This window comes from Podarcis raffonei, chromosome 5 (genome assembly GCF_027172205.1).
Source record: "Podarcis raffonei isolate rPodRaf1 chromosome 5, rPodRaf1.pri, whole genome shotgun sequence".
NCBI lineage: Eukaryota > Metazoa > Chordata > Lepidosauria > Squamata > Lacertidae > Podarcis > Podarcis raffonei.
In genome coordinates this window covers 99,862,078-100,119,678 of record NC_070606.1, presented here as the reverse complement: position 1 = coordinate 100,119,678, position 257,601 = coordinate 99,862,078, and the positions used below count along the sequence as shown (strand labels likewise).

Here is a 257,601-nt window from a genome sequence, read left to right as displayed (position 1 = left end):
TTACCCGAAGGAGTCTCAAAGCAGCTAAAATTCTCCTTTCCCTTCCTCCCCCACAACAAATACTCTGTGAGGTGAGTGGGGCTGAGAGACTTCAAAGAAGTGTGACTAGCCCAAGGTCACCCATCAGTTGCATGTGGAGAAGCAGGGAAGCGAACCCGGTTCACCAGAATACGAGTCTACCACTTCTAATCACTACACCACACTGGCAGTGTGGTGCAGGCGGCCCCCCGGCTGCTGTCTTCTTAGAGGGGGGTGGCCAACCAGGAGATCCATGATGTGAGATCCTGTCATGACCGAGGAGTTCTGCCTCACTGGCATTTTTATGTCTGCCCATCTCTGCAGGCCCTCCGACATTCTGCACTCCTGAGTAAAAGTGGAGGAAGGAACAAGGGAGGAGAGGGGAAGGGGGGGGGGAGCAGGAAGCCTTGGAAGCAGGGAGAAACCAGCTGAACACCTGACAACTCGGGACTTATGTGGTGCCAGCATCAAAGAGCTGAGACCCAACAGCTGCCCTTAGTTACAGGACTAAGCAAAGCTTTCATTCTCCTGCCAGATAAAGGAGCTGGAAGAGATTCAGGGAGTAATCTGCTAAAGCATGATGGAGCTTCAAAGTGTGTGATCTTAGGAAGAGTAAAAATGGCACATTATTGGGCTCCAACTCCCACCTATACTGGATCAGTTTAGGTCAGTGGTTCCCAAATCGTTTTGGACCACAACCAGCCCTTGGTTCCGTAAACTCGTCTCCTGTTCCCCATGTCCTATAAAGAGTCAGAAGAGTGGTCTGCATGACCCACCAAGTGATAATGCAATAAACTTCATATCAGTTAATCGCACATGTATTCAAAAGCCAGTTAAAACTATTTAAGTCAAGAAATGTGATTAGCTTGAACCAGCGATGCTAGTTGTGCGGCGAGTCCCCCCCCCCAGTGGAAATACAGACACATGACACAGATATTTAAGGTTAATGGGCTAAATAAGGCCACAACTTTATTGGTTACAGGTGATGAGCGGTATTGGCTTAGGCATTGGTCCTAACCGACTATATCCAACTTCAGTCAGTCAGCTTGAAGCCTGGGAAGGGTTAACCACCAGTAGGGGGAGTCCTGCTGATGCACATCAACTAGGAACTCCCCCGGGGTCACCGCTCGGGGGCGTGCCTTAGGCCCTCATCTCCATAGGCTTTGGACAGGGCCACGCCCCCCAGAATCCTTTATCGGACTATGCGGGGCAGGTGATGGTGCTTCCTCCCCTCTTCCATCTACAGAGCAATACCAATGCCTAACCGCCAATACCCAGAAAGTTGTGAAGATTTGCTATGAGGTAGGCAAAAACCAAGTGGCTGGTGCCAATTTGCTAAGTGGAAAAATTTCTACCAGGCCCTCAATGGCGACCAACCAAGGTCCATAGCAAGGTCAAGGAATGAAAACCTTTTAGGGCGGGAAAAGCAGGAACAGCTGGCAGGTGGCAAAGAGGGAGATCCCCGGCCGCGTCCTGCTTTAAATAGGGCAGGCCATTCCCCCTGAGCCAGCCGATTGGCTGGCCAGGGGGTGACGTAGCCGGGTATCCCTCCAATTGCGCGGGGGCTGACTTGCAGCCCCCGTGCGCATGGTGGGGCCGTGAAGCCTGCAACTCCACCTCCTCCAATGGGCGGAAGTGGTTCTTTCCAAAGTCTAGTACCCATTTTAATGTTGTCATCCATCCGTCTCAGAAGACAACGGAGCAGCACACTTTTGGGGGCTAAGTCAAACCGTTGGAGAAGTTACAATGCCTGCTGTGACTATAGAGACCGATACAGGAGAGACATGTTTTGTTGCAGCTGGGGCAGAGGCAGGCGTCTGGTTGGGCTGCTGCAGATGCACCAGGGTGGTTCTTCTCTCTGTGTTCCTCCCAGCGGTCATTCCTCCTCTGGCCATTGCTGTGGATGCACAACCTGACTGGCACTGCAAGGGAATTCCCATGGATGTTGCCAGCATTCCCATAAGGTAAAGGTAAAGGGACCCCTGACCATTAGGTCCAGTCGTGACCGACTCTGGGGTTGCGGTGCTCATCTCGCTTTATTGGCCAAGGGAGCCGGCGTACAGCTTCCGGGTCATGTGGCCAGCATGACTAAGCCGCTTCTGGCGAACCAGAGCAGCGCACGGAAACGCCATTTACCTTCCCACTGGAGTGGTACCTATTGATCTACTTGCACTTTGACGTGCTTTCGAACTGCTAGGTTGGCAGGAGCAGGGACTGAGCAACGGGAGCTCACCCTGTCGTGGGGATTTGAACTGCCGACCTTCTGATCGACAAGTCCTAGGCTCTGTGGTTTAACCCACAGCGCCACCTATGTCCCTAGCATTCCCATACCATCCAACTTTTTCAGATAGAAAACTGGGACATGCATCTTCTGGGATGTGCTCCTGGGTGAGTCATGTGACCTGTGCCATGAACTCACCCTGGGGAAAAAACACGCTTTGGGGGGGGCAAGAGCACAGTCCAAGAGATCGCGGCACCCTTTCTTCTGGGACAATTGGCAGGTATGCCTTCATGTCAGGTTTGCAGACATCTTTGTTACACAGATTTGGTCTGCCCACAGGCCTGGTGCCGGAAACCTGCTTCCCGTAAGACACATCCTTGGGGATCCTGCCCTCTTCCATTCTGTGGACGTGACCAAACCAGTGTCGACATCGCTGAAACAGGAGTGGGAGAGCACAACTTCGCTTGAGACTCTGCTCTGCCACGTGACGCCCCAAATCTTCCTGGTAGCCATTTACCCCTCCAGCATCTCTCTCCATCTCTGTCTCCTCTTGCAACACCCATATTTAGCATAAAGATGTTCCGCTGCTTTGACAGAGACGTACGATATCCCTGGAGGGTTTTGCCAAGAAGCACAAGATTTGGTAACCTGTAAGGTCCCCAGGGGCAAAGCAGAGAAGCCTAACAATGGGTGACGCATTGCAGAAATCCCATCTTTTTCAGATTAGCACACCATAGAAGGAACAGAGGGAAAAATCTGCTGATGAGATGGATGTGGGTGGTTGAGAAGCAGATTGCTCTCTCGCTCACTCACTTCATAGTTTAGGGGTGAGGAGCAGGGCAGGGAAAGAGGCAGATGGATCAGTGCCTGAGGATTTACCTAAAGTGTCCCATCTGAGGTGTTCTTGGCCATCTTACTAGCAACCAACCATCAGGATACAGCTTCCAAAATTGCCCTCTGAATGCCCACTCCAAGTCTGCTGAAGCCAATCACCCTCAGACTCTCCCTTTCTCTGCAAGAATGTCTGAGATTTTCTCCCACCCCACCCATTCAGTTTCTCAGTGGACACCATTAATTTTTAGCCTGGGTCCCTCAAGCCACACCCATTTCTCAGGAAGTGAGGAACATCTTGAGAACTTCATGCATGGCCAGGAGAAAGTTGATAGAGAAAGCTTTCCCCCTTTCTCATAGCTCTACAATCCGTGGGCTTCCTAAGAAACTCAACACTGGAAGGTTCAGGGCAGAGATAAGAAAGTCCTTCGTGGAACGCATAGTCTTTCTTTTTTATTTATTTTTTGAGATTTTTCAAGTTAGCAGAAATTACCTAATAACGAACAAGACACATAAGACACAACACCATAAGCTTAACCCCAGTCAACCGTGTGATGCAGCAGCAAAAACCAGTATTGCTGTTCTAGGCTGCATCAACAGAAATCTAGTCTCCAGATCAAGGGAAGAAATAGTAGCATTCCATTCTGGCTTGGTCAGACCACACCTGAAGTGCTGGGTCCAATTCTGGGCACCACAATTTAAGGTAGTTCTTGGCACCATTGCTGGCCGCCATTTTGACTTCTTTGCAGGCGTAGTTTGTGGTGTCAGTAACACAGGAACACAGAGTTTCTTCAGATGGTGGATAGAATAACCAGATGCACAATTATAGGATGGAAGACACCTGGCTTGACAGAAGTATGTGTTGAAAGAGGCCAAGGGTCTTGGTAGGACACAACCTGGGCATGAGCCAATAGTGTGATGCAGGAGATTCAGAGTCAAAGCAGCTGAATGGTGTGACACATCAGCAAAAACAAACAAACAAACAAACAAACAAACAAACAAACATGACAACTCATGGTCTTCTAGGCTGCAACAATGGAAGTCTAGCATCCCAATCAAGGGAAGTGACAGTCCCGCTCTATTCTGCCTTGGTCAGACCACACCTGAAGTCCTGTGTCCAGTTCTGGGTGCCCCATTTAAGAAGGATGTTGACAAACTGGAACGTGTGCAAAGGAGGGCAACCAAGATGATTAAGGGTCTGGAAACTAAGCCTTATAATGAATGGTTGAGGGAGTTAGGTATGTTTAGGCTGGAAAAGAGGAGACTGAGAGCCATCTTCAAATATCTGAAGGGCTGTCCCATGGAAGATGGAGTAAGCTTGAGGACAAATGAGAGCAAAGGCAAAGAAAAGCTGTGGGGCTGTTGTTGTCATTCCCTGGTCCTACTTGTAGGGCTCCTTATGTAACAGGAATCTGATTGGCTGCTGCAAGAACAGGACGATGGTCCAGAAGAGCCCTTCTTTGGCCTTATCCAAAGGCTCTTCTTGCATGGTGAAAATGGGTGGAGGAATTGAGCAACTGAGAACTCAGCCCCAGGAACCAAAGGATGCCAAGAGGACTTTCACACTCTGCAAACAGGTTCAGTAAGTTTTCAGCAAGTTCTTTGGCTCTGCCAAAAATATATGTGCTAATTTGGAGGCAAACAACTAAATTTCTTTTCTAAGCACCTATCCCCTGGTGGTCCTTCTCTCCTCCCACGGCTGATGGGAAACCTTCGCCTGTCTTTGAAGTGCTCTTTTTACCTCCTCAGAGGAGGAGATCAGCTGCTGTTTAGGCCTGGCACAGCTGTGGGAAAGGTGGTGGATTCCCGATGCGAGTGAGATGCAGCCAACCGCCTGCTTACCCAAATCCTGTGTGTGTGCCCACCTAGGTGTGATGGAATAAGGCTTAGGGACTCACAGAATTGTAGAGTTTTTTGGGGGGGGTTCCAAAGAGACATCCAGTCACCCCCCTGCAATGTGGGGGCACCTGCAGCTCTGCTTTTGCTCAGCAGTAGGTCACCTCCATTGGTGAGGCTGCGAAGGAGGGTTGTCAGGTCTCCAGGGCTGACCTGAAGGCTCCAGTTTTACCTGGAGGACTGCAGGCGGCAGGTTTGTGTGTGGGGAGGTTGAATCTCCAAATGGGCAAGAGTGCAAGATTTTATACCCTCCAGGTGTCCCAACTTCCCCAATTGTCAACACTTTTTCGGGGACACCCTCGGAATTATGAAACCCATCCCAGCTTCACATTGGATGGTCTCAATCTACTTTCATATTTATGCATGTTATTTCAACAATCAATATTTTACTTAACACCATTGCTTCCAAGCAGTGCAAAATGGGGTTGCAAAAGAGATAAACTCAGTTCTAATTCCATGCCCTATTGAATATCCTGGTGTTTTCTGTACTGGAGCATCTCAGAGGATCAGAATCTACACTTCCTCCTCGGGAAACAGCCACCATGGGAAACTACCCAAGCTGGAATCCGCCAGAAAAAAGTTGTTGCTGTTTTCATCCCAAGGAATTAGAAGTTCATTGAGGGGGAAACTAGGGTTTATGTGGATTTTCACTGGTATTCCATCGTTAAGGGGCTTTAGGCTTCTGAGTGCCAATGGCTAGAAGCCACAGGAAGCGAGAGTGTTGCTCTTGTGCAGGGATCAGCAAAAGTACTGCACCTCGGGCCGGTGTCTCCAGTGCCAATCGTGTAGCGGGCCGGAGGGTGGGGGAGCGCGTGCCCATACGTGTGCACACACACTATTTCCGGCGCACTTCCAGGTCGGAGGAGCACCGGAGATAACTTGTGCGCATGTGCACGGGCCTCCTCCGACCTGGATGTGCACCGGAAATAACTCTTGCACATGCGCAAATAACGTTTATGCATGCGCACAAGCTATTTCCGGTGCTCCTTTGACCTGGAAGTGTGCAGCTCCACTGTGCAGCACCTGTTAGAGTGGGTGGTGGCAGAAGGCAGCAAGGATCACCACGGGCCAGATAAACGAGTCCCTCGGGCCTGATCCAGCCCGCGGGTCTTAGTTTGGGGACCCCTGCTCTTGTGCTTGGATCTTGCTTGTGGGCTTTCCCCTGGGGACGTCTGGTCAGTCCCTGTGAAAAGAGGATGCTGAACAAGATGGGACTTTGGCCTGATCCTGTAGGCTGTTCTTATGTTCTGGAAAGCAGAGAGCATTTGCAGGCAGAGGGAGTATGTTTTCGTAGCTATCATTGTTGGCTTCCTGTGTTTGTGTTTGTGTGTGTGTGTATGTGTACGTGTGCTTGTGCTTGTGTGTTTAAAAGGTTTTTGTGAGTGGGGTTCCCAAATGCTCCACCTACGAGTCTTCCATGATGATTGGCACCCCTTCTAGATGCATGAGCTGTCACAGGAGACCTGGATGAAGCAACCGGCAGGTCCCGTCCCTTCTTCACGCCCAGGTTTTCTTCCTTTCTTTTCTTTTTCTTTTCCCCTAAGAACATAAACAAAGGCCAGGACACCAAGAACAGAATGGGAAAGATCAGCCTCCACCCAGTTCAAGCTATGAATCAAGCCAAACAAACCCAGGAGTTGGCATGCACTAGGCAGACGTTTGCCAGGTCTCCACTCCCATCCCTCTTGCCCCATGCCAAAGGCAGAAGAGGGAAGGAACAAGATGGCTGGGACTGGTTTGGTGGGAAGGAGAGCAAGAAGCTGCCTTGCACCGAGTTGGATCGTCGTTGGTCCATCTTGCTTGGCATTGCCAACCTTCACTGGCAGCAGAACTCTAGGGCTTCATGGAAGGGTTTTTTCCAAGCACTGCCTGGAGATGCTGTCAGGAATTGAAGATGGAACTGTCTGCCTACAAAGTGGGTGTTCTACCACTGACCTATGGGCCTTCCCTCCTGTGCTGGTTTGAATTCTCCTTCCAGGTTGAAATATACTGGGAGTCGAGAGTGGATTTCATGCTCTTTATTCAGCTCATAGAGGTGAGGAGGAATGGAAGTTCCCCCTGAATGTCTGCTTTATATACATTATTTACACAATGGGCCCCACGTGATTGGCTAATTCCGGGATTCTCCTGTAGGTGAATCAGGTTGCAGATTCACTTGCACCTGGAGTTGGATTGGGTGGCTCCTGTGGACCAGTCAGACTGCTGCATTCTGGATCCTATTGTTCTAGGACCAATCAAACTGCTGCCTTTTGGATCCTATTCAACTCAGTACATAACACAGGTGAAGCCACTGCCCCAAATAAAATAAGTCACCCAAACTCCTTAGCTGAAGCAGTGTCAAAAATATGGAGACCCACATATCTGGATTCAGAAAACCTAGCAAACTACCAGCCAGTTGCTAATCTGGGCAAGGTTCTCTAGCGAGGCAAGGTTCTGGAGCGAGTTTCGCAGACCAGATCCAGGCGCTTTTGGAAGAAACTGATTACCTGGATCCATTTCAATCAGGGTTTAGGCCTGGTTTTGGCACAGAAACTGCTTTGGTCACCCTGAATGATGACCTCTGTCAAGAGAGGGGGAGGAAAATGTGTCCCTGTTAATTCTTCTCAACCTCTCAGCGGCTTTCAATATCATTGGCCATGGTTTCCTTCTGGATCGACTCTCCGAACTAGGGCTGGGAGACACCGCTTTGCGGTGGTTCCAGTCCTACTTGGATGGTCGTTCCCAGAGGGTGTGGATTGGGGAATGCTTTTCAGCCCTGTGGAACCATCAATGTGGGGTTCCACAAGGCTCAGTCCTATCCCCCATGCTGTTTAACACCCACATGAAACCGCTGGATGGGGTTATCAGGAGGTTCAGAGTATGCTGTCAGCAGTATGCCTGGGTATAGACCTCCAGGTATAGGGTGGTATAACAACAACAACAACAACAACAACAACAACAACAACAACAACAACATCTTGAAATAAAATTTCAACATCCTGGATGATTGGTTGGCATCTGTCTTTCTCAGGAGACATTGGAGGAATGTGCCACTGGGGGTGAAGTCAAACTGCACCTGCTGTGACTGTTGAGACCAATACAGGAGAGACATGTTTTGTTGCAGCTGGGGCAGAGGCAGGCGTCCGGTTGTGCTGCTGCAGATGCACCACAGTCAACTGGTTGTCCCAGTGGGAAGTCTGCAAGCAGGACCTGGGTGCAAGAACACTCTCCCCTCCCGTGGTTTCCAGCAAAGGGTATTATTCAGAAGCACATTGATCCCGGTCATTGGTGCTGTCTGGGGCTCCTCTCCCTCAGGAAGTGAGGGAACCAAGACTCACAGCTCATGAGGTCCTTTGGTTGGTGAACTATTTCCCCAGGACTGCAAAGGGGTGGTTAGGAAAGCCAAGTCCTTCTTTTTACCCTGGTGTCTGGTTGCAGCTTCTCCCACCTAAGATCTTACACCCAGCAAAATTAATTCAGCGTATCTGGGACAAGACTAGGTGGCATAATCTATATAATGGCACATTTATCCATGGGTATAACTAAGCAAGCTGAGAACTTTCCCAAACCACCTCCAGCTTTGGAGAGCAAGCCAACACCCAAACATGGCAGATCTTCTCAGAGTAGGGAAGATGCTCTGTGACACCTGAAAGCTTGCAAAATCACTACGAGGAGAGAAATGCTTAGGTCCACCTGGAAATTTAGGGAGCGTTGAGTTCAAGCTCCTTTGTCTGGGAAGGGTTTTTATTATTTTCAAGTCACCCACAACCTTTGACTTCATGTCCCTGGGACCTCGTGCGTCACGATGACTCCCTGTTCTTGGAGAAAGGTTCTTGCGGGAAAGGTTATTTGAGTCCGCAAGATGCAAATTGCTTTACTGGCAGATGCCAAAGAATCAAAGGGGATGTCAATGTGTTTAGTTTTGTTTTTAATTAGCCAGCTTTCCCCTCTGGGAAAACTGTTTCGGCTTAATCAGCATCCTCCAGCAGCTGAGCGTGGTGGGGTCAAATCGGTTTGTGGTGCAAGGCCTTATGAAGCAATATTACTCCCTTTGGGGGAAGGGTGTCTATTCTGCCCCCCTCCCCAATGTTCTGTAGTTCAGCACAATCTTTTGGTTATGAGTCACAGTTGCCGAAGGTAATGGTAGTTCTTGGCACCATTGCTGGCTGCCATTTTGACTTCTGTGCAGGCGTAGTTTGTGGTGTCAGGAACACAGGAACACAGAGTTTCTTCAGATGGTGGATAGAATAACCAGATGCACAGATATAGGGTGAGAGACACCTGGCTTGACAGAAGTATGTGTTGAAAGGGGCCAAGAGTCTTAGTACAACCTTAGCATGAGCCAATAGTGTGATGCAGGAGATTCAGAGTCAAAGCAGCTGAATGGTGTGACACATCAGCAAAAGAACAACAACACGACAACTCATGGTCTTCTAGGCTGCATCAATGGAAGTCCAGGGTCCAGATCAAGGGAAGTAACAGTTCCGCTCTATTCTGCCTTGGTCAGACCACACCTGAAGTCCTGTGTCCAGTTCTGGGTGCCCCATTTAAGAAGGGTGTTGACAAGCTGGAACTTGCGCAATCAAGGAGGGTGACCAAGATGATCAAGGGTCTCGAAACTAAGCCTTACGAGGAGCACTTGAAGGAGCTGGGCATGTTTAGCCTGGAAAAGAGGAGATACGATAGCCATCTTCAAATATCTCAAGGGCTGTCACATGGAAGAGGGAACCAGCTTGTTTTCTCCTGCTCCAGAGGGTAGGACTTGAACCAATGGCTTCAAGTTATGAGAAAAGAGAGTCTGACTAAACATCAGGAAGAAGTTTCTGACAGTAAGAACTGATCAACAGTGGAATGGATGCCTTCAGAAGGTGGTGAACGCTCCTTCATTGGAGCTTTCCCAACAGAGGCTGGATGGTCATCTGTCTGACACACTTTGGCCGAGATTCCTGCATTGTAGGGGGTTGGAGTAGATTACCCTTGGGGGATCCTTTTCAACTCTACAGTTTTGATTCTAGAAAAGACCTCTCATTGATTGGGTTGGGAAGACATGGCCAGAAGGACCACAAATTTGCTTTGGGGCTATTTGGATACTTCTCGGATGCCAAAGATGATGGCCCAGAACCAGTGCAATGGGATGTTTTGCAGCAAGAGCCCCTTTGAAATGAATAGGAGCCGGGCACTGACAAATCACCCAGGGATCATGACCACTGGTCTACCCAAGCATCCACCTCCTAAGGCTAAGCTGCACAATATGAGAGAGGTGTTTCTACCTTCCCCTGCCCTTTGCCTTTGGAAAGCTTGCAAGTTGCTGCAGGAGAGGGACTCTGATCAACATTGTGGAAGTGGGGGTTTCTAGGACCAAGCAGAAACCACCAAGGTCCCTTGTTATTTCTGCTGTTGGGTGTTGGATATTATGAATGCAATCGTGTTGTATTTATGTGACTGACTTGTTTCTTTTTTGTGCATTGTTATGTTTGCTATCGCCTTGTTGTCTTCTTGCATCAGTTTGATTTTGTTTCCTGTTTACTTTGTTGCTAGTCATTTGGAGCGTTTTGTGTGCGTTGAAAAGCGGCATGCAGATAAAATTGTGAATGAATGCTAAGGTCACTTGAGACCAAACCCAATGCGCCATCCTACTCAGCAAACATTGGCAACCTGGTGCCCCCTGCACGTCCATCCCAAGGCACTTGTGCCCAGGTAAGTGCAGGAGAGCTGGCAAATATCTCCAGCGTATTTATAAAAATAGATCCATTAGATGCACTCCCAGGCATGCTCACACACGTGTGTGTGTGCTTTAACATTCTTCGCCCTTTGAGGGCCTATTTTAATTAACTTATTTTTCTCCCTCCCTGAGGGAAAGTCTACCCCAATTTCTGAAGAGCATTGGAAAGGCACTGTTTTTGCTCATGCATTTATTCATTTCCAAATAAAATATGTATTTTGATGGCGTCCTCTTTTTGCTTCTCGCTACCCTGCTCCTGCCAACCTAGCAGTTCGAAAGCACGTCAAAGTGCAAGTAGACAAATAGGTACCGCTCCGGTGGGAAGGTAAATGGTGTTTCTGTGCGCTGCTCTGGTTCGCCACATGCTGGCCACATGACCCGGAAGCTGTATGCCGGCTCCTTTGGCCAGTAAAGCGAGGTGAGCGCCTCAACCCCAGAATCATCCGTGACTGGACCTAATGGTCAGGGGTCCCTTTACCTTTTTACTGAGGGATAGATAATATTGTTGCAGAGCTGTTGATTTGACCATAAAAAGGTAAAGGGCAAAGTGACCCCTGACCATTCTGTCCGGTCGTGACCGACTCTGGGGTTGCGGCGCTCATCTCGCTTTATTGGCCGAGGGAGCCGGCGTATAGCTTCCGGGTCATGTGCCCAGCATGACTAAGCCACTTCTGGCGAACCAGAGCAGTGCACAGAAACGCCATTTACCTTCCCGCTGGAGCGGTACCTATTTATCTACGTGCACTTTGATGTGATTTCGAACTGCTAGGTTGGCAGGAGCAGGGACCGAGCAACAGGAGCTCACCCCGTCACAGGATTCAAACTGCCAACCTTCTGATCGGCAAGTCCTAGGCTCTGTGGTTTAACTCACAGTGCCACCCCTGATTTGACCATACTCCTGTCTATAAGTTTATCCAAAAAGTAAACCAAAGATCAGGAATAAGGGACTTCTGACCTGCCAGATGTCGCTGGACTCCAGCTTTGTGGAAGAGACATTTGTCAATGGTCACTAGCCAGGAAGGAGGAGGCCACGCTCTGCTTCCATAGTCAGAGGCAGTGACCCACAGACACCACAACCCAGACAGTTTGATTGCATAGACATAAGAAGCATAGATTCATAGAATCACAAATTTGGAAGGGTCCACAAGGGTCATCTACTTCAGAGCTCCAACCTCTCCCCCATGCTTTTTAGTATCTATATGAAGCTGCTGGGAGAGATCACCAGAGGGTTTGGGCTGGGTGTTCATCAGTATGTGGATGATACCCAGCTCTACCTCTCTTTTAAATCAGAACCAGTGAAGGTGGTGAAGGTCCTGTGTGAGTGTCTGGAGGTGGTTGGAGGATGGATAGAGGCTAATGGATTAAGGTTGAATCCTGACAAGACAGAAGTACTGTTTTGGTGGGACAAAGGGCAGGCAGGTGTGGGGAACGGGGAGCGCAGGTGCAGGTGTGCAGCAAGGGGGGTCATTTTGAACTCCCAATTGTTGGTGTTTATACTACATTTTTTAAAGATTTGCCTTGAGACAGTCATTAAACCTCTTTTGTTGACCACCAGCATTACGCTTTCCATTTTTAAGTTTGGAATAGAGTACTTGCTTTGGAAGGCGATCATCAGGCATCCACACAACATGACCAGTCCAACAAAGTTGATGTTGAAGAATCAAATATTTACCATACATAAAAATATGCTAAGGGTTGGTGAGTTACAAAATTTGGGCAGTTGGATCCTTTCAGCTCTTCTGGAAGATGTGCTGAAAGGTGAAGCTGGTGATGGAGGTAAGTTTGCCAGCCACACCCAGGGAGTTTTCCTCCCAGCATAGCCTTTCCTGGAGCGTTGGCTACAAGAACATCACACCTGGGGCATGGACGACTCCCTAAAGCTTTGCTGCATTTCCACCACTTACCCCCGTTTCTCAAGAGCATCTCTTGCTTCATGGAAGTGTTGGTTGGTTCCCAAGAAGTTCAGGCCTGAGGAACTTAAGCAGGAACTTGGTGTGGTGTTTGGCTCTGGGACAAGAAAGTTCTGATGTACCTGTTCTTCCTCTCAGGGAAGCCAGCATGGGCACCGCTTGTGGGAGAAAGGAGTGCCAGCTTGGCAGGTTGGTCACGGAAGGGCAAAGCATGATGGGAAATGAAAGATGGTCCAACAGAAGATGTTGCCTGCTGATAAGGAGAGGCGAGCGGGAAAGGTATTTCAACAAAGCAAATCTTCAGAAGATTAGGAACTGTTCTGCAGGAGCACCCATGGTGTTCCTCAAGCTTTTGAGAGTTGGACACACACACACACACACACTAGATTAACAGCAATATAAGTAATCCTCCTGAATCAGATTAGCAGTCATGGGACAAGGCATTGGGTAAGCCTTTATTTAATGGAGGGGAGGTTGTAGCCTCTGCCTGCCCCTTCTCAATAAGGGCATCCTGTTAAAGGGATCCAGGGGTGTGGATCCTGTCCGAAGCCCGAACATGGGCTAGGGCCATGCCATGACCCAACGGGCACGCCTCAGGTTGCCCCTACTTGATGTAAGTCACAGGGCTCCCCCTTTTGGTGGTTTCCCCCTTAGTTCGACTCCTTGCAGATGGACAGGAGTCAAGATATAATCTGGCTTCACCCAATGCCTAAGCCAAACCACTCACATCTGTAACCAGTAAAGTTGTGGCCTGTTTTAGCCCATTAAGCTAAATACTTGTGTCTGTGTATTTATTGATCAACAGGGAACTGCAGGGCAAGGGACCTTGGCACGCTAGAGGAGAGGTCCTCTGGTAGATCAGGAACTGGCTAAGTTGCAGGATGCAGAGTCGGAATAAATGGATTGTTCCTGGGACACCAATGAGAAACTGTAGTCCTACAAGGATCAGTACTGGGACCTGTGCTTTTAAACTTGTGCATAAATGATCTAGAGTGAAGAAAAAGCAGTGAGGGGGTCAAGTTTATTGGGTGATACTAAATCGTTCAGGGTCATCAAAGCAAAAACGGGATTGTGAAGAGCTCCAAAAGCATCTGAATCTGAGTTTCCTAACTGTAAAATGGCAAAAGCAATTCAATGTAAATAAGTTGAAAGAGTTGCATGCCAGGGCAAAATGAAAATTAAAAAAATAATAATTCGCAAATGTGCTAATGGGGTCTGAACTGGCGGCGATTGCCCAGGAATGAGAGACTGGACTTGATGAAAACATTGAGTGGCAGCTGTGAAAAAGGTGGATTTCGTGGTAGGGATCAGCAGGAAAGGAATTGGAAAAAAAGAGCAGATATCATAATGCCATTATGCAAATCTATGGTGCAACTGAACTTGGAATTCTGTGTGCAGTTCTGATTGCCTCATCCCAAAAAGGATATTGCAGAGTTGGGAAAGATTCAGAAAAGGGCAACTAAAATGAATCAGGTGGTGGAGCAACTCCCCTACGAGGAATGGTTACAACAGTTGGGTTTTTTTGTTTTTTTTTTAGTTTAGAGAAAAGCAGAGCAAGGGGAGACATGATAGCTAAAGTCATGCATTGAAGTCCACTTCAGTGGATAGCGGACAGAGAAAAGTTTGTCTTTCTCTTTTATAACACTAGAATTTGGGGCTATCCATTGAAGCAGAATGTTGGTAGATCCTGTTAGGATATTGATGTTCTGTTCCACCTTAAGAATAGGCATGTGAAGTTGTTATAAGCCACATGTCTGTATATTTCTAGCACAGCCTGCTGGGAACTTCCGTTGTGTATAGCTTTTGCTTAAGCTTTTTGCTTGGACACAAAGGGGAGCAGACATGTTTTTCCTTTGTCCTGATGCTGAATAAAATGCTTGTAAATACGCTTTACATATGCCTCTCTCTGCCCTTCCATTGCAATGAGTTCTTATCTCTGCTGGCTTGTGTGCCCAGCTTCTAACGGCTTCTGAAGCTCAGGTCACAGTTTTGATGCTGATCAAAGGACCGGAGTTCGTCCGGCTGCCGGCCGGTGGGCTGGAGCCGGCTGGGGGCTGCCAATTGCCCCCGTTCCCTTGGACACATCCCAACAGATCCAGGACAATCAAGTGAAGGTACTTCTGGTGGCATAGAGTTGAATTTGCTTCTGCAAGAGGCAGGGATGGTCACAAACATATTCAACTGGCAAGAGGGGTTCGACAAATGCATGGAGACAAAACGTCTCAAAGACTCCCCGTCTGCCTTCATACTTCTCCCATTAGGAATACCAGCAGCTCTCCATCATATAGAATCCAAATGGCCAAGAATTAAGGCAAGAGCAGACTGCATACCCACCAACATTTCTCTGATGAATATTGGGACGTCCCCTTTCATAATGATACTTTTACTATTTCTACCCCGCATATCTTCCTGGGTTGCCCACACCACTCCGGGCAGCTTCCAACGTATATAAAACATAAGAAAACATAAAACATTTTTTTAAAAAACCCACTTCCCTATAAAGGATTGCCTTCAGATGGCTCGGGGGTCGGATAACTCCATACCCTCTAATATTTTTTCTGATGAAAATAGGGACATCTTCAGGGAAAGTGGGATGATCACGGGGCATCCCTGATCTATCCTGATCAATTGATCACCCAAAAGGCTTCCCCAAAGAAGCTCAACAACTCTGATCAATCCAGAAAAAGAAGGTCAACAACTTTGGTCAATCCAATGGATAGATCACTGTCAGTTTTTTTACAGTGGGAGTAGATCGCAGTATCTTGGGAGCTGGACATGCCTTTCTTAGACTATTATTCTCCAGAACTGAGCTCTGCATTGACCTTGAATAAGTGTCAGCTAAGGGATTGGCTCTTCTGGATAGAATCCAGAAGGGACCTGAAGCTAATTAGAAACACCCAATTCCCCCTTGGTATCCACTCTTGAGATCAGAGCATTCTAGAGCCAGTTACCTGGCCAAAATCTCACCAGTGTCCTTAAGAAATGCCTTTACTGAGCTGCATTTCCAAGTGATGTCCATCACAGTTTTGGATGATCGCTACAACAAGGTTGCTGTATGCAGACAGACTTTGCATTTGTGGTCAACCGCAGGTGGAAGACATCACTGAGCTGTTGGCCTGACCCTTATAGAGAGACCCAAGAGATCACTTTCTGAAACCTTTGTTCACACGAGCAAGGAGGCGCAATCTGGTAGAAAATGTTATGGTTGTTTTGTTTTTGTTTTTCTTGAGTGACAATAATAGCTCTGTAGCACACAGAGGGGCCCTCTATGCACTGTCTGCAAAAGAAATCAGGAAAAGGGAGTTAGATATAATCGCTATAAGTAGCCGTGGTGATTCAGAGGTTTAATCTGAAATCAAGCAAGATTCAAGCTCATTGGTGTCTCTGGTAACATCCTTCTCTTATGTCCTGGATCTTGACTTATATTATGGGTGGATGTTCTGTATTATCTTATGAATACTACTGTTACAAGTTTGTCATGGCCTCTGGCTACAAGAAGAACAATATGAATTGTGTGGGATGTAACATAAGCAGTCAAATACAACATTTCCTGTTTGCCTAGAGTGGACATGCAGGAACTTCCTGTTCCACCTGGTCTGGAGCATCCTTCCTTTGCATGTGACCAGGTAGGTGGTCCCACAAAAGGTCCAGTCATGCAGCCACTTTCCTCACTTGATGCCTTTTCTTCCCTTGAACTGAACTGAGCATGTGCCCAGCAGCACATGGCCCCATCCTTACAAGGATGTAAGCCACACTGTATCTGTAACTACAAGCTAAAGCCAAGCTAAAGCCTGCCTTCAGGGATCCAACTGTGAACTGAATGTGAGTAAACTTCTTGTTAAACTTTAAAAAGAAGATTCAGGTAGGGAGCCCTGTTGATCTGATGCAGTTGAAATAAATAAATAAATAATTTAAAAATTGTCCAGTAGCATCCTAGAGACCAACTACCCAGAACAAACTTAGTTGGCTGGTCAATTTTTTAAATTTTTTTCAAAAGAAACTTCTTAGGTCTTTATGCTTTTAGGAGGGAATCAAAGGGGTCTTACCGGGAATAATAGAACTTAAGAGTTTCTAATGAATCTGCAATTAGCTTCCTGCTGTGTAAAAGGGGGAATGTACTCTGCTGTATGAATAAACTCACTAGCGTGAGTTAGGAAGGATAATATTTAATCAATATATCCTCTCCTGCTACCCACAACATTCCCACAAATTGAACTGCTCCCATAGTGTGGACTGTCTCAGTAGATCCCAAAGCATCCTTACTCCTGGATGTTAGTGCTTCCCATCCATTGGCAGAAAACAAGTGGCAGTGAAACTATGTTGCACGAAACCCTTGCGCTATGTTCATGAGTTATGGATGTAGCTGGCATGGCAGCTTCTTTTGTCCAGGTGCCCTTCAAACTCTCACAGGGCTCTACTCCTGCCCACAAATTGGGAAGCACCAAGTTCTCTCTCGGCATGTGCTTCATGGTGTCTGCAAATCTGGCCTGCCAGACTGGGGAAATATTTAGGGGGAGGGTGCAAGAGGAAGAGATGGGCAGCCTGTTCCTCTTTGCAAGAAAAAATCATTGCACTGATGGGGCATTTGTCCTCACGATGCCTTGCAAATTCCCGGGTGGGAGTGCAAGAAGCGCCCCCAGAGTCCTCGGCTGTGCAGAGGAGCCAGTCTGTTTTCTAGGGCAGCCATGTCCTTCCTCTGAACTGACTTGGGCAATGCACATGGCTTTGGTGTTGTGACCCACAATGAAAGACTCCCGCGGCCGTTTCGAATGCCAGAAACCATCAACGTTGCTTTTGTAATCTGTTTTTATTTACAATGATATTGACAACAGAGTGCTTTTCATCCAATTAATACTTATTGCAAGTCACGGAGAACTTGTGGATGTGTGCCACTCAAACTGAGCAAAGGAACTTATTTTGAAATCTAGGACTCTTGAAGTCAACCCTCGGTGTCTCCCCCCCCCACTCCCCCCGAGAAAGGGTTTTTTTGCAATCACTCCCCCCCTCTCTGTAATCGTGATTCGTTAAGGTCAATATCACAAACACGTTGAAAGTCATTACACAGATATAAGCCTTTCCCATAAAATGGTGTGGTTTGTTTGTTTCTTTAAAAAATAAAAAAATAAAAAATGCAAACAAAATGTGGTTCTGAAAAGCCCCAAACCCCAAAGAGAAATACAATTTTTTTATCAAAAAAACCACCCCTCAATAAATGATTGACCAAGTACATGACAAAATTATACATAAAACAAAACTGTACTTACAATGTTTACATGAAAAATGTACTTTGACTGCATTTTAGGCATGAGATGACAATATCTGCAAGAAGTCAGAGCTTACTTGGCAGTAGTGGGTTTGTCAGTAGAAATTTGTAGCCCGAAGATGTGTTGAGGAGAGGGAAAGTAGCTCAGGGAAAGACTCTTGTGTGGTAGAATGAGATGACAGAATAGTAAACAGGCATGAAAACATCAGGAAGATCTGCCCCATTGGGCATTCATGGTCTATAGTGTGCCTTGTCTAGTGCAGTCAGTTTACAGCAGGTGGCCCAGGAGCTAGTTTTCCTGAAAGGCAGGTGGGGAGAAAGGAAGGAAAGAAGGGAAAATACAGATCTGCTGGAATCCAGCCACAGAAGCCACCCTGAGTGCATTTATGCGGCAAGGCAATTCATGAAACCCAGGTTAAGAAAAATCCAAGATCTTGCTCAAATAACCCACTTGTTGAAATGGTAAGTGAAATCTGACACAGAGGCAACTCTCCCCGTATTTATGTGCTTGTTTCAAGGGGAGATTTCACAAGCCCAGATATAATGGGGGGCGGGCAGGCATATTTGGTGATCTCAAAGGGAACCTGCTAAGGAATTGGCAGTCTGGGTTCCTGGTCAAGAGTTTCTTTGCATTTGCTGCTGAAGGAAGAATCAGCGGGGGTGAAGGAACGAAGTGGACTACCCCCGCCGAAAAACCATTGCTAACCCCCAAAAGCAAAATTTAAACTGAAAGGTTGCCCAGGAGGAAACCTGCTATGCAAAGCATGCGATGGCCAGACTGGTCGTGAGGTCCAATGCACATCATACCCCGTACCTCAGTGTTGTTAAGCCGTCATAATTCAGACTTGGAAATCATCAAACTCCAACCACTAGGCAATGCTGTCACAGATGAGAGGCCTCCCCAAAGGCATCGAATCCTTAAAACCCTCAAAACAAGCACCCGAGAAAGGGATCCACGCAGAGAGGGATCCATACAAAAGTTTGCACGGGAGATTTGATCTGGTCACACACGGGGGCGCACTGTAGCTGGTCCAGTTCGGCGGAAAGGGTCAAGTGCCACAACTGGGGGAATCTGCGTTTCTCCAGACACCCACCACGTCTTACAACATGCAGTCCTTGCTGAGCAGAAGCCGCAAAGGCCACCCCACCCCTCCCCAACAAACGAAAGCTATGGCTTGCGAGAAAATACAAAACAGCTGCGCTTCCGGCAAAGTGTGGAGGCTGCAAGCTCGGAAGCACAGGTGCAGCTAGCGCTGAAGAGCACATGACATTCCCCCCTCCCCATCCTCTCCAAGCCCCTCGCACCACCTCAGAGTAGCAGGGAGAGGCAGGAGCAGCCCAGAGGTCCATCGGTGTGGGGCGGAGGGCGGAGGGAGAGCCACAGGCCGGCTCTTCACTCCCCTTCCTCCTTGATGCGCTGCTGCTTGTTGCGGCGGGCATCCAGGTCAAAGTTGAAGTCGCTCCACTCGTCGCGGGGAGGGAAGGAGATGGTCTGGCGGAGGGTGAAGCGCACGGCGTCGATGACACGCTCCCCGCGGGTCTCGCTGGGGCCCACGCTGACCGCAGAGGCGGCCCCAGGGGTACGCAGGAGGTGGGGGGCAGAGGAGAAATCGTGGATCTGCCGGTGGTCCATGATGCCTTTCCAAATGGCATGGCGGAACTGCTCCGGGATTTTGAGGCTCACCAGATCCTGGAAGGTGAGGAGAAGAGAGAGAGAATCAGCCACTCTTGCCAAAAGAAGTTACACAAGTTTCTACAGTTTTCAACGGGGGGTGAGTGGGGGTTTTGGTGACTATCTCAAGGGTTCTTCAGGTCTTGCTTGGCGGCGCTTAGCTTCAGAAGCGAAGATTCAGTAAGGAAATGGAGAGACCCTCAGCCCGATAGAATGGCGGCGTCCCCAACAGGCCAAGCCCCAAGCAAGCAACAACAAAATCCCAGCAAAGCAAGAAGGATTCAGGCGGGAGGGAGGAGGTACAGAAGGAACCCCAGGAGACTTCAGGACAACCATGTCTGTTTCAGACCTGTGGCTTGCAAACAGTCCAAGGCTCTTCCAGCTGGGCCTGCCCGCCTCCCCTTCATGCAAAACCCCCCGTTTTTACTGCCACACCACTGTTCCAGACCCATTAATGTGGTCTGGAACAGCGAGAGGTCTAAAAGAAGATGGGGAGGGTGGTTGAAAGGGAGAAAGTTCAGCAGGAAAAGAGTCGGCAGGGGAAAGGGTTGGGCCCTCCGTTCTCTGACACCCCTTGGCCAACTGCAGCTCCCCTCTCTCCCGAGGGCACTATTGCAATGGCGAAGGGGCTGCCAAAGTTGGGTGTAACATGTAGCTCGCCCCTAAATCCAAAGCGTAGCTTTGCCCTCTCCCCTCCAGCGCAGAGTGCCAAGTTCAAGAGAAAGGCCCCTTTCCCCCACCATGCAGCGAAAGGGCGAGGCAGTTACTTACATCCATGGAGTAGTGTTCAATCTGATAGATGGTGGTCAGCCCTTGCGCCGTGAAATAATCCACGCAGGAGGAACAGCCCAGCCTTGCTAAGAAACTGCAGGAGGAGGAGGAGGAGGAGGAGGAGGAGGAAAGAGGAAAGGAGGAAAGAGGAAGAGAGAGAGAAAGAGAGAGGTTGAGATAAGAAGGTCACCCACACCAGGCGCTCTGCTACGCAAAAGCCTTGATTTGTGGGAGCAGGAAGGAACCCCGGTCACCACCCACCCCAAACTCGTCACCGGGAGGAAGAAGGTGATACCCCCTGAGTGGGACACAGAAGTCAGCTATCCCAAGCCTCATGGGAGGAAGAGGCAACAGCTCCCTCTCCATGCAGCACGTAGTTAATCTGTGGAACTTGCTGCCGCAGGAGGCAGTGAAGGCTACCAACCTGGAGGGCTTTAAAAGATGATTGGACAAATTCGTAGAGAGGAGGAGAAGGCTATCGATGGCCATGCTCTGCCTCCACAGTTGGAAGCAGCCATGTGAGAAGAGGACTCTGGGCAAGATGGGTCATTGGCCTGATCCAGCGGACTCTTCCTATGTTATGCTTCTGATGCTGGAAACCACAGGAGCAGAGAGGGGTCCTGTGCTCAAATCCTGCATGCTGGTTTTCCACAGCAAGTGTGGTTGGCAACTGTGAGACCTGGATGCTGAACTAGATGGACCCCTGGCCTGATCTTCTGACGTTCTTAGGCTATGCCATGGGGAGAGGGGCACCACATACTGTGGCACCTTGGCCAAAAGGGCACCTTGGAAGGGACCTGGAAGCGAAGAGGCAGCTAGCGCAGGTGCTGCTTGAGTGCTTAGTGTGGTCCTCCTGATGTTCACCAGGAGCTAAGCAGCAACATCCTGCAGTAGATGCAGCTTCTGATCCGTCTTCAAAGGCAGCCGTGCATTTAGAGGGCCACAGCAGCCAGCCCTGGAGATAAAAATAGTAGGGTTCAATGCTGCAATGTATCTTGGACCCTCCTTCGGGGGAGGTTGTAAAGCCATGGTTGGGTGGCCATCTGCCAGGGATTCCTATGTTGCCCTTGGGGTCCATTCCAACTCTACAACTCTATGACTCTGTGACCTCAGAAGGTGGTGGGCTCCCCTTCCTTGGATGTTTTTAAGCAGAAGTAGGACGGTTATCTGTCAGGGATTCTTCAGCTGTGGTTCCTGAGTTGCAGGAAGGTGGAGGAGATGCCCTTGGGCTCCCTTCTATGATTCTATGATCTCCCTTCATGGGAGGTTTTTAGGCAGAGGTTGGTCATCTTCCAAGGATTCTCCAGCCGTAATTTCTGCATTGACAGGTGGTTGGACCAGATGACCTTTGGGATCCCTTCTAACTCTACAACTCTATAATTCTTTTCTCCTGAAACCAGGGCAACAAATGCAGTTGATGTGAGTTACCCTTGGCTACTATTCCAGGGTTCTCCAGGGGCATGTCAAAGCAGGCCAGATGGAGAGATTGCCACCCTATCCGATTCCATCACATGCAACAGTGGGATTCTTCACAGGAATCCCCTCTGCCTCATTTCCTTCTTGTGTGCATGGTAGGAAAAGGTCTGGGGGCAACGGCAAGGGGAGGCAAAGGCAGCGCGGCAAGCCAGCTGAAGTAGCTCGGCAGGTCTAACATGACCTGCAAACTGCTTCTTGAACAGAGCAGCCCCAGACGAAGGACCCCACAGAACAGAGAAGCATGCTGCTGTCACCCGTGATCTGAGGGGTGGAGGGGTGGAAAGCCTGCACAGCTACAGCTCACTCACCTGACAATGCTGCAGTCTGTTGGGTAGGGAGGTGGCGGGGTGCAGTGGGATGTCGATGGCATGGAGAGGGTGGGGGGCAACGTCTGGGTCGGGCTGAGCCCGTTCATGTCGCCGGCCATTGCCATGTGGGCCCCCATCATTGGAACTGGAACAAGGAAAGAGAGACCAGAGTTACAAAAACGGAGGCACCAATAGCTGGAACCTGCCCTCCACACCCCTGAGCTAGCCCATCTCCTTTCTTATACAGCCCGATCTCTCTCATTTAAATGACTAAGGCGGTTTCAACCATATGTGGTTGAGGTCTGGCTGGTTGAAAGTGTGCAAGTTAAATCTGAGGAAGGCAGAGAACTTCAAAGCTCCTGGTGTGAGCACTGGCATGAAAATAGCTTTTAAGCTCTCCATCTCGCTTGGTGTGCCAGCTTGGTGTGCCAGCTCTGGGATGCTCTCGTGAGATTTTGTGGGGCCATCTGAGACCCCACACGAGCCTCCAGAGCCTATGTGCTGAGTGGGCCTTGCCCCCAAGTAAGGCAGAGGGGTTAAAAGCTTTTTAGGCACCAGCTCCGCTTTCGGAGAACTGGATTGCAAAATTCAAGCAAGCGCAGGTTTCGCAGGAGGACTGTTTCGGTTTTTCTATCACTTTGGATGCCACAAATTAGGTAGGTTCACCTTCAAATGAGAAGCGACTTGAATTCCCCCCTCCCCAGCTAGTCACTCCATCTCAGAATCTTCCCTGCATTTTGTAAAACAACCCTTCCCAAATTTCAGGTAGGGAGGCCTGGTCTGTCAACTCACAAGCTCCTCTTCCGGTGGTTCCAAAATTGATTAATTAAATTAAACAGTTCTAACTGGGTTTGGGGTTTTTTGTTTTTTTGGAAGATATTCCAGATAAGGATTTCTGCAGGGTAGGGTAGCAGGCACTGGAGATGGCTTGTTTGAACCAAGGGGGCAGTGGCTCAAAAGAGTTTGGGAGGTTCTGCTCTGGCCACTATTCTGCCACCCCACTCATTCTAAGCTCCAGCTCCAGGAGGGTCACCGGGGGGGTGGAGAAGCTTCTTACTGTTGGCTCCCATGCTGTCGGGCATCGAGGTGGGGGTCAGAGCGTTTCGCTGCTGTGGGTTGATGAGCTGGCTGACAGAGGGCAGCTTGTTCATGCTGTTCATCTTGCCGAGCGGAGGAGAGGTGGACCCATAGGAAGACTGGGACTGGATGGAGTTCCTGAGAGAGGGTTGGAAAACAAGGGCGGAGAAGTCAGGCCCACGCGGGGAGGGAAAGGGCCAACCTTACAACCTTAGCGCTTTTAATTAAATTTACTAGTTGCCATTTTTTTGGCCACAGCGACTCGAAGCGACAATATTCCAAGCAGAAAACAAGCACGTGCATCCATTAAAACATAAGAAGAACATTGGAACGGAAGAAGAGGAGGAGTGCAGGATCAGACCAGTGGTCCTTCTAGTCCAGCCTCCTGTTCTTACAGTAATTCCCAAACGGATTCCCATCATTTGAAACCCACAAGCAGGACTGCAGCACAAGAGCCCGCTTCCCTCCTGGCATACCCAGCAGCTTGTGTTCAGAAGCATTTACTGTCAATTCACATTTCTTAGTGCAGAAAGTATTGATCTGATGCGTAGAGATCTTTCCTGTTCTAATTAATTCAAGAGGGTTCTGGAAGCTTCTCTGCATAAAAGAAAGAAGCAGAAGGTTCATGATGTTTGGGTTATTCCTTCAGAGAAGCTGAGTACAGCTGGCTTAACCTGGTCCTGTTATCTCTTCTGTCAAGGTCAGGCTGACTATAATAGTGAGGCCAGAAGGAGCCTGGGTCTCTCTATCTCTCTCTTCTGATGTGGTGTTCTGCACATAGTGTTAAAGTTTCGTCTTATTATAAGTTATTGTAAGTTTAAGTTAAGCCTGCTGCATCTGGATTTCTTATGGACAGGGCCAATCCTGAATGTTTTGGATTTGTGACCATTACGCTCATTTGCCTTCAGTAGCAGTAAAGCTCTGCTGGATGAAACACAATGGCCTCTGGCCTATTTTTGGGGAAATCCTGCAACGTGTTTTTTACTCTGCTAACTATATGTTGGAAAAATAATAATAATAATAATAATAAAATTTTATTTATATCCCACCCTCCCCAGCCGAAGCCGGGCTCAGAGCGGCTAACAACAGTAAAATAATACAGCATTCTAAAATCAATTCATTATAAAATCAGTTCAAATCAAATTGATGGCAACCATTGGGTTGGAGTTCTGTGAAGGATTACCAAAGAAGGGGGTCAGGCTGTGCCTTGGCCAAAGACCTGGTAGAACAGCTCTGTCTTGCAGGCCCTGCGAAAAGATATCAAGTCCCGCAGGGCTCTAGTCTCTTGGGACAGAGCGTTCCACCAGATCGGAGCCACAGCTGAAAAATCCCTGGCTCTGGTTGAGGCCAGCCTAACCTCCCTGTGGCCTGGGACCTCCAAGATGTTTTTGTTTGAAGACCGTAAGGTCCTCCATGGGACATACAAGGAGAGGTAGTCCCGTAGGTACGAGGGTCCTAGGTTGTATAGGGCTTCAAAGGTTAAAACCAGCACCTTGAACCTGATCCTGTACTCTGCCAGGAGCCAGAGCAGCTGATATAGCACCGGGTGAATGTGATCCTGCAGCAAGGACCCCATAAGGAGTCTCGCCGTGGCATTCTGCACCCGCTGGAGTTTCTGGGTCAATCTCAAGGGCAGCCCCACATAGAGCGAGTTACAATAATCCAGTCTGGAGGTGACTGTCGCATGGATCACAGTGGCAAGGTCAGGGCAAGAGAGGTAAGGAGCCAAATGCTTAGCTTGGCGGAGATGAAAAAATGCCGCCTTTGTTATAGCTGCAATCTGCGCCTCCATTGAATGGGAGGTGTCAAAGATTACACCCAAACTTTTAACAGACGGTGCTGGCACTAATTGTACCCCCGCAAGAGATGGGAGTTGCCCCCCCCCCAATACCATATCGTCCCAACCCAGCCAGAGGACCTCTGCTCTGGATCAACATTGAGTAGAATTTCAGTGACATTTACTGCCCCTGATTGTGGGGGCAGAGCATGGCCATTGCGGCTAGTAGCCATTGATAGCTCTCTCCTCCTCCATGAATTTTACTGATCCTCTTTTGTAGCCACCCAAGTTGGTGACCATCACTGCCTCCTGTGGGACTGACTCTGTGCTGCTTGAAGAAGGACTTTGTTTTATCTGTCCAGACTCTTCCAACATCCAGATATATTTGATGTCCCCTGAATTGCACAGCAGAGGACAGGCCTGCTGCTCAGCTCATTTTCCTACTTGGTGGGAGGGCAACTATGTTCCCTTGTGACCCGTAGGCATTGTTGCTCTAGCCTCAGAGAGTGAATCACAGGTGATTTGTTTGCTTTGGGCTCAGAAGTGCATTGGCCCTTGTTGTGGGGATCCCTCCTTGCCCATTTCATAGAATCATAGAATCATAGAGTTGGAAGAGACCACAAGGGCCATCGAGTCCAACCCCCTGCCAAGCAGGAAACACCACCAGAGCACTCCTGACATATGGTTGTCAAGCCTCTGCTTAAAGACCTCCAAAGAAGGAGACTCCACCACACTCCTTGGCAGCAAATTCCACTGTCGAACAGCTCTTACTGTCAGGAAGTTCTTCCTAATGTTTAGGTGGAATCTTCTTTCCTGCAGTTTGGATCCATTGCTCCGTGTCCGCTTCTCTGGAGCAGCAGAAAACAACCTTTCTCCCTCCTCTATATGACATCCTTTTATATATTTGAACATGGCTATCATATCACCCCTTAACCTCCTCTTCTCCAGGCTAAACATGCCCAGCTCCCTTAGCCGTTCCTCATAAGGCATCGTTTCCAGGCCTTTGACCATTTTGGTTGCCCTCCTCTGGACACGTTCCAGTTTGTCAGTGCCCTTCTTGAACTGTGGTGCCCAGAACTGGACACAGTACTCCAGGTGAGGTCTGAGCAGAGCAGAATACAGTGGCACTATTACTTCCCTTGATCTAGATGCTATACTCCTATTGATGCAGCCCAGAATTGCATTTCCTCCAATGCACCCTGCATTCTCCTGTCACCCATCCCCCATGTGTGCATGTGCACATACAGACACATCAGCTGCACAGACCATCTGGCTGTAGATGCACAGAGACCCACAGAAAGGCTGAAGGAAAGACAGAGTCCTAGCTATGAAACGACCACAGAGGACTGTTCGAATGAGAAAGAGCTCTGCTAAAGGTAAAGGGACCCCTGACAATTAAGTTCAGTTGCGAACGACTCTGGGGTTGTGGCACTCATCTCGTTTTACAGGCTGAGGGAGCCGGCATTTGTCCGCCCAGACAGTTTTTCTGGGTCATGTGGCCAGCATGACTAAGCCGCTTCTGGTGAAACCAGAGCAGCGCACGGAAACGCTGTTTACCTTCCCGCCAGAGTGGTACCTATTTATCTACTTGCACTGGCATGCTTTCAAACTGATAGGTTGGCAGGAGCAGGGACAGAGCAATGGAAGCTCACCCCATCGTGGGGCCTCGAACCGCCAGCCTTTCAATCGGCAAGCCCAAGCAGCACAGTGGTTTAACCCACAGCGCCAACTGCGTCCCTAAGAGCTCTGCTACCTGAGACCATTGGAGATGTCAGGAAGTGACTATGGTAACTTCTGAAAGCAAAACATGTCTTTGAAGAAGCACAGAGCCACAAATCCTTCTCAGTTGTTCAACATGGCAACTGTGGTTGGGGTCTTTAGGACAGGTGAAAGAAAAGACAGAAAGAAGAGTCAAACTGTGGAACTCACTCCTGCACGAGTGATGGCCACCAACCTAGATGACTTTGAAAGAGGATTAGGCAAATTCGTGGAGGCAATGGATTTCTACTAGCCATCCTGGCTCTGCTCTGCTTCCCCAGTCAGGGACAGCGACGCTTCTGAACTCCAGTTGCTGGAAACTGCAGGAAGGGAGAGGACTTGTGTTCGAATCCTGCTTGCGGGTTTCCCTTTGGGGCATCTGCTTGGCCATGGTGAGAACATGATGCTGGACTAGACGGGCCACTGGCCTCATCCAGCAGGCTTTTCTCATGCTCTTAATGCTGTATTCACAGAGACTATGGAGGCGCTTTCCTCTGTGTATTTGCTTAAGAAGAATGGCAGAATCCAACATCCCAGTCTCAAAACATTCACAGAGGAGAGGAGCAGTCAGATTGCTCACAAATTACATTCTTGCTCCATCCCCAGCCTGGAATCTACAGAAGGGCTTCCCAGAATCCTCTCCTCTAAGATCATTCAGAAGGCTGGACGGCAGAACGGTCATCTGGCGTATTTTGCCCCATGCTCCTTTCTGCCATGGGGGTCCTCCATCTCTCCTAAGGGTGTGCGGAAGAAACTTGAAACCTGTGAGCTATATAATAATTATTATTTATTATTTATACCGCGCCCATCTGGCTGGTTTCCCCAGCAACTCTGGGTGGCTTCCAACAAAATATTAAAATAGTGTGTCAAACATTAAAAACTTCCCTAAACAGGGCTGCCTTCAGATGTCTTCAAAAAGTCTGGTAGGTGTTGTTCTCTTTGACATCTGGTGGGAGGGTGTTCCACAGGGCAGGTGCCACTACCAAGAAGGCCCTCTGCCTGGTTCCCTGTAACTTGGCTTCTCGCAATGAGGGAACCACCAGAAGGCCCTCGGTGCTGGATCTCAGTGTCCGGGCAGAACGACAGGGGTAGAGACGCTCCATCAGGTATACTGGACCGAGGCCATTTAGGGCTTTCAAGGTCAGCACCAACACTTTGAATTGTGCTCGGAAATGTACTGGGGGCCAGTGTAGCTGACATGACTCCCCCTTTCCCAAGTTCCCAGATGTTTCCCTCAGGGTATGGGAAGGAGGCAGAGACAGTAGGCCCTCCCCAGCTCTCACTGGAGAACATTTTCCCTAACAGGAACCAGGACTAGAGAAGGAACCCAGATTCATTAGAAGGAAACAGATTCTGCCTCTCTCCAAACCAGTGGAGTGAGAGAGGCCTTTGATATCCTCCCTGGAAGACTCCTTGGAAATGACGGATGCAGTAACCATTTCCCACCAGAGATTAAGGGTTTGGCAGTCCCTTTCCAAGAGAAGTTCCACTGGGGTCTAGGGTGCACCCATCACCTCCTCCCACTATTTGTCCAGGTAAGTTTCTGGGTCCTTAAGTCAAGGTGCACACTGAACGCATGCAAAACCCTTGCTTGAGCCTGTTTGCAAAGGCTTGACCCCCTTCTGGGGTGAAGAGCGAGGGTCTGTGTGTGTTTGTGACTAGTGAGAAGGGCTGGGCAGATCTGTCCATTCCTGATTTTCTCTCTTTTTGGCAATCTTAAATTCAGCTTCACATCACTTTGTGTACTATTGTTATTTTAAACGCTGTCATGAAAATTCGCCAGCCTTTTAACGCTCTGCAAAATTCAGAGAAATGCACGTTTCAAAGGATAACTGTGCTTTGGTTTGCATATAGTTTCAGAAAATGTAAGCTAGGTAAGATCACCTGTAAATGGAAATTGAATTGCACCTCCCCAATCCCTATTAGCATTTCTTCCCGACTAAGTCCTTCTCCATCTTCACGCTACCCATAATGAGAGGGAAAATGAACCGATATGGAATTGTTTGCACAAACCTGGTCTAAAACTTGGCAAGACACAAAAGGTGCTTTTGGGAGCTGGTAAAGTCAGGCGAATGCGTGTTTGAAGGAGAGGAGAGTGAGTGATGAGAGCAGGAAGGACAGCACATTCATTTGTTGTGAGAGGAGAAGGAAAAGAAAAAAAGAGAGACAAAGGGACAGGAGGCCACTCCAGTTAAAATCAAGATGCAAAAGTTTATTGAAAACCAGCACCACAAATTAAGAAGAGTAAGATGGTAAGAGTGAAAGGAATATTGCTCAGGGTGAAACCTTTTTCATGGCTGACCAGAGGATGTGTGTGGTTTCCCAGTGAATGGGGTTCATCTCATAGAACTGTAGTTGGGAGGGACGCCCTGGGGTCATCCAGTCCAACCCCCCACAATGCAGGAATCGTGGCTAAAGCATCCAGGACAGATGACCACCCAAACTCTGCTTTCAAACCTCCAAGGAAGGAGAGTCCACCACCTCCCGAGGAGCCTGTTCCGCCGTCAAACAGCTCTTACCGAGAGAAAGTTCTTCCTAGAGTTCCCTTCCCAAAACATAATTTGGAACGCAGAGCCCAAGCCACATCAAATGATGCTTAATGAATCCCAAGGAAGATTACGCCTTGGAATCGCTTTGAACCCTGAGCCAATTCATTGCACTTTCCCATTCCTAGGGCTTAATGAGGTCAATTAACCAACTGCAGATGTCTTGCCTCTTGGAACTGCTGGCTGGGAGATGCAGGAGGGTCTGTGGGGTGGGCTGGGGGTGCCTGGGAGGTGGCTCCAGGATGAGGTGGGCATGCCAGGGGCACGAGGAGTGGTGGGCAGGAAGAGCCCTCAGAAGGAGGCTCTCCTCCTCTCCACAGAACAGGCCGACTTAGCACAGCAACAGAGCCATTTCTTGTAAACAGAGGCAGAAGCCAAGTGACCTACTTCTACTTTCTGGGTTCCATGCCAGGCTGTGCCCACGTGGCACTTTCCCACACTCTGTTGTCACAAGATTTAGGTGCAAACCAGAAGGGCAGGAAGCACGAACCAGAAAAAGGAGGAGGCCCCAAGATCTTCTGCAGCTTGCTCATCCAACCCCACCCAACCCTTCTCACTAGGACGTGCCACCTGGCCCCCTTCCGCTTTAGTTTTAAGAGTTTCCTGCTCTTCCTCACAAAGCAGACATGGCGCTCCTTTGGGTTTGCTAGTCAGGTCCTTAGCTGCTTAGCTTCAGCTGTGCTACCTGCCTGCACTCCCAATGCACCAACAGTGTCAGTATGGTGACCACCACAATCCCTGCAAGGTTTGTCGAGGTGGACCGCACTGAATCAGCATAACTGACAACACACACACACACACACCTGGAAGAAACCACAACACACTGAGGTTTGGACTGATCGATTATGGAGAAAACATGAGGTGTCACTTGTGTTTCCACAACAATCGAATGTATGCATTAAGCACATAGGCAATTGCGCCCACCAGTATGGCTCATGTACTTCACTGGCTATTTAAGCACATGGTCTGAATCGCAGGTGAACCTGTAGCTGGCCTTTGCCAACCTGGTGCCCACCAGATGTTTTGGACTATGCTGGCTGGGGCTGATGGAACATCTGGAACTCAAGTTCATGTTATGTATTTGTGTAACTGCAAAACTCAGAAATGACTCCCTTGATTATTATTATTATTATTATTATTATTATTATTATTATTATTGATTGCAGTAAGCCAAAATTGCAAGTCAACATCCAATTTGCACCAGGAGATATTCATAGGGTAAATTTTTGTTCTTTCCTCCAAGATCTAGTGGAGAAAATAACCACAATTTCTATTACGGGGGTCTGGTCCCTGAAGAGAATGGGTAGTATCTTAAGACTATTGGTTTCAGCAGGTCTACTCTGCGAATTAGTTGGATATCAACCAGTGAATACTGATAGCCAGTCTCAATACTCAGTAACGTTTGCATCTCTGCCTGGATGCTGACAAAATTCTCGCCGTCCAGATTTCGGGATCCTAAAATACCTGAACTTGTTTGTTTCATGAGTGGCACCATCTGCTAAGGGTTCGCTCCTCTGTTTTGCTTTGTTTTAACTCCAGACAGTTCAAATGGGCATTGATTAAATCACAGAGCAAAAAGAAAAAAGAAAAAGGGGAAAAACAGAATCTCAATGAGGCTGCATAGTCTTTTTTAAAAATATGGAAGAACCGCAGATCCCAAAGTGATGTCTCAATACCCAAATGCCCCTTCCCTCCACAAAAAAAAGGTTAACCAATGAAATGCATCTGCCCCTCTTGATTTCTGGGCTGGCAAACCACCACCAGCATCATAAGCCTGCTGAATTTGCTGGACTGTGAATATTTGCTACAAACTTGAGGCAATTCCTTGCAGTGAAGACAAAATGGGAACAAAACAGGAACTTTGGAGCTGAGCACCTGATTTACAGCAGCAAAAGCCAAGCAATTTCCCCACTCACTTAAGAGGTTCCTGTGTGATCTCTTTTGCAAACAAAGGTAGAAATGTTGTGAGTGGCAGCGTACAAATGCAATACCAACTCCATAGGAAATAAACAGTTTCATCTGATCCACAATGTGCTCGTGTCGTCCGTCTGCCCAGCAGGGACAGGGCATCTCAAATCTATACACGTGACTAGTCTCTGACCAGCATTAAAAGCACTTTACAGATTTACAATCAAAAGTTCTCAAGGCCGTAAGTTGCGCTTCTGTCTTAGCAAGTAAACACACATCTTTAAGATATGCTTGTAGACTGAGACCTGCTCAAAAGAAATCATTTGAAGGCTGAGGGGTGAAAACAGAAGCACCACATTTTACAATACAGGAAGAAGACAAGGTGGTTCCAGACCTGGAAATGGCTAAGTCCACAGCTAGGGTAGCTGCTGTTCCTGCAAAAGCTTGATCCCTTTGCAGCGGTTTGCTGCCTGCCAAGTTTCAATCAAGCCATTTTGCTCAGTTAAAGCCTCCCCCCTTTTCCTCCCGTTCCCCGCCTTGCAACAAGGGAGCTGGACAAAACCTCTGCACACACACAAAAACAGCCTCCCCGCTTTGGTCTATGAGTAGACGGAAGAAGGGTTTGTGGGGCTGGAATGTCTGAGAATGGCGTCGCTTCTTTTGGGGGGCTCCCTCCTCGTTTCCGAAAGCTCGCTCCTGAAGCACGCTGAGAGGAGGCTGCGGGGAAGGAACCAGAGAGAGGAGAGGAGATAAAGGAACCATCACCAAGTGTGAGCAGCCGCAAAGAGAAATACCTTCATGATCAGAACCCGGAGGAATAGGAGGAGGGAAGAAAAGACTGTGGCAGAACATGGGGTCAGAGAGAAAAAGCAGATCTTAGGAGCACAGCAATCTGTCTTATTCCAGATCAGATCACTGGTCCATCCAGGTCAGTACTGGTTACTCTGACCAGTGCCAGATTTACGTATAAGCTAAACAAGCTATAGCTTAGGGCCCCGCTCTCTTGGCCCCGCCAAAAAAAAAATTAAAGAAAAAAAAGCCACTGGATGTACATTTCCAAAATATAAGATAAAAAACTAATAAAATAAAACCTACATGCAGCAACCGTCTTTTGTGTTGTGTAGGCTCCTATTACGTAAGTCATGGCCCCCGCCTGCTAGTCTGCTCCCTCAAATATCCCTGGTTTGCTCCTTTCTATATATAGTGTGCCTACATTCTGCATGGACTGGTTGCAGGGCAACATGGGCAAATTTCTTGAGATACCTATGAGGTCCATCAATTACCATATAGCATATATGCAACACAAGAAACAGCGACAATTTGTTGCTGACAAAGGACAGCTGGACATATAAAGGGCCCTATTACCTTCAGTAAGTTAGGGCCTCATCAAACCTAAATCTGGCCCTGACTCTGACTGGGAGTGGCTCTCTGGGATTTCAGATTGGGGGGGGGACAATTCCCAGGCCCACCTGGAGGGGCCATTAGAGATTGACCTGGGACATTCTGCATGCAGTGCAGAAGCTCTATCGCTCCAGTCTGAAACCAGAGGGGGATGTTTCTGAAAGGACTCCTGCAGAGAAAAGGCCAGGCTGCTGTGAGAGCCAGAAACCCCTTTTGTTCTGTGGCTATCAGGGGATATAGCTGATTAATTTATGCATAAATTCCTGTCCACATGCAACCCGCATGTGAAGCATGGATCAAGTATCGGATAAATCAAAACAGAACATTCTGAGACTTGAGGTGGGGAAATTCTAGAATAGAGGCGTTATCCCAGCTTTGGGAGATGCTGGCAGAAATCTGGTTTGTAAGTCCACCTCAATACAGAAAATCTATTTGTTTCAATTATGTCCAAAGTCACTACTGAGCAGGTCTGGCACAGCTTGGGAGTGTTTATTTGGCGATATTCCTCGTGCCCTGCAATATTTAACAAGGGATGCACAGTTCCTTGTTGATGGTGTGATTTTCCAAGGGGTGGGGTGGCTTTAAGACTTAAAGACTCTCGTAAAGACAGTGTCTTGGTAGACACTGGTCCAGCCCAGTTTTGCTGCTTGTCTGGGACTTGCAAAATGGCGGGTGGGGTCATAGTGGGGTCAAAGCACTTGGCAGGCTGCAATGCCAAACTAAATGGTTTGGGGTGGCAGCAGGTTCTGAATGGCGAAGGCCCAGTGGGACATTCTGGCCTATTCTGGCAGTTCAGAAGGCTTTGAAAGCAGCTCAGTGGCACAAGCAGAGTGCAGACCTGGGACTCTTGCAGACATCTGGGTTTGCAATGTAAGCCTGCAAGGCCCGTGCAGCTGCTTCAAGGCTCTTTTTTTCTATTGCACCAGCTGAAACCATCCCAAATGGACTGAACGTGAGCAAAGCAGGGAGGGGGGAGAATTGGCTGCATATTAAAGGAAGCCCAGTGTTGCTGGTGGGCTGTTTTAAAAGGAGGTATAAGTCTCCCCTCGCTGAGCACCTGCAGGGCAATGGCAGAATTCCAGAGAGAATCCTTTGCAACTTCAGCTGGCTTCAAACGGCAGCGTCTGAAAAAGCTTTCAAGGTTTGATGGGAAGCCACCAATCTTTAACTAAAGGCATCGGGTTGGAAGTAGCACCCGAGTCCGTCCTCCTTGCCCTCCCCTGAACATTCGTGTTGCAGGAGCTGCAGTCCTGTGCATTCAGATGAGGAAAATAGTCCGGTTCAGTCACTGAGATCATGAAGGTATTTGACGCAAAGAGAAGTCAGAAAACCATGCACAGAAGGAAAAGCAGGCAAAAGAAAAAGCAGGCAAAATCCACTCTACCGGGCAAGACACAGGTGCAACACTCACTTCCCAAAATTTTGAAACCTGACAAGCAGCGTTCGAAACTCCCATTGTTCTTGGCGCATTTTGAGACAGGGAATTTAATTAGCGCGAGCAGTTTCTGAGCTTTGGGCACAGTACGGTGCCTAAGATTTGAGATTAAAACTGCAGAGTGGAAGGAAAGGAGGACCTTTTTCTGCCTCCTCACTTCCAGCTGCTCTCTGAAGACTGGTGAAGAGGCCCTCTTAAGAATATTAGGGGGTGGGCAGGGGAAGGATTCGACCATGTGAAAAATGAACATAATATGTTAGCTGCAGTCTATTCCTTTTCAGCTTTGTATTCTAGTTATTAAAAAAGCATGCCTAGACATTTTGTTGTTGCACCCATAACCTAGGCTTAATGTACCATTAAGCTCCTAGCTTTCATATCTTGGTTTCTAAACCTGCTGACAAGCAGTGGCATTTGCACAGAGCGGGCAGCCACACTGACCTCCTGAGGCAACGTCCCCTGGGCAGGACTAAGGGCTCGGCCACATTCCCATTTGTCCCATGCCTAGGAAGCACGGGCCCAAGCGGTTTGCCCCAGAAAACCCGCTCTTTAGTGCTAAATTGGAACAGACATCCACAGAAAACCCAGTTGCTGTTTGTTCCAATTCAGCACTGGAGATTAGGTTTCCCTGGAGGAAAGCAGTGGTGCAGCTGGAAGTGTGGATAAGCCATAACATTTCCTGTGCAATGTGAGTTGCAAAAATGAATACATATAATTGGAACTCCCTTAATGGGGATTGCAGGAAGGGAGAGCTGCTCTTGTGCTGATGTCCTGCTTGCAGGGTTCCCACAGGCAACAGGATGCTGGACTAGATGGGCCATTGGCCTGATCCAGTAGCCTCTTCTTATGTTCTGATAAGAGACCTTGGAAGAACCTTGAAGGCTTTTGCATTCAGAAAACACTAGTTGTTTGTTTGTTTGTTGTTGTTGTTGTTTTAAAAAAGGGGAATTAGGAGAAGTACTTGGAAAGAACTTCAGGAAAGTATAAATACTGAGTGCAGAGGCGTGTGTTTGTGTTCACACACAGCTCTCCGTTGCATTCATCCCAGCTTTCTACAAGAGTCTTGGTCTCTGCGTTAGAGTTTCAAAGAGAGAGGATTCACAGCTTCACATTTCTGAAATCCCTGCAGAAGCCTGGCGGTGCCACCAGTGGAGCCCTAAATACAGTATATAGCAGGGACTTGCAAGCAAAGAAGCAACACACATTATCATCTGTAGAAGTCAACCCAGTGAGACCACGGAGTCCAGAGCCTAGAATTACCTAACTGCACGACTGGTTGAGTTTTGCTATGTGCCTATTGCAATTGGATGCCTGCAAGGAGATTTTGGGGGAAAGGGGGAGGTTTGTTAACTAAGTGGATGGGTTGCTGGTGGTTGGTTGGTTTGTTTGTTTGCTTTTAAAGCAAACAGCCTTAAAAATGCTAGCTTTGCCTACCTGAGGAGCCAAAAACAGTAATTATCACAAAGCAATTTTGTCAGCAGCAGCAAGTGGAAAAGGTTCGTTTATTTCAACGCAGCTCTGCTTATGAGGAGACTTCTCCCTCCCCTGTTGGAAAACCCCTGTGCTTCAAGGGGAGTCTTCCAAACTACCTGAAAACAGACATACGGAGGCCCTGAACAAACTTGCAGAACTCTTGTTCAGAAGGTACCAAGAGAGGGCTGGCTTCTGGAAATTCTCTCCTGGGACTGAGAAAGATAAACTCCCCAAGTGGTTCGCAGTTTCCCAAATAAAAATATCCCCTTAACGAACTCCAGCAGAAACAAGTGTCAGTGCCTGGAGGTGGTTGGAGGATAGATGGCAGCTAACAGATTGAGGTTGAATCCTGACAAGACAGAAATACTATTCTTGAGGAACAGGGGGTGAGCGGGTGTGGGGGACTCCCTGGTCCTGAATGGGGCAACTGTGCCCCGGAAGGACCAGGTGCGCAGCCTGGGAGTCATTTTGGACTCACAGCTGTACATGGAGGCGCAGGTCAATTCTGCGTCCAGGGCAGCTGTCTCCCAGCTCTATCTGGTACGCAGGATGAGACCCTACCTGCCCACAGACTGTGTCGCAATGCGCTCTATTTGGGGCTACCTTAGAAGGTGACCCGGAAACTGCAACTAATCCAGAATGCGGCAGCTAGACTGGTGACTGGGAGCGGCTGCCGAGACCACATAACACCGGTCCTGAAAGACCTACATTGGCTCCCAGTACGTTTCCGAGCACCATTCAAAGTGTTGGTGTTGACCTTGAAAGCCCTAAACGTCCTCAGCCCAGTATACGTGAAGGAGCGTCTCCACCCCCATTGTCCAACCTGGACAATGAGGTCCAGCTCCAAAGGCCTTCTGGCAGTTCCCTCATTGCGAGAAGTGAGGTTACAGGGAACCAGGCAGAGGGCCTTCTCGGTGGTGGCACCCGCCCTGTGGAACGTCCTCCCATCAGATGTCAAGGAAATAAACAACTATCTGACTTTTAGAAGACATCTGAAGGCAGCCCTGTTTAGGGAAGCTTTTAATGTCTGATGTTTTATAGCTTTATTAATAATAATAATAATAAATAATAATATTCTGTTTGGAGCCACCCAGAGTGTCTGGGGAAAGCCAGTCAGATGAGTGGGGTATAAATATATTATTATTATTATTATTATTATTATTATTATTATTATTATTATTATTATACCACCTCTCTCTGCTAGCCACAGTCAGACATAGCAATGCTTCTGAATACCAGCTCCTGGGAATCACACAAAGAGAGAGGACTCTTGCGCTCGGGCATCTGGTTGGCCCCAGAATCCCGCCCACCCACCCAAAACACACTTCTGCACAAAACAACAAGCAAATCTGAGCAGCCATGCTCATCGACCGACCGTGTTAACAAAGCCAAAGAGAAGCTGTCCTGGGTCAGGGATGCGCTAGCGGCAGGCAGCATAGCAAGAGCGATGTTCTTCATGCGCGTGGAGACCCCCCTGGCCCCTCTCCCCCTCTCCATTGCTCTCAAGCCCCCCGGCCCAGGTGCTTTTGGGGCAATCTGCAAGTCGGCTTCCGAATACTCACTGTTTCTGCAACAGGTGCTGGTGTTGCTGTTGTTGCTGCTGCTGCTGTCGGTACGTCTCAATGGTGTGCTGGGGGAGGTACTGCATCAGCTCCAGAGACTCCTTGATCTTCAGTAACATCTCATAAGTCTCCCGGCCTCGCACCTGAGCACAGACGAGAGGGAGGAAGAAACTTAAGAGATGCTCTGGGCTGCTGGACCAGACCAGACCAGCCCATCTCGTCCAACACTTTACATATGCCCCTGTCCACCCTTCCATCATGAAGAGTTTGTTATCTCTGCTGGCTTGCGTGCTCAGCTTCTGAAAAGCTTCTGAAGCTCTGAGTCGCAGTTTTGATGCAGAACTGAGGACTGGAGTTCGACTGGCTGCTGGCCGGTGGGTTGGAGCATTTTGTCACCCTTCTCAGTGGTGACACCCGGGGTGTCCCGCCCCCACCACACACCCCTTTCTCCACCCCTGCCCGCCAGGAAATGGTTTGGCACAAATGAGGCAAAAGGTTTCTGCAAGGACAGGGGGGCAGGCATGCCAAACTTACTGGAAGATATAGCAGCTCATCATCGGGGGTGCGCCGTTTTTTGACCGAAGTCATCTGAATGCCGTGTGTACTCTGCCGGAAGGCTGCCAAAGGGAGGGGGGAGAAGAAGAAGAAGAGTTTGGATTTGATATCCCACTTTATCACTACCCGAAGGAGTCTCAAAGCGGCTAACGTTCTCCTTTCCCTTCCTCCCTGACAACGAACACTCTGTGAGGTGAGTGGGGCTGGGTGACTTCAGAGAAGTGTGACTGGCCCAAGGTCACCCAGCAGCTGCATGTGGAGGAGCGGAGACGCGAACCCGGTTCCCCAGATTACGAGTCTATCGCTCTTAACCACTACACCACACTGGCTGAGAGAATGGAGGAGAGAATGGCAGTTGTCAAACTAAGTCCAACAACCTATCAGGTGGCTCACAGCCACAAGGAACACGCTTCGTCTCCGTTATGTTCTGCAGTGTGCATGCTGCGCAGTGAGCCCGCCCCATGCTCCTATTTTTTGTGGGAAGGGTGGAGTGCGAAAAGTCACATCACAAAATAATAATAAAAAGACTGCCTCAAACTGTCTCAAGACCATTGGTCTATTTTGCCCAGTGCAGTGGTACCTCGGAAGTCGAACGGAACCCGTTCCAGAAGTCCAAAACATTTGGAAACCAAGGCGCAGCTTCTGATTGGCTGAAGGGAGCTCCTGTAGCCAATCGGAAGCCTCGTCGGACGTTTGGGTTCCAAAGAATGTTCGCAAACTGGAAGAGTCACTTCCGGGTTTGGGGCGTTTGGGAGCCAAAACGTTTGACTCGCAAGGCGTTTGGGATCCAAGGTACGACTGTACTGGCTTCTCAGAATGGCTACTTAAGAGTTTCTCAAAGGGCCACTGATTCTCAAAGGGTGTGGTAGAAAACAATGGCAAATGTGGCAGAGACACTCAAGAGCAATCTAAGACACATTTAAACATTTCAGTGTAGTACAGTAGAGCATCAAAGTATTATTATTATTATTATTATTATTATTATTATTATTATTATTATTGCAAAATATGGACAGATATGTTTTCAAAATGAGAGCAAGAGCACTGAGCCGTCCTGAGATCTTGTGATCCAGGAGGTGGGGTATATAAACTTAATAAATGAATAAATATATATTTTTAAAAAGAACATCGAGTGATGCTGAAGACAATATATTCGTGAACAAGGATTTTCAATTCTGAGGTTTCTTTGTGCTGTTGAGGAGAGGAGACTTGGTTTGTCTCAAATGAGACCTCATCTAAATAAGATTATCCAACAAAAGCAAGCTCACGTCTCTCCTTGTCACTTAAGATACACACGTAAGAGTTTAGAATTATAATTTGGGAATGATTCCTGCTCTTTTGTAGCTGCATTGTTTTGCACTTTCTGGATGCCCCATGATTTTTGCAGTTGTGTTCTATGTTATGAATCAAGCGCCACTGGAATTTGTTTCCTTTTGTTTCCCAGTGTATTTCTTATCAATAGAAAACTTGGTGTGGCACGAGCAAATTGTTATTCTGAAAATGTGGCCCAGAGAAAAAACTTTGGGAACCACTGGAGATTTCCCTGGAGGTTAAACCTGGAGCCTTTAGCATGTGAACCACCTGCTCCATGGCCAAGCTAAGCATAAGCCCCACTTTGAATGTGGGGTTCAGTGCTGACAGAGCAGATGTCAGGGAAGACCCAGTGCTTCCTTTAAAAGGTAAAGGACCCCGACCATTAGGTCCAGTCGTGGCCGACTCTGGGGTTGCGGCGCTCATCTCGCTTTACTGGCCGAGGGAGCCGGTGTACAGCTTCCGGGTCATGTGGCCAGCATGACTAAGCTGCTTTTGGCGAACCAGAGCAGCGCACGGAAACGCTGTTTACCTTTACCTATTTATCTACTTGCACTTTGATGTGCTTTTGAACTGCTAGGTTGGCAGGAGCAGGGACTGAGCAATGGGAGCTCACCCCATCACGGGGATTCAAACCGCTGACCTTCTGATCAGCAAGTCCTTGGCTCTGTGGTTTAACCCACAGCGCCACCCACGCCCCGCGTGCTTCCTTTACTTCCTTTACTTTTACGCAAACCAGGGGCATCTGGTGGGCCACTGAAAGAACAAGCTGATGGGCTGGATCAGGGGCAGCAAACTTTTTCAGCTGGGGGCCGGTCCACTGTCCCTCAGACCTTGTGGGGGGCCGGACTATATTTTGAAAAAATAATGAACGAATTCCTATGCCCCACAAATAACCCAGAGATGCATTTTAAATAAAATGGCACATTCTATTCACGTAAAAACACGCTGATTCCCGGACCGTCCGTGGGCCGGATTGAGAAGGTGATTGGGCCAGATTTGGCCCCCAGGCCTTAGTTTGCCTACCCATGGGTGGGGTGGTCCACTGGCCTGGCCCAGCAGGCTCTTCTTATGTTCAACCCGTGCCGAAGGGTTCCGTGTGAACCACAAAGCTTGCACATTCCTAAAACACCGCCTCCACAAAGCCCCCTTCCCTCTGCTGGTTCTCTGAGCCCCGCAGCTGTGCCCCCCCCCCAGCCACAGCCTCGAGCGCCCCCTTCTGGCCTACTTACGCCTCTTCGTACCATCACCGTTCTTTGTGCTGTCGGAGACCTGCTGCTTCCGAATGCTGTCCTCGTCGGCTTTGCGGTCCCTGCCCGGGCAAGCGCAGATCCGAGCCTCGAAGCACCGGCGCCCCAGGACTTGCCCGCTGGAGGATGGAGAAAACGGGGGGTCTGTTAGCTCACAGCCACGGGGAGGGCTGGCACTAAAATAAACACAGCGGGCAAGGATTTTATGCACGGAAACAGCAACCCGCGATGAACCCACATATCTGGGAGCCAAGCTTCGGGTTCGCAAACCACTGGACCCAACCAATGCCCTCCGCGACCCTTAAACCTTGCCTACAGATGGAGTCTGCCCCAAACACCAGCACATGCATGCATCTGTGTGCATGGCTCCTCTTTAAGATGCCAGCCTGTGTGCTTGGACCAATCCAAGGGCCTAGTCCACATCCTGGAGTCTTACTAACCGAAACTGATTTATATATATTATCATAGAATCGTGGAATTGTAGAGTTGGAAGGAATCACGAGGGCCATCAAGCCCAACCCCTCTGGAATGCAGGAATCTTTTGCCCAACACAGGACTCGAACCCACAACCCTAAAATTAAGAGTCTCATGCTCTACCAACGGAGCAATCCCAGCCTTGGACCATCCCCCATAAGTTAGTAGCTTTGTATTCATGCAATCTTTTTATATGTAACTGTATTTTTGTAATATCTAGTTTAATATCTTTTTTGCAGACCACTTAGTGAAATGGCTAATATAGTAAGGGGTATAGAAATTAAATAATCAACCCTGCGCTGGTGGAACCTGCCATATTTGGCAACAATTATGGGGTAGGACCTCCGGGCACGATTCTCTACTATCCTATGATTGTATGACTACACGCCCCTGTTTGTGAATTGGGAATTGCTGTCTTTGTGCGCAATGAAAACAAAAGCCCCTTCTGCTTCTGATCAAGGTGTGCGGTTTTTTTGCTGTTTACCAGCTCCATCTGGTACGTAGGCTGAGACCCTATCTGCCTGCGGACTGTCTCGCCAGAGTGGTGCATGCTCTGGTTATCTCCCGCTTGGACTACTGCAATGCGCTCTACGTGGGGCTATCTTTGAAGGTGACTCGGAAACTACAACTGATCCAGAATGCGGCAGCTAGACTGGTGACTGGGGGCGGCCGCCGAGACCATATAACACCGGTCTTGAAAGACCTACATTGGCTCCCAGTATGTTTCCGAGCACAATTCAAAGTGTTGGTGCTGACCTTTAAAGCCCTAAACGGCCTCGGTCCAGTATACCTGAAGGAGCGTCTCCACCCCCATCGTTCTGCCCGGACGCTGAGGTCCAGCGTCGAGGGCCTTCTGGCGGTTCCCTCATTGCGAGAAGCAAAGCTACAGGGAACCAGGCAGAGGGCCTTCTCGGTGGTGGCGCCCGCCCTGTGGAACACCCTCCCATCAGATGTCAAAGTGATAAACAACTACCTGACATTCAGAAGACATCTGAAGGCAGCCCTGTTCAGGGAAGTTTTTAACGTATGATATTTTACTGTATTTTTGGTTTCTGTGGAAGCCGCCCAGAGTGGCTGGGGAGGCCCAGCCAGATGGGCGGGGTATAAATAATAAATTATTATTATTATTATTATTATTATTATTATTATTATTATTATTATTATTTTGATCTCCCATCAAGTTGCAGTGGCTTCCAAGCCAGGGTCAGGCCATCGCTTGCCACTCCGAGCTCCTGCTAATGCAACTTACTCTCTGGTTTCAAGTGTCACGATGATAAGAATCGGACGCCTGTTCATGCCCCCGACACAACTGCTGTTGCACATGAAATTGTACAAGACGGTGGTGAATTCTGTGCCGACCTGGACAGAAGAAAAAAGGGGGAGTTATACTGAGTCAGCTCTGAGTCACGCAGGAAGTGATCAGTTTGCTGAAGGCTGATGCAAGACACACACACACACCCTCCATAAAGGCTTCCTTCCCTTCCCCTCTCCAAAGTCTCCGAGAGAAACTCATCTGCTTCAGATGTAACGTTAATTCTGACACAGGAACTTTTTTTGTACCAAGTTGGGCTGCAGGTCTCCTTAATCCCAGTCTTGTCTTTTTCGACTGGCAGCAGATTTCCAGGTCTTTTAAGTGAGGCAGCGGCTACACTTTGGAACTCCCTGCCTATTGAGATCAGGCAGGTGCCTCCTCTTGTACCCTTTCAGCACTCAGATGCTTCAAAAGTTGCCACAAGTTTTAATCTGTTTTTAGTTTATTGATCACAGAATTGTACTGGTAAGGTAAAAGGTAGAGGACCCCTGGACGGTTAAGTCCAACCAAAGGCGACTATGGGGTTGCGGCGCTCATCTCGCTTTCAGGCCAAGGGAGCCGGCGTTTGTCCACAGACAGCTTTCCGGGTCATGTGGCCAGCAGGAATAAACCACTTCCGGCACAATGGAGCACCGTGATGGAAGCCAGAGCTCATGGAAATGCCATTTACCTTTCTGCTGCAGTGGTACCTATTTATCTACTCACACTGGTGTGCTTTTGAACTGCTAGGTTGGCAGGAGCTGGAACCAAGCAATGGGAGCTCACCCCATCGCAGGGATTCGAACCGCCGACCATCCGATCGACAAGCCCAAGAGGCGCAGTGGTTTAGACCACAGTGCCACCCGCATCCCTAGAATTGTATAGGGACCCCCAAGGCTCATCAGTCTTGCCCCATGCAATACAGGAATCTCAACTAAAGCATTTTAACTTTCCAGTGGTCTTTTTTCTCATAGATTATTGCATGGCATTGTTTTCTCTTTTCTGTAGACCGCTTTGAGGTTGGTTTACTTTGTTTCTTACAGTCAAGCAGTGAATAGATTTTATGAAACAGATAAATGCCACAGCACTTGCTAGGTTGGTTGCTTCCACTTGCTGAAAGGAAGGAGCAAGGGGCAGCAGTGAAACATTAACAATGGTTTAGGCTTATTCTGTTGCATCTGAAGGGACCAAACGACAGTTCTGTTTAGAAGACCTCAGCCTCCCAACTTGTGGGATGTGATACATAAGTAGCATTCAAGTACAACATTCCTTGTTTTCCTAGAGTGGACATGCAGGTGGATATTTGCTCCAGCCAGTCGGAACTTCCTGTTTCCTCCTGGACTGGGACATACCTCCTATTGCATGTGACTAGAGGTGGGCGTGGCCTTACCTGTGCAGGTAACAAAAGAACAAGGCACACGGCCCTCCTCCCCTTCTTTTCCATTTTCCTGTTGTCATGTGAACTACAGTGACTGCCAGTCTGCAGTAACTGGGATTAACCCCCCATATGGGGTAGATCCGTATGTACATATTTGTAACTAAGTCTGCCTTCTGGGATCCAGCTGTGAACAGAATGTGACTAAACTACTTTTATATGCTCTAAACAAGATTGTGGCATGTTTATTCTTTTAAGAGGGATATAAGGGAACTTACCAGGAACCAAATAGTGAGAGGCTTAAACAAGCCTGCAACCAGCTACCTGCTGTGTGTTTTAAGGGGGAATGTAAAATTCTGCTAAGTTATAGAACTTGCTAGCGCAAGTTAGGAAGGATATCAATAAACAATATATCCTCTCCTGCCTCCCTGAAGATTCCCACACAACTCACCTGCGGTGGCTCATATGGGACCAGGACACTCTGCCTGCCAGTGATAGGGTCTTCCACATACTGAGCATGGCTGTTTCCTTCCACTCTGATCAGGTGGCTGGGAGGAGCTATTTGACCTGCAAAAGCGTACGGGAAAGGAACAAGGTCAGCAAAAGAACCAGCGTTTTGGAGAGAGATAACCCGAGGAAAGCAAGTGAACTTCCACAGTCCAGGGTTCATTTCTTGCTGTAAAATCCCTGCACCTATTGGCGTACCTCAACTCCACCTTGAAGAGCTTCTCTAGTGACAGTGACTTAAATGGACCTGTGTTGTGCTCGCTGCTGTCAACTGGCCACTCTATAGCTATGCTTCATCTTGTTACATAAGTGGGGTGCCTGCCCCTCTCTCTGCCAAGTGATGACGAGAGTCCACCAGGTCTGTGGTTCCTCTGGAAAATGGAGGCACGGTGGAGACTGTCGTAGCTTTAGGAAATATGGTTTATTAGCCTATTTACTATTTACAGTCTTCATGGAGGGAGTCCAGCATGGCCATTTCAAGAGGGGCTTGTCCCCTACAGCAGTGCAGCCCAGGAGTCCAAAGGCATCTCTCCTAGCCAGCCTTCAGCCAGCCTGCCCAAGATGGATCCCAGTCTTTCCTCTCCCCTTCTTCTTCTCCCCAGAACACCCTGCTAAAAACTCTTTTCCTGTCACTTCGAACCCACACCCCATCACCATGGCAACCTCTGTCTGCCTAGACTCTCAGATGTGCCATCAATCCATTTTGTCTTATTCATGCCTCTATTCCAGGTGAGGCCCTGGCTTGGAAAGGAATCTTAGCCTGTACTTTTCCACTGACCCCAATCCTCTCTTCAATACTCCAAATAATTAAAATTTGTTCTTTGTTCTTTCTTTCTTTTGTTTCATTTTCTCTCTAGGTATATAAAATTTGTATATAATTTTTGTATACACGTTGGAAATTATATTATAGTAAGTCCTGTAATGTAATATGACAACGTTTACCGATGTAATATAAGAATGTTAACAAATAAATAAAATGCAAATTAAAAAACAATTAAATAAAACCTTACCATTTATTAATTTCTAGGGTTTGGGAGGGGGTCGCCCCCAAATCTATACAATATGATAAGGATATTGACAAGCTGGGAGGTGTGCAGAGGAGGGCGACCGAGACATGGAAACCAAGACTTATGAGGCTCGGTGCATGGAAATTGGGATGCTTAGCTTGGAGGAGAGGAGACTGAGAGGAGATACGGGAATCGTCTTTCAAGATCTGGAGGTGCCCAACTCACCTTCGTTGAATTCTCGGCTGAGCTCGTGGTTGGGGCAGCGCTTCACCACCTCGGTGACGTGCTCCGCTTTCTTGTAAACGGGCATTGCACGGATGACGGCGCCCTGGGGAGGGGGGGTCATCACCTTGATCTGAATGGGACACGTCTTGGCGATCTGGCAGTACAACTTCTTCAGTTCGGTGGAGTACTGATGGGAGGACAAAGGGGAAGGGAGGCAAAGTCAGGAGAGCAGACGAGGAAGACCCGTTTTGCATGGGTAAGAACACTATCTTTTGGCAGCAACGAAACTCTGGAACTCCCTGCCTATTGACAAGAGGCAGGCGCCTTCCCTGCAGTCCTTCAGCAGCTGCTAAAAGTGTTGTGCTATGTGTAGCTGACTTTGTAATGTTTTATTTTTAAATCTTTAAGATATTATTTTAGATTCCTGTTAATTAAGTTGCTTTGAACGGATGCTTTATACGGACTTTCTTCAGCAGTGTTTTATTTAATGTCTTAACAGCTCTGAGAGCTTTTTCCTTAAAAAATATAGTGGTATAGTAATGAAAAACAACAACAAAACATAGGCAAGCATGCCCAGATGCTTAGAAAGTTAACGTGAGTTAATTCTTATTGTTCTTTTAACTTTTCAAAAGTTTTAAATTATTGTTGTTATTTTCTCTGATTGATACTGTTATTTTTAAATCTTTTTTTGGCAAACCACTTTGAGGCTTGAGTTTGTTTGTTTGCTTGACAGTCAAGAAATGTATACATTCTATGAAATTAAATAAAAGCGAAGTCACAAGCCACAGTCCCTTATCCTTCCCTCTGGGCAGCACCAATCCTGCTGAGGTCTCTTCGCAATACATGGGCACCAAGGCAGTCAACACACACACTTAATATAAAATATGGAGAAGAGAAGACTGAGAGGGGATGTGAGAGCCTCAAGGTCTGTCCCATGGAAGAGGGAACAAGTTTGTTTTCTCCTGCTCCGGAGGGCAGGACCAGAACCAAGGGATTTAAGTCACAAGACAGGAGATTCCAACTAAACGTCAGGAAGAACTTCCTGACAGTAAGAGCTGTTTGGCAGTGGAACACTCTACCTTGGGAGGTGGTAGACTCTAATTCCTTGGAGGTTCTTAAGTAGAGGTTGGAGGGCCATCTGCCATGGACTCTTCAGCTGTGATTCCTGCATTGCAGGGGGTTGGACTGGATGACACTTGGGTCCCTTCCAGCGCCACGATTCTGTGACTCCACCCCAGTGTGCAAAAGATGTCAAGTCTTTTAGTCCCAAGTAGGACTAATTTGAAGGGATGCAGGTGGCACTGTGGGTTAAACCACAGAGCCTAGGACTTGCCGATCAGAAGGTTGGCAGTTCGAATCCCCGCGATGGGGTGAGCTCCCATTGCTCGGTCCCTGCTCCTGCCAACCTAGCAGTTCGAAAGCACATCAAAGTGCAAGTAGATAAATAGGTACTGCTCCGGCAGGTACCAGGAAGGTAAACGGTGCTTCCGTGCTTTGCTCTGGTTCGCCAAAAGCAGCTTACTCATGCTGGCCACATGACCTGGAAGCTGTACGCTGGCTCTCTTGGCCAATAAAGCGAGATGAGCGCCACAACCCCAGAGTCGGCCACGACTGGACCTAATGTTCAGGGGTCCCTTTACCTTTACCTTTAGGACTAATTCAGCCAGCTAGCCCTGGTGATTATCTAATATTTATTAGATGGATTTCCCCTAAATTGATTTCTGAACTTTGAATTTCATTGTTATTCATGTTTTCATACTGTATTTCATGCTGCTTTTACAATTAAGTGTTTTAAATTCGTTGTTAGCCACCTTGAGCCCGGTTTTTGAACCGGGAAGGGCGGGGTATAAATACAAATTTATTATTATTTATTGTAAGTGCCTGGAAGGCTGCAAGAGCTTCCACACGGCATGGAAACCCCCTGGCTGCGGCAACCACAGAAAACTGCTGGCATTTCCTCCCTTCCCAGCTCTTGGTGCCCAGCAAGCTGTTTGTTTTCAGAGCGTCCCGTGAAAGGCTGCGTGCTCCCAGGCACGGTCCCAAGTGCGCAAACAAAAGGGCCCGACAGGAACGCACACGTTAAACTGCAGCAAAACTCGCCCTTTGCATCCTGTCCGGATAATAGGCTCCTGGCAAGGGTGGTTGGTTAGGCAGGTGGGTGGCAGTGTGGCAATGGAGGGGATTAGCGATGGATATTCAAGGAGGCGGGTGGGAGGGATTTTATTCTGTTACAGGTTGCTCAGGTGAGAAAACATGAATCTTGGGGGAAATTCGAAGAACTGGCCAATTATTTTCAAGCATGAACTCCGGCTCTCCTCTCTGCTCCACCCCACCCCTTCTCACATCGCTGCCCAAAGGATTTAGGTCATCGCAGCGAAAGGCACTGCTGCAAATACTTCGTGGTTTAAAGCCCTTTTTCGAACGCGACAATGTTGGATTGTGCAATCGCTTTCTTTCTCGTGCCCGCAGGCTAAGGATTACGCACACAAAGGATTTACACAGCCTGCGGAAACGGGAGCGTGCCAAGCGAGGCAATATATTGTTTGAGAAAGGAGAAGAAGAAAAAGGAGAGGAAAGAAAACCAGATTATTGCAACACTCAAAGCAAATTGTTGGAGGCGGCGGGGGGAGGGTTGTCTTTAAAATAAAATAAAAAGTATTCCCAGAAATCTCTCATTGGAAAGCTCTCTTAATTAAAATGAACACTGTTAATAAGGCACAAGACTGAAGTTTTAAGGAACTGGGCAGAGCGAAAGCAGACGGGGTTTTTTTCCCCCTCTGCTAAGCACATCATGCCAACCTGATCTCGAGACAAGAGATTCAAGATTAGGATCTTTGGCGAGTTTAAGAAAAGAGAAATTGGAAGGGGAGGAGCGGAGAGGGACTGTCCTGGGACCACAGTAATAGGCCAAGGGATTTAAAGCCTTTCCTCCTGGCCATTTTCAAAAATTGCCCCACTTTCAGGTGTCTGTGTGATCCCTTTCTGCTTCCCCCTACATGGACCTCAGAAGCTGGAGAGTGAGGAATTTAACATCAAGAAAAAAGTGGTGTTGAGATACAGGACTAACCCGCTTCCCACACTGCTCCCCTCGCAATCCTATCTGTTTCCCTATCGACTTTTTAAAAATATATATATCATGGGAGGTAGTAAGCACAGATTCCCCCACATCGCTGCTAGTTGCACCCATGAGAACGAAGCCAAAAAGGATGAGATGAAGGGGCTCCATGGCCCTGTCCATTGTTGTGGCCAGGTGTGTGCTTTGAACTGGGCCAGAGCGTTTCTCCATTTATCCTTGTTCTGCTTACTCTGACTGGCAGCGGCTCTCCAGGGTCTGAGCTCCGAGGTATCTCCCAGCCAGACCCAGCTATCTCGAGATCCTTTTAAACGGAGATGTCGCAGGAGCACAGGAAGCCAACCAGAGACAGGCAAACCGATCAGGATAACGAAGAAGTTGATCCTTGTTCTGTGCAACAGGCCAAGATCTTATTTTATTTTATTGCAATTCATTCTCCAAAGGCACTGGGCTGGCTTGCAGAATCTTACCATAACCGGCAGGTGAAGACTTTCTTGTTCCAACAAGAATTGACCGCCTTTAGTTAAAGGGCTGGCGCTCTGCTGTTTTTATTTTAATCATCGGTATGTTTTAAACGGATTTTGCATATGTATATAGTTTTAACTCTATCAAGGTTTAATTGGTTTTTTAATGGTTGATTTCTGTATGTTTTTAGCAACAGAGAGCAGGAAGGAGCTGTACTCCAGGGCAGCTAGTCGTCTCCCTGGAGACTGTTTCTCTCCCTTGAAATTACAGCTTGGCTCGCTTACTTGAGCAACCTGCCATTTTATTTCATAAGCGACATTTTACGGGGCTTCTGTCCACCATCTGTGGCCTCCCACGGTGGTATGGATCGTCTTCAGGAAGGGCCAAGAAAAGCTTGGCATGCGAAGGATTTTGGGGTTTCTAACAACTTCAGGCTTCAGTGCCTTACAGGGACGAAGTCTCACCAAAATGGGCAGGGACGAGGCTGCAAAGAGATGTTGCCACAAGGAACAAACGGCACCAAGAAGACCCAGCATGGGCTAAACATCCTGGGATGCTTCAAAATGAAATAGAAATCTCAGCCCTTTTGCTGTCCTTTGTGCCCAAATGCGCTGCACAGAGGGGATTTCTGAGGATATCAACACACTGGCCCGTTTTTACCTAAGAATACGACTTGCAAGGAACACGGGGGGGGGGCATTCCAATGCCTGCCTCCCTGCCCTCGCCACCTGCCCATGGCAGCAGGCTGTGTTACATACTGCTGGCACCCCGGCGGGTAATCCAGTCTCTCTCTGCGCACGCCCCACGCGCACGCCCCACCATCGCCCAACACCTGCCTGGTTTGGCAGCACGACGCCCCCCCCCCCTCCGTTCCTTCCACCCACCCTTCTCCTGAAGGAGTGTTGACAAAGGTTTTCAAAGACCCACACGTACAGCCATTATTTGGGAGTGTCTATTTCACTCTTAACAAAGGAGAAGTCTGCCAGCGGAACACTTTCCAGCTCTCAAAGCGCGGGTTGTGAAAAAGGGGCACCGGGAAGAAAAGGGGTCGTGGTTTTTGCAGTGGGAATCACCCGAGCTCACCTCGCGGGGGGAGTTTCCGTCGGCCGTGCACAAATGTGGAGCACGGAAAAACCACACACACACACACAAACACGCCGCCTCCTTGAATCTTACAGATTCCTGTGCCCATGAAGAAACTTAAGGACCGTCTACTCTCCTTCATTGGAGAGGTTTAAGCAGAGCTTGGATGGCCCTCTGTCATGGATGCATTAGTTGAGATTGCTGAATTGCAGGGGTTGAACTAGATGACCCTTGGGGTCCCTTCCAACTCTACCATTCTAGGATTTTAGGATTCATTTCGGATATTTCACAGCAGCGTCTTCAGTTCTCATTGGCAGGAATCATGGATGGGTTTGCAGAGCTTCTAGTCCGACCCCACTTTCGCACTGCGGGCAATCCAGAGGTCTAGAGTGGGGGTTGGGGGCCTGAAATTCCCCAGGGGGGCAATAAGAGGCAAGAGGGGTGCAAGTGACTATCAGACTTTGAAAAGTGGGATGCCTAGATTAAGTTCCTCAGTGGTGCACTCAAAAATAGAATCATACATAATAAAGCAGGCTTAACTTAGAATTATTTAAACCAATTCATGAGCCAAGAACTTATACATTGACCACTAATAATGAATCATATTTTGTGGATTTTACTCCACATTTATTATGCTATTTTTGTGATATACAAACGACATGAGAAAACATGGTACACTTATTTGTAGAACATTATTCTTGTTTATAAAACCCAATAAAAAGTTATAAAAAAAAAGAATAGTGGGAAAATGGGTGAACGAGGTGAGACAGCCCTTATCACAGAAAGGACCCCACGGTCTGGTGAACCCCGAGTAACTGAGCTGCAGTTAAAAGCCCCCTTGCTGTGAAAAGGCCATCGGACCATTTCCAAGTCGAAGACTCTTCCAGGTCAGACCAAACCTGGAAGGTTTCCCATGCAAAGACACAACAGATGCTTTTGGATTATGGAAGTGTGCTTAGGAAGCCCTCCCACAGCATAATGTAAGATCAGGCCAGGGGCCCATCTAGTCCAGCTTCCTCTTCTCATGGGGGCCAACCAGGGGCCCCAAAGGGAAGCCAACAAGCAGGCTTGAGAGCCCTGTCTCCTCCTGCAGCTTCCAGCAACTGGACTTCAGAAGCATCATTGCAGAGGCAGAGCAATAGCCACTCTGGCTAGTGGCCACCCAATGCCCTTTTATAGCCACCTAGGTTGGTGGCACATCATTGCCTCCTTTGGGATTGAGTTCCACTGATCTGTGCAGGGACTCCTCTGTGGTGGCTCCCTGTTTACAGAGACCCTTCACTAGTGAACTGCGCTTAATCCTCAAGTTATCTTAGTTATTTTATTTATCTGTTCCATCGCTCAACTATGTGCTGCTTAAGGAAGGACTTCCTTTCACCTGCCTGAAATCTCCTAGAATTCTGCCCCATTCATCACTTCCAGTGTTAGGAGAAAGATGTGAGGGGAGGGGACTTTCCAATATCCAGTTTCGCCCTGCCATAAATAATTTTATAAACCTCTATCATGCCACTTTGCCTTTTTTTTCTAAAGCAAAATTCCCAAATGTTTCAACCTTTCCTCGCAGGAGATTCACTCCATCCTTTGGATCATGCTGGCTGCCCTTTTCTGAACATTTTCAAACTCTGTAATGTCCTTTTTGGGGCGAGGCGACCAATAGCTAGACCAGATGCCTAGAACCCATTGATAGCCTCACCCTCCACGAGCCTAATCCCCTTTTATAGTTAAAGCTCTGGTTTTCCCAGTAGTGATGTATGGAAGTGAGAGGTGGACCATCGAGAAGGCTGATCGCCGAAGAATTGATGCTTTTGAATTCTGGTGCTGGAGGAGACTCTTGAGAGTCCCATGGACTGCAAGAAGCTCCAACCTCTCCATTCTGAAGGAAATCAGCCCTGAGTGCTCACTGGAAGGACAGATCCTGAAGCTGAGGCTCCAAGACTTTGGCCACCTCATGAGAAGAGAAGACTCCCTGGAAAATACCCTGATGTTGGGAGAGATGGAGGGCACAAGGAGAAGGGGATGACAGAGGACGAGATGGTGGGACAGTGTTCTTGAAGCTACCAGCATGAGTTTGACCAAACTGCGGGAGGCAGTGGAAGACTGGAGTGCCTGGCGTGCTCTGGTCCAGGGGGTCACAAAGAGTTGGACACGACTAAACGACTTGTTTTCTGCTGCTCCAGAGAAGCGGACATGGAGCAATGGATCCAAACTACAAGAAAGAAGATTCCACCTAAACATTAGGAAGAACTTCCTGACAGTAAGAGCTGTTCGACAGTGGAATTTGCTGCCAAGGAGTGTGGTGGAGTCTCCTTCTTTGGAGGTCTTTAAGCAGAGGCTTGACAACCATATGTCAGGAGTGCTCTGATGGTGTTTCCTGCTTGGCAGGGGGTTGGACTCGATGGCCCTTGTGGTCTCTTCCAACTCTATGATTCTATGATTCTATGACTACAAAGGATGCTGGCCCTAGCTGCGTCCTGCAGAGGCGAGTCCCGCAGTTCCACAATGCGCTGCGTAATCCGCAGCCCGCTTCCTCTGGCCCCCTTCTCCCTTTCCAGAGGGCTCCTCATTCCAAGGAACCCCGGAAGATCACAAGCTCCGAGCACCCTTTCTTGCTGTCCGCGACGCAGCACCACAGCCAAGGGCCGCCTGTTGCCACCTGTCAGTTGCGGGGATTAATTGCCGGAGCGAGAGCTGGGAGCGGCGCATTCCTCCCCCTGCCGCGCCCACAGGAGATGTTGACACCAGGCATGTCGCCACCCCCTCCCCGTGTACCTGAGCCGGTGTGAACCGCAGAAAGGGGAGGCGCAGAGGGGAGAGAAAGATCTCCGCGGTGGAAGTTTGGGAAGGGAGAGCGTTGACGCTGCAAAAACCACAAGGGGCAGAGGCAAGGAATTGTCACACTGGTTCCCTTTGTTCCCTCTGGGTAAGGGGGGTGGGGGCTACGCACATTGCCGGGCCGGACTCAGGAGGCAGCTGGCTGTGCCCTTCCGGGAGGGGGGGGGCACTCCCCGAACACGAAAAGCTGGGCTGCTTTGGTAAACTGGCCAGGGAGGGGTGGCGAGGGAGGCAGCCAGGCAGGATGAAGAAAGGTAGCCTCCAGGCATGGATTTGGGAGAAGAGAGCAGGCTGGATTCTTCTGCACCACCTCCTCCAACTTCCACCCTCACCTGAGCATAGTTGGCAGCACATTCATAGGTTCTTCTTCTTCTTTTTGGCGATCCCTCGTAGCCGAGTAAGATTGTCTTCCATAAACACTGTTTTAAAATTGAGTCCATAAGTGACTGTGGAGGCCAATTCTGGATCCACAAGTGGGGACGCAGGTTTCTGGGCGGGAGTTGGTCACGGTGAGAGTTTGCCAAACGTGCCTTTCTCTTAGTACATTTCTCCCTTGCGTCCTGAGTTCGAGTGTCTTCAAAGCCCATGACACCTTTGGTAAAGGCTGTTCTCCAACTGGAGCGCTTGCAGGCCAGTGTTTCCCAGTTGTCAGTGTTTATACTACATTAATTTTAAGATTTGCCTTGAGACAGTCTTTAAACCTCTTTTGTTGACCACCAGCATTACGCTTTCTATTTTTAAGTTCGGAATAGAATAGTTGCTTTGGAAGATGATAATCAACATGACCAGTCCAATGAAGTTGATACTGAACAATCATTGCATTGACACGGGTGATCTTTGTTTCTCCCATTCTTAGGTTACAGCTAGGGTTGCCATGTTTCAAAAAAGTGAACAACCGGATGCAAAAGGTGTTGAGCTTTTTTTGGGGGGGGGAGGGCAAAGCTGTTGAACTTCCCAGATGCGTCTGGGAAATTCCGGCTTTATGGCAGCCCTATTACAGTTGCTGGAATAATTTTCATTTATATATATATACACACAAAAAGGATTATGCTAACCACCTATGATTTCAGCAGCCATCACTTGGAAAAGCAAAGGGCTGGGAGGAGCAGGGTGGAAGCATAAGAATGTAAGGAGAGCCTGCTGGATCGGGCCCATGGCCCATCTAGTCCAGCATCCTGTTCTCTCATTGGCCAACCAGATGTCCCAACGGGAAACCTGCAAGTAGGATTCGAACACAAGACACCTCTACCCTCCCATAGTTTCCAGCACCTGGGATTCAGAAGCTTTGCTTGCTCCAACTCAGGAGGCAGAGTAGAGCCATTCAGCCCCCTTTCTTTCTTTCTTTCTTTCTTTCTTTCTTTCTCCCCCTCTCTCTAACAAAACACAAATTGGTGAGAGTTGGGATAAATTGGCCCTAACACGTCAGAAATTACACTCAGTAATACAGATTGGGAGCGGGAAAGGGAGGAATTTTATGTAAACCTATCTCATTTGCACATCCTGGAAAGGAAATGTGGTCTGAAGTGGAGCTATCCTTCGAAATCCACACCTCTCCGAATTCTGAGATGCCCTTCCCCAGCCAAACAACATGACCAAAAATGTGTCTATTAGAGGAGGGTGCACATAAAAATGCATTTATTGGTGGCATCATTCAAAAATGGATTATGGTAGTGAAAACCCCTTGCAAAAGTGTGCAAATCAGGAGGGGTGGGCACTCAAAGGCTGGCGGATTTTCGCAGGTTGGTGTGGAAATGTGGTGTGGTGAAAATCAAAAACCCAACACACACAGACACACAAACATGGAGAAGACACATGGGAATCTGAACCCATTCTCCCCAGTTTTTAAGCAAGCTCTGAGAATATTATTATTATTATTATTATTATTATTATTATTATTTCACAGGGCTTTTATGGGTGATTTTTCTGTTTGTTTTGTGTTTTTATACTGATGTGCTTTTAACCTGCAATCTTACTTTTTTTCTTTTTTAATTGCTCTGGAAACAAAAACAGAAACTTTTTAAAACGAAAAACAAACAAGGTGGGTCTCAGTGTATTTAAAACACTGTATAACGATCAACCTCTTTAAGGAGAGAATTGACACTCTATGGGTGGTATCTGTCTGCTGATGAATCTGGTGGTAGATTGGAGGAGGGTGTGTGTGCAATTTTTGGCAAAAACAAACCAGCCAACCCTGCAGGCCCCATCCAATCCACCCCAACTCTTTGAAGATTTCATGGAGGCACAGAAGGCATTGGGGAAATAGATGAAAAATGCCCCCCTCCACCATTTTCCTGGCAAATTCCTTCCATTAGCACATACTAAGAGCCCTGTTGTCTTGCCAGAGTGGTGTATGCTCTGGTTATCTCCTGCTTGGACTACTGCAATGCGCTCTACGTGGGGCTACCTTTGAAGGTGACCCGGAAACTACAATTAATCCAGAATGCTGCAGCTAGACTGGTGACTGGGAGTGACCGCCGAGACCACATAATACCGGTCTTGAAAGACCTACATTGGCTCCCCGTACGTTTCTGAGCACAATTCAAAGTGTTGGTGTTGACCTTTAAAGCCCTAAACAGCCTTGGTCCAGTAGACCTGAAGGAGTGTCTCCACCCCCATCATTCAGCCTGGACACTGAGGTCCAGCTCTGAGGGCCTTCTGGTGGTTCCCTCCCTGCGAGAAGTGAGGTTACAGGGGACCAGGCAGAGGGCCTTCTCGGTGGTGGCGCCCGCCCTGTGGAACGCCCTCCCAGCAGATGTCAAGGCAATAAACAACTATCTGACTTCTAGAAGATCTGAAGGCAGCCCTGTATAGGGAAATTTTTAATGTCTGATGTTTTAATGTATTTTTAATATTTTGTTGGAAGCCGCCTAGCATGCCCGGGGAAACCCAGCCAGATGGGAGGGGTAGAAATATTATTATTATTATTATTATTATTATTATTATTATTATTATTATTGGTTCAGGCCACTGTTCAATCTAGTCCAGCATCCTGTTCTCACAGTGGCCGACCAGATGCCTGTGGGAAACCAGCAAGCAGAATTCGAACCCAAGAGCAACTCTTGCTTCTTGTGGTTTCCAGCAACTGAGATTCAGAAGCACTGTGACTGTGAAGGCAGAGCAGAGCCACCCTAACTAGTAGTCATCAATGCCATCTCTTCCATGCATTTGTCTAATCCTCTTTTAAAGCCATCCAAGTTGGTCGCCATCATTGCTTCCTGTGGCAGGGAGTTCCCTTGGTTTATGCATCAGCAAGGACTTCTCTGTGGTGGCTCCCTGTTTGTGGAGACCTTTCGCTGGTGAACTGCACCCAACCCATAGGTAAAGGTAAAGGGACCCCTGACCATTAGGTCCAGTCGTGGCCGACTCTGGGGTTGTAGCGCTCATCTCGCTTTACTGGCCGAGGGAGCCGGCGTACAGCTTCCGGGTCATGTGGCCAGCATGACTAAGCCGCTTCTAGTGAACCAGAGCAGCGCACGGAAACGCCGTTTACCTTCCCGCTGGAGTGGTACCTATTTATCTACTTGCACTTTGATGTGCTTTTGAACTGCTAGGTTGGCAGGAGCAGGGACCGAGCAATGGGAGCTCACCCCGTCGCGGGGATTCGAACCGCCGACCTTCTGATCGGCAAGTCCTAGGCTCTGTGGTTTAACCCACAGCGCCACCCGTGTCCCTGCACCCAACCCATAAGTTGTCATAATTATTTTATTCATCTGCTTCATGGAACTGGCCTCCTGCTTCATTGCAGAAGAAAACCTCAAAGCGGTTTGCAAGAAAGATAAATAAAAAAAATTCACTGGATTTTTTCTTTTCTTTTTCAGCTGTGATTTAAAACATACGAGAATTCAGACACAATGTGAAGACGTCTGTGTTCACTCCGGCATTTAGCACTCGAAACAGCAGCCCTGAAAGGTGTTTTATCTGTTTTGAGGTTTTTAATTAAGATGTTTTATGGATGCTGATGATGTATGGCTGCCCTGGGCTCCCGTGGGAGGAAGGGTGGGATAAAACCTGAATGAATAATCTGCAGCAGCAGACAGATGCAACCCACTGGACGCACACACATTTATATAAACCAAACCGTGATCATCAGAGCAAAAACTGCAGAGCAGGAATGGGTGAGTTTTGCCTTTCTGTACAAGAGCAAAGCTGTTCCCTGCACACAGCAATAACAAGGGAGATTCCTCCTTCACGTCGCACAGGCTCCTTTAAGGCAGCAGAACAAAGTATTATTGTTATCATTCTCAAATCCTCCTTTTTGCAAAATTAAATTAAAAATCTTCATGTGTAATAAACTAGCACATCACATTTAAGCAGAGGTCAGGTGGCCATCTGTCTGGGGTTCTTTAGTTGTGTTCCCCACATTCCAACTCTACAATTCTACGATACTATAATGGACATGGTTTCATACAACCCTCTTTTATATCACATTTTCTAGCCACCAACCCAGTTGCAAAATGGTTGTTATTTGCAGGAAAACTGCAGGAGATAGAAATGACTATCCCTTCATAATATGCTTGCCTCCTGATGTTGTCTGGTGGGTAGCTGGCGAGGGCAGGCAACATGTTGTTTTTGCTGTCCTTGGGCTGAGGAACTCCCTGCCACAGGAGCAGCAGTGCACACTGCCAAGTGTCTAAAAACACTTTGGGGCTCCGTTCTAACAGCAGGGGAAGGAGTACACCCATCCTCCCTGCTGCACCCCTCCAGACAAGTCTCACCTGAGAAAACAATCCACCCCCCCCCGCCAAGAAAGCTCCCTGGCGCACAGAAAGGCCAGGGGAAAGATGAAGTGCGAAGGACCTTTCTCCCTGACATGCTTGCTTTCTGAGTGCAGGGTTTTTATTTCATTTGGTTTTGATGAAACTTCAGTATTGAGAGCCTGAAACATTGCAGGGCAGGGCAGGGGAGAAGGAAGGCATTGTGACAGCCGGGGTGGGCATCGCTACATAGGGCACATGTGTGGCGTTGCTACGTACAACGCATGCGCCGTATGTAGCGACACCGCACATGCACTGTACATAGCGGTTTGCCGGCGGCGCTGCTCCAGTGCCATACGGACGGTGCTGGGATCTTCTGCTCGCAGCTGTAGCTCTGGAGCGCCAGTGGTGGCAAACCCCTATACAGCGCATGTGTGGCGTCGCTACCGCACATGCATGCACCGCTGCACATGCGCTGTACTTAGCGGTTTGCCGCCAGTGCCGCAATCCTCTGCTTGCGGCTGCTTGCGGCTGCAGCAGCGAACGGAGGATCCTCCACATGTGGCTGTGCCACCGCAAGCCCCCGCAGGGTGACTTCTTGTCACACCCCCAGACATGGAACCCGGGGCAAACTGCCCCCCTGCACCCCCCATTGTGACTCCACTGGGGCAGAGGAACGCGTAGACCACTTCTGTGTCTTGAGAACTAGGCCTTAAGGCAGCTTCCCCACATCTGGTTCTTTCCAGATGTTTTGGAATGCCAGGCTCCAAAGCGACTCTCCAAAGGTGATAGGATAGCTGTTTTCAAATATCAGAAGGGCCTTCGGTTGGAAGATAGAGGAAGCTCACTTCCTGCTGCTCCAGAGGGCAAGACCCAAACCAACAGATCCAAATAACAAGATTCTGAAGAACTTTAATAAGGATACTGCTTCTACTGCTACTGCTGCTACTAATTTTATTACTTCTATACCACCCATCTGACTGGGTCGCCCCAGCCACACTGGGAAGCTTCCAACAAAATATTGAAAACACAATAAAACCTCAGACATTAAGAACTTTCCTGTACAGCGCTGCCTTCCAAAATAATAATAATAATAATAATAATAATAATAATAATAATAATAATAATACTTTCTGACAGTGGGACGGACTCCCTCGGAAGCTGGCGGACTCTTCTTCCTTGGAGGTTTTTAAGCAGAGGCTGGATGCTTCCGTTGAGATTCCTGCATTGCAGGGGGCTGGACTAGATGGCCTTTGGGGTTCCCTTCCAGCTCTAGAATTCTGTGATGCTACTATTCTCATCAGCCTTGGTGAGCAAGACAGTTTGGGCAAGGCTGCTTTGATGCACATCTCAAAGAAGCGCAATGTGCGCAAAGGACACCAGGAGCAATAAGGTAACTCCAAAAGGAACTGGGAAAGGTGAGCTGTCCAGGAGTCCTTCAGCTCTTGCCTGCAGACCCCTCGGCCTGCAATGGATGTCTGCAAATTGCACCACTCAGCCAGTAAATTTCCTGTCGACTTCAAACGGGTTAACCCTTCCTTCCCCCTCTCCTTCTCTCTCTCTCCCCCATCTTTGCATCTCCGCTTTCCACCCCCAACTAAGACGCAGGGCAGGTCCTGTCAGGTTTGGGTTTGGAGCGAGCAGCAGCAGCAAGCCGTCCTCCCCCCCCATTTCCTCAGAAGCCCTGCAGGCTACAGTGGAAAGGCAAGTCCCAACCCAGCACACACCAGCTTTCAAGCACTCGGCGCCTCTGGTCTTGTCTCCGCGCATAGTTTGCAAGTAGCATCACGCCTCTCTTCCTCCGGCCCATTTCATGCGCTGTGCATGCACGCCAGACGCCTTGAAATTCTGCTTTGATTTCACAAAAATAAACCCAAGCTGGGGCGGAGGGGAAGACAGAGGCCTGTGAGCCGCAGAAGCAACAGTGCTGCTCCCCCCTTTGTTCTTGGTTCAGGGTCCAAAGCCTTCTTAATTCACATCTGAGATCATGGACCAAAGCCAGGGATACCAGTGGCCAAGGTTCTCAGCATGCTATAACCAGACCCACAGACAGGCCACAGCAAGCCACCTTCTCGATAAGGCAGGCGCTCTCTAGTTCAGTCATGCCCTGTTTCCCAAATTTGCTCTAAAAAAATTAACCCCCTCCCCTCACAGCTGCTCCAGATGTTCCTTTTCCACTTAGCCAGATGTTGGTGTGATGGCCTGGGACTCGGTCTCGGACACAGAACCAGAGGAGACTCAGTCTGTAACGAATCCTTTGCCTCAGGCATCATCTGAACCAAGTCTGGGGCCTGATCCTGAAGAGCCCCAGTCTGCACAGGTTCCCCTGCAACAAGCACCATCTGGGCCGAGTCAGGGGCCTGATCCTGCCCTGGCTCCAGATGCGGGGATGACCTTGTTGCCTCCAGCTGGGCCATCACTTACAGCTGCTCCACTACAGGTTGGGTCAGGGGAGGCTGAGGCGGCCCCTGGGTCTAGCAACCCACAGACATCTCCTGAGCTGCAGAGACTAAGGTCGAGAGAAGGAGAGACCTGAGTACTCGCAGGAGGAGTGCTCACCCTTGGGCAAAACAGGGAGGTGAGTCGCTGGGGGATCAGGACCGGCTGTTACCCTGACAAAGATGAAAGGCTCTTTGGACCCGCCCCAGGTTGCGGGAGCGACATTGCTGTACCTGTCCTTGCCTGGTTTCCTGCCTTGGCCCTGTCGGACTGACTCCCAGTGGAACCTTCAGATTCTGGACTGGTCCTGGACTGTGTTTCACGGGTTACCCCCGGGCCCAGAACACTTGGTAAAACAAGAGCTCCGGGGGCAGGCAGGGACAGATGCAAGAGGTCTGACTTCAGGGAAGCTGGTCCTTTGTCCTGATGGAGAACATCTGCACTTTGGGTCTACGAACCAGTGGCATGCTGTGAAGTTTTTCTTAGGAGAACAGTTAGGGCCAGAGGCGCACGCTTGCGAGGGCATTGGGGATGCTGTGACGACTCGCACATGAGAATCGTGCCTCCCCCCCTAAGCCAGGCAGAAGCTTCCCAGGGTTTGGGAAGGAGGCGCTGGGGGGACATTTAGGGGACCAGGCTAGTCTTCTTAGTCCACTGACCAAACGTCGCGGCCACGAACCCAATTGAGTTCAGCGCCAAGGCGGTTGGATCTAGTTTCAGATCCAAGTTTTGAGGTGGGCTCTGAGTGAGTTCGGACAAAAAGCCGCCTAGTGGTAGGAACCCAATTCCACACCTCAGTTACTTTACCTCTGCACTTTCCAGGCATGGTCCGCACTCCAGCTCTGTGCTGGAGCATTTGTGGTTGCTGTTTGTCCTTGCGCATTCCCCACAGAAATTCACTCTTTATTGCTGAATCGGAGCAAACAGCAATCCATGGAAGACCCCAATTGCCATTTGATGCATTTCAGCTGTGAAGAGTGGGCTTTTCTTTCAGGGTGGGGTTAAGCTCTGGGGCAAATGAAAGGGTGCCCCTGTGTCTAGAAAATGCAGTGTGGATAAACACTCAGGCACAGCTTCGCAATGCATGTAGCACAATAGATAGGAAGTCTTCAGACTGTGGATGAATTGTAGAATTATAGAGTTGGAAAAGACCCTGAGGATCATCTAGTCCAATACATAGCTGCCCCACACGGGGATCAAAAGTCCAACCTTGGCATTATCTAACCAACTGAGCTAGCCAATTGAATAAAAGTTCTCAGAGTGCATAGGAAACTCTCCCACAGTTTGTGGGAAGCTCAGAAAAGAAAATTCTCAAGGTCAGATATTTATTTCCTTGCTTTTTAATTGAACTTTCTTCTGTTTCTATCCTGCCTTTCTTTCCTCGTGGAACCCAAAACGGCATGAGCGTGAGTCCCAGGCAGCTACCTCTTTGACCAGGTGCAGACCTGCTTAGGTTCAGCCAGGTGATGGTCTTATGTGCCTTCAAACCATCTAAGAACATAAGAAGAGTCTTCTGGACCAGACCAAAGGAGGCCCATCTAGTCCTCAGTCCTGTTCTCACAGGGGCCAACACAACAGGATCCAAGCACAAGAGCCCTCTCACCTCCTGTGGATTCCAGCAACTGGGTTTCAGAAGCGTTGCTGTCTCCAACTTTGGAACGCACAGCAGAGCCATCCTGGCTAGGAGCCACTGAGAGCCCTCTCCTCCATGGATTTGTCTAATGCAGTTGTCTAAAGCTCAGCACTGTCCATCTACAGAGACTGGCAGTGGCTCTCCAAGGTTTCAGAAAGGACATATTTCCCCAACTCTACCTGGAGAGACCAGGGATTGGACTTGCGACCAACTGTATGGAAGCAGGTGTTCTACCATGGAGCTACAGTTCTTCCCAGAAGTCTACAGCTCCAAGCTTGACTCATACATCCTCTGCAGCAACGCGGTCGCTGTTCCAACTCTGTTTTGCATGGTTGGGAGCTGGGGCGTCACGTGGTCATGGGAACTTCTGAATCAGCTTCTCCATGAGGTTGGTCAGATCACATCAAAGAGTAGCCTGGCAGCTTCCAGGAGAACTGGCACTTGGCCTGAACCTTGCAATCTTTCTGAAGCTTTAGGGAAGCGGATTCAGGATGTTCCTGCACGTTCCAGGTTGAGAATTATGCTTCCCAGGACAGGCCAAGAAGAAACCAATGTTAAGTCTGCCATGGGCATATCCCATGGGTAGACAAACTAAGGCCCAGGGGCCGGATCCAGCCCAATCACCTTATAAATCCGGCCCGCAGACGATCCAGGAATCAACATGTTTTTACATGAGTAGAATGTGCCCTTTTATTAAAAATGCATCTCTGGGTTATTTGTGGGGCACAGGAATTCGTTCATTTCCCCCAAAAAATATAGTCCGGCCCCCCACAAGGTCTGAGGGACGGTGGACCTGCCCCCTGCTGAAAAAGTTTGCTGACCTCGGCATCCCACCCCCTCAAAACGCCATCCATGCTCCAACATCTCAAGACTTCACAATGCAATGTCTGCATGGAAAGAGTTGGGAAAGTCTTGGGTCCTCAGACTGTTTTTGCTCTGATTTGCTGGTTCACACACCCATGACTGTGAAATAATTAAGTTTTCAGATGAGGACAAAGACAAAGGCCTGTAAATCTTTACAAACAAAGCAACATGGCCACACCTCTCTATGGGATTAGGAAACAAAACAAAAACAATCTCTCTCTCTCTCTCTCTCTAGTGAAGGAAAAAGATCAGGCAAAACAAGCACCTCTCTTGGCAGTGCCAATGCTAGCAGCACATCTGGTGCAAAGGGCTTGGTAGATTGCTTACCCAGTTTGCAACATCTTAAAGACTCTGGCTGTTGATGCGAAGGAGGAAGGGGCTCCAGAGGACCGAGAAAAGTAGACTTTGGTGAATGGCTTGTTTTGCTATTTAGGCCATCAGTGTCACCACAGGTCAGCTGGATATAGAGGTCAATGTCACCACAGGTCAGCATGGAGGTGTAGAGTTGGAAAATAAGGCAAGGGTCATTTAGTCCACCTCTCCCCACCCTGCAATGCAGGCAATTTTTTCCAGGTGAGTAACTGGGTGTACAGTGGTACCTTGGTTCTCAAACGCCTTGGTACTCAAACAACTTGGAACCCAAATACTGCAACCCCGGAAGTAAGTGTTCCGGTTTGCGAACTCTTTTCAGAAGCCAAACATGCTCCGTTTTGAGTGTTACGCTTCCATTTAGAGTGTTACACTTCCGATTTGAGTGCCACACTTCCGATTCGAGTGTTACGCTGAGGTCTGTCTGTTTTTGCTATTTATTTTGTGTTTTTGTTTTTGCTGCTCTTTTTTTGTTTTGTTTTTGCGACTGGGTGGAACCCAGTTCAGCTACTGATTGATTGTTTGACTGCAGTACATTGTTTATTCCTTTCATTTTATGGATCAATGGCCTCATTAGATGGTAAAATTCATGTTCAATCACTGTTTTAGGGGTTGTTTTTAAAAGTCTGGAACGGATTAACCTGTTTTGCATTACTTTCTATGGGAAAGCAGTGTGCTTTCATTTTGGAATGCTTTGGTTTTGGAACGGACTTCTGGAACGGATTAAGTTTGAGAACCAAGGTACCACTATATATGAAATTCCTCAGTGATGCCTTCCCCCTTAGCTTTGAGCGCTGCCCCAATCTCATTTCTTTCCTGAAAAATTGACCCAACTGTAGACTCGGTTGTCTCCAGGTCCTCAACCCCCTTCTCTTCTCGGTCTTCGGTCCTCCCTTACCTCCTAGACTTCCATCCCCTCCAACATTTCCCCGATGAAAATAGGGACATCCTATCCATATTTGTTATTAAGTTTAACATATACATTTCAACGCACAGTAATTGTTTCTTTCGTTTTCTCGACTTCCCACGCCATTTCCCACAGTGTTTTTATTCTTCTCCCTTTGCCGTACGCTGTCTTCTATCTTTCATATCACAACAACATTGCTATACTCTCTAATTTATTCTCTGGCTCGTAGTTCAAATCCTGCTCATCATGTTAGAACGCTTTTTTAAGTGATACAAAAAAAGGCTTCCCTTCCAATCTTATCTTGAAGCCATCCAAGTTGGTGGCCATCTCTGCCTCCTGTGGAGCCTGCTTTGCAGGTAGCCAGGCAAGTCACAGACTACAGGCACCTGAAGGAACTTTTCATGGCAGTGGGTTGGACTAGAGCAGGGGTCAGCAAACTTAAGGCACCTCTGGCCAGTGTCTCCAGTGCCGATTGCCCAGCGGGCTTGAGAGTGGGGAAGCGTGTGCCCATACGCGTGCGCAAATGCTATTTCCGGTGCACTTCCAGGTCGGAGGAGCACTGGAAATAGCTTGTCCGCATGTGCACGGGCCTCCTCCGACCTGGATGTGCACTGGAAATAATGTTTGCGTATGCGCACGAAGCAGCATCCATGGTGTAGTGGTTCAGAGCGGTGGACTCGTAATCTGGTGAACCGGCTTCGATTCCCCGCTCCTCCACATGCAGCTGCTTGGGCTAGTCACACTTCTGTGAAGTCTCTCAGCCCCACTCACCTCACAGAGTGTTTGTTGTGGGGGAGGAAGGGAAAGGAGATTGTGAGCCGCTTTGAGACTCCTTCAGGTAGTGATAAAGTGGGATATCAAATCCAAACTCTAATGTATTTTTGGTTTTTGTGGAAGCTGCCCAGAGTGGCTGGGGAAACCCAGCCAGATGGGCGGGGTACAAATAATAAATTATTATTATTATTACTATTTCTGGTGCTCCTCCAACCCGGAAGTTGGAGCGCTGCGGTCCGGATAAACAAGTCCCTCAGGCCTTATCTGGCCCACGGGCCTTAGTTTGGGGACCCCTAGACTAGAGGATCCCTTTGGGTCCCTTCTGACTCTCCAATTCTATGACTAACGTCAGCTTTGCATCTTCTAACTGTTTGTTCTCCAGACTCTCTGCCGTTTTTCCCTGTGCAAACTGGAGAGGCCCTCTGTGAACCAGGGACATTCTTCCCAAGGTTTGGTGGTTAGGAATACAAGACACAATCTGAAAATCAATGATGTTCCAAGTTTTCCCCCCTCCCCCAAACCCAAACCCTTCCACTGAACAACAACTGTGAGGGCAGACCAGCCACTCCCTCAGGAATACACAATCTGATCTGATCTTCCAATTAGGCACCTCCCAAATTATGTGCCATCATTAGGGATGGTTATCGCAGCCCTCTGGCTCTCCAATCTCCGTTGATGTTGGTTCTTCCTCCCTCCCTCCCTCTCTCTCCCAACCCACCGGAGAGTTAACATCTTTTTGACTGGAAGCTACGGGGAATCTGACAAGGCGCACCTGCAGAAAGCAAGATGCAAAAACACTGCCATGTCGTAGGCGGCTCCTCTGCCCACGTTGCCTTGCGCACAATGCAAGGGACGTCTTGCGCCCGGGGCGCTTGTGGGAAGACTTGGTGCCAACACAAACACTCTTGCAGAGCTTGAACCCAAGACCCTAAAGCCACCTCGTACAGGGCCGGATTTAGGTTTGATGAGGCCCTCAGCTCCTGAAGGTAATGGGGCCCATTCTATGTCCAGCTGTCAACAACAAATTGTTGCTGTTTTTTGTGCTGAATATATGCTCTATGGTTATTTATGGGCCTCAAAGGTATCTAAAGCCATTTGCACATAACAAAATATCTATTTTATCAAAGTAATTGTTGAAATGAAATACAATTAAGAAGTATATTAATAAAGTAAAGTAAAGTGACCCCTAACCTTTAGATCCAGTTGTGACCAACTCTGGGGTTGCGGCGCTCATCTCGCTTTATTGGCCAAGGGAGCCGGCGTACAGCTTCCGGGTCATGTGGCCAGTATGCCTAAGCTGCTTCTGGTGAACCAGAGCAGCACACAGAAACACCGTTTACCTTCCTGCCAGAGTGGTACCTATTTATCTGCTTGCACTTTGACGTGCTTTCAAACTGCTAGGTTGGCAGGAGCAGGGACCGAGCAACGGGAGCTCACCCCGTCGTGGGGATTCGAACCGCCAACCTTCTGATCGGCAAGTCCTAGGCTCTGTGGTTTAACCCACAGTGCCACCCGCGTCCCAAAGTATATTAATAGTGAAATACAGTTAAGAAGAAGTATATTAATAGTGATAGTGATATTTTAGGGAGCAGGCTAGCAGGCGGGGCCCATGACTTACATCATAGGAGCCAACGCAACACAAAACACTGTTGCTGCATGTAGGTTTTATTGTATTTGTTTTTTATCTCATATTTTGGAAATGTACATCCAGTGTTTGTTTGTTTTTCCCCTTTAATTTTTTTTGGGGTGTGGGGCCCTAAGCTAGAGCTTGTTTAGCTTAGACGTAAATCTGGCACTGACCTCGTATAAATGGCAGGGAGTCAGGAAGGAGGAGAGCATGATGTTCAAGGGAGAAAAACTAGACATTCATTAGGTCTGCTATATGTCCAGGTTTCCCCCCAAACATTACTGGGCTTTCAAAGGTGGAATTGATCTTAGGCAAGTCAATTGAAAAACTCTGGGGTTTTCCTGAAAAAAGCTCAACAACTTTTTGGGGGTGTCCCTTGTTTTAATATGGCAACCCTACATTCATGGCAGGCCTGTGGCTGCCGCTGAAAATGGTGCCCCAATTTCTAGTCCTTTATCCCCCCAAAACCCCCAACTTCCTGCAGTTTTTGGCAGGAGGTTCCTACACTGTCCCAGTCTCTGCTCCACGCTTATGTATTTGCTTATTGCATTTCTACACCCCCAATATGGGGTTCTCTTCTCCTCATTTTATCCTCCCCCCAGCCCTGTGAGGTAGGTTCGGCTGAGAGAGGGGAAATGCAGAAAATGATTGAGAAAATGAGAAAAATAAGAGAAAACATTTTTTAATTGTTGCAAGCTGGCCTGGGAACCACTGTTGAAGGGATAATAATAATAATAATAATAATAATGTTTATTTAACAAAATTTATACGCAATTTGATTGTAGCATAACATGCAAGCGGTTTAGAGGGGAAATTAAAATTAACAGAAAGAAAGAAAGAAAGAAAGAAAGAAAGAAAGAAAGAAAGAAAGAAAGAAAACAAGACATCAACATCTACATGTCTAGATAGAGTTGCTTAAACAAAAATGTTTTAAACAGGTGCCAAAAAGAGAATGCCAAAGGCCGTTTGCCTGATTTCAATAAAATAGCCGATTAAGCCCGTGCTGCAAAAGCAGGTGGGTTGCCTGATCTCTGCACCTTGAGCTTCTTGGAGGGAGGGTGAAAAATGTAGAAAAAACCAAGTCTAGAACATTCCTAATTTCTGCTTATGTTCAGCACTGAGCATCTCTTTGCCCAAGTCCACAAATTTGCAGAGAACGGAAGTGGGGTCGGGGGGGTTAATTCTAAGGCTGTTGTGGTTTTGAAAATATTCTTCTTAACTTTATTTTTTGGTTTCCAAAAATACATGTAGCAAGCAACCCCCAGACACCTCCGCTCCCTGCGAGAAACATTCCATGCATATACAATGTAGATGACACAGTCAACAATAGGCTGCTCTCCATCCTAACAGGTTATCCCAGAGTGAGCCCTGGGTAGCTGGTTTTGAGGGTGCAACGCTGTCTTTCGCAGAGTAAGAATGAGCCCTGCAGTTTCAAAATTGCCTTTGGTCATTTGGCATTGCAGGGGTCTCTTGGGGTCCCTTCCACCTCTGAAGTTCTGTGATTCTATTATCGCATTCCTGAGCATCCAAGATGTTTCATGAAGTTTCTCCACAAGGGCAATATTCCATTGTCTCTCCCATTGTCTATCTCGGTGGTGGCGCCCACCCTGTGGAACGCCCTCCCACCAGATGTCAAAGGGAACAACAACTACCAGACGTTTAGAAGACATCTGAAGGCAGCCCTGTTTAGGGAAGCTTTTAATGTCTAGTAGACTGTTGTATTTTAATATTGTGTTGGAAGCCGCCCAGAGTGGCTGGCGAAACCCAGCCAGATGGGCAGGGTCTAAATAAATTATTATTATTATTATTATTATTATTATTATTATTATTATTATTATGCCTTGAGTTAGCAGCTGTTTTCCAACACTGTGCTATTATATATTTGTAGTTGCAGATATGAAAAAGGCTAATGGGTTCTTAGACAATCCAGTCTGGATAGTTAGCCTTGGTGAAGACTTGACGTTTTTATCCCCCAAAAAGTTTTTGATTGAGTTCCACTGAAATGAGGCTGCATTTTAATGTTTTAATGTTGTATTTTAATTTTGTTTTTTTAAGCTGTATTCTAGTCAATTGTTTTTATATTTGGTGTTAGCCGCCCTGAGCCTGGTCTTGGCTGGGGAGGGCGGGGTTAGGGTTATTCTTATTCTTATTCTTACGGTCATCTAAAAGCAGATTTAATAAAGCGAGGTTCTTTTCTAAGACTCTTGTCTGTAAGGGAAGCCGGATCTCTTATGGAACGGGGAGGTTTGGTGAGCAAATTCCAAGAGGGTGTAGACATCAGGGATGGGCACTTGGAGGAGAAGAAGAAAGCATAAAGGGGATTTTTAAATTATTTTTTTAAGAGAGAAAAAATAAACCCTATAATTTTAGCAAACTCAGCAGAGGCTTTCTTGCTCAAGACATCCATCACCACTTAAAAATGAAAAAATAATAATAAAGAAAAAGGATTCTCCCAACAAGGAAGAGAAAGAAAACCCTGTAGATTTTTAGAACCCCAGCTGATGAAAGATTTCTTGTGAGATAGGAAGCGAGATTGCTCAAGGCAGCAGCATCAAAACACAGTCCTAGATGAGGCAGGGCCATATCTCCCACCCCCTTCCCCAAAAGAGGGGGTGGAGAAGAATTGTGTAACCATTTTATTTTATTTTTAAGGCAAAGAAAACTCCTCATCGTTTAAGCAGAGGCTTGTGAAGCAGCAACTTGCTTTGAGACGGCATTTCCCACCATGGTGCCCTCAAGCTGTTTTGGACTACAATTCCCATCAGCTCATCGTAGAGTAGATGAGAGTGGCTGTCCAAAATAACCTCGAAGCTGCCAGGCTGGGGAAAACTGGTGGAGAAGCTGAGAATGTCAACCTGCCCCGCAAAGGCGGCTCCGCTAAACTTGCCCCAAGGTCCCCTGGGCTTGACTTAAATCTCCTGAGTCAACGAGAGCAAAGTCTGCAGGTATTGTGCAGGCTGCTCATGCAAATGTCTCTGTTCTCCACAGTCCACAGCATCGTAAGAACCTAAGAATGGGAAACCCGCAAGCAGGATTCGAACACAAGAGCAACACTCTCCCCTCCTGTGGTTTCCAGGAAGCATTGCTGCCTCCCAGTTTTGGAGGCAGAGCTGAGCTAGTCGCCACTCATATCAGTAAAATGGTCCTGAGTTCTGAAAGGCAGGAGAACACAAGAGCAGCTCTGTAGGGTAAGACCCAAGTGAAGCACAACAATGGGGCCAGTCAAAAGTCTCTGGGAAGGATACTGCATCTGGTCTTCAGAGATAGACTGCCCCTGAACATGGAAGTTCTACGGAGCCATCAACTGTTAAAGCAAAGGAAACACCTCCTCTTCCTTCCCTTCCTCTTCCATTTTCTGATTTCCTTTCAAAGGCACCACAGCCAATGGCCACCACCAGGTAAACTGTGCCACAATTGGACATCCCAATTGGAACGTAATGGAAAGTTGACCCCGGACCTTGGTCTAAACCTATCTGGACATTGTCGGTTGTGTTCTGGGAGAATCGCTCCAGCCGCTAACACACACACAGATCAAACCGGAAGGCAAAAGAGCCAAAATTTCCCAACGTTTCACGCGTTACACAACTTGCCAGATAAATAAAAGAGGGAGCTCATAATGAGAAAGCAGGCAAAACGGTTGTTATCAGGACATGACGGCTGAACTATTTAGAAAGGGAGCCTTTGGGCTTGGAGGGGCAGCCAACACGGGGTCCCAAATACCTGGGGGGCGCCTCTTCCCATCAGCCCCACTCGGCGAGGTCAACGCTCAGGGATGCTGAATGTTGCAACCCAAAGCATATATTGGGCACTATTTTGGACACCCTCGCTGCATTATTCTTAATTTTGAGGGGTGGGGAAGGAGGGACATGAGAGCCACCCGAGGGCCAGCAGGCATGGCGCGCTGGTTCAAGGGATGTGGGAACAGTGTGATGCTGAAAACCACACAGGAGACAATCAAGAGGTTCAGAACTGCACCGGGATAATTTCTGACCACTCCCCAGCTACAGCGCCAGCGGCTATCTTGGGCAGGGCTCCTCCACATACAAAAGAACAGCGAGTGCCAAGCCTGAGCCACAGGATCCAAGCAACAACAACCCTTTCCATAAGATGAAGCCGCTCTGGGTATCCAGGCTTTCATGTTCTCACCATTGCTGAGAAAATATAGGTAGTGCTATGGGGCATCAGGCCCACCCGAAAAAGGGGGTCCCTTCCTCTTGCCCACTCATCCATTGACACAACCCCACTGTTCTCCCTTTTCACCTCCACTTATTTTTATGGCAAAACCACCTGTGTGGGTCTGTGCGCATACACAAAACAACCAGCCACGCAAAACATTGGGGATCCTTTCACTTCCGCGCCCCATATTCCAAGCTCTTTTGCAAAAAGCACGGGATCCCTTCCCCGGAATTTTGGAAGGGAAAAAGTCTCTGCTCTCCAGCCAACTCTCTTTCTCGTCTGTGCTTTCCGCCCTCCTTCCACTGCCGCTGCCGCACCGCACAACAAGTTTGAGCAAGCCGCAGGACACAAACACGTCCCATACAGAACGGATTGGTTGCAGATGTTCCCCAGCAAGCTCTGTCTTGTCTTCTGCAAGAACATTCATCTCCAAAACACACCGTTTCACCTACATCGCCCGCAGCCCAAACTCACAGGATTAGGAAAAAATAAAAATAAATCACTTCTTCTTCTTCTTTAACTCTTGATGAACCCACAAAGTGCGTGAGCAGGAGGGGGAAGAAAATGCACCTGCTTACTCAAGGCGCGGCGGCAAGAGCAACGCTAACTCGGGGGGCGGGCGAGAGGGCAGAGAGTGTGCCAGGGAGCACAGTTCATGGCCTTGGGCAAGCCAGCCTCTCCTTCAGCCTAGCCAGCCTCGCAGGGCTGTTGGGGAGAAGACGAAGTAGCATGAGTCATGAGTTGGGTAGGGAGAAACTACTTGCACCAATCTGAACTTCTTAAAGGAATCCTCTTTTAAAACTACCTACATTAATGGTTACAGCTACTTCCCATGGATAATGATCAAGTGTTTGGGTTTGTTTTCCAAAGTTGTTCATCTCTTTCCCACTGGTGAATGAACAGAACGCCCTTAACAAGCAAACACAACAACCCACCGCTAGATGGGGAAGCCATCTGTAATAGTTTTGCCTCTTCTTTTCCTCTTATAAAAATGTGCTATAAGTCTCGTTAATGATCAAAGCCTACAGAAGCATTACAGCCAGAAGAACGTAAAAAGAACCAGCCTGATCAGTCCAGTGGCCCATCTACTCCAGCATCCTGATGCCCAGATGGGAAATCCGCCATCAGAATTTGAGCGCAAGAGCAACTCTCCCCTCTTGTGGTTTCCAGCAACTGGTAAAGACACACATGTCATGGAATCCTAGAATGGTAGAGTTGGAAGAAGACTGCAAGAAGAACAAACGTATCCATTCTTAAGGAAATCAGCCCTAAGTGCACACTGGAAGAACAGATCCTGAAGCTGAGGCTCCAAGACTTTGGCCACCTCATGAGAAAAGAAGTCTCCCTGGAAAAGACCCTGATGTTGGGAAAGATGGAGGGCGCAAGGAGAAGGGGACGATGGAGGACGAGATGGTGGGACAGTGTTCTCGAAGCTACGAACATGAGTTTGACCAAACTGCAGGAGGCGGTGGAAGACAGGAGGGCCTGGCGTGCTCTGGTCCAGGGGGTCACGAAGAGTCGGACACGACTAAACGACTAAACAACAACAAGAAGAAGAGTTGGAAGGGATCCTGAGGGTCATCCAGTCCAACCCTCTGCAAGGCAGGAATCTCAGCTAAAGCACCCATGACAGATGTCAATCCAACCTCTGCTTAAACGGAAGGAGAGTCCACAACCTCCTGAGGGAGACAGTTCCACTGCTGCACAGCTCTTACTATCAGAAAGTTCTTCCTGGTGTTTAGTTGGAATCTCCTATCTTGCAATTTGAATCTGCTGGTTCAGGTCCTTGCCTCCAGAGCAGGAGAAAACAAGTGTGCTCCATCTTCCAGCTCCACAATTTCCAAACTGTTATCAACTCAAACTGGCCCCATCAATTAGTCAGCATCTACAGATTTTCCTGCTCCCCTTCCTTTTGAACTTTGCTCTTAGAGATTTCTCTGGTGCTCCTGGTGGTGCCTGCCACCCCACTCTCAAATCATGACCATTTTCCATCAAAAGGAAATATAATCTGGGTCACGTCCCCAGCAACTGCCAGGTGGACCAGCTTCTCAAAGAGAAATTCTGCTGTAATGCAAACATACCTAATCCACACTTCTCAAAACAACACACCAACCAAAGCACAGGTCTTCCATGAAATTTGCACTCCCCTGAATTTTGCAACTGAATTCTTCATCCCAAAAGATTAGTAAAGGTAAAGGACCCCTGACAGTTAAGTCCAGTCGCAAACGACTCTGGGGTTGCGGTGCTCATCTCACTTTACTGGCCAAGGGAGCTGACGTTTGTCCGCAGACAGTTTTTCCAGGTCATGTGGCCAGCATGACTAAGCCGCTTCTGGCGAACCAGAGCAGTGCATGGAAATGCTGTTTACCTTCCCACCAGTGTGGTACCTATTTATCTACTTGCACTTTGACGTGCTTTTGAACTGCTAGGTTGGCAGGAGCAGGGACAGAGCAATGGGAGCTCACCCCGTCGCGGGGATTCGAACCGCCGACCTTCAGATCAGCAAGCCCAAGAGGCTCAGTGGTTTAGACCACAGCGCCACTCGTGTCCCAAAGATAAGTACTAAGACACATATATTACCAGAAATGTATATGCTAGCAGAAGTGCCATTTGTTTGCAGATAATGTTGCAAAGTGATGTGAGCAATCTGGAAAACTGAGGGGTAAAAGAGAAATACATTGGTACCACAGGTTAAGAACTTAATTCGTTTTGGAGGTCCGTTCTTAACCTGAAACTGTTCTTAACCTGAGGTACCACTTTAGCTAATGGGGCCTCCCGCTGCCACCGCCATGTGATTTCTGTACTCATCCTGAAGCAAAGTTCTTAACCCGAGGTACTATTTCTGAGTTAGCGGAGTCTGTAACCTGAAGCGTCTGTAACCTGAAGCGTCTGTAACCCGAGGTACCACTGTAGAGAGAACCTGAAATTGACTGATTTGATAATCCCTGTCAATAGCACATGTCAGTGAGTGGAAGAAGATCCGCTCTGTGGTGTAGAATATGCAGGCGTACATTCTGCATGGTTTAAGGGGAGAGCTTTCCCAATCACCTTTTTTTTACTCATTCCAGGTAGGACACAGTAGACAGACATTAGCTCATAAAAGGGACAGGTGAGTCAGTAGCCAGGTGGAAGAGAGTCCTCTTTCACATCACTTCCAGGGAAAACAATACCAAGAAATCATAGCCATGTTCCCAAGCCTACGAGAAATGACACTGCTATGCTGTTGTCACCCATCTGTGAAGATTACTTCAGCACTTTACAATGAACCATGGGGGCAAATCATCTTGGTTTTTGTTTTGCTTTTGCCATGAAGGTTTTTTAAAAAGCAAATGGAGGTGATAAACAGAACATAGATCCTATATTACACAACACTGAAATGTTTAAATGTTTATTTGATTGTCCTTGAATCTTCCTGCAACACTTGCCTTCCTCTTCTGCCACACCAGTGTGGAGCACCACACCCTTTGAGAACCAGTGTGATAGAAACTTATAAAATTTTGCATAGCATGGAGAAATTGGAACGAGAAAAGATTTTCTCCCTCCGAACACTAGAACTCAGTGAAGCTGAATCCTGGAAGGTTCAGGGCAGAGAAAAGTAAGGACTTGTTCACACGATGCAGAGTTGAACTATGGAACTCCTTGCCACAGGGGCCAGCGATGAACACCAACCTAGATAGCTTTAAAAGACGACTGGACAATTTCACGTAGGGGGATAGGGCGCCCTGCCAATCTTGGCACCTGAGAGTGTCTGTAGGGAAGGAGAAGGCCTTTCAGCTATTCGGGGCTTGAGCTGTTTTGGGCTTCAAACACCAATACCGTATTTGCACAAATATAAGCTGCACTTCCCCCCCCCCAAATTCTGATCGTGAAAAGTTAAAGTGTGGCTTATATTCATGAACTTATGTTGCCGTCAAAGTGGCGTGGCTCCCCCCACCCAGAAGCAACCCAGGAGCATGGGGCAACAGTGCCCAGTCCGCCCGCCACTCCTCCACAACAGTGCCCAACCTCCCCCAAGCCGCCAAATTTTAAAAGTGTGGCTTATTTGCGGGTGTGGCTTCTATTTGGGCCAATATGGTATGTTGATGCCTTTTGGACCAGCTGAAGTTATCAAATCCCCTGTGGAGTGTGTTGCAATAACCTGGAAGGTACAACTCTTCAAATACTCCTGAATCCCCCTTTCCCCATCCTCCCTCCTTCTCCTCCTCTTAAGAGGAAACAAGATGCAAAGCAGGTTGCTCCATCGCGTTGCAACCAGCTCTTTGCATCACCTCTGGAGGAAAGCTCCCACAGGATGGTCAACGGAGGAGAAGAGTCACAGCGCCAGAGCCCAGGGCAAGAAACCTTACGCCGCAGCAGCTAGGCTCAACAGAAGCACCGATGTTTCCCCTGGGTTGGTGACGGCAGACAAAGAGGCAATCGCTGCCCCATCTCCCGGTCTTGTTTTGAGTACATTTCACCCTGCAATTAACAGCACCCAAACTGTGACTCACCGGAGAAGCAGCGTGTGAACATGGAACGGTTACAAAACGCCGCTACGGGACTCCTGAGGTCAGCCTCCTCCAACCTGGAGCCCTCAATATGTCCTAGACTGCAGCCTGTGCATGCGCGCGCACACACACACCTGGCCCCAGGCAGCGCAGCCTAACACAGCCGTTTTATTGCGCTGCAAGCCACCTAAGTTGCTAGGCCTCAAACATGCGGTGAGATTTAGGCTGCAGCTAACCTTCATGACTGCTCCCCTGGAATACAGACAGGGCCGTCTTGCCCATAGGCGCTAGGGGTGCGGGGCACCCGGGCTCCAGGCTCCCAGGGGCGCCAGGCCGAGAGTCCGGGGCCCAAGAGTTGAGTCCGGGGAACAGCCTGTTAGTCGTTTGGCTCTTCTGCTGCGGGTGGCTCTGCGCCGTGAGTTCGGGGGCGACCGAGCCAGCGAGACGCTGAGGTGGCCAGCCGGCTCCTTCCTCCTGCGCACCTGGGACTGGGCAACCTGGGGCGGGGGGGGGGGACCAGGCGGATCTTTGCACCCTGGCGCCACATATGCTTAAGACAGCCCTGAATACCGATCAATGCATCATCTGTTCTGTTGTGTTCTCTTGGGACTGCTGCTTTCAGGGCAACTCTGAGGTGTCAGGAAACTATTTCTGCAGGCTGCGATCAGCACTGAGAAGGCTGCAGCCACTGCCAGCCCACCTCCAGAAAGACTTCATCTAATCGGGTTTAAAAACAACAACTGCTTTAATCGCTATGCTTTTGAAACTGGCTTGTTTTAATGTATAAACCTGGCAGAGTGAAATTCCCCCATGTTAAATGTCTGCACATTTATATCCTTTATATACTGTTTACATGTCAAAATGACTTCTAAGAGGTTCTCCAGGTATCAAGTGAATCACAAAGTCCATGCAGATCACTATTATTGATTTATTTCATGAACTTTATACACTGATTGTAGAAAGTACCTCCAAGTGGTTTTACGCAATAAAAAACTGCCATAAAACAATCAATTCAAAGCAACAAAATATCCAGAATTAAAATATCCATTAAAACAAACCACGTTGGTGCTTATTGCAAACATGGGGTGATGGTTTCGTTTGTTTGTATTCCCTTTTTGTTTGTGCTCTTTCGCCTTTTTCTCCCCTTTCTCTGATAAAGTTGCAGGAAGGAATCAACTAAATGTACTGTAGAAAATCAAAATGTGTGTGTGTGTGTGTGTGTGTGTGTGTGTGTGTGTGTAGGGGGATGGACCCATTGAACTGGACTCAACACACCCACAACCCCGTCATCAGTCCGGAGAATGAAAAAACAGCTACACAATTTGGGTGGAAGATTTGGAAACTTCCCAGGAACTGCTCTCCACTGTGTCAAGGTGTCTTGGAATTTTACACTTCTGGACACACATAAAACCCTACTGAGGACCTTAGGAAATGCAATTCCTTTGCCCAGGCCACATCCGGCCATCTGAACAAAGCTGGAGAGCTCCAGGGCACCATTTTCTAGGAGCAAATGAGGGGTGGGGGTGTCCGGAATGATGGCCCTCCACCATCAGAGGAAGGAGCCACAAAGCCAGCAGAATCTCCCTGCCTCTTGGGCAACTCATTACGCCGTAAATTTTATGGCTGGTATATTTGGGTGGCCAGTTGCAGACACCTCAAGCTCAAAGGAAGTCTTTCCTTCCTTCCACAGCAGGAGGACCCAGCTCTGAAACAGCACCCGCCATCTCAAAAACGGGAGGAAGAAGAGAACGCAGCTTACGGGTGACTATGAGGCTGCCAGAAGTGTTGCGAGGATTAGTTGACAAATGTTTGTACAGGACTTCACAAAGTACAAACACACACACACACACACACACCCCTTTACTGCATCAGATCCTTTCTGCCAAGATAAGCCAAGCTTTCACTTAAGAGGAAATGGCAGAAGAGAAAAAGAAGGAGATGGAGTGTTTTCTTTTGCCTGTCTCAAATCTTCCAACGTTCAACTTTATTGGATGCCCAAAAATTCATGTGCCTGTTTGGAGGCAATCGGACAAGCTTGGGGTTTTTTTGGCATTAACTCGTGACCCCGATTTGCGGTGTCAAGTATGTAGGGTTTTTTGAGGGGGGGCAGCGCAAAATGCGGGGTTTGCAGTGCAAAACTAACACTAAACTTTGGCATTAGTTTGGCAGGGGTGGGTGAAGGGAATCCAGAATTTCAGGGTCACACATTAATGTTACAAGAGAGGGAGATAAACATTTTTTCTCCTGAATTGGAAAGGAAAATAATGAACTATGCAATTTGGTGGGGCACCCTGTTTTCACGGGGGACAACCGGGTGCCCCAAAAGAAAACCCAGTATCAGGTGTCCACAAGTTGTCTTGTTAGGAGAGAGGGGGGATAACTTTTCCCTATCCACGTTGACAATGCCATGCCTAATTTTACAAACTTCTTTCCTCTCACTTCTTCCTCTTCTTTCCTTTAAATGAAAAAGTCCCAAACTCTGCACCCTTTCTCTCCACCCCCTTGATAATTTGGGTGGCCCTCTGCTGAACCTTTTTCCAACTCCCTTTTGAGGTGAGGCAACCAGAACGGCACACAATATATTCCAAAGGTGGCCGCACCACAGATTTCTATAACGGCATTATGATACTGAAAAAACAAAAAAACAAAAATTCTTTCCAGTAGCACCTTAAAGACCAACTAAGTTAGTTCCAACACGGCTACCTATCTGTAACTGGAATTATGATACTGGCAGCTGTACATTTGATTCCTTTCCTAGCAGGGAAATTCCCCATTCCACGGCCGCACTACACGGGGTCAAATTGCCAGAGGAATAAACTAGGGGCCTGGGGGGCGGCTTATAGAGTATTCATGCTGCTTTTCGTTTTGATGGAAGGTTATGTGGCATCACCGGACATTGCTGCCATCCCACCCTCTCCACAGCAAAATATGTTTTTGGATGGGGTGGGGTTCAGATTCGTGAAGCAGCACCACTAAGGGCTGGTCCAAACTCCTGCTTCTTCGGTGCCTAGAAAACCCAGGTCCAAGAAGTTTCCCACTTGTCTCTTGCTTTCTAGACACAGATCCAAGTGGCTTTGCCTATGTCTTGCTGCTTTCCTCTGGAAAATCCACTCTCTATTGCTAAATCAGAGCAAACAACAACCCGCTGAAAACTCAATTGCCGTTTGTTCCAATTCAGCGCTAAAGATTGGGTTTCTCCAGGGGAAAGTGGCTGGTCAAACAGAGGTGCGGATAAGCCCTACATTTGCTTTAATCACACAACCTAAATTTGGCTGGTATATCATTGAAGCATTCCTGCAAAATAGTGAGAGTCTTGGAGCAACCTAAGCGGTGGGCCAAACTGCCAGAGGTTAAGAAACCTTCCACAATGGGCTATTTATCACCTACTCCACTTTTGATGGATTATCAAGCAAATGGTAATTTTGCATCTTGAAGGGGCAAGAGAGGTGCCTCTAACCGCAAATACGTCAGTCTATTATTATTATTATTATTATTATTATTATTATTATTATTATTATTATTTTATTTATCTGGCTGGGTTTCCCCAGCCACTCCTGAGCACCAGAAAAGATAAGAAACGGCTACAATCCCAGGAGGTCTTGCCAAAGGATTTGGGTTGCCATAATTGCGGTTGAGTTTGAGCGATTGCGGGTCTTTTTGTGTGTGTGTTAAAGGAGGAAAATATGAGTGTGTGTGTGTGCGCGCACTTGCACTATTGAACCCAATGCTTCACGAACTGCCACCCGTTCCCGAATTCGGATCCTTCCAGGAGGTTATGGCGCACTGAATGAGTCAGTTTTGACAGCCGGGTGCCAAGTTTTGCTTGATCTTCCCTTTTGACGAAAAGAGTCGCTTTGACCTTTTCCCATCAACACCCCCTTCCTCGCTCTTCCTTGTCAAAACTGGTTCGTCCTACGGATCGGCAGCCCCGCCTGCCACCTCTGGCTCCTGACTCTCTGGTTGGGTCTCTGCAGGCCGCCCTCCAACAGGTACAGACTCCACCTCAAGCCCTGGGCAGGTGCCAGAGGAGGCCCACCCCACGTTCAGCAGGGGCAAGGAGGATGTTCTCCGCTGTTCCTGTGGGGATGTGGGCTGGTTTGCACCCGGTAGGTACCTGTTTTCTTCCAAACTCCACAACAAGGCAGCTAGGCAACAGGTGAAGGTCTTCCAAGCCATGAAGCTGGCACAGGAGCCCTGCTTGGAGCCCCCCACACCTGCCTTTCCCCCCTTTCAGGATCCCCTCCTTCCCAGACACTGTCCAGTGGCTTCCCCAATATGTGTGGCTGTGTCTACAGAGCAGCAGGTGGAGATCGCGTTGTCCTAGGGCCCAGCCAGCCTCAGGAAAGGGCAGAATCAGCTCCATCGCCTGCTCCCTCAGATTCCCCGGGCTGTGAGGGTGAACACCTCCCAGCGTTCACAGGAGGGGCGGGTGCTGTTCCTTGGAAATCCAGAATGTAAGGACTCAGAGAGGATGAAAGAAAGTCCTTCTCCAGGCAGCACATAAACTGTGGAACTCCCTAAGGCAGGAGGCAGAGGTGGTCACCAACTCTGATGGATTTAAAAGAGGGCAGGATCCTGCTTGTGCACATCTGGTTGGCCCCTGTGAGAACAGGATGCTGGACTAGGTGGACCATTGGCCTGATCCTGCAGGCTCTTCTTCTTATGCTCTTATTAGCCCAAACATGCTGATTGGCTCAGATGTTCCCGATTTGCCCTCTTCCCCAGGGGCTCCACCTGGATTCGCACCAGGGACTCCCTTGCCTGTAGAGCTTGAGCTGTTCCACCAGACCAGGGATCTTCCACAGGACCTCATGGATGTGGGTAGAGAAGACAAATTCACTCTCTTTCTCTCTCTCTTTATATTCTTGCTCAGAAGTATGACAATTTAACATAACCTAAAGAACCGAAACAAAATATAACTGGACCCCTCCTGAACTGGTTCTCACCGGACTGGCCTGACCTAAATTTAAGAGTTTCCTCAAAGAGGGAGAGAGGAAGAACTTCTTTTCATATGTTTTTTAAAAACCAACCAGACCACAAGTCAAATTTCTGGTCTTTCCAGGTAGTCATCATGTTTCAGAGCAACAGGGGATAAATCTTGTAAGACCTCAAAGCTGCCTGCAAACCTCATGCATGTCTACATTTACCAAAAGTCTTGGGTGCAATTCTGGTGCAAAGAGGCTTTGAGTAGGGCGAGGCATTTTTACTGCACTGAACCCCCAGTTCCCACAGCTTAGAAGGTCCTCGCCTGTTGCCCAGATTCACTTCCATGACCTTCTGCCATGTCCTTCACCTACCTTGGTGTATTTTTTTGCATCCTCTTTAATCCACAATGTCCAAACTAGAACTCAGAGCCCTCTCCACTTTGCTGTGCCTTCGACTACCAGCTGACCACACCACTTTTGCTTCTTAACCAACAACACCCAAAAGCCAACAGCAACACATTTGGGGTCCATGCGATGCATTAAAAATGTCATTTTCCTGTGGAAGAAGCTTCTCTAGATTGGCTTGATGGTGGCTTGCATGTGTTGCTTTTTATTCCGTTGCGTTGGGAGTGTTTGCTTCTGTCTTCTGTGCTGTTAATTACTTTATTGATCTATGTTGGTGGTTCCGAAACCTTCAGGGACAACTGCCCCCTCAGTTCCACAGGCTCATCCCCAGTGCCCCTTTCCCCATGAAAATGATTCTTCAGACTGGTGGTTTGCATAGCCCAGTCAGGAAGACCATAACCCAATAAAGATCCAAACAGTAACAACAAATAATACAATTACTCAAAATCCAAATGATGGTTCGAGTGTCGAACTATGACTTGGAAGAGCAGAGCTCCAATTCCCAATCAGCTATGGGTGACATTTGGGCCAGTTGCCATGTCTTCATCTAGCCTACCTCACAGGGCTGTTGTGTGGATGAAATGGGGAGGAGGAGAGCCATGTACACCTTGAGATCCTTCGAAGGAAAGCTGGGGTATATATGTAATACACACAAAAAGTACCATATTTTTTGCTCTATAAGACTCACTTTTTCCCTCCTAAAAAGTAAGGGGAAATGTGTGTGCATCTTATGGAGTGAATGCAGGCTGCGCAGCTATCCCAGAAACCAGAACAGCAAGAGGGATTGCTACTTTCACTGCGCAGCGATCCCTCTTGCTGTTCTGGCTTCTGAGATTCAGAATATTTTTTTTTCTTGTTTTCCTCCTCCAAAAACTAGGTGCGTCTTGTGGTCTGGTGCGTCTTATAGAGCAAAAAATACGGTAGTTCAATTAATGCAAGAAAATTGATGAACTTGATCCAGGGATGTCTGCTCTTTGGTAGTCATTTACACCTCTAATGCCCTTGTTTCTTAGTCCCCTCTCCCTATAGGTAAACCCATTTTGGGAACAATTGGTCTACCTGGTCTAAAGACCCATTGGAAGAAGCATAGGATGGAAGAACAGAAAAGCAGACCTCCTGGATCAGGTGAGGGGTCATCGGATTGTGGAGTTGCAAAAGGCTTCATAAGCTATTTAGTCTGACCGCACCCCTCTCCCTGCTTGAGCCCCCCTCCCCCAAAATATATAGCTGACCTATAGCACCTCTTTGAAGACACACATCCTTCGGCAGTTAGCAAATATGAGCCGCTGTTGCATAATGGTTAAGAGTGTTGGACTAGGGCCTGGGAGAAGAGGGTTCAAATCCCCACACTGGGTGACCTTGGGCTCCTCCACCTTGAGATTCTTGGAAGATAAAGGTGTCTATAAATGTAATAAATAAGAATGAAAAATAATAGCAAAGGCACTTGAACAGTGGGAATCATTCCAACACCGTGAAACAGGAGAGCCCACCGGTCCTCTAGGTTACTAAGTCCCGCTGCTCTTACCAGTAATCTCCTAATTTCCAGACAAAAATCTACCCTCTTGTAGTTTCATAGAATCATAGAACAGCAGAGCTGGAAGGGACCTTGAGGGTCACGTAGTCCAGGCCCCCGCCATGCCCATTTGATGTAAGGCTGACACTGGGGCAGGAAGAGGGGTTGTCTTTGTCCTCTTCAGTGCCCTTTAGGTATCCGAAGGGCATCTGAAGGCAACACCACCCATCTGGCATGCACAGGCAGGGTGGATAAAAATCAATTATATTTTTTTTTTAAAAAATAAAAATCAGATTTTTTAATTTAAATCGGATTTTTTAAATTTAAATCAGTTTTTTTTAATTAGAATCAGATTTTTAAAATAAAATGCTTTTGGAGGGAAAATCTTTCTAAAGATAGTTTTCTATTTAAGTTACCTTATAGTTTTAAGTTTTTATGTGTGCTAAAATCTAAGTTTATATGTATGTGTGTGTGTGTGTGTGTGTGTTTACCCACATCAGTTAACAAACATGGATACATATGCTATCATGTTATTGCTTTCGTTAAATAAATTGTTTAAATTGCTATTAAGGAAATGATTATTTTTCTCCTTCCAATAAAGTACAGCAGAAGAGTTGTCCAAATTGATAACTTCTTAAACCTCACAATAATTTCATAATTATCTGTCTATGTATTTCTAATAGCATAACCAAATCATTAATTTTTGATATAACTGTAGAAACTACTCTGAAAGTTTATTATCCCCAAAATGAAACTTTCATCTGGTTGTAAATATTAAGATTATACCAGCAAGATTGAGTCTTTCTGTAAAAAAAAGGAAAGAAAAGAAAAGAAAAAATTAAACCAAGTCTTACTGACTAGTGACTTAAATTAAGTCTTACTGACTGGTGATTTAAATCATGATTTAAATCGATTTGAGTCTTGGTAGCCACTGGTAAGAGTCCACCTTCTGCTTTCACCCACACCCATATTTAATCGACTTTTGCTCAGCCTTTGCAGGCTGGATCTTCTCCTGCAAATAACATTCAAAGTGTCAGAAAAACCTTAATTCCTATTGTCTGACATTTTAATCACAGGCTGTTGTTGTTTTATAAAAGCAGTCCAACCAGATGCAAACACGCACCTCGCCTGGCAACGGGAACACAAAGGAAAACAGCGGCAGAGCGAAGAACGTGGGTTTAGTCATCTTCAGGTACGCTTCTTATCAGTCTGCCGGGATCAAGCTCAGAATATCACATTTTCACATGCTCACTCCAAGGATGGGTGGGGGAAATGGATAGGGCACCCCACAAAAGGGAAGGGAGAGATGGGGTTAATCCCAAAGGATCACTTCCTGCCTCTGAAGAAAGAAATCTTTGGATCTAAGGGACCAACCCATCTGAATTCGAATCCCGCAATGGGTTCTGGAAGCGAGAGGCAAATGTCAAACTTCAGTTCAGCGACTTTCCCTTTTGCAATGGGTGGAGGTGATGGGAGAAGGAAAAAAATCTCTCCTCTTTTGGGAAAAACAACAGCAGCCACCATAGGCGCAGGGCTTTCGAAATGCCTTGTTTTCTTCCACATGGGGGAGGCGGGGAAAGCACCAGGAAGAAGCAGAAAGGAGGAGGAGGAGGAGGAAGGCACTCCTGATATATGGGAATCCAGCAAGTTCTCAGATCCCACAATAAAATGCCGACACACCATTTAAAGCTGATTACAGCTTTGCTTCCAATTGCAAGAGACCTCACGCAAAAGCGTCGCAGTAAACACACCTTTATCTGCTCATGACTCAAAGAGCACAGCTGAATCTCTCTCACCTGGATTTTCAGACCATTTTCATCTCATGTGAGAAGAGTGGTCTTGAATCGTCAGGTGCCCTCGCCTCTGTCCTTTCCCATTTTGCTGCAATTTTCCCAACATTTCTTTTCCCTTCTTTGTGCGGAGGCATGCAGCTTTGATTCACAGGCCAAACAAACCCGACTTGGGCATTTTACACGAATGAACCTCAGACTCAAGCACATCCTTCTCCCCACTCAAATGATCCATTTTGATCCGTTACACCCACTTGGGAAGAAAGTGCAGTTTGCCGTTATGTCTGAAACAGCAAAGCACCTTCACGTGAGCTTGCAAAAAACTAGACAAGTCTACCGAGATATTTAGAGAGCTGCCACTTGTTTTAACCTGTTTTTAGTTTTTAGTTATTTTAATTTTTTGAAAGTCTCAAATCATTGTTGTTAACTCTTGGTACTGATAATGTTATTGTTTTATACATATAGTAAACCACTTTGAGGATTATTATTTTTCAATTCAGCAGTGTATTAATGTTGTGAATTAAAAAAAATAATAAAGTCCTCCAGATCCAGGAAGGCCAGCTTGGATCAGGACCTGGTTTGAAGGGATATTTTTTGCTGGTTCAGATGTAATGCCAAACTGTGCTTTCCATGAAACAGAGAGAGAGAGAGAGAGAGAGAGGGAGGGAGGGAGGAGTGAAAGAGAGAGCAGGAGGTTTGTTCACACATGTTCTACGTCATGTTGTGATGTCCATTTGGCCCTCTCTCTTGCGATGACGGACCATAAATTGGTGAGAATCAGACCTAGAAGAGTTGGGATAAATTGGCTGCAACATGTCAGAAGTCACACTCAATAGTAGAGACGTCAAGAGCATTCTGACAACCACTGAAACAGGCGCCAAAATTGCTGGTGTTCAAATGGAAATCAGTCCAGTTGTATACAATCAGTATCTGCTATTGCTTTCAGTCTGCAAATTGTGCATAACTGATTACCTTCCCCTCCCGCTTGCATTGTGTTTCCTTTGCGTTGTCATGAACGGGGTGGAATAACGTAACGGCAATGCAAATTACAAAATCAATGATGTAAGTTATGTGATTTTATCATTTTGCCACAGAGAACAGGAAGACGAATAGCACAGCTTTGGGTGGAATCGAACTGCAGCAGAACAGAAAGAGCACTGTGGGGGCCCAATACAGGATGGAATGAAAAAGATGGCAGCTTGAGAGCCAATGTGGTGTGAGAGCCAGTGTGGTGCAGTGGTTAAGAGCGGTAGTCTCGTAATCTGGGGAACCGGGTTCGCGTCTCCGCTCCTCCACATGCAGCTGCTGGGTGACCTTGGGCCAGTCACACTTCTCTGAAGTCTCTCAGCCCCACTCACCTCACAGAGTGTTTGTTGTGGGGGAGGAAGGGAAAGGAGAATGTGAGCCGCTTTGAGACTCCTTCGGGTAGTGATAAAGCGGGATATCAAATCCAAACTCTCTTCTATGATCTTATAAGCTATTAGGGTGGTGTACAACTTAATGTACACAATATCATAGAATCATAGAATTGCAGAGTTGGAAGAGTCATCTAGTCCAATTCCTTGCAGCTCAGGAATCACAGCTAAAGCATCTCTAACAGGTGGCCACCCAACCTCTGCTTAAAAACCTCCATGGAAGGAGATTCCACCACCTTCCAAGGGAGTCTGTTCCACGGTCAAAGAGTTCTCACTGGCAGAAAGTTTTTCCTAATGGATGCACATTGCTGCTTAACGCTGAAACTTAAAATAGTGGAATTGCTACTAGTATTGTTTATTGTTGTAGTTATACAGTGGTACCTTGGTTCTCAAATGCCTTGGTTCCCAAACACTGAAAACCCAGAAGGAAGTGTTCCGGTTTTCGAACGTTTTTCAGAAGCCGAACATCTGATGTGGCTGTCGGCTGTTGTTTCCGAGGCGCCTGCACCAAGCAGAAGCTGCGCCTTGGTTTTCAAACATTTTGGAAGTCAAACAGACTTTCGGAACAGATTAAGTTTGGCACTTTTGTTTTTGCTATTTATTTTGTGTTTTTGTGGCTTTTTCGGTTAATTTGTTTTTGTGACTGTGTGGAACCCAGTTCAGCTACTGATTGATTGATTGATTGATTGTGTGACTGAGGAAATGGATAAAAGCCCCCCATCCAAACAACAACTATCATCAGTGCAGGTAAGAAAAAAATAATAATTGTTGTTGTTGTTGTTGTTGTTGTTGTTGTTGTTGTTGTATTATTATTTTATAGGACAGTACATTGATTATTGCTGTCATTTTATGGATCAATGGCCTCGTTAGATAGTAAAATTCACGTTAAATTGCTATTTTAGGGGTTGTTTTTAAAAGTCTGGAATGGATTAATCCATTTTGCATTACCGGTACTTTCTATGGGAAAGTGCACCTTGGTTTTGGAACACTTTGGTTTTGTAATGGACTTCCAGAACGGATTAAGTTTGAGAACCAAAGTACCACTGTATTGCATTTTATATCACTGCTGTTGTGATATGTAAACTGCTGAGATATTTTGTTCAAACATGAAGCAGTATAAAAAGTTAACCAAACAAAGTCACTTGGTAGCAATTCTGCAGCCACACCCTTTTAAATTTTGGGACTATGCACCAGAACAGCAAAATCTAAATGCGGTTGAAGTTTGCAACCTCTCTTGGTCCCTCTCTCTCTTGGAAAGAGCCAGCAATTCTTGGCCCTCCCACTATAGCCTTGGGAACTAAACACATCTTGACTGAGTGGCTTCCTCAGATGTCTCTCCTATGGCTGTACGGTGCTTTCCGAGAACAAGATGATCTACCAGTCAAGGGCCTCTCCAGTTCTCAGCAAGGCCGAACAGTCCTCAAGGGAATAGTTACCAGGGGGTAAAAGGCGGAGATCCTGCAAGGTGAACGCCTTATTCCCCATGCCAACGCCCTTTGGTAACAGCCAGTGAAAGCTGAAAGAACACTTTCAAATTGTGTTACTCTTTGCAAGGGTGGGGCATGATGCAAATCACAATTTTAATAGGTCACTGTAACCGAAGAAATCCTTCCAGTTGGGTTGGTTCCTAAACTGTCATCAGGGAGACAGGAAGGTGACAGGTATTCATCAGAGAGCCCTGGAGTCACATCAAGAGGCGAAGGCAAAAGAAAGAGCAGTCTCCTGATGAGATCTTAATTCCTTCTGATTGGGGTGCTGGAGGAGACTCTTGAGAGTCCCATGGACTGCAAGAAGATCAAATGTATCCATTCTGAAGGAAATCAGCCCTGAGTGCTCACTAGAAGGACAGATCCTGAAGCTGAGGCTCCAAGACTCTGGCCACCTCATGAGAAGAGAAGACTCCCTGGAAAAGACCCTGACGTTGGGAAAGATGGAGGGCACAAGGAGAAGGGGATGACAGAGGAGAAGATGGTAGGACAGTGTTCTCAAAGCTACCAGCATGAGTTTGAGCAAACTGCGGGAGGCAGTGGAAGACAGGAGTGCCTGGCGTGCTCTGGTCCAGGGGGTCACGAAGAGTCGGACACGACTAAACAACTAAACAACAACAACAAGGCAACCTCAAGAAGATCCGGGGTGTGTGTGGCTAAGATGGCCCCCAGCAACACAGGAGCCCCTGATAAAGCCGAAGATACCAAGAGGAGGTAGACACTCCATCTCTGGTTCTCAGCAGGTCAAAGGATGCAGACCCAACGAGAACTTGGCCAACTTTGGCTCACACTCGGGAATCGTTTGTTTTATTTATTTATTTCATTGAAAGACTTTCATGAATAGCAAAGGTACATATAAACGCTTCTGTTTTCAATTCACAGAGTCCTTTCGACACATCAGCTACATTCGGTGTGAGACATTGTTGTCGCAGGCATTGTGAGGATGTGGGGGGAGAGAGGAGAGGGGAGACAATGATCTTTCTTTCTTTTGCATATGTAGGTGCAGAGTTGGTACCCACAAGATACAAGAGACTACTCCCAGACCCTACAAACCTCATCACAAGCAAAGACCAATGGGAGCATGACACAGGTTGCAAAATGAACCCTATCCAATGATCTCAGTTGTGTCTAAACCACCCTTGGTAATGTTTACAAGCAACCTGGTGACATGAATCGGGACTTAGGAAAATATGACGCTTTAACCCTTGAACTGTGCCCAACGGAACTGCATTTTGCACGGGGCATTTAAATTAACTCCGGCTACCAGTGGACTTTGGAAAACTACTATGCCTCTTGAGCAACTGTGAATTACTGCAATCTAGTGACTCACCAGCCTCATTCTACCGCTCACATTCCCAACTTCCTCCAATGGAGGAGTTGTTCCATCCAGTCGATGGGAAAACATGACCAGGAATGACCCATGCCCTACCTTTGGGAACTCAGTTCCTTCCTAACAGTGAAAACATTGGGCTGCAACTTCCCAATTGCCACCATATTTCACGCACCAGCCTTCCAGTGCCGCCCCCCCCCAAGCCAGACCCGACTCTTACCGTCCACGTGGCCGACTTGGCAGTGCTGGATTGTTGAAATGAGACGTCAAAGCTGTGAGGTCCTGGGTAGTCTGTGTTGGAGGGGATGGCGGGCGAAGGCGAGAGGGCGTCAAAGGTTGAGCTGGGCTGGGCGTAAGGGGAGGGCGCCGTCACGCTGTTCTGAGCATGGTCCGTGTTGTACGGGCTTGTGGATGAGGAGCCATTTTGTATCTGCTGGTCCATGCTGTTGAGGAGCCCCAGGTTTGTATACTGTGGCTGAAAAGGAGAGAGAGAGAATACATAGATATGTTACAGTAAGGGAAAGAACCCAGCCTCTGTTCCTCTGGAAATAATTCCAGCTCAGCTATCAGTGTTTGGCAATCTATATCTATCATCTATCTATCTATCTATCTATCTATCTATCTATCTATCTATCATCTATCTATCTATCTCTATCATCTATCTATCTGTCTGTCTGTCTATCTATCCACACACACACACACACACATTTAGCATCTTTAAGCACCTTTAAGTTTGGCACAATCATGAGAATAACAGAATCATATAATTGTAGAGTTGGAAGATGTCCCCAAGGGTAATCCACTAGGAATCACAGCTAAAGGATCCCTGGCTGATGTCCATCCAACATTTGATTAAAGACCTCCAAGGAAGGAGAGTCCATCACCTTCCAAGATCATAGAATCACTGAATTGTAGAGTTGGAAGGGACCCCAAGGCCCCTGTAGTCCAACCCCTGTGATGCAGGAATCACAGCTAAAGGATTCCTAACAGATGCCCATCCAACCTTTGATTAAAGACCTCCATGGAAGGAGAAATCGCCACCTTCTGAGGCTGTCTGTTCCAAGAAGGTTATTTCCTGGATTTCCTCTGCTCCATGGAAATAGCCAGGGAGTTATGGTGCCACCTTCAGCCATACATTTCGTTCAAGCTCAAAGAACCTTCTGGTTGCTCTTCTTCTCCTGCTCCCTCCTCGCCAGTGACATCTTAATCCTTCACCTCACACTATTTTACAACAGGGAGGGATAAGTCATACTTTTAATTTTCCTTGGCTGAAATATTTAATTGTATTTCACTCATAAAGCACATCAATCAGATTATATTTTTTTGAAGACTACCAGATGTAAGAAGAATCTCAGCCCTGACCCAGTTTGGACAATCACATCTCAGACTGATAAACCAAGACACGTGAGTCTTTTGAATACAGAACTTTCACAACCAAACCAGGAAGACTGTAATTGACTGCAGCTTCTCATTGCGTCTGAACTGGAGAAACTCTGGTTAGCAGCATGAGAATGAGGCAAGATCCTAAGTCCACTTCAAACCACGGTTTAGGATCCTGGCTCGTTCAAATGCTAGGGACCAAGGTTTCCTGGTTTGGAGAAACAGGAAGCTATGAGACTTCAAGATCTGCTCGCCAAGTTACACAATGAAGATGAAAAGATCTTGGCCATAGGTGTCCATTTAGCATTGCTTTTAAGCTGCTCTTGGGTTATTTCTGTAGCTGTTTTGATTCTAGTTCACCCATCGCCCGGGGACATCTGTGGAAGGCGATTAATAAATAGCAACAAGCGAGCAGAGCTTTAGTGGGTGAGCAGGTGCAAGCAGCTCGCTCACATTTTGGTTTATCAAGCTGAGATGTGATTGCCTGAACTTGACCACCGAAACATATTTACGTTGGTAAAGAGAAAGGACGGCAGAGGAACCAATTCACTCAGAGAAGAAACCAGCAAGTTTGGCAATGTCGCTCAGCACGCACCCCTGGCACCGATGCCAAGAGAAGCAGCCAGCCCTTTTGCCTGCCAGCTAGAGGCACCTTAATCCCTAAACAAAGCCACCCCCGCCTTGAGGGGCACCCTTGCTCAAGCAACGCAGCCCTTTCCCCAGCAGGCTCAGCCCTGAGAAAAGCAGGCTGTCCTCTTGGCCACCTAGATTTGCTCCATTGCCACAGCAGCCTTCCAAGCCTGTCTTGCTTGCTCCTGCAAGGGATGGGCCACCCAGTCAATTTCAGGTTCTCATTTTCCCAGCCTCGATTTAGCCACATTTCCACATCGGTTTGTGATTCATTTTTGTCTTAAAGTCCTCCTGAAAGCTGGCTAGCGTCCTGGTGTTCATTTCTCCTAGTATTTGTGTTTTCGCAAGCCATTTCCCCACATGCAATGCATTTTCGTCGCTTGTTTCAACTAACATATGCATTCCGAAGCACACCTTCCCCTTCAAGAACCCCGGATTTGTATTTGTATTTTTTAAAAATCGTGCCAAGTCCCACCAACATCCCACTTACTGCAAAATCCCAAATGAACTCTCGTGGGAGTTCCTTCAGGCAAAATCCGAGGAAGCACCAAAATTTGCAAACCTGGCAAACTCTTTCAAGGGGGTTCTGTCAGGAATGTGGCAGATGAGTATGTTTTAGCCGTGATTATTTTTTTTTTTTAAGTGTTTAATAGGTATCTTGCCTCTTAAAATGGCTGTTGCACAAGCATTCGCCCTTCTCGTTTCCAGCAGGCATCGGGCAGCAGATCAGATTAGAAATCTTAATCGTAATAAAGAGGAAAGCAAATTGTAAATACGGCAGCCTTGTCATTCCAAGCAAGCCAGGAGCCATCTGTCTGAATGGCGAAAAGGGGAAGAGCCATTCCTCTGCCTTGATCCGGCCACATTCCACAGGCCAGCACCCCCTCCCAGCTTGCTATTTAAATAGCGATTAATCCTCGCCTTGACACGAGCAGCTGGGAGGCTGCTTTGCTCTCCCTGTTCCTCCTGTGATCCTCTAACCCTTTGGCCCACTCCACCCCTGCCCCAGACAGGTGCATCAAAATGTCCAGGTGAGAGGAGGAAAGTTAAGACACACAGGGCCAACGCTGGGTCTGGGCAGCCGAGCCCCAGGCCAGAGAGGCTCAGAGGAGCGGTTTGCAGCCAGAGGTCAGCGTCTGAGTCGCTCACGAGCCCTGGGGCGGCCATCAGATAACTCTCTCGGAGGCGTACGCCTCCTGACAAGGGAACAATTAGAAGGGGGCAGCTGAGCCAGGGGGACAAAGGCGAAATTTGACTCAGAATTTGGCTTCCGATGAAAACACCCCTTGCCTGTGCTCTCGCTCTCCTTCCTTCCAAAGGCCGCAGAGTCACTTCTGAGAACAAAAAAAGGCTTCAGGTTCTTGCTTGACTGGCCACCACACCATCAAAAGATTTGGAGGAGAAAACGGGGAAAGTTGTTTGCTTGTTTGCAAATTTCAGGTGGTCTGTGTTGGTGATGCGACAGAGGCTTGCGCCGCTCCCCGCCTCCCCCGAATCCTACCCTAGGCGCTCCACTGGGGCACCCAAGATGGGGCAAATTCATGTGTGTGTGTGTGTGTGTGTGTGTGTAACTAGGACAAATGGCACCTGCTCAGTTCCCCCTCCGAATAAGGCCACCCGAACATAGTGCTCCACCATGAACCACAGCCACCGTGTTTCAGCCAGACTATTGCAAAACTCCACCTCTCTGCTTCTGCACAAAACGAAAGGGGACCGTTTGTTCCTCTTCACACTTAACTGAGGTGTCTTTATAAAACTGTACTTGATGAAAAGTACAGATAAAAGAAAGGACTTCTTAATGCAGTGTATAATTAAACTATGGAACTCACTCTACCAGGAGAAAGTGATGGCCTTTGAAAGAGGGTTGGGCAAGTTCATGCCAAAGGGGTGACATTCTGGATATCACCAGCATACTATTCACGAACACCAACCATGTGTGCAGAGGACCTGCTAACAGGGAGTTGGGAGGAAGGAATTATGGGATGGTGGCAATCATGCCACCTAAATCAAGATTAGCATCAGGGGAGGACGGGGTAAAGAAGAGATCATGCAAAACAGTGCACCAGGGCTTGGGAACCAAGAGCAGGTTTGGGAAGCTGGTATCTTGGCCATTCCAAGACTGCCAACTGACTCTCCTCTCTGATTACAGTCAAATAACACCAAATATTCCGTGAAACTAAGATGTTCAATTAGGAGTTCCAAGAATTCTAAGCAGATCTATGGCAGGGGCATAGCATGGGGGGCTGCTGGGACGATGGCCCCCAGAACATTTTTCTGGGGGCGCTGTGCATGCCGCCATGCCACCCCCAGCTGCTTTGCGAGCCTTGCAAAGCAGCTTGGGCTGGCATCAGTCTGGTGATGTTGATGGCACATGCTGGGCTGGTGTGGCAAGTTCCATTCAACCTCTGCGTCCTGCCGCCCCAGCGCCCGCCCGCCCGGGCACCAGCAAACCACGCTATGCCACTGATCTACGGCCTCATTCAGACTTCTGCTTGTCCTGCTACTTTCCCCTGGGAAAACCCACTGAATCTTTACCACTGAATTGGAGCAATTGTCAGTGGGGTTTTCTGTGGATTGAGGTTTACTCCGATTCAGTGCTAAAGAGCAGCTTTTCCAGGGGAAAGTCGTGGGGCAAGCAGAAAACCACTCAGACCCGTGCTCTCTAGGCACAAGACAAGCGGAAGTATGAACAAGCCCATAAATATGTGGAGGTTTTGTTCTTGTTTTTATTGTGTCTTTTTTGCTTTTATATTGTATTTCACATTGTGAACCGCCCTGAGATCTAAGGATAACGGGCAGAATACAAATTCAATAAATAATAATAATGACAGTTGCTGATCCAGAGATTTGGAGTTTCTTTTAGCTATGTTTCATAAAGCTGCAGCAAGCTAGATTCCTTCACCCACCCCTGCCTGACTGCAGATATCTTTAGGAAGGTACACCGCCCATCGCAGAAGGGTTAAAGGCAAAAAAATTGCAGGGGTGTTTGTGTGTGGTTTTAGCATAGCTCTCTCCATTCATCTGTTGCCTGTAGATTTATCGCATGATGACAATTGCACACAGTTTGATAAATGGAGAGAGATATTTTTTGCTTGCACTCCAGAGCTAAGTACAGTAATATCCACCCTATTAGGAAGCAATCTGGTAACCTTAGAAGATTTCTCTCACTGAAGCAGCAAGAAGAGATATCCATCTGTCTCTTGTACAAACACAGGCAGCGGCGGCAGAAGGAATGAACTTTGCCTTTCCAAGGTATTCAGTAATGTTGAGGGACCTGCGAGCTGCATTTGGATAAAATGCTGGATGTAGCAAAATGCCCAGGGAAGGGCCAATCAGAATATTTACGTGATACATAACACATTTTTTGCTCTATAAGACTCACTTTTTCCCTCCTAAAAAGTAAGGGGAAAGGTGTGTGCATCTTATGGAGCGAATGCAGGCTGCGCAGCTATCCCAGAAGCCAGAACAGCAAGAGGGATTGTTGCTTTCACTGCGCAGCGATCCCGCTTGCTATTCTGGTTTCTGAGATTCAGAATATTTTTTTTCTTGTTTTGCTCCTCCAAAAACTAAGTGCGTCTTGTGGTCTCATGCGTCTTATAGAGCGAAAAATATGGTACTTCTCTGGGACTGTTTCACTTCAGACTGGGGGTAGGGGTTGCACGTCTGAATGTGGGCCTTCGGTTTAAAAGCATGGCATCCCCGCATGCAGAAAGCTAGCACAGCAGAGGGAGAAATGTTTTATCTTAGTGCTTTCAACTAGCCTTCTACATTTAAAAAGCCGTAGGTGAACATTAGCAAAAATACAACCGCCTCCACCTGCAGTCTGGGATAGTAAAACTTCGACCAAGGTACTTCAGGTTGTATCAACAACTGAAGCTTTGTAACTGCCCATCCAGGTCAGTATTGAAGGAGCATCTCCACCTCCATTGTTCTGCCTGGACACTGAGGTCCAGCTCCGAGGGCCTTCTGGCAGTTCCCTCATTGCGAGAAGCAAAGCCACAGGGAACCAGGCAGAGGGCCTTCTTGGTAGTGGCGCCCGCCCTGCGGAATGCCCTCCCACCAGACGGCAAAGAGAAAAACAACTACCAAACTTTTAGAAGACATCTAAAGGCAGCCCTGTTTAGGGAAGCTTTTAATGTTTAATAGGTTATTGTATTTTTGTGTTTTGTTGGAAGCTGCCCAGAGTGGCTGGGGGGACCCAGCCAGATGGGCGGGGTATAAATTATTATTATTATTATTATTATTGACTGATCTGACTGGCAGCAGCTCTCTGGAGTTTCAGCCTCAGGGGTTTCTCCCAGTCGAACCTGGCACTGCCAGAGACTGAAACTGGGCTTTCTTCTCTGGCACACATACCTCCAGAAACTGAAAGCTCAGCACAGCCCTTTGCCAAGTAAATCCTGGATTTGCACAGATACCTGTCTCAATCCCATTGATGCAGGTGAGTCCCCGTTCCATTTTGTGATTGTTCAATGGGTTGGGCTGCTCTCCTTCACTTCCCGTCCCATCAGACTTTGAAGAATCTCTGAAATTTATTGTGGACACATCTGTAATTTGCCAGCTTCTGTGCCTTGTTTTGCCATGCAGTTTGCGGTGCACACAAGCAGGTGAGCACATGGGATTGCAATACCAGACAGCAATAATCCCTCGAAGCACCCTGGGGGATGTGTACACAGATTAAATCACAGATCAGGAATGGATTCCAGTGCATTTGTATTGCTGCATCACGGTTCCTCTGCTATAAGTAAGATCTCACCTTAGACAAAGGCTACATTGAATCCCAGATTTAACTGTTATATACACTGCTTTTTTTCTTTAAAAAATGTTTAGGGGTACTCTCATTTTGACTCAAGAAAAATCACTATTTTATAGTTCAAAACAGGAAAAATAAATAAAGTAAATGGACAAAAGTACCAAGATTCACAAAATCTTTAGGGGTATGCGTACCCCTGCATCCCCCCAGAAAAATAGCACTGGTTATATATCTCTATTCCAACGAGAAATGCAAAAGAGCACTCAGGTTCCCTTCAGTAACAGTTAATTACTTTGTACCTGTACACATGCAAAACTGTATCACAGCTTTGGCTAGTCCAATTTATTTCCTCGATACTTCATTTAATCCGCTGTTGTAAATTGCATCCCACATAGCTGTGATGTTTAATTAAAAACGGTGCTGCAATCCATGTGCATTGGCAGCTTGGCAAAGGGGAGGAGGCATATCGGTCTGATAAATAATAAATAAATAAAATGTGCAAGCGAAACAAAACCAGCAGCAAACCGTATACGTCCAGAGGTCCAAACAAACAGTCAAGTGGAAAAACAACGGCTTCGTAAAATTGCTGGTACAAGATTAGGTGGGGGGGAATGGGAGGCAGAACTGCCAGAGCACCACAGAAACTCGAGGTTTTAAACCTGTGTAAAATGGATAAGGCAGCCCTTGCCAATTTGGTGCCCTCCAGATATTTTTAAACAGCCGCAGCCAGCACAGCCCCATGGTGTTTTGGGTGATTGGAGCTGTGATCCAACAGTTTCAGAGGGCACCAGCATGGCAAAGGGTGGAATAAGCTGGCTAACAGAATGGATACCCATGTTTCAATGGCTGAAATTCACTGGTAAAGGTCTGGAAGACTTTACTACTTTAGGGAAAGTGGCGTGGCAAAGGGCAGGGAGAGGAAAGGCACACAAAGATCACAGAGACAAGTGCATATTCCAGATCCACAGCTGAGCACTAACAAATCCTCACACTGCAATTCAAAACTGGGCAGAGTCGATTATTGGTTTTTTTTTTTAAAAAAACGGGACTAGCGTATAAGTTTGTTAGGGAAAGGCAGAATGTGTGCAGCATGGCAAACAGAAGTTTAACCAAGAAGCATGGGTAGGTAAGTTTTCGAACATTTAAGAAGTGGAGCAGAGGAGAGAGAGAAACTCCTGATCGTAACTACATAAGCCAGGAGAAGCAGCTGCTATTTAAGACTGTGCACAATGTACATTATATGAGCTGCCTGCGCCTTCCTTGCCAGGATCAAGCTTAGACAAACTAGTTCTGCCTGTATGCAGCAGAATATGGCTGTGCACAGCACTGATTGGCTGGCACCTGAGTTGTCACGAACTCCTTCCCACTTCTCCCTCCCTCTAGAGTGCTTTTGCAAGTTCCCTAAGTTGGCAATCAAGCAAAACGCGGAGATATAAAGTAGTCATCCCGCCTGAAATGTGGAAGGGAGAGCGAGGCTGATGGCTGAATTACCCTTTGAATTGCTGAGAAGTCTGTTCAATGCATTGGGAACTGGGGGGGGGGGGTGTGGAGAGATGCAGCAAACCGCCTTTTCCATGCACCAAATCAATGCCCAGCCTTGCCTGAATGAGAAGAAGGAAGTCAACTTGAGATGGCTCCCATCATCACAGACCAACAGAGTCCAACAGGATGCGAAGGGCCACACACACACCCCAGCCATGGCTTAGGGGGACAATTCAGAGAACCATCTCAATGCCTGGCTGCCATAGGGGGGATGCCAAGCTGATTTCCTCCTGGTTCAGCCAACACTAATTTGTAAAGGTAAAGGGACCTCTGACCATTAGGTCCAGTCGTGACCGACTCTGGGGTTGCGGCGCTCATCTCGCTTTATTGGCCGAGGGAGCCGTTGTGTCCGCAGACAACTTCCGGGTCATGTGGCCAGCATGACTAAGCCACTTCTGGCGAACCAGAGCAGCACACGGAAATGCTGTTTACCTTCCCGCTGGAGCGGTACCTATTTATCTACTTGCACTGGTGTGCTTTCGAACTGCTAGGTTGGCAGGAGCAGGGACCGAGCAACGAGAGCTCACCCCGTCGCAGGGATTCGAACCACCGACCTTCTGATCGGCAAGTCCTAGGCTCTGTGGTTTAACCCACAGCGCCACCCGTGTCCCTAACACTGATTTAGTGTGTGTAAAATGTCATTTCCCAGATGCTATCCGCTTGCTGCTTTGTCAAATGTCTGCTATCTAAAGCACAAAAATCATGCAGACAGTTAACAGTCATTTGCAAAAGAAAAACCCTATGGCACAAATGATGTCTCACACACATCCTTCTGATGCAACTAACATTTCTGACCTTTCAAACATGCAGTTGGTACTCAGTACACCAATACACATCAGTGGTTGTCCTAGGAGAAGGCTTCAGGCTTCAAGTTGAGGGTTTGGGTATTTGGTCAAAAGAGTTTTGGTCCGTTGACCCATCAAATATTGGTTAATACTGGTCAATGCTGATGTGGAATTTTGAAATCACCCTTTTCATTCGAACAGTGGGTGGGAGGAGCTGAATCACCAGCAGGTACGATACTTTTGCTAATTACAAAAACAAATCAGTTACGTTAAATGGTGAAAGTTATTTTTTTTTAACAGTAAATAACTCTCAAACTGATTCTAACTTTAGGTTTGGTTTCTGTTGCATGGTTCACAGAAGAGTTCTCCTCTCTGACTTCTACCCTGGAATAACAAGGTCAGTTTACCTTTCTGTGTGTGCTTTAAAAAAAATAAACAAATAAAACAAATAAAAAGCAAAACGTGGCCACAACTATTAAAAAACACAGAGGCAGTTTTTAAAAGGAGGAGAAAGCAGGCCAGTTCTTCAGATGTTATGAAATACCGGGCTCAACTAAGCGGTGTGCCAACTTCATCACATGCAAGCTTACTTGGAAGTAAGCCCCATTGAACTGAGTGGGACTGACTACAAAGTAAACTTGCCTAGGAATGTGATGTTACTCAGATAGAGGCTCAGGTTGCAGATGGAGACAGAATTTAGCTGCAATTTTCTGCACCCCATTGAGCTCAACGCACGTTTCTTCTGGGATGTTAAGACTTCGTAGACACCTTACAGTATTTCCTCCCCTCCTTAAAACCTCAAGGCTTCTGCTATTTTAACCACCTCCTTCCCAATATCTCCCACAATATTCTGACATTCCAGTGCTTTATTACTTTCTGTTTTTAAGGCTGGCTGCCCATTCCTGAAATTGGGGAGGTGGGAAGTTAGAAGTGCCAATCAATGCCAATCTCTCTGCTTTCACCCTTTGGCAACAGGAATATATGGAATATTTCTGGTCAAGTCGTTTGTGTCCAATCTGAGTTTGGGGGAGAAGGTGAAGGATAAAATATTTATTTTTTTAAAAAATAATCGGGCACAGAAGGCAACAACAGGTCTTTAAAAATACGAAGGCTTCTCTGAAAAACTCCAGACAGGTTTTCCAAAATGATCTAAGCCTCTGCCTGACACTGTCTGAGACATGAATTACCTACTCTTAACCCAACCCAGGTTCTGCAACATAAGATCAATTGAACTTTCCCCCCCTTCCTCGCAGGAGACCCTGTCAGCAGCATCAGAGCACCATCCAAATAAACAGCGCCCCAGGGCAAAATACTTGCCATTTTTTTGGTCTCTCTTCTACCACCTGCCTCTGGTTCACAATAATAAAAAGGTACAATTTGTTTCAGGCCAGGATGATCAGAGGACAGAACACACACACACACACACACACACACACACACACACACACTCACTCCCCAGTGGGGAATCATCAAGGACAAACGACTTTAGCTGAAAATCTGTGGGGTTTTCCCTCTTGCACTTTACTCCTTTTTCAGTTGTAACAGGAAACATTTATTTATTTTTAAAGCAAAACAGCCAGCCCGTGACAGCAGGTCAGTGCAAAACAAGACGAGCTCTTGCCCCACACGACAAAATGATTTTATTTTATTTTTTAATATGAGGACTCTGCATCGGTGTACGGCAAGGAAATATTTAGGGAAGATATCAAACTTGACTTTTGAAACCCAGGAGCTCAACACTCCCTGAGTTTTTGGAAGTACAGGCATAGTATGGATTCCCCCCACCCCTTTGCCCTGCAATGAATCCACTCTTTTATGATATATTTAACAAACTTATTTGGCTCTCTTTCCCTGCAAATAAAGAGACATACACCAGTCCTGACTGACTGTGCTGTGTGTGTGAACTCATTTTCCCTGTTACACAAGTCCTTTTCACCCCAATCTGCAAGTCAGCTCTCCCCACATGGCGGTGATCTCTGCGATCTTAAAAATAACTGTTTATAAAACTGTTTCTAGGATGTGTGTATGTTATCCCTACCAAAGTTTGTTGCAAGCATTCATTCCCATTGCACAGAGCAGGACGCAAAACGCAAATAATTTCATTTTAATGCGGACCCGTTCACAAGCTACTGGTATGTCAGGATTCGAAAATTCCAAGATAGATCCCTTTATGTTTGGAGCTTACAAACGACCAAGCACACACAAAGGCACAAATTAGAAAATAAAGTATAACCCCTTTTTAAAAAAATAATCTGTCCAGTTTATCAATATGATTGTTTATCAACCGTAAGTAAATATATATTTTACAGAGCCTCGCTTCATTGTGAAGTACGGCATGTTTATCCTTTTCCAGATCAGAAAATGCGTCCAAAACCTTACAAGGAATTCACGACAGAGATGTGCAGTCCTAGCTTCAGAAACACACAGTCCTCAAATTACCTGCCATTTCTACATTTCCAGGTATAAATAAACATGGGGGGGGGTCAGGATCCTGCCTCCAACATATAGACTCCATGGAGATTACAGCAATGCCAGCAGATGGGATTCTGCTTCCCCAGCCTCCCATTTTTAATTTTATTTGAATTTCTGCCCAGATGAGTAACTGGGCAGAGTTTAAGAAATCCTTCTTATCATCATCAATTATCAGTGCAAAAGGATAATGAGGTATAAATGATGGGAGGGCTGGAGAAGAGCTCTCTGAACCTAAAGCAATGCCTGGCACACAAATATGTATGTTTGGATGCAGAAAAGCAACTGTCTGCCCAAATCAGCCCTGGCAAAGCTGCCACAATTTCAGCGAAGCTTCAGCGCTGGGAAACAAACAAGCTTGGGTGGCAATCTCCGAGACAAGAGCAAAATTGCCTTCGGATGACCGAAGGCAACTCTTTTTTTATAAAGAGCTGTATCAGGAGATCAGAGCTGGGGGAAAGTTGGAAAGGGTTCGCGGGAAGGGCGCACAAGGAAAGCGCCGGTGCCAGGGGTTTATTCGCCATTCTCCTTTCATTCCATCTTTTGTCAACTGTAACGATTATCAGCAGCCATCTCCCATTTTATTGCAATGGGCAAAAGCACATCATCACTCAGGGCTGACAGGAGGACGGCCTGGGTCACCCACAGAGGACAGGTGAGCAGATGATTTGACCCCAGGTGAAGCCTGGCCAGAGGGCGACAGGATGGGAAGACTCGAGCCCAGGACAAGCGTAGGGGCACACATCTCAGGAACAACACATCTCTCCAGATATTTATAGCTGCCAGGAGACAGTGTGTTTGTGCATCTCACCAAGCCCAGAGGAAGAGCAGATGCATTAGCAGGCCTCAGTTCCAACCCTTGCCATCTGCAACTAAAGGAAGCCAAGAAGCTGCCCTATCCTATCTCACACCATTGGTGCATTTAGCTCAATATGGTCTACACTGGCTGGCAGCAATGGCTCACCATGATTTCAGGCAGGAGCCTCTCCCAGTCCTACCCAGAGATTCCAGTGGGGTTTGAGCCTGGGAGCTTCAGATTCTCTGCCTGTACCCCCCCAAAGGAAACCAAATATTTCTGCCAGAGTGCGCAGAAAGCAGGGTAGCAGTTGATGCTCAGAGCAGGCGGACCAGAACCTCCACTGCCCTGGATCAAGTACCGTATTTTTCGCTCCATAAGACACACTTTTTTCTTCCCAAAAAAGTAAGGGGAAATGTCTGTGCGTCTTATGGAGCGAATGAGTGGTCCCTGGAGCCAAATTGCCCAGGAGCAAAAAGCAGATCATGCTCTTTTTTTTGAAAGAGGGAAGGGGGTGTTGAAAGGGGTGCTGATTGTTTGCCGATCAGGGAGAGAGATAAGGGACGCTAGAGATAAAGGAGGCTGCCTGGGAGGGGGGAGGTAAAAGCCCATGGATCCTCAGGATTCTGACATTGGGTCACCCCAAATTCACCATCAGATCACATGTCTGTGGCCACAGCATGAATCACAAAAATCATACATCCACTGTTTTGTTCAGAATATTTTTTTTCTTGTTTTCCTCCTCTAAAAACTAGGTGCGTCTTATGGTCAGGTGCACTTATGGAGCAAAAAATACGGTATTTAGGGCTACACCAACTCATTGCCATTGTCTCCTTCAAAATGGCACAGGGCAAGTGGCCAAATGGGTCACTTCTTAGCTCAGGACATCTACCTCGCCAGCCCCAGATGCATCACTGCGGGAGAGTCCTTTAAAACAAATCATCGTGGCTGGTTGTTTTGTCTGCCCAAGATGGTTTCCTGGGTTCTAAAATTCTCTCGCCTCCATCGGCAGCTTTAACGTCAATGTGTTGTCATTTAACTGCCAGGGAGCCCTCCAGAAGCAGATAAAGTTTCATGCAGATATGCTACAGATCTGCTGACAGGGCGAGATGTCAACTTGAAAAGGACAGGCACACATTCCTCACGGAAAAGTCCATCTCTTTCAAAGAAGAAGTTGCCAAGGGAGGCAAAACCTCTTTAATTCCCATCAACTCCTCTTGCTCACTCACACAACCATTTCAAAAACGCCCGGACCCTCGGGTCAGAATCGTCACCCTCTTGCCTTTTCCATCGCAAAGATTCTCAGAACTTTTTCCATTCTTTTTTAGGTATGCATGAAAAACTCTGAAGGGTCTGCAATGCACCAGAACGCACGGCACAATTTAAACTGCTAGTACCTTGCATTTCCTAAATGCATAACTCCAAAACATGAGTCTCTTTCATCATTCCTGGCCATAGCAGACATCTCCTGACCTCTTAAGCACTCCTACATTATTATTATTTATTAAATTTGTATACTGGCCTCCATCTGTAGTTTGCAACATAAAAATACAAACTGAGAACACAAAATAAATGATGAAACAAGAACAAAAAACAAACCAATAAACCATCCCACCCAAACACAGACTTTTTAGCTCCTGTGAAGGCTCGGGAGCTACCTGTGGGTTTTTCACATACACACACACATGTGCCCATGCCCCACATTCTTCCTACACAAATTCCTTGCTCCCATCTCTTTTCAACACCAACTATGGTGTGGCACTGCACACTGCCTGTTAGTGAATGAGTCTGAAACCAGGGTTCGAAGCTGGTTGGCAAGCCCTGGTTAAAAATTAACCACATTTCGCATTATCCCAGTGCAGACTATTATGTATTCAGTGGTCTGTGTTTGCCTGAGCTTGAGTCTGGACCATAGCTGTCAACTTTTCTCTTTTCTTGCGAGGAATCCTATTCGAAATAAGGGAATTTCCCTTTAAAAAAGGGAAATGTTGACAGCTATGGTCTGGACTAAGGATTCTGAGCTCCTGTGTTCTGATTTGATACATGATGTCCAATCACAGAACATTTCAGGATTTGGGCCTCTGCCATTGGCTCTTCATCTCTGAGTCGTGATTCGCAGCTTGGAAGTTTAGACAGCCAATCACGTTGGAAGTGGGAGTGGCCCAGGCTTTCAGGAGTGTATATAAGCAGTTGCTTTGCCCCTGTTTCCCAGTTATGTAGTTCAGTGAAGGTTTTGCTGTTATCGCTGTGTCTTGCCTCATGGGAACTGACCTACACTTCACAGACACAACAGTATACCGTGGCTAAGTTGAGGAAGGAGAGGTAGGGAACCCACACCAGATAGTTAAGGGATCAGGAAATGACAGGTGCACACTAGACCAAGAGACCAGCTCCCTCCTGGATGCTTCACTTGAGATTCCTGCATTGCACAGGCGGCTGGACTAGATGACCCTCAAAGTCTCTTCCAGCTCTACAATTCTATGATCCTGTGACCCGAGAGCATTCAAGCAGATGGGGGAGAGAAGCATGAATGGAGGATATATCTTTATTGGAAGTCAGGGATGCAGCAGGCAAAGCTAGGACGGCAAAGCACAACTCTGAGAGCTGCACCTCAGTGACACTGCAAGGGGATCTGCTGCAAATCCTTGTGGATTGTCTGCTACTGGAGAATGTTCTGGGGTCAGCCCTGAGAGACAGAGTGAAAAGGTGTGCAAAAAAAAGAGAGAGAGAGAATTTTTTTATTTAGCCTTATCAGTCAGAACAGAAGAGCCCGTTGGAACAGGCTAATGGCCCAGTTGGTCCAGTCTCCTGTTCCCACAGGGGCCAACCAGATGCCCCACTGGGAAACCCACAAGCAATACTGAAGCTCTCTCCCCTTGTACGATTTCTTGCAGCTGGGATTCAGAGGGCATTACTGCACCCAGTTGCAAAGGTAGAACAAAGCCATCACAGCCAGTAGACATCAATAGCCTTCTCTTCCTCCATGAATCTGTCCAATCCTCTTTTAAAGCCATCCAAGATGGTGGCCATCACTGCTTCCGGTGGGAGGGAGTTCCACGGTTTAACTAGGCACTGCATAAATAAATCTGTCCCGAATCTTCCAATATTCAGCTTCTTTGGATCTCCACGAGTTCTCGTGTTTTGAGAGAGGGAGAAAAACTTTCCTCTACCTACTTCCTCCTTTATAAGCTTCTATCTTTTCGCCTCTTACTCTCCTTTTCTCTAAATTAAAAAGTCCCAAACGCTGTGACCTTTCTTCCTAAGTTGCTCCACGCCCACAATCACTTTGGTGGTCCTTTTGTGAACCTTTTCCAACTCTGCAGTCTTCTTTTTGAAGTGAGGCCACCAGAACTGTACACAGCATTCAAAATGTGGTCGCACCATAGAGTTGTAGAACGGGGTTCTGATGTCTGCAGCAGCTTGATTCCTTTCCTAGTGATCCCTAGCACAGAATTCGGCCTTTCCCACAGTGCCTCACCCAGGATCTCTAAGGGCTTTAGGGGCCTCCCTGGAAGTTCTCCAGATGTTCTGCAGCTCAACACCCACCAACAGTGGCTGGTGAGAGTTAGCCTCCAAAACATCTGGAGGGGGCAGGTTGGGGGAAACTGCTCTGATGATTCATTCCAAAAACTATTGCTACACCTTTGCCTTGCAACCTGCCATATGCCTTCATCCTGCACTATCCTGATTTGCAATTTGAAATGAGAGCCAAGGCGAATGGGGCAGCTATACTGGCCTTGCCGAACCTGCATTCGTGACTCAGTAGATAAAAAAACCACCACCCTCCACCCGGAAGTGCCCCAAACCTATTGTTTTGTGAGGTTCCCATGAAGCGCTCATCCCTTTTCTGAAGCCAGCCCCATAATCCCTGCCGTCGATCACTTGCTTAGTGCTCAAAGGCGCATTAATATCGATGTACACAAGCCCAGGGCGTCACAACAAGGTGTGAACATTTCTCAGAAATCCCTTTGTGGCAAGGAAGACACAACTGGGGGAGACCTAAAGCAAAAGCAGGAAGGGGTTTTTTGGGGGGGGGGGTGGAAGTGTGTAAAAAGAGGGAGAGGAACATGTATTTTTTTCATCAGTGAGGCAAAACCCACCCATGTAACTAATTGAAGCAGAAGCTGCAGGCTGACTTCAAAAGAGGGTGGGGTTGGAGATCCTTGGGAATTTTGAAAACAGGTAATTTTAAAGACACAACATAAGTAACAGTCTAGTTTGGTGAAGATTCCTCTAAAGCAGAGGTAAGCAATCTAAGGCCCAATCACCTTCTCAATCCAGCCCATGGATGATCCGGGAATCAGAGTGTTTTTACATGAGCAGAATGTGTGCTTTTATTTAAAATGCATCTCTGGGTTATTCGTGGGGCATAGGAATTCGTTCATTCCCCCCAAAAATATATAGTCTGGCCCACCACATGGTCTGAGGGATTGTGGACTGGCCCACGGCTGAAAAAGGTTGCTGACCCCTGCTCTAAAGTGATGTTTCAAAGGTGAATTTGGTGAGAGATTTGCTGAAGAAATTACATTTCGAGCGAAGCGGAAGGATAGCTTTGATGAGACAGAGAAATGTCGGCGTTGAGGGAGGTTTCCATATATCCCAAGGTTTTGAATTTAGATATGGGGATAAATTCAATTCCACTTGCGCTTAAAGGCAACTCATCTGCAGTTTCCAAAGCGATAAGTGAACCAAAGTGCAACCATCCCTTGAAATTCACACTTATCCAAATTTTGCAATGCAATTCTCCGTTCAAGTAATTCATGCACAAGCACAAGGGTAAGAGTTGTGTGTGTGTGTGTGTGTGTGTGTGTGTGTGTGTGTGTGTGAATGCATATATTTGTGAGAAGAAAGTCTAGAACAATCCATCATATTAGGGGAAACAACTTTGGAAAAATGAGCCCATTAGGCAAAATTGCATCTGTATATATTTGGGAAAAATTGGCACTAAAAGGCTGATTCTTTTTTGTGTGTGAGGATATTTTTTAAAAAAAGTAACGGATGTGGAACTGTGGAGAACTGGACACGAAGTTTGGGAAAATGAGAAGCAAAGAGAGGCTGCAATGGTCAGATTCTCCCATCCCAATGCTTGTTTCTGAACAGCACTGTTGCAGTTGAGCAACTGATGCCATTTGCAGAACATGGTGCAGTTTGGCATATGACGGTGTGCAGAATGCAAAGTACAAAATGCAACGCAACACCCAGATCCACAACAGATCCTGCGGTGTGCGCTTGACCAGTAAAGACTGCTTCTGCCAGATTTTGACTGCCTGGCGAGAACCAGCTTCCATCTGTACAGCTTAACCAACATGGCAACCCTCTTTCAAAAGGAGCTGGGACGATTGCACTTGCGACTAGGAAGGATTCTGAGTGCAATGCTTCTCCGAAGGCAGCACAAAGGCACAAAGTCCGGATGAGCCAAAGACAAGCGGAACAGAGTTCAAATTGTGCTTCAGTGGCAACTGACTTCCTTCCCCCCCACCCCCACCCCCAAAATCAGCTAAGCGACTAAAAAATGCTATGGAACGGGTGAGAGATTCCAGAGCAAAAATTAAACCACAGGGCAGTTAATGCAGCTCCAGATCATAAAAGGAAACGGTACCCAGTTTAAGGTCAGAGTGGGTCCTTCCTAGATTTTGAACACTCAACTTCCTTTGTCCGTTTCGAACAGCCGGGCGGGCGGGGGGGGGGGGAGGGAGGGGATGAGAGGAGAGAACGAGGAGGGAAGGAGCATCAGTGTTTGTATAGCCGCAATAATTTCCTTGTCAGCACCTTCATGGTGGTGGAACTCACTCCACTGAATGATTGGTTAAGTCTCTTCCTTTGAAGACAGAACTGCCTTCCCCCTTGGAAAGGGGCCAGAGAACATGGGCTGTGGGGGGTGGAGGGGGGGAGAAGAGGAGGGGAGGGAGGGATGGAGAGAGCTGTCTGCAACCTGGCTACAGGTAGATTTCCTCACCATACTTTTCCCTCTCCCTCCAAATACAGCTGTTTGAAAACAGCCCTTGAGTTTAAAGTTAAAATACTTTTAAGTATTGCAATTGCATTGTATTATTGCATTTTACTCCAAACTTTTCCCCTCCAGGGAACTCAACGTGGCACACATGGTACCCCCCCCATTTCATCCACACAACCACCTTGTGAGGTAGGTGCACATGAGAGGCAGTGACAGTGGTCAGGAATGATGGGAGTTGCAGTCCAACAACATCTAGCGACCTGAGTTTGAGAAAGGCCCTGTTCTAACCACTACACAACACTGCCTCTCAAGATGGTTGTCTGAGAAGGAACACCATTAAGCCCAGAGTCACAGGAAAGAGTCTGGCTAGGCGGTGGATTTTTGCTGGGGAAAGTTAGCTGCGCTAGAAAACAAACTGCTTCTTGTTTGCAGGTTAAGGCCAGGTTTGGCCCATGCAGGAACATCGCCCGACACTCAGCCAAATGTCTCTCTGTGTGTTTTGTCTGTTGTGGAAGGAGACCAAGAGGTTCCAGCTATAGTCTGGACATCGACTTCCCATGCTGGGCAACCAGAGGCCCCCACTCCAGAAAGTCAATGAGAAGGACCTGGAGGCAGAAGGCATTGTGTATCCCCTGGCACTCAGAGGTCTTCACTGCCCCTGACCATGGAGGTTCTCCTTTAGCTTCTTGTGCCTGGATTATTATTATTATTATTATTATTATTATTATTATTATTATTACGGTTTATGAGAGAGGATTCTGATAGGTGCCTTGCCTTTCGAGCCTAGCACAAGCAACTCTTTTGATACAGGGATTTAAGGAGCAGCATTCGCAGGACTGCAATGGTGCACTCCATGCTTGGCTGTCAACGTTTCCCCTTTCTTAAGGGAAATTCCCTTATTCCAAATAGGATTCCTCACAAGAAAAGGGAAAAGTTGACAGCTATGGCTCCATGTTGCGAGCTACCCAAGGCACCGGGGCGTACAAATGTTCTCGGAAACTGCTGTGCACAACAGCCCTGGGAAAATGGCACTGCAGAGGATTGCGTGTCAGGTGTCCTGGGTTCAACAACCTCCTGAAGACACAGGCGGAGGAGGGCGGAGCCTTCCCTTCACACCGTGTGCAGCCTGTAGATCTCCTCTCTCGCTCTCCCCCCTTCCAGCATTAAAAAAACCCTAAGTGGCAGATGTCTTGCTTGTTGCCTAACCACGCCAAATGCTCAGCAGGGTGAAGGAGTTCAATGCCTCACACCCAGTGGCTTTCAAGCGCATTTCCCCCTCTTTCCACTTGGCCAACGGCTGCAACCAAGGTCGCCGGCACCCTGCTCTGGGTGAGTCAGGGCCGAGGAGGAGTCGGGTGTCTGTCTGGCACAGGCGAGACCCGCCTGCATCTTGCCTCACTTCTTCCTCTATGACATCAGCAGCCCCTGAGCTCTGGCACATGAATGGAGGCACACTTTTGAGCGTGGACTCCATGAACTTCGCAGAAGAACATGAGGAGCCCGCTGGATCAGGCCAATGGCCCATCTAGTCCAGCATCCTGTTCTCACAGAGGCCAAATTGGAATCTCAGTAGACTGCCTCTGGGGCTGGAGGTTCCACCTGAGCATCAGAATATAGCCCTGACGCAGACCAATGGCCCATCTGGTTCTCACAAAAGCCAACCAGATGGGAAACTTGCAAGCCATGGTTTCCTCAATGGGAAACCTAAAAGCAGGGTTTTCCCAACAATTGGCATTGAGAAGAGGCAGAGCACAGCCATTGTGGCTAGTAGCTATTCATAACTTTCTCCTCCATGAGGGGGCTGCTGTGGTCTGAGCTCTTTGGGTGCCACACAGCAGGGGCGGCGTGTTCTATGGGCACCCCCAGCCCAGCTGATCGCTCAGGATTTGGACTTCAGCAGCGAAGGGAGCGTGGCCAAGGAGCACAAGGGAGTGCAAAGACCTCTCCTCTGCAGAGGTACCTGGGAGGGCTCTGTTCTCCGCAGGCCCTTCATTAGGACTTGCACAACAGTTCTGCCTCCCAGGCTCTTGGGTGGAACTCACTCGCAGGAAACCCCTGGCCGGAGAGGAATGAGTCACAAGGAAGAAGAGGCAGTGGGAGCCAGAAGGGTAGGAGTTGCAAAAACTGAATCATGGAATCAGAAAATTGTGGAGCTGGAAAGGATCCCCTAAGGGTCATCTAGCCCAACCCCAGCCATAACTAAGAAGCCGACACCCATTCTCCCACCTTTCTGTAGGCCTTATGACTTTGTAAAGAGCCACAGCCACTGATCCTCAGTAGGCCAGATGGCCAAGCTTTCCTTCAAACCTATTCCTTGACCTCTTATAGCCCCATAAGAGCAGAAAAACAGTGTAAGAAGGGGCTCCAGTCACAGTGGCCAACCACATGCCTGCGGGAAAGCCTGCAAGCAGGATCCAGGCCCCAGAGCCCTCTCGCCTCCTGTGGTCTCCAGCAACTGGGTTTCCGAAGTGTTTGCGGCCTTGAGCTGTGCAGGCAGAACTCAACCAGCCTAGCTAGCTGCCATTGAGAGCTTTGTTCATCTGGGCAGAGCTTCTCTCCACTGTCTCCCACCTCCAAAAGTTCTCCAGCTCCCCTCACTCCAGCCCTTCTGCTCCACCCTTCCTGACCCATCTCCTCTTCTTGCTCCTCCAGATCTCAAAGATGGCACAATCACTCTCGGGCCAGTTGTAGGTTGCTTCCAAAAGGTGGTCCAGCAATTGGTGACACTCAACATGCAGAAGCAGAAGACATCTTTGAAAGGAAGTCCTCAGGCCCAAACGAGAGATGGGTTGTGCAACCCTGGCCCCCCGAGTCTGGATATTTTCACAGCCGGGCGGTGGTGGTAATGGGTGGTTGAGGCAGGATTCCTAAAACTTTGTTAAAAATCAGCATTTTCGCTTTGGTTTCTGTCACTCTCTTCGAGGGCTCCGGAACAATGTCAACCATTTGGAATTACACGATTTTCACGTCCCACCGGAATTGCAAAGAAAATGGTGCCGGAGCCAAACTGTTGCAAAAAATAGCGCAAAGCGCTGTGATTTCCCCCGCCGTGTAATTTTCTCAGACTGCAAAGCAGCTTCCCTCCCCCCTCTCTCCTTAATTATGGATATGGTGGTTCAGAAGCAGAAATGAACACCGTTTGCTTCGATCTAGCCCCCTCCTCCTCACGCTTCTCTTTCCACTCCAGGAGAGCAGCATTAAAAGACCAAAAGTATTTTGCGAGGCCTGCATGGTATCAACGCTTAAAAGGAAGAAAGAAAGCAGCGCTGTCCAGTTTGAAACAGAGCCGAAGCTCTCCCTTTTCAACAAAGGGATGCCACTAACTCTGCAATGCTTGAAACATTTGAACCCGGTGAATGAAGGGCCATTGGGAACCGTCAGGCGGACAAGGGGAAGGAAGCCTGGAAGATTCAGATGTGATGGAACCCCCTTCTCTTCTGAAAAGAGGTAACGGACGTGGATCAGACCTGGCCAGTGTGGGAGAGACACAAGAACAATGGAGAGCAAGAAACAGTGACAGATAGATTCACTCCACACAGGCAGCGGAGATGCAGGAGAGAAGCAGAATTATTCCAAAAACACAACATAAGAGGCCATCAACACAGAGCGCCCATGCTGTGCTTGGTTCTTGGGTAAATTTTGCCAAGACCAGTCCAGGATGGAGTTCGATGTACCTCCAGCCCTAGCCCCAGAGAATCAGGGTCAGAAGACGTGTTCTCACTTGGCTACACTGGGTGGTCTTTCCGTTTTACAGATGGGCAACTGAGGCGTGGAGCAACGTAACCAGAAAAAAAATCACAGCTGAACAAAGAGGCATCTCTGCCTGGCCACATCTGGAGAGAAAGCAAGGCACTAGCTGGATGGGGAAGGGGGTAAGCCAGCAGGGGCCCCCTTGCGATAGTCTTCCTACTTAAGCCTCTTCCAAGCTTCTCCACTGCACCCGTGCCCAACGAATGCTCGCCCAACTGTTTGGAGCCGTTTGCACAAAAAGAAATTTGCCAAGACAGACATTTGCTTTCTTGAACCATTTCTCCTTTCCATCGACATACTCTAGGACAACTGCTATCCCAGCTTTCGGAGGAAGGGCAGGATATAAATTTAAGAAATAAATTAAATTCTGTTCTCAAATGGGCCCACTGATTATTATTATTATTATTATTAAACTATTATTATTATTAAACTATCTATTAATTATTATTATTAAACTAAGCTGCAGGGAGATTTCCCTCCTCCAAGAGGCTTTCTCAAATCACAGGGTTCCGCTGCCTCCTCTTTTCAGATGGCGTGTCAACACAGCTGCCCTCTCCTCTGGAATGTAAGCTAATATTGTTGTCAACCGGGAACATAAGGGCTAACTTCCTCCGTGCGTAGCTTCCCCCATAAACACACACACAGAGACACACACACAAGCGAACAAGCGTCCCGAGTCTCAGATCAGCCCAACATTTCGAGAGCCCGCTCTGCGCACACAGACTCCCTCTTGCACCCAGACCGAAATAATGGCTGTGCAAACAAGGAACCCAGGTGATGCTCAGCACACACATTACAGCCGCATTATATGCATGGCTTGTTGACAGAGATTCAAAAAGGGCTTTTCTCCGCCTGGACGGGATAATTAGCCACCTTACGGAAAACTAGCTCCATTAACTCGCTATCTGCAAGCAATCTGGTCTCCAAAAGAACCTCTCTTTGCATTGCTTTTCAAACCTAGTCAAGTCCTCCGCAATGTGCTTCTTCGCACCCAGTCATCTATTGTGGCAACAGAAAGACAGTTACAATGGTTTACAGTCAACAACAGAGACCAAAGCACCCAATTTCTACAAACTTGGGTATTTATTTATTATCATTATTGCAATTCTCAAAATGCTGCAGCACTGTCCAAAACCCAAATATTAACCACCCCTGCCCCCCCCCCAGTTAATGAAATGGGAGGGAGGGGAGGCAAAAAGAAAGCTTTCTAAAGCGCTCCAGACTTTCTCCCTGGAAGGAAGGGAGAGAGAGAAATGTTAGCCAAGACCTGCAATATCTCCTTACCTCACTATACTGGGACTGGGCATTATTCTCAAGGTACAACATGTTAGCAGTGAGGTTAAGCAGCGCTGCTGTCCTCTCCTCGGGCTCCAGGGTGCTGTTCCTTTCCACCAGTTACCCCCCACCCCCAATAAGACCCTCTGGGGTAACGTGGGCGATCCCGCTTGCAATCTGTCAGGACAAGAGTGTGTGCTCCTCTACATAATTTAAGGTTGCCTTATATACCTCTCCGGGCAAGGAGGGGGGTGTGGGTGTGGGGCGGGCCTGCTTGGCTGTACCTGTCAAAATGTTGTGCACCTGGGCTGCTCCACTCCAATGGAGGGAGGCCTCTCCCAGCTCATTAAGTGGCAAAGGAATCCTTATCACCAATCTCTAAAAAGGAAAGGAGGAGAAGAAGAGGGGACAGAGGGAGAGGGAGGGAGGGAGGGAGGGAGGGAGACAGAGAAAGAGGGAGCATGCCAGACAGAGGGCGGGACGTAAAAAGAGCTTGGAAGGGACGGAGAGGCTTTTCCTGGTCACTTCTTGCAATGTCTGGAGGGGAAAAAGCAGGCAGAGAAGCAACAGCATCCCGACAACTTTGTTAAACTTCATACGAAACAAATTGCGCCTAATGTTCAGTATTTGTTTTTGCAAAATGCTCCAACCAAGCCGCACAACTCGTTTAAGGCAAGACTGGGTCGCAAATCTAGCATCTGCTGTTCCCATTTTACTGGTTGGACCATAAGAACATAAAAAGAGCCTGCAGGATCAGGCCAATGACATGTACAGTCCAGCATCCTGTTCTCCCGGGGACCAACCGGATGCCCATTATGGGAAAGCAGCAAAGCAGAATTCAAGCACAAGAGCAACATTCTCCCCTCCTGGGGTCTCCAACAATGAAGACTTCTGCTTGCCCCATGTTTTAGTAAAAGTGGGTTGCAGTGGTTTTGCCCCCGCCCTGCTTTTCCCCAAGAAAACTGCTCTTTAGTGGTAAATTGGGACAAATGGCAATCTTCAGTACATCCCGAATGCTATTTTCTCCGATTCAGTGCTTTCCCGGGGAAGTGGAGATGGGGATAAGAACCAAGAGCCAGAGAAAAAGCCTTGTTCAAAAGTTATTCACCCATAGTTATTTGTCGTGGCAGCTAAAAGAACCTCCAGTGTCAGGAACAGTATACCTTTGGCACCAGTTCCTGGGAGGTGGGGTGCACAAGTACGGAGGGGCAGGTGTTGCTTTCTCTGTGGTCTCTGGCTGCTGTGGCCTTCAGTTGGGGGTCCAGTCAAATCCAGCGTCCTGTTAGAAACAGCGGAGGCCAAGCAAGGATCTCTATATTATGCCAGACAGCAGAGGAGAGGCTGGTTTCAACCCTGATTTCTCTGACCGAAGTATAACTCATAATGGGTCCCCAGGGTTTGGATGGTGGGAGACAAGCGAGGGAGGGTTTATTTACTCCTGGAAGGGGAACTGGGTGCTGCACAGCACAGTTCAGTTTGGAACAGAGAAATCCAGAAGGACTGGGATGGGCACCACACACAAGCTTTCGGATGACACACGGTTCCTCACCAAGCAAAACAGAATAGCTGGCTCTTTGGGATAGTGCTCTACAACCCTTACAGCTCATAAGAATAAGAATAACGACCATTTAAATATATATTGGAATTTCCCCACACTTCCTTTCCTCCTGGTGAAGAGATCTGTGTTAATACGAAACTGACTCCAATTATTACAAGTCTGCAAGGAGACCAACGTCCCTGACAAGAGACATCTCTCGTATCCCTAGATTATCACACTGACGCATCAGACGTAATATTAATATGCGCAGATATACATTTCATTAAATGCATTTCATCAACTATGAGCGTTAGTAAGAGTTGGTGCAGCCGGCTCATTAAGACGATGAGCAACAGGCCAGGAATTTCCCCAGGTCTCACCTCTGACGTGAACTCTGCACTTGGCCTGAGGAAAGTCACCTCTCAGCCTCAGCTGCAACATGGAGGAAAATACTGGCAGACTTTATTGGGCTGTTGTATAGATTACAGCAAAAAATAAATAAAATTCTCTCTGGAGTATCACTCAGAGACTGCTGTAACAAACATGCTTTGAGAGCCAGTGTGGTGCAATGGTTAGAGTGTTGGACAAGGGCCTGGGAGACTAGGATTCGAATCCTCGTTCGGCCAAGAAGCTCGCTGGGTAACCCTGGGCCTGTCAGGTCCTCTTGGCCTAACTAACCCCACAAGGTTGTTGTGAGGGTTAAATGATGAGGGCAGGGCCAGATTTAGGTTTGATAAGGCCCTCATCTTCTGAACGCTATGGGGCCCTTTATATGTCCAGCTGCCCTTTGTCAACAACAAATGGTTGCTGTTTTTTTGTGTTGAATATATGCTGTATGGTAATTTATGGACCTCATAGGTATCTAAAGCCATGTGCACATAACAAAATATGTATTTTATCAAAGTAATTGTTGAACTGAAATACAATTAAGAAGAAGTACAGTGGTACCTCGGGTTAAGTACTTAATTCGTTCCGGAGGTCCATTCTTAACCTGAAACTGTACTTAATCTGAAGTACCACTTTAGCTAATGGGGTCTCCTGCTGCTGCCGTATCCTGAAGCATCCTGAAGCAAAGTTCTTAACCTGAAGCACTATTTCTGGGTTAGTGGAGTCTGTAACCTGAAGCGTATGTAACCTGAAGCATATGTAACCCGAGGTACCACTGTATATTAGTAGTGAAATACAATTAAGAAGAAGTATATTAATAGTGAAATAATTATTAAGCTCTAACTTAAAATGCTTTTTTTATTCATAACAAACTTAATAATGCAAACGCATTGGCGTTTGACAATAGCAAAAGTTTAGAAACACAATTTACAAAGACTCAGAATTGGGGGGGGGGCAAGAGAGTGGGGCCCTAAAGTATAGCTTGTTTAGCTTGTACGTAAATCCAGCACTGGATGAGAGGCAGACTCAAGGACACCTGGGGCTGAATCCAGAATCAAAGAAATCTCCTCTACATCTTCCACCTGGAGATCCCACTGGGAATTGAATCTGCCACCTTCCGCAGGCAAAGAAACCTCTCTGGCACTGAGCTTTGGTCCTTTTCTGCTATGGCGAAGCCATCTCATCTCCCTGAGCACCCCTAGGATTGGAGGCCAGGAACCCCTGCGCCCTAACTCAAACTCAGAGCCCCCAGGTAAACTCTCCTTCGTTGGAGTTTACGAAGCTGAGGTTGAGATGGCCACCTGTCAGAGATTTTGGACTAAATGACCCGGGGGCGGGGGATCTCTTCCAGCGCTCCCATCTTTGATTCTAAACGGCCTTGGTCCAGTACATCGGCGGGGGCAGGGCCAGCGTTCCAGGGGGCGGGGGCAATGTCAACCCCCTCCCCAGGGATGACACCCAGGGCGGGCGGCACCCACCACATCCTCCCTTCCTCCGCTAGTGGATCTGCTTCTTCTTCGGGGCAGATCAATTTAAGTGGCCATTATGTGCTCCTTCCTCACTGCAGGGAGCCCTTGGCAGTGAAGGGTGCGGAGGGTGTGTGTGTGCGCAGTTGAATAACCCCTCTTTCTGTCTGTCAGAAGTTGGGGAATCCAGAAACAGAAAGGAGGAGGGAGACACCTTTGTCAACATAAACTTTAGATTTGCAAGTCATATACAGTCATACCTCGGGTTACAGACGCTTCAGGTTGCGTTTTTTGGGGGTTACAGACCGCCGAAACCCAGAAGTACCCGAACGGGTTACTTCCGGGTTTCGGTGGTCGCACATGCACAGAAGCACTAAATCGCACTTTGCTCATGCGCAGAATAGCAACCCGCACGTGCGCAGATGCGCCGCTGCAGGTTGCGAACGCTGCGGGTTGTGAACATGCCTCCCACATGGATCACGTGGGATCGCAACCCTAGCATCCACTGTATGGCCTTTCTTTTTAAGAAAGAGAAGAGAAGAGAAGAGAAGAGAAGAGAAGAGAAGAGAAGAGAAGAAAAGAAAAGAAAAGAAAAGAAAAGAAAAGAAAAGAAAAGAAAAGAAAAGAAAAGAAAAGAAAAGAAAAGAAAAGAAAAGAAAAGACTTTTCTCTCCCACAGCCCCTGCACACCAAATGTCTGCACACCATCAAGGTATCTCTATATTCAAAACAAGAAGTTCCACCCATAATAATTCTCATCACCCCTGATTTCAGGATCACAAGCAATGCTGAATTTCACCCCAGGGCTAAAGCATACCCCGAGGAATACATTTCCAAGACAAAAAAAAGCAGCAGCAAACTCTCTCTCTAAAAGAGACGGGCAATGCTGGCTTCCCAGTGCAGGAAAGGCACTCTGCACATGCTCTAAGACACACCCTAAGATCCCTGCTGCTGGGGCCGCCCAGTATAGCCTCCTTTTCTCGCGGTGCCCAGCCAGAGGGAAGAATGCAAGCAAAAGATCAGCAGCACCTGGTGGTCCTTGTCTGAGCAGCCGAAGGTTTAGCCCCAGAACTGAATAGCAAGCTTTGGCTGCAAGGACTAATAACCCCCTGGGGCAAGAAGATCTGCCTTCCTTTCATGTCTACAGAGAAGTCACTCATCCTGAGCCCTTGGGGTAGGTCAGGATACCATAAAGCCAAACCACACAGTTTAGGAAGGTTACAGGAAGGAGCTTCTGCTAGGGATTGATTTTTCAAAACAACAAAGAAAACATTTTTTTCCATCAGGAAGAGCAGCTTTGGGCAGCATCCATTCTCCTTGTGGCCGCACTCTTTCAGAAGTCGGGGGAACCAGAAACAGTCACAGGGAGGGAACATAACCCCCTGGAACATAAAGCAGGGGGGGGGCCTTTCATTTTCATTTTTTCTTTTTATGCGGTGATTTCATGTTGTCCACGTCTGGGACTGCACGCTCCGAAATATAATTACAGCATTAATAATTGCAGCATTAGCAATTTAGGGATCGGCAGGTTTCCTTGCCTCTCTGAGCACACGCTGAACCCAGGAGTCCAGAGCAGGAACAGAAAGGCAAGTCTAAAACCTGTGCCTTCCTCTAGCAGGAGACTGCAAAATGTTTACAAGAGGGAGGCAAGGAAAAATACCCATTGGCATGGCATACACCTGAAAATGATGCAATCCGTTGGTACAGGACGTGGCTCTGTTGGCTTTCAAGGGGGCTGGACAAAAATTAGCAGCGAATAGGTTTACCAGTGGCTATTTAGGTGGACATGGGGACTCAATGTCCAGAAGCAGTCTACCTGTGAATACTGGAGAGTCACAGCGGAAAAGCACCACTGCCTTCACATCCTACTTGAAGCTTCCCCAGGCATCTGCCTGACCACTATCAGTGTGTGCAGTTAAAGGGATTAAATCTCTTTCTGATCTAGGATCCCAAGGAGCACCCATCTGCCAGATGACTCCCTCCATTTTAAACTGAAGGCGGTTTTGCGGAACTTTTGACGCAGCCTTTTTTTGCACTGCAATGTTTTCTTGTAATGTAATTGCTCTTATGCTCACTTCTAGTTTTGCAAGCCACCTTCTGAGAGTTTGACCCTAAAAAGGGGGCGGTGAATAATAAAAACCTACGAGGACAGCCACTGGTCCCATCACCTCCTGGCAAATAGAAGGGGAAGAAATGGAGGCAGTGAGAGATTTTACCTTCTTGGGCTCCATGATCACTGCAGATGGTGACAGCAGCCACGAAATTAAAAGACGCCTGCTTCTTGGGAGAAGGGCAAAGACAGGCCTAGACAGCATCTTGAGAAGTAGAGACGTCACCTTGCCAACAAAGGTCCGTATAGTTAAAGCCATGGTTTTCCCAGTAGTGATGTATGGAAGTGAGAGCTGGACCATCAAGAAGGCTGATCGCCGAAGAATTGATGCTTTTGAATTGTGGTGCTGGAAGAGACTCTTGAGAGTCCCATGGACTGCAAGAAGATCAAACCTCTCCATTCTGAAGGAAATCAGCCCTGAGTGCTCACTGGAAGGACATATCCTGAAACTGAGGCTCCAATACTTTGGCCACATCATGAGAAGAGAAGACTCCCTGGAAAAGACCCTGATGTTGGGAAAGATGGAGGGCACAAGGAGAAGGGAACGATAGAGGATGAGATGGTTGGACAGTGTTCTCGAAGCTACCAGCATGAGTTTGACCAAACTGTGGGAGGCAGTGGAAGACAGGAGTGCCTGGCGTGCTCTGGTCCAGGGGGTCATGAAGAGGCAAACACAACTAAACGACTAAACAACAACAATGAGGACAGCAGGGGTCAAGTGAGGGGGGGGAGAGGAAGCTGAAAATGGCAACGCCACCAGTACAGAGCCTGCCTCCCCCCCACAAAATAGACAATACTCAATCAAAGAAACACTGAATCATAGAATTGTGAAGTTGGAAGGGACCCGGGGGTCATCCAGTCCAGCCCCCCACAGTGCAGGACTCACAGCTAAAGATTCACTAGGAAGATTGCCATCAAACCTCTGCTTAAACACTGCCAAGGAAGGAGAGTCCACCACCTTCAAAGGAAGTCCCTTCCACTGCTGAATGGCTCTTAAACTCAGGAAGTCCTTCCTGATGAGATTTAGTTGGAATCTCTTTTTCCTATAATTGAAATCTATTGCTTCGGGTCCTGCCCTTCGGAGCCGGAGAAAGCAAGCTTGCTCCAGCCGCCATGTGACAGGACTTCAGATATGGCTGTCTTATCGCCTCTCAGTCTCTTCTTATCCAGGCTCAACACACCCAACTCCATGGCCATCTGTCATGGGTGATTTCGCTGAGATTCCTGCATTGCAGGGGGTTGGTCCCTATGTCTCCATGATTCTATAACCTGTTCCTCACAAGGCTTGGTTCCCAAACCCTTTAAAAAAATAATAATTCAAAACTAAAACAAAACATATTATCCAGAAACAAATCATCCTTATTTTACCTCCTCATTTTTCCTCCCTTCCCCCACCCTCCCACACAAAACCCACCCCCCACCCCCTGGCTTCCCTCAGTTCCAGTCTTTGATTTCTCTAAAAATGCTGTTTTCTGCATGTTACAAAGTTGTATAGATCCTCAAACGATTTAGCTGATTATTATCAATAAAAAGTTTGTGAATGTTTATTCAAAGCCAGCCAAGGAGTCCAGTTTGCTTTGTTGCGGCTTCAAATATTTTGTAAAGGGTTCCCATTCCTCCTTAAAGTCACAGTTATCCTTGTCCCGTAGCTTATATGTCAGTTTTGCCAGTTCTGCATAGTCCATCAATTTTTCTTGCCATGATTCTTTAGTTGGGGTTTCTTCAGTTTTCCATCCTTGTGCTATTAGAACTCTTGCGGCCGTTGTCGCATACATGAAGATGTTTTTCAGCTTTTTCGGCAGATCTTTCCCGAAACCCTATTTAGATGACTTTTTTTTAAAAAACCCTTTTTTAAATTCATCTTTAAGAACACTAGGAAAGCAACAGATGACAGTCCAAAATGGAACTTACATAACCAAGCAGAGGTGCAAAACCTGCCTTTTTTTCCCCCTTGCCAAATTTCCCTTATCTTGCATGCATTACAGATTACAGACAGGAAGTGCACGGCTGATAGATCAGAGGAGTTATTAGCAACTTTAACTTTAACTTGGCCCGATATCTGCAGACGCTCCACCTCTCATCTCTTCCCAGCCAACATCTTCTGCTCTTTGATTCCTTTATGCTTGTATCGCGCGTCCCATGCTAAGAGCTGCAACGTCCAAGAAAACCATTTTGAAAAAGCAACAGCATTTAGCCCAGGCTCCTAGGAGGGGTGTGGATTTGTAGGTGATATACCCCACGAGCGCCCCCCAAGTTTGTGCTGCTTTCTAGAGGAAGAGGAGAACTTTAATCCAGTTCCTATTTGAAGACAGGCCTACCTAATTATCACTTTCTGAAACAATAATACAAAGCAAAGCACAGCTACCCTTCGAAGTCTTCACTCCTCAGAATCTTGCAATACAGTTCTCCAGTCAAGCAACGTGTTCAAAAATGTACAGTGGTACCTCGGGTTACATACGCTTCAGGTTACATACGCTTCAGATTACAGACTCCGCTAACCCAGAAATAGTGCTTCAGGTTAAGAACTTTGCTTCAGGATAAGAACAGAAATCGGGCTCCGGTGGTGCAGCGGCAGCAGGAGGCCCCATTAGCTAAAGTGATGCTTCAGGTTAAGAACAGTTTCAGGTTAAGAACGGACCTCCGGAACGAATTAAGTACTTAACCCAAGGTACCACTGTATATTAAAAGTATATATTCTTGAAAATAATACAAACAAAAATATGACGGAAATCGCTTTGTGACAATGTGCATGTTAGGTAGGATTACATAAGGAAACGTGCATATTAGGAGAAATTCGCCTTAAAAGGCTGAATTTTCATGAGGCCTTCAAAAACAAAGTTTGGGGAAAGGTGGGGAGCTGAACTTCAGACTGGGAAAATGGGAAATGCAAAGAAACAAAAATGTACAGGCCTGCCAGTTACTCTTTGAATGCAGTACTAGCCGTAAAGAAAAAAGAAATGTGTATTTCTCTTTCTCGGGTCAATGCAGAGCTGGTCTGCCAGCGGGCCTGGCCTCCATAGAGCACGTCCCTGGGCTTCCTGCCACCTTCCTGCCCCAGCTTCAACAAAACATGTCTCTCCCCTCTTGGTCTCTACGGCCACAGCAGGCGCTGTAACTCTCCAATGGTTTGACGTCACCCCCGAAGGCACCCTTTTCCATTGCCTCCTGTGACAGATGGGTACCAACCAATGAACAAATAAAAATGAATGCACTCTTGCAGTGTCTACCCCAGGGAGAGCCAACCTGTGGCCTTCAGAGGTTGCTGAGCATCATCTTCCATCATCCCTGACCACTGGCCGTGGGCCCTGGGGTTGTGGGGATCCAGCACCATCTGATGGTCCTCATCTCTAGTCTTCAATTTGTGGCGTTGGGACTCATGACTGGGTCACATTTTGGATCTTAACCGGACCCCAAAAGCAACACCGCAAATCATAAAAATGAGTGGTAAAATGTGACAGAGTGGGCTCCCAAATTCGTTTTTCTTTTACTTAGATTCATGTTTTTCAAGCATGAATCTTTTCATCGTTTTCAAACAAAAAAAGATACAGCGGAACCTTGGTTCCCAAACTGGGAGTCTGTTTGATTCCTAAAACAGTTTGGGAACCAGGGTGAGACTTCTGATTGGCTGCAGTAGCTTCCTGCAGCCAATCAGAAGCTGCGGAAGCCGTGACAGGCGTTCAGCTTCCAAAGAACATTCGAAAACCGGAACAATTACTTCCGGTTTTTGTTCATTCGGGAGCCGGAACATTTGGCTCCTAAGGCATTCAGGAGCCGAGGTTCCACTGTGTTTGATAATAATATTTGTATAATAAAATTTATGGGGGGGGGGGAATAGAAAGGAGAGTCCATCACCTGGAAACGATGCCTTATGAGGAACGGCTAAGGAGCTGGGCATGTTTAGCCTGGAGAAGAGGAGGTTAAGGGGTGATATGATAGCCATGTTCAAATATATAAAGGGATGTCACATAAAGGAGGGAGAAAGGTTGTTTTCTGCTGCTCCAGAGAAGCGGACACGGAGCAATGGATCCAAACTGCAGGAAAGAAGATTCCACCTAAACATTAGGAAGAACTTCCTGACAGTAAGAGCTGTTCGACAGTGGAATTTGCTGCCAAGGAGTGTGGTGGAGTCTCCTTCTTTGGAGGTCTTTAAGCAGAGGCTTGACAACCATATGTCAGGAGTGCTCTGATGGTGTTTCCTGCTTGGCAGGGGGTTGGACTCGATGGCCCTTGTGGTCTCTTCCAACTCTATGATTCTATGACCTTTCAAAGGATTCCGTTCCACAGTTGAACAGCTCTTATGGCCACAAAGTTCTCCCCAATGTTTAAATAAAGACATTCAGTTTCTATATCCCCTCCCTCATTATCATCCTTCTTGGTCAGTATATAATGAGGAAAAGAGGAAGCTGCCTATTGGATGTCAGACTATTGGCTCATCTAGCTCCATATGCGGCAGTTAGACTGGTGACTGGGAGTGGCTGCCGAGACCACATAACACCGGTCTTGAAAGACCTACATTGGCTCCCAGTACGTTTCCGAGCACAATTCAAAGTGTTGGTGCTGACCTTGAAAGCCCTAAATGGCCTCAGTCCAGTAGACCTGAAGGAGCGTCTCCACCCCCATCATTCAGCCTGGACACCTGGGTCCATCTCCAAGGGTCTTCTGGCGGTTCCCTCACTGCAAGAAGCAAAGCTACAGGGAACCAGGCAGAGGGCCTTCTCAGTGGTGGCACCTGCCCTGTGGAACGCCCTCCCACCAGATGCCAAAGAGAAAAACAACTACCTGACATTTAGAAGACATCTGAAGGTAGCCCTGTTCAGGGAAGTTTTTAATGTGTGACATAATGTATTTGTGGTATTTGTGGAAGCCGCCCAGAGTGGCTGGGGAAACCCAGCCAGATGGGCGGGGTACAAATAAATTATTATTATTATTATTATTATTATTATTATTATTATTATTATTATCATCATCATCATCATCATCATCATCATCATCATATTGCTTACACTGACTGGCAGCAGCTCTCCAAGGTTTCAGGCAGGGAGTGATCGGCCGCTTACTCAGGTGCACATGGCCAGAAAGGGTAGAGTTGGCCATGGGCGCGGGCATGGAGAGAGAGACCCAGCCAGCCTTTCACCCTTGGCAGCTGTGTGGTGTAGTGGTTAGAGTGCTGGTCTAGGACCTGGCCAGCCCAGGGTTCACATCCACACTCGGCCAAGAAGTTCCCTGAGTGTGACCTTGGGGGCCAGTCACTACCTTCTCTCAGCCTTTACCTACCTCGCAGGGTTGTTGTAGTGGGGAGTCATTGAGGAGCGGGACCGTCTTGAGTTCAGAAATGCAACAAATAAATAAATAAAATAAACACTTTTGGCAGACGAATGACTTCCCTGCGGAGGGGGCAAGGGAATTGGTCCTTCCCATCGCCCCCCAAAAAATCCCCCAAGAAATCTGAAGTTACTACCGTAAGCAAACAGTTTTAATTAAGAGCTCATCTTGCCGATTTTCCCCTGCTTTTCTAGAAACAGAAAAGTAAAGAAAGCTTCCCACCCCTAATTAGGTTAATTTAACAAATTCTGGTCCCCCACCCACGGCTGGGATACTTTAATCTCCTTCGGCTTGGGAGCTGAATTTTCTACCACTTCAGCATCACACACATCAAAGCTCTGGCCGTGGGAGCCCCCTGTCTCATGCTCTCCCTGAACCCGGGGCTTTCCCAGCGGGAGCATATGGAGGCAAACCCCGTTAGCGGAAAAGGCAACACTTATCGGGGTGAGCCCAGGAAGCTCTAAGATGGAGCCTGGTGCTTTTACCAACCAAGTGCAAGTCTTTGTGTGGGCTCTGCCAGGGGGCGGAGCCAATGGAGCTGACGGTAGGCTTGTCAGGAGCTCGTCCTACACTCAAGTAGGACCCTGGCAGAGACACATGCCTGACTGGCATGTTCTCTCCCTCCTGGTCGATCGTTCGGGAACTTCAAAAGCTTTCTTCAGCTCGAACATCACAGTGACCGATGCCAACCGACATCGGCACACTTAGGGATCCGCAGAGCCTTCGCAGCTTGCGTAAGAGACCTCAGCAACTCAGCATTTTGGCTAATCTACTGTATTTACATCTAAACACACACAGAGCACTGCAATATGGCTCCCTCTCTCTCTAGCATCAGACAGCAAAGAGAAAAAGGACAAAGGACAACCGTCCCACTTCACGGAACACAGGAACACAAACATCCTGTCTCTGTCACTTCCCACTCTGTGGAGTCAAAACATACACCGTCATGGGATAGACAACAAATCCCATGACTGCAATCACGGAGCAGGAATTCTAACAGGGCTTCCATCGGATCTGCCCCTTGCTCATTTAAGCAGCCCACACCTGGGGCACAGCCTGTTTGTTCCTGTACTGGGTCTCCCCCCATCCCACCCACCCATGGTTTATGCTGATAGTCAATGACTTTGCTGTGGTTGGCGTTCTTTACTGGGCCAGGTAGGAATTTGCCCACTGAGCTAATTGGCACCGACCCGGTGGTTATGCCTACCTCATAGCAATTCGTCACAACTGGTAGGGCGTTGGGGCAATCCATTGTTTTGGATGGAGGGGAGGTTGTAGTATCCCGTTGGGGTATCCCGTTAAAGGGATCTGGGAAGAGTGGGCATGTACACGTGCCCGGTGGGGCAGGTCCGAAGGCACTCCCTCAGACGGCGGTCCCTGTGGGGGTCACCCTATTGCATGTAAGTCTTAGGAACCCCCGCCTGGATTGACCACGCATCACTTCCGGCGGGCGGGCCGGACGTATTTAGATTGCCCCATGCCCAAGCCAAACCTCCTTCATCTGTTTTCAATAAAGTTGTGGCCTGTTTTTATCCCCAAACCCAGTCTTATTGGACTCTTATTTATACAGTGGTACCTCGGTTCTCAAACGCCTTGATACTCAAACAACTTGGAACCCAAACACTGCAAACCTGGAAGTCAGTGTTCCAGTTTGCGATCCTTTTTCAGAAGCTAAATATGCTCTGTTTTGAGTGTTACACTTCCAATTTGAGTGTTACGCTTAGGTCTGTCTGTTTTAGTTTATTTCGCATTTTTGTTTTTTGCGGCTTTTTTGTTTCGTTTTTGTGACTGTGTGGAACCCGGTTCAGCTACTGATTGATTGATTGTGTTACTGCAGTACATTGTTTATTGCTTTCATTTTATGGATCAATGGTCAATAGTAAAACTCATGTTAAATTGCTGTTTTAGGGGTTGTTTTCAAAAGTCTGGAACGGATTAATCCATTTTGCATTACTTTCTATGGGAAAGCACGCCTCGGTTTTGGAACGCTTTGGTTTTGGAATGGACTTCTGGGAAGGGATTAAGTTTGAGAACCAAGGCGCCACTGTAAGGGTTGGGGTATGGGAAGTGCGATGCATCGTCACGCAAGAGGTGAATTTCATCCCAGGCCACAGCTATGCTGGAATAAGTGTTGCACGATGCTCTTAAGTGCAAAACAAATTTTTTTTTTCCTTCCAGTAGCACCTTAAAGACCAACTAAGTTATTTCTTGGTATGAGCTTTCGTGTGCATGCACACTTCTTCAGATACACTGAAACAGAAGTTGCCAGATCCTTCTATATAGTGAGAAGGTGGGGAGGGGTATTACTCAGAAGGGTGGTGGGAATGGGTGATTGGCAGATAGCTGTGATGAGCCTGTTGACGACTCTTAACGACTGCAATAGGTCTTGCAGGAAAAAGCAAGGGGTGAGAAGGGGAAAAATGGCTTTGTCATGTATGATGAGATAAGAATCCAATGTCTTTGTTCAGACCAGGTCTCTCCATGGTTTTAAGTTTGGTAATGAGTTGCAATTCAGCAGCTTCTCTTTCCAGTCTATTTCTGAAATTCCTTTGTAGTAAAACAGCTACTTTGAGATCTTGTATAGAATGTCCTGGGAGATTGAAGTGTTCTCCTACTGGTTTCTCTGTCTTGTGATTCTTGATGTCCGATTTATGTCCGTTTATTCTTTGGCATAAGGTTTGGCCTCAGTTGTCGTCAACTGGCTCATCACAGCTATCTGCCAATCACCCATTCCCACCACCCTTCTGAGTAATACCCCTCCCCACCTTCTCACTATATAGAGGGATCTGGCAACTTCTGTTTCAAGTGTATCTGAAGAAGTGTGCATGCACACGAAAGCTCATACCAAGAACTAACTTAGTTGGTCTTTAAGGTGCTACTGGAAGGGAAAAAAAATAAATTTGTTTTGACTATGGCAGACCAACACGGCTACCTTTCTGTAACTCTTAAGTGCAGTGAGACATCACTGGGTGTCAATAGAAGGCAAGTTTGCAAGCAATTAACATGAGCTTCCTCGAGTCTATGGCCTTTCCCTGGCACCGTTAAGCATGGGGCACTCCTGCTAGCAGATTTTGTAGGTGCCAAAACAAAAACACAGCTTGATGCATCACTAAACCAGACTCTGGAAATAAGAGGCACCCAATGCATGCCAACCACAAACAGGACAGGCCTCCGCTCAGGGGTAGGGCATCTGCTGGGCATGCAGAATGTCCCAAGAGACTGCGACTGGCCTAGGGTCACACCCAGTGAGCTTCATAGCTGAGTGGAGATTCGAACCCAGGTTCCCCAGGCCGTAGTACGACACTGGAACCACAATGCCACACTGCCAATCAGTTCAGACCACAGGTCAGGGGAGGATTTCCAGACCAAATTGTTGGTGTGTTCCCAATAATTCCTTCGCAGCGAGACTTGGATTCAGGGCTGTTTCGATTTTGTGTTGAAAGCAAGCGTCTCTGCTGCAATCAGGCTTGCTTTTGGCACTGTTCCTCTGCAGCCGGTCTGGGTGGGGCTGGTGGGTGTCTGTAGTGCGAAACATGTGGAGGGCACCAGGTTGGCAAGGGATTAGTGCAACATCTGAGATCATGGAGCTGCTGCAAAGTGACCCCTTCTGCCTCGGCATGCAAACATCTGCCCCTCAAATAATTTGGGGAGATATTAAATTTTGCCTTTCCTTTTCTCAACAGCTCCTGGCTGCTTGTTTTTTAGAAGTCTTTGTTTCCTGCAAATTGCCAGGCCGCTGGTGGTTTATGTCAGCTTTTTTCTTTTCTTTTCCATTTCTCAAAATCCCTCAGCACTTTCCTTTTTGCTCCCCCTACCGCCAAACTCCCAAGACCACCCACGTCAAAAATTTTGTTCGCTTCCAGAAAATACTTGAATTCCACACCTGTATGACATGCAAGAATCACCACATAATATCGCCGTGTTTGCTATGGAAGAGCCGGCTGACGGAGATGGGAGCAATTTCTCATTCCTGCAAGATCTTAACGGGGCATTGATTGAACGAGGCTGAAATAGAGAAATTGCAAGGAAGGGCTGCAACCTTCCACAGCAAAGAACTGCAACATAAATTAACCAGAGATGGCAACTTGTTGGCTATAACACAGAGAAACATCAACACACTAGCAGCCTCAAACCTGAGGTCTTCCTTGAGAATCCTAATTCCATCCTGCCCCCCCAAAAATATCAATATAGCACTGAAATTAGTGGAGAAATTAGCATGGTATCCAAACAGAGACAAAAAAAACCCGTGGCTTGATCTGAGGAACCATTATGCACAATTTGGTTATGGTTCCCCCCTTTTTTCTTTATGAAAGCTTAAAAGAACAAAGACAATATACAGAAATAAACATCAAATATCAAGCATGTTTTTAGCATAAAAATTAAAGAAGAGAAGAAAAAAAGAAAAGGAGAAAAACTTCCGATTCTCCATCTATCCATGTGTAAAATTTTTACTTCATAATAATATTCAACTTTTCTGCTTTCCACAAACCAACCTTCCCCCCCCCCCAGTCTTCAAACCCACATGCCACAATTTCATTTTCCTTATTGTGCAGAAAGTCCAAAAGCAGTTTCCAGTCATTAACAAATGCCAACAGTGATTTTTCTCTAATTAAGCATGTCAACTTTGCCATCTCAGCCAAATATCAATAGCCATTCTTCCATAGTAGGCAATAATAACTCATCACAATTTGCTTATGATTTCTTAAGATGTGTCAAAATGTAAGCAAACAAACTTCCTTTTCCAGCTTGTATAGTAGAGTCGTGGCGGGTGCCCAGCGCTGCCCTGGAATTTTTAGAAACTAAAAAGTATTTTCATTTTTAAAATGGGTAGAGTAATTCTTGAGTTCGGACCCAACACCCCAAAATTGGGCGAAGCAACGCTAAAGTGCTCCACCACCAACCTGTGACCTCAGCCTGGATGAGCTTTCCTCTCCCATTGTTCTTCTTCTTACAGTTAAACACCACCATAGCTTGGTCAGTAGAGCATGAGACTCTTAATCTCAAGGTCCTGGGTTTGAGTCCCATGTTGGGCAAAAGGTTCCTGCACTGCAGAGGGTTGGACTAGATATTCCTCGTGGTCCAGTCCAACTCTATTTGTTCTATGATTTCTTCCAACATAAAACCCAGGGCATAAAACCACAAATACGTATGTGGTTGCCAGACCGTCTCTCATCCAGATACTAACCCGACCCGAACATGCTTAGCTCCAGGAAGGTGGCGGTCTTGTGCGCCTTCAGACCACACCCTGGAAACCTAGCTGTGGTCTTCTCTCGCTTATATGGAAAATTGGACTGGTCATGTTGTGCGGATGCCTGATGATCGTCTTCCAAAGCAAGTACAGCGGTACCTCAGGTTACAGACGCTTCAGGTTACAGACTCCGCTAACCCAGAAATATTACCTCGGCTTAAGAACTTTGCTTTAGGATGAGAACAGAAATCAGGCTCTGGTGGCGTGGCAGCAGCAGGAGGCCCCATTAGCTAAAGTGGTACCTCAGGTTCAGAACAGTTTCAGGTTCAGAACAGACCAACAGAACGAATTAAGTTCTTAACCTGAGGTACCCCTGTACTCTATTCCCAACTTAAAAATGGAAAGCACAATGCTGGTGGTCAACAAAAGAGGTTCAAAGACTCTCTCAAGGCAAATCTAAGAAAATGTAGTATAAACACCGAAAACTAGGAAACACTGGCCTGCGAGCGCTCCAGTTGGAGAACAGCCTTGACCAAAGTCATGGGCTTTGAAGACACTCGAACTCAGGACGCAAGGGAGAAACGTGCTAAGAGGAAGGCACGCTTGGCAAACCCTCACTGTGATCAACTCCTGCCTGGAAACCAATGTCCCCACTGTGGAAGGACGTGTGGGTCCAGAATTGGCCTCCACAGCCACTTACGGACTCATTGTTAAAACTGTGTTTATGGAAGACAATCTTACTCGGCTACGAGGGATCGCCAAAAAAGAAGATACGGCAAATTGCACTGAACGCAGCAGGATCAATCCTGCAAACTGAGTTCAGCGGATGTGATGGATCTGGCATGCTGACAACTCTCTCCGGTTTTGCCCCCAGGGCCACCTAACACACGCTGTCTTTGTGTAGCATTGCTTGGTGGGCTCCCCTTCACTGGAGATTTCTAAGCAGAGTTTGGGTGGCCATCTGTCAGGGATACTTCAGCATTGCAGGGGGTTGAGCTAGATGGCCCTTGGGGTCCCCATCCAGTTCTACAACTCCACAGTTCCATGACTGCAGCATTTGAGAGGCAATCGTTCCTTCTGGGCTCCTACGCCTAGGAGCTCTCCAGAGGCAGCCACACAGAGCTGGAGGCGTTTCCTCGCCAAGGCTCAGCCTCAGAGAGCTCTCAGAGGAAATTAAGCAGGGGAAGAGAAACTGTTTCGAGCACTCGGGACTCTGCGGGGGTGCAGCAGAGGTTTCCTGCGCGGCCGTTGCGCACCTCCGACTTTGCTCTCCTTCCAACCACCAGAGGCCAAAAGTGCCCGGAGCGCGTTGCTTGAAGATCAAGATCATTTTTAATTAAATGTTTATGCAGCACTTTGAAGATGTGGAGCCAAGTGCTAAGTAGCATCGCGGGGAAGGTTGCTTCATATCCCAAGCCGTGAGCTGCGGGATCGGACGGAGAAAGGAGGAGAAGGCAGCTCTAGTTACACGCCCCTGTTTCATTCTGCAGGGGTGGGTTTCTGCGTTGTGGGAAAGCTGGTCGGAAAGAGATAAGGACTCGGTGGTAGAGTACTAGAGCAGGTCTCCAGAAAGGGCTGGGAGAGACAGCTTGCTCGAAACCCTGGAGAGCCTCTGCCATTCAGTGTGGACAATATTGAGCTGTTGTTGTTTAGTTGTTTAGTCGTGTCTGCCTCTTCGTGACCCCCTGGACCAGAGCACGCCAGGCACTCCTGTCTTCCACTGCCTCCCGCAGTTTGGTCAGACTCATTTTCGTAGCTTCCAGAACACTGTCCAACCATCTCGTCCTCTGTCGTCCCCTTCTCCTTGTACCCTCCATCTTTCCCAACATCAGGGTCTTTTCCAGGGAGTCTTCTCTTCTCATGAGGTGGCCAAAGTCTTGGAGCCTCAGCTTCACGATCTGTCCTTCCAGTGAGCACTCAGGGCTGGTTTCCTTAAGAATGGAGAGGTTTGATCCTCTTGCAGTCCATGGGACTCTCAAGAGTCTCATCCAGCACCAGAATTCAAAAGCATCCATTCTTCGGCGATCAGCCTTCTTGATGGTCCAGCTCTCACTTCCATACATCACTACTGGGAAAACCATAGCTTTAACTATACGGACCTTTGTTGGCAAGGTGATGTCTCTGCTTTTTAAGATGCTGTCTAGGTTTGTCATTGCTTTTCTCCCAAGAAACAGGCGTCTCTTAATTTCATGACTGCTGTCACCATCTGCGGTGATCATGGAGCCCAAGAAAGTAAAATCTGTAACTGCCTCCATTTCTTCCCCTTCTCTTTGCCAGGAGGTGATGGGACCAGTGGCCATGATCTTCATTTTTTTGATGTTGAGCTTCAAACCATATTTTGCGCTCTCCTCTTTCACTCTCATTAAAAGGTTCTTTAATTCCTCCTCACTTTCTGCCATCAAGGTTGTGTCATCTGAGCTACATCATATTGAGCTACATGGTCCAATTCTGCACAAGGCAGCTCCCTTGCTGGCAAGAGTGATAACACAGGACACAGTTACAACTCAGAACCAATTTGCAAAAGGAGTGGCTATTGAGTTGGAAGGCCTTCCTCCTCAACAGGGAAAAACCTCTGAATATCAGAATACCCTGCTGGATCAGAGGGGCCAAACAGATGTCCCAGTGGGAAAAACCTGCAGGCAGGATCCAAGCACAAGATCTGTCTCCCCTCCTGCGGTTTCCAGCAACTGGGATTCAGGAGCATTGCTGCCTTCAACTGTAGATGCAGAGTAGAGCCATCGTGGCTAAGAGCTGTCCCTAGCCATCTCCTCTATGAAAACCCTGATGTTCTATGATGGTCGCAGTTCCTTTTCACAGGAACTGCACTGCATGGCTTTGAAGATCAGAGCAATGAGGCCCACTCTCCTCAACTGGAGGTTATTAAGCTGCGGTTGGATGGCTATCTGTCAAGGTTGCCTTGCTGTGATTCCAGGTGGCTGAACTAAATGGCCCTTGCCATCTCCTCCACATCTACAATTCTATGATTTTATATTGCAGACTGCCTTCTGATCTTCAGAAGAAGGGCAGAATATCCCCCCTTTATTTCCCCTCTTACACAGTTTCTATTTCTCTTTCTCTCTCTTTTATTTATGTCTCACCATGTTTAGTGCACATATAATTATGTACTTTTTGAACTTACAATAAAGGTTTTTTTAAGTTAAAGAAGAAGAAGGGCAGTATAGAAATTAATTAAGTAAGTAATTAACTAAAGATGATATGATTTTTATATAATTAAAGATTATATTATATAAAGATTACATCATATAGAACTGTAGAACTGGAAGAGACAATCTAGTCCAACAACTTGCAATGCGGGAATCTCAACTAAAAGCATCCCTGACAGATGGCCATCCAACCTCTGCTTCAAAACCTCCAAAGAAGGAGAGTCCACAAAGCATCTTCTCTACCACCCACCAACAGATCCTCTTTTAGGGACATAGATCAGCTGTACAGAGATCATTTTGTTGTTGTTGTTTAGTCGTTTAGTCGTGTCTGGCTCTTTGTGACCCCCTGGACCAGAGCACGCCAGGCACTCCTGTCTTCCACTGCCTCCCACAGTTTGGTCAAACTCATGCTGGTAGCTTCGAGAACACTGTCCCACCATCTCTTCCTCTGTCGTCCCCTTCTCCTTGGGCCCTCCATCTTTCCCAACATCATGGTCTTTTCCAGAGAGTCTTCTCTTCTCATGAGGTGGCCAAAGTACTGGAGCCTCAGCTTCACGATCTGTCCTTCCAGTGAGCATTCAGGGCTGATTTCCTCCAGAATCATAGGTTGGATCTTCTTGCAGTCCATGGGACTCTCAAGAGTCTCCTCCAGCACCAGAATTCAAAAGCATCCATTCTTCGGCGGTCAGCTTCTCCTTTACCCAATGACTTCCCATCCAGTTGCCCTGGAGGGAAGAAGTTGGCCTCAAAGCCAGCATTTGCTACCAGACATTTTCTCCCATACGTTCTGGGCACCCCAGTTTAAGAAAGAGATTGGAATGTGTGCAGAGGAGGGTGACCGTGACGATTAAGGATCATGGAAACCCAGAAGCCTTATGGGGAACAGTTGAGGGAATTGGGTATATTTCACCTGGAAAAGAGGAGAGTGAGGAGAGATGGGATGCCCATCTTCATCTTCCATGGGACAGCCATTCCTATAACTGGAGCAAGATAGTTTTCCGCTGCTCCGGAGGGTGAGATCCAAACCAATGGATTCAAATGGCGAAGAAGGACATCCCAGCTAAACACCAGGAAGAGCTTTCTGACAGTAAGAGCTGTTCCTCTGTGGAAAGGTGGTGGACCTCCTTCCTTGGAAGTTTTCAAGCAGAGTCTGGGTGGCCATCTGCCAGGGACGCTTTAGGTGGGAACTGCAGCTGGATTGGACCAGATGACCCTCAAGGTTCCTTCCAACTCTATGTTTCTATGGTTCTATGCAGGTGGCACTGTGGGTTAAACCACAGAGCCTAGGACTTGCCGATCAGAAGGTCGGCAGTTCGAATCCCCGCAATGGAGTGAGCTCCCATTGCTCCGTCCGAGCTCCTGCCAACCTAGCAGTTCGAAAGCACGTCAAAGTGCAAGTAGATAAATAGATACCGCTCCGGCGGGAAGGTAAACAGTGTTTCCGTCCGCTGCTCTGGTTCACCAGAAGCGGCTTAGTCATGTTGGCCACATGACCCGGAAGCTGTACGCCGGCTCCCTCGGCCAGTAAAGCGAGATGAGCGCCACAACCCCAGAGTTGGTCACGACTGGACCTAATGGTCAGGGGTCCCTTTATCTATACCTTTATGACATCTGGGGACCCCAGGTTGAAGAACACTCAGCCGGGTGGACCAAATTCCAGCCTTGCTGTAACCCCACCTTCTACGCTTCTTGTTGAAGGCTGGTCCACATGTGTCATGGGAAACTGCCTGTTGACTTGCAGCTTAATGGCTTGCACGTGTGAATTAGTCACTGCAGGTTAACTGCCAGGGAGAGGTGTGACTCTGTACCTCCTGACATCAGCTCCAAGGGAGTTTTTTCTTTTTCTTTTTTTTACCGTGGGAATAGTGAACAAAGTCAACTGGAAAGTGATCGAGCGGAGAGTGTTCCAGGAATGCGCATGAATCGTTTCCCAGATTTTTCTGTTTTGGGACCCAAGAAGGGCCTGTCGTACCGGGCAACCCAGTCAGATGGGTGGGGTACAAATTCAAAATATATTATTGATTATTGTTAATGGCCCATCTAGTCCAGCCTCCTGTTTTCACAGTGGCCAACCAACGGGAAACCAGGAAACAGGATCCAAGCCCAAGATCAAGAGGGGTATAAATAATATAGTAGTAGTAGTAGTAGTAGTAGTAGTAGTAGTAGTAGTAGTAGTATCAACTCCCTTTGGGAAGTTTCCAGCAACTGGGATTCAGAAGCATGGCCTCAATAGCCATCCTGGCTAGTAGCTGTCAATAGCTTTCTCTCCTCCATGAATTTGTCCAATCTTCTTTAGAAGCCATCCAGGTGGCTTTACAGAAGCCATCCATAGTGTTACTGTTTGAAGAAGGACATCTTGCATGCAAAACATGCAACTCAAATGTCATTTGAGTCTGTGTTTCCTTTCCTTCAGACCTGTTTCACCCACCCAATCATGCATTTGTGCATAGATATGTATCTCCACGGAGGTTGCGCCATAGCTACAAGTCTTTTTTCCTGCTTCTATAATACTACTATACTACTACTACTACTACTAATAATAATAATAATAATAAATAATAATTATACCCGCCCACCTGGCTGGGTTTCTCCAGCCACTCTGGGCAGCTTCCAGCAAAATATCAAAATACAATAATTCATCAAATATTAGAAGCTTCCCTATACAGGGCTGCCTTCAGATGACTTCCAAAAGCCAGATAGTTGTTTATTTTTTGACATCTGGTGGGAGGGAGTTCCACAGGGCGGGCGCCACTACTGAGAAGGCCCTCTGCCTGGTTCCCTGTAACCTCACTTCTCGCAGTGAGGGAACCGCCAGAAGGCCCTCGGAGCTGGACCTCAGTGTCTGGGCAGAACAATGGGGGTGGAGATGTTCCTTCAGGTCTACTGGGCTGAGGCCATTTAGGGCTTTCAAGGTCAGCACCAACACTTTGAATTGTGCTTGGAAATGTACTACCAAGCACCAGGCTCCCAGATGTGGAAAACTGCATGAGGAATCCCAGTCCCCCCCAGTGGACTTCAGTACCAAAGCTGAAACTACAGCAGCACCTCGGACTCGGATTCTATTGCAAATATTAGAATCATAGAATCATAGAGTTGGAAGAGACCACAAGGGCCATCGAGTCCAACCCCCTGCCGGAAACAAGCAGGAAACACCATCAGAGCACTCCTGACATATGGTTGTCAAGCCTCTGCTTAAAGACCTCCAAAGAAGGAGACTCCACCACACTCCTTGGCAGCAAATTCCACTGTCGAACAGCTCTTACTGTCAGGAAGTTCTTCCTAATGTTTAGGTGGAATCTTCTTTCCTGCAGTTTGGATCCATTGCTCCGTGTCCGCTTCTCTGGAGCAGCAGAAAACAACCTTTCTCCCTCCTCTATGTGACATCCTTTTATATATTTGAACATGGCTATCATATCACCCCTTAACCTCCTCTTCTCCAGGCTAAACATGCCCAGCTCCCTTAGCCGTTCCTCATAAGGCATCGTTTCCAGGCCTTTGACCATTTTGGTTGCCCTCCTCTGGACACGTTCCAGTTTGTCAGTGTCCTTCTTGAACTGTGGTGCCCAGAACTGGACACAGTACTCCAGGTGAGGTCTGACCAGAGCAGAATACAGAATATTAATGCTGAACTGTGGCATGTTCAACGCCCTTCAGACACTGCTCTGCACGCAATTGTGTGGAGGAGGAAGAAAGTCAAAGGATGATGAGTGACTGGATTAGATGATACGGGTTCCCTTCCAACTCTTCAATTCCACAACTCTCTCTGAAAATGAAGCTGTTTATCACAGACCCCAGAAACAAGCTTAATGTACTGAGTGGCTTTACAACATCTTTTGCTCAGGTTGGTGGACCCATTGAAGTGAATGGTGCCCTATCCATTCACTTCAATGGATCCCCCCTCCTCTTTCTCCTTATGAATTCCACCCTAGGAGTCTTTGCAGAGGAGTGAGGGTGGGGAATGGAGTTAAGAAAGAGTGATAATAATAATAATAATAATAATAATAATAATAATAATAATTATTATTATTATTATTATTATTATTATTATTATTATTATTATTATTATTTATACCCAGCCCTCCCCGGCCAGAGCTGGGCTCAGGGCAGCTAACAGCAATAAAATTTCAGTAAAAGCATAATAAGAAAAAAACAAAAAAAAAAAACAATTTAAAATACAGGTTAAAATGCAATTTAAAATGGCAGAAACCCCCCTTCGCTCAGGATCCAGCCTTCCTCCCCATGACAGGACAAAGAGCTTTTAACAAATGAGGGGAAAGAAGAAGAAAAAAAACCCCATCTCCTTTTAAGGAGAAAAGCTTTCAAAATGCATATACTTGATTAAAACAGCAAAGCTACATCAGAAGGGATCTGGAGGAGAAGGAGGCAGATTTTCTTTTTCTTTTTTTTTCCACCACAAGAAGGCATTTTGTCAAACTGGTTCGACCAGGCTAGACGCCCCGGGGCAGCAGGGAAGATGAGCAGGTAGGGAGAGGAAGGCCTCCCCCAACCTCCCCCCAAAAAAAATCCCTAGTGAAAGGATGGCTGGGGGAGAGACAGAATTGAGTTTCATTCCCTCTTGCTCCCAACTCAGAGACCTCACAATGAAGCGCTTCCTGGGAGCTCAGGGTTCAAGGGTAGCTTAGCAAGGGCTGCTCAAAGGCAGGCAGCCACGAACCCCTCACTTTGGGGCGTGCAGATGTTTTTTTCTTCCTCTCGCCTAACGTGAAAACTCCGGGGAATATGAATGTAGGAAGATCCAGAGGAGGTGAAAGAAAGGGCTTTTTCATATGCTGCAAAGGGCAAAGCAGAGCTTCCACTCCCTAAAGAAGCAGAATCATAAGAGTTGGGAGGGACCCCCAAAGGTCATCCAGTCCAACCCCCTGCAATGCAGGAATCTCAGCAAAAGCATCCATGACAGATGGCCACCCAACCTCTGCTTGGAAGCCTCTAACACAGCCTTTCTCAACCTGTGGGTCCCCAGATGTTGTTGGACTATGAAATATACTCGGAGTCGAGAGTGGATTTCATGCTCTTTATTCAGCTCATAGTGGTGAGGAGGAAGGGAAGTTACCCCAGAATGTCTGCTTTATATACATTATTTACACAATGGGCCCCACGTGATTGGCTAATTCCGGGATTCTCCTGTAGGCCAATCAGGTTGCAGATTCACTTCCACCTGGAGCTGGATTGGGTGGCTCCTATGGACCAATCAGACTGCTGCATTATGGATCCTATTGTTCTAGGACCAATCAGACTGCTGCATTTTGGATCCTATTGTTCTAGGACCAATCAGACTGCTGCATTCTGGATCCTATTGTTCTAGGACCAATCAGACTGCTGCATTCTGAATCCTATTCAACTCAGTACATAACAGACTACAACTCCCATCACCCCTAGCTAGCCAGGCCAGAGCTCAGGGATGATGGGAGTTGTAGTCCAAAAACATCTGGGGACCCACAGGTTGAGAACCGCTGCTCTAATGGAAGAGAGTCCACCATCTCCTGAGGGGATCTGTTCCACTATCATAAAAAGCTCTTCCCATCAGAAAGGTTTTCCTAACGTTCCATCGGACTCTCCTTTCTTGTCCTTTGAGTTCATTGGGTCCTTCCCTTCGGAGCAGCCGGAAGCCAGCTTGCTCCATCTTCCACAGGAGAGGCCTTCAGATCTTAGAAGATGGCCTTCATTTCACTTCTCAGTGTAATCCAAAACTTCAGAGGGCGCCGGGTTGGGGGAGACTGCCTTGAAGGAATAAACTATTTTGCCAGACTTTGTAGCTGCAGTGCACATTTAAGCTTCGGACGCAATTTGGCAAGTCAAAAGACACTTCCTCTGCTGCAACACACTAAAGTGTTTGTTTTTATTATTCCGTGTCATTGTCCATATTTGTTTATGTCTCATAATATTTAAATACCGCTTGATTGAACAACAACAGAAAAGCACTTTATCCTTGCATTTCGGAGGGGAGTGAGGCTGGGCGTGCATGGCTTCCCTCAAGCCACTTTGTGGAGGAAGCGAGATTCGAACGCAGAACCCCCCAGTTTATAGCTGGAGGAGGGCAAGGGAAAAGCCACCAGCCAGCAGCAACAGAGCATCTGCTTGGCATTCAGAAGGCTCAACTCCCCAGCACCTTAGAGCAGGGCTGGGAAGGACTGAGGGGGAGCGGCTGCCAGTCAGTGCAGACACCACTGGATCAGATGCACCAACTGGTCTGCATTGGTATGAAGCATCTGGCAATGTTCCTTTTTACCTGGAAGGTAAAAACTCTGCATACGCTCAGAGGCGCTCTGTTCGAAGCCACAGCCTTGAGATTAGGAGTCAGATACTCTTAGCCCGTGTTGCAAAGCTGGCATTGGGCAGGGTGATGGGAGCTTCCTGTGTCCCAGGGAGAGCAGAAGCTGAGCCTCCAGGGAAATGATCTCAGGTCACAGGACTGGGAGAGGCTTCAGACACCCACTGCTGTCAGGCAACACCAGGGAAAACGGAAGCAAGGGGAAAACACCTGCTTTGCATGCAGAGAGCTCCAGGTTCAATTCCCGGAACCTACAGGTAGGGCTGGGAAGGTAGCCTAACAGGAACACCCTGGGCAGCAATATGCAGGCAATATGGAACTGGGCAAACCAATGGTCTCAGGCAGTGGCTGGCAGCTTCCGACGTCTCAGTCACCACCAACAAAATGGTGGGTCACCAGAGAGAAGAGACAGTGAATGAATGAATGAACTTTATTACGGTCACAGACCAGGATTAAAAAACAACAACAACAACAACATATAAATAAAATAGCAGTTAGGATTTTTTTTAACTGATAAATGTTGGAGCAAATAAGGACAAAGAAACAAGCATAGGATAAAACATCTGAATAAAATACAAGATTAAACACGGGTAATGGATGGATAAAAACTGATAATTAAAACAGATAAGAACTAAAAACAAATAAAAACATGCAGTTAAAACAACTGTAAGAGCATAAGAACTAAAAGACTCACAGTTAAAACAACTATAAGAGGCTACAGAGTAGAAGCCCCTGAAATAAAGGACACTCACAGCATTAGAAACTGATGTGCAAATATGGTTAAAACAGACAATTAAAACAATGTACAACAATAAATTTAGAAACAGTGGAAGAAGACTGGAAGAAGTTTAAGGAATATCTGAAAAAATATGTTAATATTTAAACCTTCGAATAAGCTTTGGAAGTGGATATAGGCTGTAGGGTTAGAAGTAGAAGATAGGGGATTTTTAAAAAGTATTATTTGTAAGTGATAAAATGTGAAGTTATTTTAAGTGTGATTTTTTTTTAAAAAAAAAGATGGTTAGAAATTATGATATATGAAATCTGCTAAAGATGAAGTAAAATGAAAATCAGATAGGTGGGACTTGGGGAAGCCCACTTAACAATGTTTAGAAAAATAAGGCTATAACAAGAATTTGTTTGATTGTTTGTCTTTTCTGTTTGTGTTTTTTATTTGTGTTATAAAATGAATAAAAATTTTTTGGGGGAAAACAAACAACATGGTGGGCCGCCTGGGACATCCAAGAACATCAGGAGAGCCTACTGGATCCGGCCAACGTCCAAGTTGCCCAACCAGATGCCCCAGTGGGAAGGCTGCAAGCACAAGCCTGCAAGCAACTGGTGGTCAAAAGCGTTGCTGCCTGGATGCCTTTCAAAGAGGATTGGACAAATTCCTGGAGGAGGAGAGGGCTATTAGTGGCTGTCTCCTGGCCAGGATGGCATAGCTGTCAACTTACAGATTTGAAAATAAGGGACCAGCAGCCTCGAAAATAAGGGATCCGCAGCCAAAATAAGGGATTTTCCAAACACAGGTATGTTCAACTTCTGAGCCCCTCCGAGCCAAAGGCAGAAAGCCCAGCCAGCAGCCAAACGAAGCCTCAAGCGGTGGTTCCCACAGTGCAGCAACCCGGCAAAGGGGATGCAGCAAGGAAAACCACCGTCACCTCTCCGCTGGGAAGCGCTGAGCAAAGGCGAGTCCCCAGGCAACGCGGCTGATTTGATCGGCACAAGGCATGCAAGCTCCAGCCCCAGCCGTTCTTAGACTCCTTATTGAGTGAGCAACACAGCCAAGCAACACAGTTGGAGCCTCCCTCCTCCCTGGCCGGCAGGGAGGGAGGGAGAGGAGCTGCTTCCTTGGAAACCTGGGAAATTTAAGGGACATCATCAATAAGGGACAGCAGCGGGACATGGCGCTGGGATAAGGGACTTTCCCACCGAATAAGGGACGGTTGACAGCTATGCAGGATGGTCCTGCTCCATGTTTGGAGGCAGCGATGCTTCTGAATGCCAGCTGCTGGAAAACCCAGGAGGGGAGAGTTGCTCTTGTGTTCGAATCCTGCTTGCAGGTTTCCGACTGGCAACTGTTTGGCCATTGGCTGGACTAGATGGGTCATTGGCCTGAGCCAGCAGATTCTTCTTATGTTGTCCAGCATGGGAGCAAAGCCATTGTGGCTGGTTGCCTTCGACAGCCCTCTCTTCCATGGAATCATAGCATAGTATACCCAAAGGAGCGTCTCCACCCCCATTGCTCCGTCCGGACACTGAGGTCCAGCTCCGAGGGCCTTCTGTTTTTTTTTTTTTTAATAATATTTTTATTAAACAATTTTTATGTTAATACAAACAAAACATACATAAACAAACAACAAACAATAACAGAACAAAAAAACAGGTACCATTTCATATCCTAATTTCTTTAACCTTTCTTCCTCGACTTCCTCTTGCCTCCCGTTTCTGTATTCCAAATTCTTATAATTATTCAGCGAATCTTCCCTTATTTTACTATAAATTTATGTTAATCATCCTTATTCTCTTTGTCTTAGCCAATACTAATAGTAACCAATTATTTTAATCCAACATCATTTTAACTGTCATTAATTTTGTAATATTTCTTTAAATAGTCCTTGAACTTTTTCCATTCTTCTTCCGCCGCTTCTCTTCCCTGGTTTCGGATTCTGCTCGTCATTTCTGCCAAGCCCATGTAGTCCATCACCTTCATCTGCCATTCTTCCAGTGTGGGTAGATCCTGTGTCTTCCAGTACTTTGCAATGAGTATTCTAGCTGCTGTTGTAGCATACATAAAAAAAGTTGTATCTGTCTTTAACACCCCCTGGCCGACAATACCCAAGAGAAAGGCCTCTGGTTTCTTGGGGAAAGTATATTTAAATACCTTTTTCAGTTCATTGTAAATCATTTCCCAGAATGCCTTAATCTTCGGGCACGTCCACCAGAGGTGAAAGAATGTACCTTCCTTTTCTTTACATTTCCAACATTTATTATCAGGCAAGTGGTAGATCTTTGCAAGCTTGACTGGGGTTATGTACCACCTATAAATCATTTTCATTACATTTTCTCTTAAGGCATTACACGCCGTAAACTTCAACCCGGTGGTCCACAACTTTTCCCAATCAGCAAACATGATGTTATGACCAATGTCCTGAGCCCATTTAATCATACTTGATTTTACCATTTCATCTTGTGTATTCCATTTCAGCAGCAGATCATACATTTTTGACAAATTCTTAGTACTGGATTCTAACAGTTCAGTCTCTAATTTTGATTTTTCCACCTGGAAGCCTATTTTTCTGTCTAATTTAAACACTTCATTTATTTGATGATAATGTAACCAATCTCTCACCTTCCCTTTTAGTTTTTCAAAACTCTGCAATCTCAATTTGTCCCCTTCCTTTTCCAAAATTTCCCAATATCTTGGCCATTTCGACTCCATATTTAGCTTTTTAACTGCCTTAGCTTCCATTGGTGATAGCCATCTTGGAGCAGCTCCGAGGGCCTTCTGGTGGTTCCCTCCTTGTGGGAAGTGAGGTTACAGGGAACAAGGCAGAGGGCCTTCTTGGTGGTGGCTCCCTCCCTGTGGAACGCCCTCCCATCAGATGTCAAGGAGATAAAGAACTATCAGACTTTTTGAAGACATCTGAAGGCAGACCTGTTTAGGGAAGTTTTTAATGTCTGATTTTTTAATCGTTTTATCATCATCATCATTATCATCAATTTTGTTTGGAGCCCCCCAGAGTGGCTGTGGAAACCTGGCCAGATGGGCATGGTTTAAACAATAAATCATTATCATCATCATCAACAACAACATCATAGAAATGTAGAGTTGGAAGGGACCCCGAGGGTCATCTAGGCCAACCCCCTGCAATGCAGGAATCTTTTTGCCCAATGTGGGGCTCGAACCCTTGACGCCGCGATTAAGAGTCTCGATCTCCTACCGACTGAGCTATCCCATTGCTTTCTTACCGCCAGCTCTGTCCCTGAAGGTTTTGCACCTCCACATTCCTTTATATATTTACCTGCCCCCATTTCCCAACCCTCCCTTGCCCTGGCAGAGAGTTTTACAGAGAGAGAGAGAAAGAGAGAGAGAGAGAGAGAGAGAGAGAGAGAGAGAGAGAGGGAGGGAGGGAGGGAGGGAGGGAGGGAGGGAGGCCGTTGCATCTTCTGAAGTGGCACCGCAGGGTGAGACCAGTGGCAGGTGCTGGGCGTCCGCCTGGCCTGGGGCGAAGCAGAGGGAAAGCAGGAGGGGGAGAAAGGGCCGAGGCGAGGGCTGCATTTCTGATTAAACGCAGCAAAACACCTCGCCTGGGGCGACAGGTTCCTCTCGCTGCCTTCCTGGGGAATTGCAAAGCAAACAGCCGACTTCTCCACCAGGCTGGGCTGCCACCTGTCAAGTGATGTTTGACAATTTATTAAATAAATAGAAAAGAGGGGAGTGGGGGCAGAGAGACAAACTTTCCCCTGTTTCCAGAACAAACTGTTTGCACAGAGTCCCGGGAGGAGGAACGAGACTGTGGTGGCCGCCAAAAGCCTTTTGTGAATGAATGAGCGACTGAATGAATTGGATGGATGGGTGCAGGGGGCGTGAGCCAGAGGGCCGGGAGAGCAGCATATTTCTGCAAGGAAGACGGGGGCAGAGAGCACTTAGCGGCGGGCCTTGAGTCAACAGCAGATTAGAGCCACACGCCAGAGTTGCTCTGAATCGCAAGAGCGGCATGCCTCGGAGGCAGTGGCCTGGAAGGAGCAGGCCCCACGCTCCCAGGAGGATGGTGGCAGCAGCAGGCAGCCCGCCCGGGGCACAGAGCTGGGGAAGAGCACGTCTCCCAGTAGCTGAGCAAACGCTCACGAATAATAATAATAATAATAATAATAATAATAATAATAATAATTTATTTATATCCCACCCTCCCCAGCCGAAGCCGGGCTCGGAGCGGCTAACAACACTAAAATAATACAGCATTCTAAAATCAGTTCATTATAAAATCAGTTCAAATCAAATTCATGGCAACCATTGGGCTAGAGTTCTATGTGGATTACTGAAGGAGAGAGGGGGTCAGTCTGTGCCTTGGCCAAAGGCCTGGTGGAACAGCTCCGTCTTGCAAGCCCTGCGGAAAGATGTCAAGTGCTGCAGGGCCCTAGTCTCTTGGGACAGAGCATTCCACCAGATTGGGGCCACAGCCGAAAAAGCCCTGGCTCTGGTTGAGGCTAGCCTAACCTCCCTGTGGCCTGGGACCTCCAAGATGTTTTTGTTTGAAGACCGTAAGGTCCTCTGTGGGACATACAAGGAGAGGTAGTCCCGTAGGTACGAGGGTCCTAGGTCGTATAGGGCTTTAAAGGTTAAAACCAGCACCTTGAACCTGATCCTGTACTCTGCCAGGAGCCAGAGCAGCTGATATAGCACCGGGTGAATGTGATCTCGCAGCGAGGACCCCATAAGGAGTCTCGCCGCAGCATTCTGCACCCGCTGGAGTTTCTGGGTCAGTCTCAAGGGCAGCCCTACGTAGAGCGAGTTACAATAATCCAGTCTGGAGGTGACCGTCGCGTGGATCACAGTGGCCAGATCAGGGCGAGAGAGGTAAGGAGCCAACTGCTTAGCTTGGCGGAGATGGAAAAAAGCCGCCTTTGTTATAGCTGCAATCTGCGCCTCCATGGGAAGGGAGGTGTCAAAGATTACACCCAAACTCTTAATGGACAGTGCTGGCACTAATTGCGCCCCTGCAAGGGAGCTGGGCATGTTTAGCCTGGAGAAGAGGAGGTTAAGGGGTGATATGATAGCCATGTTCAAATATATAAAAGGATGTCACATAGAGGAGGGAGAAAGGTTGTTTTCTGCTGCTCCAGAGAAGCAGACACGGAGCAATGGATCCAAACTACAAGAAAGAAGATTCCACCTAAACATTAGGAAGAACTTCCTGACAGTAAGAGCTGTTTGACAGTGGAATTTGCTGCCAAGGAGTGTGGTGGAGTCTCCTTCTTTGGAGGTCTTTAAGCAGAGGCTTGACAACCATATGTCAGGAGTGCTCTGATGGTGTTTCCTGCTTGGCAGGGGGTTGGACTCGATGGCCCTTGTGGTCTCTTCCAACTCTATGATTCTATGATTCTATGATTCTAAGAGATGGGAGTTGCCCCCCCAATCCCATATCGTCCTGACCCAGCCAAAGGACTTCTGTCTTCAAAGGATTTAACTTCAACTAAAAAGGAGAGGAAAAGAGTCGGAAGGGACCCAAGGGTCATCTACTCCAACCCACAGCAATGCAGGGGGAAAAGAGGAAAGGTCGTTCTCTCCTGCAAGCCTGAGCAGGACTTTGGGTTTGGGGCAACAAGACAGCTCTCCTGAGGTTGGGATAAAAAAAAAGCGGTGGGGTCTCCTTGATTAGGACCCAAGTTCGAAAGAACGGATGCAAGCTTCTGCGATGCACAGAACTCCGCCACGGGGTTGTTCTCGCTTTATCAAGTTTAAGAATCACTTTTTCACCAAGGGAACTCGTCGTGACTTAGAACCAAGAAACACATATGTTAAAACCAGCATGAAAGAAAACGAAGGAAGATCTAAAGCGCGATCCTATTTTTGAGAGGCACAATAAGAACATCCCTCCCATTCAAAGAGGCCGCAGATAATTAAAAGCCAAAAAATGATGCATGATCAAGTACAGCTTGCCAAAACCTTTGGCAGGGAGCAAGCATTGCACATCCACACATACGCTATTTTTCATGCAACCACCACTTTGAACCTGGTTTACCTTCTTTGATAAACTGGTACTTTAAAAAGCCCCAACCTTTCTTTCCACATATGCCCTGGACTACGGTTTATTTATATCCCACCTTTCGTCCCAGAAGTTCAAGGCAGAGTGTGTGGTTCTCCCTTCACCCTCAAGACACTGACACTCATCTTATTTTCACAACATCCCTGCGAGGCGGGTTAAGATAAGCGTCCGTGACTGGCCCAAGCGTCCCGGGTTCTAGCCCAACATCCTAACCACAGCATCCTGACATTGGCTACTCACCCACATTGGGTCTCTGATCTCCGAATCCTGCATCCGAATGCAATCCATGCTGATCTCAATTTTGTTCGCGGGGCCATTTTCCGTTTGCTCCTCCAGGAAATTCAAGTCAATGGGCTGGACCGAGCAGATTGGCCTGCGGAATAGGAGAGGGGACTGAAAAGTGTTTCCCTGGACATCAAAGATGGAAGCCCACACAAGGAGAGTCTGGTTGCTGGATCAGGCCAAAGGCCCATCTCACCCAGCGTCCTCAAACCAGAAACCGAGATGGCATCGGTAAATCCAGGACTGTCCCTGGAAAATATGGTCATGTGGAAGGTCTACTACTTGGAGACGCAAGGCAGGTATGCTCCACCACTGAGTTACGATCCGAGCACCTTCAGTTAAGGTGCTGCCAGTCTGAGTAGACACTATTAGGCTAGATGGAGAAATCAACTGACTGCCTCTGACTTTCGGCATATTGAGCAACTGTTGGGTGGGACTCCAAGGCCCTTCCAGTTCAAGAAGTTGAACATAACACCCCCCCACACCAGACAATCCCCCGTCCGATTCATCAAACTTGCTACTCACTGATGATCGAGGATATCCCAGATTTGCTGGAAAACTTCCGGACGGCCATATTCTCTCGCCTGCGAGCCTTGAGGCATGGTAGAGCGGTAATAACTCTCCGTCCAGGAGAAATGGCCTGGGGTGTCCACAAACCTACACAAAAGGTCCAAATCATATTTTTAAATATATATATAGATTTTACCATCTTTCCCCCAAAGTGGATGGCGAAAGAAAAGGCAATCAGTAAAGTATTTTAAACAAAAATGATTGAATTGTCATATAAAAGTTTTTAAATCTAAGACACAGTGGTAGGAATAAACACATGCAGGCACAAATCTAGCAGAGCAATCTTAAACATATTTGCTCAGAAGTAAGTCCATGACAAACCTAGACAGCATCTTAAAAAGCAGAGACATCACCTTGCTAACAAAGGTCCGTATAGTTAAAGCTATGGTTTTCCCAGTAGTGATGTATGGAAGTGAGAGCTGGACCATAAAGAAGGCTGATCGCCAAAGAATTGATGTTTTTGAATTCTGGTGCTGGAGGAGACTCTTGAGAGTCCCATGGACTGCAAGAAGATCAAACCTATCCATTCTGAAGGAAATCAGCCCTGAGTGCTCACTGGAAGGACAGATCCTGAAGCTGAGGCTCCAAGACTTTGGCCACCTCATGAGAAGAGAAGACTTCCTGGAAAAACCCTGATGTTGGGAAAGATGGAGGGCACAAGGAGAAGGGGACGACAGAGGGCGAGATGGTGGGACAGTGTTCTTGAAACTACCAGCATGAGTTTGACCAAACTGCGGGAGGCAGTGGAAGACAGGAGGGCCTGGCGTGCTCTGGTCCAGGGGGTCACAAAGAGGCGGACACGACTAAACGACTGAACAACAACATCAATAAAGCTACAATCACACCATGCACTTAGAGCACTATCATACCACTTTAAGCATCAATGCCTTCTTCCTTTTCGCTTTTTTGGGGTATAATTCTTTATTAAACTTTTCTGTTTTACATTTTAGAATATTCATTTAAACAACCTTAAAATATCAACGACTTCCCTTATTCTTCTCTTTCCATTTTGCATAACATAAATCCCTGCATATTTTACATAAACTAAACAATTCAGTATTCCATCATTGCATCCATCAAAACTTATTTACAATGTTGAATTGATCTTAATGCTGCCAATGTTTTCAAGTGTACACAATTGCCCCCCGCCATTTATTCAATAAACATTTTCCTAATCTTCTTTAAATGTATGTTCTTCCTGTTCTCTTAGTCTATGAGTTAGGTCTGCAATCTGCACTTATTCCATCATTTTTAGTTGCTATTGTTCTTTGGTTGGTACCTCGCTTGTTTTCCATTTGGGGGCAAACAAAACATGGGCCGCGGTAGTGACATACATAAATAACCTTTTTTGACACCTGGGGATTTCCATCTGAATTATTCCCAAGGAAAAGGACTCTGGGGTTTGTTTGTTTTTGTGGAAAAGAACTTTTAAACATTTTTTTTTCAATTTATTACAAATTATTTCCCAATAAACTTTTATCCTTTTACAAGTCCACCACATATCATATATGGAGCAATGCCTTCTTACAGATTATCCCGGGAACTGTAGTTTGCTAAGGGTGCTGACAGTTGTGAGGAACCCCCCTATTCTCCTCTGAGGGTTGCAGTTCCCACAGTGATTTAACAACCAGTCCCTCTTTGCAGAGAATGAGAGAAGCTATGGTACTACCAACCTTACTGTATGCTTGTGAAACATGGACCACTTATAAACCCCATTTCCAACTCCTCAAAAGATTCCATCAACGGGGTCTCTGAAAATTTCCACACATGACTTGGGAAGACAGGAGAACTAATACCAGTGTACTGGAAGAAGCAAAGATCGCCACTGTTGAAGTAATGATTCTTCAACATCAACTTTGTTGCACTGGTCTTATTGTGCGGATGCCTGATTATCATCTTCCAAAGCAACTACTCTATTTCCAACATAAAAATGGAAAGCGTAATGCTGGTGGTCAACAAAAACGGTTTAAAGACTGAAGGCAAATATAAAAAAAAATGTAGTATAAACATCAATAATTGGGAAACACTGGCCTGCGAGGGCTCCAGTTGGAGAACAGCCTTGACCAAAGGTGTCACGGGCTTTGAAGACACTTGATCTCAGGACGCAAGGAAGAAATGTGCCAAGAGGAAGGCACGCTTGGCAAACCCTCACCGGGACCAACTCTAGTCTGGAAACCAATATCCCCACTGTGGAAGGACTTGTGGATCCAGAATTGGCCTCCACAGTCACTTACGGACTCACTGTTAAAACCGTGTTCATGGAAGACAATCTTACTCGGCTACGAGGGATCGCCAAAGAAGATAAATGAAATCAATCCATCAATTTCATTCTCCCCCTGGCCGCTGACTAGCACTGAAGCCCACACAACTTAAGCAAGCAAGCAAGCAAATGTCATTCTGGGAGTTGCATTGAGATCCAATGACCTCTGGCAGGATTGGGGTGCTGGAGCCTGCAGGAAGGCGCTGACCTGTAGATGAACCGAAGAGAGGTTGCAGAGGGGGTGGCTTAAATTGCACAGGGCCCTCCTTATTTCTGCACGGTGCCAGGAGTTGCATGCCCTCCTCTTGCTCTGGGCCCGTTAGCCTATTTGCGAAATTTGAGAGGCTCCTGCAAAACAGGATGCAGCTAAAGACTGTCGGGGAACTAAGAGAAAAGAGCTGCACTTTGTTGTTGGGGTGGAAGGTGATGATTAAACAGGTTTATTAGTAGGAGAGAGAAGCCCTTTGCCTGTGCAGAATGAGCATTGTTTTAACGATGGAAAGGGGGCATACAAATTACCGTATTTTTTGCTCTATAAGACTCACTTTTCCCCTCCTAAAAAGTAAGGGGAAATGTGTGTGCGTCTTATGGGGCGAATGCAGGCCGAGCAGCTATCCCAGTAGCCAGAACAGCAAGAGGGATCGCTGCTTTCACTGCACAGCGATCCCTCTTGCTGTTCTGGCTTCTGAGATTCAGAATATTTTTTTGATTGTTTTCCTCCTCCCAAAACTAGGTGCGTCTTGTGGTCTGGTGCGTCTTATAGAGCAAAAAATATGCTAAATGATGATGATGATGATGCTCATTTATCAGCTGCCATTCCAGCTGTAGACGGCATTGCAGAGATGCTGTGCTGTGAGGATCATGGGAAGAAGGCCCTTGATGGAGTTTGGAGGCAAAGTTGATTTTCTTTTTTGCGTGTATAATTTTTATTAAATTTTCTGTTTTACTTGTTAAAATATTCATTTAGTAAAGGCCCCTGACCATTAGGTCCAGTCGTGACCAACTCTGGGGTTGCAGTGCTCATCCCGGTTTATTGGCCAAGGGAGCTGGTGTACAGCTTCCGGGTCATGTGGCCAACATGACTTCCAGCTCTCACTTCCATACATCACGACTGGGAAAACCAGAGCTTTAACTATATGGACCTTTGTTGGCAAGGTGATGTCTCTGCTTTTTAAGATGCTGTCTAGGTTTGTCATTGCTTTTCTCCCAATAAGCAGGCATCTCTTAATTTCGTGACTGCTGTCACCATCTGCGGTGATCATGGAGCCCAAGCTTTATTAGTTTATGAAAGAAAACCAAACTCTCTTTTCTCGGGGCTGTGTCTTCCTTCTCTTTCCTTCTCCAACTCTTCCCAGACAGATTCCCAGACCGACTGAGGCCACAACCATTACGATAAGTTTGAAGAGCCCTAGCAGCCCTCTCACAGTCTAGGCTCTCCCCATGCCTCCCCACCCCAAAGATTCCTGGGAACTGTAGTTGGAGAAACCTGAAGGAGCGTCTCCACCCCCATTGTCCAACCCGGACACTGAGGTCCAGCTCCGAGGGTCTTCTGCCGGTTCCCTTCTTGCGAGAAGTGAAGCTACAAGGAACCAGGCAGAGGGACTTCTCGGTGGTGGCGCCTGCCCTGTGGAACGCCCTCCCACCAGATGTCAAGGAAATAAAGAACTATATGGCATTTAGAAGACATCTGAAGGCAGACCTGTTCAGGGAAGCTTTTAATGTCTGATGTTTTATTGTGTTTTTAATCTGTTGGGAGCTGCCCAGAGTGCCTGGGGAAACGGATTGGCAGATGATACTACTAGACTATGCAGAGATGGCTAGACTGACTGGGAAAATCAGGAATCAGGAGGACCAAAACCTCAGCAGAGAATGGGATAAATACAGATTGTATTTGAAAGAACACTGTAAACACTTGAAGTCTTTGGCAGGCTTTGAATACCTCTTGAGATGTTACAAGGACTTTGGACATTTTGAATGACTATAATTGGGATGAACTACAATATGCAGGTCATTAAAATATTCAAAGGACCCACAGAGGGAAGGAGGGATATTGAATATTTTGTTGGAAGCAGCCCAGAGTGGCTGGGGAAACCCAGCCAGATAGGTGACGTATAAATAAGAAATAAATAAATATATTATTATTATTATTATTATTATTATTATTATTATTATTAAACAGCAAACAAACCTTGTCTAAACAGCTGCTTAAAAATATGTAAAATGCCTTGCTTCCTTTTCTACCCCCCCAAAAAAAAACCCCAGATGCAACCATTTATAAACTGACCTCAGTTTTTCCACATGTATAATGGAAATAAACTTACTAAACGGACTTTCCTATCTACTTGCTGGGGCAATAGATTTACTGCCTTCACGTTTTGTCATCTCTTCCATTGGAGTTTATTTACATATACCAAATTCATTTAAAGTGTTTGCAGACTTAGAATTTCCCGTTAGCTTCCTCGCCCAAACTCCGCTCTGGGGGGGGGGGGTGTCAGAGTATACAAAACTGGCTCCTTCCACACATAATCGGTCACCTGACCAATTTGAAATGCAATGTCCATCAACTTGGGGGTGTTCCTGGCCCCCTCAAATATTTTATTTTGGGGTGGGGGCAAAGATCCCTCGGCCCCTAGGAGTTGACTCCCAGGAGTTGGAAGGGATCCCAATCTGAACATATTGCCAGTTATGCAGATCTATAGGTTTATGAAATCGGAACACAACATACTAGTCTTTGTGACTGTATCATTTTATTGCAAAAGAGTTCTGTGTTGGCAGGCGTGCTGCACCAACAAGTACAAAATAACCCCTCCGCAGCGCCACAAATCCAACTCAATGGTGTAATGCTGGAAAATGTCGATCACTTCTCCTGTCTGGGCAGTTATCTTTCCACAAGGGCCGACACTGATGCCGAAATCCAGCACCGCCTGAGCTCTGCGAGCTTTCTCCCAATCGAAGTGCAGAGTGTTTGAGGACCGGGACATTCGCAGGGAAACCAAAATGCTTGTTTACAGAGGTATTGTACTACCAATTTTACTGTATGCTTGTGAAACATGGACCACTTAGAAACACCATCTCCAACTCCTCAAAAGTTTCCATCAATAGTGTCTCTGAATTTTTTTACACATCACTTGTGAAGACAGGCGAACTAATACCAGTGTACTGGAAGAAGCAAAGATCACCAGTGCTGAAGCAATGATTCTCCAACATCAACTTCGTTGGACTGGTCATGTTGTGCGGATGCCTGATGATCGTCATCCAAAGCAACTACTCTATTTCAAACTTAAAAATGGAAAGCGTAATGCTGGCGGTCAACAAAAAGGGTTTAAAGACTCTCTCAAGGCAAATCTAAAGAAATGTAGTGTAAGCACCAACAATTGGGAAACACTGGCCTGCGAGCGCTCCAGTTGGAGAACAGCCTTTACCAAAGGAGTCATGGCCTTTGAGGACACTCGAACTCAGGACACAAGGGAGAAATGCGCTAAGAGGAAGACACGCTTGGCAAACCCTCACCGTGATCAACGTTTGCCCAGAAACCAGTGTCCCCACTGTGGAAGGATGTGTGGATCCAGAATTGGCCTCTGCAGTCACTTACAGACTTACTTTTAAAACCTTGTTTATGGAAGACTGTCTTACTTGGCTACAAGGGATCGCCAAAGAAGAGAAGAAGATTGCAAAAGAGTTCTGTGTTGGCAGGACTGCAGTTGGCAATGCCAGTACTGGGTTATAGGTAGGATAGCAATAGGGCAGGACTTGAACCAAGGGCTTCAAGTTACAAAGGAGATTCTGACTCAACGTCAGGAAGAACTTCTTGACAGTAAGAACTGGACTGCCTTGGGAGGTGGTGGACTTTCCTTCCTTGTAGGTTTTTAAGCAGGGGCTGGATGGCCACCTGTCCTGGATTCTTCAGCTGAGATTCCTGCATTGCAGGGGTTGGACTAGATGACCCCCAGGGTCTCTTCCAGCTCAACAATTCCATCATTCTATGGCTGTTCCTCGCACCCCAGTTAGAGGCTGCAGACTTGGGGAGAGCGATCAAAGTCCCTGCTTGCTAGCTGCGGTTTGAGCAGCTCAGCCACAGGATTTCTGAAGCCTTCAGGACCACACCCCTGGGCAAAATGGTTGTAATGATTATTTATTGCATTTTTCTACCTTCCTCATTCAACCCCCACAAGAACCCTACGAGGTAGGTTAGCATAGCTGTCAACTTACAGATTTGAAAATAAGGGACCAGCAGCCTCGAAAATAAGGGATCAGCAGCCAAAATAAGGGATTTTGGCTTAGCTTATACAGAAATCCGCCACTGATGGAGCCAATTTTTTTTCTGCGACTGACTGTGTTTTGCAGGGGGTTGGACTAAATGATCCTAAGGGTCTACAACTCCGACCAAAGAAGAGTGGCAGACAAAACTGATGAACGACGTCGAGATGGCAAAGCTTACAGGCAGAATTAGAAACCAGGAAGAGGACCTCTTTAATAAAGAATGGGGAAAGTTTATAATTAATTTGAAAAGCTATTGTAAAGAGTTGCATACATTGGTAGGATTGACAGAAAACCTGTAGTAAAAATTTGAACTATGGATGGACAAATGATTTATAAAAATAGAGTTATGAAAGGGGTGCAGAGGGGGAAATCACTACATTAAGATGCTGCACTGGTTGGAGGGGATGCTAAGCAGCACGTCGGGGCTGCCGTCGTCCTGGCGCAAGGAGTTCCATCGGCCCTTCCTGGCCAGAGAAAGAGGGAGGGAAGGAGAGAGACTCTCGCCCACGCCGCCCGCGAGCCTGGCATGAGGTGGTTGTGGCGCCGTGGCAGCCGCTGAAGCACCGCCCTTCTACGTCCCTCCCCATCCCCTCCTCTTCCTCCTCCTTCATGCCATCTCCTCAGCCGCCGCCACCGCCTCCGGCTTCCCCTGGCAGTGCAGCAGAAGTCTCGCAAGAGAGGGGCTGCTTGCCCGCCTGCCGCCACACGTCTCGTGTGCACGCTCTCTCTCGCGGCAGACGACCTTGAGCTGCTGCTTCCCTCCCGAGCCGGGCAAGCATGAAACCCGGGAAATTTAAGGGACATCATCAATAAGGGACAGCAGCAGGACACGGCGCTGGGATAAGGGAGTTTCCCGCCAAATAAGGGACGGTTGACAGCTATGTAGGTTATGCTGAGAGATGACTGGCCCAAGGCCACCCAGTGAGAGCTTTGAGGCCAAGCAGGGACTCGAACCCGGTTCTCTCTCCCAGGTCTGAGTCCCAACATTCTGTTTTATCGTGTTTTTTAATATTCTGTTGGGAGCCGCCCAGAGTGGCTGGGGGGAAAACAGCCAGATGGGTGGGGTATAAATAAATTATGGGTGGGGTATAAATAAATTATTATTATTATTATTATTATTATTATTATTATTATTATTCTAACCACTGCACAGCACTGCTCCCAGTTTGAAGCTGGCCTCTTGTTCCATTGATGCTCCAGGCGGAACGAGGGTCAGGAAAGCTGCTTAGGGAGATGGTGGTGTCCATTTGGCCACGATTGCCAGCCAGGCCCTGGACTCTGTCCCTGTATTTTTAGCCCCTGACAGGGGGTGGGGAAGGGGGGGCGAAGGCACGTCAGAGCTTGAGGGTCTTGGCAGCGCCCAGTGTGCTGGAATTCCCCTCTGCCGCATTTTAACACGCGGGTGATTTGTAGACAGCAGCCAGGCTATGAAATGGAGCGCGCAGCTGTGCGAGGGGAGAAGGAGGGAGGGAGGGAGAGGATTTTTCTGGATGGGCCAACCAGTTTCAAGCAAGGCATCCTGTCATCTGGAATTCCCCTAATTCTGCAGGGTCCCATTTATTCCCCACATCCCCCTGACTCCGCCATCCTATCGCCACCCGGGACAACCGAGTCAGGGACTTAAAAGCAGGCTGGGAGAACACCCTCCCATATCTGCCCTGGGAGGAAACAAATTTTAATTTGATTTAGTATTTGCATTCTGCTCTCCCATCGACAAAGGGACTTGCAATAATTGCAGTAATGGCATGGGGGACAACGACGACGTTTTCAATTTCAATCTTTTCCGTTGCTAGAATCCCCAGGAAGGGAGAGCGCTCTTGTATTTGAACTCTTGGAAATCCCATGGAAGCAAAAGTTTGAAGATTCGGGGCAGGTGACATGAAGGGACTGCTCAGCATGTCGGACTATGACCTGGGAGATCAGGGTTCGAATCTCCCCACTCAGCCACTGAGTGACCTGGGGGGGCAGTCACTCCCTCTCAGCCTAAGCTACCTCAAAGGGTTGTTGTTCTGAGGATTAAATGCAGAGGGAGAGGAGAACCTTGAGCTCTTTGAGGAGAAAGGTAGCATATAACTGCAAAGAATAAATGTTATTGTTACTTACCCACCCCTCAGGCCCCAAGGCAGGTTACAACCTTTAAATCACATAATTAAAATCACTTTTAAACAGCTTTCAATCCCAGAGACTGAACAATATGCATTTAAGTTGTCAAAAGAGCTGCGTCTTCGACATCCTCCGAAAGCTGGACAATGCAGGCACCAGGCATACATCTGTGCAGAGGGAGGCCCACAGATTAGGAGCCACCGCAGAGCAGGCCCTGCCGCTCGGGTGCCTGGCGTGGGGGCGTGTCCTGCAGCCAGGGGCCGGGCAATCCACCCATGGGGGCGGAGCGAGTCTCTCTGACACTTGGAGCCTCTCCGCCACCTCCCCCTCAGCTGTAGGGAGGCTGAGGGAGAGGCAGTAGGTAGACGCAAGTCCCACGCTGCCGTTTTAGGCAGCGCAGAACCTGCAGATGCCTAAGCCATCACGTCACTCCTAAAAAGGTTTGTGAGCCCTTTAAAAAACACACAAAAAACCTCTTTTTGTCACCCTCCCCTCAGTGATGACACCTGGGGCGGACTGCACACACACATCCCACACCCCTTAACTCCGCCACTGCTCCGCATCACCATCACCCCGAGCCGCTGAGGTTGGAGGGTCTCCTCTGTGGATCTCAGCACCTGAGAGGGTCTCTAGGAAATCTTTCAGATATTTGGGGCCTGTCATTGAGTGCTTCAAACATCAATCTGACAACCTTAATAATAATAATAATAATAATAATAATAATAATAATAATAATAATAATTTATTATTGATACCCCGCCCATCTGGCTGGGCTTCCCCAGCCACTCTGGGCGGCTTCCAACCAAATATTAAAATACAGTAACACATCAAACATTAAAAGCTTCCCTAAACAGGGCTGCCTTCAGATGTCTTCTAAAAGTCTGCTGGTTGTTCTTCTCTTTGACATCTGGTGGGAGGCCGTTCCATAGGGCAGGTGCCACCACCGAGAAGGCCCTCTGCCTGGTTCCCTTCTCGCAGTGAGGGAACCGCCAGAAGGCCCTCAGAGCTGGACCTCAGTGTCCGGGCAGAACGATGGGGGTGGAGACGCTCCTTCAGGTATACTGGACCGAGGCCACCTTGAATTGGGCTCAAAAACAAACAAGCAACCAGTGCAGCGTTTTTCTTCCTTTTCCCCACATCACTTTTGTTAAGTCTCCAACAATATTTCGAAGTATTCAGCATCATATACCTTTTTTTAACATTCAGAGTTTCTTCTTGGCTTCCCAACCCTCCTCTCCTGATGTTTGTTCTTTTTATTAGCCTGTCTTTTTATTATCTAAAGCCTGCTTTTTTCAAGCAAGGGTTCCATGAGGTCTTAGTTGAACCCCAGCCTGTGATCCGACTGCTGCAGTTTTGGACCAACTGAAGTATCCGGGTCGTCTTTGAGAGCAGCCCCACGGGGAGCGCATCGCAGTAATCTAATCTGGAAGTTACCAGAACTCAGAATACAGTTGCCAAGACAACTCTGTCCAAAAGAGGCCCTGGTTTGAAAGCGGCAAGTTCACATGCATGGGAAAATTTGCAGTGTAATCCTGTATAGTTCTTCTTGGAAGAAAGCCCCATTGAGCTCAGTGGCGCTTACTCCCAGGGAAAGGGGTGCAGATTCGCAGGCACAGTCTTAGCTTCTAAAGACCCTGGGAAAGGGCTGAAACTTGAGGAATGGAAACATTTTAACAGGGCATCCCCCAAACCCACAAACCCTGAGTGTGATGTTACAGGGACTGTCCCTGGCAAATGGAGAATAGTTTGTGCTGGAGGGTATTCTGATATCTGTTTCTGAATGCATTTGTGTGTGTGTCTAGCGGGGTAGAGAAGAGTTGCTGCGGTTTGCATGGGGAATCTGCACCTCGAAGTGTGAACCTTTTTTTTATTTTAAAAAATCTATATTTCTTTTAAATGGTGAGTGGATTTTGTGTGTGCCAGGCTTTCACTTTGAGGGGATCTCTCTTTCTGACTGTGTTTAAGGCGACTCAATTTGTCAGCAGAGTCTTGGCACCAGAACATGAATTCTGAACTTCAAATATCAAACTTGCAAAATGGTCCCCTTGTGCAATACTTTACATTCTTCTGTCTGGTAGTTTGTAATTTTCTTTTTCTTTTTTCCCCCTGGTCTGCTTTGCAACATACCCCAAGAAGCGAAGCACATTTGCCAGGGAGAAATTCTGAAGCACGTATTTGCAATTTGCAACTGCATCTCAAATACCTGGACTCTGATCTGTATTGGAGACGATACGCTGAGATTCCAATAAACTGATATCCTGCATTGATAATTTGGAGTTAAAGCAAGTGATGGCAGCTGCCCCACACTGCCTGGTACTGGTGGGAGTTGTAGTTCAGCAGCACCTGGAGGTGCCAAGATGCCAAAGGCTGAGGCGGGCCTTTGGTTTGACTTAGCAGGACATCTTTTGCAAGGGGACATGGAACATAACTGACCAGTATTTATTTCTCATCATGCTTCTAAGCCAGCCTTCAACTCAACAAATGCTGGAGCAAATATATAGGCAATGAATAAAGTGCTAGTTTCAAAAATTAGGACACAATATAGCAGCAGATGGGACACGGGTGGCGCTGTGGGTTAAACCACAGAGCCTAAAGGTAAAGTAAAGGTACCCCTGCCCGTACGGGCCAGTCTTGACAGGCTCTAGGGTTGTGCGCTCATCTCACTCTAGAGGCCGGGAGCCAGCGCTTTCCGCAGACACTTCCGGGTCACGTGGCCAGCGTGACGAAGCTACTCTGGCAAGCCAGAGCCGCACACGGAAACGCCGTTTACCTTCCCGCTGGTAAGCGGTCCCTATTTATCTACTTGCACCCGGGGGTGCTTTCGAACTGCTAGGTTGGCAGGCACTGGGACCGAGCAGTGGGAGCGCACCCTGCCGTGGGGATTCGAACCACCGACCATGCGATCGGCAAGTCCTAGGCGCTGAGGTTTTACCCACAGCGCCACCCGCGTCCCCAAAACCACAGAGCCTAGGACTTGCCAATCAGAAGGTTGGCAGGTCGAATCCCCGCAACGGGCTGAGCTCCTGTTGCTCGGTCCCAGCTCCTGCCAACCTAGCAGTTCTAAAGCACATCAAAGTGCAAGTAGATAAATAGGTACCGCTCCAGTGGGAAGGTAAACAGCATTTCTGTGCACTGCTCTGGTTCGCCAGAAGCTGCTTAGTCATACTGGCCATTTGACCCGGAAGCTGTATGCCAGCTCCCTTGGCCAATAAAGTGAGATGAGCGCCGCAACCCCAGAGTCGGTCACGACTGGACCTAATGGTCAGGGGTCCCTTTACCTTTTTATAGCAGCAGGCACAGATAAAGAGTACATAAACAGGTTCCCAAATTCCAAAACTTTGGAGACATCCGATTAGTTCCCCCCAAATTCTGAGCAAGCCAGTGGGATTTAACCTGATGCTAGACTCCCATCCATCTAGAGAAGAGGGTGGCTAAGCCTTTTCCGGCTGAGGGCCCCCTTCCTCCCCCCGCCAACCCTCGCCAGGTGGTGGGCATGTGCCAAAAGTGAGCATGTTCAAAATGGCATAGTGGCCATGGTAAGATATGCTGTTTTTAAGACTGCCTCTCCAAAGTCTTTCCCATCATCTACTCTAAACTATTTTAAACCATTTTTTAAAAAATGATTCACTGTTAAATTTGGTGAATAATAATGGAACCAAGGAGGCGATGGCCAAAAAGAAATTGGAAATATATATATTCACACACACACGGACAGGGGTGGGACTTGGGGAATACAAAACCCCTGGAGGGGATATGGCTCACAGCCTATGGATGAACTACGGCCATAGAAGACTCTAGCCATTCCTCTAGACCAGGGGTGTCAAACTCAAATTCATCGGGGGGCCGCATCAGCAGTTTGGTCACCCTCAAAGGGCCGGTTGTATCTGTAGGATGGCATGCGCTCAATATAAAAACAAGTGGAGGTTTCCTGAATGCATGTAAAGTGGAGGTTTCCTGTGTAGAACGGCCGGCGCTACACGGGCCACATGATGAGGTCTGGCGGGCCGGATTCGGCCCGCGGGCCTTGTGTTTGACACCCATGCTCTAGACCATCTCCAGTTCAGAAAAAAGCATCTCTCTGTGTGCATTTATTTCCTCTCCTTTTGCTGGATCAGAGCAAATTGCAGGCGCCTTCCTTGCAGGTCCTTTAAAGATTTCTATTGATACTTTTCAGCATAAAATACGATAAGAGTCAAACTAGTATACAGAACAAGAATATTTTAAAAATCAAAAGAGAGAAAAGCAAGGGAGAAAAGAAAAAAAGGGAGAGAAATGACCCATAAGGCCCTTTATCCTATTTATATCATATATATCCCATAAGGTTGCCATACATCTGGGCGGAAATGGGGAAAATGTCCAGCAGAATCCGGACACACAAAACGTCATGTCAGCGGTTTTGTTTTTGCTGATTGCCCTAAAAAATAGCTCAAAATAGCTCAGAAACTGCAACTTTTGTGTCCTGGTTTTTGCTTTTTGAAATTGTTGTTGTTTAGTTGTTTAGTGCTGTCCGCCTCTTCGTGACCCCCTGGACCAGAGCACGCCAGGCCCTCCTGTCTTCCACTGCCTCCCGCAGTTTGGTCAAACTCAGGCTGGTAGCTTCCAGAACACTGTCCCACCATCTCGTCCTCCGTAGTCCCCTTCTCCTTGTGCCCTCCATCTTTCCCAACATCAGGGTCTTTTCCAGGGAGTCTTCTCTTCTCATGAGGTGGTCAAAGTCTTGGAGCCTCAGCTTCAGGATCTGTCCTTCCAGTGAGCACTCAGGGCTGATTTCCTTCAGAATGGAGAGGTTTGATCTTCTTGCAGTCCATTGGACTCTCAAGAGTCTCCTCCAGCTTTTCGAAATATGGCCACCATAATGTCCTGTCATTTATCCAGATGTAGAGATGGGTCTGTGGCCTGCCTTGCAGGCATGGCACAACACCAGGATCAAATGCATAATAACTACCTCTTACAGGAGTCACTGACTGGACCTTTCCAATTGGCTGGGGTCAGGCCCAGGAGTCGGGACCTTGCCAAAAAGCGCCGACATCAGGCTGATATCAAAACATTCATAGTATCATAGAATCATAGAGTTGGAAGAGACCACAAGGGCCATCGAGTCCAACCCCCTGCCAAGCAGGAAACACCATCAGAGCACTCCTGACATATGGTTGTCAAGCCTCTGCTTAAAGACCTCCAAAGAAGGAGACTCCACCACACTCCTTGGCAGCAAATTCCACTGTCGAACAGATCTTACTGTCAGGAAGTTCTTCCTCATGTTTAGGTGGAATCTTCTTTCTTGTAGTTTGGATCCATTGCTCCGTGTCCGCTTCTCTGGAGCAGCAGAAAACAACCTTTCTCCCTCCTCTATGTGACATCCTTTTATATATTTGAACATGGCTATCATATCACCCCTTAACCTCCTCTTCTCCAGGCTAAACATGCCCAGCTCCCTTAGCCGTTCCTCATAAGGCATCGTTTCCAGGCCTTTGACCATTTTGGTTGCCCTCCTCTGGACACGTTCCAGTTTGTCAGTGTCCTTCTTGAACTGTGGTGCCCAGAACTGGACACAGTACTCCAGGTGAGGTCTGACCAGAGCAGAATACAGTGGCACTATTACTTCCCTTGATCTAGATGCTATACTCCTATTGATGCAGCCCAGAATTGCATTGGCTTTTTTAGCTGCCGCGTCACACTGTTGGCTCATGTCAAGTTTGTGGTCAACCAAGACTCCTAGATCCTTTTCACATGTACTGCTCTCAAGCCAGGTGTCACCCATCTTGTATTTGTGCCTCTCATTTTTTTTGCCCAAGTGCAATACTTTACATTTCTCCCTGTTAAAATTCATCTTGTTTGTTTTGGCCCAGTTCTCTAATCTGTCAAGGTTGTTTTGAAGTGTGATCCTGTCCTCTGGGGTGTTAGCCACCCCTCCCAGTTTGATGTCATCTGCAAATTTGATCAGGATGCCCTTGAGTCCATCATCCAAGTCGTTGATAAAGATGTTGAATAAGACCGGGCCCAAGACAGAACCCTGTGGCACCCCACTAGTCACTCTTCTCCAGGATGAAGAGGAACCACTGATGAGCACCCTTTGGGTTCGGTCAGTCAGCCAGTTACAAATCCACTGAGTGGTAGCATAGTCAAGACCGCATTTTACCAGCTTCTTTATAAGAATATCATGGGGCACCATGACAGGCCCATGTCTCTATTTCTCCCCCCATCCCCCCTTGCAACAAATCTCAAGGTCCTGGAGATGGTCAGCCTGGTGAGAATACAGTGGATGCTCAGGTTGCGAACGTGATCCGTGCGGGATGCACGTTCGCTACCTGCAGCATCCGCAACCCGCAGTGCCACGTCTGCGCACGTGCGGGTTGTGATTCGGTGCTTCTGCACATGTGCAAAGCACAATTTAGTGCTTCTGTGCATGCAAGAGCATCAAAACCCAGAAGTAACCGGTTCCGGTACTTCCAGGTTTCGGCGCGGCCATAACCCAAAAACGCACAACCTGAAGCGTCTGTAACCCGAGGTATGAATGTACTAAGGGTTGCAGTGCTTTGGAGAGAGCAGGTGCCGAAGGGTTGCTCTCACAGGTCAGGCAAGGCAGACATTCCCCAGATTCAGGAGCGGTGAGAGAATCAAGAGTGACAGCCAGCCGAGGTGACATCATTCCCTGAGGGGGGGGGAGAGGGAATTAAAAAGGGAACCCCCCCCATCTCAGATAGAGAGAGAAAGGCTGTCGCAGAAACTGACGCCTCCTGGACGAAATGACAGGGAGCTCAAATTTAGAAGGCTAGCCTCAGAGGAGTGGGATTGTGACCACGCAACCCAGGCGTGAAATCGAGGAGGCTCTTGAAAACATAATAAAAACAACCCCCGTCAGGATTCGCACTGGTGCTGCGCTGTGCTTTTATCGGAGTTCAAAGCCCTCGGACGCCCAAGACCAAAGGGAGGTAACTAAAGGAAGGTCACCTTTCTCCTCCGGGCTCACCAGACCGCTTTGACTGCAAAACCAGCTCCTTCACAAGTGCCACATAGATTTTGTTCTGCTCTTGCGAGAAATCAATATTTTAGTTTCGCAGGTCCTGCTCTTCGGGCAGACATCTTCATTGTACTGCTTTTGATGCCTGCTAAAAGATTTCTTTCCCTTTAGGCAAGCCTACACAGGCATTTCACTATAGAATAATAGAATTATAGAGTTGGAAGGGACCCATTGCTAGCCAATTATTTGCTTTCCATGACCTTATTATTATTATTCAAATTTATATACCGCCCTGTACCCACAAGGGCTCAGGGAGGTTCACAAGACTGAAGATGAATATTATTATTCATCTCCAAAAAAGATTCTGATATCTCCTGATATTAATTAATTTATAGACAAAATAAACCAATAATAAAAAGCATAAAGAAATACCACAGAGCAGGTTGAAAACAGCCTATGTTTGGACGTTATCACAGATCATGTTCAAACTATTACAAAAAGCATCCATTCCCCATAAACCTGTTAGGCTGATTTATATGCATTCTTTTGTAATAAATTAGCTTAATCCTAATTAATTTGGGCCCATTCCCCCCCCATCCATTCAGATATAGTAGGAGATACACTCCAATTTTTAGCCATTATAATCTTAGCAGCAGTTAAAAGCTTGAACATTGTTTCTTGAGCTGAATTTTGCTGGAGCTGAATTTTGCTGGATCTGAATTTTCTGATTTTTCCCTGTGTGGAAGTCCTCTCATCATTTCCAAGTGAATCCAAGGTGACCTGGAAGAGTTCACCCACTTTTAAAATAAACTGAAATGTCCAGACGTTTGACAGGTAGGACTTGAACCAATGGATTCAGGTTACAAGAAAGGAGATTCCGTCTAAACGTTAGGGGAAACTTTCTGATGGTAAGAGTCGTTCGACAGTAGAGCAAACTCCTTCGGGCGGTGGCAGACTCTCCTTCCTTGGAGGTTTGTAAACAGAGGTTGGGTGGTTATCTGCCATCTGCCTATGCAGCCTAGGACCCACATACCTATGGGGCCGCCTCTCCTGGTATGCCCCGCGGAGAGGTCCCCAAATGACAACATTTTGGAGGTCCCAGGTCTCAAGGTGGTTAGATTGGTCTCAACTAGGGCCAGGGCCTTTTCAGTACTGGCCCCAACTTGGTGGAACGCTCTGTCACAAGAGACTAGGGCCCTGCGGGACTTGACATCTTTCCACAGGACCTGCAAGACAGAGCTGTTCCGCCTGGCCCTTGGTTTGGACTCAGTCTGACCCTTATGTTTCCCTCCCCTTACGGTTTTGATCTATGGGCTACTTTTAAAATGAGGCTGCATTTTAAATTGCATTTTAACCTGTATTTTAAATTGGGTTTTTTTAAATGTAATTTTACTGGTGTTAGCCGCCTTGACCCCGGCTCTGGCCAGGGAGGGCGGGGTATAAATAAAATTATGATGATGATGATGGATGCTTTAGCTGAGATTCCTGCAATACAGGGGGTTGGACTAGATGACTTTTGGGGGTCCCTTCCAACTCTACAATTCTACAATTCTATAACAGATGCTCAGGGCTGGCAATGGCACCCTCTGGCTTCTCCTCCTGAGCCCTCAGACCTGCTGCTGTGCTGTCACAAGGACCACCTTGTCCTTTGCCTCAGCCATCCAAATATCTCATGCCAGTCCTGTTTCTCTCCATCGGTAATTTGCTACCTTGCTCCAAACTTCTCCATGTGAAGCAGACCTCATCTCTTTACATATAGTCGTACCTTGGAAGTCCAATGGAATCCGTTCCAGAAGCCCGTTCGACTTCCAAAACGTTCGACCTCCGAAGCGCGGCTTCTGTTGGCTGCAGGAAGCTCCTGGAGCCAATCGGAAGACCCTTCGGACGTGCGGCTTCCAAAAGAACATTCAGAAACCGGAACACTCGCTTTAGGGTTTGCAATGTTTGGGAGCCAAAATGTTCAGAAACTAAGCTGTTTGACTTCCAAGGCACTTGGAGCCGTAATTGTGGTGATCCATGGGGAAACCTGCTGTTGTTGCTTTTTGACAAACAAACAAACAAACAAACAAACAGAATCCCACCAAATCCTGCAGAGGCGTACAAATTGGGCACAGCAATTTCACTTTTAAGGAAGGAACCCGTAGGCTGATACGGGAGAAATCCATTTTAGAGCATTTCCCGCAAACACGAAGCACATCTGAAGAACCCGGCTATTGAGCCCTTAAGTCCCATTCCCAGCTTTCTCCAAGGCAGGGACCACATGAAAGATCAGGAATATTTAGCTTGCCTCCCCCTTTAGGGCTTAGGTGGGGGTGGTTTTTGTTGGAGGGGGGGGGGGGAGAAAAGAAGCCAGAACAGTAATGGGGGAATCAGCTCCTGTGTAATCCTTTAAAAGACTTGATCTGGGCTTCTCTCAGACAAGCAGCTTAGGAGCCTATTCTCCTTCCAAATCTCCTTTAGAACATCTAAAGCCCCCTGGATGGCTCAAAGAGGAGGCAGGTGAGATCCCCGCGAGGAAGGAGGGAGGAAGAACAGGGTGAGGCAGCAGAAAGAGGGGGCAATGCTCTTCCCAGTGCCGACTGCTGCAGGCTGCCTGCTGGAGCCTGGGGGAATCTGTGTGTTTCATTCATCGCATCCACGCCACACCTTTCCTCCAGGGGGCTCCAGGTGGCGTACATGGCTTCTTTCCCTCCCCATTTTATCATCACAACAACCCTGTGAGGTAGGCGAGGCTGAGAGTCAGAGACCGGCCCAAGGTCACCGGGTGAGGGAGGATTCAAACTCTGGTCTTTCCTAAACGGCTTCAGCCCAGTATACTTGAAGGAGCGTCTCCATCCCCATCGTTCTGCCCGGACACTGAGGTCCAGCTCCGAGGGCCTTCTGGCAGTTCCCTCCCTGTGAGAAGTGAGGTTACAGGGAACCAGGCAGAGGGCCTTCTTGGTGGTGGTGCCCACCCTGTGGAACGCCCTCCCGTCAGATGTCAAAGAGAAAAATAACTACCAAACTTTTAGAAGACATCTGAAGGCAGCCCTGTTTAGGGAAGCTTTTAATGTTTAATAGACTATTGTATTTTAATATTCGGTTGGAAGCCTCCCAGAGTGGCTGGGGAGGGTATAATGGGCAGGGTATAAATAGTAAATTTATTTATTTTTTATTTATTATTATTATTATTATTATTATTATTATTATTATTATTATTGCACCCCACAGGCTTGTTCACATGTTGCACTGAACATAGGGACAAAGCTGTGTACATACATTGGCTATACATTGATTGATTGATTGATTGATTGACTGACTGACTGGCTGATTGATTGATTGGTGTTGACTCTCCTTCTTCGGAAGTTTTGAACCAGAGGTTGGATGACTATCTGTCCTGGATGCTTTCATTGAGATTCCTGCATTGCAGGGGGTTGGACTAGATGACCACTGGGATCCCTTCCGAACTCTATGTTTGTATGATTTTACAGTTGTTTAAGATCCAACCTCTCCATTCTGAAGGAAATCAGCCCTGAGTGCTCACTGGAAGGACAGATCCTGAAGCTGAGGCTCCAATACTTTGGCCACCTCATGAGAAGAGAAGACTCCCTGGAAAAGACCCCGATGTTGGGAAAGATGGAGGGCACAAGGAGAAGGGGATGACAGAGGACGAGATGGTGGGACAGGGTTCTCAAAGCTACCAGCATGAGTTTGACCAAACTGTGGGAGGCAGTGGAAGACAGGAGTGCCTGGCATGCTCTGGTCCAGGGGGTCATGAAGAGTCGGACACGACTAAATGACTAAACAACAATCCTCTAAGTGGTGTGGGTTTTTTTGTTTTTGTTTTTAAAGAAACCCAAACAATAAGCAGAATTACACAAAAAAATTACAATTTTTTAAAAATCTTTTTTTTGAAAAAATCAGTAGACTGGGTAGGCAAAATATTTTTAGGAAGCACTGAAAAGAGTGCAGCAAAAGTGAATGCCTGATGTCAATAGGCAGGGAGTTCCAAAGTTTAGGTGCTGTTGCCCTAAAATATTGATTTCTTACAAATGTGGAAGGGGCATTATGTGGTATCTGTAACTTTGCCAGTTCTGCTGATCAAAGGGGTCGAAAGGGCACCGACAGGGATGGCGATCTCACAGGGATGCTGGTCGCAAGTTGTTAAGAGCTATAACATACTAATAGGGAAGCCTTGAACTCAGAGCCTGCTCCCCCTTTCTGTTGCCCTGCAGCCAGGCTCGCTCACTCGAGCCACCTGCTGCCAGCGGTTCTACAGGCCTCTTCACACGACCCACTTAGCAACCAATGTAGTGGGAAGAATAATACAGACGTTCGCGGCTGATGGTGGTTTTGTGTTGAGGACTTTTAGCACTGGGCGAAGGTGCTGGGGGCAGGGAGGGATGGAGCAGAAAGCGCCGTGTTTTAGAGGGAACAGGTGCAACAATTTCAAAGCCGCCCTTAATCCGAGCCCCTACACCTCGGAGTTCCAGCATCGTCTGGCTGTCATTTCCAAAATGGGAGTGGCTGCTCTGCAAACAACCCTCCCCCTGTCTAATCTCTGGGGGGGGCAGGGGGTGTAATTGCATAGCTGGGAGCATCGAGCCTTTGATCGCAATTACAGAGCCATCGTGGACTTGGCTGTGGTTGCTTTAAGTCTCAGGGACGGGAAAGAGACATTTCTGGGAAGGCACATAATTCCGCCTCCCGGTAACATGTCACAGAATCACAGAATTGTAGCGTTGGAAGGGATCCCAGGGGTCATCTAGGCCAACCCGCTGCGATGCAGGAACCTCAACTGCCCCCCTCTCCATTTCCCATCACTGTCCAAACCCAGAGAGCCCCCTTCAGTCGGGCAGTGGCTTAGCTGAGATGTCCTTACAACCAGAAGCTGGTAAGGCACCGTCTGATGCGTAGATTATTTCAGAAGGAAAACAGACCTGCCTTCTACTCCCATCTTCTCTCCTCTGTGCTACCCCTTTCCTGGGCTGGACTCCACATTCCCCAAGCCTTGCCAGCTGAAGTACAAGCGCTGGTTGCAATTTCACGCTGCAAGTTCCCTGCTAGATGGAGCTGGGCCTCTCCTTTCCGCACAGGCCTGCCAAATGGGGCAGCGAAGAGGAACACAGCAAAGATTAAAGAAGACCTCCCTTCAAGGATAAATCCCATTAAGCTAAAGAAAGAGGGGGCTCACCTACACTTTTTTATGTGCATCCATTAATTCTCCATTGTCCGTATTTATCTTATCTTATTTATATTGCATTTCTGTTCCACTTTTCTCCCCAAGGAGCTCAAGGTGGCGTACGTGGTTTTCTCCCCCTAAACGTGGTTTAATCCCCCAAACAACAACCCTGTGAGGTAGGCTCGGCTGAGAGGCAGTGAGTGGCCCAAGGTCACCCAGAGAGCTTCATGGCGGAGTGGAGGATTTGAACCCTGGTCCACCAGTCTAACCACTACACCACACTGGCTCTCCTCCAAATCAGTGCCTTCCCACAATTCCCCCTCTCTCAGCCCAACATTTTCAGAGCAAAGGAACTCCAAAAGGGAGAAACCGTATGGGAAAAACCTCAGATTTAGGGAGGGGAAAGTGTGGAAACACAGAGATTTGGAGGATAATATCATATGGACAACAGAGATTTGGTGCAGGTACCTTGAATCTTCCTATCTACCTTAAGCAGCATGACCACCCTACCCAGTCAAATGCTATATGTCTGTATAGCCCTGTGATATTTGCACCAGCGACGAAAGAGACCCAGGCACAATGAAGTGCCCAAGACTGCAGACGTAACCACACTGAGAATCACAGAATTATAGAGTTGGACGGGATCCCCAAGGGTCATCTAGCCTAACCCCCTGCAATGCAGGAATCACAGTTCAAGAATCCCGGACAGATGACCATCTAACCTCTACTTGAAAACCTCCACTGAAAGGGAGTCCACCACCTAACCTGGCAGCGAGCACCTCTGAATTCAGTAGGACTTATTTCTGGGTCAACGTGGTTAGGATTTCAGCCTCAGTCCATTTCTTAGGCAATGCAAACCAGTCGGTCAAGAGGTCTTGAAAGGAAACCTGACTTTGCCATGGATGGGTGAAATTCCAAAATCCAGCTGTAACATCACATTTTATCTAGCTGGGAAGCTCTGCTCACTAATGCCACATAGGTAAAGGTAAAGGGACCCCTGACCATTAGGTCTAGTCATGAGCGACTCTGGGGTTGCAGCGCTCATCTCGCTTTATTGGCCGAGGGAGCCGGCGTACAGCTTCCGGGTCATGTGGCCAGCATGACTAAGCCACTTCTGGCGAACCAGAGCAGCGCACGGAAACGCCGTTTACCTTCCCGCCGGAGTGGTACCTATTTATCTACTTGCATTTTGACGTGCTTTCGAACTGCTAGGTTGGCAGGAGCAGGGACCAAACAATGGGAGCTCACCCTGTCGTGGGGATTCGAACCGCCGACCTTCTGATCGGCAAGTCCTAGGCTCTGTGGTTTAACCCACAGTGCCACCCACGTCCCGGCAAAGGCAGTGGGGGGTGGCAATTTCAGCTGGGGAGTGGATATCAGTGAGCCAACCAGTAACAAATCACATAGAGTACAGGAACTCTTTATTAGCAGAAACAAGGTCTGGCCGGGCGAGTCACAACAACCTTCTCAATAGGTCTTGCCCATTTGAGACAGTTGTGGAGACCAAATGTCCCTGCCTTCCTACAGCTGCATAAATCTCCTCCTCCCCAAGATCTTCCTCCAGCAATCTAAGGCACTGTCTCCTTGTCTGTCTTTGCTCCACACTCTTCATACCTCTTCTGGTTCTGGAAGGCCAGTGGGGAGGGGATCTGGTGGCAGCAGGAGCAGAAGACCCCCTGGCTCCCTCACCAGCTTGACTCATCTCTGCCTCTTGGCGACCCTCCTCTCCTGCATCAGCTCCAGCTCTTGCTTTCGGACTTCTCTCTGCCACAGACTCTCCCCGCTCACTAAACCCTGTTGCCTCTTCAACCTCTGTCGCCTCCTCTTCTGCCTGTGACCGCTCATCGTTGTCCCACTACCAATCCCTGGGCTCTGAGCCAACCACTGAACAGAACTGCAGCCCTAAAGGCAATAAGAACACCAAGCAGCTCTCGATATTTTGCCGAAACAGCCGAAACACCCCGTCACAGAGATTCGAACCGCCGACCTTCTGATCGGCAAGTCCTAGGCTCTGTGGTTTAACCCACAGCGCCACCCGCGTCCCAAATGCCACATACCAAATAGCAAAAAAGAATATACACTGTACATACTCAGAGGCAGACTTTCTTTAGTAGTATTAACCCTATAGCAGAGCTCGTCTTGGCTCTGCATGGAAATTTTGTCCCCAAACCATATCCCCCTCCCAATGTCAGACCAAAGCTTTGCAACAAGGGTAGCACAGAACAGCCCACCTCTGAGCATATGCAGAGTCCATTTCTTCCTCATGCTTCCCAGCCTCTGCACACATAAGACTGGGGGAGGAATGCCTTCCGGGTCAAAACAAACATTGGAAGCTGCCTTATAGTAAATCAGCTCCGTATTGTCTAAATGGACTGGTAGCAGCTCTCTGAGATTTCAGGCAGGGCTGTCTTCCAGCCGTGCCTTGAGATGCCATCGGAGGCTGAACCTGAGATCTTCTGCATGCAGCGCAAATGCTTAAACACTGAACCACAGTCTCCGAAGATCAGATTTCCAAGCAAATCAGAACCCAATAACTGAGAGCTTGACACAACCAGACATCCGTCAGAAATGGCAAGGACCAATATATAAATCCAGAAGCAGGTGCTTTACTAGGAACTGAGACCTAGTTCAAATCCAGGGCTGGATAATTGGGACTGCAATCCTAGCCACGTGCACTCAAAGCTAAAACCCACAGAATTCAATGGGGCTTCCTCCCAGGTAAGTGGAATTTCAGTCATTATAAGTATGGCCACCTCTGAGCATGTGCAAAGTGTCTTCCATCATTCCCAGCTCACCACAACCTGGAAAAGCCATCACAACATCTGGAAAAGCCAAAACCAAAGCCTATGTCTATCCAACTGTCCTCGTGTTGATGTGATTAAGCTAAAACACTGAAAGCTGAGCAAGCGATTGTTCAAGCGGCGGGCCATTAACTTCTGCAACCCCCAGGCACGAGATGTGGGGGACAGAGGTGACTAGATGGTTTGAAAATAGGATAGCGGGCAAGGTGGAGCATGCAGACAATGGCCATTGGAGCAAAATGGTACCCATGCAACATATCTCTGAATGCCAGATATGTGAAACAAAGGAGAGAAGAAGGATAACCAGCGTTTAGCATGCTCTGCTTGTGAACCACTCCTCCTTGGAAACAAAATTCTGCACAGATGATGGGAGGTGGCAGACCTACATTTGGGGGGGCCCTGAAGCTTGAACTGTTGTGGGGGCTCCTTCACTACAAGCAAAGAGGTCCAGGTAACCACTGTTATCTTCTTTTTTAGGAAGCCCCCCCCCAATAGTGATTCTCCGCCCATCATTGCTTTTTCCATCGCGCTGCCATATACCTGAGTTTTCCCTTAAAGGTAAAGGGACCCCTGACCATTAGGTCCAGTCGTGACTGACTCTGGGGTTATGGTGCTCATCTCGCTTTACTGGCCGAGGGAGCCGGCGTACAGCTTCTGGGTCATGTGGCCAACATGACTAAGCCGCTTCTGGTGAACCAGAAACAGAAATGCCGTTTACCTTCCCACCGGAGCGGTACCTATTTTTCTACTTGCACTTGACATGCTTTCGAACTGCTAGGTTGGCAGGAGCAGGGACCGAGCAATGGGAGCTCACCCCGTCGCGGGGATTTGAACTGCTACCCTGCTGATCGGCAAGTCCTAGGCTCTGTGGTTTAGCGCCACCCGCGTCTGAGTTTTCCCTTACTCTGTCAATTCAGCAAAATTCACCCGGCGCCAGTTTTACACCCCAAAACCAGGCCATGCCAGGAATTTTCCTACATTTACAACATCTCGAACTTTGGGCTTGTTGAAATATACAACAAAAACGTTATCAGTTTGAGTCATGTGACACAGATTGGTTCTATTAGACCCAAAATTTTAAATGCCATGACCCTCCATCATTTCTCTGGTGGAAATAAGGATGTCCTAAGGAAAAGCTGGGCATTCCAGGAGCAAAAATCAGAAACTGGGACAGCTTTTTTAAATCTGGGACTCTCCCTGGAAAATGGGGACTCTTGGAGGGTCTGCAATGTGGATAAAAGGCACTCTTGGGGTCCCTCTGGGATTAGGGTCCCTGAAGGTTAAGCTCCATTAGTTTCATAGTAGTTTAACCCTGGGGGCTGTTCTGATGCAGCCCATCAACCCTGAGGCTCTTAGGAACTATCCACAGCATTCAAGCATCTCGGATGTTGGGACCTGCCCTGATCTTTCTGATGCACACACATTCCTTTGCATCCAAAGATTGCCTTTTTCTCCCCTGAATGAGATGCTCAGCATGCTCTCTCTGAGTGTACGCACATGCTGGAATGCACATGGAATTCTGGAACTATTTATTTAGCTAGGAACACACTCAGCTACACTCGCTCGCTGCATCGTCGCTGGGTCTCCTGCAGATGTCAACATACAGATTGACACAGATATATATATTATTATTTCTTTTACTTTGCTGGCAGGACCCAAGGTCCTTTCTCGTCTTCAGTCACTCCGCGTGACACTTGTCAAGCGATCTGTCCTCCGGGCAGGCTTTTCTGCCTATCCTCCCCTCTTTATTTACTGCCAAAACAGAGGGTTGCCTCCGATGGAACAATAACTAACTGGGCGGCCAAAAATAATAATCAGCCTTGCAGAGCGTGAAGCAAGTGGTATATTTCTTCGGAGACACACAGCACAGACAGGCGTGCAGGGAGCCTGGCCCAGCCAGCTGCCACCATCTGATAGCAGAAGAGATTAAAAAAAAAATTGCACAGCAAATGCAAGCTTACAAGAAGAAGAAAGAAGGAGACTCACCGCTGGAGGTAGGCGTCAGGGCAGCATGGCAAGGTAGGATATGGGGCAGCTTCAAAAGTCATTTCCTCCCAGGGTGTCCTCTCTGGGTGTCAACCAAGCCAAATAAATAAATATCTCTGGGCGTATAATAAGGTCAGCCGGCAAAGCGTGATGGGGTCAAGAGGCATTTGGAGATAGGGTTTTCCGAAGGTTTCTTTTACACTTGCAGAGGGGTGGGGCCGTCCGGGGGGCTGGCCAATGGGATCCGTCCAGTGGCAACCCCCCCCCGGCATCAGCCTTGCAAAGTGTCACTCTCCCCAAACCAAGCATCTCTCCTGTCTCTCTCTTTGCAAAAGTTTCTCACCCTCCCTCCCTCCCTCCTGCCTGCCTGCAGGACACAGAATAGCCACTGGCAGCCCTGAAGACGGGGATTTTGGGAAGTGGTCCAGGCCATCGCTGAACTTCTGATCTTGACGCTGGTTGGCTGTTTCCGACAGATGATATCAGGGCGTAATCCTGGAAATACGGAGCGACTGCACCTCAAATCAGTCCCCCGCAGAGGTAAGGCCGCTTTGCAGCTTTCATAGAATCATAGAGTTGGAAGAGACCACAAGGGCCATCGAGTCCAACCCCCTGCCAAGCAGGAAACACCATCAGAGCACTCCTGACATATGGTTGTCAAGCCTCTGCTTAAAGACCTCCAAAGAAGGAGACTCCACCACACTCCTTGGCAGCAAATTCCACTGTCGAACAGGTTCAGGTTCAGCTGCCTCTGCAGGAAACTCTGAGCTAAAGGATCTTTCTTTCTAATATCTCTGGCCCGTTATTTTGCAGTTACAGGCAGTGGTTTTAAAAGCAAACTTAGGGAAATCCCACTGGGTAGTCTCTCTCTCTCTCTCTCTCTCTCTCTCTCTCTCTCTCTCTCTCTTGTAAAAAGCCCAGGGACTCAAGCACCACCAGTCTGCCATACAATCATAGACTCAAACAATCGTACAGTTGGAAGGAAACCCAAAGGTCATCTAGTCCAACCCGCTGCAATGCAGGAATCTCAGCTAAAGCAGCCATGGCAGATGGCCACCCAACCTCTGTTTACAAACCTCCAAGGAAGGAGAGTCCACACCTCCCGAGGGAGTTTGTTCCAATGTCATAAAGCTCTCACTGTCAGAAAGTCCTTCCTGATGTTGAGTCGGAATCTCCTGTCTTGTAACTTGAAGCCATGAGTTCGAGTCCTACCCTCCAGAGCAGGAGGAAACAAGCCTGGTCCATCTTAATCACCTACCTATTAGACCCAAGCACCTATTAGAAAGATCTCAAGGAGGTTTCTATAGCCTGTTTTTTCTGCTCACCCTTCACAGCAAAATGGAACCTCCAGCCACCAAAGCACTATACCTCTGAATACGAGATAAGGGGAAGGAAGGAGAGAAGGAGGGTTTGGCACCACCTTGCAGCCTCTGCTTGTGAATCAGACCTTGCTGGAAACATGATTCCACTTTGGATACACAGATATTTTTAAAGCAATTCCCAAGGAGAGAACTGTGAATGTAGAGGGGAATCAGTCCCTCAGAGGACCTGATCTCCCTGGTTATCAGAGCGGCGGCTGAGACGCCACCAACCTATGCAGTAGAAAACTGAGCCTTGACAGAGAGAGAAGGAGAGAGAGAGATATAAATAGATCCGATCAACATCAAGAAGAAAACAAGTTTTACAATGCCCCTTTCTCAGGGCAGACGTAACTGATTAAGTTCCTCCTCGTCTCGCTCAGTAGAGCAGGCTGCAAACCTAGACTACTTTGTGGTTTTGGGGAATGAACGGGGTATTAATCAGGAGCTAAATTAAAATGGATTCCGGGGGGTGGGGGTAGCCAGACGGTGACTACGTGCCTACGCTCCACAGAAGACAATGCCATGCAGGCCTGCAAGTGCTTTGCTCGCACACTCATGTGCCACCCGAGAAATTTTATACACCGCTTGGTTATAGGCAAATGAAAAATATACCCCAAAGCAGTTTGCAAAGGAATAGCATTATAAAATTATCAGCTGGTATGGTTAAAGGAAGCACGCGGGTGGCACTGTGGGTTAAACCACAGAGCCTAGGACTTGCTGATCAGAAGGTCGGCGGTTTGAATCCCCGCGAAGGGGTGAGCTCCCATTGCTCGGTCCCAGCTCCTGCCAACCTAGCAGTTCAAAAGCACGTCAAAGTGCAAGTAGATAAATAGGTACTGCTCTGGCGGGAAGGTAAACGGCGTTTCCGTGCACTGCTCTGGTTCGCCAGAAGCGGCTTAGTCCTGCTGGCCACATGACCCGGAAGCTGTACACCAGCTCCCTTGGCCAATAAAGTGAGATGAGCGCCGCAACCCCAGAGTCGGTCGCGACTGGACCTAATGGTCAGGGGTCTCTTTACCTTTTTACCTATGGTTAAAGGATGAAAAATGAAATCAGCAATCAACTGAAAGCAGATTAAAGCCTATGTCAACATGCCGCATGACGTTTCCAGCAACTCTACTCTCTCTTCCTGTGGAAGCACCGGGAGAGGAGGTGTCTGCCCAGTTCCTTGCTTGGAAGGCCGTGGCGTGGAATAAAATACCCTCTGCCGTTTGCGCCTGAGTGGCAGGAGGAAGCTATTTAAAAACTTGACATTCTCCACCGCCCACCCCTGTCTCTGATGTGTCCTCAGCATCTGTGAATTGTGGACTCAAGGAAGGCGAGGGGAGGGGGAGAGAAATACTCTCTTTTGGTCCAGGTCCAAGAAACAAGGAAAACTTGGCTGCAAACATGGAGAGCAGTGGCTGCAGAAAACGTTTGCACTAATTGGGAAGTATCTCAGCAATGTGCAGGGGGCCTTTCCATCAAAAAGCACCCCCAGGTCAACATTCGGACAAAAACGTCCCCATTCCTACCCAAAAATAATTACTGATTTATTAGCACTGGTTAAAGAGGCCCCTTCCAAGCCAATGGATGTTAGCATTCTGTTTCATATCTTGGTCCAAAATGCGATTTTGAATTATTATTACAGTGGTATCTCGGTTTACAAACATAATCAGTTCTGGAAGTCCGTTCTTAAACCGTTCTTAAACTGAGAAGTGCTTTCCCGAATGAGGCCTCCCGCCGCCGGTGTCCTTCCACCGTTCGGATTCTGTTCTTAGACCGAGGTAAAGTTCACAAACCAGGACACTACTTTTGCGAAGTTCGTATACTGAATAGTTCGTAAACAGGGCTGTTCTGAAACCGAGGTACCACTGTATAGAGTGGCTGGGGGAACCTAGACAGATGGGCGGAGTATAAATAATAAATTATGTATTATTATATATTTTATATAATTTATATATATATAAATTATATATTTTATATAATTTTTATATATTTTTATATATAATTTATTGTTATTATTTATCCCATTTCTGTATTGCCCTTCATCCAAGGATCACAGGTTGGTTCACAATATAAAAACACAAGAACACATACCATTGCAACAAACAATTCTGAATCCTATCATTCTAGGACCAATCAGACTGCTGCATTCTGAATCCTATTCAACTCAGTACATAACAGAGACAGATGCACCTCTAAGGGAGGAGGGTCACAGAGAAAACCGTCCGTTGGGTTCCCTCCCCACAAATCCTGGCAGGGACCTCACAGGGTGCATTTTTCAGAGCCACGAACAGTATCACAAAATTCAGATAAAGCGCGAACTCTGAAGGATAATTCTTTTCCAGTCAGTCTATTAGGCTGGGTGGTGTAAAAAAAAAAAGTTTTTAAAAGTAGGTTTTGCTTCAATAGGTAGATCAGATGAAAATTCTCCTCCATCACTCCCAATGTTAACCAGAGTAAGGCAAGATTCCCTGGGAGCGACAACAGGCCCAGCCAATCAGGACACTTTATCCTACCCACCAGTCACAGGGCTGATGTCACACAACCTTCTTCAATCTTTGACCATGCTGAGGTTAGCTTAGGTCCTTGTGTGCAGAAAGACAATTTGTTTTATTGTTTATTTATTTCATTTCATTTTGTGCAATTTATATTCCGCTTGATTTTAACAAGCAAACAAAAAAAAAAACAAAATAGCAGATTACATGAAAGATGAAGCAATAAAATTATCACTAAGAAGAATTAGCAACAACAATTGAATACATTTGAAAGGTTAAAACAGCAGTAGACTAAAAACAGATTGAAACTCTCAAGTCTCAGCTAGAGCCAGGGCCTTTTCAGCACTGGCCCCGACTTGGTGGAACGCTCTGTCACAAGAGACCAGGGCCCTGTAGGATTTAACATCTTTCCGCAGGGCCTGCAAGATGGAGCTGTTCTGCCTGCCTTTGTCTTGTACTCAGTATGACCCCTTATACAGGATTTGGTATAAAAATTTTCCCTTGGCTTTTTTGCTGGCCCATGTAGGACCAGCATGGATCGCTGGCTCGGGTGAATATCTGATGTTTCCTCCCTTTATGGTCTTGATTTATGGGCTACTACTAGAATGAGGGAAGTGAGAGCTGGACCATAAAGAAGGCTGATTGCCGAAGAATGGATGCTTTTGAATTCTGGTGCTGGAGGAGACTCTTGAGAGTCCCATGGACTGCAAGAAGATCCAACCTCTCCATTCTGAAGGAAATCTGCCCTGAGTGCTCACTGGAAGGACAGATCCTGAAGCTGAGGCTCCAAGACTTTGGCCACCTCATGAGAAGAGACCCTGGTTTGGGAAAGATGGAGGGCACAAGGAGAAGGGGACGACAGAGGACGAGATGGTGGGACAGTGTTCTCGAAGCTACCAGCATGAGTTTGACCAAACTGCGGGAGGCAGTGGAAGACAGGAGTGCCTGGCGTGCTCTGGTCCAGGGGGTCACGAAGAGTTGGACATGACTAAACGACTAAACAACAACAACACTAGAATGAGACTGCATTTTAAGTTGTATTTTAAACCGTATTTTAAGCCATATTTTAAGCAACTGTTTTTTCTTTCTTTCTGTTACGTTTTATTGTAAATTATATTTGGTGTTAGCCGCCCTGAGCCCGGCCCTGGCCAGGGAGGGCAGAGTATAAATAAAATTATTATTATTATTATTATTATTATTATTATTATTATTATTATTAAACTCAACTTTCTTAAGTCCCTGGACAGGCTTGTCTAAACAAAGATGTTTTGAGCATGCACCGGGCAGAGCACAGTGAAGCTGCCTGGTTGATGGGAGTCCCACAGTTCTTTAAAATGTGCTATGAGTATTACATGGCACATATATGGGTGCCCATTCCACCAATCAAAGCAGAATTGCAATCCTTGTATGACACGAGAGCCTGAGCCTCTCCGCCTGGCTGTGGGGTTTGGGGATCTCCCTGACAGCTGAGGGCAGAGATGTGCCGGCCACAAACATCTGAGCAGGAGGATTTAGAGCTCTGGGACTCTGGGGGCCCGCAATATTCAGGTGGCTCCAGCAGCTATGTCTGGAGAATGTGTGTAGGTGGTCTCATTTCCCGAATGAGGCCTCCCGCCGCCGGTGTCCTTCCACCGTTCGGATTCTGTTCTTAGACCGAGGTAAAGTTCACAAACCAGGACACTACTTTTGCGAAGTTCGTATACTGAATAGTTCGTAAACAGGGCTGTTCTGAAACCGAGGTACCACTGTATAGAGTGGCTGGGGGAACCTAGACAGATGGGCGGAGTATAAATAATAAATTATGTATTATTATATATTTTATATAATTTATATATATATAAATTATATATTTTATATAATTTTTATATATTTTTATATATAATTTATTGTTATTATTTATCCCATTTCTGTATTGCCCTTCATCCAAGGATCACAGGTTGGTTCACAATATAAAAACACAAGAACACATACCATTGCAACAAACAATTCTGAATCCTATCATTCTAGGACCAATCAGACTGCTGCATTCTGAATCCTATTCAACTCAGTACATAACAGAGACAGATGCACCTCTAAGGGAGGAGGGTCACAGAGAAAACCGTCCGTTGGGTTCCCTCCCCACAAATCCTGGCAGGGACCTCACAGGGTGCATTTTTCAGAGCCACGAACAGTATCACAAAATTCAGATAAAGCGCGAACTCTGAAGGATAATTCTTTTCCAGTCAGTCTATTAGGCTGGGTGGTGTAAAAAAAAAAAGTTTTTAAAAGTAGGTTTTGCTTCAATAGGTAGATCAGATGAAAATTCTCCTCCATCACTCCCAATGTTAACCAGAGTAAGGCAAGATTCCCTGGGAGCGACAACAGGCCCAGCCAATCAGGACACTTTATCCTACCCACCAGTCACAGGGCTGATGTCACACAACCTTCTTCAATCTTTGACCATGCTGAGGTTAGCTTAGGTCCTTGTGTGCAGAAAGACAATTTGTTTTATTGTTTATTTATTTCATTTCATTTTGTGCAATTTATATTCCGCTTGATTTTAACAAGCAAACAAAAAAAAAAACAAAATAGCAGATTACATGAAAGATGAAGCAATAAAATTATCACTAAGAAGAATTAGCAACAACAATTGAATACATTTGAAAGGTTAAAACAGCAGTAGACTAAAAACAGATTGAAACTCTCAAGTCTCAGCTAGAGCCAGGGCCTTTTCAGCACTGGCCCCGACTTGGTGGAACGCTCTGTCACAAGAGACCAGGGCCCTGTAGGATTTAACATCTTTCCGCAGGGCCTGCAAGATGGAGCTGTTCTGCCTGCCTTTGTCTTGTACTCAGTATGACCCCTTATACAGGATTTGGTATAAAAATTTTCCCTTGGCTTTTTTGCTGGCCCATGTAGGACCAGCATGGATCGCTGGCTCGGGTGAATATCTGATGTTTCCTCCCTTTATGGTCTTGATTTATGGGCTACTACTAGAATGAGGGAAGTGAGAGCTGGACCATAAAGAAGGCTGATTGCCGAAGAATGGATGCTTTTGAATTCTGGTGCTGGAGGAGACTCTTGAGAGTCCCATGGACTGCAAGAAGATCCAACCTCTCCATTCTGAAGGAAATCTGCCCTGAGTGCTCACTGGAAGGACAGATCCTGAAGCTGAGGCTCCAAGACTTTGGCCACCTCATGAGAAGAGACCCTGGTTTGGGAAAGATGGAGGGCACAAGGAGAAGGGGACGACAGAGGACGAGATGGTGGGACAGTGTTCTCGAAGCTACCAGCATGAGTTTGACCAAACTGCGGGAGGCAGTGGAAGACAGGAGTGCCTGGCGTGCTCTGGTCCAGGGGGTCACGAAGAGTTGGACATGACTAAACGACTAAACAACAACAACACTAGAATGAGACTGCATTTTAAGTTGTATTTTAAACCGTATTTTAAGCCATATTTTAAGCAACTGTTTTTTCTTTCTTTCTGTTACGTTTTATTGTAAATTATATTTGGTGTTAGCCGCCCTGAGCCCGGCCCTGGCCAGGGAGGGCAGAGTATAAATAAAATTATTATTATTATTATTATTATTATTATTATTATTATTATTATTATTAAACTCAACTTTCTTAAGTCCCTGGACAGGCTTGTCTAAACAAAGATGTTTTGAGCATGCACCGGGCAGAGCACAGTGAAGCTGCCTGGTTGATGGGAGTCCCACAGTTCTTTAAAATGTGCTATGAGTATTACATGGCACATATATGGGTGCCCATTCCACCAATCAAAGCAGAATTGCAATCCTTGTATGACACGAGAGCCTGAGCCTCTCCGCCTGGCTGTGGGGTTTGGGGATCTCCCTGACAGCTGAGGGCAGAGATGTGCCGGCCACAAACATCTGAGCAGGAGGATTTAGAGCTCTGGGACTCTGGGGGCCCGCAATATTCAGGTGGCTCCAGCAGCTATGTCTGGAGAATGTGTGTAGGTGGTCTCAAAATGCAGTGACTCATTTGCCGTTGCCGTTTTTAAGTCCGGGGGAAGCAGACAAAAGCAGGGCGGCAAGTTGGAAGGGGCGTTATGGAGGCCCAACTGTTCCCATGCAACGCCGTCCCCATCTTTGCGGTGAATATTTACTGGGAGCGGAATCCAGGCGATTGAAAATATTCCCCCCCCCATGCTCAGTGCATTTGATTCTCTAGTTGTGCTAGAGAAAGAGGAGAGAGAGGTGACAGAACTGGGCCAGAGAAGAGTGTGCGTAAAAAGAGGCAGTGGTGGCATAGTGGTTAGAGCATTGGACCAGGAGCTGGGAGAGTTCGAATCTCCCCACTCGGCCACAGCTGAGCTCACTGGGTGACCTTGAGTGACAGGTGCAGCCTCTCAGCCTAACCTACCTGGCAGTGTTGTTGCGCAGGGATTAAATGGGGAGCTCCTTTGGGAGGAAAGGTGGGATAGAAATATGATATAAACAAATGTCAGTTCACAGTTTCTGGTTAGAAAAATAGAACTGTAGACCTGGCAGGGATCCTGAGGATCTTTCAGAACCAAGGATCTCGACTACATCAGCATGACAGAGGACAGTCCAATATCTGATTAATGGCTGGTTCCCATCCAATATACAAGGCTGTATATTGCCTCCCTGCTTATTTAACTTATATGCAGAATTCATCATGCGAAAGGCTGGGCTGGATGAATCCCTAGCCGGAATTAAGATTGCCGGGAGAAATATCAACAACCTCAGATATGCAGATGACACAACCTTGATGGCAGAAAGTGAGGAGGAATTAAAGAACCTTTTATTGAGGGTGAAAAAGGAGAGCGCAAAATATGGTCTGAAGCTCAACATCAAAAAAACGAAGATCATGGCCACTGGTCCCATCACCTCCTGGCAAATAGAAGGGGAAGAAATGGAGGCAGTGAGAGATTTTACTTTCTTGGGCTCCATGATCATTGCAGATGGTGACAGCAGCCATGAAATTAAAAGACGTCTGCTTCTTGGGAGAAAAGCAATGACAAACCTAGACAGCATCTTAAAAAGCAGAGACATCACCTTGCCAAGAAAGGTCTGTATAGTTAAAGCTATGGTTTTCCCAGTAGTGATGTATGGAAGTGAGAGCTGGACCATAAAGAAGGCTGATCGCCGAAGAATTGCTGCTTTTGAAATTTGGTGCTGCAATGCGTTGATTTAATACACATATCTATAGGGTGCTGGAGGAGACTCTTGAGAGTCCCATGGACTGCAAGAAGATCCAGCCTCTCCATTCTGAAGGAAATCAGCCCTGAGTGCTCAGTGGAAGGACAGATCCTGAAGCTGAGGCTCCAAGACTTTGGCCACCTCATGAGAAGAGAAGACTCCTTGGAAAAGACCCTGATGTTGGGAAAGATGGAGGGCCCAAGGAGAAGGGGACGACAGAGGACGAGATGGTGGGACAGTGTTCTCGAAGCTACCAGCATGAGTTTGACCAAACTACAGGAGGCAGTGGAGGACAGGAGTGCCTGGCGTGCTCTGGTCCAGAGGGTCACGAAGAGGCGGACACCACTAAACGATTAAACAACAGCCCATCCTAGCTGCCAGGAGTAAAGAAATGATAATTTCTTTACCATTCTCCAAGGCTGCCTGTTTTAATATCACCAAACAGAACAGCTAATAGATCAAGCGTCAAATTATATATCTCACTGTGTTCCTTAGAAAACAAAACTAGAAAAACTGAACTGTTCCTGCTCTGGGCTTCTGTGTCCTGTTGGTGACACCACTTGCCATGCATCAAAGAACCTAATGAGAGATCTGTAGCAGAATCAGGCCCAGAGGGATGCCGAGAACAGATTCAAGTCCCAGTGGAGAAAAAAGGGTCTTCCCCCAGCAAGCACGGAGCAGCTAAAATTATTTACTCAGGATATAAAATAGATGTGTGATCTCACTTTTATGTTAATGATAAATATGGTAATGTTAGTTCCTTCTAGAGAAGGTTAAGATCCTAATGGCTAATTTTGATAATATGAGCAGCCCCACGATGGCTACTGAACTAAGCATACATTTTGGTGAACTAATGCAAGTGTACTGGAAGAAGCAAAGATCACCCGTGTCAAAGCAATGATTCTTCAACATCAACTTTGTTGGACTGGTCATGTTGTGCGGATGCCTGATGATCGTCTTCCAAAGCAATGACTCTATTCTCACTTTAAAAATGGAAAGTGTAATGTTGGTGGTCAACAAAAGAGGTTTAAAGACTATCTCAAGGCGGTAAAAAAAGGTAGTATAAACACCAACAACTGGGAAACACTGGCATGCGAGCGCTCCAGTTGGAGAACAGCCTTTACCAAAGGTGTCATGGGCTTTGAAGACACTCGAACTCAGGAAGCAAGGGAAAAATGTGCTAAGAGGAAGGTACACTTGGCAAACCCTCACCGTGATAAACTCTCACCCGGAAACCAATGTCCCCACTGTGGAAGGACGTGTGGATCCAGAATTGGCCTCCACAGTCACTTACGGACTCACTGTTAAAACCGTGTTCATGGAAGACAATCTGACTTGTCTACAAGGGATCACCAAAGAAGAAGAAGAGGACATTTTGAACGTTGAACTTGTCTGTGTAACACAAAGGAATGGGCACCGCACAACCACTGGGGAAACCCAGCCAGATGGGTGGGGTATAAATAATAAATTATTATTATTATTATTATTATTATTATTATTAGTTGTGGTTGTTTTCGCACGGTGTTCACAAATGCAGCCGTGCATCATACGAGGAAATGGCAGTGTCTCAGAAGACTGCCTTATTCAACATGCGCCCACTTGACCACTTCAGTTGGCAGAATTGCCACTGCTACAGGTGCCACACAGGGTACCCATTCTACATTTCATAGAGTCATAAAACTGTAGAGTTGGAAGGGTCCCTGCGGGTCATCCAGTCCAACCCCCTGCGATGCAGGAATCTTTTGCCCAACGTGAATTTTGAACACACGACCCTGGGCTTAAGAGCCTCATGCTCTACTGGCTGAGCTAATTTGTAAAAAACCAATATTTTAGTGCGGCAGCACCTGCACCTTGGAACTCCCTGCCTATTGATATCAGTCAAGCGCTTTCCATGTATTCGCTAAAATAATTCCTGTTCTGCCCCGTTCAGGTACTTTGAAAATGGACGTGAATTTTAACCTGTATTACTATGTTGACTTCTTGTATGCTTTAAACTATTCTTGTACATTTTTTCTCAATTTTCCCATTTTATATTGTTGTAAACCACTTTGAGGTGCTGGTTGTTTTTACAACCAAACAGTGCATAACTTTTATGAAATAACTTTTGCATGGAGTCAGAAACACTTGGTGGAATTTGCTGACTTTTACAATAGAGAAGTAATCATAGTACTAAGAAAGATGAAAACATACGCAAGACAATTGGGGCCCAGGGCCCCTTCCAGACTGGGGCGGCCAGCTCCCCCCCTTCCTGCCTTCATCAGTCCTGAGGCCCATTGGGCCATTTATTCCAGAATCCTGTCCTCAGTGGCCAGTCAGATGCCCCATAGAATCAGGAAACTCCCATAGAATCAGGAATCCAGGTCGCATTGAGCATGGCTATGTCTCCTGGTTGAGATTCTTTTTTTCTTTTTCTTTACCTGGGGGAGGCGCATGCTTGCACCCCTGATGAATGCTGGGCTACAGCCAGAAGCTTTATAAGATTTTAACTGAAGCGAATGCGATTACTGACGCCTTCATAAAACGTTGGGGTAGATGGACAAAATAGAGGTTCGGATTAATCACAGATGGTGCAAAGGAGGGGAAGTTCAGCCGTTTAAGAGGCAGGTGTGAACCGTCTTATACAAGACCAGCAGAACCAGTACTGGGTGTTCAGATCGCAAGGAGATAGAGCAAAAGCACAAAACAGCCACAGCAGCAAATCAATTAGTTCCAAAAACACTTGTGAAATAAGATGCAAACGAGGATGGGATCGAGCGTCACAGCCGCTCCTTAGGTCTTTAAGTCTCTTCAGCCAAAAATACTCTGCAAAGCAATTGACTGCAGGCCTTAGGTAGAAACACACACTTGGCCTTAAACTGAATGGGATTGTTTTAGGCTGTTTCGGCAAAATATTGAGAGCTGCTTGGTGTTCTTATTGCCTTTAGGGCTGCAGTTCTGTTCAGTGGTTGGCTCAGAGCCCGGGGATTGGTAGTGGGACAATGATGAGCGGTCACAGGCAGAAGAGGAGGCGACAGAGGTTGAAGAGGTAACAGGGTTTAGTGAGCGGGGAGAGTCTGTGGCAGAGAGAAGTCCAAAAGCAAGAGCTGGAGCTGATGCAGGAGAGGAGGGTCGCCAAGAGGCAGAGATGAGTCAAGCTGGTGAGGGAGCCAGGGGGTCTTCTGCTCCTGCTGCCACCAGATCCCCTCCCCACTGGCCTTCCAGAACCAGAAGAGGTATGAAGAGGGTGGAGCAAAGACAGACAAGGAGACAGCGTCTCAGATTGCTGGAGGAAGACCTTGGGGAGGAGGAGATTTATGCAGCTGTAGGAAGGCAGGGACCTTTGGTCTCCACAACTGCCTCAAAGGGGCAAGACCTACTGTGAAGGTTGTTGTGACTCCTCTGGCCAGACCTTGTTTCTGCTAATAAAGAGTTCCTGTACTCTATGTGATTTGTTGCTGGTTAGCTCACTGATATCCACTCCCCAGCTGAAATTGCCACCCCCCCACTGCCGTTGCCGGGACGTGGGTGGCGCTGTGGGTTACACCACAGAGCCTAGGACTTGCCGATCAGAAGGTTGGCAGTTCGAATCCCCGCGACGGGGTGAGCTCCCATTGCTCGGTCCCTGCTCCTGCGCACCTAGCAGTTCGAAAGCACGTCAAAGTGCAAGTAGATAAATAGGTACCGCTCCGGCGGGAAGGTAAACGGAGTTTCCGTGCGCTGCTCTGGTTCACCAGAAGCGGCTTAGTCATGCTGGCTACATGACCTGAAAGCTGTACGCCGGCTCCCTCGGCCAGTAAAGTGAGATGAGCGCCACAAACCCAGTGTTGGTCACGACAGGACCTAATGGTTAGGGGTCCCTTTACCTTTACTCCCTTTGCCACCCTACCCACTAGACTTCTGCCTTCCCCCTGCCCCACGGCTCAACCTCCGAAATCTTCTTGCAGGACTAAGCAGCTGTCCTCCTCTTCCTTGTTAGCCTAAACATCCCTGTCATCCAAAGTCGGTTGGGGCGGTGACCCCATTCCACAGTCTCTCCCCACCCCTTGGGGGCAAATAATGGCAATGTGTGGATTACGCCTCTCTGAGATCTCAGCAGACCTTGACACCTCCGCTGCTAACTTGCATGGAATTGAGGAGACGTCTGAGCTTTGGCAAGCAGGAGAGGCTATGGCTCGCTCTACCTTTTTGCTGATGGAAAGCACTTAGTCTTCCCAGTTCCGAAGAGGCTTCTATACCGAACCACTGATTTGAAGTTGGGTGGGACCCCAAAGGTCATCAAGGCCAGCCCCTCAATGCAGGAATCACAGCAGACAGATGACATCCAACATCCGTTTGAAAATCTCCAATGAAGGAGAACCCATCACCTCCCGAGATGGACTGTTCTGCTGTCGAACAGCTCTAACCCTCAGAAAATTCTCCCTAGTAGGAATCTCCTTTCCTGAAATTTGAATCCATTGGTTAGAGTCCTCCCACCAGAAGAAGTTTGAGGGGGGTGTGACAAAGTAGGGCCTGACTGGGAACCCCAAAGGGGTTTGATGAATCCCCCTCCTGGAATTGTGACAATATGTTTTCCGGAAATTGGAACTACACACATGAAATGTTTTGCCGCTGAAAAACAGCAACAAAAAAAATTCTCATGATTGAAGGTGTCACCCCATCAGACTCCAGCTTTTGCAAAGCAAAAGAATATGCAAGACTCTCTTGCTTCAAAATGGGCATTGCAAAACTGGAGTTGCTAGGAGAGGTCAGAGGGTCGCATGGAGTCCTCCGTTCCTTTGCAAGTTCATAAAATGAACATTGTAAAACCTCAATGCTGGTCTGCGCAGATCAAATGTCTTACAAATGGCATTCACGATCATGGTCAGTAAGCATACTTAAGCCTTTCCAAATTTGCCTAATTTCTTTTTAAAGCCAACCGAGCCGCTATTTATCACCACATCTTGTGGCAGGGAGTTGAATAGGTTTCATTAGACATGAGGAAGTGGTTTATGTCTTTTGATCAGCACACTTGAAATGGGAAAGGGGACAAAAAGAAAGAAAAGTCGTGACCTATTTCGTAGTGATGTATGGAAGTGATATATGGAAGTAGTGATATATAGAAGTGAGAGCTGGACCATCAAGAAGGCTGATCGCCGAAGAATGGATGCTTTTGAATTCTGGTGCTGGAGGAGACTCTTGAGAGTCCCATGGACTGCAAGAAGATCCAACCGATCCATTCTGAAGGAAATCAGCTCTGAGTGCTCACTGGAAGGACAGATCCTGAAGCTGAGGCTCCAAGACTTTGGCCACCTCATGAGAAGAGAAGACTCCCTGGAAAAGACCCTGATGTTGGGAAGATGGAGGGTACAAGGAGAAGAGGACGACAGAGGATGAGATGGTTGCACAGTGTTCTTGAAGCTACAGACATGAGTTTGACCAAACTGCGGGAGGCAGTGGAAGACAGAAGTGCCTGGCGTACTCTGGTCCAGGGGGTCACAAAGAGGCGGACACGACTAAATGACTAAACAACAACAATGCCACACTATTATTTTGGCTGTGAGTTGGTGGTGAGTTTGGCTGTGAGTTGCTGTGTATTGGAGTGAAGAGGGTTTCAAAACTCAGGCTGGTGAAGTTCTGAGTTAGGCTAAAGAATAAATGAATTGAAAACTGGATTTGCACATTACGAAAACTCACCAGCAGGGCTTTCCAGTCAAACTGAACTTTAAGTAACACCGCTGGATGTTTAAGGCATCAAATGGACTATACAAACTAAATTCAGTTTTTGGTCCACATTTTTAAGCCAACCCCACCCCTTACAAGCTACCAACATGAGTTTGACCAAACTGTGGGAGGCAGTGGAAGACAGGAGTGCCTGGCGTGCTCTGGTCCATGGGGTCACGAAGAGTTGGACACGACTAAACAACAACAACATTTCCTATCAATCCAGGCTGATGAGAGCCTGTTGAAATCAGGGCCACTGAAAGTGGGTTTGGGTCTCAGTAAAAACCATCTCCCCCTTCTCCTTCTGGACTGGAGAAGGAGCCAAAGCCCTTTTCTCTATTCACACCACAAACATAATTGGAGAGCGCTTTATCCTATCTGCTTTTCCTAGCTGGATCTGGGCTGCGACCCCTCATTTTAAGAACCCAGGGACCAAGAGGTTGGCAAAGCGGTGCAAACCAGTGAGGGGTTTCTCTGCCTCACATTGGCACACAGACAACTGCGTACCAGTTCGAAAGACGCCACCGAAACTTCTCTGTTCCTGCCCAGCATGCGTTGGGGCCTGAGGATCTTTGAGGAGGGCTCTCAGGAATTTCCCACTGACCTGCTGCTCTTGAAACTGCTGGGGGGAAATCCCAAGCGCCCAGCAGTGAAGTGAGTTGGGTTTAAAAATAAAAATAAATGACATACTCAAGAAGAGAATCATAGAGCTGGAAGGGACCATGAGGGTCCTCTAGACCAACCCCCTGCAACACAGGAATCTTTTACCCAACGTGGAACTCGAACCCATAACCCTGAGATTAAGAGTCTCATGCTCTCTTGGCTGAGCTATCCCACTAGTCAGTAGCCAAGCAAGAGAACAAGTTCTTAGAATGATGGGAGCTTTTCATAAGCTATCGGAATGAAAGAGTCAAATGGGGAACATCTACCCTTATAAACTATTTTTAATTATCTGGCTATCTCTCCTATGCAAAATACGCACACACATTTTTTTTTCTGTCCCCCCTTCCCCTCTTTTCCCATTTTCTCTTCTCCCCCCCCCCTTTCTCCTTTCCACCCCCTTTTTTCTTCTATGTGATTCCTGCATTGAAGGCGGTTGGACTACATGACCCTTCCAATTCATTTTTTAAAAAATGATAAAAAAATTAAGCATCTGCAGGTTATTTTAAACTGGGCTGAGAGGTAGTGCTGGTTATAGGGTTTTTTTTGGAGATCATGACACTCTGCAATTATAAACAGCAAGAAATTGCTTCTGTTAACCAGCGTCACCTCAGTGGTCCTGGAGATCTTCCATCCCAAACTGTATCTCTTTAAGAACTGGTGCCTGGGTTTGCTCATTTTTCTTTTCCCTCCCCAAACCTATTTCCTTTCCTGCTGCACCTTTGGGAGTGTAATTCTGAGGGTAGGGAGGCACTACCTTGACACGGGTGGCGCTGTGGGTTAAACCACAGAGCCTAGGACTTACTGATCAGAAGGTCGGTGGTTCGAATCCTCGCGACGGGGTGAGCTCCCATTGCTCAGTCCCTGCTCCTGCCAACCTAGCAGTTCGAAAGCACGTCAAAGTGCAAGTAGATAAATAGGTACCGCTCCGGCGGGAAGGTAAATGGCGTTTCCGTGCGCTGCTCTGGTTCGCCAGAAGCGGCTTAGTCATGCTGGCCACATGACCCGGAAGCTGTATGCCGGCTCCCTCGGCCAATAAAGCGAGATGAGCACCACAACCCCAGAGTCGTCCGTGACTGGACCTAATGGTCAGGGGTCCCTTTACCTTTATGATGCTCTACAAACATTTTGTGCTGAAGGGCAGAGTAAAAACCGACCAAGCCTTCCTCAAACTTGGTGCCTTCCAGATATCATGAACTATAACTCCCATCAGCCACGGACAACACGTACCAGCTTTGGCTAATGGAAGTTGTAGCTGAAAAGCACTAAGCAAGAGTGGCAGATGAAGACGTTGGACTTTTTGGAGTTGGCCGACCTGACTGGTAGAATCCGTGACCAGAAAGAGGAGGAGTATCAAGAAGACTGGAAGAAATTTAAAGATTATTTAGCCAAATATTGTAACATAAGATAATTAGAATTAACTTGGAAGTATCAAATAGGCTTAGGATTAGAATAAGAATGTATTGTACAGTATTAAGGGTTAGAATACCAAGAAAAGAGAAGAGGATAGTAAATTGAAGAAGTAAATTATATTAGAAATATTATTTTGGAGAACTATTACAAAGTGATACAATGAAATTCAGTTAGGGGGGATGTGAGGAAGTCAGTTAACAACAAAAGTTAAATTAGGTTTTAGAAGTAAGAAGTGTCTTTATTTATTTTTTCTTTCTTTTTATTTAGTATTATAATGTGTTTTCTTTTGTATGTTTTGTATGTTATTTCTGTTATAAATGTGGAAAACTAATAATTTTTTTTGAAAAAAAGCACCAAGCAAGCAACAGTTTAGGGAAGGCTTACAGCTCAGACAACAACAACATCAACAACAATAATACTTTATTACTTATACACCACCAATGTGGCTTGGTTTCCCCAGCCACTCTGGGCGGCTTCCAACAGCAGATTAAAAATACATTATCTGAGGGTCAAGGGTTTGAGCCCCATGTTGGGCAAAAGATTCCTGCATTTCAGGGGGTTGGACTAGATGACCCTTGTAGTCTTTTCTGACACTACAGTTCAATGATTCAAAGCCCGTTTCTGTAAGGAGCACCAGTAGTCATTTGCTTAGGAATCTCCTGGCTAGAGGGCAAGTCAAGGAAATGACTTCTTTCCATTAGGGCCAAGAGAAAACGGTTCGTTTATTTATTTCATGCAATCTATATCCTGATGGATTGTCAAAAGAGAAACCTCACCAACTTGAAGAGCTTTAGAGGCTTTCCTTTATTCACTTCCGTTATTTCATTAAACTTAGGCACTGCTTGATGGTAAAAAGAAAACCTCAAAGTGGTATATAGAAAGGTAAAACAAGAAGATTGGGGGAACTAAGAAGACGCGAGAGGAAGTGGAAGATAAAAGGACCCATGCAAAGAGAAGAAGGGAAGTCCTTCAACGACGTTGTTGTTGTTTTGAATGTCATAGAATATGTAATATGTAATTTTCTTTTTCCTATTTCATATTACTTTTTGGGGGGTTGTTGTTGTTTTCATTGTGCTGAAATGTATCAGAAAAAAATGTTTAAAAGTAAAAAAAAAAGAAGAGGAGGGAATCACAGCAATGCTTTAAAACGTACAAGAAGTTAAATCCACCTGGACTTTCTAAGCATTTGGTTTGGCTCATCTAAAAAAGGATGTTTTAATCACTGAAAAGGATACTGTTTGATGTCAACAGGCAGGGAGTTCCAAAGTATAAATGCCTTGGATTATATTCTGTCAGTCATTCTGCATTGCGTGAGCCAGAATAACAGTCTTCTGTATTTCCCAATTAAACTTTGCATGATCTAAAAGCGGTTCTGGCAATTTATTTTTGATAGTTTTTAAACAGCAACGCAGCAGGCTTGAAGTCTGATGCGAAATCCTTCTCTTTCTGACAACGTGGAGTTGCTTTCGGACGCTGGTGAAGCTTCGCACACATTTCCTCTCTGCAGGTTTTCTGGGTTTTTCCTGCGCGAGGAGACCAGGATGTAGCCGAGTCTCATATTCATACTGAGAGTAGCTGGAATGACTCAGCCCTGAGACTCAAAGGGATGGTGTCTTGAACATGGGTTCCTGGGTTCATGGGTGGTTCATGGGAACATGGGTTCATGGGTGGCCATGAACATTTATCCAGAGCCAGGAAACCCCATGGCTGGGGAAGGTGGGGGAGAGAAGACAAGAAGAGTCTGCTGGATTAGGCCACAGCCCCACCTAGTCCAGCTTCCTGTCCTCACAGTCAGGGCCAGATTGAGGTTTGATGAGGCCCTCAGCTCCTGAAGGTAATGGGGCCCTTTATATGTCCAGCTGTCCTTTGCCAACAAGAAGTTGTCACTGTTTTTTGTGTTGAATAGATGCTATATGGTAATTTATGGACCTCATATGCCTGTTGTCTTTGTCCATGGAGTTTTCTTGGCAGGGATACTGGAGTGGCTTGCTGGTTCTTGCTCCAGGTGGATCACGTTTGGTCAAAACTCTCCACTATGTCCATCTTGGGTGGCCCTGCACAGCATAGCTCATAGCATCTCTCAGTTATTCAAGCCCCTTCGCCACGGCAAGGCAATGATCCATGAAGGACTGGAAGAAGATCAAACCCTGATGTTGGGAAAGATGGAGGGCACAAGGAGAAGGGGACGACAGAGGACGAGATGGTGGGACAGTGTTCTCGAAGCTACCAGCATGAGTCTGACCAACTGCAGGAGGCAGTGGAAGACAGGCGTGCCTGGCGTGCTCTGGTCCAGGGGGTCACGAAGAGGTGGACATAACTAAAGGGGGAAAATAATGAAGATGATATGTTTTGCTATGTTGAAATTATTAATAAAAATTATTTTTAAAAAAAAATAAAGTCATCCAGGTTGGCAGCCATGCTGTGGCAGGGAGTTCCACAGTTTAACTGTGTGAATAAGTTCTTCTGTTGACCTGTCCAGAGTTTTCCAACATTCAGTGTCCTTGGATGTCCATGAGTTCTAACAACAACAACAAGAACATTGGCCGACCAGGAAGTCACTAGTTTTGTTGAACTGGAATATAATTGATGAGTAACAACAATTTAACTTTCTATATGGAAAACACAATAAAATATTATTGTTGGGGGGAAAGAAAGCTTGCAGCGTTTGGGACCTTTAGAGAAAAGAAGAGTTACAAGTGACAAGGTAGAAGCTTATAAGATTATGCCTTGCATGGAGACTGTGGGTAGAGAAAAGATTTTCTCCTTCTACTAACTAAATATCCAACTTTTAGAAGACATCTGAAGGCAGCCCTGTTTAGGGAAGTTTTTAATGTTTGAAGTTTTATTCTGTTTTTAATGTTCTTTAATGGCTGGGGCAACCCAGGAAGATGTGTGGGGTATAAATAGTAAAATTATCATTATGGAATGGGACATCCCTATTTTCATCAGAGAAACATTGGAGGCTATGATATGTTCTGCTATTTTCTTACACTTCAAACCCCGCCGTGGTCTTCACTTAAGGAAATAACTTTTTATATAGACTCAGTGCTTTTTTTCTGGGGGGACACATACCCCTAAATATTTTGTGAATCTTCATACTTTTGTCCATTTACTGTACAGTCATACCTCTTGTTACGTTTGCTTCAGGTTAAATCTTTTCAGGTTGCGTCCCACAGCGACCCGGAAGTACCGGAAAGAGTTACTTCTGGGTTTCGCCGCTCGCGCATGTGCAGACGCTCAAAATGATGTCACGCGCATGCGCAGAAGCGGTGAATCGCAACCCACGCATGCACAGATGCGGGTTGCATTCTGCTCATGTTGCGAACGGGGCTCCGGAACGGATCCTGTTCACAACCAGAGGTACCACTGTATATATTTACCCCGATTTGAACTATAAAATGGTGATTTTCTTGAGTCAAAATGAGAGTACCCCTAAACGTGGTGTGTTTTTTTTGGAGGGAAGCACTGTATAGACTATAAAAGATTTCTAGTCTTCTTTAAAATATTCTAAATTTATTCTCTTTTATCAGTGCCATAATTTTATAATCTTCTATCACGTCACCTCTTGTCCTTTCTCTGAAGCTGAAGGTCCCAAACTCCGCCATCTTTCCTCGTGGAATTACACAAAACGAATGAAAAGCTATGAAAATCCCTGAAACAAGAAGTAATTGACTATAGAGTTAAACTAAATAACAAAAATCAAAAAGTTTAAGGAAAAAAATTAACCTAGAATTAAACAAAGACTTAATGAGATGCCGGCTACAAAACTCGTTTCACTGAACTAATCGGTTTCCTCAGAAGGAAATAAAGAAATCCTAAACCTTCAATGATTTTAAACAAACTCAAGAGTAGGGCTGAAGCACTTCCCTGAATTTACAAAAAAGGTATGAAAACCTCAAGGACAAGTTTTAGACATAGCCCTATTTAGGAGAGCCAAGATGATCAGTCTTGAACATCAGCAGTCAGGAGCGCTTCAGCCCTGTTTTTGAGTTTATTTAAAATCTAAAACGGCTTATCTCGTATTCCTTTGTAAGTTTTTTAAAAACCTTTTTGTAAAGGCAATGCTAGAGTTTTTACAGCCGAGTCCTCAATTTCTTATTACTACTGCTAGGCTCCTTTAAATAATTTCTTGGTTCCGTGATTGTCTTTTTTCCACTGACTTCTTTCCTCGTGGAGCAGTCAGTCCATCCCTCGGATCGTTCCCCCTGCCTGCTTCCGAGATGGATTTGTTGTCAAGAGGTTGGGGGAAAACTGAGTCACCTCTCTCTGAGTCAACAGTTCACCAGGTGCCTGACAGCTTTTGCTGGTGCAGCAGAAAACACCATTTCAATACGTCTGGATTCCGCCAACAGGGAAGAAGTGTTCATTAGCATCCGGTGACGGTGCTGGGAGCGGCTGAGGCAATACTGACTTTACTGTATTAAGAAACTGCCTGAAATTTGGGTATATTGTCAGAAGGTAACTGAAACCATCAGCAGAACTGTACGGAAGAACCTCACATTTACTGAGCAAAATAATAGAATCATAGAATCATAGAATCCTAGAGTTGGAAGAGACCACAAGGGCCATCGAGTCCAACCCCCTGCCAAGCAGGAAACACCATCAGAGCACTCCTGACATATGGTTGTCAAGCCTCTGCTTAAAGACCTCCAAAGAAGGAGACTCCACCACACTCCTTGGCAGCAAATTCCACTGTCAAACAGCTCTTACTGTCAGGAAGTTCTTCCTAATGTTTAGGTGGAATCTTCTTTCTTGTAGTTTGGATCCATTGCTCCGTGTCCGCTTCTCTGGAGCAGCAGAAAACAACCTTTCTCCCTCCTCTATGTGACATCCTTTTATATATTTGAACATGGCTATCATATCACCCCTTAACCTCCTCCAGGCTAAACATGCCCAGCTCCCTTAGCCGTTCCTCATAAGGCATCGTTTCCAGGCCTTTGACCATTTTGGTTGCCCTCCTCTGGACACGTTCCAGTTTGTCAGTGTCCTTCTTGAACTGTGGTGCCCAGAACTGGACACAGTACTCCAGGTGAGGTCTGACCAGAGCAGAATACAGTGGCACTATTACTTCCCTTGATCTAGATGCTATACTCCTATTGATGCAGCCCAGAATTGCATTGGCTTTTTTAGCTGCCGCGTCACACTGTTGGCTCATGTCAAGTTTGTGGTCAACCAAGACTCCTAGATCCTTTTCACATGTACTGCTCTCAAGCCAGGTGTCACCCATCTTGTATTTGTGCCTCTCATTTTTTTTGCCCAAGTGCAATACTTTACATTTCTCCCTGTTAAAATTCATCTTGTTGGTTTTGGTCCTCTTGAATTACATACCCAGCACATGGAACCTTATGAAAGGACCGTACGAGTGGACTCGCCACGCCCTTTCCACGGCAAAAAGACTGAAATAATAATAATAATAATAATAATTTAATAATTAATAATTAATAATAATTATTAAATTAATATTATTAAATTAATATTAAATTAATATTAAATTAATATTAATTAATTAATATGAAATTAATATGAAATAATTAATAATTATTTATACCCTGCCCATCTGGCTGGGTTTCCCCAGCCACTCTGGGTGGCTTCCAGCAAAATATTAAAAGACAATAATTCATGATACTGATGAATTGGAAAAATAAAAATGTGCTGGCTCCCTTCTATGACTGGATTGAAGACTTATCAGGTCCTCCCTTAAATAGATTTTTATTAGTTTTTTCCACACATAATACAAGACAGTACAACACAATACGAGACATACAAACATATAAACACGTATAATTTCTTAACCTTTCATTTCTTAAGCCTTCTTTCAGCGACTTCCCCATACCTCCCCTTTCTGCATCCCTGTTATCAATTTTTTCAGCATCCCCTAATTTCAATATAATACTTTCTTTCGATCTTATTTCTCATATCCAATTACTAATTACTGCAATTCTTTTTTGCATTACCCAAGACATTTTAGCATTCATTAATTTTACAACAGTTCTTGAGATAAATTTTAAACTTCTTCCAATCTTCTTCCACCGTCTCTTTCCCTTGGTCACGGATTCTGCCGGTCATCTCAGCCAGTCCCATATAGTCTATTACCTTAGTCTGCCATTCTTCCAGTGTGGGTAGTTCTTGTGTCTTCCAATACTTCGCTAATAGTACTCTTGCTTAAGGTGCTTAAATGCACGTTTGTGAAGAAACCAGAAGCCTTTCTCCTGGGCATGGTAGGCCAATTGGTGTCAAGGAAAGATAGGACGTTTTTTATCAGGTCCTCCCTTAAAGAGGGCACGTATTGCGGTGAGACCTGAAAACCGACACCCTGTGTTGTGGGTGGGTTCTATTGGTCAGCCACAACACCCGATTGGTAGGTCCCTCAAAGCGGGGTGCAATCTGGCCAATGGGACGCAGTCCAAACAGTTCAAGGGACCTATTTATGCCCACGCACGTGACCCAGAGCTTCCTCTTTCGGCGCGTGCATCGGAACACCCGCCCACCTCTCCCTACTTTTAGGGCTTTGCGCTTGACCTTTCTATGCCGTCCTGTGTCGTCTGTCATTGGGACAGGGGCACAGCAGGAATTTCCCCCACTTGGCTGATTGGCTGTTGCCATTTGGGTTTCGCCTGCCGCATAGCAAATCGTCACAACTTGTAAGGTTGCGGAAAGGCTCTGGTTCAGGTGATAGGGATGGGAGAACGCTCTCGCCATCCCTATGTGAAGGGCATTCCGTTAATGGAATCCAGGGACTCAATGGTTTGGTCAACCCTGTGAGGGGGTTGTGCCCGTGCTTGAGTCCAGGGGGATATTTGGGTGGTGGAGATAGCCTGTTCCGGGCTTTCCGCTTATCCAGGTGTTCACCCTTGGCTGACCTATGTTGGAACCCTGGGTCAGAATTACCTGCATGGCAGGGAGCTAGTCGAACCACAGCCTATGCAACCACTCACTTGCTGTAATCAATAAAGTTGTGGCCTAAATTCTGCCAAAAACCAAAACCAAAATTTGAGTCAAGTATGAATTTATTTAGGGGGGGAGGTTTCTGGGTCTGAACATGCAAATACAAACCCGCAACATACGAACAACTTGCATATAAACACAGACTTAAAAGGTAAAGGTAAAGGTACCCCTGCCCGTACGGGCCAGTCTTGACAGACTCTAGGGTTGTGCGCCCATCTCACTCAAGAGGCCGGGGGCCAGCGCTGTCCGCAGACACTTCTGGGTCACGTGGCCAGCGTGACAAGCTGCATCTGGCGAGCCAGCGCAGCACACGGAACGCCGTTTACCTTCCCACTATAAAGCGGTCCCTATTTATCTACTTGCACCCGGGGGTGCTTTCGAACTGCTAGGTTGGCAGGCGCTGGGACCGAGCAGCGGGAGCGCACCCCGCCGCGGGGATTCGAACCGCCGACCTTTCAATTGGCAAGCCCTAGGCGCTGAGGCTTTTACCCACAGCGCCACCCGCGTCCCTAAACGCAGACTTGCCATGGACAAATTCAATGATATTTGGAATCCATTCTTACAAATACTGCAATAGGTTAAGATCTGATGAAGTTGTACAATAACAACCTTGTAAAATATACAGTTTTGGGTCTGTCTTCCCCTTTGTTTTCCCTTTGGCATGGGTTCCAGTTCTCTTTCTCATTTTCTGTTTTTGGTTTGTGTCTCACCGCATTTGGTGCATTTATGGTTATGTACTTTTTGAACTAGAAAGAAAGAAAGAGCCTGAAATGGAGATTTACTTAGGGCAGGAGTGATGGATCAGTAGGGCGGTCATTGCAGGAGGCTATGATCTGCATAAAATTCACATTTCCTAATGCATACGTATACATGCAAATTTAGAAGTGTTCGTTCTAATTTAAACCAGGGGTTCCCCAACTCTTTTGAGCTACAGGCCCCTTGGTTCCACGAAGTCATCCGCAGTGCTTTCCACTCTATAAAAAGTGTTATTCAGACTAACCCACTTTGGAAGGTAAAACACGACAAAATTCAAAACAGTGACAATCGGTTGTGCATTCATTCAAAATCCAATGAGAGGCATTTCCTCTAATTCCACAAATGGATGAATTTGATCCAGGGAAACCAGCCTTTCAAAGTCCTATATTCATTTACACCCCTTGCCACCCCTTTTAGCACCTCCAGGTAATTGCACTGACTCCAGGGGGCGCTACTGTATTTCCCATCAAACTCCTGCTGCCTCTAATAATAATAATAATAATAATAATAATAATAATTTATTTATACCCTGCCCATCTGGCTGGGTTTCCCCATCCACTCTGGACAGCAACCAACCAAACATCAAAAATACAATACAGCATTAGACATTAAAAACTTCCCTAAACAGGGGTGCCTTCAGATGCCTCCAGCTGTACATAGACAAGGTCCTCTTTTTCCTCAGAAACTAGTATTTAAAAAGTGGCAGGATGAGGGCTTGGGGGAATCTCACCCAGGTGGTACAGGGTGCAGGGAGACCTCTGAACTAGGCTCCACCCACCCCACAAGGCTCCACCCTCATCTGACAGGCACCGCCCCTTAGCAATTAGGCTCCTCCCCTTTAGTCTTTCAAAGTTTGAGCCTCAGGAGACATGACAACTCTCAGTCCCCGCTGCCTTTATAGAGTAATTTTTTAAAAGCATGTAATTCATCCCTGCAGGAAGCCTTTTATTTCTTTAATTTATTTCATAAAACCTTATATACCGCTTGATTGCATGGAAAAGAAAAGAACCTCAAAGCAGTTTACAGAACTGATAAAGTTATCAACAAGAGAAAATTACAACTATTTAAAATGTTCAAAAACTTCAAATAACAAAAGGCTCAAAACAGATTAAAACTCATTATATGTATGATATCTCGCATCTTTTTAAATGTTTGAGATGTTTGGGGAATTTTGCACCAAATAATTTTGCGTTCATGTGTAGAAATGTGCTGCTGTTCCTCCCCCCCCCCCAAATTATTTTGGGAAACTTTTCAACTTTGGAAATATCGATGCCAAAGTTGTTTCACGTGGTCCCTCTCTTTTTCTGAAAGGAAGCCCGCTTCGAGATTTCACATCAGGCAGCGACAGGGGGAAAGCGGCTTGCAGGAAAGACGCTTGTTTGCAATATATGTTCCCCAATTTCGCTTTCAGTATGAGTCAGGAAGGTGGAGCTTTCCTGGAATGGGTGGGGATGTTCAGCACTTGGAATGCAGCCTAAATCACCCTGCCTCTCTCTTTATCGTTTCCCCACAGACAAAGACATAAATCATGTTCATAGGAGTGTCTTGCACCCCTGGCCAAAGTTCTCCGTCTCCAGCCTGGAGGGTGGGGGAAATCTTTTTTTTTAAAATAATAATATTTTATTAAATTTAACAATAAGGAAAGACATCACCAAACAAAGGACAATAAAAGCACAAAACCAAGATTTCACAATACATAAAATACCTAAAATACCAACATTTAACCTAAAAAAGAAAAAAAATGAAAAGAAAGAAGAAAAGAAAAAAACACACCAGTCAACACAGAGAAGTAAAATAAGAAAAAACACAAGTCACTCTTTTCTAATTATTCAACATTGATTAATTTATTTTCCTGACTTCCTCACGTCTCCCTTTTTTGTATCCCTTTTTGACAGTTGGTTCAGCAAATTCATATCCTACCACTTTGTCCTTAAGTATCCTACCTCCCAAATTTATAATTTCAAACTTTCACTCTCGTCACTAAAACCCTTGCAAAAATTTACCATTTGCCCGATAATAAATGTTGGAAATGTAAAGAAATTGAAGGCACATTCTTTCACCTTTGGTGGACGTGCCCGAGGATCAAGGCTTTCTGGGAGATGGTTCATAATGAATTGAAAAAGATATTCAAATACACTTTTGTGAAGAAACCAGAGGCCTTTCTCCTGGACATGGTCGGCCAATTGGTGCCAAAGAAGGATAGAACTTTTTTTATGTACGCTACAGCAGCAGCAAGAATACTCATTGCAAAGCATTGGAAGACACAAGAATTACCCACCTTGGAAGAATGGCAGATGCAAGTAATCGACTATATGGAAATGGCTGAGATGACTGGCAGAATCCGAGACCAGGGAGAAGAGTTGGTGGAAGAAGATTGGAGGAAATTTAAAATTTATTTACAGAAGCAGTGTAAAATGTATGAATGTTGATGACATTGAAGGGAAATCCTTTTTTTAATTATTTTTTTAATGCTTTCTTGAACTTAGAAAAATGTAACATAAAATCAGAGTTATCCATAGAAAAACAAAAAAATTACTAATATGTGTTACACCTTATCACAGTCTTCTTAAGGTTTCAAAGACTTCCCGCCAACTCCTTATGCCTTAAAATGTTCATTTACCTAGTGCAGTTTGTGGTTGTTAATTATCAGAAAGATTGTACTTTCTTACACTTATCCACTATATTGCAGAAGTTATTCGAAGGCTGCCACAGACATCATGCTGTTACAACAGTCTTTCAGGTGCCTTTTAAGCAAAACCCATTTATTAATAAATGTATGTTCTGTATGGTCTCTCGTTCTTTCTGTTAATTTAGCCAGCTCTGCATATTCCATTAATGTTTGTTGCCACTCCAACTCCAATGGTATTTTTCCACTGGAGGGTGGGGGAAATCGATTGATTGCTTGTTTTTATGCATCTTGTATTATTTATATGATGTTAGCTGCTCTGAGCCCGGCTGGGGAGGGTGGGGTACAAATAAAAATGTATTATTTATTATTATTTACTATGTTATCTGAGGGACGCGGGTGGTGCTGTGGGTTAAACCACAGAGCCTAGGACTTGCTGATCAGAAGGTCGGCGGTTTGAATCCCCACAACGGGGTGAGCTCCCGTTGCTCGGTCCCTGCTCCTGCCCACCTAGCAGTTCGAAAGCACGTCCAAGTGCAAGTAGATAAATAGGTACCGCTCTGGCGAGAAGGTAAACGGCGTTTCCGTGCGCTGCTCTGGTTCTCCAGAAGCGGTTTAGTCATGCTGGCCACATGACCCGGAAGCTGTATGCCGGCTGCCTCTGCCAATAAAGCGAGATGAGCGCCGCAACCCCAGAGTCAGCCTTGACTGGACCTAATGGTCAGGACGTCCCTTTACCTTTACTTCTATGTTATCCGCAATGTAGTCTTGCACTCAGCTACTCAGGAGTAAGCCCCACTGTCTTAAATGGGAGCTAGGGTGTGCCTGTAGCCCTGTTCTCGCCACGGTGGGGTAAGACTGCCTCCCCTCCTTTTGCCCTGGAGCCAGAGCGCATTTGACAGTGGCAGATTTAATGCATCCGTGATCTGAGCCACTTCTCTGGAATTCAACTGGAGTCATCGCCGAGGTCACGGAAAACGGTGCGCACACACTCACGCCGGCCCTTCGCCTCTCTGAGTCAAGCCGCAGAACGATGAAAGCCTAATCTCCGCCTTTCTTTGCTTAAGACATTTTCTGAAGTGAGCCTGAGGTCGGTTTGTCATCTCCAGAGCCTTAAATCCCAATATTCTCTTAAGACCAGGTGCTCAAACAAGAATGGGCTGGAAGACCCAGGAAGGAGTCATTCATTATATATATATCCTTTATTGGTTTGCAATATAGTCCCCCCCCCCCCAGAATATGCAGCTTAATGTATAACTCAGCAGAACTACACACACACACACAAAAGTGGGCACATTTTTCAATTCTGGTAAGTATAATGTATGTCGTTTCGTATTGTTTGCTGCAGGTCTGTCGTAACCCATGAAAAGCCCGAGTCAAACTTCTGTTCTGTGTTGGTGGGCATTTATGCAAATATATTAAGGAAGGTTTTAATGTTTAATCGATTATTAAATTATTATTTAAAATATTATTGTATTTTAATATTCTGTTGAAAGCCACCCAGAGTGGCTGGGGAAACCCAGCCAGATGAGCGGGGTATAAATAAATTATTATTATTATTATTATTATTATTATTATTATTATTATTATTACTACTACTACTACTACTACTACTACTACTACTACTAATGGCAAAAATCTATGTGATTTAATGCCTACAGGTTAGCAGGAGTGTCTGGCTATCATAAAATTTCCCTTTAGTATTATATTCATTCTGCTTTACTAGTTACAGTTAAAACAAAAGAGTAAGACCTGAGAAATAGAGCAGAACTTTCTTCCAAATAACAGCAGAGAATTGCAGAGGAAGGTTGGAAGCCTATGGCTAATTTACCTGCGAGTAAACCCCACTGAATGGGATTTGCTTCTTGGAGTCAGTAAATGTGCACAGGATTGTGCCTTAAACCTTTGCCTCGTTGCACCAGCAGGACTTGCCCTCCTCTTTTCAGCACTGAAGGGGGTTGGACTAGATGACCAACCCTTCAAGGATCCCTCTGCCTCTACAACCCTGTGATTCAGTTGAATCTGGCCCGAATTAACTAAGTAATAAGGGGAAATGGCGTGGTTCAAGGTATCGTTCGGCAAAAAGCAATGTCAGCGAAGCATCCTGACTCACAGCAGATTCCCCCACGACGCCTTGTGTTGCTCTATTGTCACCCAGTGCCCTTTTAAAATGGTTTTTTTCGGGGGGAAGAGGTCATTTTGTTATTTCTGTTTTTTATTTTGATTATGTATTTCATGTTTTTATATTGCAATTTCACCCTGAGACCAGCTCGTATAGGGCAGTATAATTAATAATAATAATAATAATAATAATAATAATAATAATCACGAAGAGTCGGACATGACTAAATGACTAAACAACAACAACAATAATAAAGTTTCTGTACTTTGCTTTCCTATACACTATGTCTCTATGGTTTGCTGTGTAGTTTTTTCTTAAGATCCATGGGCTACACGAGAAATGAGCCTTTCCAGAATCTGGCTTAGGAGTCCATCTTGAAAGACCCAGATTGGCTCCCAGTACGTTTCCGGGCACAATTCAAAGTGTTGGTGCTGACCTTGAAAGCCCTAAGTGGCCTCAGCCCAGTAGACCTGAAGGAGCGTCTCCACCCCCATCGTTCTGCCCGGACACTGAGGTCCAGCTCCGAGGGACTTCTGGCGGTTCCCTCCCTGTGAGAAGTGAGGTTACAGGGAACCAAGCAGAGGGCCTTCTCGGTGGTGGCACCCGCCCTGTGGAATGCCCTCCCACCAGATATCAAAGAGAACAACAACTGCCAGACTTTTAGGAGACATCTGAAGGCAGCCCTGTTTAGGGAAGCTTTTAATGTTTAACAGACCACTGTATTTTAGCTGAGATTCCTGTATTGCAGGGGTTGGACTGGATGAGCCTTGGCTTCCCCTTCCAACTTGAAGATTCTGTGACTTTGGGCCTATCACTCACTGTGTGTCCAGCCTACCTAACAAGGTGGTCAGGAGGGGAAAAGTGGGGTGAGCCGAGATCAGAAACACAGCTCTGAGCTCCTTGGAGGCAGGGCGGCGTGGAAAAAAACACACAAAAGGAACTTCTTGACGTCTCTCCTCTTAACAATGGTGCTGAATTTCTCTTGCAGGAAGGCAAGGCTAGCTCTACAATTCAATGAGTCTGTGATTCTAGGATCCTCTGAAATTTGCACTTCTCTGAATTTTGCGGTGCTCTTCTCTAGCCATGTGATGTGCCCCCAAAATCCTCGGGTAACAGGTGCATAAAAAACAACGACATGCAACAAACTGTCTTAGGGGGAATTGCTTTGTAAAAATGTGCAAAAATACGCACATATGGGGGAAATTCGCGCTAAAACGCTGGCCGGTATATGCGACTTTCCGTTTCATTTTTGAAATTGTAATTTGCTGTGGGAATGTAGAAAACTAGATTGAACACCGGAAAGCTGAAACTAAAGAGAATTTTTTTCCCCCGGCAGGAAGCAGGAGAAGAGGTCTCGCCCTGACCTAGCCACTGTGATCCACGCGACGGTCACCTCCAGACTGGATTATTGTAACTCGCTCTACGTGGGGCTGCCCTTGAGACTGACCCAGAAACTCCAGAGGGTGCAGAATGCCGTGGTGAGACTCCTTACGGGGTCTTCGCTGCGAGATCACATTCACCCGGTGCTATACCAGCTGCACTGGCTCCCGGTGGAGTACAGGATCAGGTTTAAGGTGCTGGTTTTAACCTTTAAAGCCCTATACGTCCTAGGACCCTCGTACCTACGGGACCGCCTCTCCTGGTATGCCCCACAGAGAAACTTACGGTCTTCAAATAAAAACATCTTGAAGGTCCCAGGCCACAGAGAAGTTAGGCTGGCCTCAACCAGAGCCAGGGCTTTTTCGGCTGTGGCCCCGATCTGGTGGAACGCTCTGTCACAAGAGACCAGGGCCCTGCGGGACTTGACATCTTTCCGCAGGGCCTGCAAGACAGAGCTCTTCCACCAGACCTTTGGCCAGGGCACAGCCTGACTCCCTCCCTTGGCAATTCTTCGTGGAGCTCTGGCACAATGGTTGCCAGTGGCTTGATTTGAATTAATTTTATAATGAATGATTTTAGAGTGTTGTTTGTGCTGTGCTTTTGTACTGTTTTATTGTTAAAACAAAACAATTTTTTTTCCTTCCAGTAGCACCTTAAAGACCAACTAAGTTAGTTCTTGGTATGAGCTTTCGTGTGCATGCACACTTCTTCAGATACACAAGCTCATACCAAGAACTAACTTAGTTGGTCTTTAAGGTGCTACTGGAAGGAAATTTTTTTTTTTTTGTTTTGACTATGGCAGACCAACACGGCTACCTATCTGTAACTGTTTTATTATTGTTAGCCGCCCTGAGCCCGGCTTCGGCTGGGGAGGGCGGGATATAAATAAAAATTATTATTATTATTATTATTATTATTATTATTATTATTATTATTAATGTAGATGAGCCCTAAGCTGTCCATCTTCTGTCCACAGGTTCCACGGGTTGTTCTGTGTGAATAAGTACTTTCTTTTGTATGCCTTTAGAAAGAGAAAGAAAGGGAAGCTTTGCTTCCAAGAAGCCTGTGAGTCACAGCCTCGTTCCTTTTGAAAGCTGGTTATTTCAGCCATTTTAGCTGCTCTCCGTGGCTTATATTAGCTGTCATTGCTGTCTGTGTTGACTTAAGCATTGTTTGCAAGCCTGGTGACAGGGAGATGAAGGATTCTTCACCAGGCGCTGATGTAAAGGCACAATGGAGAGAGTTGGGCTGTTCTCCTGGCTCAGCCACGCAGAACCCTTCGCTCTCACCCAAAAGGAAAGGGAACTTTTAACCAAATCTAAACTTGGGCCAGGTTTCCAAAACCTTTCCAGGCAGAAATGTTAACAAGGTCATAATTTGTAAGGGGTGAGGCTGGTTTAAAAATGTGAACCGAAAACTGAATTTAGTTGGTATAGTCCATTTGATGCCTTAAACGTCCAGCGGTGTTACTTAAAGTTCAATTTGACTGGAAAGCCCTGCTGGTGAGTTTTCGTAATGTGCAAATCCAGTTTTCAATTCATTTATTCTTTAGCCTAACTCAGAACTTCACCAGCCTGAATTTTGAAACCCGCTTCACTCCAATACACACCACCATCAACACCACCAACTCACAGCCAAAATAATAGTGTGGCATTAGGAGAACATAATTCTGAATGCTGCAAACACAAATTTGAGTGCTTGAAAATTATTCCCCTTAATTAAGAAGCATTACATTGGTGCAGCACCCCAATTGTGCGTATTGTTGTTGCTGTTTAGTCGTGTCCAACTCTTCGTGACCCCCTGGACCAGAGCAAGCCTGTCTTCCACTGCCTCCTGCAGTTTGGTCAAACTCATGTTGGTCGCTTCGAGAACACTGTCCAACCATCTCGTCCTCTGTCGTCCCCTTCTTCTTCTGCCCTCAATCTTTCCCAACATCAGGGTCTTTTCCAGGGAGTCTTCTCTTCTCATGAGGTGGCCAAAGTATTGGAGCCTTAGCTTCAGGATCTGTCCTTCCAGTGAGCACTCAGGGCTAATTTCCTTAAGAATGGATACGTTTGATCTTCTTGCAGTCCATGGGACTCTCAAGAGTCTCCTCCAGCACCATCACTCAAAAGCATCCATTCTTCGGTGATCAGCCATCTTTATGGTCCAGCTCTCACTTCCATACATCACTACTGGGAAAACCATAGCTTTAACTATACGGACCTTTGTTGGCATATAGGGCTGTATAGTACCAACGACAACAACAACTGCCACTACTACTGTGGGTCTTGTGTAAGGAGGACTGGAGTGGCTTATATGCTTATATTCTCACCCAGTGCTGCCTTTGAATGGGGCAGGAAAGCTGAGAGGAACTGAAAATCTTGTTTCCTCTGAAATTTATGTATTTATTTGGTGTATTTGTACCCCAGCGTTAAGCCCAAAAAGCTCCTGGAGCAGCTTACATGCCATCAGAACAAATCCCCATCTGCAGGCTTATGATCTAAGAAAGACACAACATGCAAGGGAAAGGGGACAGGGAGGGAAGAGGAAAAATCAGAATCCAAATTCGGGCAACAATTTGCTGTTGCTCTGTTGACCAGTTCAGAGGCAAGGAAGTGCCGGGAGGAGCTGAACCTTCAGCAAAGCTAAAGAAATTGTCCTTCTTCTCCTCTCTCCCATTGGGGCGATCTAATGGAAGTGGAGGTGTGGTGTGCCTATTGGCTATCACATACCAACATCCTATTTTAGCCTGCTATCTGATGCTGATGATGCTAATGATCACATCTCTCTTTTTTTGAAGTAGCATTCCTGGTGCAAAGCAATATCCAGCCTAGCCCAGCCCAACCACAGAATCATAGAATTGTAGTCCAACCCCCTGCAATGCAGGAGTAAGTCGGTCATCACAGTTCCTTCAAAAGGGTCTGAACAGTGCAGAGACTCCAAAAGACTGTCAGCCCTAAAGAGACGCCAGCATGCTTAGAGGGGGATGTCATATGGGTTGGTGATGTCATCGTGATGACCACATATCTGGCCTTCTGGCCTGGTGACATCATTAATAAGAAAAGGTCTGTGGGATCAGACCATAGGGTCCAGTATCTCATAGTGGCCAACCAAACGTCAAAGTAAAAACCAGGATTCCCCTCTCTCGATCTTTACTTTACTTCTGAAAGTTTATTGGAAATCGTATCATCACCTCTCTAAACCAGTCACGCCTAATTGTAGCCTGACTTGGATGTTGTCGTTGTTTTAAAAAATGCAGTTTACAGAACAGATAAAGTTAACAACAAGAAAAAATTACAATTATTTAAAATGTTCAAAAACTTCAAATAACAAAAGGCTAAAAACAGATTAAAACTCATTGTATATATTATATCTTGTGTCTTCTTTTTTTTAAAGTTTGAAACATTTTGGGAATTCTGCACCAAATAGATTTGCATTCATGTCTAGAAATTTGCTGCTCTTCCTTTTTCTAGTATAAGCTCCCTGCTGCTGGTCAGGATTCGACCCCAAATGATTGCCCTCCTGGGGTGATGGGAATTGTGGTCCAAAACAGCTGAAAGTTGCACCAGATTGGGGAAAACTCATTTGCAATCTGCCCTTGAAGGCAGCTAGTTCTTGGGGCTACCAGTCTGCACCTCTTGCAAATTGCCAGTAAAATTTCGCTGCCCGTTCCGCACGCCAGCCCCTTCCTGGCAGGTATTCTTGGCTACCAGCCTCTGTACGTGCCTCTCGTAAATCCCGGACTCTGCAAAATTATAGGTGAAATCTCCCCTGGCTTAGCCAAGAAAGGAGATGCTAACCAGTGATTAATAATCAAAATATATAAAAGAGAAGACAGCGAGTTACCAGCCCAGGTATAATTAAAATGAATAGGGTTTTTCTCCCTCTCCAGCACACATACACAAGCAAATCCCCGTGCGCTGACTTCCTCTGCGTCACGCCCAACTACGCCCAGGCCTCGCCTTGCAAAAGTATTTCTCCTGTCATCGTAGCCTAAAGCAAACACCTACATCCTCCAAGGGACAGCCAAGGCTGCCAGTTAGTGGGATGGAGAGGAGAAAGGGCATCCGTCTTTGGAGGGAATTTTGCCTCCCCGGCACAGGGCAACAGGACAGGCCTCTGAAAGGCACCTTCTCCCATGTGATGGGGGTGGGAGGGAGAACCTAAGAACCTAAGATGAGGCCTCCTGGATCAGGCCAACAGCCCATCTATCCCAGCGTCCTATACTCACAGTAGCCAAATACCCCTAAGAACCTAGAAACCACAATAGACTGGCTCTGGACAGGGAGGCTCTATGAGAACCTAAGAGGAGCCTGCCTGCTGGATCAAGCAAATAGCCCTTCTATCCCAGCATCCTGTGGCAGTGAGTTCCATAGTTTGAAACAAAAAAAATTTTCTTTTATCTAGGGTCTGAAAACCAAGCCTGATGAGGAAGGATGGAAGGAGCTGGGTATGTTTAGCCTGGAAAAAGAAGGGATATGAGAGCCGTCTTCGAATATCCGAAGGGCTGTCACATGGAAGATGGAGCAAGCTTGTTTTCTCCTGCTCCGGAGGGTAGGACTCGAACCCATGGCTTCAAGTTACAAGAACGAAGATTCCGATTCAACGTTAGGAAAAAACCTTCTGACAGTAAGAGCTGATTAACCGCGGAATAGTCTCTCTTGAAAGGTGGTGGAGTCTCCTTCCTGGGAGGTTCTTAAGCAGAGATTGGATGGCCATCTGTCTTGGATGCTTTAGCTGAGATTCCTGCAGTGCAGGGGGGGTCAGAATGGATGACCCCCCGGGGCCCCTTCCAACCATACAATTCTATGATACTGCGATTCTGCAATTTGTCCTGAATCTTCCCACATTCAGCTGCATCTGAAGAAGTGTGAATGCACACGAAAGCTTATACCCAGAACCTTTAATGCCCTATATGGCCTGGGAACCTCATACCTACGGGACCACCTCTCCTGGTATGTCCCACGGAGGACCTTACGGTCTTCAAACAAAAACATCTTGGAGGTCCCAGGCCACAGGGAGGTTAGGCTGGCCTCAACCAGAGCAGGGCCTTTTCGGCCATGGCCCCGATCTGGTGGAACGCTCTGTCACAAGAGATTAGGGTCCTGCGGGATTTGACAACTTTCCGCAGGGCCTGCAAGACGGAGCTGTTCCACCAGGCCTTTGGCCAAGGCACAGCCTGACCCCCTCCTTCTGTAATCCCCATAGAACTCTAGCCCAATGGTTGCCATTAATTTGACTCTGAATTGAATTGATTTTAGAATGTATTTCAATTAATTGATTGTGATTTTATGTAAAATGTGGTATTTTTACTGTTGTTAGCCACTCTGAGCCTGGCTTTGGTTGGGGAGGGCAGGATATAGATACAATTTTTTAAAAAAAATATTATTATTATTATTATCAAACTTAGTTGGTCTCTAAGGTGCTCCTTTTATATGCCTGTTGTCTTTGTCCATGGAGGCAGTGAGAGATTTTACTTTCTTGAGAGTCCCATGGACTGCAAGAAGATCAAACCTCTCCATTCTGAAGGAAATCAGCCCTGAGTGCTCACTGGAAGGACAGATCCTGAAGCTGAGGCTCTAAGACTTTGGCCACCTCATGAGAAGAGAAGACTCCCTGGAAAAGACCCTGATGTTGGGAAAGATGGAGGGCACAATAGAAGGGAACGACGGAGGACGAGATGGTTGGACTGTGTTCTCGAAGCTACAAACATGAGTTTGACCAAACTGCGGGAGGCAGTGGAAGACAGGAGGGCCTGGCGTGCTCTGGTCCATGGGGCCACGAAGTGGTGGACACGACTAAACGACTAAACAACAACAAAGGTGCTACTGGACAATTTTTTTATTTATTTCGACTGCATCAGACCGACACGGCTACCTACCTGAATCTGGCTTCATTGGTGTGTTCACAGGTTCTAGCATTAGGAGGGAGGGACGCGGGTGGTGCTGTGGGTTAAACCACTGGGCCTAGGACTTGCCGATCAGAAGGTCGGCGGTTCGAATCCCTGCAACGGGGTGAGCTCCCGTTGCTCGGTCCCTGCTCCTGCCAACTTAGTAGTTCGAAAGCACGTCAAAGTGCAAGTAGATAAATAGGTACCGCTCTGGCAGGAAGGTAAACGGCATTTCCGTGCGCTGCTCTGGTTCGCCAGAAGCGGCTTAGTCATGCTGGCCACATGACCCGGAAGCTGTACGCCGCCTCCCTTGGCCAATAAAGCGAGATGAGCGCCGCAACCCCAGAGTCGGTCACGACTGGACCTAATGGTCAGGGGTCCCTTTACCTTTAGCATTAGGAGTGAAGTTTTCCCCCCTATGCACTTCCTCTATGCCATGAATAATTTTATAATTTTCTCTCCCCCTTTTCCCTAAACGCTGCAGCATTTCTGCACAGGGAAGTCGCTCCCATCGCCGGTTCAAGATCCTTTGGGGCCAGAATCTGTGTGGCTTTGATGTTCGGTAGGACACCTTAGAAAACCATTTTGCAACACTGAGCAACGCGGTCTCAGGCAGCAGGCGTGGTATGGGATATTTCTCTGTTGTTTCATCTTTTGCAAATTAGGCGTATTGGGAGCCAGTGGCTGAGTGTGAGAGCGCAAGACCTGGAAGGAGGGTGGAATCACCCTCTGCGCGCGCCCTGGGGATACGAGGGTCTGATGCGGAGCGAGGAGGGAAGAGTGCAGAGTAAGCAGTTGCTGCCTTGCTCCAGGCAGCTTGCAGGATGAGTTAGACTTAGAGCAGAAAGCATTCCAGCCGCTCTCTTTTGATCCAGGAGCTTTGTGGGACTGGGTGGTTCTTGGAGCTGAAAGGGGAGATCTCACAGGGGATCGCTCTGATCCCTGGACCAACACCCAGTCTGCTGCTACTTGGAAAGCAGTCTCTTTCTTTATATATACATATAAAATTTTATTTTTCATTTCCCACTTTTATAAATATTTTAACGAGAAAAACAAAACCTGTGCAAATCTAATTTACCTTCCCCTCAACTTTCCTCCTCTCCTTTCTGTGGTTATTTACTTCACATTTTTTATTACTGCATATCCAATTCAAATATATTTACAAACTTTCCCTTATCTTTATATCAGTCCCACTAATGCTTCAATTTGTGTACAATGTGTCTTCAAATAGTCAATAAATTTTCCCCGTTCTATTTTAAAAAGTCTCTCTTCTTGATTTCTTATTCTTCCGGTGATTTTCACCGTTTCTGCATATTCCGTTAATTTTAATTGCCAATCTTCCTTTGTCGGAACTCTTCTTTCCTTCCATCTTTGGGTATAAATCATTTGAGGAACCATGGTGCATACATAAACATTTTTTTTTTCCTGTCCAGTAGCTGCTTCTCCAGCAATTATACCTAAAAGCAAATCTTCTGCTTTTTTCACAAAAGTTATCTTCGTCATTTTTTCAACTCATTTTACATCATTTCCCAGAAAGCTTTTACTGTCTTACATAGCCACCACATGTGGATAAAGTACCTTCTTTTTCTTTACATTTCCAACAGGTATCTGATTCCGACTGGAAAGCAATTTCCGATCCAGCGCACCTACATTGCAATGCGTCTTCATAGCGCTTACAGACAACAATCTCCCCTCAGTGATGCATAAGGGGGCATTGCAAAGAGGCTCAGAGATGCCCAGTTTTAGCGAGATCTCTGATTGGCTGGGATCACTCAGGTGACCGATGCAGGTGGCGGACTAACCTCCATTGTAGATTTTAAGCAGAGGTTGGGCGGCCATCTGCCATGGATGCTTGCGTTGAGATTCCTGCATTGCAGGGGGTTGGACTAGATGACCCTCGGGTCCCTCCCAACTCTACAGTTAATAATAATAATAAAATTTTATTTATATCCCACCCTCCCCAGCTGAAGCCACTAACAACACTAAAAGTAACGCAGTTTACATAAAATCACAATCAATTAATTGAAACACATTCTAAAATCAATTCAGAGTCAAATTAATGGCAACCATTGGGCTAGAGTTCTATGAGGATTACAGAAGGAGAGGGTCAGACTGTGCCTTGGCCAAAGGCCTGGTGGAACAGCTCCGTCTTGCAGGCCCTGCGGAAAGATGTCAAGTCCCGCAGAGCCCTAGTCTCTTGTGACAGATCGTTCCACCAAGTCAGGGCCACGGCCGAAAAAGCCCTGGCTCTGGCTGAGGCCAATTCTATGATTCAATGATTCATTCCTTTTTCTCTAATGATTGGGACAAGGCGTCCTGAAACTCCGGCCTGAGCAATGGAATTTACTATCTGTCTGCCACCTTTCCATTGTTAAAACCCTGCTCAGGGAGACTTCCAAGATGAAAAGAGTTTACATATCTACAAGCATAACAAAAGTAATCGTAAACAACAAATAAAACACAACAAAAGGTACACAACCAAACTGAACAGTTTTCACGGAAATCAGGTGTGAAAAGAGCAGTAAGAAAAGCCTCCAACGAAACCTCTGAAAAAATATTCCAGTCCAGGAATCTGTTCAACAGCCTCTGCTTTTGTAGCTGGAGTCAGTCTGGGCTTCACCCTCCCAGGTCAGGTGGAAAAGACCTGCAAGGCAGGGAGCAGGTCTTCCAGGACTCCCAGCCATGAAGGTCTCTGGCTGCTGGATCAAGCCCATCTAGTCCGGCATCCTGTTCTCCCAGTGGTTACCCATATGCCTTAATGGGAAACCTGGAAGCAGGATCCAAGCATCAGAGCCTTCTTCCCTCCTACAGTTTCCAGCAAGCGATATTCAGAAGCATAGCTGCCCCCAATTTTGGAAGCGGGGCAGAGCCATCTTGGCCAGCAGCCGTCCCAAGCCTTCTCGGCTTCCACAAACTGGTCCAATCCTCTTTTAAAGTCATCCAGGTTTGTGTTCTCCACTGCCTCCAGTGGCAGTGAGTTCCATAGTTCCACACTGCGCCGTGTGAAGAAATACTTTTCTCTGTCCAGAATCTCCTAACATTCTTGGGCCTGTCTGGACCTCTCAGCTGTGATGGACGTGCCTTTTCTTCTCTCCCAAGTCAGAAGGCCAGCCTACAAGAAGCACCTCTTGTTCTTGTTATGGATTCGGCCCCAGTTGACTTTCTCACATCCAAGTGACCTCAGCCAAGCCCAGACACTGAGTAAGCAGCAAGAGCTCTGTGCCCTTAATGGGTAGGGAGAGATGGAGAGAGGGAGAAAGGGGAAGGGCTGTCATCAGTGCACAATGTCATATCGCCGGAAACAAACCCGCATTCTAAATCTTCATTTAAAACTATGTCTTAGGGTGGCTGAACATAGTCCAGGTCAAGTCTCATTTGAAGATAAAGGCCCGCTTTGCAAACCACCTTAAATATCCTGATAACTGGCTCAGTTGGTTAGAGTGCCAGGATCGCAGGTTTGATCCCCACATGAGATAGCTGCAAAATCCTGCCTTGTAGAGGGTTGGACTAGATGATCCTTGAGGTCCCTTCCAACTCTACAGTTCAATCACTTCTATGAAATCAGTCGTCCCCAAACTTTTCCTGGCCCCCACTTCCTAGGTTGCATAAGCTCACCCCCAACCCTGTAAAAAAGCATGGCTCAGAATAGTGGTTTCGCAACCCACTAATAATAATAATAATAATAATAATAATAATAATAATAATATATTTATACTCCACCCATCTGACTGGGCTTCCCCAGCCATCTGGGCAGCTTCCAGCAAAATATTAAAATACAATAATGCATCAAACATTAAAAGCTTCCCTAAACAGGGCTGCCTTCAGGTGTCTTCTAAAAGTCTGGTAGTTGTTGTTCTCTTTGACATCTGGTGGGAGGGTGTTCCACAGGGAAGGCGCCACTACCGAGAAGGCCCTCTGCCTGGTTCCCTGTAACTTGGCTTCTCGCAGTGAGGGAACTGCCAGAAGGCCCTCGGTGCTGGACCTCAGTGTCCGGGTAGAACAGTGGGGTGGAGACGCTCCTTCAGGTATACTGGGCCTTTGAGGCCGTTTAGGGCTTTTAAGGTCAGCACCAACACTTTGAATTGTGCTCGGAAAACGTACTGGGAGGCAATGTAGAAAGAAAGCTAAGAAAGATAATAGCACCATAAAATTCAAAAGAGCAACAATTAACTGCGCATTTATTCAAAATCCAATTAAAACTATTTAGCTCAATTAATTCAACCAAACCAATTAATGTGATGCAGCCTGATAAATATATAAAAATATATAAATATATATTCAATTTATATATTCAAATATATAAAAGGATGTCACATAGAGGAGGGAGAAAGGTTGTTTTCTGCTGCTCCAGAGAAGCGGACACGGAGCAATGGATCCAAACTGCAGGAAAGAAGATTCCACCTAAACATTAGGAAGAACTTCCTGACAGTAAGAGCTGTTGGACAGTGGAATTTGCTGCCAAGGAGTGTGGTGGAGTCTCCTTCTTTGGAGGTCTTTAAGCAGAGGCTTGACAACCATATGTCAGGAGTGCTCTGATGGTGTTTCCTGCTTGGCAGGGGGTTGGACTCGATGGCCCTTGTGGTCTCTTCCAACTCTATGATTCTATGATTCTATGATAACCCTTTGCACCCGGCACTGTTCCCTTGCCTCTTGGTCTCCCCCTAAGTAATCCTACCACCTGCTTTGGGATCCACTGCTTAAGCCATAAATTAATCTTAACTATGGTTTAAACGTGAATGCACAGCATGCTGGTTAAAATCAAGGTTTAATGCTCATGGTCCGTTTGGAGGAAACAAAACCAAGTTTGGAGATAATGCTCAACCCAGCTATGGCGTAGTTCTGGACAGGAGAGCAGGAGAAGAGGAGCAGGAAAGCACTCGTGGTTTTATCCCTTTGCTCCAACATTCTCTGTACACACCTTTGAAACCATAGGTAAGCTTAGTAAAGGTAAAGGGACCCCTGACCATTAGGTCCAGTCGCGTACGACTCTGGGGTTGCGGTGCTCATCTCGCTTTACTGGCTGAGGGAGCCGGCGTACAGCTTCCGGGTCATGTGGCCAGCATGACTAAGCCACTTCTGGCGAACCAGGGCAGCGCACGGAAACGCCGTCTACCTTCCCGCCGGAGCGGTGCCTATTTATCTACTTGCACTTTGAGTTGCTTTCGAACTGCTAGGTTGGCAGGAGCAGGGACAGAGCAACGGGAGCTCACCCCGTCGCGGGGATTCGAACCGCCGACCTTCTGATCAGCTTTGCCCTGGGCTCTGTGGTTTAACCCACAGCGCCACCCACGTCCCTATAGGTAAGCTTAACCATGTTTTAAAGTGGTGCAGGGACAAAGTTAATGCAACCTCAGACGGGAGAGCAATATTTCTCAATCAGCAACACACTCCTAACTTCGCAAAAAAATTTGGTGTTGCACATTGTTGCTGTTGTTTTCATTTACCTTTTGCCCTAAGGGTGGGTTGCAACAGTTTAAAACACAATGCTAGAAACAGTTTGGAACGAATCAGGATAATAGGATGGGTCCTATATAAATCCCAATCAGGACCGCTATTCGTTCTTTTTTTCCTTTTAATAAAACATTGTGGTTTACGGAGCGGAAGACAAAAACAACTAAAATGAAGCAATGTGAACAATGCCCCAAATTCCAGCAAAATGACTGGGAAATATTATAGTGAAAAGCAATAGAAGTAACAGGTTGGGCTGGGTGACGCTTGGGGTCCCTTGAAAATCTACAATCCTATGAAATGGGAAAGGAAAAGTCCATTTTCCATAGCTATCCGAAGAAGAAACATTTTTAAACTTGGCTTGGAATGGCCAGCAGAGAGAAGGATGCATGAACCTCTCTCTCCGAAGGGGTTCTGTAGCAGTGGGGCTGTTCCGGAAAAGGCCCTGCTTGTGACAGGGGTGATTCTAAGCTCCCTGTAGCCTTGAACCCTGTACCCAGAGCAGGGCCTCATCAGAAGGTCTCAAGCACCAGGCCTGAAGTCCTAGGGAAGGATGCATTCCAGGAGATAACTGGAAACCCGAGTTGTTTAGGGCATCAAAAGTAAGAATATGCACATTTGCTCACAGCTTGCTGCAACGGCTGAAATTCTTGGAGCATCTTCAAAGACCACTCTGCATAGAACAGATTGCAATGGTTTGAACAGGAGAAGAAAGATGGCATTCTGTGCCAGCCTGGTCTCAACTGCATACTTCACAGAAAAAAAGAGCTCTCTGGGATAATGCAGGGAGGTCGAAAAAGACAACAGAATACTCTCCAAGTCCCAAAACTTTAACACCGGGAATGCATGCGCCAAAGCATCGCTGAACTCAGCCAGAATTCCTATAGTTGTGTCGCAGAAAGTTGGCCATGTTAAGGAGGTTGCGTCATTTGTAGCCTGCAAACGCACCCCACATTTGTAAGAAATCAATATTTTAGTATGGCAGCACCTGCACTTTGGAACTCCCTGCCCATTGACATCAGGCAGGTGTCTTCGCTGCACGCTTTCCAACGCCTGCTAAGAACATGTTCGCTTCAACAAGCCTGCCTGGGTGCTTAGAAAGCTGAGACTAGTCACTGCCTCTCAGCCTATTTTATCCCACAGGGTTTTTGTGGGGATTAAATGCGGTGGAAGAGAACCATTTGCACCACCCTGAGCTCCTTGGAGAAAAAGGTGGGATAAAAATGCAATGGAAGGAAAAGAAATAAGCAACACCCAAGTGGATATCCTGGTTTTATCTTCTCGTAAACTGCTTGAATTTTTTTTTTAAAAAAGCACTGTATATATTGTATGAAATAAGCTTTTGCAAGAGGAGCACATCAGAACCAGGAGGGGAAAGCTACGCTGATTTTCCTAGGGAGAAACTGCTGTACTCAGGACTTGCAGAATAAATCTGTGTCCAAGCTTCACTATGCAATTCGTTCTCTATGAGGATTTAGCAGTGGGTTTTGTTAATCAAACAGCTAAGCAGAGCAAAGGCCGCCAACACTACGTTTCAGGCCTTTTTTTCACACGATATCCGAAGCATCGCTTTGCATTTTGTGGATCCAGACTGCAGCTGGAGCAAATCGACACCCGCCTCCCTGCAGAAGAATGATAATCATAAAGGGACAAAAAGAGTCACAGAACGCCAATTTCCCAAGGAAATAAGAAGAGGCAGAGCGGGAGAGGGAAGGCGATATAAATCCGTTAACGGTTATGCAATCAAGTAATTAATTCTCCACGGGCGTAGTCACATGCCATTCCTCTGGCTTTAGATTTAATTAAGCAAAAGGGCTGATTAGGACTGAGAGGGAGAAGTCAGAGAAATTTAGAACACTTGCAACAAACATTCCCTTCTGCTTATATATCTGAGTTCATCCAAGCCAGTGTAGCGGTGAAAGGAAGCCAAGCTACAGGGAACGACAGGGTGTGTTTTGTGCAGAAGTGCCTGTGTTTCCATACGATTCTGGAGTTGGAACGGAAGGGACCCCCAAGGGTCATCTAGCCCAACCCCTTGCAATGCTGGAATCACAGCCAAGAATCCCTGACAGACAGCTTTAAAACTTCCAAGGATGGAGAGTCCACCACCTTCCAAGGTTATCTTAACACTCAGGAAGTTCTTCCTAATCTCATTCGTTTGTTTGTTTTGCATTTTATTTATAAATTTCAAAAGTTTGCAGGTTTAATACATCTTCATAGTTTTCAATGAACATGTGACTTCCCCTCCACCCCTCCCTGGTTTCCCCATAATTTCTAATACTGCTCCAGATTATACCCTGTCTGCTACACATAAATCCCCAATGCTTATTTTACTGCTGCTCATTATTCAATTCCTACTTGGGTTTTGTCCATGGAGTTTTCTTGGCAGGGATACTGGAGTGGCTTGCCGGTTCCTGCTCCAGGTGGATCACGTTTGGTCAAAACTCTCCACTATGAAAACCATAGCTTTAACTATACGGACCTTTGTTGGCATCACCTTGCCAACCAAGGTCCGTATAGTTAAAGCTATGGTTTTCCCAGTAGTGATGTATGGAAGTGAGAGCTGGACCATAAAGAAGGCTGATCGAGGAAGAATGGATGCTTTTGAATTATGGTGCTGGAGGAGACTCTTGAGAGTCCCATGGACTGCAAGAAGATCAAACCTCTCCATTCTGAAGGAAATCAGCCCTGAGTGCTCACTGGAGGGACAGATCCTGGAGCTGAGGCTCTAATACTTTGGCCACCTCATGAGAAGAGAAGACTCCCTGGAAAAGACCCTGTTGTTGGGAAAGATGGAGGGCGCAAGGAGAAGGGGACAACAGAGGACCAGATGGATGGACAGTGTTCTCGAAGCTACCAGCATGAGTTTGACCAAACTGCGGGAGGCAGTGGAAGACAGGAGGGCCTGGCATGCTCTGGTCCCTGGGGTCACGAAGAGTCAGACATGACTAAATGACTAAACAACAACAACTTGGGTTTTAACGTATTTACAATAACTCTTTATATATTCTGCAAAAATAAAATAAAAATCCGATCCTCCTTAAACCAGAAAAGAAGCTTGCTCCATCTTCCATGTGACAGCTCTTCAGATATAGGAAGACGGCTCTCAGCCTTCTCTTCTCCAACTCCCTTCACTATTTCACTTTAGTTTCTTTCTTTGCAGCTGCGGGGGTGCAGATATAGATCAGGACCCTGGTGTGGGGGTCAGGGCTGTGGGGCGAACTCTTTCCTCCGTGCTGCGGTCACAATGGAACTGCCACCGCAGCTGCAATTTTCCCCGAGGGGAAAAATGCTGAAACTGTCCTTTTGAACCAAGTCCCAAATGCCTTGGCCGGCTCTCGGTGCATTTGCTAGGCGTTGCTTATCAAGATGATGCTCTTACAGTCCCTTACAGTTTATCTTGATTTACGAAGGCCGGATTGCGGCAATGAAAGGTGCAGCTGCCCTGGGCACCGTCAGCTGCTTGCTTCACCAAGGCCAGCGGTGTCCGCTCCAGCTGGTGACTGCTCTCCAAGGCCTCTGGCTGAGGTGGAGGTCAATTTCCTCTCCCTGAGATCCAAGATTCTTGTAACTGGAGAATGAATGCAGGGCCAGCGTTCAGAACACGGTGACATACACACAGCTTCCAGTGTGCAACGTGGAGGCAGTGTTGTTTGGCGCTGTCACGGTCCGGTCTACGGGCGATCGAAGTCCAGGCTGAGGATGTCAGGACCGGGGGCAAGATGGCAGGGTGGGAGCAGGAATGTGAGTCCAGAAGCCAGGAGTCCGAGGGTCAGGAAGCAAGGAGTCAAGAAGCCAAGGTCCGAGGATCAGGAAGCAAGAAGCCAAACAGAGCAAGGAGGAAACGAATTGCTGTGGAAAAGAGCTGAAGGGAAATGCTGACCTTATATCCCTTCCCGGCTCTTGCCACCAGGTGCAGTGAGTTACCAATCGGCCTCACCTGTGCGGCCGCACCTTGCCTCTCCAGAACAAACTTAGGAAGGCCCCAGTCCTGCGAAGCCCTACTCAGCTAAAGCATCCGTGACAGAGGGCCAGCCAACCTCTGCTTAAAAACCTCCAAGGAAAGAGAGTTCACAACCTCTCAAGGGAGTCTGTTACGCCAACAAACAGCTCTCACGGTCAGAAAGTTCTTCATCATGTTTAGTCAGAATTCACCTTCTTGTTGTTTTAATCCATTGGTTCAGATCCTACCCTCTGGAGCCGCAGGAAACAAGCTTGCTCCATCTTCCATGGCTCAGCCCTTCAGATATTTGTAGATGGCTCTCATGTCCCCTGTTCGAAAGCACACCAGTGCAAGTAGATAAATAGGTACCGCTCTGGCGGGAAGGTAAACGGCGTTTCCATGAGCTCTGGTTTCCATCACGGTGTCCCGTTGCGCCAGAAGCAGTTTAGTGTTGCTGGCCACATTACTCAGAAAAATGGTCTGCGGACAAACACCAGCTCCCTCCACCTTTAAAGCGAGATGAGCACTGCAAACCCAGAGTCGTTTGTTACTGGACTTAATTGTCAGGAGTCCCTTTACCTTTACCTTTTACACATGCCCCCTCTCAGTCTCCTTTTTTCTCCAGGCTAAACATACTCAGCTCCTTCAAGCGTTCCTCATCAGGCTTGGTTTCCAGACCCTTGGTCATCTTGGTTGCCCTCCTTTGCACGCATTCCAGCTTGTCAAGAGCCTTCTTCAATGGAGCTCAGAACTGGATAGAGGCTCCAGGTGTGTTCTGAGCAAGGTCTTGCCAGATGTTTCTGTGAGTCTGAGGATGTTCATAGAATTATTGAATCGCAGAATCGTAGAGTTGGAAGGAACCCCCAGGGTCATCCAGTCCAACCTCCTGCAATGCAGGAATCTCTGCTAAAGCATCTAAGACAGATGGCCACCCAACCTCTGCTTAAAAGCCTCCAAGGAAAGAGAGGCCACAACTTCTCAAGGGGATTTGTTTCACTGTCAAACAGCTCTCACTGTCAGAAAGTTCTTCTTTATTTTTAGCTGGAATATCTTGAAGAAATAATAATAATAATAATAATAATAATAATAATAATAATAATAATAATTTATTATTTATTATTTATACCCTGCCCATCTGGCAGCTTCCAATAGAATATTAAAATACAATAATCGATCTTCTGATGCCCTCCTTCATGTGCCTCCTCCTCAAGAGGTCCAGAGGGTGGCAACACAAGAACGGGGCCTTCTCTGCAGTGGCTCCCAATCTGTGGAATGCTCTCCGCAGGGAAGTTTGCCTGGTGACTTCATTGTACACCTTTAGGCGTCAGGCAGAAATGTTCTTTTTTAACCAGGCCTTTGGTTGGCCTCACGGACACCCTATGCCCTTTTAAAATGACTCTTTTCGGGGAGGGGGGTGTTATTGGGTTATTGTTTTTATTTTGATTTTGTGTATTGTGATATTTTCTGTGAACCGCTTTGAGATCTCTGGGTGTAGGGCAATATATAAATTAATCATCATCATTCTCCTCCAACCCAGGAATATGCAGGAATATGCAGCTATCCCATTCAGGGATCAAACCTGCAACCTTGGCATTCTCAGCACCACACGCTAACCAACTGAGCTGTGTTCACAAGGGATGGGATGGGTATTTCATAGTCAGGGTGAGGTGCTGGGGACAACTAAACCACCTTTTCTTGACTTTTGCAACCGTTGGAACGCCTGTCTCTCCCTGAAGCCAAAATCTAGCAGCAGAATCCTTCCTTCCCGACCGAGGGAGCCTAGAAGGGAGGCCAAGGCGTTGACGCACCTTGTGTTGAGTAACAGATCATTACGTTTCCAGAGGCTGGCAAATCCCTTTCCATTGTTTGTTTCCTCAGAAATCATATAGGTTTGGAGGGTGAGTCACGGGATGCAAATGCTGAAGGATGTTGTAAGAAGGAGATGATTGGGGGGGGCATGGAAATTGAAGTTGGGGGGGGGAAACTGGGGTAAAGTTCACTTTGGTGCATCTCCTGGAGCCAAATGAGCAAAGGGAAAGTTGTGAAACCAATGGAGGTGTGATAGCAGAACATTCCGGAAGGGCCTGTTTAACTAACTCTACTGGGTGGCTTGGTCTGAGATACAACATGGGAACCACAATAACTTTGATTACGATACGATACTATAATCTTTATTGTCATTGTCCCATACAGAACAACGAATTTGAAAAAAATCTACATAAGATATTTAAAAACCAACAAGGCATTTAAAAGCCAACAAGACATTTAAAAACCAACAGCTATCCCGGCCTGGTTGGCCCCCTAAAAACTCTGATACCCCATTTTTAAATACAATATACTCCCACAGAGACTACCTTATACTGCGTTTAAAACCAAAATCACATTTGGATAGAAACTGTTTCTCAGGCGGCTAGTCCTAGTCTTTATAACCCTGTACCTTCTTCCAGAAGGCAGAAGCTGAAAGAGATCATTTCCAGGGTGCGCACTGTCCTGCGCTATCTCTGCAGCTTTCTTATGGCACCTGGAAGCATAGATTTGATCCAAGGTGGGCAGAGCGCATATTGGGGCGTATTTGGTGGGTTCAGGAACAGAACATAAGAGGAAGCTGCTGGACCAGGCCAAAGGCCCATCTAGTCCGGCATTCTGTTCTCACAGTGGACAACCAGATGCCCCACTGGTGAACCCTCAAGTGGGATTGCACTGGGCTAGAGATGTGGGCCATAGTATACAATTTGAGGATTGGGAAAAACTGTGGAAAGATGGATTAAATTTTACAGCATGCATGACAATAAAAGAAAATGTCATGAAGATGTTTTATAGGTGGTATATAACACCCATAAAATTATCGAAAATGTACAAGGTTTGTAATAAGTGCTGGAAATGCAAGGACAAGGAAGGCTCCTTCTACCACATGTAGTGGGAGTGTAGAAAAGTGAAAGAATGCTGGGAAAAAATATATATTGAACTTAAGAAGATTCTAAAATATACGTTTTTAAAGAAACCAGAAATCTTTCTGTTGGGGATATTAGGGAACGAGATACAAAAGAAGGATTGCAAATTTGTGTACTATGCAGTTACAGCAGCAAGGGTAACGCTAGCCCAGAAGTGGAAACAGCAGGAAATACCAACGGTGGACGAGTGGAGAGCAAAGCTATTAGATTACGCGGAGTTGGATAAATTGACGGGAAAGATTAGATACTTAAGAGACCAAAAGTTCATTGAGGAATGGGGAAAATATGTAGATTACCTGGAATATATAAGTGAGGGCCAAACAATGTTAATGGGATTTAAAGAAGCATTGTGAAAGATTAAGAGCTATTGACTAAAGGGAACAGAAGAGAGAGAGATATATAATGTCAATACAAGCTAGGAAATGTGTAATTTAAATTATTACCACGAATGATTTACGGACAAGCTGAAGGAAGTCTTATAAGAGATGGTAATGTGGAATTTTTGATGTGAAATATGTAAAGTGTATATTTTTTTTCCTTTTTATTTTCTTTTTATTTTCTGTTTATTTTTATTTGTAAATCAATAAAATTTAACTCAAGTGGGATTGGAGGACAAGAGCAGTTCTTTCCTCTGGTGGCTTCCAGGAATTCCTCTTGTGGTAGAGGTCATCCTGGAAGGGCCACCCTGGTTGTCACCATTGGTCACCCTCTTCTCCGTGAATTTGTTTGCTCCTCTTTCAAAGACATCCAGGTTGTTGGCCATCGCTGCCTCCTGCGGAAAGGAGTTCCACAGTTTAGCTCTGTGCTGCGTGAAGGACTCTCTTCTGTCTGTTCCTGTGATGGTTCTCGACAACAGAAGCTCCTCCCCAAGGACACATCCTTAACAGGCAGCTGTCCAACCTTATCTCCAGCAGAGATTCCACAACCTCTCTCTCCTCATCTTATGCGAGGCACAAGGATATATTATGAGTCATTGATTCTGAAGAAGTGTCATTGCCCTCCAAGCGAGGAGAGGTGCTTCAAGAAACACATGCGTCTTTCAAATAGTTCTGTGGCACTTTTACGAGGCTCGCCAACTCATTAGCTGCTTCCGAGCGAGAAATCCCATTATTTAATTACTCCAGCCTACACCAACCCGGTGCCTGCCAGATGTAATCCCAGCAGAAATGGAGTCCAAAACATCTGGGGGGCACCCGGTTGGTGATGGCTGAATTGCACTTTCATGACCCAAAGAGGAGGAGGATGAAAGTTCAGTTTCTCTGTCCATTGTTTCCCAGGATTTATTTTCAGAATGTATGGTATAGGACAGGGAGGTAAAGTGGTCTAGACCACAGGGACGTGGGTTGCACTGTGGTCTAAACCACTTAGCCCCCTGGGCTTGCCGATCAAAGGTCTGAGGTTCGAATTCCCGCAACAGGGTGAGCTCCCGTTGTTCTGACCCAGCTCCTGCCAACCTAGCAGTTCGAAAGCACACCAGTGCAAGTAGATAAATAGGCATCACTGCAGCAGGAAGGTAAACGGTGTTTCCGTGCACTCTGGTTTCCATCACGGTCTTCCATTGCGCCAGAAGCAGTTTAGTCCTGCTGGCCACATGACCCAGAAAGCTGTCTGTGGACAAACGCCGGCTCCCTCAGCCTGAAAGCGAGATGAGCGCCACAACCCCAGAGTCGCCTTTGGCTGGACTTAACAGTCCAGGGGTCTTTTACTCTCTTTTTACCATAGGACAGGTAGTGATATCCGATTCTGTGATTTGCATCAAGCTTGCACAGTTGGTGGTGGGGATGGTGGATGGGGAGTAGGAACACATCTGTTTGTCCATCCCTGTCACCAGCCCAAGCCTTCACCCATTCAAAGGGGAACCAGCAGAGCTTTCGTATGTTTTTTTGGATCCTGTGCTCTGTCTCCTTCTCCACTGCCTGGTCTCCTTGTTCTAACAGACCTTTTTCAGGTACTACCCCAGAGTTATTGTCTTCGTCACCCCCACGCTGGGTGACTCAGAGCCAGAGGCACGCTGAAGGCTGAGCTTATTTTAGGTCTGCATTACATGGGAATCTTTAAAAAGATGGTGTCCTTATGCTTTGGGAGCTGGCTCAGCAACATGCTTTGTAGGGGACGGCACCTTCCTCGTTTGGTCACTTACTTCTGAAATACACCGATGACCTAAACTCCTCCACGTCTCATATTTGAGCGTGGAGATATTGCTTACTGCTGACTTCCCCCACCCACCCCAGTGGCCCGCTCACCGATTGGGCCTTGAGGAGGTCCCCGTGGCCAATCGGGACTCAAGTAGAGAGCAGAGATGCTTGGAGACTCTCGGAGCCCCATCCTGCCTCCAGTAACCCTAGGAAGGGTGACCCTATCGCTTTGGTCACTGGATACGTTTACAAAAATATCCCCTATAGTAAACGCAGAGTTATGATCCCAGCGACACGGGGAATGTAACTGTAGTGGCTCCTGCTTTCCTCATATGGCACCAGCTCTAAGGCAGAGGTGGCTCTGACCTCTGCAACTAACTGGCCCATTTGGTCTGGCTGATTTCAGTGTGGACCAAAAAGGAGCCTCAATCAATACAACATGCCTCAGGCCCCCAGAAGCCTCTTGTCCCCTTCAGATGCCCAGTGGCAGCATCAAAGGGTCTTAGAGATACCAGAAAGGATTTCTGTTTGAAGGACTGTCTTTTCATCAAAACATAGAACTGTAAGGGACACCTGAGGGTCAACTAGTTCAGCTTCCTGCAATGCAGGAATCACAGCTAGAGAATGGCTGGCCGGTGGCCATCCAACCTCTGCTTAAAAACCTCCAATGAGGGAGAGTCCACGACACTCCAAGAGAGTCCGTTCCACTGATTGCGTTAGTCAGAATCTCCTATTTTGTAACTTGAAGCAATGGGTTCAAGTCCTATCCTCCAGAACAGGAGAAAACAAGCTTGCTCCCTCTTCTATGTGACAGCCCTTGAGATATTTGAAGATGGCTATCATATCTCCACTCAGCCTCCTCTTTTCCAGGCTAAACATCTCTAGCTCCCTCAACCGCTGCTCACAAACCTTGGTTTCTAGAGAGGTGATCATCTTGGTTACCCAGAACTGGACAAATCACTCCATTGCCTCAAGAGTCTCCTCCAGCAGGAGGAGGAAAGGCTCATCCATTAGTCCAGAGGGTCCCATCCCTTAGTTGTATCTCTTGCAACTGAGCTCATTTTTGGGGAGGGGGATCATAGAATCGTAGAGTGGGAAGGGATCCCAAAGATCTAGTCCAACCCCCTGCAATGCAGGAATCTGCAATGCAGGAAGCATCCATGACAGATGGCCATCCAACCTCTGCTTGAAAATCTCCAGGGAAAGAGAGTCCACCACCATCTGAGATGGTTTAACAACTATTACCCTATTCTTCTTAATGTTTAGTCAGATTCTTCTTGCTTGTAACTTGAATCCATTGATTTGGGTCCTGCCCTCTGAAGTTGCAAGAAACAAGCTGACTCCATCTTCCAAGTGACAGTCGATATTATTCCATCAAAGTTCTCTTCTCTCAACACCTCCTCCCCCTTCCCTTGATGGCTTCCTTGCCTTTCATTGCTCCAACCCTTCCCTTGCCAACCATTCCTCCAGTGTAGGGATGAAAAAGAAATTTCATTCAGTTTGCATTCCCAATTCACACTTTCCTAAAATAACAGCCAGCCTTCTTCCAAGTTCGCTCTCCTCTGAATTTTGCAATGTGATTCTCCGGCCAATCAAAGTGTACAAATATGCATATTCTAGGGTAGAGAGTGTATATAAATGCACATATCAATGCAAAAATGTTTTCTATTATGGGGAATTGTGAGAAAATGTGTGCGTTCAGGAAAAAAATGCTTACAAGCCTAAGAGAAATTCTCACTAAATGAACGTTCAGAATCATTTTTTAAAATCTGTGAAATGATGTGGAGAATATGATGGGCAACACCTGGCTTAAACATGTGAAAAAGATCTAGGGGTCTTTGTGGACCACAATCTTAACATGAGTCAATGGTGTGATTCAGCAGCAAAAAAAAAAAAGCTAACGCTATTCTAGGCTGAATCAATAGAAGTCTAGTGTCCAGATCAAGCGAAGTCATATTACCACTCTATTCTGCCTCAGTCAGACCACACTTTGGGTCCTGTGTCCAGTTCTGGGCACCACAATTTAAGAAGGATATTGACAAGCTGGAAGGTGGCAGAGGAGGGCGAACAAGATGATCAAGGGTCTAGAAACTGAGCCTTATAAGGAATGGTTGAAGGAGATGGGCATATGGTTGGGTTTTTTGTGTGTGTGTTTTCTGTAGTTGACCTCCTTTGCAATGTTTTATTTTGAAATCTTTGGGATAATATTTTAGTTTTTTAATTATTTTAGTTAATTATGTTGCTTTGACTGTATATATATTTGACTCTCTTCAGATTGTTTTATTGATGTTTTGATGTGCTGTAAACTGCTTTGAGACTTTTCTTAAAAATATAAAGTGGTATAGAAATGAAATAATGATAATAATATAGCCTGGTAGAGAGGAGACTGAAAGGTGAGACAGGCTGTCCATATTACTGGACATCTACTAGCAGTTTCAGCAGTCAGATAGATTGGCCAGCAGTCCAACTACTGCAGACTAAGGTAGTCTCATATGTTCAAAAATAGTTTGGAATATCTCCTTGTTTAATATTGTGATGGGCTGAGATGTCTCTCCAGAAACAGACAGACAAACCAAGGGAAGTTTGCATAAGTTTCTTATGTGGATCTCTTCTAGATCCCTGTTCTTTTAAAGATATATTTTACTTGCAGAATTTATATCCCACCCTTCCTCGAAAAGGACCACAGAACAGCAAAATGCATTCTATTCGAATATTTTTAATTTTAAAAATTACCATTGATTTCCCCCGATCTCTTTCTTCAAAGGTTAAGTGTATTAATCGATTGGTCATTTTGAACCACTTTTACCCCACTTTTCCTCAAAAAGGGTGTCCAAGGCAGCATACACTTAATAAAAGCAGGGGGGAAAACGATGTCAAAATAGATAAGGAGGAAGAACTAGATGACAAAGCTAAGAACTTCAGGATACAATCCTCTGGTCGGCTTCAGCTAGAGAGAAATGGCTCATTGACGAAGGTTATAGGCTTGAAATATCTTTAAATTTAAAAAATCAGCACTATCTTAACACACCTGGCTTATTCTAATGCTTTTTATTTGTTGGAAGTTATAGGTTATCATTAAAAGTATTAGGCAGGATTGCAAAACGCATAGATGAATTCCTCTGCACCTGAGAGGAATCCACTGGTCTGTTATGATTGTGATTATGAGGAATATTAACCAAGCCATGTTCAAGGTGTTACTATTAGTCTTCTTCTTCTTCTTTGGCCATCCCTCGTAGCCAAGTCAGATTGTCTTCCATCAGCACGGTCTTAACAATGAGTCCGTAAGTGACTGTGGAGGCCAATTCTGGATCCACACATCCTTCCACAGTGGGGACATAGGTTTCCGGGTGGGAGTTGATCACTGTGTGGATTTGCCAAGTGTGCCTTCCTCTTAGCACGTTTCTCCCTTGCGTCCTGAGTTCGAGTGTCTTCAAAGCCCATGACACCTTTGCTAAAGGCTTTTCTCCAATTGGAGTGCTCGCAGGCCAGTGTTTCCCAGTTGTCGCTGTTTATACTACATTTTTAAAAAATTTGCCTTGAGAGAGTCTTTGAACCTCTTTTGTTGACCACCAGCATTACACTTTCCATTTTTAAGTTCGTAATAATAATAATAATAATAATAATAATAATAATAATAATTTATTATTTGTACCCCGCCCATCTGGCTGGGCTTCCCCAGCCACTCTGGGCGGCTTCCAAAAAAATATTAAAATCCTCTAATACATTAAACATTAAAAGCTTCCCTAAATAGGGCTGCCTTCAGATGTCTTCTAAAAGTCTGGTAGTTGTTGTTCTCTTTGACATCTGGTGGGAGGGCGTTCCACAGGGAGGGTGGCACTACCGAGAAGGCCCTCTGCCTGGTTCCCTGTAACTTGGCTTCTCGTAGTGAGGGAACCACCAGAAGGCCCTCGGCACTGGATCTCTGTGTGCGGGCAGAACGATGGGGGTGGAGACGCTCCTTTAGGTATACAGGACCGAGGCCATTTAGGGCTTTAAAGGTCAGCACCAACACTTTGAATTGTGCTCAGAAACATACTGCGAGCCAATGTAGGTCTTTTAAGACCGGTGTTATGTGGTCTCGACGGCCATTCCCAGTCACCAGTCTAGCTGCTGCATTCTGGATTAGTTGTAGTTTCCGGGTCACCTTCAAAGGTAGCCCCACTCTGGTGAGACAGTCCGCGGGCAGGGAGGGTCTCATCCTGCGTACCAGATAGAGCTGGGAGACAGCTGCCCTGGACACAGAATTGACCTGCGCCTCCATGGACAGCTGTGAGTCCAGAATGACTCCCATGCTGCGCACCTTCAGGGGCACAGTTACCCCATTCAGGACCAGGGAATCCCCCACACCAACCCGCTCCCTGTCCCCCCAAAACAGTACTTCTGTCTTGTCAGGATTCAACCTCAATCTGTTAGCCGCCATCCAACCTCCAACCGCCTCCAGGCACTCACACAGGACCTTCACCGCCTTCACTGGTTCTGATTTGAAAGAGAGGTAGAGTTGGGTATCATCCGCATACTGATGAACACCCAGCCCAAACCCCCTGATGATCTCTCCCAGCGGCTGCATATAGATGTTGAAAAGCATGGGGGAGAGGACAGAACCCTGAGGCACCCCACAAGTGAGAGCCCAGGGGTCTGAACACTCATCCCCCACCACCACTTTCTGAACACGGCCCAGGAGAAAGGAGCGGAACCACTGTATGACAGTGCCCCCAGCTCCCAGCCCCTCAAGACGGTCCAGAAGGATGTTATGGTCGATGGTATCAAACGCCGCTGAGAGATCCAGCAGAACTAGGAAACAGCTCTCACCTTTGTCCCTAGCCCGCCGGAGATCATCAACCAGTGCGACCAAGGCAGTTTCAGTCCCATGATGAGGCCTGAATCCCGACTGGAAGGGATCCAAATGGTCCGCTTCTTCCAGGCGTGCCTGGAGTTGTTCAGCAACCACTCGCTCAATCACCTTGCCCAAGAATGGAAGATTTGAGACTGGGCGATAGTTGGCCATCGTGGCCGCATCTAAAGATGGTTTTTTAAGAAGCGGTTTAATAACCGCCTCTTTCAGCGGGTCTGGGAAGGCTCCCTCATGGAGGGAAGCATTCACCACCCCACGAAGCCCATCGCCTAGTCCTTCCCGGCTAGCTTTTATGAGCCAGGATGGGCAAGGATCAAGGAGACAGGTGGTTGGTTTCACTCGTCCAAGCAGCCTGTCCACATCCTCGGAGGTAACAGATTGGAACTGATCCCACGCAATTTGACTAGACAGGACTCTGGCACTCTCTCGCCTCGGCCCTGCTCCCATGGTGGCGTCTACCTCTTCCCGAATCTGAGCGACTTTATCTGCAAAAAAACTTTGCAAAATCATTGCAGGAGATCATGTGGCCCATACTGGGCCCCGATGTAGCAGGTGGTTCCACTAGATTGCGAACCACCTGAAAAAGTCTCCTGCTGCTGTTTTCTGCAGATGCAATAGAGGCGGTGAAAAGCCTTCTTCGCTGTCGCTACCGCCACTTGGTAGGCTCGACATTGAGCTCTAACCCATGTCCGGTCAGCTTCAGAATGGGTCATCCGCCACCGGCGCTCTAGCCGTCTCAACGATTGTTTCATTGCCCTCAGATCCGTGGAAAACCACGGGGCTGTTCGGACTCCATGCAATCGGAGAGGGCGCTTTGGAGCCAAACAGTCAATAGAGTGGTTGCTTTGGAAGACGATCATCAGGCATCCACACAACTTGACCAGTCCAACGAAGTTGATGTTAAAGAATCATTGCTTCAACGCTGGTGAACTTTGCTTCTTCCAGTACAGTGGTATTAGTTTGCCTGTCTTCCCAAGTGATGTGTAAAAATTTTCGGAGACACCGTTGATGGAATCTTTTGAGGAGTTGGAGATGGCCTTTATAAGTGGTCCATGTTTCACAGGCATACACCTACAGGTGCCATATAAGACCCTGTCAGCATCTGTAAGAACTCGATCTTTTCATGTGGCAGACCTTACACTCTGGAACTCCCTGCCTATTGATGCCAGGCAGCTAGGCTCCTTCACTGTACTCTGCTAAAACATTTGTTTGTTTTGTTTTGTTTAGGCAAGCCTTTTCATTTTTTTAAAAAAAGATATTTATTAAAATTTTCAAATTTTTATGCAAACAAAAAACAAACAAAGAAATTAAAAATACATATAGTTCATAATACTTAGTTTTCAATAACATATTTCTCTGACCTCCTCATACCTCCCCTTGTTGTATTCCATTTCAAATTATTTGTTCAGCAAATCCTTAACTCAAAGCATTACAGCTTGTAAAAACACCTTATTTTCTATCCAACCATTTTTTTCATGTTCCTTTATACCATTACAGCCAGAAACCACTCAATTTCAAGCCTTTTCAGATCCTTAGAAAGTGGATGCAAGTTTTGTTATCTTAAACTCTGGCATGTTTTAAAGAGCTGTTTTTACCGACAATTTTATCGTTTTATTCTCTTTGTAAACAGCCTTGAGGTTCTTTTTTAATTCCATCTTACAGCCAAGCAGTGTATAAAATCCTGTGAAATAAATATGAAGCAAATAAATTGATGCCGTCTGGTGTGATTTTATTCCCTGTGCTTCGGAACTTGATGCGTCCACATCTGGCCAGAAAATAGGAGTTCCTTGATTTATATATTGAGAAGGTTGTCAATAAAACTTAGAATAAATAAATAAGTAAACATTATTGTTATTCCATTAATTGATCCATTATGGTTCCCTAGCTGTTTGAACTTGCCCGGGACCAGTTGCAGTGTGTCACTGCCTCTCTGGAGCGGCAGGATCTTGTGGTGTAATGAGATCTCTTGCTTCAAAAACCCCCCAAGTCCGTCCTCTGGGTAATTCTACCACGCTTGTCTTGGAGCCCTGGAATGCAGTCTCTCTTAGAGGGGGCTGCACATCATGTGTCCTTATGCGCGTCTGGAGGTGACGGAGGCTGCAGAGAGGCAACAGGAACACTCCTGCTCTCTGGGAGACTGCAGCTAGCAAAGGAGAGAGATCGTTTGCATATGCTAATCTGCATTAATCATGCATTAACGCTCGCTTGCAGTCTGAACGAGAAGGTAAATCAGCCAGCTGTCTGAGAAGCAGGAGGAAGAGGACACCATTCGCCAAATCATGGGAGGAGGACTGTAGCTCAGTGTTCTGAATTGAACCAGTGTTCTGAATTGGTACAAAGCAGCTTTTTAATGTTCTTAAATCAGATCAGACACCGAGACAGTGGATGGAGAAAGCTTGTTTTCCCTGTCTCCTAACACTAGAATGCATGGGCAGCCTAACAAAGCTGAACGGTGGAAGATTCAGGACGAATAAAAGAAATGATTTCTTCCTGCAGTTGAACTTTGTGTCGCGCCAGCGCTGGAGGAGGAAAAAACTTAAACACGTAGCAGGGTTTCCAAAAAATAGACCAGAGGCAATTGTACTTCATCCAGCAGAGCTTTACTGGAGGCAAATGAGCATAATGGTCACAGGTCAGGATTGGCACAGTCCATAAGAAATCCAGTTGCAGCACTTACAATAAAACTTAAAGGGTAAAGGTAAAGGGACCCCTGACCATTAGGTCCAGTCGTGGCCGACTCTGGGGTTGCGGCGCTCATCTCGCTTTATTGGCCAAGGGAGCCGGCGTACAGCTTCCGGGTCATGTGGCCAACATGACTAAGCCGCTTCTGGTGAACCAGAGCAGCGCATGGAAACACCGTTTACCTTCCCGCCGGAGTGGTACCTATTTAACTACTTGCAATTTGACGTGCTTTCGAACTGCTAGGTGGGCAGGAGCAGGGACCGAGCAACAGGAGCTCACCCCATCACAGGGATTTGAACCGCCAACCTTCTGATCAGCAAGTTATAGGCTCTGTGGTTTAACCCACAGTGCCACCCGCGTCCCTCACAATAAAACTTACAATACTTATAATAAGACTAAACCTCAACACTAAGCATACGGATCAGAACAACAGAACAAGGAGACAGAAAGAGAAAGTGAGTGAGACCCAGGCTCCTCCTGGCTGGCCTCACTCCTATAGTCAGCACGACCTTGACAGAAAGATGACAGAACCAGTGTAAACCAGCTGTACTCAGCTTCCCAGAAGAAATAACCCAAACAAGAACCTTCTGCCTGTTTCTTTCACATAGAAAGAAACCTTCTAGAACCCTCTTGAATCAATCAGAACAGGAAAGATCTCGACACATTAGATCAATACTTTCTGTACTTAGAAATGCAAGCCCGCACTATGGAACTCCCTGCCACAGGAAGCAGTGATGGCCATTGACCGAGATGGCTATAAAAGGGGACTGGACAAATTCATGAAGGAGGAAAGGACCATCGATGGCTCCTAGCCAGGATGGCTATGCTCTGTCCCCATAGTTGGAGGCAGAAATGCTTCTGAAAACCAGTTGCTGGAAACACTGTCAATCTGGCCATCTGCCATGGATGCTTTAGTTGAGATTTCTGCATTGCAGGGGGTTGGACTAGATGATCCTTGGGGGTCCCTTCCAACTCTACAATTCTATGAAACCACAGGAGGAGAGAGCGTTGCTCTTGTGCTCAGGTCCTGCTTGAAGGATTCCCATAATGGGCATCTGGTTGGCCACTGAGAAGGCAGGATGCTAGAACAGGCCTGCTCCTCTTATCATAGAATCATAGTACAGTTGTTGTTGTTTAGTTGTTTAGTTGTGTCCGACTCTTCGTGACCCTCTGGACCAGAGCACGCCAGGCACTTCTGCCTTCCACTGCTTCCCGCAGTTTGGTCAAACTCATGCTGGTAGCTTCGAGAACACTGTCCCACCATCTCATCCTCTGTCGTCCCCTTCTCCTTGTGCCCTCCATTTTCCCCAACATCAGGGTCTTTTCCAGGGAGTCTTCTCTTCTCATGAGATGACCAAAGTCTTGGAGCCTCACCTGCAGGATCTGTCCTTCCAGTGAGCACTCAGGGCTGACTTCCTTCAGAATGGAGAGGTTTGATCTTCTTGCAGTCCATGGGACTCTCAAGAGTCTCCTCCAGCACCATAATTCAAAAGCATCCATTCTTCGGCGATCAGCCTTCTTGATGGTCCAGCTCTCACTTCCATACATCACTACTGGGAAAACCCAGAGTTTTAACTATACGGACCTTTGTCAGCAAGGTGATGTCCCTGCTTTTTAAGATGCTGCATAATACAGTAGAGATGGAAATAACCCCAAGGGTCATTTAGTTCAACCCCCTGCAATGCTGGTATGATGTTCTTGAGGTGTCAACCAAACAGGGAGCACTGCAGGCGGAAGAGCATAGCCTGCCTTCGCCAGGCGGATGGGTGCCAATCGCCACCATCCAACAGACTCCTGGGCACTTTAATGAGCTTGTAAAGAAAAGGGCAGAGCCATTAAAAATGGATTCTGAGGGCAGCCGGACCCTCCTAAATGGCCGTATAATCGCTCCATTAGCGCTTGTGCCAAGAAGGCTGCTCCTTCCCTCCCCACCCGCAGGAAGGGTCATTTGGGGAAGACGCAGTGAAAGACGAGGAGGAAAGGAGGTGGCTTCGTGGAGGCGCCAGCTGTCAGTCAAGGGCAGCAGCTGCCGGGCTCGGCAAGTGGCAAGAGAAAGGCGGGAGGGGTCATAAATAATCCCGTTTGTTTTGATCGCGTCACATTCCCCTGGCCGTCCGTCATGAGCCTGTATTGTGAGCATTTCTCATCCCCAGCCGTGTCCGTCCGCTCTCCAGAAAGTGCTGAGCTGAGACGCAGGCAGGCCCTTACGTCTCACTTGCAGGAATTTTGCATGGCTTGCCCAATGGAAGGGCCATAGCTTTGCATGCAGAAAAGGAATTGGAATTTGGTTTAAAAGCCTGCTGGAATCAAAAAGCAGCCTTTGGTGTGAGCGCCAGAGGTTGAATGGGGAAGAGGCCTGTGCGGCCTCAACTGGAAGGGAATTCCATGAAGCTGGGCCAACAATACTGAATGTATCAGTCTTCTTCTTTGTCGTCTTCTTCTTTTTAATTTTTAATTTTATTTGCTCAACACATAACAACAACAACAACAACAACAACAACAACAACAACAACAACAACAACAACAACAAGACATATTACACCATAATAAGAATATCATCAGCCACTCACTACATAAAGAATTAATATAAATGCCATAATCCATAAACTGTAATGGTCTCTGCCTTTTAAATCCGACTTCCCAACTACTCCATAAATCTAATTGCCATTCTTTGCTGCCAATACATGTTATTGCTATCATCTCAAATCAGTTCAAAATGTATTATATCATATACCTAATGAACGATATTGCTGGTATTATTCAAATGCTGCAACGGATTTTAAGTCAGTATTATTAATTTTCAAATATATTTTAAATGCTTCCCATTTTGAAATAAATTCTTCCCTTGGTTTGTTCTTTAATTTTTCGGATAGGCTGTCTAATTCAGCATAGTCAGTCATTTTTTGGACCCACTCTTGTCTTGAAGGAGTTTTTCACTTTTCCACATTGTGGCTATAAGAATCCTTGCTGCCACCGTTGCATAGAGAAAAAGATCCTTAAATTTATTAGGAAAGTCCGTATCAATAATACCCAATAAGTATGCCTTTGGTTTGAAATTAAAGGAGATGCTTAACATCTTTTCGAGTTCTAAATGGATATCCTCACAGAACATTCTTCTTCTTCTTCTTCTTGGAGTCAAGTTGTGCATCTGAGCCATTGGGGACCACCAACAGCAACTCCCCACCAGAAGACCTCAGTAATCGGGAAGGGATAAAAGGATTCAGTCCCTGAGGTTATCCTGGAGCTAAGTTGTTAAGGGCTGTGTAAATTGATGCACAATTTTGGTCTGGTAGCATATAGGAAGACCATGCAGGCTTCTGAGCACCTGAATTTTGTGCGGACTGTTGTGACAAAAGTTAGGTGCCCCCCCCAACTCTCTGCCGAGACGCAGTGAGATTCCACTGTGAGCCAGTGTGCAGTGAGCCAGTGTGGCGTAGTGGTTAGGAGCGATAGACTCGTAATCTGGTGAACCGGGTTCGCGTCTCCGCTCCTCCACCTGCAGCTGCGGGGTGACCTTGGGCCAATCACACTTCTCTGAAGTCTCTCAGCCCCACTCACCTCACAGAGTGTTTGTTGTGGGGGAGGAAGGGAAAGGAGAAAGTTAGCCGCTTTGAGACTCCTTCAGGTAGTGATAAAGCGGGATATCAAATCCAAACTCCTCCTCCTCTTCTTCCAAGGGGTCAAAAAAAGGACTTTCCTTCCTCTCTCCTGAATTGTCCAACACTCAGCTTCATAGGTTGTCCACGCGTTCTCATATTAGGAGATAAAGAAAAAAACATTTCCCCTACCTTCTTTCTACAGGCCATGCATCATTTTATAAACTTCTATCATATTGCACCTTTTCTCTAAGCTAAGAAGACCCAAGTGCTGCAATCTTTCTTTACACGGGAGTCTCTCTACCTGGCCCCTTGGTCATTTTGCCTGCCCTTTTACGACTCTACAATATCCCTTTTGAGGTGAGACAGCTAGGGTGGGGCTGCCACCCCAAGTCCAAACTTCACCAGAAGTGCTCTGACCGTGAAAATGGGGCTAAGACCAGCCCACCTAAATCCAGACCTCTCTTCTCTCTCCACTGATTTAACAAGAACTAAATCAAGTGATCGGAGGGACATGGGTGGTGCTGTGGGTTAAACTGCAGAGCCTAGGACTTGCTGATCAGAAGGTTGACAGTTCAAATCCCTGTGACAGGGTGAGCTCCCGTTGCTCGGTCCCTGCTCCTGCCCACCTAGCAGTTTGAAAGCACGTCAAAGTGCAAGTAGATAAATAGGTACCGCTCCGGCGGGAAGGTAAACGGCGTTTCCGTGCGTTGCTCTGTTTCGCCAGAAGCGGCTTAGTCATGCTGGCCACATGACCCGGAAGCTGTACACCAGCTCCCTTGGCCAATAAAGCGAGATGAGCGCTGCAACTCCAGAGTCGGCCATGACTGGACCTAATGGTCAGGGATCCCTTTACCTTTACCTTTAAATCAAGTGATCAACAACTACAGAAAATGGAATTCTTCCTATTTCTGTCGTGAATCTGCTGGGTTTGTGGAGCAGATGCCCCTCAGCCATGGTGCCTGGGCTGCCAAACTCTTTCCCCACAGAAGTTCATCCGTATATTTCTTATTCTGACAAATGAATAAGATGATTCTTCACTGCTGACGGTGCTTAGGGACTCGTCTCTCTTTTTGTCTTACCCTATTTGCTCTTTTTGGTCTTTGCTTAATGCAATGATGGCCAAACTTGGCCCTCCAGCTGTTTTGGGACTACAATTCCCATTATCCCTGACCATGGCTCCTGTTAGCTAGGGATGATGGGAGTTGTAGTCCCAAAACAGTTGGAGGGCCATCACTGGACGACTTACCATTCCTGATTTCAGGTGCTGATGCTATTGCCATCTATGGATTTGCTTCTTTTGTGCACTTATTATATTGCTGGCCCAAATATATCTCACATGTGAATAACAATGTAGGGTAAGAAGACATGCCAAAGAAATTTTGTGAAAGAGAGAGAGAGGGAGGGGGAGGGAGGGGGGGAGGGAGGAAGGAAGGAAGGAAGGAAGGAAGGAAGGTTTAAGATATATTTTTTAAAGAAAGAGGGAGAGAGAACTGGCTCAAGACTTTGGGTCAAAACATTCTGGACTTCGTCCAAGCTCCCCAGGTGTTTTGCCTGAGGAGATTTGCTCTGAACATCAAGATCTCTTTTCGTTGCAAACTCTCCAGCCACCCCTTGTCCATCTACGAGGGAAGCGCGTTGCCCGCAGGCCATCTGGTAACCATGGCACAGCACACTTTGTTTCCGAAGCATGGGCCAAAGGATGGAAAGTGAGTGTATGGAACTCACCGGCAGAGACAGGGCCCTGCTCACTTCTCTATGAATCGCCGCTTGGTGAGATGTTGTGACGACCATCTCAGAGGTGACGGCACCATCCCCAAAGAGATTGACTCATACGGAGAAGGAGAAGGATGCTGGGGATTCACAAACCATGAGGCAGGCAAGGCTGCGAGAAGCTTGTCCCAGCTGCATACCCACTTGTTCAGGGGAAGTGTAACCCTATCGAGACAATCTTCTAGAGCAGCTTATGCCAGAGTAGCAGCTGAATAATTACCGGTACGTTATGCAAAAAGAAAAAAAAATCTGAAAGAAACTGCAGCTGTAAAAGGTAAATACAGAAAGGAGCCAGGTTGCAAGAGCTGAGGCAAGCAAGGAAAGGTGGATGCGCACAAAGCTATTGTGACAATGTCATAGTCGTAGTTTCTGCTTTGAATGAATGCTCCACAGATTGTCCAGAAATTCCCCCTGTAGTGAGGGCAGGAAGTATCCAGCTCCTCTGCAGAGGAACAGTTGGCATCCCACAAGGAGAGGCAGGGCTGGTGCAATCCTGCATTTCCTCTGTAAAACTAATGCAGGGAGATTTGTGCACAGGGATGAGGTGTGTGACCCATTTTGCTTCCGCTGATTCCCCCCTGCAAATAGGCAAGCATAGGGCTGCCATACGTCTGGACATTTCCCAGATATTACCGGGATTTCAAAGGTGGAATTGACGTCCAGGGGGAATTTCTGAAAGGCGGTGCTTCGTCCTGGATCTTAAGCAACCGAAAAACCACTTCCTAGGGGGGTCTTCCTAACAAAAGTTCTCAACAACTGTCGGGGTCTCGTGGTTTTTACTTTTTGAAACATGGCAACCCTAGGCAAGGGTTAGGGTTAGGGTTAGGAAACAGGTACACTTGCTGGTTTGCAGAGCGCCACTATTTAGCCCTGTTTAGGGAAGTTTTTAGGGACGCGGGTGGCACTGTGGGTTAAACGACAGAGCCTAGAACTTGCCGATCAGAAGGTCAGCGGTTTGAATCTCGCGATGGGGTGAGCTCCCATTGCTTGGTCCCTGCTCCTGCCAACCTAGCAGTTCAAAAGCACATCAAAGCAAGTAGATAAATAGGTACTGCTCTGGCGGGAAGGTAAACGGCGTTTCCGTGCGCTGCTCTGGTTTGCCAGAAGCGGCTTAGTCATGCTGGCCACATGACCCGGAAACTGTACACCGGCTCCCTGAGCCAATAAAGCGAGATGAACGCCGCAACAACAGAGTCATCTGCGACTGGACCTAATGGTCAGGGGTCCCTTTACCTTTACCTTAGAGAAGTTTTAATGTTTAATGCTGTATTGTGTTTTTAATATTCAGTTGGTAGCCTCCAGGAGTGGCTGGGGAAACCCAGCCAGAAGGCTGGGGTATAAATAATACATTATTATTATTATTATTATTATTATTATTATTATTATTATTATATTTGCACATACAGTTATGGGGAACATACAGCCTTTGAACATGACATGTGAATAACTGCATGCTTCAACTGTTAATGTACACAGATCCAACAACTGTTCTCTTGTTGAATAAAACATGTGAACCGGGATTGCTGCATTTCAGGGGGTTGGACTAGATGACCCCTGGACCCATTCCAGCTCTACAATTCTATGATTCTAATTCCCCTTATATGAGATAATGAAGAAAGGTAGTGGGTTTTTTGTGGGGGAGGGGGTCTGATCTTTTCCGAAGCCTGAAATAAGCTTTTGCCCATCTTAGTTCATCGCAGCGTCTGACCACCCGCCCACCGCAATCCGAACTGTTTCCTCTGGGCGTGCAGATAATTGTGTCCCTTCAGCTGTAAAGTATGTGTTCCCTTTTTGGGGATGTTTCCACCTCATCCAGGTGGAAAGTCCCCTCCGGACAGTCCCCCTGAAGTCACTTCAAAATGCTCCCATGCAGGCGTGAGGGAGTATAAATACATGGACAGCCTTCTGCCTTCCTCCCATCGATCTGGCCTTATTTGTCCTCGTCCCCTTGCACAGCTGCCTTCCCAGGGTGATGCCGTCACCAGTTGGTGCTCCTGACAGATGGATGGAGAGCCTCGAGATGTGAGACCTGCGAGAGAGGAAGCCCAGGGACAGGCAGAGAGGGTCTTGGCAAAAGCGATTCAAGTGCTGCGGAATTAAAGCTCTCTGCCATCCAGGCCCAGGAAATCCACTTTTAAGCAAGCAGCGGGCTTTTTGCAGTATGGAAAGTAATGGGGAAATACACCAGGAAAATGTGGGACAGAGCTGGCCCAAGGCATTTGGCTGCTTGAAGCAAACCAGGAAATGGCACAAACGCTTCTGGGAATTGTAGTTTGTTAAGGGTGCTGGGTTCAAGCACGGATAGGGGAGATCAGGCTCAGGGAGCCATTGCAGTCCTCCAGGCTTCTCTGTTGGGGATCAGGCTTTCTTTGTTGTGACTCCTCCTCGAGAGGACCGGAGGGTGGCAACCAGAGAACGGGGCCTTCTCTGCAGTGGCTCCCCGTCTGTGAAATGCTCTCCCCAGGGAAGTTCACCTGGCACCTTCATTACACACCTTTAGGTGCCGGGCAAAAAAGTTCCTTTTTGACCAGGCCTTGGGTTGATTTGATTGGACATCCTATGCCCTTTTAAAATGTGGGGACGACGACTATTGGGTTGTTGCTATTATTTTGATTATGCATTTTGTGTTTTATATTCTGATTTTAATCTCTGCCCTGAGACCTGCATGTATAGGGCAGTTTGAAAGCACACCAGTGCAAGTAGATAAATAGGTACCGCTGCGGTGGGAAGGTAAACGGCGTTTCCGTGCGCTGCTCTGGCTCTTGTCACGGTGTCCCTTTGCGCCAGAAGCAGTTTGGTCATGCTGGTCACATGACCCAGGAATGGGAGGGCATTGCACAGTGCAGGCGCCACTACTGAGAAGGCCCTTTTACACTACACTTTTCACTAAATGGAATGCCATTTTCAAAAGCTGTGCAAACGAAACATTGCTTTCACACTTTTCGTTTCTCTCCATTGCAATTTTGCCTAAAAGATGTGTTTTTGCACATATGCTATCTTTGCAGATCTACCCGCTGTTAGGTGCAATTGCCCCGGTATATGCAATGGTACCCATGTGACTCGGTTGAAGAAATGCATTGCAAAATTTGGAGAAGGGGAGTTTCAAAGGACGGCTATCTTTCAGGAAGTGCAAACCCAATGGGTTCGCCTTTCAATGTGAACAGAACAGAAATTCATCCCCATCCTTACCAAGGACTAACAGAGAGCTTTTCCACTCTACTAAGTGACGTCAAACTGCATCTGGGACGTTTTAGTTTAGAAATACACATTTTATTTCATGTGCCCATAAAAAGATCCACTTTTCAGATCACAGGATTTTATTACATACAGAAATTGTGCACTAGTCTAATGTAGCAGCTTTTGCAGATTTTACTAGAAGATCAAGATCCTGGCTGCATTAGCCCTAGAAAAGGTTTTCCACCAACTAAATCCTTACATTTGTCAGGAACAACAAAGAAATCCCTTAAAATAATGTAAACAAAATTCTTCCTATCATGTTCTTTGCAATTCTTATCCAGTCTTTCAGGACTCATACTCCTTCGAGGGCTTGCTGATGGCGAACGACTTCTCTTTAAAGATGGGGGTCTTGATCTGGAATGGCTAGAGCTGGATCTTGACCTTGACCGAGACCTTGATCTTTTTAAAGAACCTGAATGGGATCTGTGTGGCGAGACAGAGCTGGATCTCTGGCCACGACTTCGACTAGAGAAAAGTAGTGTAAAAGGCAACACAATAGAAGTTTATAAAATTATACCTGGCATGGAAGAAGTGCATAGAGGGAAGGTTTTATCCCTTTCTCATAATGCTGGAACTAGGCAGAGATTTTTTTTCTTCCAGCCAGAACTTGTCAGAACTCAGTTCTGCCAACTCTCAAGTGGGCGCCATTGCCATTCTTTTCTTGCAAAATAGTCCTGGAATTAGCAGACATTCAGTGCAACTGAATTTGGGTAGATATAGGACAGATAGGACGTGGGTGGCGCTGTGGGTTAAACCACAGAGCCTAGGACTTGCCGATCAGAAGGTCGGTGGTTCGAATCCCCGCGACGGGGTGAGCTCCCATTGCTCGGTCCCTGCTCCTGCCCACCTAGCAGTTCGAAAGCACGTCAAAGTGCAAGTAGATAAATAGGTACCACTCCGGCGGGAAGGTAAACGCCGTTTCCAAGCGCTGCTTTGGTTCGCCAGAAGCGGCTTAGTCATGCTGGCCACATGACCAGGAAGCTGTACGCTGGCTCCCTTGGCCAGTAAAGCGAGTTGAGAGCTGCAACCCCAGAGTCGGTCACAACTGGACCTAACGGTCAGGGGTCCCTTTACCTTTACCTTAGGACAGATAAAAAGCAGAGACATCACCTTGCCGACAAAGGTCCGTATAGTAAAAGCTATGGTTTTCCCAGTAGTGATGTATGGAAGTGAGAGCTGGACCATAAAGAAGGCTGATCGCCGAAGAATTGATGTTTTGAATTATGGTGCTGGAGGAGACTCTTGAGAGTCCCATGGACTGCAAGAAGATCCAACCTCTCCATTCTGAAGGAAATCAGCCCTGAGTGCTCCCTGGAAGGACAGATCCTGAAGCTGAGGCTCCAAGACTTTGGCCACCTCATGAGAAGAGAAGACTCCCTGGAAAAGACCCTGATGTTGGGAAAGATGGAGGGCACAAGGAGAAGGGGATGACAGAGGACGAGATGGTGGGACAGTCTTCTCGAAGCGACCAGTATGAATTTGACCAAACTGCGGGAGGCAGTGGAAGACAGGAGTGCCTGGCGTGCCCTGGTCCAGGGGGTCACGAAGAGGCGGACATGACTAAACAACAACAACAACAACAACAGGACAGATAAAAGCAATTATTTAAACAATGGAACACAATCCCATGGGAGGCAGGAATACCCACCAACCAAGTTGGCCTAAAAAAGGATTAGACTAATTTGTGGAGGAGAGAGCTATTGCTGGCTAATGGTCAAGGTGGCTTTGGTTGATTATTTTTTGATTGATTATTTAATTTATGCAGCACTTAAGATATGAAAAAAAAATCTGTATACTAGGGACATAGCAGAAAAAATGGAGTGGTCAAGTTTGGGGAACAGATTCGGTTGTTTCCCAGGAAGGGATGGGGAGATGACCGGGCCAGTTCATGTGCTAATTTGCTAATGTATTAATTTACACTTCCGGAAACAATGTGCAAATTGAAACACAGCTGTCCTTTGAAATTTGCACTTCTCTGAATTTCACGGTGAATTCTCTAACCAAATAATGTGTACAAAAATGCACATATTGGGGGGGGAGTGTACATAAATTGAGTATATTTAAATATGAAAATACATCAAATGAGGGGAAATTACTTGCAAAAATGCGTTCATTGCATTGTTTAGTGCCCACTTTTCCCAACATACACATTTTCGCAAGCGATTTTTGCTCATTTCAAATTTTCACCAATATTTTTGTTATTGTGGCAACTTTTCAAAATCCTCAGAGTGATTCAAAGCTTATCAAACCGATTGGAAAATGTGGAGAAAGGAAGTCATTTTATTCTTTTATTCTTTTCGCAAAATTAATAAACCACTTTACTGTAAAAAAAAAACCTCAGAGCAGTTAAAAAAAGACTAAAGTGAGAAGATTATCAATGGAACCAATCGAAAGATGAAAAAGAACAATAGAGGGGAAACACAACAGCATTCCAGATACCTCGGCAGGGTTGCTAAACAAAAATGTTTTAAGTAAGAGATGAAAAGAGAACAGTTATGAAAAGACGCATGCCTGAATTCAAGAGGCAGGGAGTTCCATAGATGCTGCAACATAAAAAGATTGATTTCTTACAAGTCCTGCATGTGTAAAAAGGCTGGTTGCACCAACCAAGGTGGTTGAGAGGGTGAATATGGGATTAGGCCATCTCGCAGGTAGACTGTTCCCAAGTTATCAAGGGCTTTGTGTACTAGAACTATACCAGTATCCTTGCCTTCCATGGAGTTTTTTAAACAGAGTTTGGATGGCCATAGGTCATGGATGCTTTAGCTGAGATTCCTGCATTGAAGGGGGTTGGTCTGGATGACCCTCGGATCCCTTTCAACTCTACAATCCTACAAACAGTTTGAACCTATCCTATGTGGTGGACCTCTAAAAGGGTAATGGAATACTTGGAAATAATTCATAATGAATTGGAAAAAAAATGTTTAAAAGTACTTTTCCAAAAAAAACCCAGAGTCCTTTTCGTTGGGGATAATTCAGACTGAAATTCCCAGGTGTCAAAAAATGTTATTTATGCATGCCACTCCTGCAGCCTGTGTTTTGTTAGCCCCCAAATGGAAAATGAGCGAGGTCCCATCTAAAGAAGAATGGCAACTTAAACTGATGGAATATGCGCAGCTTGCAGACCTAACAACAGAATAAGAGTACAAGAAGAACATAGGTTTAAAGAAGATTGGAAAATGTTTACTGAATATATGGGGGGGGGGAATTGTGTAAACTTGAAAATGTCAGCAGCATTAAGATAAATTCAACAGTGTAAATAAGTTTTGACGGATGTAATAATGGAATGCTGAATGGTTTAGTTTATGTAAAATATGCAGGGATTTATGTTATGCAAAATGGAAAGGGAAGAATGGAAGTCATTGATATTTCAAGGTTGTTTAAATGAATATTCTAAAATGTAACACAGAAAATTTATTATTGAAGAATCATAGAATCATAGAGTTGGAAGAGACCACAAGGGCCATCGAGTCCAACCCCCTGCCAAGCAGGAAACACCATCAGAGCACTCCTGACATATGGTTGTCAAGCCTCTGCTTAAAGACCTCCAAAGAAGGAGACTCCATCACACTCCTTGGCAGCAAATTCCACTGTCAAACAGCTCTTACTGTCAGGAAGTTCTTCCTAATGTTTAGGTGGAATCTTCTTTCTTGTAGTTTGGATCCATTGCTCCGTGTCCGCTTCTCTGGAGCAGCAGAAAACAACCTTTCTCCCTCCTCTCTGTGACATCCTTTTATATATTTGAACATGGCTATCATATCACCCCTTAACCTCCTCTTCTCCAGGCTAAACATGCCCAGCTCCCTTAGCCGTTCCTCATAAGGCATCGTTTCCAGGCCTTTGACCATTTTGGTTGCCCTCCTCTGGACACGTTCCAGTTTGTCAGTGTCCTTCTTGAACTGTGGTGCCCAGAACTGGACACAGTACTCCAGGTGAGGTCTGACCAGAGCAGAATACAGTGGCACTATTACTTCCCTTGATCTAGATGCTATACTCCTATTGATGCAGCCCAGAATTGCATTGGCTTTTTTAGCTGCCGAAGAAGAAGAAGAAAGCACTTTGAACCTGGCCTGGCAGCAAATCGGCAATCATTTGCAGATCTCTGCTTTTCTGAACTTCAGCTCAGGAAAAAATGATGAATTGAGAAGAATTCAACTGTGCGGATCTTTCCAGCTCTCCTCCGGGGTGAGTATTTGGAGTCCCAGCCTATAGCAGCGAAACGCAGAAGAGATCCACTGATCTTCCTCACCCACCTGGTTGCATTCGGAGCGCGTGGAGCAGATCCGGCCCGATCCCTTGCAAGCGTCAAATCGACAGTGCCTGTCTTCTGGCAACACTCTTGTAAATAAGAGGCCTTCAACTCCGCCAGGAATTCCAGACCCTGGAGTGCCCAGAGGTGGCGAAGGGGTTAAGGCCAGGCCATCTGGAGAAACCGGAGACCTCAGCTGTTCCTCCACTGACATCTTCTTGGGTCAGATTCGGCTCCTGCACACCAAGAGCCGACACTTGGGGGTCCGTCTTGCGGCCGGGGAGCGGGGAGGGCTCTCTATTCTGCAGCAACAGGGACAATGGTCAGCCCACCTCAATGGCAAGCTTGCGGGTTTAGCATAAAGAATAAGAGAACAAGAAGAACATACGCTTAAAGAAGATTGGAAAACCTTTATTGAATATATGGAGGGAAATTGTGCACACCTGAAAACGTGGGCAGCATTGAGATAAATGCAACAGTGCAAACAAGTATTGATAGATGTAATAATGCCAGAAGTTTTGTCAGAAGTCTATTTTATTTAAGTGTTTATTTAAATATTAATTAGGAAGATTAAGGGTTTTTTTATGCATGTAAATCTGCTTTTTCTTCTTTCTTTTTTCTGTATTTTCTTCTTTTCTTTCTTCTTACTTGTTTTTTCTTTAATTTTCTTTTTGTAGTACAAGATTGTAAATTCTTTGTATATGTGTGTGATTTAAATTAATAAAGATTTTTTTAAAAAAAATGTAATAATGCAGGCATGTCCAACAGGTCGATCGCGATCTACTGGTCGATTGCGGGATGTCCCTGGTCGATCTTGGTCATGGGATCCTGATGCCCCCCCCCTAAAAAAAAGATCAACAACAACTTTGGCTCACCCTAACCCTGAAAAAGCCGTCTCTTGGAAGTTGGATGTGCCTGTAATAATGGAATACTGAATGGTTTAGTTTATGTGAAATATGCAGGGATTTATGACATGTGAAAAGAACCATGGAGACATGTTAAGGTTGTTTAAATGAATATTCTAAATTGTAAAGCAGAAAAATTTAATAAAAGTTACCACATTTTTTGCTCTATAAGACTCACTTTTTCCCTCCTAAAACGTAAGGGGAAATGTGTGTGCGTCTTATGGAGCGAATGCAGGCTGCGCAGCTATCCCAGAAGCCAGAACAGCAAGAGGGATTGCTGCTTTCACTGCATAGCGATCCCTCTTGCTGTTCTGGCTTCTGAGATTCAGAATATTTTTTTCTTGTTTTCCTCCTCCCAAAGCTAGGTGCGTCTTGTGGTCTGGTGCATCTTAAAGAGCGAAAAATACGGTATATACGAAACAGCAACAACAAACCCCACCTTGATGGCAGAGGCAGAGAAAAAAGATAAACTATCCTGTCCGCTTCTTTCCCTTCTTCCTACCCTTGAGATCTCCACATCCATCCCCACCTACTGTGGGTCTTCTCAATACATTCTTGCGCCAGGTTCAGCCAGGGGGTACCAATGCACATCCCAGCCATTGAAATGCCTCCGGAGGCCACCCGAGGGCCAAGTGGCCGGGAGATATTTGGTCCATCTGGCGATAAGGACGAACGCATTTTAGAAATACCCGCCCAGGCAGCTTTCATATACAGCGGTGCCTTGTGTTTTGCATAGCCCAGCAGAGAGTATTTAACTGCCCCCCCCCACGGCCCTGGAAGAAGGGGGGAAATACCTGACCACCATCATTCTGCCGGCTTGGAATCTGTGGATTTATCCCAGCAAGTGTTTCGTTCCAGTACCTGGGCTTCATTTATTTATTTCATGTATTTATTCAATTTATATACTCAGTGCTTTTTTTCTGGGGGGGGGGGAGCAGGGGCACACATACCCCTAAACATTTTGTGAATCTAAGTTTGGCCTCATTGAAGGGCAGTATATAAGTAGGAAAATGAGAGTAACCCTAAACATTATTTTTCAGAAGAAGAAAAAAGCACTGTATATACTGTCCTTTATACAAAGATCCCAGGGGAGCGTACAGCATTAAGAACATAATTTATGGAGCATAATAATGAAAACATAATTCGGAGTGTAATAGTGGACAGCTTAATAATAAAATAATTATAATAACAATCCCCCCCATACACATTCCACAGAATTGTAGAATTGGAGGGACCATGAGGGTCACTTAATCCAACCCCCTCCAATGCAGGAATCTTTTGCCCAATGTGGGGATCGAACCCACAACTCTGAGGTCAAGAGCCTCAGGCTGTACAAACTGAGCTATCTCAGGCCCTAGATTATTTAAAGGCTGAAGACTGGATAAAGAGGAATGTTTTTGCCTGGTGCCTTGTTGTTGTTATTCAGTCGTTTAGTTGTGTCCGCCTCTTCCACTGCCTCCCGCAGTAAACTCATGCTGGTAGCTTCGAGAACACTGTCCAACCATCTCGTCCTCTGTTGTCCCCTTCTCCCTGTGCCCTCCATCTTTCCCAACATCAGGGTCTTTTCCAGGAAGTCTTCTCTTCTCATGAGATGGCCAAAGTATTGGAGCCTCAGCTTCAGGATCTGTCCTTCCAGAAGAAGAAGAAGAAGAAGAGTTTGGATTTGATATCCCGCCTTTCACTCCCCTTCAGGAGTCTCAAAGCGGCTAACATTCTCCTTTCCCTTCCTCCCCCACAACAAACACTCTGTGAGGTGAGTGGGGCTGAGAGACTTCAGAGAAGTGTGACTGGCCCAAGGTCACCCAGCAGCTGCAGGTGGAGGAGCGGAGACGCGAACCCGGTTCCCCGGATTACGAGACTACCGCTCTTAACCACTACACCACACTGGCTCTCCAGTGAGCACTCAGGGCTGATTTCCTTCAGAATGGAGAGGTTTGCTCTTCTTGCAGTCCACGGGACTCTCAAGAGTCTCCTCCAGCACCAGAATTCAAAAGCATCCATTCTTCGGCGATCAGCCTTCTTTAGGGTCCAGCTCTCACTTCCATACATCACTACTGGGAAAACCATAGGTTTAGCTATACGGACCTTTGTTGGCAAGGTGATGTCTCTGCTTTTTAAGATGCTGTCTAGGTTTGTCATCGCCTTTCTCCCAAGAAGCAGGCGTCTTTTAATTCCGTGACTGCTGTCACTATCTGCAGTGATCACGGAGCCCAAGAAAGTAAAATTGCCTGGTGCCTAAAGACATGTATTGATGGCGCCAAGCAAGTCTCTCTCTCTCTCAATTCGTTTATTAAATGAGGTTCGCCGAACATTGCACATTTCTTGCAAAAGCACTAATAGTAGCACGAGCCTGTATAGAAATGCCTATTTTATTTCGTTATCACATTTAGACCCCACGTTTCCTCTGAGGAGGTAAAGGGTTGCACACAGTTCCCTACCTCCCGCCTTTCACAACAACCTTGTGAGGTAGGCAAGGCGACTGGCACCCAAGTTCACCCAGTGAGTTTCATGGCTGAGCAAGGATCTGAACCCTGGTCTCTCCCAGGCCCTTAGTCTAACCACTAGGCCACACCTGCTCTTGAAAGGGGGGGAAAATCCAATTTCAAAAATGCAAAAATCCAGATAGGATTGCTCCTGCACAGAAGCAAATGTCTTGAGGTTTATAGTTTCCATTCCCGCCCGCCCTGCAAATTTCAAAAAGGTAATTTCTGGCAGTCCAGAGTATAACGATGTTGTTGTTTTTGTTGTTATATACACCCCTCACCTGAGAATCACATAACTCTTTGCGATATAAAAACACAAAAATACATACCATAAACCCCTGACACACACACACAAAAGTACAACCCCCTTTTAGTGTAGGGTGGAGGGCACTGGGAATGCATTTATGGAACCGAGGTGGGGAGGTGGTCCGAATATCTGGATATCTGGGCGTTCTACAGTTTGCAAAGAGAGCTCTGAGCAGACTTCTGTGCTGTTTTTTAAAATTAATAATTTTATTGTTTATTTACTTCTGGCTCTGGCGATCTGCCCCCCAAGGAGATCTTTCGCTTCTCGGCTGGCACAAAGCTTCCTTCTTCTTCCTGCCCTTCCATTCATAGATCGGGAGAAGAATGTGAGAGCACCTGCCACAAGCTGAAGGTTTGGCTCCCGGTGCCAAGAGAGATGGCAATGAACAGAAGTCGCCCGCTGCCAAGGGTGGAACAAAATGTACTCTGGTATTTTTAACCTGGGATTTATTTATTTTTTAATGCTGAAGATTCAGCCCACTGGGGAGAGCAGGGGGGGCTTGCGGGACCTTTCAGGGACTTGTGCATTATGGCAGCATGGAGGGGGGGTTGGAAGGCGATGCCTTGGTCCCAACATGGGCATTTTGGCAGCCTCGCTTCAGAGGCCTTGCTTCCCAGATGAGGGGGATGTACAGCGGAGACCCTTCCTTTGGGAAGAGCTGTAGACCGGGCACAGTGTGCATGCTGAAGGACTCGGGTTTGATCCTGGCAGGCAGGGTTGGGGAAGATCTCTTGCCTGAAGCCATAGGGATGGTCATCAACTTCGAAGGCTTGAAAAGACAATTAGACCTATTCATGGAAGAGGAGAGGGCTATGTCCAAAAAGCGATGGTGGAGGATGAGTGTTCAGACCCTGGGCTCTCACTTGTGGGGTGCCTCAGGGCTCCATCCTCTCCCCCATGCTTTTCAACATCTACATGCAGCCTCTGGGAGAGATCATCAGGGGGTTTGGGCTGGATGTCCATCAATATGCAGATGATACCCAGCTCTACCTCTCTTTCAAATCAGAACCAGCGAAGGCAGTGAAGGTCCTGTGTGAGTGTTTGGAGGCGGTTGGAGGATGGATGGAGGCTAACAGATTGAGGTTGAATCCTGACAAGAAAGAAGTACTGTTTTGGGGGGACAGGAGGCGGGCAGGTGTGGAGGACTCCCTGGTCCTGAATGGGGTAACTGTGCCCCTGAAGGTGCGCAGCCTGGGAGTCATTCTGGACTCACAGCTGTCCATGGAGGCGCAGGTCAATTCTGTGTCCAGGGCAGCTGTCTCCCAGCTCTATCTGGTACGCAGGATGAGACCCTCCCTGCCCGCGGACTGTCTCACCAGAGTGGTACAAGCTCTGGTTATCTCCCGCTTGGACTACTGCAACACACTCTACGTGGGGCTACCTTGGAAGGTGACCCGGAAACTACAATTAATCCAGAATGCGGCAGCCAGACTGGTGACTGGGAGCGGCCACCGAGACCATGTAACACCGGTCTTGAAAGACCTACATTGGCTCGCAGTACGTTTCCGAGCACAATTCAAAGTCTTGGTGCTGACCTTTAAAGCCCTAAACGGCCTCGGTCAGTAAACCTGAAGGAGCGTCTCCACCCCCATCGCTCAGCCTGAACAATGAGGTCCAGCTCCAAAGCCTTCTGGCGGTTCCCTCGCTGCGAGAAGTGAGGTTACAGGGAACCAGGCAGAGGGCCTTCTCGGTAGTGGCACCTGCCCTGTGGAACGCCCTCCCATCAGATGTCAAAGAGATAAACAACTACCTGACATTTAGAAGACATCTGAAGGCAGTCCTGTTTAGGGAAGTTTTTAATGTGTGATATTTTAATGTATTTTTAATCTTTGTTGGAAGCCGCCCAGAGTGAATGAACAGAATGAACAAATTCCTATGCCCCACAAATAACCCAGAGATGCATTTGAAATAAAAGGGCACATTCTACTCATGTAAAAATATGCTGATTCCCGGACCATCCGTGGGCCGGATTGAGAAGGCAATTGGGCTGGATCCGGCCCCCGGGCCTTAGTTTACCTAAAGGTAAAGATAAAGGTACCCCTGCCAGTACGGGCCAGTCGTGTCCGACTCTAGGGTTGTGCGCTCATCTCACTTAAGAGGCCGGGGGCCAGCGCTGTCCAGAGACACTTCCGGGTCACGTGGCCAGCGTGACGAAGCTGCTCTGGCGAGCCAGCACCAGCGCAGCACACACGGAAACACCGTTTACCTTCCCGCTATAAAGCGGTACCTATTTATCTACTTGCACTTTGATGTGCTTTCGAACTGCTAGGTGGGCAGGCGTTGGGACCGAGCAACGGGAGCTCACCCCGCCGCGGGGATTCGAACCGCTGACCATGCGATCAGCAAGTCCTAGGCGCTGAGGTTTTACCCACAGCGCCACCCGCGTCCCTTTAGTTTACCTACCCATGGACTAAAGGATTTCGCCCAATGCCTAAAACCGCCAAAGTTGTGACAATTGCTACGGAGGAGGCAAAACCTGCAGAGCAGGGGAAATTCCTTCCCAGCTCTGAGAAAACAGCAACCATCGTACGACCATAGCAACACCAGAGAACTTAGAAAGGAGACAGAATTGGCTGTAAGAAAATACAAGATTAGAGGATGGGCAGGGTGGGCAATGCTCTCGGGCCAACTGCGCTGCTGACATCAGCTCTGGCAGCCTTTTATGCTTCTGGAGTGAACCAGAGTGAAGCCTGTTCCAAGTCGGTCCGCTCCTGTTGCCCCACACCCCAGGCCACCGCAGATAGGCCAGAATTATTTATTTATTATTATTAAAGATTTTCTTGATTTACAGAAGTATGTGTAATGTCTCTCGTATTATTTCCATGTAACATTTTTACAAATCAGTTTCATTTGTTGAGACGTTAGGAAGAAAAGGGGTGGAGGGGTGGAAGATGGGTGGGGTCGGGTGGCGATGTTTCTATTTTGCTTAATATATGTGGGGTTTGGTGTCAGCGTCGCTTGTGCAGGTTCTCTGCTGTTCGCTTGTGTTCCTTTGGTGGTGAGAGAGGTTGGGGTTGGCCTAGGGTGTGGTTGTTCATTTGTGGTTGGCTGTGGTGGTCTTTGTTTTCATGTGTGAGTGGGGTGGGTGGGTGTTTTGGGTCAGGTTAGCCATATTGATCAGTATGCTGTTGGTGGATTTTTGTCATTGTCTTGTTGGGCTGTGTATGTGATAAAGGGGAGCCATACTGGGGTAAAGGCGTCTTCTTCTGTTTGTCCCTGTGTCAGTTTCAGTTTATTGGTTAATTTTTCTAGTAGGGCTGTTTCCCATACTATTTGGTACCATTGGTCTATGCTTACTCCTGACAGGTCTCTCCAGTGTCTGGCTATGGTGTTTCTGGCTGCTGAAAGTAGGTGGGTTATGAGTTCTTTGTGGTGTAAGTGGGCATTGTTGTCTTGGAATAAGATAGGCCAGAATTTGAATCTGGGTTTGGCGGGAACCTGTCTGTGATGGCCTGGGAATCCGATTCAGAGGCTGAACCGGAGGAATCCCAGCCTGCACAGGAGTCCCCGCCTCCAGGGCCGGCTGAACTGGGGCAGGGCCTTGATTCTGAAGCGCCTGCACCTGTGCCGGATCCTCAGGAGCAGGCACCAGGTGAATCCACTCTGGCTCCGGAGGTGGTTGAGGACTCAGTGCCTACAGGTGAGTCTCCCCCTGGGTCCAGTAACCCTTCAGCCTCTCCTGAACTGCAGAGGCTCAGGGCAGAGAGGCGAAGGGAACTGGTTTCTCCCAGGAGGAGTGCTCGCCTTAAGGCCAGGAGAGGCGGGTCTCCTGGGGGCCGGGACCGCCCCTGGCCTCAGAGAAGATAAAGGCCAGTCAGCCTGGTCCCAGGTTGCGGGAGCAAAGTCGTTGATGAGCTGTTTCGGCCAGCATCCAGTCCTGTTCCCCCAGAGTTCCTGTCCTTGCCCGGCTTCTCGCTGTGGACCCTGCTTCGCCCGTGGAGGACTGTCTGCCGACCCTCAACTCAGGTCCTGGACCTCACCCCACGATAACCTCCCCCTGGGATCAGCACACTGTCAGGCACCTCGGCGGCCAGGAAAGTGGAGCAACGGCTGGTGGAACAGCATGGCTTCAGGAGGACGGGGAAGCCAAATGCCGAGCCACAAACCATTGTTCATTTATTAAATTTGTATACCGCCGTTCATTCAAAGATCACAACATGGAAAGGGAAAAAACAAGAAAGCAAAATATATAACCAAAAAAATTCCCAAAACAATGCTTGCAATCAATTAAAAGGAAGAAACCAGGCTTTTGTACCTGGCTCAGACCCCAGCACATCGCAAGACATGCAACGTTAACCCCGCCAGTGCCAGAAAACCAAAGAGGACCATGGTGAAACCTTATCCTCCTGCTCCCGGGATCAGAGGTTGGAATTCTGCCCCATTTGGAGGGACTTTGGGACGACGGGCTGTGGGGAAATTGGGAGAGTAGCTGTCAGTCAAAACTGACCACATTGGCCCACGTAGACATGAGCTCTGGCAGCTTCTTGTATGCTTAAATGTGGCTGCGCTCGGCTCTCCCCCCCCCCCGACCCTCTCTCTTTTAAATCAAACATTCTTCTCTGACTCTAATAGCAGGAGGATTTAAGAAGGAATGAAAGGATAAATAAATAAAGTAAGAAAGGACCCTTCCTTTTTGCAGCAACAGGGTGTGTGCGCGTAATATATATACCTGGTTATGATAGGAAATGAAACAGTTGCTGATTTTAGTTATACTGCCCTCTAGTGCCCAACATTATAGGACAATTGTCTTATGCACCAATTCGGTGATTCAACACTTTGAAGATTGTTAAACAGATTTCAAGATCCTCCCCTGGTCCCCCCCCCCAACCGGAACATTTCTTAAATGCATTTCTAAATAGATGTTTTGGTTCAGATCAGCAGGGGTTTTTCTTTTCTTTTTAGAAGACTGAAAAATAACGCACAAGAGCAAGCTAATGTATTACAAAGAATCAACTGTGCTCCCTTTCCTTAAAAGCCCCCAGTGGCTTTTGCTAAGGCTGAGAGGGGCTTCCGGCCAATCTAGAGGAATCTCTTTTTGGGGTGATCGTTAAGAGATGGTCAGGTTCTGCCATGCCAGTTTCATCACTACCAAATGATGCATAAATAAGAGATTTGTGGTGGAAAACCTTTCCTGAGAACCACCAGAGGTTCCTAGATTGCTGGCACCACTTTTCCAATAAAACCTACTCTAAGAAAGGGGGCAGATTTTTTAAAAGGCACAGGGAGGTGAAGCCTCTGCAGGTTGTTAAAACTGTAAGTGCCCCCCCCCCGCCATCAAACCACCAAAAGTGCCCTGAGCGCCTTAAGAATTCCTTCAACCACTCAGTATTTTCGTGCCCCCCACTGTGCCCTCTCCACACCCCCACAAACATGCAGAAAATGTTCTCAAAGGAATGTCCAGCAGGGCCCTCGTCCTTTCCCCCGTTCTGTTTCTTCATATCTCCCTCTTAATATCTCTGTCTTGCATTCGACGCCTCCTGAATTCCTGCACGAGGAAGAGAATTTCTAAAGTTAACCCCGGAAGGGAGAAGGGCTTGTGCGACTCAGGGACAGGACAACTGCTTGGAATGAAGAAGGATGCAGGTGAGATTCCCAGTGATCTCCAGGTAGAACAAGGACGGTCTCTTCTCATGAAAGGTTCTGGCAGCCCAGGTCGATAGTATGGAGCTAGATGGAACAATTGATTTAAACTGATGCCTTTGCACATAAAACTACACTGAGGGTCTGCATTTTCATTATATTTTCGTTGTTTTATCAGTGGGCCCAGGTGCTCTGGTGTCTCAGAAGTAGAACAATGCAGGAAAAACTTGAAGGAACTGAAGGCTGTGTGGAGAAGTGGAGCACATGCAATGCTTTGTGCAGAAGCTGGAAATGAAGAAACTGGAGCAATGGGGAATAGATAAATTATGGAACAAAATTTGAGAAAGAGGGAAAGGACTTGCTGAAACAATTAATTGAATTAGAATACAAAAAAGGGAGGTGTGAGGAAGTCAAGGAAACAAGTAAATGAAAGATAAAGATATGAAAATACTGGATGGGTTTTTTCTTAAATGTTTTTGTTTTTAAATGTTTTTGTTTTTTCTTTTGGATTGTTTTGCTGTATTGTTGTTTTTTATTGTATTTTCTTTTATTTTTGAAGTATTGTAACTTTTTATTGTTTGTTTTTCTTTTTTCTGTAATTGTTAAACTTTAATAAATATCATTAAAAAAAATGGGGAACCCCCATTTTGTTGACCCCACTTTGGAAAGAAGACCAGGTGCATTCAAAGTCAGGGTTTTCTGAATAAGCTGGCTCTTGTTGCTTCCCTCACTAAGAACTAGGACAGACAGTGCTCTATAACCCAAGGGATGCTCTGCTCAAGGAGGGCATTCTGCAAATGTGGGGCCATCCCGGAAAAAGCCCTGTCTTCCAGCGAAACCCACCTGGCCTTCAGAAGCTGTGGGGCTTCTGAAGATGACTTTAGCAAACTGGCAATGCTCTTCCGCACAGCAATAAAAACACTTGCCAGTCAAGGTCTATCCAGGTAATTATACCCATAATTCTTACATTTTGGTACCAAGCAGTACTTAAAAGCGCCCAATTATCCCATGACAGAGGCTGCAGTGGAAGCAGCTAATTACTCTGCTAAAAACTTTCTTGTTTCCATCTTGTATCAACAAGAGAGGAGCACGTCTGCCTGGAAGCCCCACAGACCGTTGCAAAGAATCTTGGAGGGCCGCAAGAGGCTTATCACCTAAACACAGCTCAAAAAGCCAGATTCTAAGCTGGTTTGGGGGATGCAATTATGGGATTTGGGGGGGGGGGAGAGAGAGCTGGAAGGCTTGCAGTACAACTTTCACATTTTCCCTGGGGCTAGCGGTGGGGAGGTTTTTGCCCATAGAAGCAACATTTCTTGCATGAGTTTCCCACTTGCCTGCAGGATATTCCGGGTTCAATCCCTGATATATCCAGTTGAAAGGATGAGGCAGTGGGTTTGGGGGAAAACTTCACATAGCAGAGGGAGGGCAGAAGAAATTCTATTTGGTTTGCATTCTGCTGCAAAACACACACACAAACAAACCAATTTTGTATTTCCTGAAACAGTAGGCAAATCTAAGCGCAACTTTCCACTGAAATTCGTGCTAATCTGAATTTTGTGAAGCAGTTCTCCCATCAAAAAATAGAACTTTCAAGATCATAAGGAGGCCAGCGGCCCATCCAGTCTCCATTTCTGAGACCTAAGTCTACCTGATAAATCTGTTGTATGTATATGATGAGATAATAGTTGCACATCAACCACGAAAAAGCTAAATACAGATCGCTCTCAGTGGCTCATGTCCTCTCCATCTAGAAGAAAACAAAACCTGCTTTTATTTGTTTTATATGTGGTTTGGTGCTTCATTTAATAATTTGCAGTGTGCGCTGGAAATGGAACTATGTGCAAAACTGCAAAACCATGCTGTTGGAAAATCTGCGCAGTGCTGAATCCTTGTTTGCCCTTTAGAATTCCTGAGTCTCAGGTCCAGATCTGAGAAGAACAAACTGGCCTCTTGGAAATATAGGTTCCAGTGAAAGGCTTTATTCATCTCTATATTTATCGCCTGTTCTGAATATTCCCGAGGCTACTGTGACATTCAATCATCTCTTGAGAAGCACCTGCTCACATCTGCAAACATCGCATATTCCTGAAATGTGTGAATTATTGCAATGCCTCAGTTTTGACATACATCATCGTCTTTGTCTAGTGCAGGGATGGCAATGATGCTCTTATTGGCAATGGTGGCATCAGTCAATGGGAGTTTGTTAGTTTATTTGCATTTACTGCGGGTGCAGAATGCTGCTGCGAGACTCCTTACGGAGTCTTCGCTGCGAGATCACATTCATCCGGTGCTATATCAACTGCACTGGCTCCCGGTGGAGTACAGGATCAGGTTTAAGGTGCTGGTTTTAACCTTTAAAGCCCTATACGTCCTAGGACCCTCGTACCTACGGGACCGCCTCTCCTGGTATGCCCCACAGAGAAACTTGCGGTCTTCAAATAAAAACATCTTGAAGGTCCCAGGCCACAGAGAAGTTAGGCTGGCCTCAACTAGAGCCAGGGCTTTTTCGGCCGTGGCCCCGATCTGGTGGTTCGCTCTGTCACAAGAGACTAGGGCCCTGCGGGACTTGACATCTTTCCGCAGGGCCTGCAAGACAGAGCTGTTCCACCAGGCCTTTGGCCAGGGCACAGCCTGACTCCCTCCCTTGGCAATCTTCGCGGAGCTCTGGCCCAATGGTGGCCAGTGGCTTGAATTTAATTAATTTCATAATGAATGATTTTAGAGTGTTGTTTGTGTTGTACTTTGTATTGTTTTATTGTTGTTAGCCGCCCTGAGCCCGGCTTCGGCTGGGGAGGGCGGGATATAAATAAAATTTTTTATTATTATTATTATTATTATTATTATTATTATTATTATTACTGTGCAGTCATACCTCAGGTTAAATATGCTTCAGGTTGAGCGTTTTCAGGTTACGTTCCGTGGCGACCCAGAAGTAACGGAACACATTACTTCCAGATTTCACCGCTCGCGCATGCGCGGACACTCAAAATGACATCACACGCATGCGCGGAAGCGGCAAAATGCGACCGACGCACACGCAGTAGCACAGTCGCATGTTACATTCTACTCAGGATGCGAACAGGGCTCTGGAACGGATCCCGTTCGCATCCAGAGGTACCACTGTATAGTCCAGGGAGCCCTGGGTGGCATATACAGATCTCCTTCCTCAATCTTATCCTCACAGCAGCCCTGAAGGGTAGGCGAGGCTGACAGCGACAGCTTGACCCAGGGCTGCCCAGAGAGTCTCATGGCTGCATCATCTGGAGGGCTGCAAGTTCGACACCCCGCCTGGAAAGCAATCCTGAAATCAAAACGGGAAACAGCAAAAATAATCTGCCTCCCAACAGAACCCAGATAACAACAACGGCTGCTGACCTCACTGGTGCAGCTGGACTGATTAATTTGCATCAACCCGACAAGGAGTTTCCCCAAAGCCACACTGACCACAAACAAGGCAGAAATGACTAAAAACAGCCCCGCTGCAATATATTCATTGCAAACAGTTTGAAGGTGGGGGAAACCCTTCAGTGAGATCATTTTTCCAGCATCAGTGTCTGAGAAGCTGTCATTGTGGCATCCAAAAAAAGTCTCCTCTGCAAACGGCAATTTTGCTGTTTCCTTCTTGGCACAGAATGCACAATTATTAGCCCAAACACTCAAGCTGCACTTATTAAATCTATATACAGACAGTGTGTTGCCCATTTCTTTACTGATTGTACCAGCCAGAGCTGTGCGTACCGGGGGTGTCCCTGATAAATGGAGCCAATTGTGCAGACCTCTCCTAATGTACCTAGGTTAAAATACATTGACCTAAGAATGGCTTTGCTGGGTCCAGCTGCCAGGGTCCGCTGCCTGAGAGCACCCTGCTTCCAGCAATGGCCTGTCAGATACCTGCGGGATCTCATAAGCAGAGTTTGAAAAAGGGCCATCTCATAGACTCATAGGTTGGTAGAGTGGGAAAGGACCCCGGGGTCATCAAACCCAACCCCCTGCAATCCAGGAATCTCGTCCAAAGCACCCCTGACAGATGACCATCCAACCTCTGCTTTAAAACCTGAAAGAAAGGAGAGACCACTACTTTACGAGGAAGTCTGTTCCACTGTTCAGCACCTCTCATGCCAGAATGTAAGATGAGGCTGCTGGATCAGGCCCATGGCCCAACTAGGCCAGCATTCTGTTCTCACAGTGGCCAGCCAAATGCCTATGAGAAGCCCACAAGCAGGATCTGAGCACAGGAACCCTCTCTTCTTATGTGGTTTCAAGCAACTGAAGAAGAAGAAGAAGAAGAAGAAGAAGAAGAAGAAGAAGAAGAAGAAGAAGAAGAAGAAGAAGAGGAGGAGGAGGAGGAGGAGTTTGGATTTGATATCCCGCTTTATCACTACCTGAAGGAGTCTCAAAGCGGCTAACATTCTCCTTTCCCTTCCTCCCCCACAACAAACACTCTGTGAGGTGAGTGGGGCTGAGAGACTTCAAAGAAGTGTGACTGGCCCAAGGTCACCCAGCAGCTGCAGGTGGAGGAGCGGAGAAGCGAACCCGGTTCCTCAGATTACGAGTCCACCGCTCTGAACCACTACACCACACTGGGATTCAGAAGCATTGCTGCCTCAGCCATGGAGGCAGAACAGAGCCATCCTGACCCAAGCCATCCTGACTCCACTGTGAATTTGTCCAATCCTCTTTCAAAGCCATCCAGGTCGGTGCCCATCATGAACTTCTCTAGAAGGTTGTGGACTCTCCTTCCTTGGAGGTTTTTAAGCAGAGGTTGGATGGCCATCTGTCATGGATGCTTTAGGTGAGATTCCTGCATTTCAGGGGTTGGATTAGATGTCCCTTCAGGATGCCCCTAGTCCTTGCATACTGTAAAAAATAATAAAAAGGTCAGTGTCAGTCTTGGGTGCAAGGGATGCTCAGGAAAGATGTATTTGGTTGTACACTGCATGCAGAGGTTCCCCATATGACTTGCAGGTGTCAGAGATGGATATATGCAGCAGGATCACACCTTACCCCCATTTGATTTGCACGATTTAAACCAGCGGTTCTCAACCTGTGGGTCCCCAGATGTTGTTGGACTACAACTCCCATCATCCCTGAGCTCTGGCCTTGCTAGCTAGGGGTGATGGGAGTAGTAGTTCAACAACATCTGGGGACCCACAAATTGAGAAAGGCTGATTTAAACCATGTGTGGTTGAAGGCAGAGTGGTTGAAATTGCTGCTTCTATACTGTGGGTGAATCTCATCAGAGGGACTCAAGAGCGACAGTTTTGCGAGATAATGATGGAAAGAACTATGTTATCTATGAAGGTGATGATATATGTAAACCATCTCAATTTGAGGATTGGAAGAACGGGAAAATCCACACAGGATTAATATTGGTGTTTAGCGGCTTAAGTAGACTATCAGAAGAGATCATAAAGAAATAAGAGAAAATATATGAACAAGATGTGATGTGGAAACAGCAAGATAAGACTGGATAGAATTATGAACTCTGTTCGGACTGATTTGGTCTGATTTGGACATTAATGCAGTAGCAAGAAGATGATCAGAATCCCCCTTCAGATCTTGAAATATGGGACCCCCCAACAAAATTTAAAATTCGGCTTTGTAATTTGGAACTTATGTGATGTGATTTAATTTGATTTGATTGGCCGGTTAATAAAAATTATTTTTTTTAAAAAAAAGAAATTGCGCAGGTTAAGTTCAAGCAAAATGGAGAGCTTAAAAAACCTCTGTGCAGGATCCTCTTGGCATTACCAGGTGGGTAAAGAGCTTTTAAGCTCTCGGCCTTGCTTGGGAGACAAGGCCCCCTTGGTGGAAGGAAGAGCATGACTGATTCTCACAGGGGGAGCTGCAAGGGTTGGATGTACGTGGATTTTATGTCTGCGCAGAACCCTTGGAACCAAACCGCTGCATAAAATGCAACCGTACTGCAAATATCTCCTGATCAAGGCCCTGCCCATGAGAGCCACTGCCCCTCAAAGTACCAGGGGAGCAGGTGGTCCAACCCTGAAGTCTCAGCTCCGCAGATCTCTCTCCCCCCAACTGCCCTGCGCCCACGTTAATAATATCCACATACCCTGGACCTGAGCCTTGAGTCCGAATCCAGGTTCCAGGGCCAAGCCTGGCTCAAATTAAGGATAAACTGTGAAAAATCCCAGGCGCCCAGATCACGCCAGGCACTTTAAAAATGGAAGAGATGGTTTGCATTCCTGAGACTGTGATGGAATCTTAATCCGCTCTGCTGTAACTGAAATAGTTTCAGCAGCCAGAGGAACGGGGTCAGCAGGGCTGGAAAGAAGGACCAAGGTGAACTGACAGCCTCTACGTTCTCAGAGTTGGAGAGGGGGGGGGACTCTTTAAATCAGGGCTGCCTTCTGACCAAGAGAGCTCCCAGCAGCCAACAGCAACCTCCATCAGAGTTTATAGCAGGGGTCAGCAAACTTTTTCAGCAGGTCCACCGTCCCTCAGACCTTGTGGGGGGCCGGACTATATTTTGGGGGAAAAAATGAACCAATTCCAATGCTCCACAAATAACCCAGAGGTGCCTTTTAAATAAAAGGGCACATTCTACTCATGTAAAAACATGCTGATTCCCAGACCGTCGGCGGGCCGGATTGAGAAGCCGATTGGGCCGGATCCGGCCCCAGGGCCTTAGTTTGCCTACCCCTGGATTATAGTAATAATAATAATAATAATAATAATAATAATAATAATAATAATAATTTATTATTTGTACCCCGCCCATCTGGCTGGGTTTCCCCAGCCACTCTGGGCGGCTTCCACAAATACCACAAATACATTATGTCATACATTAAAAACTTCCCTGAACAGGGCTGCCTTCAGGTGTCTTCTAAAAGTTAGGTAGTTGTTTATTTCCTTGACATCTGACGGGAGGGCGTTCCACAGGGCAGGTGCCACCACTGAGAAGGCCCTCTGCCTGGTTCCCTGTAGCTTTGCTTCTTGCAGTGAGGGAACCGCCAGAAGACCCTTGGAGATGGACCCAGGTGTCCGGGCTGAATGATGGGGGTGGAGACGCTCCTTCAGGTATACTGGGACGAGGCTGTTTAGGGCTTTCAAGGTCAGCACCAACACTTTGAATTGTGCTCGGAAACGTACTGTTCCAAGCACAGGCTGTTCTTCGTGGCTTATGTGTATGTTGTGTTAGGGGAAGGGTAGTACCTATGGTGAGGGACACGTTGTGCTCCTTCTGGGGTAGCTGGTCCACTTTTGGTCCCCAGCCTGCACTCAGCTCTCACCAGTGGCTCCTAGAAGCTGTCAGCAGGTGGCCACACCATGGGAAATGGCTTTGACTGGATGGCCAAACCCAGAGGCGTCTTGCCCATAGAAGAAGAAGAAGAAGAAGAAGAAGAAGAAGAAGAAGAAGAAGAAGAAGAAGAAGAGGAGGAGGAGGAGGAGGAGGAGGAGGAGGAGGAGGAGGAGGAGGAGGAGGAGGAGGAGTTTGGATTTGATATCCCACCTTTCACTCCCTTTAAGGAGTCTCAAAGCGGCTAACATTCTCCTTTCCCTTCCTGCCCCACAACAAACACTCTGTGAGGTGAGTGGGGCTGAGAGACTTCAGAGAAGTGTGACTGGCCCAAGGTCACCCAGCAGCTGCATGTGGAGGAGCGGAGACGCGAACCCGGTTCCCCAGATTACGAGACTACCACTCTTAACCACTACACCACACTGGCTCTCAAGTGGTGCGGGGCGCTGGGGCGCCAAGTTCTGGAGGGCACCAGGGAAGAGGCGTAGGCTGTGTGCTGCACCTCCC

General features: G+C 46.9%; 1 protein-coding gene across 6 annotated transcripts; it reads right to left on the bottom strand.

Annotated features, from left to right (window-relative positions):
• Positions 1 to 17,365: 17,365 nt before the first annotated feature.
• TP63 (tumor protein p63) lies at positions 17,366 to 169,411 on the bottom strand. 6 transcript variants are annotated; one of them, XM_053390854.1, is made up of 14 exons: positions 169,234 to 169,409; positions 143,660 to 143,791; positions 143,093 to 143,225; positions 87,505 to 87,759; positions 44,997 to 45,183; positions 43,709 to 43,824; positions 41,841 to 41,950; positions 40,112 to 40,293; positions 37,536 to 37,618; positions 37,002 to 37,144; positions 23,125 to 23,282; positions 22,068 to 22,212; positions 20,284 to 20,377; positions 17,366 to 19,530 (listed from the first exon to the last, which is right to left on the bottom strand). In XM_053390854.1, the coding sequence occupies exons 1-14, from the start codon at positions 169,293 to 169,295 to the stop codon at positions 19,234 to 19,236; spliced, it is 2,097 nt and encodes a 698-aa protein (XP_053246829.1). In that variant the 5' UTR covers positions 169,296 to 169,409; the 3' UTR covers positions 17,366 to 19,233. The 6 variants fall into 6 exon arrangements, with proteins under 6 accessions (XP_053246829.1, XP_053246828.1, XP_053246831.1 ...); XM_053390853.1 differs by having other exon boundaries at positions 40,100 to 40,293; positions 169,234 to 169,406; XM_053390856.1 differs by having other exon boundaries at positions 40,112 to 40,236; positions 169,234 to 169,404.
• Between the last annotated feature and the right edge of the window lie 88,190 nt (positions 169,412 to 257,601).

Bases quoted from the DNA above. Each gene is read 5' to 3' on its own strand.
- TP63 (XM_053390853.1), bottom strand. From the start codon at position 169,295: ATGACTTTTGAAGCTGCCCCATATCCTACCTTGCCATGCTGCCCTGAC. The intron at 45,184-87,504 runs GTAAGAGTCGGG...TCCTCCCATCAG, and splicing joins CCAAGTCGGCCACGTGGACG to TACTCCACCGAACTGAAGAA. The intron at 41,951-43,708 runs GTGAGTTGTGTG...TCTTCTGTCCAG, and splicing joins TCCCATATGAGCCACCGCAG to GTCGGCACAGAATTCACCAC.